Genomic DNA, 278474 nt, shown 5'->3' on the forward strand with positions numbered 1-278474 from the left:
TAGCTATAAATGAGGGGCTGGGATGCCGAGTCTGGTGCCCTCAAACATAGAGACTCCCAGCCAACTGGGAGAAAGGTGGTACCATGGAGAGAAACGTTGGGGGATGGAAAAGGATAGGCAATCAGTACCCAGACTCTCTTTAGGATAACTGATCACAATCACAATAGGCATTTCTAGGTCAACGACAACCCTCCGGGTCAAAATATCCAATCCTGATCTTATGCAAACTCTAGGCTGTATTTTATTTATTTTTTCCTAACAGCCAACTGGAACCACTTCTACATGGCAGGGAAGACTGAAATGAAGATAAGACCAAGCTGGCACCCTGCTGGGTGCTGGGCATGGAGGAGACCACACAAGCTCATCTGGCCAGCCCTCCCCACAAGAGGCCACCCGAGTTGCTTGTTCACTAGGGCCTCCAGTATTCTGATCACCCAAACTTGTTTCCGGGACCTCTGGGAAATCCCTGTTCCAGCCCTGCAGAGGTTTATAGGAAAGTCCCAGGACTCCTGTCTGCTTCCTCGCATTAATTTCAGGGCTAGGATTTTGTTTTCTAAAGGAATTCAACTATGGTGCCAACAAAAATCTATAGGAGTTGAGTAGCACTGTATTTAAATCACCTTTTTAAAAGGTTTACTTCTTTGTATTTTGAGACACAATAAAGTGCTATTAAGCCCAACCACTTCATCACTTTTATCAATGAAGCAGAAGACATACACAGGTTACACAGGTTTTAAGAGCTGTGTGATCTTTGAAAAATCTTTAGACTCTTTTGTACCTGGGTGCCTTCAGCTGCGAAAGGACAGTTGGAGGAGATGATTCCGTAGACCTCTCTCAGGTCTCTATGTCTCTTTCCAAATTCCAACAGGCATCCCATGATCGCTTTGGCTACCCAGGACCAAGGCTTCAGATTCACTTACTGCCTGCCAAGGGACAAAGGGCTGCGTGGTGGGGGTCACTGAGGAGACAGGAAGAGACGCAGGCACGCACACTCGCCAGGCAGTAGTGGAAGCACGCGCAGGGGGGTGGGGCGCGGGTCTGGCTGTGGACTGCTTAAGGAGACCCCACAAATTCCCGATGCTAAGTGGGCCTGAGAACGACCTGAAAGCCTCTTCCCAACTTAGGGCTGATGTTATTTCAAAGAAAAAAATACTAACTTCCAGATCGCTATAGCTCCAGTGTGGGCTAGTTCTGTAAAAGCTAATTCTACAAGCGCGCCAAGGGACTGCAGGTACTTGGGCTACACTTGAGGAAGTGTCCGGAGTTGGCGGAAACCGCCCATCCACTCCGGCTCCCAGAGGCGCTAGGTTGCAGCGGTTTAGCTGAGACACACACACAGAGGTGTGAGGCTTTCTAGAAAACGATGTGGCCGAGGCCTCAGGCTGGGTCTCGACGCGCGCCGACCGAGACTCGACCAGCTCTCCGGCCCCGGGCGGGAGGTTGGCGAGGCTAGCGTGGGGTCACGCGGGCTGGGTGTTCACTCGCCAGTCCCCAACTGCCGCAACCAAGAGAGCTCGGGGCCCCGACTCCAGGACGGCCAAGGTTGACTGTCCCTATAGTTTCCAAGTAGGAGGGTGGAGGGGTGAGTGCTGGCGCTGGGACGGAGCAAATCCCCCAGGAAAAGAAGAGGACAGAAGGAGGCGCAGCCGTCGGCACGAACCAGGCGCGCGCTGGCTCCCCCAGCCCGGTTCGGACGCAGCCCCTCGGCGCCCCTGACACACCCACTGCGCCCCGCCACCCGCGCCAGCCCGCCCGGCGGTCCTGAGGGGGCCCGAGAGGCTGGCAGCGGCCGGGCCGGGTCGTGACCCCGCGGGCTGGGCGCAGAGGGCGCGCGGCGCGGGCAGCTCGGCTCACCTGGCGGTCCGTGTCCCGGAGCGGCCGGTGGCCGCCTCGCCTCGCCCCCGCGTGGTTCCCGGCGCCGGGCAGCCCCGAGCGCGCCGCATGGACGGCCGCCGCCGCCGCCGTCCCACGCCCGTCCTGCACGGGCTCCCGCTGCGCCCGGGTTTCGCGTCGGGCTGCGCGGGCGGCCAGAGGCTCGGGCGCGCGCGGAGAACTCAGGCTCTGAGTTTGCGATCCCGAGAGCCGGGATCCGCGCTCCCTCAGTCCCTCCTCCCTCCCCCACTCTCGGCCTCCTGCTGTCATCTGGAGCCGCTCCTGACGCCCCCTGGCGGCCGCCTCGGGAAGCACCGGCCCCCAACCCACCCTCACTCACCAGAGGGGCCCCTTAACGAGGACGAACGCCACGGATCCCTGGGTGAAAGCGGACAGACATCATTCCGTAGAGGGGAGGACAGTCTAGACCGAGGAAAGGAGGGAGGAGGGTGGCGAGGTTGGAAGGAAGAGCGGTCCGGGCTGGCCAAGTAAGAGGAAAAAGGGGTGAGACCAGGAGGTAATTAAACTAGGGCCAGATGGTGGAAGGCCCTGAATTCCGCGCTAATCTTATCCTGAGGTTTGTGGGAGCCATTGAAGGACCGAGGCACAGGAGGGATGGGGGCATCCTTGCGTTTTGGGACAACCATTCTGGCTACAAGAGGATGAGGATGAGGCTGAAGCAGGGAGCCAGCAAGAAAATTTTTGCTGTAAACAAGAGCGGAGAAGAAGGCAGTGACTATAAGGGCGGCGACAGAAGAGCCCTCCTGTAAGGGGCGCACAGTCACACGCGCACACTCACACAAAAGATAATACTCACTGGGCTCCTTCTAAAGGCAAGGGACAAAGGACAAGAGCCCTCCACATTCTAACTAGGGTTAGACAGCATGGGGGAGAGAGAAAACTCGCTTCTGACAGCCAGAGGGATTCGGCATTTTTCTTGTCTTAGGGTAATACTGTATCCCCACACACAGGAAAAAAACCTGCTGCAAAACAGTAATAATAAAAATCAAACTTTGATCTGTATATCCAAGCCCTTCTTTTTACGAACTGGCAAATATCGTCCCAGGGAGGGCATGACCAAATTTACCCAGCTAGCTAATGGCCGGAAAATTACTAGAGCCCAGTTTCTTGGTTCCTAATGCAGTGCTACATTCTTTCAATTCAAATGGAGGCGTTTAAAGCTAGTGAGGTAGGAAATAGAATGACTGTGAGAAAATGTCCCTCCTCTCCCAGGAGGGGGTAAGGGTGACCTTAAATATTTGAAGAGGTTGTCCAGATACAGGTAGACTCCCTACATGAGTCAGCCTGTTTGATTATGACTGCCTCCAAAGCCTGCCTGCAGGAGTTGTTTTGAAAGTGCAGGTGCACGGGTGGAACAATGAAGGTGGCAGTAGAATGTAAGCTCCCTGCCCCAGAGCCAGGCCGATCCAGGGACGGGTGTGGTATGTGGGAGGAGAAAGGAGAGCAGCAGGGCAGAAACCTCCAAGGGAAAAAAAAATAACAAAAGAGAAAGTGACAACCCAAGAGATCAGGCCAAAGAAAATCACCAACTTTGAGTGCCGACTACTGGCCTGGAGCCTGGGCAGAGCCAGCTCTCCCTGATTCAAGCTAGTTCAAATAGGATGAAATAATTCCATACTCGCTCACACAGATTTTGATTGGTGGCACAGTGGGATGAAATGAATTCTGAGTGTCATGAGCCCCTTGGGTCCAGATTAAGTGGCTCTAACAGCTCTGACCAGTTTAAACCATTTAAAATGATAGAAAAATTATAAAACATTGGGATATACTTAATGTCCCAATGAACTGGACACTTCAAATGGTTAAAATTATGTAGTGTATATTTTACCACAATTTAAAAAAAAAAAAATAACTAATAAAACTTGTTCAAAATGGATTGATTTATTAATTTATTGAAGAGATATGTACAGAGTGCTGAGAAGGGCCTTGGAACTCAGAGGTAAATATAAAATGAAGAAAACATTCCAGTCCAAAAGACACTCAGAGTAAGGCGAGAAAGGTGCAGAATAGAAAATCATACTGGTAGGTGGTAGGTATAACTGGGGCATCTGCAGATCCCCAACTCATGAGAGGGGATCGGAAATCCTGGGATGTTCTGCCTGAGCTGAGCCTTAAAGGATGAGGGAAGTTCTTCAGGCAGGCCATGGTATGAGCAGGGCTTAGGAAGCAAGGATATGGAGTTTTTTAAAAACTAATTTTAGACACACAGACAAGTTGCAAAAATAGTACAAAGAATTCCCTTATATTCCCACCCTTCTTCCATTGATGTGAACATCTTACATAACCAGAGTGCAATTTTTATTGACCAAACTTAATCCAAGTGACCTAAGCTGGCTTTTCAGAACTGATTCTGATCCACTTCAAACTTGTTCAAATAGTTGTGACCACATTTTGCTTACATGTCACAGAGTGTTCTCTTTTTTAAAGTCAAGACTGTGAAATCTAGTCTCATTTTAAACAGAGATATTTACATTCTGTATAGACACAAGAGAATATTAATTATACAAAGTCAGCAAGTTTTAAATCTTTCAGTCCTGTTGCATTTCTACTTTAACCCAAGCGTATGGGTGTGCGTGCATCAGACTGGCAGAATTTGGTCCTCATGTATAAACAACTAACCCTCTCTAGCAGAGAGGACAAAGCAGAGTGGGTGCCTCAGATCCCAGTCACAGGCCACCCTGCGGTCGTCCAGCTCCCTGGCATGTCAGTGTCTTCTGTACACAACACCTTGGAGGGCAGTTTGTCAGTTACCCTCGTGCATATCTGCAGTGTTAAGGTGCTCACTACTCATAAAATAGCCCATACTGTTGTTGGAGACTTTCTGTTACAAAGCCCCCTCTAATTGTTAACTGAAAGCTTTTTCCTGTGACCACTGCCCATTGGCCCTAGAAGTGGCTCCTAAGCTGAGAAACAAAAATCATAACCCCTCTGTCAGCTCCACATATATAGGGCAGCCCTAGTTTCCACCTGCTGCCACATATAATTAGGAATAATTAGTGCCCCCTTCACTCCACTGTCCAGGTTGCTATGATAGACGACCTGGTCATCCTGCACAAGACTGCCACCACCCCACCTCACTAAGCCTGCCCCCTGCCAAGCACCACATGCCCAGCATCCCACCATTCCTCCTGGGGGTCCCCAGCCTGGAGCATAACATCAGCACTAGTGAGGACTTCCTAATGTTGGGGGACCGATGGCATACTGCTGAGAGCGGCTTCCTGGGATTTCAGAGCATATGGGACTGGAATGAGAGCCCAGTGTTGAACAGATTGCAGGAAGGCAGCTTGGGACAACCGGACCTTTTGGGGGGAACATATGAGTAACACAGCTTCTGCACTTCACTAATAAGTACTGACCAGGAATCCTTTTACCAGCAGAATATTTCTTGGGGCTAGAGTTCCAGAAGTTACGCTTTGAAAAAATACTGCTCTCTACTCTTGACAAACACTAATGTTTTCATCCTAATGGCATTCCTGGGGGTTGTGTCCCAGCAGGGAAGAAAACCCCTCCATTATCCCTTCTTTGTTAACATTTGGAGGTGGAAGGGAAGCAGACATGTAGTCCAACCCCTAATTTCAGGCTCCAGCAAGATACCGGGTACCCGGAATGATGCAAAATCGTTCTCTTCATTTTCTTGGTTGTGAACGTTTGTAGACTGCAAAGTCAAGGCAAGCTTGTGCCCAGTGAATAATAAGGAAATAAGGGAAGCGTGATTTAAACAAAACAAAATAAAACAAAACAGAACACCACGACACAACAGAGTCCCTCGCGAGCTGGTAAACATGTAGTTTTAAGCTGCTTCTGAGAACCTTTCGGTGAGTGTTAAGAAGCCTTCCCTCCCCTGCTTGCCTCCTTAACTTACTTCTTTCTCTTCCTCCTCCAGGGCATCTGGGGTATGGACCTAAAAACCGGGTTCCTCCCGAGGGCCTGCCTGGGGCTGGCCCCCACTTGGCCTGTAAGAGAATAGCTGTACCACAGGCTCAGAGGACAGCAGTAAAATGACTTCTCGATGGAATGTCGGTTTCCAATGAAGTGTCTTCAGGGAGTCTTCAGGCTACGCTCAGGTTATCTAATTCCCCTTACCTCTCGTACTTCACCCTCATTCCCTTTCTTGTCTCATGGCCAGAAAGAGGAGATAGGAAGCCTCAAGTTACCTGGTACAAGACAACTTTTGGAATCCCAAACATTCAGATTATTTCTCTTTTCCCTCTTTGCAAGCGGTAATACTCACAGCTAAGAGGCATCACCCAGGTTGAAGCCGCTTCTGTCCAGGAGCAGCAATGCGGAGCAAAGTAGAAGGCGGACATCACAGCCTCCGGACCCACAGGCTCCCTTTCTCATTCTGGCGATGATTAACTAGGCAAAGACAATGGAGAGCGATGGAAGAAGTCCGTTTGCTAGCGCCTGCTCCTCTCACACATGATTGGTCATTCTTTCATTCATCCATCCAACCTATACTTATTGAAGCTGACTATGAATGATCGAAGGGAGGATGAGAAACGTTAACCAAAGTCAAAAGGGGACAGGGTGGGAGAGATTGTTCTAGACAGAAGGAAGCACACTTGCAAAGGCCCCGAGGGAAGCATGATGCACCTGGGGAAAATAAAGAAGGGCTGTGTGGCCAGGGCTCAGGGAGAGAAAGGGAGGAAGTGGGGCAGGGGGATATGTTTGACTGCGTTGAGTCTTCCAGGAGGGGTTAACGAGCCTTTGACAACCACAAAGGCACAGGCATGTCCCATCAGAACAGACACAAGCCACAGGCTGGGGCAGGGTCCTGGGGCCCCCCTGCTGCCCTAGATGCTGGATTTCGGGAAGGTCCAGGGATCCCAGAGGGGAAGAAGTGTTGGGGGCAGCTCAAGTGTAGTGGCTATTACTCAACCAATCCCAAAACATATCATTTCATGATCGATAGGGAAAGCTGTCCTGCGCAAATCTGTTAAAGGTCAGTGATGTTTAGCATCATTTTCGTGAGCTGGGTTATTTTCAAATGAGCAAGAGGAAGCCTCTGAGGTGTTTTAAGCAGGGGCTGGCCTGACCAGATCTGTGTTTATCCAAAGGGAGAGGAAAAAAAAAAATCCTTTGGTTAATTAAAAAAAGAAAGAAAAAAAAAAGGTAATGTAAAAACATCATTTCACAATTCTTTTGTAATGCAAAAATAAATGCAAAACAAAACAAATCCATCACTCTAAAGGAATGCCCTGTGTTTGCCTTACCCTGCTTCCTGGGAGACTCTCCTGATAAGGTCTTGGCCTTCACTCATTGCCCATGCTGCCCTCGTGACCGGCACCACAAGTCTCCAAGACGGCCGCAGGGTTAGAGGTCTCAGCACAGAGAGCAGCGTCTCTGTTTGAGGCTAATCAGCTTACACGGTGCCTGAAATTGCTGTCACCTTAGCCTCACTGGCAATTTTCCCTCTTTTATCAAACTGGCTTTCTTGTTGAATGAATTGATTTTTATAAAGTCTCAGAGATACCACATATCCAATGAACACGGGCCAGATATGGTTTGTACATAATCCCAGGCACTACAGACCACAAAGTCAAACAGTCTCTAGGTTCATTGCTCTACTTTGCCAGTCATCTTTGTCTTGCCTCTATTGTCAATATATAGAGACCTACTGTGTGCCACTTGTGACATCTGGCCAGACTTTGCTGCCAAGATTTCTATGGGTCCTGCGTTCCTTTTCTTTTTCTTTCCTGTTTCCTGTTTCCTACTCTCTGCGTGATGGTGGCGTCTTCTTGTGAGAAGCACTTGAGCGTAGTAGAAGGCGGCAGGTATCCCCCAACCTCCACGCCAGCACCACTCACTGGCCATGTCGATATCAAAATCACCCACCTCAGAACTGCAGTCCCCTCATTTAGAAAATAGGAAGAACATATTTATACATGTTGGAAGAAAAGGGGCTCACACCAACTCCTGAAGCCCCTTCCAGCTGTCAGATCTATTATTCTCTCAGAAACTCTGCAACAGGGAAATCCTGTGGCTCATTTTGGATCCATCTGGGAAAAGATGACATACACAGAGAAGCATGTGACTTCTTTTGTAAAAATTTCAAGCTGCATTTGAAATGCCTTCTTTTAATCCTGCAATGTAGAGAATTACCACACAACTCTAGTGCCACATTATGGCTTCAAGAGAAAACTCCCCGCAGCCTGTGTCTTGAGGCTTTAAGACTCATTGACTTAGCTGCTGTGCTCATTTGTTTGGGAGGGATGAGAGAAGGCCTGCTGTGTGTGTGAGCCCTGGAGTGGCTCCGATGTTCCCCTTGAAGTAGCTGTCAGTCCAAAGGCTATAGGATCCATGTCCGTGGCAGCTTCTTCCTAAGGTCACCTTTCCCTATTTCAAATCATGGAGTTCTAGAGGCGGAAGAGGGCATTTCTTCTTACGCAGATAACGAGTGGCAAACATTCATACTATGAGTATGTGTGTGTTTGATTGAGAACAACCCCTGATAAGTGCTGGGCTGGTGCCCTTTCCATTACCGCATGGGGGCCAGGCCTTGAGCTATTTCAGGGAGCCGTCCTTCCCCTTGTAAGTTCACGCATGGAGACAACTGGGGTCTCATGCTGTCAGAAACAGCTCTCAAAGCCACTAAAAACATCTTGAGTTTCAGATCTCATACACATTAAAGCTGAGGACTTCGGGCCCTACTCAAAGCATATTTAATCTAATCAAGTGGTGTTTTTCCTTCTTTGGAGTTAAAACAAAAACACTGCTGGATCTCCCTCATGGGCTTGTTTGGAGGCTCGGCCCTGCAGTATGGACACAAATTTCTACTACTCTGCATGCCTTGCCTCTTTCTAGAACTCATCTATGGATCTCAAGTTTGTTCAGGAAGAGTCCGGAGGCGCGGGGAGCATTTCTTCTAAAGTGTTGGGAGGACTACTGCCTCCAGAGCCGGCAGCCTGAGCAGCGGGGTTGCTGCCTCACCTCTACTTCTCCAAGGGAAAGGACTGCACCTGCTCTTGTGCCCTTCAAAGAGCAAGCCGTGTGAAGGTGGAAGTCTTTAGACAAGGCAGAGCTACCCCTGCATCAGCTGGCATAATACATTTCAGGGCAGGTGTACCATGAGTATGAGAGTAGATGGAAGGCTGCAGAGTGGGGTGGTCTGAAGCTACGATTCAGAAAAACAGTAGCAGCTTGTTTTAATCTGCTTCTAGCCATGTGACCTTGAACATTGTCTTCACCTCTCTGAGCCTCAGTTTTCTCATCTGCAGAGTGAGACTAAACACTCACAGCTGACTTCTCTCAAGCGGGGAAATGTGTAGAGCGCGCTCTCATGCCCTCTACCTTCCCTCTTAGAATTCTGAGAGAAGGTGGGCTGTGTCCATGGTCAGCCCCTTCTGTCTGACTAGCTATATTGCTGTTTTTCCATTGTCACTGGAATATTCCAAGGATGAATGAAGGGTGTGGGATCGAGCAGAGAACAAACGTAAGCAAGAACAAGCATGTAGACTAATATACAAACTTCTGACCCAGTCCTACAAATGGAAAATACCACACAGAGGGAACGAATCCAAATCACCCTGACGTGCAATCAGATACTGGTGCAGGTGGACAAGAGCCCTGGTTGCTTTTTATTTTTTCTTCTCTTTTCAATTTCTTTCTTTTTCTCTTTCTTTCTTTTGTTCTTTTGTTTTTATCATTCTTTTATTCTTTTTCAAAAAAGAAAAATTAACTTTGTGAAATTGGGGGTCAAGCTTTTCATTTGTCAGCAACTGAAGTTCCCTTGAAGATAATAAGAAACACCTTCTATAAAATGACTTCCTGAAGAGGAGACATCTGAGCTAAACAAGTGTGCACCTGGGTCCTTGCTCTGCTCACTTACTAACGGTGTGACTTTGGAAAAGTGCCCTAATAGAGCCTGAGTTTTTCAACTCCAAAGAGAAGATAACAATTCTTGAGGGCACGGTTTGGGCAGTCATTACTATTTCCCCTTTAGGGGCAAGAGAAGATTTAACTTCACGGTCCCCTTGAAGTTAAATGTGGCCATGTGATTTTCTTTGGCCGATGGAATATGACTTCTCTTTTTAAAAATAGAAAGAAAGAGAGAAAGAAAAATAGAAGGACAGAAGGAAGGAAGGAAGGAAGGAAGGGAGGGAGGGAGGGAGGGAGGGAGGGAGGAAGGGAGGAAAGACAACAGATGCTTTAAGTCTCAGTTTACCAATCACATTTCCTTCCCACTGGTGCCATGATTGTAGAAGCTACAGTTAAGATGTTGCCTTGCTTAGTCTGGGTCTCAGAGGTCTCTGAGGAGCAGAGCACCCACCACTCCTGTTGGATGTGTAGCATCTTTTGCTGTGTTAAGCCACTGAGATTTGGGTTTGTTTATTCATGCGGAAAAACCTAGTATACCATGACTGAAACAGTGGTTGTTACAATAAAATATGATGGTATTTGTAGATACAAGTTGGCAGTGGCAATGTGCTCGAGAAGCCTTGTTATTTCACTATCCAGAGGTAATTGTATTGATTAGCCCAAGTTAAGGGGTAAATTCTGGGCACGGGTCAGGCAGGCCACAGAAAGCTGCAACTTAATCCAGACTACTTGTCTCCACCAGGGGGCAGAATCAGGAAAATCCTAAAAAATTTCCCCCAGTAGTTCTGCCTTGGTGACCAAAATATCCCGTCTACCTTTGAATAAGCTCCAGATAAAGGGTCAATCGATGTCCTAAAAGGGGAGATGCCTAGGGAGATTTCACAGGCTCTGGGGACTTGAGTGATGCTCAGGGATGAGCAGGCACAATAGTGGGAGGGGTCTCGAAGAGCAGCAATTTAGAATGAGGCCTGCATTGTGGTGGGGGGAGGGGGCATCCTTGGCAGTGGGAAGTTTAAGGTCACCTCGGTATGTGGTCCCTGTCTCTCCTTTCTTGCCTTAGTAGTTTTCTTCCTCACACCTTCCGTGATAACTTCTCAACTCCAGGCTTCCATTTCCTGGATATCCTAGCAGACTCTTCAAGTCAGTGTGTGACGGAGGGAACCATCACCTCCCACAACCAAAACTGCTGTCTCCTTATTCCAGGCTCCATATCTGGGTGAAGGGCAGCTGTCTTCCCAATCGCTTAGGCTTAAAATCTCAGAATTCTTATGGCCTCTTGGGACACTCTCTTTTCTTCCTGTTAATGTGAAAGGGGAGAATGTAAACAAGAAAAACAACTGAAAGTACTGTACAGGCCAGGTAAGGTGTGGTTCAGTCTTAATGTGAATTTGTTCCTTTGAGAATTTGTGTTTGGGAGGAATGTCTCTAATTGTAGATTCAGAAAATAGGACGTGGACTGCCTAATTTTTTCAGGCCATAATAAAGAGCTATTGCTGGTCAATGAAATTTTAAAATGTAACATATATATATATATACACACCATTTTCCACATAGCAAAAGACCAATGATTTAAATGAGATGCTGATTCCACAAAAGATGCAATAAGGAAGGACACACTAAATGCAACTATAAATCCTGGACAGAATGGAGGGAGTAGCTCTCTGAGGGCCCTGAAACATAAATTGTAGCAGGCAGATTGCTACAATCCTTTGACACCAGGATTCAAAGTTCCACTAAGTCAGCAGTGAGTTTGCCATTTTTTTCCTCTAGTGTTGCCCAGTCTGGACTCAAAGGCAGCCAGAAACTCAGAAGTGTGCCCCAGGGGCCGACAGAAATAGCTCCAAGAGAGTCCTCTGTTTCTGGTCCAAGAACTAAGAAAGGGGACTCCTAAGAGTCAGAGAGAAAGAGAGGGAAAATCCTCTGGTTTTTGTTTCTTTTTTTCCTTCTTTTCAGCCTCTCCCACAGGCAGCAGTGGTGGTGGGGATGGGAAAGGGGGTGGTGGCAGTGGTGATGGGCAGGCACCTAAAGCTCTGAGGGAGGAAGGAGAACCATTCTGTTTGACCAGAGGAGCAGTGACCAGAAGAAGGTGAGCAAGCCTCCATTCCTTTTTTTCCTCTCTCTGTCCCCCTGCCACTCGACTCCAGACACAATAACAGTCACAGGAAGTATGTGGCCGAGCTAGCAAACTATAGACCAAGCCTGCTGGCTAAAGGACTAGGAAGAAGGCTCCAAGGAGCCAAAAGGTGTGGGCAAGATCATGGAGAGTAGGGATATTAAGAAAGAAATCCATGAACTTAATGTATTAACTCCTGGGTTCACCTCCAAGCTGAACATGTATGGATCTGACTTTAAAAAGCATACCACAGGTTTAGAGAACTGAACTACAGGTTAGACCAAGATTCTGCCCCAAGACTGCCCACTGGGTGGCACACACACAGGACTGATGTGAATAATGCTGCACTTTGAAAACAGAACTAGTATTGGAATCATAGCCCACAGAGGCAGTTCCACAGAGGTTGGAACTTACAGCCAGGATATAACGTGGTTAATTGCCTGCTTCAAAAAAACAAGCAAACAAAAAAAACAATGTTTCTTTAAACCAGATTAAAACCAGACTCAGAGTCTCATAATATTTCAAAATATCAAGGATATAGGCCAAAATTTCTCAGCATATGAAGAATCATGAAAGTCTCAACTAACAAGGAAAGAGAAAATCAACAGATATTAACCCTGAAAAGACGCAGATGCTAGAATAATCAAAGATTTTTAAAGCAGTGATTGTAACTATGCTCAAAGAAGTAAGGGTAAGCACTCCTGAAACAAAAGAAAAACAGAAGGTCTCTCTCTGGAAAAAAAAGGAAGATATAAAAACAAATGAAATGGAAATTTTGGAACTGAAAAGTACAATAATTAAAGTATTGACTTGAGTACAGTAAGTCCCATACATACGAACCTTCAAGTTGCAAGCTTCCAAAGATACAAACGGGCATTCACATGTCCAGTCACGTAAGTTAGTTCATGTGTCTGGTGTACATTGTTACATGCGTGCATCCTCTACAAGTGGTTGTGCTTTTGTGTACTTTACTGTACGGTACTGTATAGAGTACAGCAGTACAGTATCTTTAGTTCAAGCCCAGGGTATCCAGAAGCAAGTGTAAACGCAGCGGTGATGTAGCTGGTACTGCTAAGAAGTGCCGAGAGATAACAACGGAAACGAAAGTGAAAATAATTGAGAGAGTGGAGCGAGGCAAAAAGATGGTAGACATCGCTTGTTCTTATAATATGAATTGTTCAACCATCGGCACGATTCTGAAGAACACGGACAAGGTCATGGAACATGTGAAGTCTGCTGTGTCAATGATGTCAACAATAATATCGAAGAAGCATGGAAAAGAGATGGAGGAGATGGAGAAACTTCTCAGTGTGTGGATGCAGAATCAGCATCAGCGTCGAGTCCCTCTCAGCTTAATGCCAATTCAAAAGAAAGCTAAAAGCCTTTATGAAGACTTGAAGAAACACAGTGAAGAATCAGAGGGCACATCTTTTAATGCCAGCCTTGGCTGGTTTCATCAGTTCAAGGCTAGAGCCAACAATCACAACGTAAAAGTAAGTGTCAAGGCAGTGAGTGTAGATACGGTAACTGCCCGGGAATTTCCTGAAACGCTTCGAGAAATTACTGATGAAGGCGAGTATTTACCTGAGCAGGTTTTTAATGTGGATCAGACAGGACTGCACTGGAAGAGGATGCCAGACCGAAGTTACATCAGTAAGGAGGAAAAGTTGATGCCAGGCTATAAAGCAGCAGAGGATAGGCTAACTCTGTTGTTTGGTGGCAATGCTTCCAGTGATATGAAGGTGAAGCCTCACTTAGTTTATCATTCAGAGAACCCAAGAGCCCTTAAAACCAGAGCCTAGGAGTACGGGGCCATCGCAACGGGTTAAAAGAAACCCTAAAAGTTAACCCTTACTCCTGGGAGACCCCGGTGGGGTACAAATGCTGGGTGAGCCCGGCACATCCTCAGTACATTCCCTAGGACAGAGACCCAGGCCTGGAGATAACGTGCTAGATGCGGCCTGCAGCATCACCATCTGGGAGAACGGGAGGGGAGAGAAGCCTTTAACAATCTGCCATTACCCCAAAGAGGCCTCACTTAGCCAGAAGATAATATGCTACCCTGGAATTGTGTGTTACAACACAAGGAAGGAGCCACATTTTCACAAAACGCGTGGGTTCATGTTTGTTTCATTAAAAAATTGGGCTGCACCAGAAAGACAATATCCAGCCTCATCCACCATGACACAGGCACCAGTCCACTCCACCAGGAAGCCTACACAACCCACTGAACCAACCTTAGCCATTGGGGGCAGACGCGAAAAACGATGGGAAGTACGAACCTGCAGGCTGCAAAAAAGAGACCCCAAACACAGTAAGTTAAGCAAAAGGAGAAGACAGAGAAACACACAGCAGATGAAGGAGCAAGGCAAAAACCCACCAGACCAAACAAATGAAGAGGAAATAGGCATTCTACCTGAAAAAGAATTCACAGTAATGATAGTAAAGATGATCCAAAATGTTGGAAACAGAATGGAGAAAATACAAAAAACGTTTAACAAGGACCTATAGAACTAAAGAGCAAACAGACAACGAAGAACAACACAAAAAAATGAAACTAAAAATTCTCTACAAGGAATCAGTAGCAGAATAACTGAAGCAGAAGATGGGAAAGTGACCTGGAAGATAAAATAGTGGAAATAACTACTGCAGAGCAGAATAAAGAAAAAAGAATGAAAAGAATTGAGGACAGTCTCAGGGACCACTGGGACAACATTAAACACACCAACATTCGAATTATAGGGCTCCCAGAAGAAGAAGAGAAAAAGAAAGGGACTAAGAAAATATTTGATGAGATTATAGTTGAAAACTTCCCTAATATGGGAAAGGAAATAGTCAATCAAGTCCAGGAAGCACAGAGAGTCCCATACAGGATAAATCCAAGGAGAAACACGTCAAGACACATATTAATCAAACTATCAAAAATTAAATACAAAGAAAAAAATATTAAAAGCAGCAAGGGAAAACAACAAATAACATACAAGGGAATCCCCATAAGGTTAACAGCTGATCTTTCAGCAGAAACTCTGCAAGCCAGAAGGGAGGCAGGACATATTTAGAGTGATGAAAGGGAAAAACCTACAACCAAGATTACTCTACCCAGCAAGGATCTCATTCAGATTTGACGGAGAAATTAAAAACTTTATAGATAAGCAAAAGCTAAGAGAATTCAGCACCACCAAACCAGCTCTACAACAAATGCTAAAGGAACTTCTCTAGGCAGGAAACACAAGGGAAGGAAAAGACCTACAAGAACAAACCCAAAACAATTAAGAAAATGGTAATAGGTACATACATATCGATAATTACCTTAAATGTAAATGGATTAAATGCTCCAACCAAAAGACATAGACTGGCTAAGTGGATACAAAAACAAGACCCGTATATATGCTGTATACAAGAGACCCACTTCAGACCTAGGGACACATACAGACTGAAAGTGAGGGGATGGAAAAGATATTCCATGCAAATGGAAACCAAAAGAAAGCTGGAGTAGCAATTCTCATATCAGACAAAATAGACTTTAAAATAGAGATTATTACAAGAGACAAAAAAGGACACTACATAATAATCAAGGGATCAATCCAAGAAGAAGATATAACAATTGTAAATATTTATGCACCCAGCATAGGAGCACCTCAATACATAAGGCAAATGCTAACAGCCATAAAAGGGGAAATCAACAGTAACACAATCATAGTAGGGGACTTTAACACCCCACTTTCACCAATGGACAGATCATCCAAAATGAAAATAAATAAGGAAACACAAGCTTTAAATGATACATTAAACAAGATGAACTTAATTGATATTTATGGGACATTCCATCCAAAAACAACAGAATACACTTTATTCTCTAGTGTTCATGGAACATTCTCCAGGATAGATCATATCTTGGGTCACAAGTCAAGCCTTGGGAAATTTAAGAAAATTGAAATCATATCAAGTACCTTTTCCAACCACAACACTATGAGAGTAGATATCAATTACAGGAAAAAATCTAAAACATACAAACACATGGAAGCTAAACAATACACTACTAAATAACCAAGAGATCACTGAAGAAATCAAAGAGGAAATCAAAAAATACCTAGAAACAAATGACAGTGAAAACATGATGGCCCAAAACCTATGGGATGCAGCAAAAGCAGTTCTAAGAGGGAAGTTTATAGCAATACAGTCCTACCTCAAGAAACCAGAAACATCTCAAAAAAACAACCTAACCTTACACCTAAAGCAATTAGAGAAAGAAGAACAAAAAAACCCCAAAGTTAGCAGAAGGAAAGAAATCATAAATATCAGATCAGAAATAAATGAAAAACAAATGAAGGAAACAATAGCAAAGATTAATAAAACTAAAAGGTGGTTCTTTAAGAAGATAAACAAAATTGATAAACCATTAGCCAGACTCATCAAGAAAAAAAGGGAGAAGACTCAAATCAATAGAATTAGAAATGAAAAAGCAGAAGTAACAACTGACACTGCAGAAATACAAAGGATCATGAGAGATTACTACAAGCAACTATATGCCAATAAATTGGACAGCCTGGAAGAAATGGACACATTCTTAGAAAAGCACATCCTTCTGAGACTGAACCAGGAAGAAATAGAAAATATAAACAGACCAATCACAAGCACTGAAATTGACACTGTGATTAAAAATCTTCCAACAAACAAAACCCCAGGACCAGATGGCTTCACAGGCGAATTCTATCAAACATTCAGAGAAGAGCTAACACCTATCCTTCTCAAACTCTTCCAAAATATAGCAGAGGGACGAACACTCCCAAACTCATTCCATGAGGCCACCATCACCCTGATACCAAAACCAGACAAAGATGTCAGAAAGAAAGAAAACTACAGGCCAATATCACTGATGAAAATAGATGCAAAAATCCTCAACAAAATACTAGCAAACAGAATCCAACAGCACATTAAAAGGATCAAACACCATGATCAAGTGGGGTTTATCCCAGAAAAGCAAGGATTCTTCAGTATACTCAAATTAATCAGTGTGATAAACCACATTAACAAACTGAAGGAGAAAAACCATATGATCATCTCAATAGATACAGAAAAAGCTTTTGACAAAATTCAACACCCATTTGTGATTTAAAAAAAAAAATCCCTCCAGAAAGTAGGTACAGAGGGAACTTACCTCAACATAATAAAGGCCATATATGACAAACCCACAGCCAACATCATTCTCAATGGTGAAAAACTGAAAGCATTTCCTCTAAGATCAGGAACAAGACAAGGTTGTCCACTCTCACTACTGTTATTCAACATACTTTTGGAAGTTTTAGCCACAGCAGTCAGAGAAGGAAAAGAAATAAAAGGAATCAAAATCAGAAAAGAAGTAAAGCTGTCACTGTTTGCAGGTGACATGATACTATACATAAAGAATCCTAAAGATGCTACCAGAAAACTATTAGAGCTAATCAAGGAATTTGATAAAGTAGCAGGATACAAAAGTAATGCACAAAAATCTCTTGCATTCCTAACACTAATGACGGAAAATCTGAAAGAGAAATTAAGGAAACACTCCTGTTTACCATTGCAACAAAAAGAATAAAATACCCAGGAATAAACCTACCTAAGGCAACAAAAGACCTGTATGCAGAAAACTGACAAAAGAAATTAAAGATGATATAAATAGATGGAGAGATTTACCATGTTCTTGGATTGGAAGGATCAACATTGTGAAAATGACTATACTACCCAAAGCAATCTACAGTTTCAATGCAATCAGTATCAAACTACCACTGGCATTTTTCACAGAACTAGAACAAGAAATTGCACAATTTGTATGGAAACACAAAAGACCCTGAATAGCCAAAGCAATCTTGAGAAAGAAAAATGGATCTGGAGAATCAAGCTCCCGGACTTCACACTCTACTACAAAGCTACAGTAATCAAGACAGTATGGTACTGGCACTAAAACAGAAATATAGATCAATGGAACAGGATAGAAAGCCCAGAGCTAAACCCACATACACATGGTCACCTTGTTTTTGATAAAGGAGGCAAGAATATACAATGGAGAAAAGACAGTCTCTTCAATAAGTGGTTCTGGGAAAACTGTACAGCTACATGTAAAAGAATGAAATTAGGACACTCCCTAACACCATACACAAAAATAAACTCAAAATGGATTAAAGACCTAAATCTAAGGCCAGACACTGTAAAACTCTTAGAGGATAACATAGAACACTCTATGACATAAATCACAGCAAGCTCCTTTTTGACCCAGCTCCTAGCGAAATGGAAATAAAAACAAAAATAAACAAATGGGACCTAATGAAACTTAAAAGCTTTTGCACAGCAAAGGAAACCATAAACAAGATGAAAAGACAACCCTCAGGATTGGAGAAAATATTTGCAAATGAAACAACTGACAAAGGATTAATCTCCAAAATTTACAACAGCTCAATATCAAAAAAAACAAACAAACAACCCAATCCAAAAACAGGCAGAAGACTTGAAACAGACATTTCTCCAAAGAAGATATACAGATTTCCAACAAACATATGAAAGGATGCTCAACATCACTAATCATTAGAGAAATGTAAATCAAAACTACAATGAAGTATCACCTCACACCGGTCAAAATGGCCATCATCAAAAAATCTACAAACCATAAATGCTGGAGAGGGTGTGGAGAAAAGGGAACCATCCTACACTGTTGGTGGGAATGTAAATTGATACCGCCACTATGGAGAACAGTATGGAGGTTCCTTTAAAAAAGTAGAAATAGAGCTACCATACGAGCCAGCAATCCCACTACTGGGCATATACCCTGAGAAAGCATGATTCAAAAAGAGTCATGTACCACAATGTTCATTGCAGCTCTATTTACAATAGCCAGGACATGGAAGCAACCTAAGTGTCATCAACAGATGAATGGATAAAGAAGATGTGGCACATATATACAGTGGAATATTATTCAGCCATAAAAAGAAACGAAATTGAGTTATTTGTAGTGAGGTGGATGGACCTAGAGTCTGTCATACAAAGTTAAGTAAGTCAGAAAGAGAAAAACAAATACCGTATGCTAACACATATATATGGAATCTAAAGGAAAAAAAAAAAGGTTCTGAAGAACCTAGGGGCAGGACAGAAATAAAGACGCAGACGTAGAGAATGGACTTGAGGTCACAGGGAGGGGGAAGTGTAAGCTGGGACGAAGTGAGAGAGTGGCATGGACATATATACACTACCAAATGTAAAATAGATAGCTAGTGGGAAGCAGCCACATAGCACAGGGAGATCAGCTCGGTGCTTTGCGACCACCTAGAGGGGTGGGATAGGGAGGGTGGGAGGGAGGGAGACACAAGAGGGAGGAGATATGGGGATATATGTATATGTATAGCTGAATCACTTTGTTATACAGCAGAAATGAACACACCATTGTAAAGCAATTATACTCCAATAAAGATGTTAACAAAGAAAAAACAAAACAAACAAATAAAAAAACAGAGCCAAGGGCTCTCTTCCTGTTGTGTGGAAGAGTAACCCCAAAGCTTGGGTTACACAGGCCATTTTCCAGGACTCGTTTGTCCACCACTTTATCCCTGAGGTAGAGAAATATTACTTGGAGAAAGATGTCCCATTCAACGTTCGTTTGCTCCTCAACAGTGCTCTGGGCCACACCCCATTCATGGATGACTTTCATCCCAACATCAAAGTAGTGCATCTGCCACAGAATACTACGTCGCTCAGCCAGCTTATGGACCACAGAGTTATAACGACTTTCAAGAAATATTATTTACGTTACACATTTCATCAGGCACTAAAGGCTAAAGATGAATCAGGAACAACCTTGCGACAATTTTGGAAGGACTATAACATCTACAAGACCATAAAAAATATTGACTTTGCTTGGCGTGACGTTACAGGCTTCACCCTCACTGTGCTTTGGAAGAACCTCTGCCCACAGTTTGTTCACGATTTTCATGGATTTGGGAAGGTGGATGAGGAGTCCAAAGAGGTCTTCAGTAACTTAGTGACCCTCAGCAAGAAGATACAGCTAGGTCTGCAAGTGGACGCTGTCACTGAACTCCTTGCTGTGCAACATGAGGAGCTTACTAATGAAGACCTGATGGAATTGGAGGCCCAGAGAAAGGCCGAAGAGAGCCAAGAGGAAGAAGAAGTAACTGAAGAACCGAAGAGATTCAGGACTCAGGAAATGAAAGGGGATTTTCTTTATTTGAGGAGGCACTGTTAGTTTTTGAGGCACAGGACCCGAACATAGAATGATACATGAAGGTTGCAATAGCCATTCAGAATGCAATCCAGTGCTACTGTGTCATTCATTGATGATGAGAAAAGAGCTACTACCCAGACATCACTGGGTCGTTTTTCCAAAAGGGTAGATAGAATTGAATCCAGCAAGGAACCAGAACCTGTGCCATCGACGTCAGGCGTGAGTGAAATTGCAGCTTGCCCTCTGTCTCCTATTGCTGATGATCCTTCAGCTCTGCCATCTCCCACCTCCTCTCCCCCCTCCAGTCAGTAACGCTTCTTGCCTGTTCACTCGATGCCAGCCCCTGTATGCCAGCTGTTGTGCTGTACTACTGTACTTTGCAAAGTACTGGACTGTAAGATTTAAAATGTTTTCTTTATTTATTTTTCTTTATTTATTTTTTTGCGGTACGCGGGCCTCTCACTGTTGTGGTCTCTCCCGTTGCGGAGCACAGGCTCCAGACGCGCAGGCTCAGCGGCCATGGCTCACGGGCCTAGCCTCTCCACGGCATGTGGGATCTTCCCGGACCGGGGCACGAACCCATGTTCCCTGCATCGGCAGGCGGACTCTCAACCACTGCACCACCAGGGAAGCCCTTTATGTATTATTTTTGTGAAAAGTATGTAAACCTATTACAGTACAGTACTGTATAGCCGATTTTGTTAGTTGGGTACCTAGGTTAAATTTGTTGGGCTTACGAACAAATTGGACTTACGAACGCGCCTCAGAGCATATGTAGAGGACTTACTGTACAAGGAAAACTACATTGCATAATGATAAAAGAGCCAATTCACAAAGAAGACAGAGCAATCCCAAATGCATATGTACCCACAACAGAATTTCAGAATACAAAAAACAAAAACTGATAGATCCAAATGGAGAAATGACAAATCCACAATTAGAGCTGAAGACCTCAAAACTCCTCTCTCTGTGATTGATAGTATAAGTAGAAAGAAAATCAGCAAAAACAGAAGAACTGAGCAATGCCATCAACCAATGGAATCTAATTGATATTTGTAGACCCCTCCACCCATTAGCAGAATACACATTCCTTTCAAGTACACATGGATCATTTGGGGGCTCCTTTGCACAAAACAACTCTTCCCCAAGGGAACAAATGGAGATGTGATGGATGGTGAGAGTATAGCAGTGGAGAGGCATTTCCTAACTTCACAATCTAGCCTCCCAGAGGACACTGTGGGACCATGGGCAGTGCAAACTTTGAAATGAAAAGGCAGTTCTCATTTTAATCCAATTGCAAGCAGCTTAAAGAATCGAGCACAAATTCATTGGCATAGAATTGTTGAAACAAGTTTGATCTGATCAGACCAGGGCTGCAGGTTTGTAGGTGTCTGGTTTTGAAACACAAAATCCAGTATTTACTTTCAGTCTCTGAAATACATTTTAAAAATGTTGTTCATACAAATTACCATTCCTCTTCAACTTTACTATTAATTGTATTATAACTTGTATTCTCATTCAATTTCTACACCTTTTTGTTCTCCTTCTGTACTAGTTTGCCATTTGGATAAATAAGTATGATTAGGTATCCGTTCAGGCTGCTTCTAGGTCACCAACATAGTTCTGAATTTACTCATTTTTGCACTGTCCATCAGTATCAAATTATGATTTAATCCGGAAATTATTTGAAAAAAATATGAAAAGGTTTTTATTAGAGAGCTATATTCAGATCATGGAAAGATGGTTCAACAGTTCATGAGTCAACATATTTTCCATAAAAGCAGCACCACCTTGGGACAGAGTCTCCACAGATCTGGAGAAATCATTTCTCTTTGAAAATGTCTGCTGTTGTAGGTCTAGCTCCTCATTAATTACTTTTGATGAAGCAATTCAAATCTGGGTAATGACCCCATGAAAAAAGACGTTCTCCCAAAAGACCAGTGAAAAGGTCAGAGCCTGGTCATGTAGTTCACTTCCACTGAGGGAAACTCTTCTCTAGATGACTGGGGAAATTTTTTTTTTTGCAGACAACCTGCCTCAACTTGATTAAAACTTGGGAAACTCAACAGTGTAAGAAATAATTTTAATGCTGAGAGAAATCTGCAGACAAATGGACATTACAGATTGCTGAATCGGTAAAGAGCTTGCTTTGGATTTTATATACCTCTTAATGATCTATGAAAGCAAAATGTACATTATAAGATATAATGTATAATGACATCTATAACCTATCCATCTCTTTTTTTCCCTCCATAAATAGTTAATAATATATTTTTTAAGCAATGGTGCCAGATCTGGTTTAAACTGGCTAAAGCTGGTTTTAATCAGCAAGGGCAATACTACTGAAATTAGAGCTGATTTGATCCAACTTGAGTCAAGCTACTTTGACAAATGTGATTTTATCTTTTAATTTTTATTGGAGTATAGTTGCTTTACAATGTTGTGTTAGTTTCTGCTGTACAGCAAAGTGAACCAGTTATACATATACATATATCCCCTCTTTTTTAGATTTCTTTCCAACAAATGTGACTTTAAACTGGTTTAATTTAGTTAGAATCTGTTTAATCTGCTAAAAATCATTTTTTATTTATTTTCTCCCTAATACGAAGCAGTGTCACCTGGCTGAATCCAGTTTCCTCCTTCTGAACCATTGTGACTCAATTCATGTTGGTCTGACCCAGTAAGGACAAGTCAGAACCAGGCTCATCTGGTCTCAATCATCATGAATTGCTCTGAATCTAATTTGTCCTAAGTTGGAATGTTTTATCCTGCTTGACCTGGCTTTATCCAATTTGAACCAGGAATGTTGGTTTTGACCTGGTTAGAACCAGTTAAAAACTGATTTTGACCAATTTGGAATCTGTTTGCTACTTTGGTTACTGCTGAGAACAAGTTGGTTTCTGTTAGAAATCTGACATTCAGAAATGGCTCAGCTAGTCAGAGCCTACTGTGAACCACACTTATTCAGATGAAGTCAGAACTCTTCAGTCTAATCTGAAACACTGAAAAAAAAAAAATGGGGATGAAAAAACCTATAGGTTAGGGATTAAAAGGGGTGGGGGAGAGAATGGAAGATACTGCATCTATACTCTAGATATAGGTTAAAATGGGAGACTCAGGGTCAACAGATGATTTTTTAAAATATGGATCGGGCTTCCCTGGTGGCGCAGTGGTTGAGAGTCCGCCTGCTGAAGCAGAGGACACGGGTTCGTGCCCCGGTCCGGGAAGATCCCACATGCCACAGAGCAGCTGGGCCCGTGAGCCATGGCCGCTGAGCCTGTGCTTGCAACGGGAGAGGCCACAACAGTGAGAGGCCCGTGTACTGCAAAAAAAAAAAAAAATATGGGTTAAGGTCCCAGAAGAGGTAGGAGGGCCTAGAATAAAGAGACTGGGTCAGAAACCAAGTAGGGACAAAGGTATGTTGCAATTAGATTGGAGAGAGACGGGAACTATATGGATGTGGTATCAGTTTTAATAGCATATGAAGACAATTTTAATTTTTATCACAGCACTGTGACTTTGGTTAAACGATTTATGTAGCTGATTATATTCTTTTGACAATTCTATCAATTTCCCAATAGCTACAGTTTTCCCCCTTGAGGCATCTGGCGAGCACACTCACATCTGTGTCCTATCCTCATCATACCACACTTGTCCCCAAGGAAGGATGTGAGGACGAGAGAAGGGCTAGAGGCCCCGAGGGAAGGCAAGTTGCCAGTGTTCACAATGGCCCCCTCAGGAGACCCTACTGAAAGGACTCATGTTCTGGACTTGTAGCAAATGATCACCTCTTCACCACTTCCTGCTGTCATGTAAGAAAGTGTCAGGGCTGCGGCAAAGGCAATCATCACCAGCCCTTCAGTAGAAGTGACCCTCGTGTTAGGGTGCATATGTCTTCACATGCTGAAGACAATTATGGTTTACATCTGAGTTCCCAATGTCATTATTAATAGTGGCTCCTAGCTCTCCCTAAGTTGTTCCAGTTTGGGCAACAAATTATATGATCAAGCTACCTGAGGCCCTATCTCCTCCTACCTACGACTCTCTACCCCTTTCTCTTTTCTCTTCTGCAGAGATTGCATCCATTCTCATAGCTTAAAATTCCCTCTCTCCAGAATTTTCATCTCCATCTTTTTTTCCCTGGGATTCAGTTTGTAACCTCCACTGGATATTAAAATAATAATCCACTCGGTGCTGGTAGAAATGACCCAGAACCGATAGGTGTTGTTTTGGCCTCATTCACCTCTGCCACCCAGAAACGTGTCACCTGAGTACTTATTGAGCCCAGTCCCCACACTAAAAATAAAGATGGGAAATATTTGTCGCCACGTTGGAAAATAAAAGGGTATTTGCACATGTTGCTAGGGTTCCTCTGGAAAACATCCATCCAAGAATCGTTCCAGAAATTCCACTTCAAGGTGTGTGTTTCTTTAAGGAAACATTGCGCTGCTGAGAAGGAACACCCTGCAAGGTGTCACTAGCTGTAGGCATTGCTACGGCAGATGGGCCTTATTGTGGAACAGCAAAGGAAGAGCCATGGGGGAAACACATGAGCGGGCAGGGCGCCCGCTCCACCTCTGAGGAAGCTGTAATCAGATAGCTGACACATTTCCAGAGTGTGCTCATTAAACACACCAACTTCTCAGGCTCCAGACCCACAGCAAAGACATGCTGGAAGGAGAGACGTGCTCCACGCCAGGATCAGGAACCAGCCCACATTTCGGCTTGAGCCCCGAGCTCCCACTCTAGGCTGATTTGCTCCAACCTAAGCCCTTGAGAGAATTGGGGTGCTTGCCTCCTTTGGGAGCCTGAGAAGAAGCTTGGAGTCAGGTCAGAGGTGGTGGTCAGCAGAGGCTGACACGCCAGCCTGGAAATGGGCAGCTTGTCCAGAGTCAAGTTTGGGCTGATTCAGAAACCTCGCCTGTGGAAAGAAGGGGATGAACTCCAGTGGGAATTTCTGAAACATGAGCTCATATCACCTAGGAGAAGGAAGTGCTTGAGGTACGTCTATTTTTCTTTTTTTTTTTTGACTATGAAATATGGGCCAAACTCCATTGACAAAATGGTTTAAGACCTTTTTTTGGAAAAATGAAAGTTAAAAGAGAAAAGAGAACTTGCATGGGTTGAACACCCACTGAGGGCTAGGCTCTCTGCTGGGTATGGTAGAGAGTGGAGTTTATTGGATCTTTACACAAACCTCCAAGGGGGAGCGGCAGCTGACCTGGAGTCTCTTTAGTCAGGTATTTAATTCACCTCTCTGAGCCTTGGTTTTCACACGTGTGGAATGGGCTGACACTCCCCAACAAGTGTGCACTGCGGGATGATTGAAAACATTAAATGAAATCATGGCAGAAGCTGTGAAATGTACAGCTCACTGAAATGTAATTTAACTTAAATTTGGAGGGAGGTGGGCTGACTCTTCCGCTGACTCCTGGATGTTGTTCTGCTCAAGAGTTTTAGGAGAGGTGGTCTGTCATGAGTCAGGTAGACACTGAGATGAGGATTCCAGCACTTATAACTTACTTGGGGGGGTGAGCTCAGGAAGCATGTGAGGGAGACAGGAGGTGAGACAGGGAAGAAGGGAAAGCTGATGAAGGGTGTGTTAATGAGTGTGTTACCACTGTGGGCAACTGGGGCTCAGTCCTGCTGGGGACCTTCTGGGAAACTGTGGAACATAATTCACCTGGCACGTCTGGCCTGTCCCCTACTGGTAACAAAGCACATTCCTGGGCTGGAAACTGTCCTTAGGCAGAGACCTGGGAAAACATTCCTTGTGAGGAACTGTCTACAGATGAACTCTAGGGCAGACCCAGGGGCTGTGGTTGGGGGACCTAGAGCATCTCCTAAAGAGAGTCCCACCCTCTCGTCCAGAGAAGGAGGAAGGGAGAGCAGCAGAAGTGAAGCTGGAGAATTAAGACAGCAAGAGAACACATGGAGTTTGCCCATGTCAAAGCCTAGATTCGAAAGATTGGAAACCTGGGCCTCCAGGAGTACAGTGCTTCTCTCTCATCCCACTTGTACTCCTCCCCTTCTCCACCCTCTACCCCACATTTGAAATATGAATCCATTTATAGGGGCAGGGCAGGAGAATTGGAGGCCGAGAGTCCTCACAACTCTTTCTTAAGCAATGATGGCTCTTTTCAGCCCCATTAGACAGTGGAAGGAGCACTCGATGGTGCCCACATGCAGAATTCTTAAGCAGGGGACCTTAAATTGATTTCATTGGGACTTTAACTGGTAGGGAAGCTGCTTTCCTTGGGGGCAGTATAATCTAGTGGTTAGGAGCGGGAGCTTTGGAGTGAGACCAGGCTGGGTTCAAGGTCCAGTTCCACCCCTTTGTAGTTGTGTAACCTTAGGCAAGTTTTCTTCATCATTTTACGCGGAAGTTTCCTCATCTGTAAAACTGGGTAAGATACCAGTAAAGTCTCAAAGGGTTGCTGTGAGAGTTAAATGAGTACGTAAAGCCCTTATCACAGTATCTGGTACATAGTAAATGCTCAATAAGTTCTAGCTATCATTATTTCTCACTCATTTAACAAACACTTCTTGAGCCTCTTCCATGTGTCAGGCCCTATTTCAGGTACTAGTGACCCACTGGTGAACAAGACAGACTCAATTCTCGCCATGACATTTAGAGGCAGACAATAAGCAAGTAAACAAATTAATAAACCTTATAATATCAGGCAATAAATAAGTGCTTGAGATGTACGTAATGTGAAGAAGTAAGAATGCAAAAGATCCTGGGCAGCATTCTAGGCAGCAGGTATAGGAAATATGAAAGCCATGAGGTGAGAATAGAGTTAGTGGGTTGAGAAAAAGCAAGAAGGTTGGTGTAGTGAGAACAGGAGGGCAAGAGGGAGAAGCGAGAGGGAGAGGCAGCCATGGTAAGGAATTGGGTTTCATTCTAAGTTTTGAGCAGGGGTTGACATGCTTTGATTTGCATTTTAAAAATATCCACTTGGGTGGCCATGAAGAGAAGAGACTGGGGGAGGGATGGCAAGAGAGGAAGCAGAGAGCTGAGTTATAAGGCTATTGGAGTGGCTCCAGAGAGTGATGGGCGTGGCTCAGACAGGTGACATCAGTAAGAGTGGTGAGAAGTGGTTGAATCCGGGATGTATTATGCAGATGGAACCAACCAAACTCACTGATGGTTTAGATGTGGAACGTAGGGTAAAGAGAAAACTCAATTACAACTCACAGGCTTGGAGCTTGAGCATCTAGGTAAACGGTGGTGCCCTTGACTGAGAGAGGGGCGAACTGGAAAAGACACAGGCATGAGGAGGGGTTCTGGTGGGAAATTCAGAGTTCTATTTTGGACATACAAACTATGAACTGTCCAGCAGGTGTCCAAGTGGGCATGGTAAGAAGGTATTTGGCTTAGGGGACAGGTCAGGGCTGGAAACATGTTTGGGGGTCATTAGAGTATGAACAGTATTTAAAATCACGAGACTGGGTAAGATCACCTAAAAGTGAGGGGAGATAGAGAACAAGTCTGATGACTGAGCGCAAGAACACCCCGACATTTAGAGGGGAGAAAGGGGAGGAGAAGCCAGTAAGGGGCATGGAAGAGTAATCAGTGTATAAGTAAGCCAGGAGAATGGGCTACCTCAAATTCAAGAAAAGAAAGGGTTTCCAGAAGAAGGAAGTGACCTCCTGCATTAAATGCTAATGAGAGGTCAACTGATATGAAGATAAGAGATGACCAGTGCATTTAGCAAGATGAGAGTTGCTAATGTGCAACTGGGGCTGGTTTTCACATTTTCTGTGAGAATTCTGGCTTCATTATTACCGTGGAAACTAGAGCCTGACTGAAATGGGTCAAAGAAAGAATAGGAAGAGGGGAAGTAGAGAAAGGAGCAACAGCTGTTTTGAGGAGTTTTCCTATAAAGAAAGCAAAATAAATAAAAAATAGATAAAGAACTGGAAGTCGAGAAGAGATTTATTTATTTTTTAATATCTTAAGGGACATTACAACATATTGATATGCCAATGGGATAAACCGCTAGAAATGGGAAAGTTAATGATACCAGAGAAAGATGCAAAGTCCTTGAAAGGAAAGAAGGGATAGGACCCAGTCAACAGGTGGTGGGTTGCCCAGAGGCAGAGGCAGAGGCAGAGGCGGAGACAGGTCATCCTTTGCAACAGGAAGAAATGCAGAGTATACAAATACAGCTACATGAAACATTTCTGTATGCTTAGGGAAATTGTTTTTTTTTCCTCTGGAAAGTTTCTGAGATTTCAACTTAAGCACCTATTCAGTGGGTCAGCTGGGGCTGGAGGTTTTGTGCTGCCTGCCAAGCAGTGATTTGGGGTTCAGAGGCAATCTCAAGAAAGCAAAACCAGGGGACCTGAGGTTACAGACCACATTCTTTTCCATTCTTGTAGGCCTTAATAAATGTTGGATTGGCTTGAGTTACGAGAAACTAAAATACACTTGTTGAAGACCTCCTTAAAAGATATTTACAGGGGCTTCCCTGGTGGCGTGGTGGTTGAGAGTCCGCCTGCTGATGCAGGGGACACGGGTTCGTGCCCTGGTCCGGGGGGGATCCCACATGCCACGGAGCGTCTGGGCCCATGAGCCATGGCCGCTGAGCCTGCACGTCTGGAGCCTGTGCTCCGCAACGGGAGAGGCCGTGGCAGTGAGAGGCCCGTGTACCGCAAAAAAAAAAAAAAAAAAAAAAAGATATTTACAGATGGTGCAGAAAGCCATTAATTCTGGGGAATGAATATAGCTCCCACAGTCTACCGAGCAAATCTGTCTGCAGATGGGAAACGTGTAAGGATAGAACCCTCCACCAATGTGGGCTGGGATTGTTCCATCGACTTGTCCTCTGCTCAATAATATGCCATCTTCTTAGTCCTACTTACTGATCTTACCATGTTAGATGGCAAGCTCCCTGAAGGAAGAGGTTGTGTCTTAGTCAGTACTCTATGGCTTCTCCCAACCACCCCAGGTGCACAGCCAGTGTGTGTCAGTGCAAATGATGGGGTCTCTTCTCACAGTCATTGGAGATGGGGAGCAGATCCTCTAGATATGAAAGGAGACCTTCACATCATGGTTCCTTAAAGGCTTCTGACCCCAAATACCTCAGATAAAGAGACTTTTGAAGTTAACAATGAGGAAAAGCTGCAAGATAGGAAAGTCGGGAGTTCTAATATACTCCTCCGATCATCTAGCACTTCCTGTAGTGGTAATAATGAGATTTTCCGATTTTCCTACTAAGCTTGTAACGTTGGAAGGATGGGGGGCACATTAGCCAAAAGTCTTACTCTCAGCCTATCCATCATGCAGAGGAGGAACACGGTGAGTGGTTTCTCTTTTTGGATCTGAAGCTACTTGTAAGAACCCACCTATAGCAACCCATGAAGGTCCATGCTGGGTCAACAATCATGAGTGGTCCCTCGATCCTATTCCACTGTTTAGTGGGGGTGATATGACTTCTATCAGCAAAAAGCTCTTAGGGCTTCCTGGCCCCTCATGCATGGACATCTCTCTTTCCTTCTCCTACCACTCCCTTGGGTCCTGCGGCCACCAAGACACTTCTGTTCCTTTATTCCCTTCACCTCCACACCCAGGAGCCCCACTTTTCTTTGGCCTTCTATGGGGCCTGTCAGACCCATGGACTATTTTCTTCCAAAGCAAATCAGGACTAGGAAATGTAGAAAACCAGCCCTTGGAGTCAAAAGTCTATAAGATAAACACATCTTCCAGACTTCTGAGAATGACCTCCTCTCAGTATGCCTCCTGTGTACTTCCCAAGGCCCCTTCTCATATCCTCACGGATGTAGGCTATGTCTGCAGAAGGGAATGACGCTGGAGAAATAGGCTCGTCCTGCCAGGAAAGCCTCCACCTATGAGTGGCTGTCTGGGAACCACAATGCAGTACATGGCAAGTTGCTTTCTAAGACCTTGAACAGCACATACAAGCTGAAAACTTGCTTTTCTCTGTGGGATGGTCCAGAAATGACAGCAGGCTTCTAAGCAATTCTTCATACAAGGTGGTAACTGCAGCTGGAGGAAGGAACCATGAGTGAGGAGTGCCCCCAAGCTTGGATGAGTTTGGTCTTTCAGAGCCAATCAACACATGGGGTTATGGACAGAAAAAGCCACCTTACAGAAGCTGAGGCCCACAGGCCAGTGCATGGCTCTGTGTTAATAAATTGATTGCATCAGCATATCTAAGGAAAAAGTGTGTGGAAACCAGGTAAAAGTAGGTCAGCTTGGAATCTAGAAAAACCTCAGTCAGAAAGACACACTTGGGACAAGCCTGTCTACGCCTTGCTGAAGGGGTCTGTCCTGAACTGGACCTGTAGGCCAGTGCATCATCGTCACTCCCCTGCTGTTTTAAGAGTTGAACTGCAAACACCCATGGAGTTCTGAGCAGCAATCACTGATAGATCCCAATACTCCTTCCTTGTCTCTGATCTGCCTCTGCTCCATGATAGGTAAGTAGAGACTGAGAATAGCATGCACATGGGGGTAGGGTCCTGGTACAGGGAAGCAATTACTCTGTGAGACAGGGAACGGGACAGGAACAGTAGGGGTCACCAAGAATAGGTCAACAGAATTATCCAGGCTGGAATCAACACCTTCCTTTGACCCTACCTAACTGAAGAATTTTTCAAATTCTTTAGTGCAGAGGATGCTGGTCGTTAATATTTTTTAACATCTTTATTGGAGTACAATTGCTTTCCAGTGTTGTGTTAGTTTCTGCTGTATAACAAAGTGACTCAGCTATATGTATACATATATCCCCATATCCCCTCCCTCTTGCGTATCCCTCCCACCCTCCCTGTCCCACCCCTCTAGGTGGTCACACAGCACCGAGCTGATCTCCCTGTGCTATGCGGCTGCTTGGTCATTAATTTTAGAGCTCAGCCCTATAGTAAGTATGGTTTAGTGTTGTGCGGGGGTCCCCAAGACCACCTCCAGGTTCAGTGATTTGCGAGGACGCACAGAAGTCAGCATATGGTCGCACCCATGGCTATGATTTATTATAGTGAAAGGATACAGAGCCAAGTCAGCAAAGGGAAAAGGCATATGAGAAGTCCAGAGGAAACCAGGTGCAAGCTTCCAAGAGTCCTCTCCCAGTGGAGTTGCATGGGACAAGCTTAATTCCTCCAGCAACAGGTTGTAATAACACATGTGAAGTGCTGTCTATCAGGGAAGCTCATTAGAAACTCAGCCTCCAAGGTTTTTTGGGAGCTGGTCATACAGACACCCTATTGTATCAACATTCCAGACTCCCAGAAGGAAGCCAGGTGTTCAGCATAAACCACATTATACAAACAGGACAGGCACAGTGAGCTACCCTTATCATTTAGGGTGAGTTTTTTATCAGTCTTGGGAACTGTTTACTGGCCAAGTTCCCACACATCAGCCAAGGGCCAACATGACAAGTGGGCCTTTCTAAGGACAACAGTCTCATGCTTGTGATGGTAACCCTTCTGCACAGGTGTATATAATTAAACTTATATTATCTATACTGTAACAACATAAAGTTCTTATTCAAAAGTATAGGTTCAAACACATCTTTTGCTGTCTTCTTAAAGTGCTAAGATAAAGCACTTCTCCAGATAATGCTGTGGATATAGTTTTCTACCAGGAGGACCCCATGTGCTGCTGCCATCGAGAATCTAGTGCCCCAAGTTGGCAACACAGAACCTAAGCTCTACCCCACACCCATTCCCGCCCTGGCCTTCTACCAGCACTGTGCACTGTGACCCCCTCCCGAATTGGACTTTAAAGCAGCCCACCTGACCTGGAACGCTAAATACTGTTCACAGAATATCCCTTTCTCATCCTTCTCTAAACCCAAACTGACCAGCATAGGGATCCCAAGTCCTGGTTCTGAGACCTGGAAGGGGCACAGCCCTCACCCTGAAGAACTGTTTCAGGGACTTTCCTGAAGCTCAGAGAGGAGCCGTTCCTTCTGAGCCACATAAAGCTCCCTTCACGTGGCTTCCTCCTTTCTCCATGTTTCAGTCTCTACCCCACCTCTTTCTACAGTTGGGACGTTATTTACTTATTTTCACTTTTCTGAAGCAAGCTGTTACTCTGGCTCAGGCTGGGTCACGGTGAAATTTTTTTTAGACAGTTTCTCAGATATATGAACTCAGCCACCCCGAAATCAACCTTGAATCTGTGCAATGGTAATGACTCAGTTGCTCTTAGACCCATGGAAATCCTAATCCCCAGCCCCATTTCACACAGTAATGACTTTTCCCAGTTTATTTTTCTTTTCTTTTTTCAAAGGACAGCGTTTAGGGAAGCAGTGAGGGGAGATTAACCCTCTTGAGTCTACCTAGCTCAATCAGTCCATTCATGGAAGCCAGATTTGGGTGCCTTTCCACATCCAAGAACATTAGCCTGGTAGGAATTCCCCTTCTGTTTTTTTTCTTCCTCCAAATTTAGAATCTGGGCTGTGTGTGGGGCTGGGGGTGTTTCAGGACAAATGACATCATTTAGACCCATAGAAACAGATGTTCAGACTTTCTGTGCTCCATGAACTCAGCTTCGTGCCATCTACTGGAATGGAAACTGGCCAGGCCATCCAGAGGGAGTATCTAAGATGAGTGGGTGGGATTGTACTGCTTTTCTTTCATTAAAACAGGAAGGGCCTGGGCTGGAATATGTTAGTGAGGACATCCAGAAATGGGCATGGAAAACAAGTGCTCAAACCCACGATAGGTAAAAACTCCAGTCCACTGGGCAGATTTGCAAGCAAGATGCTGAAATAATTTTTCCGTTCCACTTCCCTCCCTTCTCCCCCACCTTCAGAAAGGTACAGGGTATTTTTAGCAGGAAAAATAAATGCCTCATAAAAATACCATACAGGGGACAGGACACCCTCCCACCGGTTTCCAAGAGATCCCTGGAGTGACCATGAAACTAAACAGACTTCAAAGCCAGTATTGGGACTGCACTTGCTGGTCCCTCTGCCAGAAACGCTTTCCCCCAGATATTCTCATCATTCACCTTTCAATTTCTTCAGGTCTTAACTCACACGCTACTTTCTTGGTCACTCCTTCAACAAAATATAACCATCCTGACATTTCTGTGTTCCTTTCTTTCCTCTATTTCTCCCCTTAGTGCATGTCACCATTTACCCTACTCTAGTGTAAATGTATTTATCTTGTTTATCTGCCTCCCCACTAGAATCTAAGGTCCATAATAGCACAGATCTTTGTCTCTTTTTCTTTGCTTTTGCTGCTGCATCTCTAGTGAAATCTTTCATTGAATCGTTAGAATGAAGAATGATGAAACTGTGTGCTAAAAATCCACCATCTCTCCTGAGTTCCCTGCCGTATATGTGACACCACTACTTGTCACATCCTCCAGCTCATGGGAGGTCTCCTGAGATGCTCACACCTAACTAGACACTCAGTTGTGCTGCTTCTTCCCCCAACATGGATCTTACTTCTGCCAACTTAATTCAGTCTCTGCTTAAGTCAGAAAACCATGACAAACCTCTCAAAGTGGTGCAGGGCAAGTGGCTTTGACAAACTTCAGACCTCTGCTTCCTCATTTGTAAAGTGGGTGTAGTAACACCCCTTCCATTAGGTGGTTGTGGGGAGCTGAGGTAACCTGTCGATAGCATTTCTCCCGGTGCCTGATACAAAAGTTAACACTGCTTCCCTTCCCTACTGTGTGTGTGCCATTCTGAATGCCTCTGATGGCGGCCAGATTCTCCTGAGGGCCTCTCCCTTCAGTCCCTTCACCGAGCAATCATCTTGTCCACTACTGCACAATTTCTTCAGTTATCCTCCGGTTCAAAAATCCACATGTTCCTTCCGAAGAAGGAACCTTTCATTGAACCCAACCGCACAGAGTCAAATACAATCAAACCATATGAATTCACATGGCCAGCACAAACAAGGTGATTTCTTAGCAGGAGGGGCTCAGGAAACCCTCCAGTGAAGATGAGGACTCCAGCTTCCCACAAAGTGTGTGGTCAGTTAATCATCCGAGCTCTCTGAACCACTTGTAGACCTCCAAGCCCCATGTGCTCTTCCCTGTCTCGGAGCCAGCCTGCAAGCTACCCCTGAGCCTAGAATACACCTTCACCAATTCAGGACCCTTCAAATAACACCATGCCCTTTAGGACCCATAAGGTAGGCTCTCCTTTGAAAAGCTCGCTGAGCTCCCTCCCAAAGGTGGCTTAGCTGCCCCTCTCCTATGCCCCCACCACCTCATCTGCTCACCCCACCGTGGCATGGACCATGCTGAGTGGCATCTACCTCCTCAACCTGGGCTGTGAGCCCTGGTGGGCAGGGACAATGTCCTATCCCTCCACGTGAACTCAGACAATATTTGGCACATGGTAGGTGCTGAATAAATGCTTTTTGAATAAATGAGCAAGTGAGTAAGTGAAAGAATGTATAATTCAATAAGTGAATAAAGAAATGCAACACTCTAGTAAGTGGAGGTGTGTGATGGCATGAAGAGGCTGGAAAAACATGCCTCTTAGGAACAGACCCAAGATAGTACCCATCCCACAGCCTCCTCTCCCAAGTCATCCCTTCCCCCTGCACACACTTGTTCTCCCTGAGCTGCCTCACCCATCCCGGAGGCTTCCATTCCCATCTGGGTGTCATTGACTCCCGAAGCAATGGTCCCAAATTCTGTGCCAAACTTAAGACAAGCTTTTCTTGCCTAAGGATTTTCCATTTTAATTTTTGAAGACACTGCTTCCTCCATGAGAGATCTCCTGTATCTCTGCATTTGGAGAGTTTGCATTCTGGAAACAAGCAACTCTTTTCGTACAGGCCCGAACCTCCACTAACGGAAAGGCAAATCCTGCTACATCACATTCCAGAAGGATTTTAGCAGGTTTGCTGAAGCTAAAGGCATCCTCTATTCCCATGGAGATGTGGTATTTCACAGTGACAGAGGACAGAGAAGCAAAATTAAAGTTACTTGCCTTGAAATGTAGTAGAAAATGTAAAAACGCAAAGTCTAGATGTGTAGGGCAGGAGTGGGAACTTCTGGCCTCCAGCTCCTGGCTCAATTTTCTTCCAACCTTTGGCAAACACAACAAATCACGGTTACATTAATGAAGAACGATTCTTATCAGTCAGTAATCACCCAGTCTGGAAGTTATCCAGAGCCCATTGGAAGGCACTTGGGTGGTGATACATTTTACAAGCACGTTCTCATTGTTCTACTTCATTTCAGAATTCATTCTGGCTTCTTATCTTTCAAACCAAACCTCTTTTTCTCCAGAACCTGTGTTAACTTTTAAAGGGAGTCCTTTGCTTTCCACTCTTATTTTATATTGTTGACTGAAGCCTTAAAGTCACTAGATATAAGAGCTGGAAAGACCCTGAGAGATTATCTGGTCTACCCCGCTCGTTTTATGGGTGAGGAAACTGTCAGAGGTGACTTTAACTTTGAATTTTATGAGGCCTATTTGTGTTGACAATATGACTGATTGTTCTGCTTCTGAGACTGAAGATTTGCAAGGGGAAATATAAAAAAAAAGTCGGTGCTCTTCCTAATGGGAGGGAGCATGGAGTACCAGCTCTCACTGCTGTAATTTTCCTGTACCACACCCTCTGAGGATATAATACAAGATCTCTCTACCTGGTGTAACCCAACCACAGTTGGAAGGGTTGTAGGAAGCTGCTACTCTTCTGAGAGAGGAAAGTATTGAAAGGTAGGAAGTCACTCTCTGTCCCGAGGGTGATTCAGATTGACAGAAGGGACTGCAGACCTCTGAAGCAATAAGATGTCCAGTCAGCTGCACCCACTATTCCCAAAGGGGGTTTCTCTTAGGCATTCTGGCTGTTTGGACCTCTTTAAATGAATCTGCTCCGGTACACTATAGCTATTAAATCCCCCTCCCCATTGAGCAGGGAGGCCACAGAAGGTCCCCTGGCAGTGAGGCATGACTTGGTTTAGAAGCAGTATACATCACAGGCTGTGGCGTATGACACCAGAGAGCTGAAGCTTGGATTCATTCTGGAAAAGGCACAAGGTTCAGAGCTAGAAAAGCAAAAGCAAAATCTCTAAGCAGAGCCAATGAAAAAGATCAGGCATGGAGAACCGGTTTCCTGTCAACTCTGGCCGGTAGTGCCTGCCTGGAGTACTGTGTTGAGAAGGGCTGTGAGGCTGTGAGATAGTAGAAAGGAGCACTGTTATAGGTTAGTGATGCCTGCATTAGGCCCAGGATGAAGAAGAACAGCAAGCATTCTAGACCTTTTCTTTTTCTTTTTTGATTTAATTTTATATAAGAATTACATATATACAGTTTTAAAAGTCAAATAGTGCTTCCAAGGTTTATAATGTAAAACAGTAGTCCTTTTCCCACAGTCTTGCCAGCAGGCTCCCTCTCCTCATTGAAGAAACTATCTTTACAATAAACTTGGGTTAGAGGGGACTCTGGAAATATTAAAGTATGGAGATTATTATGAGAAAAATCATGGGTGATTTGAGAGTAAAAGCAAGAAGCTATTGGCCCTATTTAGAGTACATAGGAAATAAAATATAAGGCAGTAAGCTCCCTGACATAGGTCTTGGCAATGATTTTTTGAACCTGACACCAAATGCAGAAGAAACAAAAGCAAAAATAAACAAGTGGAGCTATATCGAACTAAAAGGCTTCTGTGCAGTAAAGGACAATGAGAAGACAATCTACTGAATGGGAGAAAATATTTGCAAATCATATACCTGATAAGAAGATAATATCCAAAATATATAAAGAACTCATACAACTCAGTAGTAAAAAAAATAAACAATCTGATTGAAAAATAGGTAAAAGACTTAAATAGATATTTTTCCAAAGAAGACATACAGATGGCCAATGGGTACATGAAACAATGCTCAATATCACTAATCAAAGGGAAATGCAAATCAAAACAATGAGATATCACTTCACACCTGTTAGAAGAGCTATTATAAAAAATAAGAAATAAGTAGTTGGTGAGGATGTGGAGAAAAGGGAACCCTTGTGCATTGTTGGTGGGGATATAAATTGGTGCAGTCATTATGGAAAACAGTATGGAGGTTCCTCAAAAAATTAAAAATAGAACTACCGTAAGATCCAGGAACTCCACTTTTCGGTATTTATCCAAAGAAAAGGAAAACCCTAACTTGAGAAGATATATGTACCCATGTGTTCATTGCAGCATTATTTACAATAGCCAAGAATGGAAACAACTTAAATGTCCATTGATGGATGAAGAGATAAACAAAATGATATAGATAAATAGATAGATAGATAGATAGAAAATGAAGTATTATTCAATCATAAAAAATTATGAAGTCTTGCCATTTGGGACAACATGGATGGACCCCAAAGGTATTATGCTAAGTGAAATAAGTCAGACAGAGAAAAACAAATACCATATGATCTCTCTTATATGTGAAATCTAAACAGAAACGAAAACAAAAACAAAAAACCAAGCTCACAGATATGCAGAACAGATTGGAGATTGTCAGAGGCGAGGGGTGAGGGTTAGGAGAAATAGGTAAAGAGGGCCAAAAGAAAAAAAAACAAATCAAAACAAACAAAAAATATCCTGCGAGGCTATATTTACGTTACATTCATGGAGAACTTATCCACATAGTCACTCAATAAATATTTAAAGAATGAATAAACACGATTTTAAAATTTCAACTTAATATTCTAAGAATAGAAACAAAGAGTTTTATAGAAAAAAAAGAAAAGAAAATATAAACTCACTTTTATCATCCAACAGGGGTGACAAAATGGTAGGGTGGGTTGAATGGTAAACAATATTCACCTGTGGTAGCAAAGCCCTAAACTGACCACTTAACCATCGTCAAGGGAATGGGGTGGGGTCAGTACCTCAGGGGTGGTGGGCATGTCAGTTCCCATTACTGGTAGAGAGTGGATTGGGTGAAGCACCTGGCCACCTAATACCCTAAGATCATAGGATGAAACCAGTAGTCTAAGATGGGGGTTAAAACTCTGATGGATCAGGCAGTAGTTGGGGGCCATCACACAGGCAGGTCTGGGAATTGTTGATCACTAGGCAAAGGGAAGGCCTCTCTGTCCACTCCCTGGAGCCAGCCCAGAGGCAAGAATGCTTTAGGAGCAATCTGGATGTCTGTATGGAGGGGTGACTCTCGTCACTGGCAAAGCTGTTACAGATCCTCTCTCCTGATGTTCTCCTGCCCTTGTGCGTGGGCCACAGGGGAGGCTGTGAATGATGGCACAAAGTACTTTTTCTGTATCTACTACTCAGATAATCATCTCATATTTCTCTTGTAGTCCTTAATATAGGGATTTGCATTGTTTAATTTTTCAAATGTTAAACCAACCCTACATTCCTGGAATGAAATCCTCTTGGTCATGATGTATTATTTTTTCATGTATCAGTGGATGTGATTTGCTAAAATATTGTTAAGAATTTTGGTATCTATGTTCCTGAGGGATTTGGGATTGTAATTTTCTTTCTTATAATGTCTGTTTGGTTTGGGGATCAGAGTAATGTTAACTTAAAGTCTGAGTTGGGAAGTGTTTTCAATTTTCTGGAAGAGTTTATTTAAAATTAGTTTTCTTTCTTAAATATTTGATAGAATTCACTAGTGACGTCATCTGAGTATGAAGTTTTTTTGGTGGGAAGGCTTTGAAGTAAAAATTCAGTTTCTTTAATGGATACAGGGCTATATGGGTTATCTATTTCTTCTTGAATAGGCTTTCATTGTCTGGGTCTTTCAAGGAATTGGTCCATTTCATTTAAGTTGCTGAATTTATGTCTGCAGAGTTGTTCATCATATTCCCTTTTATCCCTTAAATGTCTGTTGAAACTGTGATTACATCACTTCCTTCTCCTAGTGTCTTCTTTTTGTCTTAATCAATATGACTAGAGATTCATCAATTTTATTGACTTTTTTTTTTTTTGCGGTACGCGGGCCTCTCACTGTTGTGGCCTTTCCCGTTGCGGAGCACAGGCTCCGGACGCGCAGACTCAGCGGCCATGGCTCACGGGCCCAGCCGCTCCGCGGCATGTGGGATCTTCCCAGACCAGGGCACGAACCCACGTCCCCTGCATCGGCAGGCGGACTCTCAACCACTGCGCCACCAGGAAAGCCCAATTTTATTGACTTTTTTAAAAAACAAGTGTTACACTGGTTTTCTCTTTGAGCTTGAATTGCTCTATTTTTACTACTTTTTTAATGTGGAAACTCAGGTCATTAATTTGATACCTTTCCGACAAATTCTAAGCACTAATTTACTAGCATCCTACAATATTTGATATGCTGTGTTTCCATTTTCATTCAGTTCAAAATGCTTCCTGATTTCACTTTTGATGTCTTCTTTGATCCATGGGCTATTTAGAAGTATATTAGTTTCTAAATACTTGGAGGTTTTTCAGGTATTTTTCTCTTGTTTTCTAATTTAATTGCATTGTAGTCAGAGAACATATTTTGCATGAGTTGAATTGTTTTCAATTTATTGAGGTTTGTTTTACATCCCAGAATATTGTCTTAGTCAATATTCCCTGAGCACTTGAAAAGAATGTGTATTATGTAGCTGTTGGGTGGAGTGTTCTATAAATATGGTTTATCTTTATGGTTTGGTTTATGGTGTTATTCAAGTCTTCTATGTCCAAACAGATTTTCTACTTGTTCTATTAATTATTAAAAGAGGATGCTGAAATCTCTGATTGTAATCGTAAATTTGCCAATTTCTCCTTTCAAGTCTATTAGCTTTTTACTTGATATATCCTGATCCTCTGTTACTTGGTGCAAAAAACATTGTTATGTCCTTTGATGAAATGACCCTTTTATCATTACTAAATGATAATCTTCTTTATCCCTGCTATTTTCAATGACTTCTACTTTGTTTGATATTAGTATAGCCACTCCAGCTTTATTTTGATCAGGGTTACCTTGGTATTCTTTTCCATTCTTTTATTTTTAATCTATTGTGTCTTTATATTTAAAGTGGATTGCTTGTAGGCAGCATATAGTTAGGCGTTGTTTTTTTGTCCAATCTGACAATCTCTGCCTTTTAATTTGGTGCTTATACAATTTGTACTTTATGCAATAAGTCATATGCTTCTACCTCACTATTTGATTTCTATTTGTTCCATCTGTTATTTGGGAATTTTTTCCTATTTTATTGACTTCCTTTGGATTAACTGAATATTCTTATGAACCCATTTTCTTCTCCTTTGGGGACATTAGTTATAACTCTTTGTTTTGTATACAGTAGTTGTTTTAGCACGTATAGTAAACAGCTCTAATTATCACAATCTACTTTCAAATAGTAATATTCTGGTTACATATATGCACATAAATGTATAGATGTACATAAATGTATATAGATGTACATAAATGTATATAGAAGAGTTTCACTCTGTGTCTACACATCCTAGTATTAACCAAAGACTGAGCTGGTTTTCTGTAGTTCTCTCCTCTATGGAACTCTGCCTCCACAGCTTCTAGCTCCCTCAGACTCCCAGAACTCCAACCTCTGCTCCTCAACTCAGAGAGAACACTGTGCTCTGCTTGGGAATGCCCTACACACTCTGCTCTCCAGAATGTACCTCCAGGCAGAAAGCTACAGTGATGGTAGAACTCACCTCATTGGTTTCCCTTCTCTCTGGAATCACAGGCTTCATCTTCATATCATCCTATATCTTAAAGCAGTTACTCCACATATCCTGTCCAGTTTTTCTCATTGTTTAAGGCAAGAGGGTAAATCTGGTTCTGAGATATAGTTTTAATATTGTTGGATTAATTTAACGAATATTTATGGAGGATTTTTGCATGCATTTTCATAATTGAACATGACTGTATATCTACAGAGGGACATTTCACTTATAAATATAAATACATACATATGTGTATATAAATATATACATGTGTATGTGTGTGCGTGCATTTCTTATCCAGTTTTGTATTCAGTTATACTAGCCTTTTGGAAGTTTTTGCTCTTTCTCTATTTTCTTGACTAAAATTAGGGGGTGTTTCTCAATTTCTTTTTTTTTTATTAGTCTCCCCCTCTCCCTGAAGCCTCTTTAGATATGTTTTTTTTCTAAACCCCCACCTTGATATTTTAATACCATAGAAACACTGTATATCTGTTTATGTACCGTGACCCTTTGGAGGACCACAGTATTTTAATACCTAAGATTTTTCCCCTTCTCCCCAAACCAGTGGATTTTGATCCCTTTGAGAATACATGAAGTAGGGAATTACCTGCTCCTTACAAGTTTGTAAAGCTTTCATCTAAAAAACTTTCTGGGCTGCAGCCTTTTGGAAAAGGAAATCTTTGATTACCATTTTGCTTCTTTAATGCTTACTGGCCTGTTTGATATTTATATTTCTCCCTGGGCCAATTGGGAATTTAATTTTCATCTCAGAAATACAGAGTTGTTATTCAGGCAGGACACACCAGCCTGGCAACCAGGCAGAATGCTTTCTGATTGGCACGTGCCCATCCTGATTAGCCAGCACCAAGCTTTACTTGTTGCTGAGTTATTTAAATACTACCGTGTAGAGCAAAATCTATTTCATCTACAATTTCAAATATATTAGGCTATAGTTTTCACGATATTCTTTTATTATTTTTAAATGTCTTACGCATCTGCAGTTATTCCCTTTTTATCATTCTGCATTTTGCTTTATACAATCTTTTTCTTTCTTTCTTCCCAGAAGACCATCTTATCTTTTCAAAAAATTTAAATATCAGCTTTTAATTTTACTGATCTTCAGTATCATTTGTTGTTACTATTATTATATCTTGTATTATTATTGTTTTCTTATTCTTTACTTTGATTTCTGCCCTTAATATTTCTTCCTTTCTGATTTCTTTAGTTTTGCTCTAATTTCCATTTTTTTTTCTTCTTGAACTAAACAGCTCATTAGTTTTCAATCTTTCTTGATTCCTGATACAGTTATTTAAATTTATAAATTTCCCTCCAAATATTGCTTTAGCTATGTCCATAAATTTTGGCTTAAAATACTTTGTTTATTCTGTTTTCTATATTATATTCATGAATTCCTTTTTAATTTAAAGATTTTTTAGTTGTATGCAATTTCATTTCTAGACTTAAAGGATTTTAAAAAGTTATTATCAACAACTGTGAAGAATCTTGGATTTTACCTGCTTCTAAGGTACCAAGGTAGCCAGTCAGTTTCAAAAACAATGCCGGAAGACATGAGACTCCTGGATCAAAGACAAATGACTTCATTTTCTCATTGGTTCCCCTTGCCTCCTAAGTCCTACAAGAGTGATGCATATATGGGTCCAGGAGGATGCTGCACCTGTAGTAGGTTTCAGTCACAGTTGAAGGACCCTGAGATTAGGAAACTCCAATCTTTCACAAGGGGGTATAAGCCAACCTACCCAATCTTTGCCCCACAGGGAGACATTACCTTCGTTTTACTAGAGAGCAAACACACCTGCCCTCTGCCATGGAGGGAGATGCTATCTTTATTTTCCAAGGCTGTTTGCTACATAAACATCCTTGAAAAGGTAATCAAAAGCTGACAATGCCTCTGCTCAGAAGACATACAGAAACACAAGAGACCTATGGAGAATCATCTCCCAATAATTATTCTTTTGTAATTTATTTCTAACATAATTGCACTGTGGTCAGAGAATATAGTCTGTGTGGTATTGATCCTTGGGACTATTTGTGGAAGCCGGGGAAGTCTAGGAATGAGAGCATCACACATCACAGAACCTGCAGACCAACTCCATTCCCAGTTCCTTCACCAGGCATTGCCTCCATTCAGAGAATCTTCCTTAAATTCCTGGAAAAAAGGAGGTTATCTCCAAGAGGAGATAAACTTCTTAGGTTGCAATCCACTGTCTTTGAGGGTATGGAGAGGAAAGGAAGGAGGAAGCAAATGCCGTAGGGCAACTAGATGTTATACACGTGTTCTCACCGGATTCTCAACTTGGGAGGGTCTTGAAGCTACCCTGATATTCTCCCCATCTCCCCAACCCTTCCATCCCCTCCATATGCATAACCGGTCTGCTCTTGCTAATTTCCAGTCCATGGAAGCGATGGGGCCAGAAAAACATCCCGCCAAATCAACGTAGGGGATAAGTAAGAGCAAAATTCACCCGCCATAGCTACACCTACTGCTCCACTATGTCCCCATCCCAGACTGCCATGAGCTTCTACACCAACTCACAACTGTCTTTGGCCTCCTTGTGGCATTTTCAAAGTTTTGATGTTAGTTCCGCAGACTCTGCCTTCTCAACTCCTCTATTAATTCCTTAACTCTGGCTGCATATTAGCTGGAACTGAGGAGTATTTAAAAAACTCTAGTGCCCAGATTCTGCTTCTGAAGATTCTGATACAAATGGTCCAAGGAGGGCCCCTGATTGTCAATAGTTTTTAAAGCTTCCTGGGTAATTCTAATGTGCAAGAAAGGTTTCCAATTTCCTCTGGGATGATTTAGGGGAAGGGACCTCACAGCCCAGGTTTCTTAATTTTCCTGTCAGGAGCAAGAAACTTGTATTTTGTTTAATGTTCAAATTACTGAACTCATATACCTAATAAAAAATATTTTTAAAACAAAGTATCTTGAAATTTTAAACTGACTATAATTTGATTAATTCCTCCTATATCTTTTAAAATGCATTTGCAGATTTATTATGGCTGATTTTTTGAACACTTCAAATATATAAAACTTTCACAAATGCAGTGACTACAAAGCTTATTATTATACTTACACTTGAATGTATTCTAAAGCCTCAGAACAATGGACTTATTCATTTCTTTGATAATTTATGTGCTTGTTTTATACCTTCTGAGGGGATATTAGTATACTTATTTTAATATCTTCCTAGGGTTTTAGTAATATATTTTTATTCCTTCCCAGGGGTGGAGTAATATTACTAGACCCCAAAGAAAAAGTATACGTGCTCAGCCCAGCCAAGGCAGCAGAATCTGGATTACTGGCTGATCCATTTTTGGTCTGGGTACAGGACACATCATCAGGCTGCAATAACTTTTGGCCTTACTGCAACATGATTTTTAAGGTCACACCTTCACTTGGGTTTTATTTTTTTACAACCTGATGTCTTTCAGGAAATAACATACTTTTAAAGTCTCACTTTACCAGAGTTACAGAACCCAATATCCTATCAGTATGATATATTGACTTGGTCTGTTACCTTTTTAAAGAAATATGTATTCCTTATTGGTGTTTTATTAAAATGAGTAGGACCATTTAGTGGTTTCACTTCCTGTAAGATGAGGCATTGGGTCTGGGTTGTAGTTTCTTCCTCTTTGGGACATTTGACTAATTCATCTTTTTGGAAGACCCTGTTGACCCTTTCTTCTACTTGGTAATTTTGTGTGATCACTGATCCTGATTAAGTGTTGGACTTTCTTTCCATCTAAATTATATGTTAATCTCATACCAACAAAACCAGTCTGTCCTCCTCTTGATAGAGTTCCTGTTTTTTTCCTAGATTATTGGTTTGCTCATTTCCATAGCTTTTTTTTTCTCAGAAACAAATATGCACATATGTATTTATGCATTTCTATACAAAACAATAATTAATGAAATATCCATATATAAATAACAGCCGCTTGTTAAAATCCATTAACAAGAAGCAAATCCATAATTGGTTATCCATTTTTTGATTACAGCTATATTTTTGTACTCATTATTTTAACTTTTCTCTTTTGAGAAATATTATGAACCCATGGTCTTTCATGGACTCAACTTGCTCCAAGTCACCATAATAACAATAATATTTTGTGCTCAAATTGTTGCAGCTTGGTCAATGGGAACCCTTAAATTGGGTCCTTTGGCATTCTCATATTGACCCTAACATTTAAAAAAAAATCAGATTCTTGCTTTCTGGTGGCAACAGGATATTCCAGTCTCATTCTGATCGTTCTTTTCCCTTACCCAGCACAAAGAGCCATCTATTCTCTGGGCAGTCCTGTTTTATTTTTTTAATTGAAAAAAGTATTAGAATAGTGGGCATGGGAGGACACATATGAAAGATGGGCAAAAGTTTCAACACTGCTGTCGAGCCACTTGCACTGGAAAATGCGACTTTAAAAAATAAACTATGGTTTCCAGTGATTTTTCAAATATATATATATATATATATATATTTAACATCTTTATTGGAGTATAATTTCTCTACAATGGTGTGTCAGTTTCTGCTGTATAACAAATTGAATCAGCTATACATATACATACATCCCCACAGCTCCTCGCTCTTGCTAATGGTGTTATATTGATGTACCCTACTTTTCTTATAGTAATTGGTATCACCTGATACCAAGACTTTCTCCCCAGTAACAACAGTTCTATAAATATACATGCTCCTAACATGGTCTAAGCACTATCCCTGCTTTGAGGAATTCACAGTCTAGTAGGAGATAAGCTGGATGTAACATGTCTCTCTTCTTCTCGCCATAGGATCTTAGACATTGCTTGTCAGAATATCTCACTTCCCTTGGCACATAATACTCCTGAGAATAACTTGATGGAGACTGAGATCAACACAGAGATTTAAAAAATAGCCATAGAGGTCTTGGAAGGCTGAGATACACAGACAAGTGGCTGGAGATGCTCAGAAACAAAGAAACAAAAACAAAGACAGGAAGAGATGAATGGAATGAGAGGGAGGGAGATGTGTTTTTGTGATGAGAAGTGTGGGAAAGAGAGAGTACTGAGAGAATGGAGCAGGAAAGATAGCAAGAGGATTACAGCAATATTTGGGACAAAAAATAAAGGGAGAAAAATAAATGACAGATATAGAAAAAATGATTAATTTTGAGAGAAGATTTACAGCAAGATATGAGAAGCAGGGAGAGACATGAGGACAGTAAAGGAAAGAAAAATGGTCAGGATGAGAAAGAAAAGTAGAGAGAAGCTCACTCATACTATTTCTTTCCCAGACCATAAATACAAGCCACAGACTCACTGATGGAAAAAGCCAGCAGAATCTGAATGGTTTTAGCTGAACTCATATTAAGAAGTAAGCTCTATCGGGGGAGCTACATATTTCCATTCTCAGTTTTGCTTGGGCATTGGTCATTAGGCTACTTATTGTTTGCCTACAGCATCTTCATGTTCATCTTGTTGGCCATCTTAGGCTTTGTAAGCTCAGCTACTAGATTTAACTTCCCATAATTCATGAGTTGGAAGATCTCTGTGTTCTTACATTCAGTGCTGGGATTAGCTGAAAGTCAAAGGTCTCACTTGCCCCACGCATGGTTGATCAACCCTATTCTGTCACCATTTCCATCATTGTCAGCCGGCTATACCACAGTGCAGAAGCAAGAAGTGTTATTCTTACAAATACTTAAAGCCTTCAGTCTCTGCATCACAATCTCACAAAATGCTCCATCACTAGCCACTTGTCCCTTCCCATAGTCCAGTTTAATATTCTCTAGACCACGTGACCAGCACTTCACAGAAATTTGTTGGAAGAATGGCTACCCAGTTCTGCTATTCCAATGTCAGCCAGGGGAGAAAGGCAGAGACCTTAGACATTTGAAAATGCATCAAGTTAGCATTTTAAAAGCTGATGGCCAAAACTTTCCTTGGATTCTTCTCCTCATTCTCTTGTTGCAAACCCTTTCTTCTTGTTAATATGGGCTTATATCACCTGGGGTCTGGGGTCTGCCCAGGTTGACTTTCTCATGGTGGTGAGACTAAAGTGGACTCCTTTCCAGCCTGCAGGGATAGGCCAAGTGACTCATGGCTCCAACGTCAGCATCTACCAAGCACTGGTCCCAAAATTTGGTATGTATAAGAGTTATCTGGGAGCCTGTTAAAAAGGCAGGGATCCACTCGCAGGGATTTGGTCTGAGGAAAGGGGATGGGGGCAGGCATCTGAATTATAAGACCCCCTAATGTGATTCTGATGTGGGCCTCCCTATGCCATTTCTTGAGAAATATTGCCCAGAGTAATGACAGTAGGTCTTTGCTTACATTTTAGAAGGTGTCTTGCCAATCCTGAACCCAGTATGACCCTCTGCTTATGTCAGGCACAGGTATATCTAAGTCTTCAAATCTTCTTCCTGGACCATATATCCTACTGTTGCCATCTTCAACATAAGTTCACAGCCTGGATACACTGTTAAACTTGACTTGCAGAGTTGATGTAAACTAATTATGAGCATCACATCTTTTTTAGGATAGGCAGTCTACTCTTTTAGTGTACAGTATATTCCTATAAATCTGCTAGAAAATCAGAAGTTCAACAGAAGAATTTATATATTATGAGGGGCTTTCAGTCTCAGAGAGCTAAAAAAATGATAAAATTCATAGTAATATCCTACCTTTTAGATTCCATCTTTGATGATATTTCCAGCATCTTGTACATGTTCTTTCCATTTTGTTCTTTTCTTGTTCTTTATTGCACTTTCATCATTTTTAATCATTTCCGTCTTTGACTCTATCATAGTACCTGTGAGATTTTACTTCTTATCACTAGTATCAGAGTTACATATTTTTTCCTTTTTCCACTCGCTCTGCTGTGCACATGTAGTGATGTTTCTAAGACCGAACAATTGGTTGCCAGGCATGGCCACCATGAGGTGGCTTAGAACGTTCTTTGCCTGGCTTATAAAAATCTGAACTTTGTATCTGGAAGGTGCATAGAGGTGTCAGTGCAAAGGACTTAAAAATGCAGGATGTAAGGATATTAAAAGTCTGAAGCTGAGGGCTGTCTCAAAAATGAGAAACCAGTTTAAATGAAACTGGTTTGCTATACAAAGTGCAAGATAAAGCTTTATTACTCATCCATATATTTTGCTAAATATGTTGTATTACAGCAATGAAGACTTGAAGACAAGGACCTTACAGACTGGTGGAGGAGACAGACAGGTAAATTACAAGTAAACTCTATAAAAGAAATACAGGGTGCTGTGTGTACATTCATAGGGAGCCCTCTCACCAGAGGAGGCTGAGTATGGTTTAGCCAGTGAAGAAGGTAGAAAAAAATGTCACAAAATATCTAAGGCCTTAGAAACAAGAAACAGCATGGTATTGCGGCAAATTGTAGTTTTCAAAATGGATGTAACATTATTTCCCATTCCACAGGCTTCTCTTGACAATGTGACTTTGATGTTCCACCAGATTAGAGCTGGATCAATGTGATTTCTGATCTCAGAGTGATGCTATGCAACTTCTGAGGCTAAGTCATAAAAGATGATAGAGCTTGGGATGCTTTCTCTTGGAACCCAGCTGCCATGCTATGAGGAATCAGCTACTTGAAGAAGCCATGTGTGGGTGTTGTGGGTGACAGCCCCAGGGGAAGTCCCAGTCTAGCATCAATCACCAGACATATGGGTCAATAATCCTTCAGATTGTTCCAGATGCCAGCCTATGCCTCTTCCTTCCTGCGGTCCCAGACATCAGTCAGCAGAGAAAAAGTTCAGCAGTAGAGAGGGCTTCAAGCATAGTTCCAACAGGACTCTTCCAGTCCTCTTTAATTTATCAGCAATCTCTTTTGGGTGTGGGTGATTTCTTTTACGATATTAAAGAGCTGCAGGAGTTCCAGACTTCAGATTTGTATATCTTGTATTGAGAACAAGAGAGAGACAACTCTCTTATTCCCAACCATTCAAAGCATAAAGCAAAACAAAACAAAACAAAATTGTACTTCTCTCTGATTGGCCCTACTGAACCAATTACTGATGCTAGAGAAATTCCATATGTTGATTGGCTTAAATCTGATTCACTGCACAATGACTGTAGCAAGAGATAAGAGACTATGTTAACCAGCTTTTGTCAATCAAGGCTCAACCCTGGAGCAAGGAAGTGAAGTTAATCCCACCAACCAAAATTCTGCTGCACGGCTGGAGGGGGATATTTAAAAAACACATCTATATGTATATTTTTCAAATCACTTTCTCTAGACCATTGTTGGACCCCAGCAGTTTAAATGAGTGGGCTGCAGATAATCTGGTAGTTTCAGAGAGGTCAAAAATACTTTAAAAATTGTTTATCTATCTATCTATCTATATCTATATATATATTCCACAAATTTGGAACATAAAATTATTTTCACAGAAGTATAGACATATTCCTATATTTTTATTCTTAAAGATCATCCATCTTCCAAACAGTTGTCTTCTGCTGAAAATCAGTCAATAGAGTTCCTCTGGGCTAACGTAGCTTCCCACCATTCACACTGTACTGTCTACTTGACTATGAGTTTTATGAGACCACATCTATTATTGCTCACTTTTATATTCTGAGCTACAGCACAATGCCTGGCATGTACTCAATATACTCATAAGTACTCAAATAAATATTAGTTGAATGAATGTTTCCTTAATTTGCATATTTCTCATTTCTATTATAATGTATTTAGCCACAGTTCACAAAAAATGGTTTATTGGTCAAGAATAATGATGTACATATTAAATTAATGCAAATTATATAAATTTAAATAGTGAGCTGATTCCAGTGTAAATAAAAAATGAGAAAATGAATGTGCTGGGCATATGAAACTGTGTAAAATGATGATTTGACATGAACAGATGAAATATAAAAGTGTGAATATGAAGGACAAATGTACATTATTAAGTCTATATAAAATTTGGATTTTATTGAACTGGTGGCGCTTTTACCTCTAACTCTCAATTCATTGTTCATTATAAAACTATCATATATATATATGTTCTAGGGAAGTCATTCAAAAAATAGAAAGAGTGTATAACTTCTAAATCCATATAGAGAAAATTATGGTTAAAAAATACCCATCATTTAAGATCCAATAATACACAATAATTCAAAAGGAAGCAATTAAGGATGAAAAAACAGAATGAAATAAAACATGGAAGAGGTGGGATAAGTAAAAGCACAAATTGAGGTGGTTAATTTAAACCCAGTTAATTTTATATTACAGTAAATGCAAAGGAACTAAGTTCACATTTAAAAGGCTGGATTGTTAGACTGGATAAAAATATACATTATACGCTGTTTAAAAGAAACACACCTGGGCTTCCCTGGTGGCGCAGTGGTTGAGAGTCCACCTGCCGATGCAGGGGACACGGGTTCGTACCCTGGTCTGGGAAGATCCCACATGCCGTGGAGCAGCTGGGCCCGTGAGCCATGGCCGCTGAGCCTGCGCGTCCAGAGCCTGTGTTCCACAACGGGAGAGGCCACAACAGTGAGAGGCCCGCGTACTGCAAAAAATAAATAAATAAATAAATAAATAAAAGAAACATACCTAAAACATAAGGATATAGAAAGGTTGAAATTAAAGTATACAAAAATATCTCATTCAAATTGTAAAAAAAGAAAGCTGATGTAGCTATATTAACATTGAACAAAATAGACTTTAAGGCCAAAGAATTTCTAGAGATAAAAGAGCTATCTCATAATGTCAAAAACATCATCTCACTAGTAATATATGTAAGTTTTAAATTTTTATACACTTAATAACATGCCCTTAAATGCATAACGCAAAAAATAATAGAATACAAAGAGAAATGGATAAATCCAAAATCCTAGTCAGAGATTTTGAGTCTTTCAATAATCGATAGAGTAACCAGGAAAAAAAGATAAATGATTTGAACAACATACTTAAGAATTTTGACCTAAATTGATATACAGATGTTATAGTCACCTTTCAGAACTGAGATAGACTCCTCAATCAAACTTTGGTTCAGATGTTGATACTGGTGATACCACACACATATCAACAGGACATGAAAAGTTTTATTATTCAACTAATGGGCCAAATACTTGGAAATTGAACAACACAATTCTAAATAACCTCCAAGTCAAAGAATAAATCACAAGGAAATTTAGCATATATTTTAAAGGGTATAGCTCTTCTTCTGTTTTTTTCAGAAAACACAGTAGATGGGAACACTTTCCCACTAGTTTTATGAGGCCAACTTAACCTTGATACCAAAACCTAAAAAACACGCAACAGGAAAAATATTACAGACCAATACTCCTAATAAACATAGACACAGACACCTTTAAGCAAATTTTAGCAAATAAAATCTAGTAATATGTTAAAGGATATCATTATATTATCCTAGTAATAATGCAAAGCTCATTTAACCTTTGGGAATCAATCAGTGTAATCAATAACATTAACAGCATGAAGGAAAAGGGTCATATGATTATTTCAACAGATGTAGAAAAATATTTTACAAAAGTCAATATTCATTTATGATAAAAAACTTTCAGCAAACTAGGAATAAAAGGGAATTTCCCCTGTCTGACAAAGGCTATCTATGTAAACCTACAGCTAAACTTATAATAGTGAAATATCGAACTTTTACTGTAAGATTAAGAATAAAGCAATGATGACCACTCTTACCATTTCTTTTAGACATTGAGCTGGCAGTCCTAGCCTGTGCAATAAAGAAAGAAAAAGAAATAAAGGGTATAATAACTGGAAAGGAAGATGTAACATTGTATTTGAAGACAAAATGATTTTTGGAAAATCCTAAGAAATCCACAAAAGAATTTATCAAAATTAGGAGAGCATGGTTACAGGACACAAGGTCAATATAGCAGATTCTCATTATTTGCTGAAGTTTTATCCTATAAAGATGTTGTGAACACTGAATTAGCAAATACTAACATTTGCTCCTAGGAAAAATGCAAGGTTACGTTCTCATGAACCTGAGTACAACACTTTGGACAGTCAATCAATAGGAACCTTTTTTTTTAATGCGTGCTTTTGCTCAAAGACATCTTTTAAAATATATATTGTTGATTCAATAACATTGAACTCATGGCCAACAGCATTATAACTCATGCCTGAACAAAGCTTATCTACACATGTATTTTTCTTGTTAGGCACATCACAACCATCTTGTGCTTAGGAACACCAGAGAGCAGTTCAGCACTACCTTAGGGGACATTTTAAACAGCAACATCACCAACAGAAAAGATAAAAATGCAACAAATGTGACACTAAATATACCATGAAAAGGACACTTGTTTTCATTATGACAACTAAAACAAGAAGGCAGAACGTTGCCTTCTGACCTCAGCTGGGAGGTGTGTGTTGGTTGACTTAAATTTTTCATCACCCTGCTCATGTCTGTGAATGAACATGAAAGCACTGTGAGTATTGACTTTGGGGTTACAAATATCCTTTAGCAAATAGGTGAATTTGTAAATACAGAATCTACAAATAATGAGGATCAGCTATATATAAAAATAAATTGTATTACTATATACTAGCAAAAACAATTGGAAGTAAAACTTTAAAATACTTTAAAATATAAAAAAGTCATAAATAAATTTATTTCAGAATAAAATTTAAACTGAAACTTACAAAATTTTGCTGAAAAAAATGATCTAAATAAATGAGATATCTCATATCCATGCATTGGAAGATTCAATATATTAAGATATCTATCTTCCCCAATTCATCTATAGAGCCACTATAATCCCAATAAAAATACCCCAAATCTTTTTCTCTGTAGAAATTGGCAAGTTGATTTTAAAATTTATATGGAAATGCAAAGACCTAGACTAGCTAAAACAATTTTGTAAAATAAAAATAAAGTTGAAAGAACTACATTACATGATTTGAAGACTTACTACAGAGCTACAGTAATCATGACAGTACGGTATTCATGTAAAAATTTTTAAATGGAAAAGAACAGTAAGTCTAGAAAGAGACCCACACATATACAAGTCAATTGATTTTCCAATAAATTGCTAAGACAATTCAATGGGAGAAAGGAACTTTTCTGTACCAAGTTATACAGGAACAACTGGGTTTCCATATGGAAAAGAAAATGAAGTTTGACCCCTACTTCACAGTATTCACAAAAATTAATTCAAGGAGGATAATAGTACTGAATGTAGTAGTTAAAACTATAAAACCTCCAGAAGAAAACAGAGGAGAATATCTTTGCAAACCTTGGGCAGGCAAACCACTTTAGAGAGAAAATCAAAAAGCACTTGCCATAAAAGAAAAATCAGTGCATTGACTTTATCATAATTCAAAACAGAAGTATTTTACCTAGAACATATATAGAACCCATACAAATCAATAATAAAAAGACAATTCAAATTTTAAAAATGGGCAACAGACCTGAACATTTACTTCACAAAAGAAGAAATAAAAAATGACTAAAAAGCACATAAAAACATGATTAACACCATTAGAGGGGCTTCCCTGGTGGCGCAGTGGTTGAGAATCTGCCTGCCAATGCAGGGGACACAGGTTCGAGCCCTGGTCTGGGACGATCCCACATGCCGCGAAGCAACTAGGCCCGTGAGCCACAACTACTGAGCCTGTGCGTCTGGAGCTTGTGCTCCACAACAAGAGAGGCCGCGACAGTGAGAGGCCCGCGCACCGTGATGAAGAGTGGCTCCCGCTCGCCACAACTAGAGAAAGCCCACGCACAGAAACGAAGACCCAACACAGCCAAAAATAAATAAATAAAAATTTAAAAAACCAAACACATCATTAGACATCAGAGAAAATAAAATTAAAGCAACAATGAGATGGCTGAAAAAGCCACACTAGAATTGTTCAAAATAATAAAGGCTCACAACAACAAATGTTGGCAAATATGTGGGGCAGTTAGAACTCTCTATACATTGCTGGAGGGAGTGTAAAATTATACAAATACTTTGAAAACATGTATGGCAATTCCTTATAAAGTCCAACTTAAAACTATTCTTTGACCCAGTAGTTCCACTGAACAAAAGACTTGTACAAAATGTCTTTATTCATAATAGCCCCAAAGTTAGAAACAACCCAATAGAATGGATAAACAAATTGTGGTATCTTCACACTATGCAATAAAAAATTATCAATTTCTGATACATGAAACAATATGAGTGATTCTCAAAAACATATGTTGGGTAAAAGAAGCCTGACACAAGAGTACATACTGTATTGTTCCATTTACAGGAAGTTCTAGGAGAGACAAAATCAATCAATGGTGAACAAAATTAGAAAAATAGTTGCTCATAGGGGAGGGCAAGGATAGACTAGAAGAACTTTTCTCAAGTGATTGAAATGTTTTATATCTTAATTGGGATGTTGACGATATTTTCAAAATTAATTAGATTTTACACTTAAGTGCATTTCACTGTATATAAATTTCACCTTCAAAAAAAGGTCTTGCATGGAAGCAACCTAAGTGTCCATCGACAGATGAATGGACAAAGAAGATGTGGCACATATATACAATGGAATATTACTCAGCCATAAAAAGAAACGAAATTGAGTTATTTGTAGTGAGGTGGATGGACCTAGAATCTGTCATACAGAGTGAAGTAAGTCAGAAAGAGAAAAACAAATACCGTATGCTAACACATATATATAGAATCTAAAAAAAAAAAAAAGTGGTTCTGAAGAACCCAGGGGCAGGACAGGAATAAAGATGCAGATGTAGAGAATGGACTTGAGGACACGGGGAGGGGGAAGGGTAAGCTGGGACGAAGTGAGAGCGTGGCATGGACATATATACACTACCAAATGTAAAATAGATAGCTAGTGGGAAGCAGCCGCATAGCACAGGGAGATTAGCTCGGTGCTTTGTGACCACCTAGAGGGGTGGGATAGGGAGAACTGGAGGGAGACGCAAGAAGGAGGGGATATGGGGATATATATATCCGTACAGCTGATTCACTTTGTGATACAGCAGAAACTAACACACCATTGTAAAGCAATTATATTCCAATAAAGGTATTTTAAAAAAAAAAGGTCTTGAACAATCTCTTCTCGGCACAAAAGCCACCATCAAGTACACACACATACTTCACATTAACACATCAGATTGCAAAAATTAAAATCTAACTGTCGGGACTTCCCTGGTGGTCCAGTGGTTAAGACTTCACCGTCCAATGCAGGGGGTGCGGGTTCGATCCCTGATCGGGGAGCTAAAATTCTACATGCCTCGCAACCAAAAAAAAAAAGAAAAAAAAAAAACCCAAAACATAAAATAGAAGCAATACTGTAACAAATTCAATAAAGACTTTTAAAAAAAATCTAATTGTCATTGAGTATGTGAAACAACTGAACTGTATTCTCTGCTTGTGGGAGTGTAAACTGATAATGACTTCAGAAAGCAATTTGACAATATTTAATGCAGTTGAATGTGTGCATATGACCCAGAAACTCCACTGCCAATTGTGTACCCCCAAAACTCAAGACATGTGAGCACATATATTCAAAGCAGCATTGTGTGTAATAGTTATAAACCAGAAATCACTCAATGCCCCCCAACAAGAAAATGGATATATAAATCACGCATTGGTCATACAGCCAAATATCAAACAGCAGTAAAAAAGAAAGTAGAATTACTCCCATCAGTTACGTTTCTGGGTAGAGCTACTCAGAAACAGAATACTGAATGGAAAAAAAATATGCAAAAAATACATACTGCATGATACTATTTGTATAAAATATGAAAATATAAGTCAATTCAATGAACTCTCTATGCATGTATGCATAAATAGGAATCGTACGAAAACATGAATGAATGATAAGCATCAAATTCAGGATAGTGGTACCTCTAGGGAAAGAGGTACACAGAGGCTCCATTTCTACTTGTGATGTTTTATTTTTAAAATCTGAAGCAAATGTGGAAAAATATTAATATCTGTTATGCTTGGTGGTGGATACAGGGTACTTATTTGACATACTATTCTACCTGCATTTCTGCATGTTGATATATTTCAAGATAAACAAAGAGAAGAAAGAAGTCCACTCTCTGATAACTCAAGCTTAGAGAGACTGGTGTAAGGAATTAATAGTTTCATTGTCTCCTGAAGAGAAACTGTAAAGTATTTCATTGCCCAAAAATATAGGAGTAGTTTATTCTTTGGAGTTGGGGTATACTTTAGCTCATTTATTTATCCTTACCCTCTTTCCAGAAAGGATTTGAGGTAGCTTGTAACAAAAGATACATACAGTGAGCCAGGAAAACATAAACCTAAGTAGAAAATCAGGATCAAAGATAACAAATATTCCACCAATACTGATTAACCACAGTCACCGTGATCAAGTTTCAAACTTGGCTCTGAACTTCTTGGCAACAGTAACCATTCCATCTCCAGCTGACCCATAAAAGCAGGTTAGGAAAACTAACCTTTGTTCTTCAAGATTTAACTTAATACTCTCCTGAGCAGTATCTCTGTATTCTATTTTGCATTTTTGCCTTGCTAACTAGCCAGGTTCTTCTTTTCGCTTCTTTTCTCCTTCTCTCCTTTCCTTCCTCTTCCTTTCCTTTCCTTCCTTTCTTTTCATTCTTTCATTTATTTTACTCAGATGCCAGATGCTTAAGACTAACAATGGTTATGAATGCAGGTCCTACCTACTATCTACTGGCTGAAATACCCTTGGGTGAGGTTTTTAACCTCTCTGCCTCAGTTTTCTAATGTTCAAATAGGGGTAATAGCACATGTATATCACAGTGTGGGGAGATTAAATGAGACAATGCATGTAAAGACCTTAGAATAACGCAAGACGCCACCCAATAAATCTTAGTTGTTGTTATGATTATTATTAGTCAGTGGAGGAGAATATGAATCCACTGTGGTCCCTGCCCTCGTCAGGAGTAGATCAGGAGCAGGGTAAGGTTTCACTATCTCACGTGCCAGGCCTTTAGTGGAGTGAAGTTCTGGAAGTGGGGAGCTGATACCAGCACCATCCTCAGACAGTAGCACAGTTAGCTAGCCTCAGATCCAACAGCACACTTAGTAGCCATCCCCAGATGTAACAGCACATGTAACAACCTAACTGCTGAACCAGAACATGGGGGACAGTATCTCGCCAGATGGCACAGGCTGGACATTTCTGCTTTTGAGGCGATATTCTGTTTCTGCTCGAGATCCCTTTTGGAAAAAAGCAATCCTTCAGAACATACTAGCCTTGAGAGTCTCAGACTGTGGGCTGTGTATCTCGCCCCCCTTCCCAAAGATCCTGGAAAGTACCAAGTAGAGATGACAACTTGTTCCAGGGATCACCAGTAGCAACATAGGGCCCTCAGTTGATTCCAGCCACAGTAGACCCAGGTCCCCTTGTCCTTTCATCTGGGCGTAATTCTCACCCAGCAACTCCAGCAAGCATGGGTAGGGAGGAAGCTTAGCTGCTGGGGACAAGAATTATATGGGAGGACACAGCCAGTGGGAGTTTGGGACCAGGCAAAATAAGGATTCAAGTAGTAGAAATCAATCGGTATGAGGCAGTGGGGGTAGTCAAGAGGGGGCTCAGGTACAAAGGGATGAGAGACCAAGTGACTAAAGCTGGGGCATTAAGGAGGTTTGGTTTCAGGAACGAGAAGGCCAGAAGCAGGTGGTCTGGGCAGAGGCAGCAGTGCGCGTAGGCTTTCTGCCAAGTCAGCATGTGCTGACCTTCGGTTCCTTAAATACCCAGGAGGATTGCGGAGGGCCAAGAATTCATGTGAATGTGAGGGTCAAGTCTCTTTAGCATCAGGGGTGGGAGGGTTAGGGGAGGAGAGGCAGCATTCAGGAAGCTAGACAGGTCATTTCTGAAACAGCCAGGCATTCACCTGCCTGGCCTTGAGCGAGCAACCATTCCCCACATGCCTGAGGAGTCACATGTTCTTGCCTCTCCTATTTCCTAGAAGCCCACGAACAAGATATTCTTATTTCTCATCTCAACATCACCCTCAAGGTAGGTCTCATTTCTCTACCAAATAAGACAGAGACCCCAGGAGAGATCACCCTTTACCAGACAGATGAGAGATGGTCCGTAAGTTTCAATTTAGAGACAGAGGATTATCAGCAGACACTGAGTTCTTCCTGTCCTGGGGCACCAACTCTGTGGTTCAACCTGTTTCTAGAAGAAGAACAGCTTCTTTTACTGGGTGGTCACTTTGCTCCAGGCATTATGATAAATGCTTTAAATGCATTATCTCATTTGATCCTCAGAACAATCTTATGAGGTAGGTACTATTATGAGGAAATTGAGGTGCAGATGGGTCACTAAACTGGGAGCTGAAGTGCTGAGATGCAAACCCAGGACCGTGACACTTAAAAGGCTACGTTCTGAAACATCATGCTAACCTCCTAAACTTCAGCACTCCTTCTTGGGGGAGGGTGACCACGAGCTCTTAAGGATGTAGGCCTTTCTTAGAACTGCAAAGGCAGCTTACCTCACTTCCTTCCGAGCATTTCCGTACGACTTTGTTGTCCCGTAACTTCTGTTCTCATTTTCCCACATCCTGGTGGTCCTGTTGTGATAGAGTTGCCTGGTAAAATGTGAGAAAATTGGAGAATTCCTAGTTATTGGCCTGTAAGATTGTGTTTCTAAAGTTGTATCACTTCTGGCTATGGTAATGGGCTCCAAACACCCTCCTCACCAGCAGGACGTATGACAACACCCAGCTTACATCTTATTTACCTGTCTGACCTTCAACTGGAATTAGAAAAATTAGAAACTTTCACTCATAAATCCCTAATAATTTTGAGGTACAGGTATACATGCCTACCTAAAAAAAGAGCCTTAGAATAGCTAACAACAGAAAGAAACACGATTCAGAGAAGCAGACTTAATGATTAGTCACCACATTTTACATACACTCAGGATCTCCTAAGAAAAAGCATTTTCCTCCTGTTCCAGTTTTGACTCATTTTCATATCTTCTGCCTATAGTGGCCCCCCAGGACCCCCTTTGGTGCCCTGAGGATGCATCCTTAGAATAATGAGGCCTCTTCCTATATAAGTGAAGAGAAGGGCTCCCACTCAGCTAAAGAGAAACATATAATAAATATGACAATTCTGACCGGATTAAGGAGGCAAACACATTTTCTTTTAAACTAATTTATTAATAAGTTTATTCTTCACTCATAAAAAAGAACATTTTTTGGCTTTGAAATAATGACATAAAATAAAGAGGCAAGTAACTAAAAATTATCAGCTGAAAGTAGATAGAAGCAACTCATGCTGAAACATGAGCAAACACTACGTGCTTTGGGCTATAGCAGGGGCACCAGTTAAAAGCAAGAGCTGAAGATGCGGGGCCCATTCAAGGCCCAGGCTATCTCTAAAGACTGCTTAGTTCCCAAAGATTGCTTGGTCAACATACACAGGAAATGACTCCTCCCTTTCCCACTCTTTCCTTCTTTCCTTCCTAACCTTTAACAACAAGAACAGTAGGCAATAATGCTTTGACGCTAGTCTTTCTAGTTTGTAGGATAGCGTTGTTGTTGTTTTAACATGTTTAACCTGCATATTTTCAACCTTCAAAAACATAAAACTGCAAAAATCAACTGTAACTAAAAGCCATTTCTATTTTTGGTCAGTTATCTGCTGTAGGCAAAGCTTCATATAGGAATTTTTATTGCGGATCTCCATGACTGCGTCCCTAACAAGCTCAATGAACATCTGTGGCCAAAGCTTCTGCAAAGCCTCATTTTTCATGTTGATTTCTGTGGCTTCCTTCACAAGATCCTCGATATACATCTTGCAGAATTTCTTTTTTTCCTTTATTTCCTGTTTAAAAAAAGAACATTTTACAGTCAATCATAATTAATCCCAAAACCAAAGCAACAATTACCTGAACCAGAGAAACTTGAAATAATCTATTCTGACCCCCACCCCTCATAGCAGGAAGACTTTCCTAGACACTCTGGACACAGAGCTCTGCTTGAGTAAAGACAGCAACTGGGAGCTCACTTCTTTCCAGTCCACTCCCACCTCCGTGGGACAGCTCTGTTAAAAATGTATTTCTTGGCAGCTGTAGGAAGAAAACTTCCAGGTGAACTAATATGAAACCCATTTGCTAATTGTGGGGGGAAATAAAGCTTTTAAACTACAGTTAAGAAAAGTGTTTCTTTATTGGAATCACTGGATCATAACAACTATTTCTTCATCGATATACTTTCTCCTTTCTCAGTGAAAGTAGTTTACTTCGCACAAATTAACTGAATGCATAGATTCATGACTTCTAGTAGTAAATACATCAGGGCACTGAGGCTGACACTCTTAATTAGTATGAGGTCAGTTAATATCCATATACATATTTGAAATATCCATACTCTGAATTCACTCTGTATTTTAGGAAAGCATGTAGTGATGCATTACACTGACTCATGCGGCCAAGACCATTTGGACAAAGTTGGGAAAAGTGTACAAGGAGGAAGAGGACATATATACAAGCCTGGGACCCAGAACTTGGCCTTCAGAAGAGACAGTGTTCCCACTCAACTTCTGGGTCTGGCAGTCTGCAAATGAAAAACCTGGGTTCAAAACACAACAGAGGAGGTTTTGGGCCGGAGGCTACTGGGGCACTGGGCCTCGATATCATCCTAGAGGCTGAAACAAAGCCATTTTGATTAATGCAAAAATTCAACATTTATTTCGGCTGTTGATACTTTGAGTATCTAGGCATGATGATGGAAAGTGCCATAATATATATATGGAAAAAATCAATGGAATTGATCAGATAATCAGAATTATAGAAGAAGCAATTCACATAAATGGAGGAAGAAAGAAATAATAAATGTCAATGAGTCAATAGGTTCAACTGCTTGGAAAAGGATATACTGAAACCTCCAACTCAAATCAAAACACCAAAATAATTTTAAAATAGTTAAATTTAAAATATCAACAAATGTTGCCATTAAAATCACACTACAGAGATTTGTAATCACAAGGAAAATGCTTACATTATAATGTTAAGTGGAAAAAGAAAAGTACAAAATGAAATTTTGATAGAGGTTGGGTTACATAAGTGTATGTATTTGTCAAAACTTAGCGACTATACTCCTAAGATTTACATTTCACTGTATATAAATTTTACCTCAAAATAAGAAACTATATGAAATACTGAACTCTAATGACCTGCATGCTGAATTATTTAGGGAGAGGTGTGGTAATGTGTGCAATTACTTTAAAATAAATTTCAAAAATAAGGTGGATTGTTGATGGATAGAGGATGGGTAAATGCATAGATAAGTGACAAAGCAAGTACACTGTACAGTACAATACTAAGAGTAGAATTTAGGTTTGGGTATTGGGTGTTTACTGTAAAATTCTTTCAACTTTGTTGTATGTTTGAAATTTTCATTTAAAAGTTACAAAAATATATAGAAAATTAATAAAAAAATATACTGAAGTGTCATTAAGATTGTCTTTGGGTATTGAGACAATGAGTATTTTTTGCTCCTTTTTTCTATTTCTCTTCCTTTTCTAAATTTTTACAATTTATAAAACAACAAAATATGTTTTAGGTTCTTGATTAATTAATATAAATTAATGGTGAGTCCCAAGTGTCACTAACTTCCTCTAACAGAGGCATATTTTGGAAATCTTCCTATGACATATAAGATTTCTCTATGCAATCACTCACCATTCAGGGATCAACAATGGCCTACACATGTTAAAAGCTTAACTGAAAGAAATGAAACAGTAAATCAGTGCTGAATGAGATGTTTAGATGGCAAATACAATCATTGTTCAAAGAAGCGAGAGCCCTTTGTGCTGGGGTGGTCAAGAAGACTTCAGGAAACAGCATGATATACTGTGAAGGAAGCCAAGGTCAGGAATCAGAAGGTGTGAGTTCTAGAGGCAGTTCAGTCAGGATCTCACCATGTGAGCCTCAGTAGTTCACCTAAGTTTCCAGTTTTCCTTACCTGTCTAAGAACATGACTGGATTCTTTAAAGTCCCTTTCAGCTCTCCGTCCATCTTAAATCTTTTTTTTTTTTTTAAGATGTTGGGGGTAGGAGTTTATTTATTTATTTATTTTTGCTATGTTGGGTTTTCGTTTCTGTGTGAGGGCTTTCTATAGTTGTGGCAAGCAGGGGACACTCTTCATCGCAGTGCACAGGCCTCTCACTGTCGCGGCCTCTCTTGTTGTGGAGCACAGGCTCCAGACGTGCAGGCTCAGTAGTTGTGGCTCACGGGCCTAGTTGCTCCGTGGCATGTGGGATCCTCCCAGACCAGGGCTCGAACCCGTGTCCCCTGCATTAGCAGGCAGATTCTCAACCACTGCGCCACCAGGGAAGCAAGCCCCTTAAATCTTTTTTAGAATGAGTCAGGAGGTTGAATGACCAACTACCAAGCAACAGAATTATACATGTCATATGTATAATGAAAGGGTCTGCTTACCCTGATTTGTGAGAAAATTACTTCAAGTAATTCCTTTAACAACTCAGGATATACAGAGGAGAGAGAATGAGCACTTTGTGTTGCAGTGATTTAAATATTTTTTAAGAAGTGGTGAATGCTAGGTTGTGAGTCGAGAGAAGGTGATTAAGGGACATGGGCAAGGTCTTTCAGGCAATAAATAAGTGGTGGAATCATGGGCTCAAATCCAAGTCTCCTAATGGTGTAGTATTCTTTCTATAATGTTATGTGGCTTCAAGTTTTTTCCCTTTGATATTTCTCAAAACAGTAGTCAACGTTCGCTGTCTTTACTTCTTGATTGCTTACTTACTGCTCAAACCACTTTAATCAGGACTCTGCTTATATGACTCCACTGAAACTATCCCTGTTTTGACTAAAAATGACTTCTACTGCCAAATTTATCAAATTTTTCCCCTCTAGTTTGTGCCTTTGGGATTTTAGAAAATCATAGCCTACCCAATCAAGGTCATGGTTTCATCTGTTTTTTAAATGAGAACTTTAAAGGTTTGCTTTTCATGCTTGGGTTATTTGATATGGAGTTAATTTTTCTTGTGTGGTGTGAAGCAGGGGGTCTGTATTTATTTCTGATTTGATATTCCATTTCCTCAGTAGCATTTATTAGATAGTCTGTCTGTACTAGTCTGCAATACCTGCTCTCTGTAGAAAGTTTTCCTGTATACGTGGGATAGTTCTGGCTATTTTGTCCATGGGTCTATGTATCTATTCCTATACTGCCTTAATTACTACAGCTATCTATGCAATTTCTAATTATCCTATTTATTGAGTTGAAAAAATTAAGGACAGATGTTGAATTGCATGAAATGCCTTTTGAATATCTATAGAAATAATCACAAATTTTTACCTTAGATCTATTAATAATTTACTGATATCGAATATTTCTCACATTCCTAGACTAAACCATACTTGGCTGTAATGTTTCATTATTCATTTAATGTTCTGCTGTATTTTGCTTGATATAATTTTTTAAGGATTTTTGCATCATCAATATTTTTAGGTATTTGGTCTGGCTTTTCTTTTTTCTGTGCAGTCCTGGAAGGTTTGGATTCAATGTTACACTGTCTGACTTTAAAAAGTGAAAAAGTTTTCCTCTTTTTTAATACTCTTGAACAATTCAAGAATTATTGGAATTGTCTGTTCCTTAAAGAGTTGGTAGATTTCTCTATGAAACTGTTCTTGTTTTGCAAGCAGCTCCTTGATATTTTTCTAAATGTCCTTTATTGAAATCAGTATTAATTTTTGACTCCTAGAACTGACTGCTTTCAGGAAGACAAGGACTCATAATCCTGCCAGCTTGGCTTTCATTTTCCCTCTTCGCAACATCAGGAAGCTCCTATTTGCCAAGGGATTAAATTCAATCTCTTTCCCCTCTTACTACCTTCCCAGTCTCATCTTCTAACACCATCTACCTCAGTCTCTGTGCTTCAACAACAGTGAACTGCTTAAAGTTCCTGGCCCTCTCCTTATCTAATTTATGCTTCCATGTCTTTTATTCGTACTGTGCTATTTCCTAGAAATGCCCTTTTCCCTTTATCATATAGCTATATTTTATCCTTTAAGATTTCAGGAAGCTTCTTCTCTAGAAAGCCTCTCTTGATCAGGATAAGCTATCCCTCTTCTACTCTCTTGATGTAGTGATTTACATTTATCCCTGCACATGTCTATCACCCCCATTAGAATGTGAGATCCATGAGGATAAGCACAGTGACTTCTTACAGCCCAAGCATTATGTGCGATCGTTGCTCAACAAATGATTTTTGAATGAATGAAAGTATGACTATAGAGAGGACCTCAAGGAACTGACTTCAAGTATTTGAAGAGTTTTCATAAGAAAGACTTGTTCTCTTTTCTACGTAAGGCAATACTAGGATCACTAACTGAAAGTTATTAGGAGGCAGATTTCAGCTTAACATGGGTAAGAATTTCTTCACTGTTAGAGTTGTTCAGTGATATGCAGCTACCTCAGGAAGCAGCAACCTTTCTTCACCAGAAAAATTTAAAGCAGAATCTGAACATTTTTCAGGATGCTATAAAAATATTGTTGCACTGAGTTCTCAAGTATTTTTCAAGCTATAATCCTTAGAGCCCCACGGGTTCCAGAAAAGATGCTTCAGGACTGGGGGTGAAGTGAGGGAAAGGAAAAGAATAGAAGATTCAATCAAATAAAGCTCTGAACTCCATCTACAACAAGAACAGCTCTGCTGTTTTGCTTTCTTTTGCAATACTGAGTTTCCAGCTACAATATGGTTTGAATAAAGAATCTCACAGCTGTTATAAAACATTTGAAAAATGTTTGGCCATTTTGTGTATACGTATATATACCCACACCATATATATATACACACACACCACTTAGTCCCCTCAAAATCTCTTGTAGAATCTTAACTTTCTATTGTTATTTAGATGACTTGTTTCTTCAGCTTTCTCTGAGTTCCATCAAGGCAGGCACTGCATGGTTTTCTTCTGTGTAGTTCTGCAGTACCCTAACACAATATTCCCTCAGTAAACTTCTGAATACATAAAGGAATAAAGAACTGGTTCCAGCTTTTCTGTCTAAATAGCTACAGTGGAAACAGAATAGGTTAAAATGATGTGACTAAGAACACAGAAGGTAATGGTGTAGGACAATAAAAGAGTGAATTAAAACATCAAGGACCTAGGCAAAGAGAACAGAAATGGAGGTTCTGCTGTGTCTTCTGCCAGTCCAGCACAGGCTAGTTAAGTACTCAGAGCAAGCCTATATCACTTTTCTTAATTCAGAGAGATCTGGACCTACTTTGGTCTAGATTTTTGGTACCTACTTCTTTTGAACTTTTTTTTTTCTGCTTAAATATATTGAAACTATGGGTTCTACTTCTCCCTAATGTCTTGGTGCCTACTGTCCCCAGCCCTGTATATAAGGCTGGCTAACATTCCAGAACAAAAAAAGGTTATCCTAACTGATTAGGAGAGAAACGTACAAGTCTCAAGCCATTTGGGATTTATCCAGACAATAGGTTCCAAAGATAATGACAGTTTTACCTCTAGCTTTTCATTATAAAAGTCTCTTGTGGTATAATTTAGTGTAGCACGATTTGTGCTTTCTCCCACAAGTCTCTTGCTATCATTATTTTCTTCATTGACAATACCAGGTTTTTTCCCTTTCGTTTCTAGAAGATACCGGAATTGCTTCTTCCTGTAGAAAGACAGTAAAGAGATTTAGAGAGTTACTTATGTGATTTGTGAAAATATGTCCAGTTTTTGTTGACTTTAGAGGGTAGCATATGCTTTTTTGAATATCTGTTTTATGAGTTTGAGTTTTTTTAAGTCAGTTCACTACCCCAATCTCTCTACTAATTAAGCTATACAACTCAAATTCTTTTGTTTCACAACTACCAATCATCAACAAAAACATGTCTCAAGCATTTCTAAAGTGAAAAAACTCGAAAAAAAAAAAAAAACTTAAAGAATCACAGAGGACCAACCCTAATTACACATGTAGTAGACCAAACTGTCAAAGTCTTTATATCCCATAAAACATGTTAGTTACACATCTTATAAATCACACAAATAGTTCATAATTCTATTACACAGCTCAGTAGTATTGCCCATAGCTAGAAATGGAATGGAGGGACTCCCCTGGTGGCGCAGTGGTTAAGAATCCGCCTGCCAATGCAGGGGACATGGGTTCGATGTCTGGTCTGGGAAGATCCCATATGCTGCGGAGCAACAAAGCCCGTGCGCCATAACTACTGAGCCTGAGCTCTAGAGCCCGCGGGCCACAACTACTGAGCCTGTGCGCCACAACTACTGAAGCCCATGTGCCTAGAGCCCATGCTCCACAAAAAGAGAAGCCACCACAATGAGAAGCACACACACCGCAATGAAGAGTAGCCCCCGCTCACCACAACTAGAGAAAGCCCGTGTGCAGCAAAGAAGACCCAATGCAGCCAAAAATGAATAAATAAAATAAATAAATTTATATATATATAAAAGAAATGGACTGGAATACTGGTTTAAGTTTAGGTAAAATCAAAACACAAAAAACCCCAAAACCTCTAACTGTTATCATATCAGGGTAAGATCTTATTAGGAGGTAAATAATGAAACAGGAAGCTTCGTTTGATTATGAAGAACAGAAACAGTGCTCATAGCATCACTTGCAGACCCATAAGCCTAGAATTCCAGAGGACTGCAACTCATCCTTCATGAAGGTCACTTTCTGGTTTCTACCACTTAGCGTGTCTCTCAGGGAAGTGATATAAATACTTTACTATGAACTGTGAACTGAAGATTGGGAGCAGAAAAGGAATATATCTTTTTAAAATGTCTTCCTTTTCCCAATTTAAGAGTATAACACGACTGTTTTAGAAATTATAAGGGGTACGCATTTTGAAAAGTATAAAAAAATAGAGTAAAATCACCCATAAGTCTATAGCATATAAATCTATGTAAATCATTAACACTGTTCACATTAGACATATTTCTTTGCAGGCTCTTTCTATAAATTTTTGTAAAAAGTTAAGATCATAATTGTAAAGCAATTATACTCCAATAAAGATGTAAAAAAAAAAAGATCATACTAAACAACCAGTTTTGTATACTGTTTTTGCTTAATGGTATATAATAAGCATTTTCTGTGTTATTAAAATTAATATTTTAATGAATGAATAAAATTCAATTGTGATGCAGATCAATTTACATAATCAGTCCCTTTTACTGGATATTTCAGTAGCATAATTTTCTCACTCTTAAAAAGAAGAAGTAACATATAGGTATTTATCTGCATTTATTTTATTGATTTTTAATTACAAAAGCAATATACAAATTATCCATCACTTTTATTAGTCTTTTCAAATAATCAATTTTTCATTAATTAAGTTTTTAATGTCATTATTTCTTTTCTTTAACTTGCTTCAGGATTATTTTGCTATTGTTTTCCTAACTTCTTCAGGTAAATGTTTAGCTCATTCATTTTCAGTCTTTATTCTTTCCTAATGTACCCATTTCAGGGCTAAAATGTTTCCATTTAGCACCACGGTAACTTGATCTCACAAGTTTTGAAATGTGGTATTTTTTTATTACATTTCAGTTCAAGGTCGTTTCAAAATTACATTATAAAATTGTCTTTAACTTGTAGTTTATTTAGAAATGCATTAATTTCCAAATACATGGGGATTTCCTGGCTAACATTTGTAACTGAGTTAAAGTTTAATTGCATTTTGAATGGAGAGCATAGTCCATGTAAATCCTTTGGAATCTGTTGACATCTGCTTTCTGGATAGTATCTGATCAATTATTATAAATAGTCCATGTATGCTTGAAAAGAATTTGTGTTCTGCAGTTGTTTCAGGTAATGTTCTCTAAATGGCTAAGTCAAGTTTGTTAATCATGTTGTTCAAGTATTTTACATCCTTTTTCTATTAATTAATCAGGGGTATATTAAAACTTTCCACTGCAGCTGTGGGCTTGCAGTAATGTCAATTTTTGGTTTATAAGTTTTTAAGGCTAAGCTTATATAGGTTGCAGACAAAGTAAATTAGCAAATTGATATTTCTGGTGAACTGAACCTGTTATCACTTGAAATGATCCTCTTTATTTCTAGTATTGCTTTTACCCTTAGTTTATTTAGTCCTCAATGGCTACTTTGTTTTTATTTGGTTAGTATTGATGTTGTTTATCTTTTACCACTTTTTTACTTTCAAACTTTATGTAACCTTATGTTTCAGATGTGTCTCTTTTCAACAACATACAGTTGAACTTCCTTGTTTTTTAAATTGAGTCTGACAATCTTTGACTTTTAACCAGAACAATTAGTACATCTGCATTTTATCACTGAGGTAGATTTGGTCATAATTAATGGCTCCCTTGAATCCATGCCCTTTACAATATTATTTCACAGTTAGGTAAGTATACCTCCGAGCCTCTTAAATCTTGCTCTGTGACTGCAATGGAATGTGGGAAATCATGGTGTACCAGTTCTTAGCCTAGGCCTCAAGGGGCCTTGCATGTTTCTGTGCTCTCTTCAAACCCTGCCTTTGCTGTGAAAACAAGCCCAGGAAGATTTCTGGTATATGAAAGACCATGTGGAGCAGAAACAAGTTGTCCTCAGTAAGGTCTTTATAGACCAGCTTACAACTTCTCAGACCCCCCAAAAGTGAGAGAGCTTAGGGAAGATCTGCAGAGCTGCCTATCCAACCCTCAGGTGACTGCAGATGCATGAGGTCTGGAGCTGAGAGCAGAAGAAGCACCCAGTTGACCTATAGACTCAGTGGGAAAATGTTTCTTGTTTTTAAGCCACTGAGTCTTGGTACAAGTGTAATTGCTGATATACTAGTATTTAGGTTAAATCTAACATCTTATTTTCTTTCTATTTGACCAAATATTCTATGTTTCTTTTCCTTTTTTTCTTCTCCCCACTTCTCACCCCTGCCCTGACCTTACTAGTTTGGAAGCTATATACTCTTTTATTCTTTGGTTACCAAAGAAATTACAACATGCACTCTTAACTTACTAACATTTAAACTTAATTACTATATCTTCATCCTAGATAATACAAGGACCTAGAAAACTATAATTCCATCTACCCCTCCCAATATATATACTACTATTGTAGTGTATTTTAATTCTACATTTTTAAATCTCACAATACTATTACTGTTGCTTTATATAGTCAATGTTCATTTAGTTTTATCCCACAAATTTAATACTTTCCTTGCTCTTTAGCTCTTCCTGCACCTCAGAATTTCTATCTGGGATCAGCTTCTTTCTGCCTTAATTATAGGCTTTATCATTTACTGCAGGAATACTGATGGGAAATCTCTTAAGTTTTGTTTTTATTATTTTGTTTTAAAATGTCTTTATTTCACCTTCATTCATTGTTTTAAGGTTTTTATTTTAATTTATTTATTAAAAATTGGTTTTTTTTGGCTGTGTTGGGTCTTTGTTGCCATGCGTGGGCTTTCTCTACTTGCTGTGAGCAGGGGCTACTCTTCGTTGCAGTGCGCTTCTCTTGTTGCGGAGCACGGTCACTAGGAGGGCAGGCTTCAGTAGTTGTGACATGAGGGCTCGGTAGTTGTGGCTCGTGGGCTCTAGAGAGCAGACTCAGTAGTTGTGGCGCATGGGCTCAGTTGCTCCGTGGCACGTGGGATCTTCCCAGACCAGGGCTTGAACCCGTGTCTCTTGCATTGGCAGACGGATTCTTAACCACTGTGACACCAGGGGAGTCCCTTTCACCTTCATTCTTTTTTTCTTTTTTTTTTTTGCGGTACGCGGGCCTCTCACTGTTGTGGCCTCTCCCATTGCGGAGCACAGGCTCCGGACGCGCAGGCTCAACGGCCATGGCTCACGGGCCCAGCCGCTCCGCGGCATGTGGGATCTTCCCGGACCGGGGCACGAACCCGTGTCCTCTGCATCAGCAGGCAGACTCTCAACCACTGCGCCACCAGGGAAGCCCCACCTTCATTCTTAAAAGACTTTTTTGCCTGTATGGAATTCTAGCTTGGCAATTAATTTACTTCAGTATATTGAACACATTCATTACCCTGTCTTCTGGCTTCCACTGTTGCTGTTATGAAGTCAACTGTTGATGTGCACTCCTTTGACGATAACCTCTCTTTTCCTGGTTGTTGAAAAATTTTTACTTTATAGTCAGTGTTCTGTGATGTGACTAGGTGTAGATTTCTTTTAATTTAACAAATTTGGAATGGATGAGTTTATTTAATGTGTAGATTAGTGTATTTTATCAATTCTGAAAAAATTCTTTGCTGTTATCTCTATCCCATGCTCTCTATTGTGTCTTTTTGAAACTCCAAACATGTTAAATCTTCTAAGTCACTCCATCTTCAAATTTCTTAACCATTTTTCCATATTTCTTTTTTCTTTGTTCTGCATTTTGCAAAATCTTCTCTAGTTTATTTCCCAGTTTACTGATTCTCTTTTCAGGTGTGTCTAATTGGCTGTTAAACCTCTTAATTAAGCTTTAATAATTATGCTTATTATATTTTTCATTTATAGAAGTTCCTTTAGTTTCCCTTCAAATCTGATGGATCACTTTTTTTAAATTTCCTGTTTTCTCCAGATATTTTCAACCTTGTTTTTTATACCATGAAATATTGATATATTAGGCATAGTCATTTTATAATCTATAAGTGATAATGCCAAATCGAAAGTATTTGTGGGTCTGTTTCTGTGGTCTATTTTTTTCCTGCTAGTTCTTATACATGGTGCCTTATTTCCTTGTGTGCTTGGCTATTTAAAAAAAATTCTTTTCATTGTGTGTTGGTCATTGTCCTTAAAAATTATCCATGGGGATTATCTGAGATAGGATGAGAGTACCTTCCTCCAGACAGAAGGTGCATTTGTTTTTACCAGGTATCTAGAGATAGTAATGTTTAAATTTTGAAATCATTTTAAACTATGCATGTATTATAAACTCAGGCTGCAAATTTACCTGAAGATTGGCTTTGGTTATAATTTCTTAGAGACAACTCTGCTCCTTTTCTCCTCACACCAATGCAATCAGAACTGAACTAAGTGGGGAAGTAAGCACACAAGATACCCATTTTGTTGGTATAGTAGGGTAGCATGGCTCTGGAGCCAAGTTTTGGGGAGGGGAATGGGGAACTTCCTGATCCTCAAAGTAAAAAGTGGTATGATCCTGGAGGGCAAGGTCAGGACAAGCCTCCTGATCACCCAGCTCCCAGACTATAGCACAGGTAGCCGTTTCCTTGGTGGACTGGTTCTGTGGTATCATTCTGAGATCCTTTCCAGGCCCAGTCTAGAGACGGCTTCCCTATTCCTTCCCATGATTCTGTAGATAATTAATTTCTTATATATCAATTGTTTTCTCCTTACTCTAGCCAGAGTGAATTATCTATAACTGAATCATGACTAACACACCATCTTTGACTTTTCTCCTTCTATCTGTGCCACGTCCTGTCAGTCAGTGTTTTCTGTCAGGTACACGCCTTCGAAATACTTTTCAAATTATCCTCTTCTCCATTCTCACTGTCTTAGTTCAGACCCTTATAATCTCTCTCCTGGACTACAGACTAGCCTCTTGATTGGTCTCCATTCCTTCCATCTCTGTCCTCTTAAATGGCAGCCTTTCTAGAACACGAATCTAATCACAGATTGTTGTGCTTAATTAATTACAAAGCACAGTATTCAGTTTTGTTTTTCATGGATTTCTGGGCTCTTCAAAATCAGATCACAATCAGTCTTTCTACCTTCATCTCCTATCACAATTCGCAATCATCCTATGCTCCAATTATACTGAACTATTTACAATCCCTTGTGCCTTTGCAGATCTCTTTCCCTCATACCCTGTACCTGAAAAAACTCCTATGTATTCCTGAAGAACTAGAAAAACGTTACCTCCTTTGTGAAGCCTTCACCAACGTTTTTCCAAAATGTAGTGTCTCCTATGCTCCTACAGCCCTCTCTTATAGTATCTGAAATGTCTTTAACTTATTAGCTTATAAGCTAGTAAGTTAATTTATTAGCTTATAAGCCACACAAGAGCAAGAACTTTGTCTTATTCATCTTTATACCTCCAACACTTTGGAGAGGGCCAGACACAAAACAAATTTAGGATGTTTGTGGGATGAATAAATAGCACAATGAAGAGGTGTGTGGAATATATTTCTTTTTCTAGTGCAACAGTACTTCTATAAAAACTATAGAAATTAAAGGTTACCTGGCATCACCCAGAATTGAAATCAGATGGTACTGGGGTAATTCAGAAGATGCCACATGTGCTAGGATTCCAAAGAGCCTTTCAGCCATTATCATATCATTTTGTGTCACCTGAAGAGAAATGAAGGAGAAGGGTCAAAAATGACATTGCCTCTTAGCTTGATGTAACTAACATAATTCCATAGAAATTTCCAGATTAAATATTTTCTTTTAGTCCAGAAAAATACATTCTCCTGGGTTGTAAGAGGAAAGTGAGTTCTCATTGATATTTCTCTTTCTTCCTTGCACTTGATTAAAATGAAGATGTATTGACACAAATGTGGCCCATGGTGATGGATGATGGCTGGGAAGTGAGGAGTTAGCTCTGACTTAGAAGCCATGGTTCCTAAGGATAATACTTGAGACACCTTAAATTCTTAATGAATTTTTTTTAAAAATCCTATAACTTCTTTGAGTAGAATGATTTAGGGGGAAAAATCTCAAGTGTCAATGGAATAGATTGACTTTAATAATGTGTCAAAGGTAAGACAAGGTGTTGTTCATACCTTGTTCCTAAAAGGATAATTTTGTCCCTTTCTGAGGGAATGAACATTGGATTAGGAAAGGCACTCCTATTCGTTCTGAAATTTTGTCCGCCTTTCTCCCCACAAGGAATAATCTGTCACAGATATATTCCTCATGAGGGCTCATTCCTATGTTAACCAAGAAACTACTAAAAGCGGGACTTGTATTAATATCTGGGCATATTTTTTAATATAAAGTTAGGTTGCTTGCATTTTAAATACTATTAGATTGTCAATATAATGCAGTGGTTCCCAATCAGGGGCCATTTTGGCCCCTAGGGAACATTTGGCAATGTCTGGAGATGATTTTGGTTTATCGCACCTGGTGGAGGGGTGTTACTAGCATCTAGTGGGTGGAAGCCAGGGATGCCGCTAAATGTCCTACAATGCACAGGACAGTTCCCACTATAAAGAATTATCTGATCCAAAATCTCAACAGAGCATTTGAGGTTGAGAAACCCTGGTATAGTTAAATTTTGCATTTTTAAAAACTTTATTCTTTACACTAGCTATAATACACTACACAGGAATTTCTGGAAACTAAATCCATAATTCACAAGCATCTTATACACATGAATCAGTGCAGACTGACTCTTTCCCTTCCCTTCTCTAGACTTTCATAGTTAATGAGGCTGCTGCTCCCTGGAATCCGTCCTTCAGCAGACAATTAAGTTGTTTGGTCTAATATAGTCACCTAGTGGCCAGTGCCGGGCACTACTCCATCTTTCCCTCTTGATGCTCATAATTCAATTTAAGTCTCCTCAAGCAATATCATTCTCTCTTATACAAAGAGAAGTAGAAATATAGTATAACATTATTATATATTGTCAAGGATGAGATAAGCAGTTTTATTTTAGGTCTTTTATTAAAGGGTCAAATATCCCTGGCATTGACATTTTCGGAACTTTAAATCAGAATAAATTACATTGGTTCTTTCTCATTCTTCTCTACTTTATACAATTATATTATACTATTACTTCCTATCTCAAGGTTTTATAATAATTATTACATCTCCAGTAGTGATCCACATTTGGGTAAATACACTATTTAGGGTTAAATGAGATAATGATTTGGCCATTAATGAGGGAGAATTACTCACCCATAGCAAAAATAACTATTCTACTTCCAGTGTAGGCTAGCTTTGGAAACTTCTGGAATTAATTATTAGATCTGACCAGTGACTCACAGCCTCTCTGGGGAAGTACCAAGAGGGTACATAAAGCTGAAACAAATCTCTTGAGAACTAGCTGGAGAAATTAATAGTCATCTGAAGGTCCCAGGTTTGCCCTACATCTTCAACAGATGGCTGATATTGTGGTCATGGGTCTACCATGGTTGATGCAAATTTCACATGGCTTTTGTACAATGACCCAGAGACCTCCAGTCTCCTAATGGTATGCTGCAGTTTTGGAATTTTAGGCTAGAGTTACTTACAGTGTATCAGCTGCAGGGAAATACAGTTGCTATTACCACCATGCTAGCAAAGTTGATTATAGTTCATCTTACAAAAAGGAGGTCTGAATTTTAAGAGATAATCACAATAATACGAACAGCAGATTAGAGATTTTTTCCTTTAGAGGATTATTTAAATTCAGTTCTGGAATTCCACAGTAGAGGAAGAAGCATAGTTTCTCTCTTTTCTTCCAAAGTAATATTTAAAGAGAACATGATCTTTGGATAGCTGGGGGATTAACCCTGTGACAAGCTTAGCAGAATCAATCTGAAAAATAACTCTTTACTAATAATTTTCCAGTTATTCAGGCTCCAGGCACAATGCAGATATTCCAAAAGCGTCTGCTACAAACTATTAACAAAGCAGTCCAGACGTTTATGGCCTTATGGTCGTTTTACTTCCTTTTTCACTCATCTTTATCTTCTTTTATCTTTCCTCCTTATTTCTCCTTCTCATCTCTTCTTTTTAAAATCACTCTTCTTTCCCTATGTACATTCTTTTTTTCCATGTTATTCTTCCCTTCCCCTACCACAATCCTTATTAATTGACCTTTAGTATCACTTCCCCATACTATTCTGCATGTCAGACAGTCTGTAAAGCACTCTGAAAAATACAAAGATCACATTACTTACAGAAGTGGGTTTTTTTATTTTAAACTATTATCCTACCAACACTTTACTTCTCTGAATACTTACAAACTATCAAAAAAGTATTTACTATTCACCATGATCTGGTTACTATTTTATTTTCAAAATTGTCTAGTACCTTAGAAGTTTTTAGATAAATAGTTTTAGCTTTTCAACATTTTAAATGTCAAGTTTTTTTTTAGAAAAACATTATTTCTCAAAAGTTCTATCATGGTTTTATACATAAATTATTGGCCATTTTTATGACTACTTCCCCTAAAAAGGAATTTTTTTGTTGTTTTTTTTTTTTTGCAGTACGCGGGCCTCTCACTGTTGTGGCCTCTCCCGTTGCGGAGCACAGGCTCTGGACGCGCAGGCTCAGCGGCCATGGCTCACGGGCCCAGCCGCTCCGCGGCATGTGGGATCCTCCCGGACTCGGGCACGAACCCGTGTCCCCTGCATCGGCAGGCGGACTCTCAACCACTGTGCCACCAGGGAAGCCCCTAAAAATGAATATTTTAATTCTACAGTTGACTTCGTGTTTAGCTTACCTCTGTTCCATTTATTTTCTGCATATTAAAATGGCTCAGTCTAAACAGAACATAATATTTCCAGAGTGTAAAACTGACAACTGGATTTCCTTGAGGATCAACTGTCAGCTGGTCAACTCGACGGAGTTGTGCTAGTGCATTAAATTGCTGCAGCATTACAAGATTTGTTTCCTTGAATTTAAGGTGCTACAATAATAAAACAAAAAAAGAGGTGAATATTGAGTTTAACCATCTTAAAACATTAACATTAAAGCTTCACTGATCATTCCCCAAATAAATGTAAACTTTACGCTTAGCTAATATGTTTCCAATTACATTAAACCAACTGAATGTATTAAATTTACATAAACTTTAATCCACCTAATGCAAAATTATTGATGGAATATATTAATCCATCCAATATTGGATTCAAAGTGATTTCCTTTCTGCAAAGGATATCCCCCTATTTATTAACAACCTAAGAGTCTTAAAAATTATATAAATACACAATAATTCAGACTCTTCCAGGCATTACAATGATTTTATATGCTTTACACTGAGATGAAATCTACAAAGGAAAGATCAGAAGTAAAAATTTCAGAATTTTATAAATGCAGGGCTCACACAGCGTTTCTGAGAAGAACTAGTTAACCATTATTACTTTTATCTTGCTAATTACTATGTAGACTACTTAAACTGGCTACCAGAAAATAAAATCACTAAAACCGAAATGCTAATATAAGTGTTCTGTCTGTGAATTTGGATGATCTTTTCTAAACATACTATCTCCACTTCTATCTTCTTTAGGGAGGATGATATAACAAAAGAAAAAAAAAACACTTAATAAAGGGTAGGTGAGGGAAATCACTTGGCTGACAGAGAAAAACACAATGATAATAAAAATTCAGGAAAGAATTCATGGAAATCACAGTTTCTGCAAATTCACACTAATAAATAGTACAATAATACTATAATTGGAAAGGGCTAATTTCTCAAAGTAATTTTTTTTTTGTTGTTTGTTTTTGCAGTACGCGGGCCTCTCACCGCTGTGGCCTCTCCCGTTGCGGAGCACAGGCTCCGGACGCGCAGGCTCAGCGGCCATGGCTCACGGGCCCAGCCGCTCCTCGGCACATGGGATCCTCCTGGACCGGGGCGTGAACCCGTGTCCCCTGCATTGGCAGGCGGACTCTCAACCACTGCGCCACCAGGGAAGCCCCTCTCAAAGTAATTTTAATGAGCTATTAAAGTTATTTTAAGTGTTGTTAGGGGACTACTGTAAAAATTATACGTAAATATATATGTCCCATTAATACCAGGTACAATAAATGAATATATAATATACAGTTGGGTGAGGTCCTGTTGAAAGTTTTACAAAGTAGAAATATATAATTTGAATAAAATTACATTAGCCCGTTATACTCCATAAAGAAGCATTTTCTAGAGAGATAATTTCCAATATTTACAGAAGACTGCAAGGCCATTTATGAATACTAATTTAAATCCCAGATTCAGAAAAATCAACACAAGAATTTAGTCTCCCTGCCAGACAGAAACTGCAGAAATAAAAGGTAAAACAGGTCTTTGGCCTGAATATAAAAGTCATGACTGAGAAGAATTCAAACATACAACTAAAAGAAAATGTTTACCAAAGAATTAGGAAACTTAATCTTCAATTTGGGAAGCACTTGGACGATTTCATCAAATTCTATGAAAGTGAAGGACACTGTTGTCACCATTCCTGCTGTTTGCACACTCCAATTCCGATCCAGACATTCCAGCGCTCCTGAGCCATACAAGGAAAGCGTGTCTCCATCCACTTCGACAAGGTGTGTGTCTGTGACAGATAGACCTTGTAAAGCACTGGTGAGTCCTGAGTCCAGAGACCTGGAAAACCCAACATATAATTTTAAATGAAAGTTTTATCATGCAAAGTAAATAACAGATTATAAAGACCTGTTGGAAAGGTATCTGAAATTTTATATTCACTTTTTTTCATTTCAGTAATTAAACCCAGAGCACCAAAGATTAATTTTCAATAGAATATCCACAAGTTTTGTATTCTTCTAGTCATGTACTTTAATTCAAAAAGAGGCACATGTGAACAACAAAAATACCACTTTTAAACCCAAATTATTTATATCAATGAAAGATAATTGATATTCTATATAGTTTTAAAACAATCCATTTAATATATCATAGATATCTTTCCATGTGAAAACAAATAGGTTTTTTCCTAATCTATGAAGTATTCCACTGTCTGGCTGAAAAAAAACTGTATTTTACAAAATAATATTTCTATAGTAAGAACCATGTAATATAAAACTACGTTTATAAAACACTTGGGAATTTATATAATAACTGCTAAGAATAGCTTCTCTCTCAGAAGCTGGATTAAAGGGTAACTTTGACTTTCTATTTTTGAATATTTCAATGTTGTTTGAAATTTTGCAAGTGTATATATATTACAGTTATAAGCAGTAAAATCAATGAAGATTTCCTCCCCATTTTGAAATAAGAAATGATAAATCCACTATTGACTCTATGTGTGTGTGTGTGTATATATATATATATATATATATATACACACACACATACAGATACAAAATAACTTCACATATCTACTGAATATGATCATTGTTATTATTTTCAGTTAGAGCCACATGCTTTATAAAAGGTTTCCTAAATGATAGCTCTTTGAAGAAGAAAAGAAATAGCTTGATCCAATTCAAATTTTCTACTTTGTGAATAGAGACATAACTATTTGTTTTACCCAATCTCAAAACTCAATCGATGCTTGGTTTTTGTTCTATGGATTTTCGTTCTGGAATTCTGCTCTCAGACAGTATTTATTTGCCCTTACTAAATATATTAGTGCTTTGCTCTCCTTTGTGCTCCTATGGAATTTTGTACACTCTTCCAATACATCACTTCTCATACTCAAGCATAATTATGTGTTTACAATTTTGACTATATTTTTCCAGCTTTGGGGCTCTGGAATCTATGAGCTTTTCACAATGGGCCTTTCACAATGTAAATGACTGCATTATTAAAGATCTTCAACAAAAGTTTTATAATGCCGATGCTGGGAGTAAGACTGACACACCATCATCCTGTTGGTTTATCATGCTTTACTAGACTTACTGTACTTATTTCATAGGCACCAGTTAACACGTAACACATTTGTTGACACAATAAGAAGCTGGGTAATGACATCAGTCAACTCTAAGTGAATATGCAACTGAGAAAATATAAAAGGACTGATTTCTGCCAGACTAGTGCTCAAGACAATGATTATTATATGACAATAATCAAACATTCAATGAGCAGTGGTGTGTGAATAATCTTAGATGATAATCCTATAAATGTAATGGCTGATAATATAGAACAAAAATAAGATGAGAATTAAGAGTTCCTTAGATTGTGCTTTGTGTGATAACTTTGTGTTGAGCTATGTAAAGCATATAATCATTTCTAGAATAGGATAAAGGATAGGAGTTACATTTCAATGCCACTGAAATAAAGAGGGCTTAATGAAAAGAATATATACCACTATTACAGCACTTAACCACACTGCACTGCAATTACCTGTTTCCTTGTCTGTCTCTCTTACTAAACATTGTGATCCTTGAGGGTTCACACTTTGTCACATTCACTATAGTAGATCCAGCACCTAGCACAGTTCCCTAGCCCAGGTTGTGCTCAATAAATATTTCTTCAAAGAATTAATGAGACAATTATGAAGTTTCTTATGAGTACCTATTGACTCTTAAGAAGGGTGCTCCAATCATAAACTGTGGTTTGAGCAAAGGGACAAGTCAGTGACATAGTCACGGGCTAAGGGTTTAGTAAGAAGGTTTCTGCAGGTGAGGCAAAGACCAATAATGAAGAAGTAAAGTCAAGGCAAGAAAAAGGTTTGCTAGTTGATGTAGTGATGCCTGATGGTCATGACATGCAACAAAAGAAGTTGAATCACAGCTATGCGCCAAAAACATGAATAAATCCTTTGAGAAGTTGTGTTGTTTTATATCATCTATTTGGAAGTGTCTTGTTTACCTTTTTCCCATATGATTAAAGGTTTAAGAATATAAACTACAAAATGAAATGTCTATTATTAGAAAAGGATTATTTATTTTCTTTAAAGGTTTGTCAAGCAAACTGTTAGGAAAATAAGTGAAATAAACAAACCTAGCCTCAGCAAAACAGTTGTATAGTTATAAAACAAAGCAGAAGTAATTTCTAACTTTTATAGACCTCACATGGACATTCAGTAACAACAAATCGCAAGTTTGCTGGGCTGTAGATAGGAAACAAAGCACCTATTAAATAGGTCATACAAGACCAAACCCATTTCAGTTATTTTCTGAATGAGGCTTGAGGTTAGCCGCAAACTCTGGCCAATATGGAATAGAGGAATCTGTTCCTCAGGGAAGGTGTGCTCTGATTTCCATAAAAAATAACTTAGGAAGTTTGTTCCCCATGTTTATATGTTGGGGATTGTCTTTCCAGTTTTCCCTGTGTGCTTAATAGATATGTCCACATCTTTTTAGTCAAACATACATACATATTATTTCATTTGCTCCCTCATTCACTTATTCACCAAACATTTGCTAAAAGTCCACAGGGCACTGTCCTAAGAATTCTGTCACAGGCAACCAACTGATCTGAATTGATAAGAACAATCAGTACAGAAATCATGTGCAAGTTTTTAAATATATCAAAACTCTCTTCACTTTTACTGGGCTATGTTCCCAGAAATATAACTGCTCTGATCATACTCTGCAGTTAAATTAATAAACACATGGGTATAATTTCTAAACTTAAATGACCTCAACCTCATTAAACAAATAGGTTAATCTGGAGAGCCTATTATGTGTCAGATATTGTGGTAGGCTTTGGGGATATAAAGATAAATTAATACTTATTTGTCCTTAAAGAGCTCCCAATCTGGATGGAGGGTGGAAAGCAAGATAAATGTATACATTAATCCTAATATAATATTTATGTTTATTGTCATATAATGAATATTTAAGCAATATGCTATGGAAATGCAGAGGAAGAACAATTAATTCTTCTAGTGGGGAGAAGTTAGGTTTCAAAAGGAGGTAGTATTTGGGGCTTCCCTGGTGGCGCAGTGGTTGAGAATCTGCCTGCTAATGCAGGGGACACAGGTTCAAGCCCTGGTCTGGGAAGATCCCACATGCTGCAGAGCAACTAGGCCCGTGAGCCACAACTAGTGAGCCTGCGCGTCTGGAGCCTGTGCTCCGCAACAAGAGAGGCCGCGACAATGAGAGGCCCGCACACCGCGATGAAGAGTGGCCCCCGCTTGCCACAACTAGAGAAAGCCCTCCCACAGAAGTGAAGACCCAACACAGCCATAAATAAATAAATAAAGCCAAGCATTTGAAGCCCTCAAAAAAAAAAAAAAAAAGGAGGTAGTATTTGAACTGGTCCTTGAAAGATGAACAGTAGAATTTCATCAGAAGTAGAAGGAGGAAGCACACTTTAGGTAAGAAAAATAGAATAAATAAAGGCACAGAAGCCTAATTATATATAACATATTCAGTTAAGAACAATTTCAATATGTATGGAACACTGAAACATAGAAATTAAACACTTAAACATATGGGGGAGTAGAAGCTGAAAAGTCAGATTTTATCCCATAAGGTTGAGGAGCAGAAAAAGATTTTTAAATAAAAAAGTAACAGAACCATATTCAATGCAAGTTTTTAAGCATCTCCAATGTGCCATGCATGGAGCTAGGTTCTGGTGCTGGGGATAAAAAGATGAATAAGATATGTTCCCTGCCCTCAAGGACTTACTTGAGACAGATAATAAATTGGTGAACTTTGTGGAGGATGCAGCAGGGAGAGACTGAATGGAGAGAGATTAGTAGGAAGACCAGTGCAATAGTGTCAACTAGACCACATAAGGGCATAACAAAAAAGAGGGTATCATGCAGTAGAAAAGGCATTGGCAAGAAAATGAGATAGAGCTTAGTTCAAACCCCAGATCTGCCAGTGATAAACAGATGACTTTTGGAGCAAGTTATTTAATTTCTTTGCAGTTTCAGTTTCCTTGTATGTAAAATGCTGATCATAATACATATTTTTTCAGAGTTGTTATTAAGACTAGAAAATTCTAAACAATACTCCGTGTTTAGTTCAATACATTTTAGTGATAATTATTAATAAAAGAAGAAAACACAGATATACCAGATATTTAAGAGATCATAAAATAGGACTTAGTGATTGTCGAGAAGGAAGGTGAGGGAGGATTCAAGTGTTATTCAAATGTTTTAGACTAGGTGATGGAGTCACCTGGTCTAGGTTTTACCCCTGTCTAGTTTAAATTTATGCTCTAAGAAATGTGGTATTCCTCTATGGAGGATCTATGCTTTAAAATTTGTTTCTCCATGAAGCCCAATACATTTCCATGTATATTTCCCTACTCAAGTATTATTTATATAACAGTAGGCAGTTTGCCATCAAATAGGAATTCTCTTCAAGATCTTTACTGGTTAATTCCAAGTCCAAATGTTCATTTATCCAACTCAATCTTTATATAAGAATTAATCAGAAAACTGTTCCATGCCTTCTTGATTAGTAGAGGACACTAAGACAGGGTGATTAACTTAATGCAACACAGTCATGAGTCCCTGGAAGCCAGGCTAAATGGAGAATATACTCTTAAATGCCTATATGGATAAAAAAGACAATATTTCAGAGGACTACAGGTTTTTAAAAAAATCTTTATGCATTCTATAAGAGGCTAGAACAGAAAGACTTAAAATATTTCATAAGTTTCTTTTCCCAGTGAATAAGTGGTGCTGATTCCTATAATAACATATTTTATGAATTTCTATTACAACATTCATAGGTGTGGAAATTCATTTTATGCATTATATTTTATTATAGTAGTGTTGGCTAAAATACCACAGTGTTCATAGACAGGAAATGACCAAAAATAAACCAGCTTCACTGCATGCATCCAATGTAAGCAAAGAAAACATTACACCAAGTACTTTCCCATTTCTGGCAAGGGAAAGAAACCTGTAGTATGTCACTTTACTACAGATACGTCCCAAGTACAGGGAACAGTGAAATCATTAATGGGATATACCAAAGTTTTACAGAATTTCTTCTCTTTATGTGCCTGTAATCTTTTCATGGATACTTATTTCCAGGCGTTTAGTTACACACCCACAAGCCAAAGGTCACAGACATTGTAACACAAGAATTAGCCACTTTTTTGGCATTATGAAATACTAAAGACTATAAATGGGATTGTTGAAAATGGAAAATCTTATGAAGTATTAAAAAACGAATTGGAACCCTAAGGAAGAGACTTTGCGGCCCTCTGACTAGCTTTCTACCTTCAGAGAGAGCCAGGCTTATATCATTCCCAAGAGATGAAATTTAATTATATTTTTAAAGACTTACAGAGAATGTAGCTTCTAATATTTAAAATGTTTCACTTTGTGCTTTCAGATAAAAAAGTAGACAGAATGAGCACATGTGTTTGAAACCTCTCCCTCTAAGGCCCCATTAAAGTAATTGAAATGTTATACACACACAATAACAAGTAAAAAGGAAAGGGGGAGACAATCTTCAGCAAGAAGTTTCAACAAATTTCTGGAAGCTGGAAGGTGAAGAATTTTGAGTGAGGAAGAAGGACAAAGGAAGCCATAGCTTTGAATATGAACTGGAGACAAGAACAAAGATGGCAGCCAAGCTGCCCAGTAGAACTTCGGAAAGGAAAGAACAGAGATATGATGGAAGATGGGAATGAGAAGTGAGGGAGAGGCATTAATTGAAGATCTGCAAAAGTACCCTACTACCTACTCCTCCCACTGCCAATAAAACAGTCAGAGGGGCATTGCAGTTCAGTGGGAAAAGGAAAGAATACTCAATAAATAACACTGGGGCAACTGGTTATTCCTAAGGGGAAAAACAAATTTGACATCAGCCTCAAATTTAAAAATCAATTCCAAGTGTAATAAAGACTAAAATATGATAGGCAAAATTTTAAACCTTTAGGAAGACAAAATGGGAGAATATTTTTATAATCTCAATGTAGTAAAAGATTTTTTCCCTTAAACACAATCCAAATGGGTAAACCATAAAAAAAAGAGATAATACATATTGGTATCTTCAAAATATAAATGACATTTAAAGTCAAAGAAATATATGATATTGCTTAGGGGGGGAAGCAGAGAGTGAAAAGAGGGCCCAGGACCAAACTCAGAGGAATTCTACCATCTAGAGGTTGAGAGGATAGAAGTACTTGAGGATATGAAAAAGACGAATAATCCAAGTAAAAAGCAAAGGCTACTAGTAATATGATGTAAAATAATAAACTGTAAACAATGGTCCAAAAGGAAATAATGAGACTAAATTAGGTCAGGGACATAGAAAGCTTCAACAAGAGTGGATTCCATTCAAAAGACAAAAAAAGAAATTCAAAGAAATTGGAATGTGGTAAAGGCAGCACAAATTTCTTTGTTAAACAAACAAAAACAACACAACAAAACAGGCCATCAGAAACCCCAGATAAAAAGAAATTATGTAAGAAAGGCATGGCTCAAATACGAAGCAATCTGTCCCCTGCATTGGCAGGCGGATTCTTAAACACTGCACCACCAGGGAAGCCCTCAAAATTATTTAAAGGCAAAAACATATTTAGCTGCTGCCACATGGACAAACATAGACAGGCCAAAAAGACTGAGAAACAAAAGGCTGGGGAAGAAGATACTTAGGGAAAGAGGGACTTTGAGAAGCTCCTGTGTATTCCAGGGAATCTAGAGGGCAACACTTATGTCCACATTTACACTCAGAAAAGACCTGAGAGGACCCTAAACAATCACCTCAAACTGTGGAAAGACAAAGAGAGATTCCTGAAAGCAACAAGAGAGAAATGACTAGTCTTGTAAAAGGAATTCTCAATAACAGTAACAGCCAATTTCTAATCAAAAACCAAGCAAAGCAGAAGGCAGTGGGATGACATACCTAAAGTGTTGAAAGAAAAAAAAAAAACTGTTAACCAAGAATTCTATATCCAGCAAAACTGTACTTCAAAACTGAGGGAGAAATTAAGACATTTCTAGATAAACAAAAACTGTGAGAGTTCATTGCTAGTACACCTGCCCTTTAAGAAATGCTAAAAGTCCTTTAGATTGAAATGAAAGGACCCTAGACAATAACTCAAAGTCACATGAAGAAATGAAGAATACTGGAAAAGGTAATTACACAGATAAATATAGAAGCTGGTGTTACTGTATTTTTGGTTGGTAACTCCTCTTTTTTCCTGTAAGATTTAATAGACAAATGCATAAAATAATAACTATAAATCTATGTTAATGTCCATACAATGTATAAGGATGAAATTTGTGATAACAGCAACATAGAGGGGAGTGGAGCTATATAAGAGCAAAGTGTTTGTATATTATTGCAACTAAGTTGGTATTAATGCAAACTAAAATGTTATACATTAAGATGTTAATTGTAATCCTCAGGGTAACAACTAAAAAAAAAACTACAAAATACAAAGTAAAAGGAATGAGAAGGGAATTAAAATGTTACACTAAAAAATCAAACACAAAAGAAGAAAGTAATGGAGGAATTGATGAACAAAGAAGATATACAAGTAGAAAAAAATAGCAAAATGACTTTCTCATTAGGACCTGATAGATTAAATTCTCCAACTAAAAGACAGATATTAGCAGAACGGATTTTAAGAAAATGATTCAACTATATGCTTTCTACAAAATTAAAAGACACAAATAGATTGAAATTGAAAGGAAGGAAAAAGATATTCAAAGCACATGGTAACCAAAAGAGATGTTATATAACAAATTGTCACAGGAGACATGCAAGAGACATAGAAGGACATTTTATATTGATAAAAGGGTCAATTCATCAAGAACACATAAAAATTATAAACATATATGCACTTAACACCCAAAATATATGAAGGAAAAACTGACAGAACTGAAGGGAGAAACAGTTCTACAATAATAGTTGGAGACTTCAATACCCTACTTTCAATAATGGATGGAATATCTAGACAGATCAAAAAGAAATAGAGGACTTGAAGAAGACTATAAAACAACTAGATATAACAGATGTATATAGAAGATTCTACCCAACATTAGAATACACATTCTTCTTAAGTGCACATGGAACATTCTTCAGGACAGAAGCCACAAAATGAGTCTCAATAAATTTTGAAAGTTTGAACTCACACTGTGAAATGAAACTAGAAATCAATAAAAGAAGGAAATCTGGAAAATTCACAAGTATGTGGAAATTAAACAATACACTCAACCAATAGGTCAAGGAAGATATATAGCAAGGGAAATTAGAAAAGTATAGCTGATAGAAACTGTAATGTAAAAAGGTGGGAAGAAAGGTAAAAAGGATAGATTCATCTTGCCCACTGCAGATTTCAGAGCTACTATCTATAACAGAGGGAATAAGAAACAGAGGTTTCATTACACGCTACAAAAGTTATCAATAAAATAATTATAGATATATAGTGTTGGGGGGAGAGAGGTGAATGAGCTGAATCCTCACCTACTATAGCAAAAAGTATATCTAAATCTTATAAATCAAGAAATAGAATGATATACATTCAGAGATTTGATAGAAATGGAGTCAGCAAGATATACTTTAAAAAAAGAGTAGCCCAACCCTAAAAAACAATGAAATAATACCATTTGCAGCAACATGGATGGACCTAGAGATTATCATACTAAGTGAAGTCAGACAGAGAAGGACAAATATCATATGATATCGCTTATATGTGGAATCTAAAAAAATGGTACAAATGAACTTATTTGCAAAGCAGAAATACAGTCACAGTCAAAACAAACTTATCATTGCCAGGGCGGAAAGGGGAGGGAGGGATAAATTGGGAGATTGGGATTGACATATACACACTACTAAATATAAAATAGGTAACTGATAAGGACCTACTGTATAGCACTCAATACTCTGTAATGGCCTATATGGGAAAAGAATCTAAAAACGAGTGGATATATGTATACGTATAACTGATTTAATTTGCTGTACACCTGAAACTAACACAACATTGTAAATCAACTATACTCCAATAAAATTTTTTTAAATAAATAATTAAAAATAAAAAATTTTTAAAAAGAGTAGCCACATAGGTAAAAGGAAAATCAGGTGAATGTGCTATCAAGAAAGCCAATGCAAAGAGCCTATCAACAATGAGTATTAACTACGTCAACAAGTGTGGAGTGTTCAAGCAAAATAAGAACTTAAAGTTCAAAAAGTCAATCTGGATCCTCTGGTTAAGAGCCCCTCGTGTAGGCATATTCAAGGTACAATAAGCTCTTTTAGAAATATTTCTACCTTTCTGATATAACAGATTTTACAGGAATCAGATAACCACAAACTAAATTGGAAAAAAATTATCTACAACCACTAGAAGTTATAAGTAACTGATTTTGCATTATAGTCTCTACCAATAATTCATTGTCTATCTCTAAAGGTTTATTTATCTGACTTCATAGATAAATATCATCTGTGTCTCCTTGATTTAACAGTTTTTAGATCATCAAAAAGGGCCAGACCATGAAAACGTAACTGTGTCTCTATGGCACTCTGAACTTACATCAGTAGAAATTTTTTGCCAGAAACTGCGGACCTCTTTCCTAATGATTCATTACAGCTCTCCACATCCTCTGCATTGAACCCACACATCACTTTTCCCATCTCTTCCAAACTCTTCCTTGTGCTCTTGGCTTAAAAAGCCTCTTTGTGGAACTCCTAATAAAAATTCTGAAACTCTTGGCAGTAACTATAAGTCACAATAATTTTCACTAGCAGATACTTCTTCTCTCTCTTGGAAATAACTGTTTGTTTTCGGGACCATAAAAATGAACTCTAAAAGTTTAAATTATTTTAGAGGGCCACAAAATATTTGAACAGAAGTTGCTTAAAAAGTTTAGAGTGTCAAGAAAGTCACATTAATAGCCTAGAGTCCACCTATCAGTCCACCTAATAGTCAGAATCCAACTATCAGAAATAGTTTTGCCAGGTAAAAGAACAAATTAATAAACAAAGACACTCCTACAATCACTGTAGCTGCCAACACTAGTAAAACGTGAACAGTGAACATCTCTGTGACAAGGGCATAGGATGCATGGCTGAGATGGGGAGGAGATAAGGCTGGTCACTGTTGAATACTCTGGCCACTAGTTCCACACCTGTTCTATCATCTGTAACTTCAGTGTCTACAATAATAACTGCAGCTGATCTTCTCTCCTCTCCTCCTCTCATTGATTTCTACTCTTCTCCAACAACCCATTCTCACGGCCACAATGGATGCCAAATTACTCTTATGTCGTTATTACTTAGATATATTCCACCTCTACAATCTTCAACTTCAAAAACTTAATCTGACCATAAATTCCCACTATTCCAGCTGACTATTAATTCTCTTGCTTTATGTACTTATCTTTAATTTCATTTAGACTGCTAGTCACAGAAATACTAAATTTTCTCCCAATCTCTTGACAATGTTCTACTTTTTAATTCTTTAAAAATAGCCTAGAGGCTTCCCTGGTGGAGCAGTGGTTGAGAGTCTGCCTGCCGATGCAGGGGACAAGGGTTCGTGCCCCGGTGCGGGAAGATCGCACATGCCGCGGAGTGGCTGGGCCCGTGAGCCATGGCCGATAAGCCTGCGAGTCCAGAGCCTGTGCTCTGCAATGGAAGAGGCCACAACAGTGAGAGGCCTGCGTACCAAAAAAAAAAAAAAAAAAGTAGCCTAGACCCTCTTGGTGCTCCAGCCAGGCATCAGGGCTATGCCTCTGAGGTGGGAGAGGCAAGTTTAGAACACCAGTCCACAAGAGACCTCCCAGCTCCATGTAATGTCATACGGCGAAAATCTACCAGAGATCTCCATCTCAATGTCAAGACCCAGATCCACTCAACGACCAGCAAGCTACAGTGCTGGACACGCTATGCCAAACAACTAGCAAGACAGGAACACAACCCCATCCATCAGCAGAGAGACTGCCTAAAATCATAATAAGGCCACAGACACCCGAAAACACACGACAAGACGTGGACTGGCCCATCAGAAAGACAAGATCCCGCCTCATCCACCAGAACACAGGCACTAGTCCCCTCCACCAGGAAGCCTACACAACCAACTGAGCCAACCTTAGCCACTGGCGACAGACACCAAAAACAACGGGAACTATGAACCTGCAGCCTGAAAAAGGAGACCCCAAACACAGTAAGTTAAGCAAAATAAGAAGACAGAGAAAAACACAGCAGATGAAGGAGGAAGGCAAAAACCCACCAGACCAAACAAATGAAGAGGAAATAGGCAGTCTACCTGAAAAAGAATTCAGGAAAAACGATACTAAAGATGATCCAAAATCTTGGAAACAGAATGGAGAAAATACAAGAAACGTTTAACAAGGACCTATAAGAACTAAAGAGCAAACAAACAGTGATGAACAACACAATAAATGAAATTAAAAATTCTCTACAAGGGATCAATAGCAGAATAACTGAGGCAGAAGAACGGATAAGTGACCTGGAAGATAAAATAGTGGAAATAACTACTGCAGAGCAAAATAAAGAAAAAAGAATGAAAAGAACTGAGGACAGTCTCAGAGACCTCTGGGACAACATTAAACACACCAACATTTGAATTATAGGGGTCCCAGAAGAAGAAGAGAAAAAGAAAGGGACTGAGAATATATTTGAAGAGATTATAGTTGAAAACTTCCCTAATATGGGAAAAGAAATAGTTAATCAAGTCCAGGAAGCACAGAGAGTCCCATACAGGATAAATCCAAGGAGAAACACACCAAGATACATATTAATCAAACTATCAAAAAATAAATACAAAGGAAAAACATTAAAAGCAGCAAGGGAAAAACAACAAATAACACACAAGGGAATCCCAATAGGGTTAACAGCTGATCTTTCAGCAGAAACTCTGCAAGCCAGAAGGGAGTGGCAGGACATATTTAAAGTGATGAAGGAGAAAAACCTACAACCAAGATTACTCGACCCAGCAAGGATCTCATTCAGATTTGACAGAGAAATTAAAAAACCTTTACAGACAAGCAAAAGCTAAGAGAATTCAGCATCACCAAACCAGCTTTACAACAAGTGCTAAAGGAACTTCTCTAGGCAGGAAACACAAGAGAAGGGAAAGACCTACAATAACAAACCCAAAACAATTAAGAAAATGGTAATAGGTACATACATATCGATAATTACCTTAAATGTAAATGGATTAAATGCTCCAACCAAAAGACACAGATTGGCTGAATGTACACAAAAACAAGACCCATATATATGCTGTTTACAAGAGATGCACTTCAGACCTACGGACACATAGAGACTGAAACTGAGGGGATGGAAAAAGATATTCCATGCAAATGGAAATCAAAAGAAAGCCGGAGTAGCAATTCTCATATCAGACAAAATAGACTTTAAAATAAAGACTATTAGAAGAGACAAAGAAGGATACTACATAATGATCAAGGGATCAATCCAGAAGAAGCTATAACAATTGTAAATATTTATGTACCCAACATAGGAGCACCTCAATACATAAGACAAATACTAACAGCCATAAAAGGGGAAATCGACAGGAACACAATTATAGGAGGGGACTTTAACACCCCACTTTCACCAATGGACAGATCAACCAAAATGAAAATAAATAAGGAAACACAAGCTTTAAATGATACATTAAATAAGATGGACTTAATTGATATTTATAGGACACTCCATCCAAAAACAACAGAATACACATTCTTCTCAAGTGCTCATGGAACATTCTCCAGGATAGATCATATCTTGGGTCACAAATCAAGCCTCGGTAAATTTAAGAAAATTGAAATTGTATCAAGTACCTTTTCTGACCACAATGCTATGAGACTAAATATCAATTACAGGAAAAACGTGTAAAAAATACAAACACATGGAGGCTAAACAACACTACTTAATAACCAAGAGATCACTGAAGAAATCAAAGAGGAAATCAAAAAATACCTAGAAACAAATGACAATGAAAATATGACGACCCAAAACCGACGGGATGCAGCAAAAGCATTTCTAAGAGGGAAGGTTATAGCAATACAATCCTACCTTAAGAAACAGGAAACATCTCAAATAAACAACCTAATCTTACACCAAAAGCAATTAGAGAAAGAAGAACAGAAAATCCAAAAGTTAGCAGAAGGAAAGAAATCATAAAGATCAGATCAGAAATAAATGAAAAAGAAATGAAGCAAACGATAGCAAAGATCAATAAAACTAAAAGCTGGTTCTTTGAGAAGATAAACAAAATTGATAAACCATTAGCCAGACTCATCAAGAAAAAAAGGGAGAAGATTCAAATAAATAGAATTAGAAATGAAAAAGGAGAAGTAACAACAGACACTGCAGAAATACAAAGGATCATGAAAAATTATTACAAGCAACTATATGCCAATAAAATGGACAACCTGGAAGAAATGGACACATTCTTAGAAAAGCACAACTTTCTCAGACTGAACGAGGAATAAACACAAAATATGAACAGACCAATCACAAGCACTGAAATTGACACTATGATTAAAAATCTTCCAACAAATAAAAGCCCAGGACCGGATGGCTTAACAGGCGAATTCTATCAAACATTTAGAGAAGAACTAACACCTATGCTTCTCAAACTCTTCCAAAATATAGCAGAGGGACGAACACTCCCAAACTCATTCTACGAGGCCACCAGCACCTTGATACCAAAACCAGACAAAGACGTCACAAAGAAAGAAAACTACAGGCCAATATCACTGATGAACATAGATGCAAAAATCTAGCAAACAGAATCCAACAGCATCTTAAAAGGATCATACACCATGATCAAGTGGGGTTTATCCCAGGAATGCAAGGATTCTTCAATATACGCAAATCAATCAATGTGATACACCATATTAACAAATTGAAGGAGAAAAACCGTATGATCATCTCAATAGATGCAGAGAAAGCTTTCGACAAAATTCAACACCCATTTATGATAAAAACCCTCCAGAAAGTAGGCATAGAGAGAACTTTCCTCAACATAATAAAAGCCTTATAGGACAAACCCACAGCCAATATCATCCTCAATGGTGAAAAACTGAAACCATTTCCACTAAGATCAGGAACAAGACAAGGTTGCCCACTCTCACCAATATTATTCAACATAGTTTTGGAAGTTTTTGCCACAGCAATCAGAGAAGAAAAAAAATAAAAGGAATCCAAATTGGAAAAGAAGAAGTAAAGCTGTCACTGTTTGCAGATGACATGATACTATACATAGAGAATCCTAAAGATGCTACCAGAAAACTACTAGAGCTAATCAATGAATTTGGTAAAGTAGCAAGATACAAAATTAATGCACAGAAATCTCTGCCATTCTTATACACTAATGATGAAAAATCTGAAAATGAAATTAAGAAAATACTCCCATTTACCATTGCAAAAAGAAAAAAATACCTAGGAATAAACCTACCTAAGGAGACAAAAGACCTGTATGCAGAAAATTATAAGACACTGATGAAAGAAATTAAAGATGATACAAATAGATGGAGAGATATACCATGTTCTTGGATTGGAAGAATCAACATTGTGAAAATGACTCTACTGCCCAAAGCAATCTACAGACTCAATACAATCCCTATCAAACTACCACTGGCATTTTTCACAGAACTAGAACAAAAAATTTCACAATTTGTATGGAAATACAAAAGAGCCTGAATAGCCAAAGCAACCTTGAGAATGAAAAACGGAGCTGGAAGCATCAGGCTCCCTGACTTCAGACTATACTACAAAGCTACAGTAATCAAGACAGTATGGTACTGGCACAAAAACAGAAAGACAGATCAATGGAACAGGATAGAAAGCCCAGAGATAAACCCACACACATATGGTCATCTTATCTTTGATAAAGGATACAAGAATATATAGTGGAGAAAAGACAGCCTCTTCAATAAGTGGTGCTGGAAAAACTGGACAGCTACATGTAGAAAAATGAAATTAGAACACGCCCTAGCAGCATACACAAAAATAAAGTCAAAATGGATTAAAGACCTAAATGTAAGGCCAGACACTATCAAACTCTTAGAGGAAAACATAGGCAGAACACTGTATGACATAAATCACAGCAAGATCCTTTTTGACCCACCTTCTAGATAAATGGAAATAAAAACAAAAACAAACAAGTGGGAATTAATGAAACTTAAAGGCTTTTGCACAGCAAAGGAAACCATAAACAAGACGAAAAGAGAACCGTCAGAATGGGAGAAAATATTTGCAAATGAAGCAACTGACAAAGGATTAATCTCCAATATTTACAAGCAGCTCATGCAGCTCAATATCCAAAAAACAAATACGCCAATCCAAAAATGGGCAGAAGACCTATATACACACTTCTCCAAAGAAGATATACAGATTGCCAACAAACACAAGAAAGAATGCTCAACATCATTAATCATTAGAGAAACACAAATCAAATCTACAATGAGATATCAGCTCACACCAGTCAGAATGGCCATCATCAAAAAATCTAGAAACAATAAATGCTGGAGAGGGTGTGGAGAAAAAGGAACACTCTTGCACTGTTGGTGGGAATGTAAATTGATACAGCCACTACAGAGAACAGTATGGAGGTTTCTTAAAAAAACTACAAATAAAACTACCATACGACCCAGCAATCCCACTACTGGGCATATACCCTGAGAAAACCATAATTCAAAAAGAGTCATGTACCAAAATGTTCATTGCAGCTCTATTTACAATAGCCAGGACATGGAAGCAACCTAAGTGTCCATCAACAGATGAATGGATAAAGAAGATGTGGCACATATATACAATGGAATATTACTCAGCCATAAAAAGAAACGAAATTGAGTTATTTGTGGTGAGGTGGATGGACCTAGAGTCTGTCATACAGAGTGAAGTAAGTCAGAAAGAGAAAAAGAAATACCGTATGCTAACACATATATATGGAATGTAAGAAAAAAAAAAAGGTCATGAAGTACCTAGGGGTAAGACAGGAATAAAGACACAGACCTACTAGAGCATGGACTTGAGGATATGAGGAGGGGGAGGGGTAGGCTGTGACGAGGTGAGAGAGTTGCATGGACATATATACACTACCAAGCGTAAAGTGGATAGCTAGTGGGAAGCAGCCGCGTACCACAGGGAGATCAGCTAGGTGGTTTGTGACCGTTAGAGGGGTGGGATAGGGAGGGTGGAAGGGAGGGAGACGCAAGAGGGAAGAGATATGGGAACAGGTGTATATGTATAACTGATTCACTTTATTATAAGGCAGAAACTAACACACCATTGTAAAGCAATTATACTCCAATAAAGATGTTAAAAAAAAATCTACAAACAATAAATGCTGGAGAGGGTGTGGAGAAAAGGGAACCCTCTTGCTCTGTTGGTAGGAATGTAAATTGATGTAGCCACTGTGGAGAACAGTATGGAGGGTCCTTAAAAAACTAAAAATAAAACTACCATACGACCCAGCAATCCCACTACTGGGCATCTACCCTGAGAAAACCATAATTCAAAAAGAGTCATGTACCAAAATGTTCATTGCAGCTCTATTTACAATAGCCAGAACATGGAAGCAACCTAAGTGTCCATCAACAGACGAATGGATAAAGAAGATGTGGCACATATATATAATGGAATGTTAGCCATAAAAAGAAACAAAATTGAGTTATCTGTAGTGAGGTGGATGGACCTAGAGTCTGTCATACAGAGTGAAGTAAGTCAGAAAGAGAAAAACAAATACCATATGCTAACATATATATATATGGAATCTAAAAAAAAAAAATGGTCATGAAGAACCTAGGGGCAAGACAAGAATAAAGATGCAGACATACTAGAGAATGGACTTGAGGATACGGGGACGGGGAATGGTAAGCTGGGACAAAGTGAAAGAGTTGCATGTACATGTACACATGTACACTACCAAACGTAAAATAGCTAGTGGGAAGCAGCCACATAGCACAGGTAGATCAGCTCGATGCTTTGTGACCACCTAAGGGGTGGGATAGGGAGGGTGGGAGGGAGGGAGACACAAGAGGGAAGAGATATGGGGACATTTGTGTATGTATAACTGATTCACTTTGTTATAAAGCAGAAACTAACACACCATTGTAAAGTAATTATACTCTAATAAAGACGTTAAAAAAAAAAGAATACAGTGGTTGTTGTCAGGGGCTGGGGGAGGCACGGAGAAATGGGGAGTTGTTTTTAATAGGTATAAAGTTTCTGTTACACTTTAGAGATCTGCCATAAAATGTGGTGCCTATATTTATTAATACTACATAGTACACTTAAAAATGTGTTAAGAGGATAGATTTCATAATGTGTTCTTACCATAATAAAGAAGCAATTAATTAAAAAAAAAGTAACCTAACCATATGGTCATCATTTCTTTCATCATTATACTTGAATTTTTAAATTCTTTATTTTTTTTTTATTTTTTATTTTTTTTGAGGTACGCAGGCCTCCCACTGTCGTGGCCTCTCCCGTTGCGGAGCACAGGCTCCGGACGCGCAGGCTCAGCAGCCATGGCTCATGGGCCCAGCCGCTCCGCGGCATGTGGGATCTTCCCGGACCGGGGCACGAACCCATGTCCCCTGCATCGGCAGGCAGACTCTCAACCACTGTGCCACCAGGGAAGCCCCCCTTATCTTTGATCCTTCATCTCCTTATTCTTTATAAGACATTTAGCTTCTCTACTTATACACCTTGCTACTCTGTGCTCCTGGAATACTCACTCAACAATTCAGACTGTAGTTGCTACAGTTTCATGGTCTATAACCTCCTTTATTTCCTCAGGATTTTCCTTCAGTAACGCAACACTTCCCCAGTTAGCTCCCTAGTATACCTGAAAAGTATGGAGAGATATACCATGATTTTTAAAGTGCTGATTTATTATCTTAAGAATGTTAATCCTACTGAAATAAACAACTTAAATGCCATTTGAATAAGATTCTAACATTTCCATTTAGATTAAATGATTTTAAAGTTCATATGTAAGAACAAGTGTGTAAGAACTGAAACTTTGAAAAGAATAGTGAAAGCGTATTTCCCTTACTAGACATTAACACTTAGTATAAAATGACAATAATCAAAAGAGTCTGGTATTGGCATTAAGACATAAAAGTAGATTAGTGACATGGAATAGAGAGTCCAGAAGTATATCCAATATTTATGGGAACCTACTATAACATGAAAATGGCATTCTCATTAAAAAAGACAATAATTTAATTGAGGAATGCTATTAGAAAATTAACTAGTCAATTGAAATAAAATCAAGTTACACTCTTACCTAACACCATATATAAAAATAAATTTGACGTATTAAAGGAGTAATTTTAAAACCTTATTAAAATTTTAGAATAAAATTTATAACATCATTTGGATAAACTTGGTACTAGGAAACCTTCTTAAGGAAGATAAAAAACATATTTTTTAATAAAAGATAAATCAGAAATAGAACTGACTTATATAGTATTTCATAAATCTAAAGCCCAATGATATAAAGTTTTAATTTTATAAAGTATAGTTCTAGCCAAGTAAAATTACATTTTGACATTTAAAAAATATTAAATAAAGCTCCAGGGCAATATAAGTGATATACCTGTTATACAAATCATTACTTAATTAGAATTTTAATTCTTGTTTCCTTATTTTTCTAGCTAAAAGATCTGAGAAACTCTACCATGTGGATACCCAAGTGAGCTGAAGGAGGTACATTGATCAATATAAATTAATCTTATAACTAAAATTGTAAAAGTATATTTGTCGGGCTTCCCTGGTGGCGCAGTGGTTGAGAGTCCGCCTGCCGATGCAGGGGACACAGGTCCGTGCCCTGGTCCGGGAAGATCCCACATGCCGTGGAGCGGCTGGGCCCGTGAGCCATGGCCGCTGAGCCTGTGCATCCGGAGCCTGTGCTCCGCAACGGGAGAGGCCACGACAGTGAGAGGCCTGCGTACCACAAAAAAAAAAAAAAAAAAAAAAAGTATGTTTGTCTTTAAAATATATGTCAAACTCTTTAACTCCAGTAAACTTCCAAAATATTATTCTAATTCCTCTTAAATGACTTTATCGCATTCCTCATATATGGAAAGCTTAAAGAATACTGGCTGAAAACTTGAAATAAAAGCTATATTATATTTAGTTTGAAATGTGTTTCAGAATTTGGTTTGGTCATTAGATAACTGTGCATCAAGTGAAACAAAACTGCAGTGCATTCTATCTTTGATTTTTAGGTTTTAAATTATATATATATGTTTTTAAATTATAAATAAACTATGAAAATATATATGCTTTATATTCCTCTTATTTACTTGATTCTAGTATGCCTTCTTGAGAGGAAGAGAAGTATGTCAAGTCTAGAAAGCATCCTCAGATTTGCTCATAAATCAAGGGATATGTGTTATCTGACCAATGTGTCATAGAAGAAAGAGGCTGTGAGCCACTGGAATAGACAGATATTATAGAACAGAACTGGAGTAACTATTCAGATTTTATGCCGAATTGCTTAATACTACTAGTTAAGGAGTAAGGATTTGTGATAGCTACTGGGGAAACAACAGAGGTTAAGACAATCAGGGTTCTTTTCCTTGAGAAGCTTACATTCTATTGGGGAAGACAGTTATGAAACAACTAATTACCCACTATTTATTTAATTATGGTCATGATAAGTGCTAACAAGGGCAAGTGCAGAGTACTGGGAGAAAAAAAGGTTATCTGATCTAGCCTAGTCTCCGGGAAGTCGTTAGGGAAGGCTTTTCAGGGGAAGTGAGGTTTAAATTTAAGACCTCCAGGCTGAGTGGTAGTTAGCCAGGGTAGGGTGAGGGAAGTAGGGCAAGGGAGAATACAACTGTTTGTAAGAGAAGGGTTCTGAAGTAGGAAGTAACTGAACTGGAAATCACTGAGGCTGCAGCACAAGAATAAAGTGGCTGATGGTATGGGATAAAATAGGTGAGGTGGGTAGAGGGTCTCATAGGCTATATTAAGTAATCTAGATTTATTCCTATGAAAAATAAGAAACTACTGAAGGGTTTTTAAATTAGGGGTCAGCTTATATTTTCAATATTTCCATCTTAACTTTTAAAACCTACTGCTAATTTCAGTAGGTTTTCTTAAGAAAACTATCTTAAAATAATTATATGCCAAATGTTTTCCTGTTTCTGCTCCAAATTCAGTTCTCCAAAGATACTAGTATCTGGAAAGAATACCATTGCATACCCTGTTTCCTCTGGAAATGCAGAGATGGTGCTTCCATCGTTCTGACAGTGGTCCTGAGAGTCTGAATCTTTTCTATCTTGGTTTGTAGCAATATTGGTAATTCGATGTTGTTGCAAGTCCCACTTTCGAGCTACGTTGTTAATTGTTAACCTTTTCTTCTCCTATGAAAAAGTTCATTGGGACAAGAATTACATAATGCAATTTTTGTAGCACGAGAGTCCAAGGAGCATATTGTTTGTACTACTTATCACACCTTTAAAAGGAGTCTGTTACTTAAAAGTAGCTACCAAATATATATTCTAAAACACAGTATAAGTGGCCTTTATTTAACCTATGCAATCAACCATCTCAACGATGCTCTATCATCCTCAACAAATTACATACAAAACAAAAATTACTTCCATTGGAGATAAGAAAATTCACTATTTGAAAGTTTAATTTGACAGAAATTTATACATTCAAGCATTATGTGAAGTTTTAATTAGACAGAAAATTATGCCTTTGTGTTTAAACACAGCAAGAAAAAACTAATGATATTTTAATTTTCCTATTCAATAATTATGGCAAATATGGTGGAATACTTTCGGGGGGAAGGGAGGAAGGAGAGAGACTGATCAATGTTCCAAGCTTCACAGCATAAATTACAATGTCTGAAAATTAATAATCATACATAGACTACTAAATGAAATTATACTAGGTTGAAATATTTCTAGACAACTAATAGCATCCTAGATTATCCATTATCAAAAGTTAATTTTTAAATGGCATATTGATTAAATCAGAGTGCTGAAAATGGACACTTTCCCTTTTCTCTTTACTAAGAGAACAATCATCCAGTGAAAAATCATCTGTGTGATACTGATTCACCTGCTCTCTTTGGAGCCAGTGAAGGCTGTTAGGGAGATTCTTTGTCCATTCCCTCAGTGCATTCACACATGCAGAATACTTATGTTTAGTTCCACCTCTTTGCCTATCTAAAATTTTAGATGTAGAAATGGCATTGGATAGGAATGAAAAGTGGTGACAAAGCTTAATTAAAACTAAACATTTTAAAAGTTCTATTTCTGCATTTAAAAATGTTTCTAGCATGGGTTCTTTTTTCTATTGCTTGGAATTTCAAATTTGTTTATATAATTAAATGGGTTATACTTAATATGTATATACTTCTGAGCCTTTTTGACATTTTATGTTATGTCCTTCTTATCTAAAGCAAGTAGGAATCTGCCATTCTACTATAAATTTTCCCCCCAAATCTATGATAAAAAGGCACCTTACCTTAAAGAATTCTATTTCAGTTATTTGCAGATGACTGGGACAAACCAATTCTTAATCTAAGCAATACCACTATTTTTACTCAGTACCAAAGCTACTTTGAAAGAGGCAGGGGCAGCGAGTAAATGGAGGATGGCTATCATGCTGGCTCCATGCATTTGGTTTTCTGGCTGACTTGGAGTCGGCAAAAATAAATATTCTAAGTGAGGTAGATATAGCGATGCTTAGAAAAAGGGCACAAAAGTTTACACCACTGAGTATGCTAACAAATTTATAACAAGATATTCTGAAAACACAAACACTTTCCTATACCAATCCCAAAGTTAAGTTTTCTTTAATTGGGTTATTAAAATCAGATCAACACCAGGTTGACTAAGAAAATGGATATTTTCATTGAGGCCAAGAAAAGGGAAGACATTTTAAAACAAGAGTGCAGTCTGGGGTCAGGTGGGGATTGCTGGTTGGTCAGGGGGCCAAACAAGGGTTCTAGGTGTCTGTGGAGCAAAGAAAAGAGGAGCAAAAGAAAGCCTAGAGATTCTGTAAGGCAAAAGGGGGTACACCCCAAAAATTTCATGCTCAAAGATCATGGATGCATTTGGCATATATTAGTACAATCACGACTATAGCTAGACGGCAATTTGCCAAGTCTGTGTTAAAGTGACAATTATTTTAGAAGATGCTAACTTTCAGCTTCTGCCACTTGAGTCCATTCTTTATAGTCCAAGCAATACCACACCAGTATATCCCATAACTATCACTTCCATTCATTTACAAGTTTGAAAAGAAAATAGAAAGATAGAAAAGTGATAAGGCTGAAGATATAGGTCCATACACTCTTCCTGTCCCTCTATAATCACCCATCCCATTTTCTTAATGATCAATATGTGTTGTCACATGAAACAATCTCCAGTAAATGCTGAGGGTCTTTGATATCATGACCCTGAATCTGAGCTAGAGCTAGAATTCCTGATTTCCTATACTTTTCCTCTTACTAAAAATTTTTAAAATTAAATAACCCTCATAATTAAAGAGTCCTATTTAGCGACTTCAAGAGAAGCATTAGGTATTTTTTGAAGTTTTCATAAAAATTTTCCAAACATCTAAAAAACATGTTAGCTAAAAATTTAATGGCATATTTCCAAAAATACTGATGGTTACAAGCAGCTGAATTGGGTATATAATAAAAAATGTTCAGTTCAAAGACGGAGTCAAGTGCAATTTGTTGCCTATACTAGGTTCTACTTACACTGGAAGCCTTAGAGTTAAATCACCAATAACAGCAGGTGAGAAAATTTTAGCATACTGAGTAACAGTTCTAATTACTTTTGAAGTAGCAGCCTGGAGCTGAGAGGGCTTGGGACCAAGTTTGTTTTGTTTTGTTTGTTAATTTTGGAGTAGTTTTCATAGAGCAAAATACACACGTTCAAGTGTACTCTTTGATCAGTTTTGACAAATGTGTATATCTGCTAACTCATAACATTTCCATCACCCCAGTAAGTTCCCTAAGATACAACTTTGTATCCCTATTAGTCATTTTTTAAAATTCTGAATGCCATTTTAATTTTAAAAAGAAAAGCACCTACACAAGACAAGAATGAGTAATGGTAATCAGGGTGATATCCTTAGTTTCAGAACATAGTAGAATCATAATAAGAACTATAAACTTTAAGCTGTCTTTATTTATTATACTTTGTTATGTTAATATAAAATATTTTTAAAGAAAACATTTTAAGGAAATTAACATCTGATATGTTAAATAATAAAAAACCAGTTTAAAAAACCTTTAATTCCTATACTCCTCAAAACCTTTACCACCTCTATATCAGAGAAGCTAATGGAGAAATTTTTTTAATGCAAAAAGCCATCATTTAAAAAAAAAACATGTAGCAGAGCTCATTAAAATATATCATTAAAGATGATAGTCTACTACAGCGGTTTCCAAAATGAAATGCACATGCCTTGAGGATACACATGGTGATGTACTGGTGTGGAAAAAATTATAACTTCTGTTATATTTATTTTTAATCTCTTTTACAATTTCTATCTTTTGCATGTGTCTTATAATGTACATTATATTGTATTTCAGAGTTTATTTATAGGTAGTGACTTATAAAAGTTTTAAGGGTGTTTGTTTATTAACAACACTCTACTGATAGGAATGAAAACTTTACAGTTTGGAAACTACTTTTCTAGCTGATTAGCTAGCTAGCTTCACTGTGTGTGAGTGCATGTGCACATATATGAATGTAGACATCATAGAAAATACCTTAAGCAAAGATTGCTTATGACTTTCTCGCTTCTTCTCTTCCTCTTTTTTGGCTACGACAGATGCCATACGTCTTTCTTCTTCCTAAAAGAAAAATGTAAAAAAGTATTATTAAGTATCACCTTTTTTATGCTAAATATCTTCAGTTTTCCAAGTCTGATTTTCTTTGCGAGACGCATACTACTTGCTAATAGAAAATATGCCCTCAAAGAAAAAGTTAGTATGTTCCTCTTTATTTTCTTCTTCTGTCTTAATTCTAAAAGAAACCTGTACATTCTTAACTCTGCTCCACACTCTTGATGTGAGATAAACCTAACTAATACAAGAAAGAAAAGAGAATGAGAAGAGAAAAAAGAAAGGGGAAGCAGGCTTCTATAATTTTTCTTTGTACTGTAGTTCCACATGAAGAGGCTTAACAAACTTGCTATCATGAAGATAAAAAGGATAAAAATTATACTCTTAACAATCTTTATTTAATTTATGGTTGCAAATCAGAGGTTTTTCTTAATGACAAAACAGCTGTGAAAGCTTTTAAAAACTCTCCATTGATATTAATAAATTATTCTCCATTAATATCATTACTTTTACTTTGTTTTTAAGTTGATTTGGCCAGTCTAATTTCTTCCATTCTAAAAACTATGAAATAATATTACTGTAATAACATTATACAGTTTAGAAAAATTTTTTAAAATCAGTCATAATCCTAACACCCTAACTCAAATATTATCATTTCTGTATCACCTTACAATACTCAATATGAGCAAATTTTTAAATGTTGCAATCTGTATACACAATCTGGATCATGTTTTTTTCCCCCTGAATATTGGCAAATTTTAATAAAGTAAATTATAACCATGTAAGTTTTAATTATTACCAAAAGATTTGTAGGCATTCAAAATGATGTCACAATTTGAGAAAACAATTTCTTCATAAAAGACAAACTTGAAAATATCTTCAGTGATAGAAAATTTAAAAAGTAACTCAGTACATTTGAAGGAGAACTTTTTAAGAAGTAAAAAATTACAAAAACTGATATGAAAAATTTAATGGAGGTGGTTTGAAGAACAGATTTTACACAGCTGAAGAGAGAATCAGCCAACTGGAAAACAGGTCAGAAGAAATTTTCCTGTATGCTTTCATACTAGCCTATACTTGCCAATCATAGCACTTAACCTGTTTCATTTAAATTATTTCTGGTACTATCTCTCCCCTTTCCTGCAAATAGCTCCACGAAGGTATGGACCATGTCAGCTCCCCATTACATAGTAGATATTCAGTAAACATATATTCAAGGAATGAATTATTGAATGTACATCTCTATACATCTGGTTCAATAATTTCCTAAAACTGAAACTACTAAACCAAGTAGTAGACATATTTCTAGGCCTTTTGATATGTTTGCAAATTTCCCTCCATAAATGTAGTACTAATTGACACTTCTACCAGAAGTTAACATTTGATTTAAAATATAATGGATAGTCATAAGAGTTGTTCGCCAAATATTCCTGTGTCTCCCCACATCCTGGCCACATTGTGAGACAGCGCTTCATGCCCTTTTGAAGTTAGGTGAGGTCATGTGACTTGCTTTGGCCAATGTCATATGAACAAAAGTGACATGTGTTTACTTGGGTGGAACATTTCAGACAATGATGACATAGCTATTCTCTCTCTCACCTCTACTGTAGAATTTGCAAAGCTCCAGAGGTTGGGTACTTTGAAGGCCTTGGTCCTGGAATGAGGACAACACAGAGTAAAGTTCCCAGATCACATACTATGGGCAGACTGACAGTATGAGCATGAAATAAACTTTGTGGATTTAATCCACTGAGGTTAGAGAAGTTGTTACTGTAATATAATCTAGCCTATCCTGATCAGTATATACATTATATTAGAATTAAGGAAGGTCAAAGAGATCACAAATAGGTATTCTAGGGTGTGAGCCATTACAAATGCTTCTGAAAACAAAGAAAGGACCTAGACTAAAGAAGTAAATAAAAAATGCACAAAGAGAAACTATCATGGAGTTAAAAAGGAAAGTAGAATGTATCTCCTGTAAAACTCTAATTTTAGAAATGAGGAAATGAATACTCTGAGAAGTTTAGTAAATTATACAAGGTCACACAGCTAGTGACAAAGCCAGGATCAGGGCCAGAAATCATTTGTGAGAAATGCAGTTTGTATTTTTATAATAAGGATATATTTAAATGTGTCTTACTGATTTTAGAGAGATGAAAAAAGTGAGGTCAAAATTTAGAAGCAATCTGCCATATGATTTAGTTGTTTTAAAGGGAATGAAAATTTATGTGATTTTTGATGAATTTAAAGTATATTTTATGGACAGAGACCTTCAAGATGGTGGAGGAGTAAGACATGGAGATCACCTTCCTCCCCACAAATACATCAGAAATACAACTACATGTGGAACAACTCCTACAGAACAGCTAATGAATGCTGGCAGAAGACCTCAGACTTCCCAAAAGGCAAGAAACTCCCCAAGTACCTGGGTAGGGCAAAAGAAAAAAGAAAAAACAGAGACAAAAGAATAGGGACAGGACCTGCACCTCTGGGAGGTGGCTGTGAAGGAGGAAAAGTTTCCACACACTGGAAAGCCCCTTCACTGGTGGAGACCCGGGGTGGCCGGGGGGAAGTTTTGGAGCCATGGAGGAGAGCGCAGCAACAGGGGTACAGAGGGCAAAGCGGAGAGATTCCCGCACAGAGCATGGGGGCCGACCAGCACTCACCAGCCTCAGAGGCTTGTCCGCTCACCCGCAGGGGTGTGTGGGGGCTGGGAGCTGAGGCTACGGCTTCAGAGGTCAGATCCCAGGGAGAGGACGGGGTTGCCTGCGTGAACACAGCCTGAAGGGGGCTAGTGTGCCACAGCTAGCCGGGAGGGACTCCGGGAAAATGTCTGGAACTGCCCAAGAGTCAAGAGAGCATTGTTTCGGGGTGCGCTAGGAGAGGGGATTCAGAGCAGTGCCCAAACGAACTCCAGAGATGGGAGCAAGGCACGGCTATCAGCGCGGACACCAGAGACGGGCATGAAATGCTAAGGCTGCTGCTGCCTCCACCAAGAAGCCTGTGTGCAAGCACAGGTCACTATCCACACCTCCCCTCCCGGGAGCCGGTGCAGCCCACCAATGCCAGGGTCCTGTGATCCAGGGACAGCCTCCTCGGGAGAACACATGGCGTGCCTCAGGCTGTTGCAACATCACGCCAGCCTCCGCCACCACGGGCTCGCCCCACATTCCGTACCCCTCCCTCCCCCCGGCCTGCGTGAGCCAGAGCCCCTAATCAGCTGCTCCTTTAACCCCGTCCTGTCTGAGAGAAGAACAGATGCCCTCAGGCGACCTACACACAGAGGCGGGGTCAAAACCAAAGCTGAACCCCAGGAGCTGTGAGAACAAAGAAGAGAAAGGGAAATTTCTCCCAACAGCCTCAGGAGCAGCAGATTAAAGCTCCACAATCAACTTGATGTACCCTGAATCTGTGGAATACCTGAATAGACAACGAATCATCCTATAATTGAGGGGGTGGACGTTGGGAGCAACTGTAGACTTGGGATTTGCCTTCTGTATCTAATTTGCTTTTGGTTTTATGTTTTTCTTAGTTTAGTATATAGAGGTTATAATCATTGGTATATTTGTTTATTGATTTGGTTGCTCTCTTCCGCTTTTTTTAATATACATATACATATTTTTTTTTTTTTTGCTTTTTCTCTTTTTATGAGTGTGTATGTGTATGCTTCTTTGTGTGATTTTGTCTGTATAGCTCTCCTTTTACCATTTGTCCTAGGATTCTATCTGTCCGTTTTTTTTTTTCCTTCTTTTTTTATTAGTATACTTTTTAGTGCTTGTTATCACTGGTGGATTTGTTTTTTGGTTTGGTTGCTCTCTTCTTTCTTTCTTTCTTTTTTTTTGCTCTTTTGCATTACTTTTTAATTTATCTTTTATTTTTAATAATAATTTTTTATTTTAATAACTTTGTTATTTTTTCTTTCTTATTTTCTCCCTTCTTTTCTGAGCTGTGTGGCTGACAGGGTTTTGGTGCTCCTGCCGGGTGTCAGGCCTGTGCCTCTGAGGTGGGAGAGCTGAGTTCAGGTCATTGGTCCACCAGAGACCTCCTGACTCCACAAAATATCAAATGGAGAATGCTCTCCCAGAGATCTCCATCTCAATGCTAAGACCCAGCTCCACTCAACGACCAGCAAGTTACAGTGCTGGACACCCTGTGCCAAATAACTGGCAAGACAGGAACACAACCCCACCCATTAGCAGAGAGGCTGCCTAAAATCAAAATAAAGTCACAGACACCCCAAAACACAGCACCGGACGTGGTCCTGCTCACCAGAAAGACAAAATCCAGCCTCAACCACCAGAACACAGGCACTAGTCCCCTCCACCAGGAAGCCGACACAAACCACTGAACCAACCATAGCCACTGGGGGCAGACACCAAAAACAACGGGAACTATGAACATGCAGCCTGCAAAAAGGAGACCCCAAACACAGTAAGTTAAGCAAAATGAGAAGAGAAATACACACAGCAGATGAAGGAGCAAGGTAAAAACCCACCAGACCAAACAAATGAAGAGGAAATAGGCAGTCTACCTGAAAAAGAATTCAGAGTAATAATAGTAAAGATATCCAAAAATCTTGGAAATAGAATGGAGAAAATACAAGAAACGTGTAACAAGGACCTATAAGAACTAAAGAGCAAACAAACAATGATGAACAACACAATAAATGAAATTAAAAATTCTCTACAAGGAATCAATAGCAGAATAACTGAGGCAGAAGAACAGATAAGTGACCTGGATGATAAAATACTGGAAATAATTACCTCAGAGCAGAATAAAGAAAAAAGGATGAAAAGAATTGAGGAGAGTCTCAGAGACCTCTGGGACAACATTAAACACACCAACATATGAATTATAGAGGTCCCAGAAGAAGAGGAGAAAAAGAAAGGGACTGAGAAAATAATTGAAGAGATTAGAGTCGAAAACTTCCCTAATATGGGAAAGGAAATAGTCAATCAAGTCCAGGCAGTGCAGAGAGTCCCATACAGGATAAATCCAGGGAGAAACACGCCAAGACACATAATAATCAAACTATGAAAAATTAAATACAAAGAAAAAATATTAAAAGCAGAAAGGGAAAAATAACATACAAGGGAATCCCCATAAGGTTAACAGCTGATCTTTCAGTAGAAACTCTGCAAGCCAGAAGGGCGTGGCAGGACACAATTGATGAAAGGGAAAAACCTACAACCAAGAAGCCTCTACCCAGCAAGAATCTCATTTAGATTCGGCAGAAAATTAAAAGCTTTACAGACAAGCAAAGCTAAGAGAATTCAGCACCACTAAAGCAGCTTTACAACAAATGCTAAAGGAACTTCTCTAGGCAGGAAACACAAGAGAAGGAAAAGACCTGCAATAACAAACCCAAAACAATTAAGAAAATGGGAATGGGAACATACATATCGATAATTACCTTAAATGTAAATGGATTAAATGCTCCCACCAAGACATAGACTGGGTGAATGGATACAGAAACAAGACCTGTATACATGCTGTCTACAAGCGACCCACTTCAGACCTAGCGACACATACAGACTGAAAGTGAGGGGATGGAAAAAGATATTCCATGCAAATGGAAATCAAAAGATAGCTTTAGTAGCAAATCTCATATCAGACAAAATAGACTTTAAAATAAAGACTATTATAAGAGACTAAGAAGAACACTACATAATGATCAAGGGATCAATCCAAGAAGAAGATATAACAATTTTAAATGTTTATGCATTCAACACAGGAGCACCTCAATATGTAAGGCAAATGCTGACAGCCATAAAAGGGGAAGTCGACAGTAACACAATCATAGCAGGGGACTTTAACACTCCACTTTCACCAATGGACAGATCAACCAAAATGAAAATAAATAAGGAAACACATGCTTTAAATGACACATTAAACAAGATGTACTGAATCGATATTTATAGGACATTCCATCCAAAAACAACAGATTACACTTTCTTCTCAAGTGCTCATGGAACATTCTCCAGGATAGATCATATCTTGGGTCACAAATCAAGCCTCGGTAAATTTAAGAAAATTGAAATCGGATCAAGTATCTATTCTGACCACAACACGATGCAACTAGATATCAATTACAGGAAAAAATCTGTAAAAAGTACAAACACATGGTGGCTAAACAATATGCTACTAAATAACCAAGAGATCACTGAAGAAATCAAAGAGGAAATCAAAAAAAATCTGGAAACAAATGACAATGAAAACATGATGGCCCAAAACCTATGGGATGCAGCAAAAGCAGTTCTAAGAGGGAAGTTTATAGCAATACAATCCTACCTCAGGAAACAAGAAACATCTCAAATAAACAACCTAATCTTACACCTAAAGCAATTAGAGAAAGGAGAACGAAATAACCCCAAAGTTAGCAGAAGGAAGGAAATCATAAAGATCAGATCAGAAATAAATGAAAAAGAAATGAAGGAAACAATATTAAAGATCAATAAAACTAAAAGCTTGTTCTTTGAGAAGATAAACAAAATTGATAAAGCATTAGCCAGACTCAACAGGAAAAAAAGGAAGAAGACTCAAATCAATAGAATTAGAAATTAAAAAGAGAAGTAACAACAGACACTGCAGAAAAACAAAGGATCATGAGAGATTACTACAAGCAACTATATGCTAATAAAGTGGACAACCTGGAAGAAATGGACAAATTCTCAGAGAAGCACACCCTTCTGACACTGAACCAGGAAGAAAGAGAAAATATAAACCGACCAATCACAAGCACTGAAATTGAGACTGTGATTAGTAATCTTCCAACAAACAAAAGCCCAGGGCCAGATGGCTTCACAGGTGAATTCTATCAAACATTTAGAGAAGAGCTAACACCTGTGCTTCTCCAACTCTTCCAAATTATAGCAGAGGGAGAAACACTCCCAAATTCATTCTATGAGGCCACCATCGCCTTGATACCAAAACCAGATAAAGATGTCACAAAGAAAGAAAACTACAGGCCAATAAAACTGATGAACATAGATGCAAAATCCTCAACAAAATACTATCAAAGAGAATACAACAGCACATTAAAAGGATCATACACCATGATCAAGTGGGGTTTATCCCAGGAATGCAAGGATTCTTCAATATATGCATATCGATCAATGTGATACACCATATTAACAAATTGAAGGAGAAAAACTGTATGATGATCTCATTAGATGCAGAGAAAGCTTTCGACAAAATTCAACACCCATTTATGATAGAAACTCTGAAGAAAGTAGGCATAGAGGGAACTTACCTCAACATAATAAAGGCCACGTGGGACAAACCTACAGCCAACATCGTCCTCAATGGTGAAAAACTGAAACCATTTCCACTAAGATCAGGAACAAACAAGGCTGTCCAGTCTCAGCACTATTATTCAACACAGTTTTGGTAGTTTTAGCCACAGCAATCAGAGAAGAAAAATAAATAAAAGGAATCCAAATCGGAAAAGAAGAAGTAAAGTTGTCACTGTTAGCAGATGACATGACAGTATACATAGAGAATCCTAAAGATGCTACCAGAAAACTACTAGAGCTAATCAATGAATCTGGTAAAGTAGCAGGATACAAAATTAATGCACAGAAATCTGTGGCATTCCTATACACTAATGATGAAAAATCTGAAAGTGAAATCAAGAAAACACTCCCATTTACCACTGCAACAAAAAGAAAAAAATACCTAGGAATAAACCTCTACCTAGGGAGACAAGAGACCTATTATGCCGAAAACTATAAGACACTGATGAAAGAAATTAAAGATGATACAAATAGATGGAGAGATATACCATGTTCTTGGATTGGAAGAATCAACATTGTGAAAATGACTATACTACCCAAAGCAATCTACAGATTCAATGCCATCCCTATCAAACTACCAGTGGCATTTCTCACAGAACTAGAAGAACAAAGTGCACAATTTGTATGGAAACACAAAAGACCCAAATAGCCAAAGCATTCTTGAGAAAGAAAAACGGAGCTGAAGGAATCAGGCTCCCTGACTTCAGACTATACTACAAAGCTACAGTAATCAAGACAGTATGGTACTGGCACTAAAACAGAAATATAGATCAATGGAACAGGATAGAAAGCCCAGAGATAAACCCACGTACATATGGTCACCTTATCGTTGATAAAGGAGGCAAGAATATACAATGGAGAAAAGATAGCCTCTTCAATAAGTGGTGCTGGGAAAACTGGACAGCTACATGTAAAAGAATGAAATTAGAACACTCCCTAACACCATACACAAAAATAAACTCAAAATGGATTACAGACCGAAATCTAAGGCCAGACACTGTAAAACTCTTAGAGGAAAACATAGGCAGAACACTCTATGACATAAATCTCAGTAAGATCCTTTTTGACCCACCTCCTAGAGAAATGGAAATAAAAGCAAAAATAGACAAATGGGGCCTAATGAAAGTTAAAAGCTTTTGCACAGCAAAGGAAACCATAAGCAAGACGAAAAAACAACCCTCAGAATGGGAGAAAATATTTGCAAATGAAGCAACTGACAAAGGACTAATCTCCAAAATTTACAGGCAGCTCAATATCAAAAAGAACAAACAACCCAATCCAAAAATGGGCAGAAGACCTAAATAGACATTTCTCCAAAGAAGACATACAGATTTCCAACAAACATATGAAAGGGTGCTCAACATCACTAATCATTAGAGAAATACAAATCAAAACTACAATGAGGTATCACTTCACACCAGTCAGAATGGCCATCGTCAAAAAATCTACAAACAATAAATGCTGGAGAGGGTGCGAAGAAAAGGGAACCCTCTTGCACTCTTGGTGGGAATGTAAATTGATACCGCCACTATGGAGAACAGTACGGAGGTTCCTTAAAAAACTGAAAATAGAACTACCATACGACCCAGCAATCCCACTACTGGGCATATACCCTGAGAAAACCATAATTCAAAAAGAGTCATGTACTACAATGTTCATTGCAGCTCTAGTTACAACAGCCAGGATATGGAAGCAACCTAAGTGTCCTTCGACAGCTGAATGGATAAAGAAGATGTGGCACATATATACAAGAATATTACTCAGCCATAAAATGAAACGAAATTGAGTTATTTGTAGTTAGGTGGATGGACCTAGAGTCTGTCATACAGAGCGAAGTAAGTCAGAAAGAGAAAAACCAGTACTGTATGCTAACACATATATATGGAGTGCAAAAAAAAAAAAAAAAAAAAAAAGGTTCTAAAGAACCTAGGGGCAGGACAGGAATAAACATGCAGATGTAGAGAATGGACTTGAGGAAATGGGGAGGGGGAAGGGTACGCTGGGACAAAGTGAGAGAGTGGCATAGACTTATAAATACTACCAAATGTAAAACAGATAGCTAGTGGGAAGCAGCCACATAGCACAGGGAGATCAGCTAGGTGCTTTGTGACCACCTAGAGGGGTGGGATAGGGACGGTGGGAGGGAGATGCAAGAGGGAGGAGATATGGGGATATATGCATATGTATAGCTGATTCACTTTATTATAAAGCAGAAACTAACACACCATTGTAAAGTAATTATACTGCAATAAAGATTTTAAATAAATAAAATATATTTTACAATTTGGAAAAGTTATTAATATTTAAAGGCTGAATAGAGGTAATGAGGAAAAATAAACTAAAAATGAAATTCAGAACCTTGATTACTAGCTTTATAAAATAGCTGGATTAATAAGCATATTAAACTCTTTTGCTCAGTCAATGCTGATTTAGTACCTATTAAGTATAACCTGTTTCAGAAAAAAACTTTTTAAAAGAACAAAATATATTGATGTTCAATTGTTGACTCATGTATTGAATGTGAACTAGAAACAGATTGGTTACTCAAAGAGCAGTTTTAAACAGTACTAGAAACTGTATGGATCACGTACTACACATACTTAAGAGATGATTTCATCAGATTTTCAAAAAGAATTTGAGCTTCTATTAAAGGCAGTACGACTTTAAAAGGAAAGCTAAACCTAGGAAAACTGGATATATGCCAAATCAATTCAAATACTGAGTGCTTTTAAAAACTTATATATCTGATGACTATATTTCAGCCCAAATAATTATAGAGTAGCTAAACGTAGAAACAAAAATAAACCTCTAATTGTAAAGATAAGCTATAAATCTGTTGGTAAGAAGGAAAAAAACTGTAAAATTCTGGCATCTTCATGATAATAGTCCAACTTCTGGCACAAAAGCCATATCCTCTACGTAACAAAAGAAACGGATCTATCTGGGACTAAAAATATACATACACTTTTTCCCTTACTTCAGTTTGTTGTGGAGACCCAATATTGAAATGATTTCTAATTAATTAGGAAGTGCAGTGATTTAATAGTGTTTAATAACTTAGAATATATTGTTAGCAGCTTATTGAGGCTCAAAAACAATGCATATATTACATGAGAAGACATTTTGCTGCAAATAAATAATAGCAGTCCTAATATAGGCAGCAATTTATTATGTGGAATTTTAAAAACAATGGCAATGTGAGGTTTTAACCTCACATATACTTTAGAATAGTTATACAAAACATTGTTTTCCTTGACTACACTAAATATTAAAACAGATCTAAAATTACAGTTTTGTCTAGAAGAGAATGGCCCGTTTTTTCATTCAATCTTTTTTTTTTTTTTTACAGAGAAAACTGATTTCCCAGGGTCATTGTTAATGTCAGAATGAAGATTAGAAGCCATGTCCCCTGACTTCTACTGGCCCATGGATAATAGCTATATTATACTTTGGTGGGGAGGGGAGCCAGAACAGGCTAGGTTATACTGTCATAACAACTTTAAAACTCACACTAGCTTACAATGAGAAAATTTTATTTCTTGATCATGCAAAGAACACTGCAACTGTTCTCCATGTAGTGGCTAAGTATTCCTGGGTACTATGACCTGATGGCATGTTCGACTCAATGTATGATTCCACAATGACCACTGCATGGGAGAAAAGCATGGAAAATCTCACTTTAGCTTTTAAATGCTTCTGTCTGAAAATTATGTACATTACTTCTGCTCACATTTCATTGGCCAAAGCAAGCTGCATGACCACGTTTACTCCAAGGGAAAGGGAAATATCATCTTTCCATCTGTTAAAAAGAGGAGAACCAGAAGGCATAGGTGAGCCTTAGTAATGGCTACCACGACAGGAAACTCACCTCTATCTCAGATAGGCTACTGCATTTTTTGGAGGCAAATTGTAAACAAGTTCATATGAAGCCAACTAAATGTGAGTTTGAGGTGAAAACTTTAGACACTGTATCCATTTCAGAACTGTGAGAATAGCACCTGCATTCACAAAATACTGCCTTGGAAATAAAAAATTCTGGGAGGCGGAATTTTCTGTACAATGGTCCTTCTTCTAGCCCCTCCAAATGTGTCTATTCTCTCCTTTTCTGGACAGTTGTAAAAATGTTTGAAGGCTACTGTAATATCTTCTCCTTTGTCAACGAATTGTGCCAGGTTCTCTGGAAATACTTCCAGTTTGTGATCACCCTTCTAAAACTAACAGTTCAGGTGTAATTTGACCATTAAAGAAAAAAAGGGGACTACTGTCCATTTTTCTGAATCCTCTATTTCTATAAATGAATATTGTTTAAAACCATATTAACTTCTGACAATCATATTTCATAATTAACTCAATTTGAACCTATCAATTCCAATGCAAGTCTTTTTCAAATATGCTAAGCCTCATTTCCCCAAACCCTGCATTTGGCCAAGAATTGTTATGTTTGTTGTTGTGAAGTAAAGTCCAGAATTTTCTATTTCTCTATTTTTTATCTTGCTAAATTCTGCTTATATTTATAGACTAGAAGTTGCCAAACTTTTCCTGTAAAGGGCCAGATGGTAAATATTTTAAGCTTTGTGATCCATATAAAATCCCTACTGCATATTCTTTTTCTTTTTTCACAATCCTTCACAAATATAAAAACCATTCATAGCTTGAGAGCTGTAAAAAGAAAAAAACAGGCTGTGGGATGGATTTGGCCCACAGACCGTAGTTTGCCAAACCTTGTTTTAGATTATTGAGCTACTTTTGGATTCTGATTTGATCAACCAGTACATCAGGATCTCTAACTTTTCCAGTTTGTCATTTACATATTTTTATCAGAATAATATAAATGTTCTCAACTAGTCAACATTCAAAAATGTTGAAGAGAATAAGCTTGAGGAAAAAGCCTCATAGCACACCAGTACAGATTTCTCTGCAGGCTGGCGTTAATCCATTACTTTCTGTTCCGTAGGTATACCTGAATCACAAATCCACTTAACCATGTTGTCATACAACTTGCTCAACACGCTATCATAAAAGACTCTGTCCAATGTTTTGCTTAAATAACAAAACACTGTCTCTCTATAGCACTCTTCTGAGAGGGTCTGTTTATAATATCTAAAATAGTAACCTAATTTTGTAGGGCACAAATTGTTTTCCATGAACTAATGCTGCCTCCTGCTGATCAATTCCTCAAGTACTCACAACCCATCTTCTAATAATCCAATTTAGATTTCTTTCATAATCTACATTTAAGTTTACTGTCACAATATTTTTTCTTTCCATGATAAAAAGACAGATGAGTTCATCTTATCTTCCAGCTACTCTACTATCCTATACTGCTTCCCAGATATAACTTTCAAAGGCCCAGCAATTTATTCACTACACTTATCCATTGCTCTAGATCGAAGATTGACAAATTCTACCTCACAGGCCAAATCCAGTATGCCACCTTTTTTTTTGTAAATAAAGTTTTATTGGAACAGATCCATGCTCACTCATTTATGTATTGGCCATGCCTGCTTTCACATCACAATGAGAGAGTTGAATAGTTTTCAACAGAGACTCTATAGCCCCAAAACCCTAAAATATTTACTAACAGGCCCTTTACAGATAAAGTTTGCCAGCCCCTGATCTAAATGGGTCTGGACTCAAACTTTTTATTCACCTATCCTAGGCTTTACTTTCACTTTATTAATAGTTATTTCTTCTCTTTACTGACTAAAAGTCATTCTTCTTAACAGAGATAACAAAAGCTAAATAGGAATTGAGGCCAGGAAGTCACATTATCTTTTGATATCATATTATCTCTTGCCATTCCTCTGGATCAGACCCCCAGAAGCTCTTACCCTGACTAAACTTTTCAGATAAACTTTTCAATAGACTAATCCAATTTAAGTATCTTAAAACTCTTTAAGGGTTTCCTATGTTCAACACAAAAATCAAAACTCTTTCCTATGGCATAAAATGCCCTTCATGACCCAGCCCTTGCTGGTCATACATCCTTTTCCTCTTGCTCTTCTCCCCCACGTACACTCAGTGCTCAGCCATGTTGAACTGCTATCAGTTGCTGTATTCTCACACCCGTCTGCATTTTGCACACCTTCTCTCTCTCTGGAACACTTTCCACTGATACATCCTCCTTCTTCTTTGCCCCTCTTCAAGTCTCAAGTCAAGTATTTTCTCCTTTGGAACTTTTCCTGTTTCTCCAGTAGACATAGGTGGGCTTTGCTCTTTGATATCATCGTGCCGTGTGTGTGTGTGTGTGTGTGTGTGTGTGTGTGTGTGTGTGTGTGTATAAACACATACATATCTATTGATCGAGCTCATCTAACTAGCTTGTCATTCTGCATTATAATCTGGCTGCATGCCTGCCTCTGTACTTGACTGTAAGTAACTTGAGGGTCTGAATTATGATTCTGATCTTGTCACCTCTAGAGTCTAATACATACCCTAGTGCAGAAACTTCAGTTCAAGGTGCCTAAGAATGTGTCAGGAATTTTTTCATGGTGACTTTAGATCAAAAGAAATATGTTACAGCTCTGTTTACTAAGTAGTTAGTAAACAACTTAATAAGTATTCATGTTCTAGCAACTTAGTAGCCATTTGAAAAAATAATACTTTTAAATTAAAGAAAAAATACCATTCTTGAATAGCCACAATTACTTACTAATGAAATGTGTCTGTAAGGCATTACACAAGTTCTCAAACATCAGAATTAGATTGGACACTGTCACCTTCATTTCCTGCTCTATACTGATTTTGGCATGGTATTTGTTTTTATCACAACCACTGAAAGGTCAGCTTTGCCAGGATATAATGCCATAGAGAGAAATATACTGCGACCTAATGCTGAAATGGTAAACTACCTTAAGCTAGTAATTTTCTCAGTGTCTCACAGATATAAAATATCATTGTGCTTTGCTTGAAAATTATAAATATTCCACAGTGCCCCTCTGAGTTCACTGCAGTATCCTTGGCATGCTGTTTGGGGAACCACAGCCCCAGTGCATAGAAGTTCATTAAATATTTGTGTAATCCACCCCAGCTAGAAAGTCCATATGATAAATTACATAAAACTTAATCAAAAGATATCTTTAAAGAGAAAATAGTTATAGAACTGGTATCAGCAAAATTTGCCAGCCAGGTGGTAAATATTTTAGGATTGTAGGCCATATAGTTTCTTTAACAACTGTTCAATTCTGCCACTGTAGCATCAAAGCAGATATAAATAATATATAAATGTATGGATATGACTGTGTTCTAACACAACTTTATTTATAAAAACAGGTGGCCCGCTCATAGGCTAGTGTTTGTCAACACTAGCCCATGTTGGCAAATTAATAGAAAGTCTTTTAAAAGGTACATTCTTTCCAAACTAAAGTTACTAAAAAGGTATAAACAAAAGGTGAGACAGAACACCATGAGTCTATACCGATATGAATAAGTTAATAAATTGAAATTTTTATGCGGTATGGAATTACAAAGGTGTGATATTGTGATTTATTATAAGAAATATATATTTGGTCTTCATCCCAGTTTCTGGTTCACAGCTCCCAAAGCCCTAGGAATTTCCTAAGTGTGGAGAGTGATAAAGGTGTCTTTTGTTTTGTTAATGAGGTGACTTTGGACCCTATCTAAGGATGGAGGCTGGTTGCCAGGAGAACCAACCAGGCAATTAGAGGGTTGGAACTTTCCATCCCATTCCCAGGCCTCCAGGGAGAGAAGAGGAGCTGGAGGTTGAATCGACTGCCAATGGCTGGGTTTCCCTGGTGGCGCAGTGGTTAAGAATCCGCCTGCCAATGTAGAGGATACGGGTTCGAGCCCTGGTCTGGGAAGATCCCACATGCCACGGAGCAACTAAGCCCGTGTGCCACAACTACTGAGCCTGCGCTCTAGAGCCCGTGAGCCACAACTACTGAGCCCACGTGCCACAACTACTGAAGCCCGCGTGCCTAGAGCCCGTGCTCCACAACGAGAAGCTGCCGCAATGAGAAGCCCATGCACCGCAATGAAGAGTAGCCCCTGCTCGCCACAACTAGAGAAAGCCCGCGCACAGCAACAAAGACCCAACACAGCCAAAAATAAATAAATAAAATAAATAAATTTATAAAAAAAAAAAAAAGAAAATGCCGATGACCGATGATATAATCAATCATGACTATGTAATGAAGTCTCCATAAAAACTCCAAAGGGACAAGTTCAGAGAGCTTCGGGATTGGTGAAACCTAGAGATTTGGGGAGAGTGGTGTGCTTAGAAGCTCCATGTCCCTTCCCACATACCTTGCCCTCTTTTCCATCTGGCTGTTCCTGAGTTATATCCTTTTACAATAAACTGGTGACCTAGTAAGTAAAATGTTTCTCTGAGTTCTGTAAGCTGCTCTTGCAAATTAATCGAACCTGAGGCGGGGGGTTGTGGGAACCTCTGATTTATAGCCAGGGGGTTGGAAGTACAGTTAACAACCTGGACTTGTTACTGGCATCTGGTGGTGGGGGTGTGGTGGAGAAGGGTGTGTGTGTAGTCTTACAGGACTGAGTCCTCAACCTGTGGAATCTGGTGCTATCTCCCAGGTAGACAGTGTCAGAATTGAATTGAATTCTTAGACACTGAGATGGTGTTCTGACAATTTCTTGTTGGAGCTGTGGGGAACCCTGCCTCCACCCCATTGGGAATTGAGTCTCAGAACACCAAAAGAAAAGGGAACAAGAATAACTTAACGTGCAGAAGCCTGGCAGACAACATGTTAAAGTGAACAACATCAATAAAAAGATAAATATAAATTACGTATCACTTGATAGGATGCAGTGAGAGGAAGCAAAATCACTTGTGATATTTATGCCAGAAATCTATAACAAATAATTAACAGTCACGGGCTTCCCTGGTGGCGCAGTGGTTGAGAGTCCGCCTGCTGATGCAGGGGACACGGGTTCGTGCCCCGGTCCGGGAAGATCCCACATGCCGCGGAGCGGCTGGGCCCGTGAGCCATGGCCGCTGAGCCTGCACGTCCGGAGCCTGTGCTCCGCAACGGGAGAGGCCACAACAGTGAGAGGCCCGCGTACCGCAAAAAAAAAAAACCCGAATTAAGGGTCATTCTACAGAATAACTGACCTATAATCTTCATAAATGTCAAAGTCATGAAAGTCAAGGAAAGACTACGGAACTGTTCCTAAATGGTGAGAATAGAGACATGACAATAAAATGTACCTCTGTGCAACGTATAATTCCAAACTGGATCATTTTGCCCCACAGAACATTATTAATATAACTGGTAAAATTTGAATGTGGTGTGAGGATTAGCAATTATTCAATGTTTATTTCCTGATTTTGTTGGTTATATTGTGTTTACACGAGAGAATGTCTTTGCTCGCAAGAAATACATACTTAAGTGTTCAGGGTGGTTGGGGAATTGAGTCGGCAGCTTACTCTCAAATGGTTCTGGAACAAAAGTCCTTTGTCCTGTACTTATAACTTTTCTGTAACTTTGAGATTATTTCCATTAAAATTTTTTTTAATTTCTAAAATTAAACAGTGGAAGAGAAGATGTGCAAGGATTACTGCTCTGTATTAGCAGAAGAGCTGGCCCTGTTCCCATCCCATATGATTTTCCTCATTTCCTTACCAAGCAAACATATCCTAGGGAAGGTACAAGGACAGTAATTAGAGACAGTATTGTTCTCCTTTATTTAAGGCATGGAAGTAGGTAAACTTTACTCAACCAACAAGGCTTTACTGAACATTACTACATTCTCAGCATCGTGTGAGATAGAGAAGGAAAGGAAATAAACATGTATAGAACATCTGCATGTATCAGGCAAGGAAAACAAAGAATGGCTTCTGCTCTCAAGGACTATGTACATTAGTTGAGTACACAAGACTGGCATAAATTCACATGAGGAACATACTATATAATTACTAATTTACTTAATTGGTTAGCTTCTTTTCTCACCCTGTTCCTTGCAACCTCATCAGGAAGATCAATTAGAAGTACCAAAGATGCTTAATTAAGAAAGACCTAGAAACAAGGGTAAAAGTACAAGACAGAGTTGCCAGTATAGATCCAAACAAACTGAGAGGACAAAGAACCTTTCCTCTACGCTGGAACAGAGACAGGTAGAACCCCAGAAGACTGCTGGTATTTACAAACTCACCAACACTTTGTCTGTTAGCCACCTTAGATGTCCATAATATTGCTGAGGTAGAAATGTGAATGGCCCACAGTGTGAAACCAGTGCACAGGCAGTGAGTCAACTGGCAATTGAATAAACCTAGCTGATCACTCAGAATCCATATCAGAGAATTCCCTGGCAGTAGTTAGGACTCTGAGCTTTCACTGCCGAGGGTACAAGCTCAGTCCCTGGTCAGGGAGCTAAGATCCCACAAGCCGTGAGGTGTGGCAAAAAAAAAAAAAAGAATCCACATCAAAATTAGCAGAGTCTAGAAGTAAGGAAACAGTGGAGGTTTAGGATATTTTTCTAGGTCAGAGATTATCAAAATGAGATCATTAACAGATATTTTCTGAGATAATAAAATGTTCAAATAAATTTGGGATGCAATGAAACAAATTAAGGCAAGTTTCTTTATTACAGAACTTCTTGGAGCCTAAAGTATGCTCATGTGCATTGTACACCTAAAAGGAGGGGTATTATTACATGCGGCATTTCACTTAGATCAGGAGCCATATCGAAATTTCTAAGTGTAGAAAATGTCTACCATGGAGACAGAATGAATAAAAAAAGAGATAGCTACTTTGAGAGGTATATCATCAATAGTAACAGTAATAATAATAATAATAACAGCTCCATATTATGCTTCCTGGGAGCCTCACGCTGTTCTAAGGTTTAATGCTTCATTTTATCTTGACAACAACCCTATGACATAATATAATTATGATCCCCATTTTACCTTGAGGAAAATTAGATAGAAAGGTTAAGTAAATTGTCGAAGGTCATATGACCAGAAAATGGTCAAGCCAGGATGCAGACTCAAGCAGTCTAGCTCCAGCACCCATGTTCTTAACCATTACACTATATAACTTATCAATGAAATTCTTATTCATTTATTTCAAAGTAAATTATTAGCTGGATATGAAGCAAGAATGAAAAACAAGCATGATGACTAGTTTTAAAAGAAGGCTAGGAATTTAATTCAATGAAATTGGGAATACGGATAGGAGGTAAAGAACTTGTCATTATAATTATGAAGTATATAGTCATGATAATCCATAGTTCATTAAAAATAAGAAGCATTTCAAGCAAAGACTATGCACCCCAATGTTCTAACCCATGCTAACTAGAACAGTATGGTGAGCAGTTTAGAAGAATCCTCACTCACCGTGATTCTCTTCGTATCCAGCTGGCGCAGCTGCATCATATTCTGAAGGATAGTGTGCTTGTACCATGACTCTTGAGCTATTGGATTGCCATCAAAAGTGATGTCTGAGAGAGAAGTAGCATCAGCAAGGCAGCAAACACTCTCAAAACTGCAGGAAAGACAGAAACCACTGGATTACTGTGAGACCTTCAAATAGTACTTTGTTTGGTTCATACACATTATTTTTTAGAACAGTTTTAGATTTACAGTAAAATTGAGAAGATAGTACAGACTTCCCACATGCTCCACACCAAGTTTCCCCTATTATTAACATCTTGTATTAGTGTAGTACATTTTTTATAATTAATTAACTAATATTGATATATTCTTACTAACTCAAGTCAATATTTTATCCAGATTTCTTTAGTTTTTACACAATGTCCTTTTTCTGTTCCAAGATCCCATCCAGGATACCACATTACATTTAGCTGTGATGTCTCCTTAGGCTCCTCTTGGCTGTGACATTTTCTTAGACTTTCCTTATTTTTGATAATCTTGACAGTTTTGGGGAGTACTGATCAGTTATTCTGTAGGCTGCCCCTCTACTGAAATTTGTCTGATATTTTTTTCATGATAAGATTAGGGTTATGGTACATACTATTAACTAATATGACTTATCACTGTTGAAGTTGACCTTGATCACCTAACTGAAACAGTGTTTGGCAGGTTTCCAATGTAAAGTTACTCTTCCCTCCCCTTCTTTCCATACTGAATTCTTTGGAAGGTGGTCATTATGTGCAGCCCATACTTAAGGAGTGGAAGTTCAGTTTCCTCTCATTGAGGGCACAGTATCTACATAATTTATTTGGAATTCTTCTTCCCAGGGAGTTTGTCTTTTCCCTGTGTATTTATTTATATCAGTTTTGATTCATGGACATTTCATTTCATTCTTTGGGTTATAATCCAGTACTAGTTTACTTATTTTATTGTTCAAATTCTTCCAGCTTTGGCCATTGGACCTCTTTCAGTTGGCTCCTATGTCCATTTGACATACCCCTATTAACATGGATTTTTTGTTTCTGTAAGCACTTCCTTACTTTCTAGCATTATAAGATTCTCTAGACTCACATATTTCCTACCCCAGTCCTAGAATCAGCCATTTCTTCAAGAAGCCATGATTCCCTTTACTGGGGAATGGCATTAGAAACAAAGATCTAGTGGCTAGGTGTACTATTTACTACTAGGTGTCATTTCTTTTAGGCCCTCTGATGACAGAGCAAGGAAATATATGTGTGTATACCAACCTGTGCATATACGTATATCGATATTTCTCTATGAAACCATCTGTGTCTACATTAAGCTAACCATGAGTTCAAACTGATGTCTCCAACTCTAATCTATTACCAAAGGGATCATTCTAGCCTCTTTCCCTTACTTATCTGTAAATTCCTACTCCAACAAGGAGAAATCTGGCTCCCACCATCTCTCATCCATTTAGTTAATTATTAATTCCAGAATATATGTATAGTGGTATCAGAATTTTCAATTTGTACCCCCATGGGAAATAACTTTATTAACAAAAGCATAATGATAATGTGTAATTCCTTTTGCATCTAGTCTTACAGACTCATTTCCAAAGTTACTTACGTCAGCACCTTCCCCTCCCACTCTTCCCTGCTCATACCTTCAAGAAGGTTGTTCCATACAATTGAAATACAGTTACAGTCTCCTGTCACAGTCTATATGCATTTCTTCCTGGGATCCTCCAACCTACTAAATTATTTTTTTAATATGCATACATTAAAGTTCACTCTTTGTGCTGTAAAGTACTATGGGTTTTGACAAATGCATCATGTCATGTATCCACCAAGAAAGTATCATACAAAATAGTTCCATTGCCCTAAAAAATCCCCTATTTAACCATCCTCCTCTCTCCCTGAATCTCTGGCAGCCACTGATCTTTTCACTGTCTATATAGTTTTGTTTTTTCCAGAATTTCATATAGTTGGAATCATATATTATAATTTGTAGCCTTTTCAGATTGACTTCTTTCACTTAGCAGTATGCAATTAAGGTTCATCTGTATCTTTCCGTGGCTTCATAGCTTCTATTTTTTAAAAAATCACTGAGTAATAATATTCCATTGTCTATATGTACCACAGTTTGTTTGTCCATTCACCTATTGAAGACATCTTGGTTGCTTCTGGTTTTCAGTGATATGAATAAAGCGGCTTAAATATTCATATGCAGGTTTTTGTGTGAACATAAATTTTCATCTCAATTGGGTATTGAATTGCACTCGGTAGTACAATTGCTGGATTGTACAGTAAGACTATGTTTTAGCTTTCTAAGAAACCACCAAACTGTCTTCCAAAGTGGCTGTGCCATCTTGCATTCCTACTGGCTCTACATTCTTATCAGCATTTCATATTTGTCAGTTTTTTTTTATATTTTAGTCATTCCAATAGGTCTGTAGTGGTCTCATTGTTTTAATAGGCAACTCCCAAATGACAAAGATGTTGAGCATTTTTTCATATGCATATTTGCCACTGGTATATCTTCTCTGAATTTTCAGCTCTTGGGCCCTTTTTTTTTTTTTTTTTTTGCGGTACGCGGTCCTCTCACTGTTGTGGCCTCTCCCGTTGCGGAGCACAGGCTCCGGATGAGCAGGCTCAGCAGCCATGGCTCACGGGCCCGGCCACTCCGTGGCATGTGGGATCCTCCCGGACCGGGGCACAAACCCGTGTCCACTGCATCGGCAGGCGGACTCTCAGCCACTGGTGCCACCAGGGAAGCCCTCTTGGGCCCGTTTTAAATTGGATTCTTTGTTTCCTTATTGTTGAGTTTTAAGGGTTTTTTTGTCATATCACGAATATGTCTTTTATCAGATATATGTTTTGCAAATATTTCTCCCAGTCTGACTTGCCTTTTCATTTTCTTAATTGCGTCCTTCACAAGGCAGAAGTTTTTTATTTTAACTATGTCCAACTTATCAATTTTCTTTTTCGTGGATCATGCTTTTGGTGTTGTATCTAAAAACTTGCTAAACCCAACACTGCCTAGATTTTCTCTTAAGTTTTCTTCTAAAAGTTTCATAGTCTTGTGTCTTATATTTAGGTATGATCCACTTTGAGTTAATTTTGCAACAGGTATAAGGTCTATGCCTAGATTCAATTTTATATGAATATCCAATTGTTACAGTGCCATTTACTGAAAAGACTATTCTTTCTCTATTGAATTGCCTTTGCTCCTTTGTCAAAGATCGCTTGACTATATTTGTGTGGGTCTATTTTGGGACCCTCTATTCTTCTCCATTGATATATGTGTCCATTCTTTCACCAATACCATGCTGCCCTGATTATTGTACCTTTATAGTAAGTCTTGAAATAGGTTAGTGTCAGTCCTCCAACTTTGTTCTCCTTCAGTATCATGTTGCTATTCTAGGTCTTAGCTTTTCCATATAAACTTTAGAATCCATTTGTCAATATCTGCTTGCTGGGATTTTGATCAGGACTTTCATTTTCTTATTGAGGTACAGGTGACATACAACACTGTATTAATTTCAGGTATACACATGATTCAATATAGGTATATACTGCAAAATGTTCACCATGATTAAGTCAGTTAACATCCATTACCATACATAGTTACAGAATATATTTTTCTTGTGATGAGAACTTTTAAGATCTATTCTCTTAGCAATCTTCAAATATGAAATACAGTATTAACTATAGTTGACACGCTGTACATTACATCCTCATGACTTATTTATTCTATAAGTGGAAGTTTGTACTTTTGACACGCTTCACCCATTTAACCCACCCCTTACCTAATCTGTTTTATATATATATGAGCTTGGTATTTCATTTTATTTATTTATTTTAGATTTCACATATAAGTGAGATCATACGGTATTTGTCTTTCTCTGACTTATTTCACTTAGCATAATGCCCTCAAGGTCCATCCATGCAGTTGCAAATGGCAAGATCTCATTCTTTCTTATGGCTGAATAATACTCCATTGTGCGTGTGTGTGTGTGTGTGGGGGGGGGGGGGTGTGGGTGTATCACATTCTCTTTATCCATTTATCCATCAATGGACACTTAGGTTGTTTCCATATCTTGGCTACTATAAATAATGCTGCAATGAACATGGGGGTGCCTGTAACTTTTTTAGTTACTGTTTTCATTTTCTCCAGATAAATACCCAGAAGAAGAACTGCTGGATCACATGGTAGTTTTATTTTTAATTTTTGAGGACTTTCATTTTTTAAAGAAGGGAATAATCACTTTTCTAAATACTACCCCAGAGCAGACTGATAAAACTCATTTAAATTAGAATCACTCTCTTTAATGACTATTCAAATAACTAATGTAAACAGGCCCAAAAGTACTTTAGGACTACTTTATTTATATTTAGGAACTATACTAAATATCCTTCTGTGTTAAGAAAAACTAGAGGATATAGAATATTTATGGTATAGAAAATAACCTATATGCTTGACAATTAAGGTTGAGATGATATCTGTAGCAAAAATAAAGTTCATTATGTTTTTTTATTGTCATACTTAAGTATTTCTTCTATGTTTTCCTCCCATTCAAGGTAGAGATACTCTGCTATCAATTATTTTACCTCAGAGTTTATCTTTACCAATCTAAAAGGTAAATCTCATAATTCATAAACACATTATGGTTTTTGAGACGTGGTTGAGAATTAGGGAAGGCACTTTTTAAAAGGCTAGTATATGCAAATAAAATGAGTGTTCATGAATTTAGACTTAATAATCGCTTTGAGTATAAGTAAACGAGAACAAACATTGCAATTTTTCCTACCTAGCATTGATAAAATTCTTTTTTTCATCAATATAAAATATCTCAGAACAGTTTATGGTGTTTTAGATGAACGTTTGAAAGATGCTTTTCTCCTTCCCTCATAGTTTTTTATGTAAAGCTAGAATCAAATAAAATGCCTCTGATAACTTTAAAACTGAAACACAAGGCAAACTTTTACTCCTCCACATTGTTAAGTGAACTAACTCATCACCTTCCCTTCACAAATCTGCTTCTCCATGCATATTTCATAACTGATTAAGTCATCAAGGCAGTTGCCACTATGAGCCAATCTCTTACTTAGAAACTGATGACTGAGAATGGGAACTGTGAAGGGTCATCAAGGGATTTTAAGCAAGGTAGGGGGCTAATGTGATTAGAATAATCACAACTTAGTAACATTACGGAAGGTATAAAGGAAAAAAAAGAGTTAAAGAGTAAAAAACCAGTTATAAAGCAGATTGCAGTAAGTAATAGAGGTGAAAAAAGTAAGGGTCAAGCATATCTAAGGTAGTAGCTATGAGAGTAAAGACGAGGGAATAGATTCTACAGAAATTCAGAGTGTAGTATGAACAGAGATTAGTAATTATTTGGGTGTGAGGAAGAGAGGAATCTGGAAAAAACTTCAGGTTTCTCTCTCGGGTTAATGATTGAGGTGGTGATTACAAGGGTGTATAGTTTGTCAAGATTCACTGAGCTTTACACATAAAATGGGTGCATTTTATTACATGTAAATTATATCTCAATAAATTGATTTACAAAGAAACTTAAAGTATTAAAAACTACATGTTTGACAGATCACCTTTTCCTCTATCAGCTCTCCTTTACGAGGAACACTATGCTAACACTGGTGGCCAGTGGCTATTAGCACGTTTCCAAAAGGCTTTCATTACGTTTTCCTCCAACTACCACAGGATGGGATAACTTAATTTCAACATTAAGATATTAACTAATGTGAGAAGCAGAGGCAACATAGCTCTTCTATGTTGAAGACCATTTTTCTTCAATGGCCCAGCATATCTGAACAGAATTAAACTGTAAGCTATGCCCGGATAAGACCACTATGACCTGATATCTGTCACTAATTAGGTAGATGCACTGAAAAGTGGAAAAATATGTCCAGAAGCACAGAGAAGCTGGAAAACTTCATTCATTGTAGATATATTCTAATTTTATTGTTATTTATTATTTATTTACAAGCTGGACTGCAGAGAGTCTATGATTTATTTCTTATTGCAGGTATAATTTTAAACTGAAATGATTATAACTGTCCCCAGCTCTACCTCTCAAGTATTCCCCTGGAGAATGGAATTAGTCTAATAATTTCTAAATGGGTGCTGTTAAACACAAAACTAAACAGTATCTTCACTGAATTCAAATACTATAAAGCACATTAGTGAATACAGGAGAAAACATTGTGCCTACTGAATGTAGTCATCATGAAGCACTTCAGAGATCTAGAAGACCTGTTGATGCCCATCTGGTTTATGTCTGTAATTCAAGCACAACCAAAAAAAAAGGCCCCAGGAATGGGAAAATCATTTCAATCCTTAGCAGGTACTTTCCTGGCAACCCTTCCCAGATCAGCAGCTAGCATTTACACCCAGACTGAAGTCTTTATGCTTTGAATAGTTTTATTAAAGTAAAAATAGATTCGTATTTGATCCAGAAGATTCCTCACAAAATTCCATTTCCATCTGCAAGGCATTTGACCAGTAAACATGCCAGACATTCCTAGAAATGCACAAAGTGCATATGATATTAAAGACATTCTCTAATCAAATAAAACCAGACTCCTTAAGTACAAATACAGGCTAATGAAGGGTTATATCCTACCTAACCTAAGAAAGTCTAAATCAGATTGTTAAAAAACAAAAACACTTGTAAATACAACACTAAGTATAGTGGGGTGGTACTGGCTTTTAAGAACAGTCTCTCCTTTATTAAGAACACTCAGTTGCTTGTCTCTTCAAAGTACCGAGAATGGAAAAGTTTTGGTCCAAAGGCTGACATTTAACTCATAATTTGACTTTAATCGTTTTCCAGATTACTCATACATTTGTTCTTCCCCTAGCGGTCTCCTCCCAATGCCACATCTGCTTCCTATCTGCTAAAGAACCTATAGAGGAACAATCTGTCCCTACTGATCAAAACTTTCATCTCAAAAGGAAAATGAACTATTTCAGTCCATTTTATGCTTACTTAATAAAATACTGAGAAAATATAAAATTCCCATAGATGCATGTATACCACATAGATATTTAACTAAGAATTCCCAAATACCAGTCAAATTTCTCCAATTAGAAAGTTCTCCCCCAAAGTAAGATAGGTACGCTAGTAAAAGGGGTTTTACTCTTTCATACTAATGAAGTATCAAGTACTCTGGAATAATCTTAATGAAAAGCTCACTTATTTTATACTGATAAGTAAGAATTTTACTGAATAGTTACTATGTGTCTAGCAGGCTAAAATGAAATGGAACAGTAGAATAAATCAAGTGTGCCCACAAGGACTGAAATATACACAATTAATAAACATAAAATAACTAGAAAGATCAATAAGATAATATCTAAGTCTTAAAGAATGAAGCACAGTTAAAGAAAAGAGTGTTTGTATTTCTGATAAAATGAACTAAGTTTGTGGACTGAGGCTCTTGCTAAAAACAACTAAAAATGCATAAAATATATTTTAAAAATCTTCTCAAATGCATCCATAACCTGTTAAAAAAAAAAAGGGCTTCCCTGGTGGTGCAGTGGTTGGGAGTCCACCTGCCAATGCAGGGGGCACGGGTTCGTGCCCCGGTCTGGGAAGACCCCACATGCCGCAGAGTGGCTGGGCCCGTGAGCCATGGCCGCTGGGCCTGCGCATCCGGAGCCTGTGCCCCGCAACGGGAGAGGCCACAGCAGTGAGAGGCCCGTGTACCGGGAAAAAAAAAAAAAAAAAGAAGTACGCAAGCCAAAAAAAAAGTAAAGGTGGGAAGCCAGAGAGGTAAGCAGAATGTTGAAACTGACCTTTTTGTTGTGAGGGTACTTATTGAACCCAATGAACCTGAGCTCTGGTTTACATGATCTTCAAAGCTGGAGGACAGAAGACAAATCCCAGGGGCCATCCAAGTTGAAGAGTCTACTGGAGACCTGTCCATAACCCTGCGACCGCAAGGGCTAGGGTCTCAATACAGGGTGAGTTATAAACTTTTCTACCTACTACCCCAGGAATATTGCCTATCTCAAAACCTGGGGCTAAGAACTAGAGGAAAATTCTTCCCTGGTTACTTGTAACCACAAACCACAATTTGCAACCTGAATCCACACTAAATGCGTGGTCTAAAATGTTTCAAGAGGAGAATTGATATTTTGAAGAGGTCGAAGGCTTCTTATGTCCATAGGCATCTGACAGAAACAAATGAAACTCATCCATGGAGAAACCTACCTTTATACAAGACCCCAAGAATTCCCAAAGATGGGTACCAAGATAAATAAACGGTTCACAGTTCAAAAGGAAATAAAACACTCTAACTGCCAGCAGAAACAACAGGTGACACTGTCAAACTGGCTATGACTTCTTCATATAATGGGATCATCAAACAGAATATAAAAATTATAATATATTCCAAGAAATAAAAACAGGTTTAAAAATGTGAGTAAACTCCAAGAAGATGTGAAAAGGCACAGAACTTCTAGAGATCAAAAAAAATTTTTTAATTAAAGTAAAAAGGGAATCAAGCACATACCCTATTTTCCTTGCACAAACCAAAAAGCTAGTAAAAGTTTTCTTTATAGAAGGAACATAGCTTAAAAAATGAAGAATGATAGAATATCACCATTTGTAACCCCCAAAGAAGTAATGGATTCAGACAACAATCATCAGTAGCTACTAAAATACTTAGGTGAAAAGATGATGGGGAACTTTAGTAAAAATGGAATAGGCTAACAACCGTTGAACCCCATAATCAGTTTTAGCATTATAGTAAGCAAAACTAACATGCATTTTTTCATATATATATATATATATATATATATATGTATATGTATGTATGTATTGGGTTGGCCAAACGAACTTTTTGCCCAACCCGATATATATGTATAGATATATACATATATATATTTTTTCTCCATATACATTTTCTTTCACTTTCCTGTTTCTTTTGGTGCTCCATAACAAGTAACCATCCGTGTTTGATACATGTTAATTAATGTTAGTCACTAGAATTCTTTTTAGTACATGATGGTAGTAGGGGGTTCTTAGAAATGAATGGTCCTAAAGGATCTCAAGATACCTTCTAATAATAAGTCACTACGTTTTTGTCACAAAGCAAAAATATGCTGGAAAAAAATTTTCACACTGCATGAAAAAGAACTCCAAATTTCCCCTGGGGAAAGTATTAGTAGTTTAACCCATTCATCACAATATTTAAGAGATTTTAATATTTGAGAAGCTAAAGTGACAACAGAGAGAAATAAAGAGAAGACTGTGGATATAGATAGAATCAAAAAGAAAGTGAAAAGGAGAGCACAGAGACCTAAAGAGCTGAACAGAATAGAGAAAAATGTTAAACTGTCTCTTTACGTATCTTTTGTCACAACAATGCCATGACAACGATTCAATAAAAAGAATATCTATTATGTCTGTATGCATCTGGTTGACAGAAGACACCAGCACAGAGTTGAGTGTCTCAATTGCAGATGACAATTCTGTTAGCCATCTCCAGGCTACAATGATCATTTTCTAGCAGTAAGATGGAAAAAAAAACAACATAGCTTCAGTCTCAGGTGATTCACAATGACTCTGATTACTGAGGGTAGATTTCAGGACCTCATAATGTTCTTGTAATGCTAATTTGTGACACTGCAACCAAATTTAAAATGACAAAGGAAGTTCTTAATGACACATTTCCTCTTACTGGATTGATATGTGAATTACAGAAGGAAAAAAAGATTCTTTGCAGTCTCAAATATGATAATTCTAAAAGGCATGATCATTTTAGCCACTTTAGACCTTTATATTGTTTACTAATGCCATGAGCTATAAAGCAGGTTAAATAATATCCCCACGTACAACGAGATGTAAACTCAGTACTGAGTAGGTAAGCAGCTCTCTGAGAAAACAACAACCTGATGTAGCATTTGCCAATTCCATGGTGTAAATATTTCCAACATGGCCAGTTTTAAGCTATGAAGATGATGTTGCTGAGGTGAGGAGATGCACCTAAATTGGTCTAGTGAGCCAGTACAAGCTGGCCTCAGAACACCACTGCAGACCAAATTCCTCTTTTACAGTTAATGGAAGGACAGCTATTATTCTATCATGAAAAAATTTTGTTATTTGGAGGAACTTCCTCCTAATGATGGTTTTACAATATTTTTGAACTTTTTATCAACATGTAATACATAGAAAGACTACAAATCACAAGTACACAACTTGATGATTCTGCACAAACTGAACATACCCATGTAAGTTGTACCCAGATCAAAATATTACCCACACCCTGATGCCTCCCTTTGTGTACCCTTACAGTCATTACACCTCCCAAAGGTAACCACTCTGCCAATTCTAACACTATAGATACAGATTTGCCTGTTTTAGATAAAATTGTATATATGCATTTGTTTGAATCTGGCTTCTCTTGCTACATGTTTTGTTTTTTTGAGATTCATCCACATTGTATGTAGCTGTAGTTTGGTGATTTCACATCGCTGGGTAGTATTCCATTATATAAAAATAGCATTCAATTTACTTCCTCTATTCTACTATTAGTGGACACTTGTTTGCAGTCTGGTGTTATTATAAATAGTGAAACTAAGAATATTAGGCTTTTCTGTGGAGTATAAACCTAGGAGTAGAACTGCTGAGTATGAAGTATCCTATTAAGTTCAACTTAATAGATACTGCCAGAGTTTTACAAAATGATTTTACCTATTTACACTCCCACTAGCAGGTATGAGAGCTTCAGTAGCTCCACATCTTCGCCAATGCTTCTTATAATATGTTAGACATTGACAAATCGTACAATCGTGTCCTCTTTTAAAATATTAATTCTTCTATATTTCAGTAGCTGCTAATACTGGCTGGGCAACAGAATCATTTGTGGAGCAGCTTATTGAAAAATACAAATACTTAGAACCCATCCAGATCTAAATCAGAATCTCTAGGTCACAGATGAATAATTCCAAATAGCTCTATAGGTGATTCTGATGCAAAGTCAAGGTTTGAGGCCATTGAGGTAAACTTCAATATCCCCTTAAAACTACAGATTTCTAATGTGAACTTCACAATTCCTTGCTAATATTAAGAAAGGATTCATAATTCTAAGGAGAAAGATGACTTCTCCAAAGTCACACTGTGATATACTGGCCCATGTTCACAAATATAATATGTCAAAAAATGGCAAACTATCTAAATGACCATCAATAAGGGACTCATTAAATAAATTAAGATTAATCCATTCAATGAAATTAAATGTAGACATTAAAGAGATTGAGATGTACATGCAGGGCTGATATACACTTCGTATAATTAACTGCCTTAGTTAAAATTCTGAAATACTTCCATGCCAGGTGATAAAGACCACTACTCTCAAAATACCTAAATGCCCCTCCTCACTGCTCCACTCTCAGCCCTGAGGTGCCCTGTACTTCCTATTATTTTGGGAGCACAAAGATTAACCTTTGACATAGCAGGGGCCTCGAGAGAGATCCAGTTTAGCACCTATTCTGGCCGAACCAGTGTCCATGCATTAAAAAAAATTTGTTTTGAAAACCTCACCTCACTCCATAATTATGCAACAAAAAATCTTAAGTGTGGCCATGAGATGAAATCAGCATTCTTCTCCATATCTGTTCCTTTCTGCCTTCCTTTTTTTCTGCTTATAAAAGTAATACATAATAACTGATTCACTGTTATAAAGCAGAAACTAACACACCATTGTAAAGCAATTATACCCCAATAAAGATGTTTAAAAAAAAAAAAAAGTAATACATAATCTGTGAGGAAATTTGGAAAAGTATAAAAACAAAATTTGGAAAAAAACCAAAACCATGTAAAATCTTTCCTCCTAAAGATATATATAGATAGATAGATAGATAGATATACAAAATGCAGAGCATTTTATATGAAATAGCTTTGTATACTGCTTCCTTAATATTCTACTAACACTTTTGCATGTCATTATTTTAAAGTTATTATTTTAATGAATGCATAGTATTTCAATGTTTTTAGAATATCCTAATTTTTTTAACCTGCTGAATTCTAGTCATCTATGGAACAAATCTGCTATATTAAAATGGAGAGAAATTACAAGAAATAATATATATGAGAAATAAACCTTGAAAGATTTTTGTTTGTGGTAATGAATCTTGGGGACTATATTGTAAGGTTTAGTTGGCAAGAAACAGAAATATTTAATCAGATATAAGCAAATATATTTTGGTCTTGGCATAGCAATTTGAGATTAGGGATAACAAACAAGAATAAACTGAGCAGTTTAAATCTTAATTCAGTGGAGGTTCTGGAGGAAATTTGTATAGAAAACAAATAATGAAATCATTTTGGAAAAAAGTGATATACTGATCCTGTGTGCTTAGAATTTCCAGGCATAGTACCTGTCTTCTTTTTCTCTCTGGCATGTTCATGATCAGCATAAATAAAACTAATGTTTTAATCCATGGGGCCTTGCTACACCATCCACTGCATAGAGGAAACCATAGACTGAAAGATAGTGGTGCTCATTCTACTGGTAATTCTCATGAGTTGGCTCAGGTTACTTATGATGGTGGCAGCCTGCATCCTTGACTATTCTTACTGTCTTTTGCTGCCATCAAAGAGACTGCCAGAGGGGGTAGGATAGGTAAACTTGGATAAGAATAAATCTGTGCCTCCACTCTTGGATACCTATGTTGTTTCCATTTTGAACTGCTATTAAAAAATTCTGTAATGAGTATCCTTGTAGCACTAGTTTGGTAGGGTTATCAACAAAGTACCACAAACTGGGTAGCTTAAACAATAGAAATTCATTTTCTCATAGTTCTGGAGGATAGAAGTCCAAGATCAAGGTGTCAGCAGGGTTTATTTTTTCTGAGGCCTCTCTCTTTGGCTTGTAGATGGCCATATCTTATCCCCATCTTCACACACATGGGTTTTCTTCCGTGTGTGTGTGTGTGTGTGTGTGTGTGTGTGCAGAGGTGTCCTATTCTTATCAGAATTAGGACCCACCCATATGACCTCATTTTACCTTAATTACTTCTTTAAATGCCTTGTCTCCAAATAAGGTCATATTCTGAGGTACCAGGGATTAGGACTTCAACATATGCATGGGTGGGGGGGGGTGGGAAACACGCTTCAGCCCATAGCACTCATATATATAAGTCTTTATGCATATTCTTAGGTTTGATCCCTATATCCCTATCCATCACTTACTTCTCTTTCTGAATCATGAACTGCCAAAAGTATCTATCTCTCATTCAAATGGCAGTTACATTAAATTTCATTTGCTACATGATCCAGACAGAATGACTGTAAGGAAGAGTTCAGTGTGAAACTGGTATTGGTGAATACAGCATCATTTCCCTTAAGATTTCATCAGAACATTAAATATTCATTGTAGTACTTTTGACCTTCCCAACCAATTTAAACTACAGTAGCATAATGTAACACTGCTATTTATCTCTTCATTTGAACAAAAGATTCCTGAAATCTCTCATTTCATTTTATAGTCAAGTCACAAGAATAATAACAATAATGTATTCATTCAGGAACCATGGGGCTCTCCTCTAAACTGAATAGCATCATCTTATAGTACTATATAAATCATATTCCTTCACTCATGAGGAACACGGCAATTTCTATATATTCAGGTTCTCAAATAATAACTCCCAGGGCTGGTTATCTAGCCCACATGGGCATAGTTCCATAGTTAGACGAGTTTTCACTTCATATTACAAACCTTTAGCTATCTGCAGCCTTTGGGAAAGGGATAGATAATTTATTAACAGAGTAACTTGTACTACAATTTTGTTTTAATTGTTAATATGGAAAAGGAAGGTTTAAAGAGCATTGTGTATGATAGGCACTGGGATTATTGCTAAGGACAGAAGGATGAGTAAAACTGAATTTCTACTCTTAAGGAAATTACATTCTGATAGGAGAGATAAGTATATACATGCATACATGCATGTATACACATATATGTGAGGTAAATGCAGGGGCATAAACTGAATGTCCCAGTCCATCTTCCAAAAAACAATATAAGAACTACAAGAACAACAGACAAATCACATAAAACCAATGCCCATAACATAACAAAAAGAGAATGCCCAAGTATCAAATTACCTATAAGTAGGTAATACAGAAGGACACTTTGGAAAAAAACTCTGTCCAAGAGAGAAAAGGGGAACTAGTAGTGGGACTAAAACTAATTTACAATCACCACCAGAAAGAGAAAGTCCACACTAGGTGCAAAAATATTGGAGAGTGCCATTAGATCAGAGCATGTACTACATGGAATGGACTTTTAAGAGCACATGATTAGCTGTGGCAGTCTTCAAAAATTCATTGCTCTTGAGATGATAGAAAGGAAGGTAAAGGAGGTCTTTGGAAATTGGACGGTGAAGGTGAAAATGGGCAAAGGGGCAAAAGGGGAAAATGTAGAGGCTTGCAAGACAAAAGAGAACCCCAAAAATAAAGATTAGAAAGAAGATACACAACCCCTCCTCCCCAACACACACACACACACATACACACACACACGCACTGTACTTTTGCTACACTGACAGAAGATACCCTTGACCTAAGATTCTTGTAAATCACCCAAACTCACAAAATAAACTGGCAAAAACAGACTAAATCTATACCAAGTATTTTAACAATACAAAATCAAACCCACTTAAGCTGATGAAAATTCCCTCCCACCTCGAAAAGAAATATGAAGAACAAGAAAACTATAACATGATATTCCACACTGAATTAATTATCCTCAAATAAGCATTTGGGGGTATGAAAAACCACCTTGAATATAAAATTCAAAAATTAAAAGCAAAAATGGACAATAACAGGAAAAAATAAAAATAGAGTTGATTGAACTTAGGAAAGAAATGAAAGGAAAAGACAAAATCATTGCAGAATCAAAGATTAAATTACCAAGTCCCCAAGGGAGACTAGATCCAAATAAAATTTTACTAAGGGACATTGAAGAAAGCCAGAAAAAACAACCAAGAGAATGAAAACAAGGCAAAGAAATAAAATGGATCAGAAGTAAAGTGGTTGAAATAGAAGAAAACCAAAGAAGAAAACAAGTATGTGTAATAGGAGATCCTGAAGATAAAAACAAAACAACTGAACAGAACTAATACTTAAAAGTATAATCCAAGGAAACTTTCTGGAAATAAGAAAAGACCAAAATGTACATATTGAAAAGGACCAACAGGTACCTGGGAAAACTGAACCAGGATGATCAATTTGAAAACATATCCTAATAAAACTGTTAGACTTAAAAAAAATTTTTTTTTTAATCCTCAAGACCTCTAAGCATAAAGATGACAACTGAAATCAGACTGGCACCAGATGCTCTAAACACAACTTACAATGCAAAGTAACAAAAGCAATATATTTTTTTAAAAAACTCACGGAAAGAATGAATGAACCAAGAATTTTATATTTAGACAAACTGTCCTTCAAGTATCAAGGTACAGAAAAACTTAACATAAGCTAACATAAGCCCTGTGGAATTGAATTGTAATTGAAAGTTTCATTATTGAATTCATGAAGATGTCAGTATAAAGCCATAGTTTTAAATGTATACAGATAGACAAACAGATAAATGTATATAACTCACAGAAACACACACACACACACACACATACATTTCCTAATTCTATCCACTGAGGAGGCCTAGAAGCAATGATATCCCAGTAACCATGAACATACCTGGCACGCAAATCTTGATGTCTAAATACCGTTTTCCACTAAAAGGAATCAGAACCCCTGTAAAAGATGAGCCTGGAACATTTAGTTGTGCCAGAAAGTAAGAAAGTGCTCAAAGAAGGAGGACATATCAAAAGATAATAGGAGACAGCTTAACAAATCCAAGAAAATATGAACATCAAAATATAGTTGATCCTTGAACAATGTGAGTTTGAACTGTGCACTTATAAGCAGATATTTTTCAGTAGTAAATACTTCAGTACTACACAGTAGTACTGTGTAGTTCATTGAATCCGAGGATATAGAGGAACCTCAGATAAGGAGAGCTGACTATAAATTATCAGCGGATTAACCCCTGCGTTGTTCAAGGGTCAACTGTAAATAACAATAGTAAAGGATTATAACCTTCTCTTTCCCTGTTATAAAACTTTCTGTAAGTTAGTCACTAGGTGTTATAATTCCTGAGGGCTAAAAGTATGCCTCCCTCTAGTAAATAAAAATACATTTTAACAATTCATAGCTTGAAAAGGCATGACTCCAAGGATTAATTCCTCAGTGGCAAGAGGAAAGACAGTAAGTGAGGGATACATGCTTACCAAGACTACAAGGAAGTGAATTCAGACTTAGGCACAGGTCTGTGTGTGCTTATCCTAAAGTATTCATATGTATTTGATAAGTATGACGGTGAGAGGTTGATAGAAGAACCATGCTGTGGAAGAAGCAAGAATCTGTGATATCTAGGTCAGCCAGACAGATGGTACTGTGAGGTGAGGGAGATTGGGAGTAGCACGCGTGCCTGCGCATACACACACACACGCACGCACACACACACACTCACACAGAGGAAATGGGATGAAATGACCCAAAGTGAACAGGCTAGTAAACAGATGGCCCTAACATTAATGTAAGCTAAGATCTGAAAGAGGAAATAAGTTTGTTGGATATCTCTTATCTCCCTGCTTCCCCTGGTAACAGAACACTTCTTGGCTATAGCAAACCCAATCCACAAACTGATCCCACGCATACTGTGCTAGGGAATAGAGAACATATGTCCCAGCCTTGAGCATTTAGTATGTCCTATATGCCTGTGGCCACAGTGACTAGTTCCAACTGGGCACTTGACCTAAATAACAAACAAGCACAATCAGAAACCTCTGACAGTGCTTCCCAGACTATAATGCACATTTGAATTACCCAGGGGTCTTTTAAAAATGATGATGCTGATCTAGTAGGTCTAGGGTAGGGCTTGAGATTCTGGATTCCTCTTGAGCTCCCAGTGATGCTGAGACTACTGGTCCAGGACCACATTTTTGAACTTTAGGGCTCTTCAAAAACTTTTTGCCATGTATATGGAGAAAACTCTAATTCAAAAAGATACATGCACCCCAATGTTCATAGTAGCACTATTTACAATGTCCAAGACATGGAAGCAACATAAATGTCCACTGACGATGAATGAATAAAGAAGATGTGAGATATATATATATATATATATATACACATACATATATATGATGGAATATTACTCAGCCATAAAAAAGAATGAAATAATGCCATTTGCAGCAACATGGATGGACCCAGAGATCATCATACTAAGTGAAGTAAGTCAAACGGAGAAAGACAAATACCATATGATATCACTTATATGTGGAATCTAAAATATGATATAAATGAACTTATTTACAAAACAGAAACAGACTCACAGACATAGAAAACATACTTATGGTTACCAAAGGGGAAAGGGAGTGGGGGAGGGATAAAGTAGGAGTTTGGGGTTAGCAGATACAAATTACTGTATATAAAATAGATTAACAGCAGGGTCTTACTGTATGGCACAGGGAACTATATTCCATATCCTGTAATAAATCACAATGGAAAAGAATATGAAAAAGAATATATATATATATATATATAACTGAATCACTTTGCTGTACACCAGAAACTAACACAACATACTTCAATAACACTATATTTCAATAAAAAAACAACCCCCCAAAAAAACCCTTTTTGCCAGAGTTATCAGGGAAGAAGTGCTCTTTACGTCAGAGCTTCTAAGCTGATAGACTGTGATTCTGGGGCTGTTGGCTTTTCTACAGGCAGCAGTGGTGGTTTGTTTTACGTTTGTGTCTTTGTGTGTTCTCTGTCATTAGAATATACACTCATAGAAAAAAGAAGCCATATATTTACCCTCTGTCACTCCCCACAATGCCTTATTTGGTGTTTTATGTAGAGAAATGTATCAACAACGTTCTTCAGAAACCAACTGGGAAGAAATTTTAAATTCTTTAAATGAAAGAGATGAAGCCATTTTAATGAAATGGTAGAGGATGTGAAGGATGAGGAGTAATTATTAGCTACCATCCTCTGGATATCTCTAAGGTAGTCCTACATCCTAATCCCATGCAGCTATGAAAAACACTCTCATAATCCCTCAAGTGGGTTATTCTGGAGAATCACAAGCCAATACCCCAGAAGTGCAAAAAAGCAAACCCCAAAGACAAGATGAAAGGAACTAGCAGAAAAATATTATTAATTTGGCTTACATTATTCAGTGCTTCCCAGGAGATTCCTAAACTAAAAACTATGGTCTCTAACATGGGGTCAACAAATGACATTGTCAACTTCTTTTTAAACCATAAGAAGGATGTTTTGTCAAAAAACAATTCCCAGATGCTAGTCAACAGTTCTGAACTAACCATTAAGGTGCCTTGGAGTATATAATTAAGCCACTGTGATATCTTTTTAGGTGTCCAGGAAAAACAAGCCTAACTGACTCACCTCCCTTCAAGGCAAGAATCCAGAAATACCCTCCCTATTTATAGAGAGCCCCAACTCCCTTACTTGGATATAAGCAAGATTTTTTTTAAAGGGGAAAATGCCCTGGTCTTTAACCAAGGCCTGACTGGAAGTTCAGTGACTATCAAGATCAGGCAATAATTTTCCTTCCTGACCAAGCTAAGTTTCAGCCCTTCATAAAAGTCATCTTTAATACTAAAAACTAATATGGAGAAAGCAACTAATTTACCCCATCTGATAACCTATTCACAAACACACACACACACACACACACACAATTCCTAGGAGGTAAACTCTCAAAAGGAGAAGTGCATACATAATAGTACCAGAATACCATAATAGTATTCTCTTATTTTTCTTTCAGGCCACACAGTCTCCAGGATGGGAGTGTTCTCTTTGGCTCCACTCCTCCCAGAGAGGGAGATCTCAGTTTTCCAATTCCTCTGCCAGTGAGTTGAAAATCCAATCCAGGAGAGATATATATTAGGAAGCCTGATTGTAGGTGCATATCTAAGCTGCATTCTCCTATTTCATACTCCATTTGTCTGATTCCTGTATCTTTCAATTGATTCAAAACTTAGAGCAGAAGAGAAAGGGTATGATTATCAATCACCCTTCAAACATCAAAAGTCAGCAGGTTTTATAGAAACATACAATTCTTATAAATGTATTCCTAAATAATTTAATACAGATTTTAGATAACATGTATTTTTCTATCACAAATAGGAAAATATTTTTCTTTTGAGAATGACATGATCCTGTAATCTCAGACATGGACTCAGGAATGACTGTATGTAGACATATTTAATGTGTGGGCATAGGAAAAAGTATCCCAATAATTTAATCATACATTCATAGGGCTCCCTTTTCACTTTAACCCATAACAAAATCGGTGCTCCACTGTAGTATCTTTCACTAGCCAGAATTTTCTGGTTTAACTAGTTCTTTCCTCAATCTCTTTAAAAAATATTAGAATATGTTAAATTTTGAAGGAATTTCTATAGGGAGACAAAGTAATAAAGACAGAGCATGGAGATTTCTGGACAAATAACATGATATTGGAGTGGATTTTTACAATAGATTTTTAGCTCATTTCTTAATTGTTTAATTTAAATATCAGGGAGGCTTTTCACAGAAACTGCACATTTACCAATTCAGGATTAGATTAAGTCACTGGTTCTTAGATACAGGAATACAGTATTGTTAATTTAAAGGGAATTCATATCCTTTAAATACCAGACAGGTAGATGGCAAAGATGGTATACAACATGATAATTTGAAAATATAGTAGAAGGAACTTGCAGTTTTGGCTATGATGGTAATGGTATCAGACTCAATTTCCCAATGTAAACAACTATGAAACTGGACAAAATATTAGACGCAAGCGTTGAACAACAGACAGGATAGAGCTGATCACTGGAGAAGAGAAACACATGAAGGCCACTTTAGTCTTGCTTTCTGCCTGGAGGCACTTTCCAGATCACAGCACAGAGAAGGGGAGTCAAAAAGGAACAGAGGTCTCACTGGGTGGATGAAACAGAGGTCAGAGTTTGGGTCCGCTGGGGCTGCTGGGATTTGAGGTGGGGGGCAGTGGAGAATAAGGAGTTGTGTAGAGAAGAAACTCCAGAAATCTGCATAGAAGTCTTTCAAGTATTTGGCTGAATGTTAAGATGTACCAACACAGGGTGGCTCCGGGAAACCTACCAAAATACAACTATTAAGGGGCCATGAGATGAAAAGTGTACCTATAGGCCACACAGAGCTGGGAGACATTGGAGGTCCAACCAGACATAGTAAGAGACCACAGTGAAAACACAGTGAATACAGTTGAGGTCCCAGAAATGCTATGCCTTAGCTGTTGGGCTGCTCTATATTGGGCAATGTTAAGATGTTCATATTTCTGCATGGGCAGGGCTTTCTGAGCAAAGAGAATTGGCACCTGGGTTAAAAGTGATTGCATAGGTAGAGACCTCTGGAATGACATAGAACTTTATCTCCCAGAACTAAGCAGTTACATTCTAAAGGGTATTTGACCAAGAAGCCTTCCCCATCTCTCTCTCTGTGTGTCTCTGTCTCTCTCTCCTTCTCCAGAGGGGAGGAGGTGAAGCTGTGCAAGCATCTCCTATATAAGCTCCAAAACTAATAATTTTGGGTTCCTCTGATGTGCTACAAACTCCCCACCCTGGACATGTACGTGACATCTGCCCCATCACATAACCCTTTGAGGAAAAATGGAGCATGGGAAACCAGTGCAAAGATATTCTGCAGGTATTAATCAGTCTGCCTTTGATGTAGAAACCTTGTGTTTACTGTCAGGAAAAAATAAATATAGATAAAAAGCTTATTTCTCTACTTGTAGAATAAGATTACTTTAGACCTGCCCTAAAAAAGCCTGAAAATAAGCCTCAACAGCATCAACTTGATTCTCCAGTAGTTTAACTACCTTACAGAACAAAACTCAACAATCTTTAAATTAAGACAACAAAACACAGTCTCAACAACATAATATCCACAATGCCAAGAATGCAATAAAACATTGCCAGATACATGAGAAAGCAAGAAAACTTAATACATACATCAAAGAGGAAAAACAGGTCACTATAAAGGTCCCAGATATGACAGATGTTGGAATGTTGGAATTAGTAGACAAGGACTTTAAAAGGGCATATATTTATATTTATATATAAGAGGGCTATCTTATCTTTGCATCAGATAATTCAGAAGCTACCTGAAGCACAGTCTCAGTTCTTCTCCAAGAACAACGTTGAATCTACTCAAATATTCAAAAAGTAACCCAATGAAATCTTAAATCACTGAGGAAAGCTTTCAGTCTGGAAGATCTTGTGACAGTTGTTTCTAATAACCCAACTGTACCATAAAATAATTTTAATTTAGCTTCCTTGTTTTATGTACTTCTTAGCATTTTATATCCCAGGGGACAGCCATGCTGAATTAGCTGCAAACTGAATCCTCAGACAACTAAATAAGATAACATGCTGAAAAGGGCTATTAAAAATTATCTATAAATATTGAAAAACATCAGCTTTAAACTTTGGTCTTGTTTATTCATTAATTAAAAGAATAATAATTACATGCCTACTATGTGCCAAATATGACAGATACTATGATTAAGTTATAACTGGATATACATCAAAACAGATATTATATATAGTACTCTAAGAGGTATGGTAGAGATAATAGAAAAAGAAAATAATTCTCCTTGCTTAGTGTTTGAACTGATTTATAAAGGATGAACAAAAGTTCTTCCAGTAGATCAAATTTGAAAGTTTTGTGGTTAGCAGTACATACTTGGGGTTTTGGCGTGATTGATTTTAACCTTGTTTTTTTCCTGAAATTAACTAACCAGTTTATTCAGTCCTTTCAGTATCTGTTCACTTACCTTTGTTTTATTTTTTATTTTTATTTTTTTAAACAACAGAAATTTATTATCTCACAGTTCTAGAGGCTAGAAGTCTGAAATCAAGGTGTTGGCAGTGTTGCTTCTTTCTGAGGGCTGTGAGAGAAGGATCTGTTCTAGGCCTTTCTCTTTGACTTGTAAATAGCCATTTTTATGTTCACATGGCACTCTTCCTGTATACCTGTCTCCAAATTTCCCCTTTTTATAAGGATATCAGTCTTATTAGATTAGGGTCCACCCTAATGTCTTCCTATTAACTTGATTACCTCTGTAAAGACCATATCTTCAAATAAGGTCACATTCTGAGGTATTGGGGGTTAAGAGATCAACACAGGAATTTGTGTTGGGATGGGGGAGTTGGGAGGTGGAATGGACGTAAATTAACCCATAACAGATATGTAAACATTTTTTTTCAGAATTTCTATTTTCATGAGAACCGAATCACTTTGCCATATACCTGAAACTAACATTGTAAATCAACTATACTGCAATGAAAACAAAACATAACATAACAAGACAAAGACAAGAAGGGAATATTACAGTCACTTACCTTTGTTTTAAATGTTTATGTTCACTGTATTTGAGACTTTTATTGCAAAATACTTCAAACCCCTTTTGAAAGTATTTTCTACAAGTACAAGGAAGAGCACTAGTGGAAGTTACCTATATACGTTAAGTTTATTTCTAAATGCATTTTGGATTTAATCTACTTATACCTTGAATTTGTAGAACAAAACAAAAAGGAAATCATAAAACACACATTGGTCTCAATTTACCATAACTGTGTTTCTGAACACCTAGAAACAATCTCCCAATATAACATATAATCATATGTTATTACATATAACATATAATCATGAGTAATTTTAAGATTCAAAATTCCCCCTTAGGGCTTCCCTGGTGGCACAGTTGTTGAGAGTCCGCCTGCCGATGCAGGGGACACGGGTTCATGCCCCAGTCTGGGAAGATCCCACATGCCACGGAGCGGCTAGGCCCGTGAGCCATGGCCGCTGAACCTGTGCGTCCGGAGCCTGTGCTCCACAACGGGAAAGGCCACAACAGTGAGAGGCCCGCGTACCGCAAAAAAAAAAAAAAAAAAAAAATTCCCCCTTAGTAATATGTACCAAAAATGTCTGCAACTTCTAGAACCTTCACATTAGTAAAACCCAAAAGGGACTTTGACACATCAGTGCCTTAAAATGTTAATTTACTGCCGTGAATAGCTATCAGCCTCTCAACTATGTACGTGTGAACCCAGTAAGAGCCTATGTGTACAAACAGCCTGCTCACAGGGTCTTAATTTTAGTTCAAGAATCCTTCCTTTTAGAAAAACTCACACATACACACACAAATAAATTACCCTTACATAAATGAAAAGGAAACTTTATGATTATAATAAGAATATCCAGAAAACTTCCTGTGAAGTTCCTTCATAATGATATAAATAAAATCCATAACAGCACTTATATGAATTATTGTACCTACAGAATTAATGTTTTACATGACTACAGATACTGATAGAAAGAAAGATAATAAAATAGGCTTGTAATAACAATAAAAAGTAACTGCTACCCAATAGGTTTTTCCTGACTTTCTCTCCTTCAAAGATAACACAAAAGGAATAAAACAAATATGATAGAGGATCCCCAGTTTCCCCATAGCCTCGTACCTATTCCCCCCTTTCTTTCCATTTTATTATCTACCACCCATGCCCTATAACTCTGACTCTTCAATAAACCACAAGGCTTGCAAAAACAGTCCTCAAAAAATACTATTCTAATGATTATTGAGTCCTCAAGCAAGAGGCATGAAAACAAGGATAATCCACAACCTCTAATGGAGGTTAAAGCTGAAAATTGCTTCGTATGGTAAACCACAAGATTACGTACTCAACTTGCCAAATGTCCTATAAAAGCTCTGACCCTGCTGCAGTCAGTCACCTGGTTTTCAGGTGCTCCCTGACAACACCTCTGACTGAAGCCTTTAACCTTTTGTCTTGTCACTTCAGTAATTTTCTCTTGACAGTAAATTCTATATTCAACTGAGTAAACTAGAAGATATAAAGCAAATGTATTCTACACACTTTAAAATCCAGCTTAACGCAAAACACTTTTAGATTTTATAACTGTACAAAATACTATAAACATGTACAAGGCATAGAAAGTTGTTGATTTCTAATGCTCATTCATCTACAGAACTTAATAGGATAATCTTACAATTTCAAATCTTACAATTTTACTGTGTGAATAGCAGTAATGCTAGTTCCCTTAAATCAGAAAAAAACCTCCAATGTCTTCAATAATAAATACTGCCACTTGGCAAGAGTACACAGTATCACTGTGTTCATATTCCATCTGCACAGTTAGTAGTCTAACAGGAGATCAGCAAACACCTAAAACTCACAGAAATAAAAAGTAATTTTGATTACAAAAATAAAACAAGGACAGAGGAAATTAACTAATTAAATTAGTGTAGAAAAATTCAAAGCATTTGTATTAGAATGCAATGCATTACAGACTACACAGTCATCTAACAAACTGAATGTCCTAAAAACAATGAAGAAAATGAAGTTGGTCCATTTTAAACATTTTTATATTTTAGAATAATTTCTACTTTTGATCTCTAAAAGGAAAAGTTGCCTGTAATAACGTAATATTGGCATCAGGTATATAATAGAATTATATAAAAATTATTTTAGTAAAATTTCTATGTTTTAAATAAATTAAATTTAGATCAAATAATTACGTCAACTATGAGAATGATAAAACAAATTTATCGTACCTCAAAGTCTACTATTCTGAAGTAGTAGAAAAAAATCTGTCATTAGTTGTGGAGACATATCTTCTCACCTATTTTCCTTCTGAAAGAATTAAAAAGCTGCAGCTAGGCTTGACCGTCAGCCACTAAGGGACTATGCCTTAGCACAGTCTGGGGGTTTTGCTCATGGTAAAGGAGTAAAACAGCAATGGATTAAATAAAAACAACTATTTTTAGAATCTGCTCTTATAGGTTCTCTTTAGATGAAGGTCATCATATTTAGAAGAATGCAATTAAATGTTTGTCTGAAGGTGAATCACATGTCAGCCATTAGGCAAACACCTCAAGAGAAGTAGTTAAATGGATACTGATAACGAAATTTCCTCAGTAAGTATGTAATCATTTCTCAAATTTAAAGCTCTTAGTAGGCGGTCAGAAAAGATCTGTAAATAGGGGATTTCCTGTGTTTTATTCAGTTAGCAAGAAGATTCCTATACTGTTGGTTACCTGTTAATTTTGGTCACAAAGGGAAAAAAATGAAGGTATTCTAACAGTTTGCTGGATACTAGAACTAAGGAAAATTAATTTCCTTCAAGCCAAAATGACATAGCAACACTGTCCTACATCTCAACTATAGGACTACTTTACGTAACAACCTGAGTTCATAACAAATATCAATACATTCTGAAGGTCAGTGAAATAATTCACTCCTTAAAATATCAACTAGTACTAAAAGAGATAACTGCAAGGCAGTTAGACTTTCTCTGACTCGCCTAACATAGGTTCTTTTCTGAATATATAATTCATACAGAATGACTTACCAAGTTGAAGTACAGTTTGAGAAAAATGCAAAGAAAATGACTTCCTGATAAAGGTAAAACCATGAACCATTTTCAGTAAAATTTTGAAAACAGCCTGGAGAATAATCTTGCCCTGTAATAAAGGAAAAGTCACACCCCAAAGCTTGTAGTTCACTGACCTTTAGTTATACTATAATTACTAAAAGAGGTCATTAGACAATGTGTAAAAGCATTCCTTCCTCAAAAAAGAAAATGGAAACCTAGTTTAAAATTCTCCATGACATCATAAAGAGAAAGCAGAGTCCAAATACCATTGTCTTACTAGGGGAAGAAGGACATATGAGAGGTCTACACTGGCAGGAAGGAGTACTGTTTAAAATTTCCAGTGCATAGTGGTAAGAAGAAGCAATGATGTTTAGTGAACATCCATCATCTCATACTGATACAAAAATAGAGAAATAGAAATATATATACATTTTCCTTGTGATGAGAACCCTTAGGATTTACTCTCTTGACAACTTTCATATATAACATACAGCAGTGTTAGACTGTTGTACATTACATCCCTAGTACATATTTATCTCATAACTGGAAGTTTGTACCTTTGACTGCCTTCCTCCAATTCCTCCTCCTTCCACCCCCTGCCTCTGCTAAGCACCCATCTGGTCTCTCTTCCTATGGGTTTGTGTGTCTATTTGTCTCTGAAGTATAAATGACCATATAAATGCTCTGCTGCAGCAGACACTGCAGCTCCATATTGCCCGCACCCTGGGACAAACCATGTCAACGACCCTACCCTTAATACACCACTGTCTAACAGGAAGGCTTAGTTTCTACAGATTAGTCTCATATCTAGAAGTTCTTGGCAAGATCCTTACTGGCAAATCAGTATATTGACCTGGAAGCCAGAAACAACTACCAAAATAATTTTGACTGCTTAAGCCTTTAAACCTCACACGCCCAGACATTAAGCAGTCCAAAAGACTTAGTAATGATAAGAAAGAGGGGCCCTCCAAAACAAGACCACAAAGAAAAATCTTTATATTTGAGGGACTAAATTCCTGTTACAAATTTTCAACTAAGAGCACATACGTGGCTAGATGCTAGAGAGACTATAGTGAGCAAAGCAGACATTCCTCTGCCTTCAGTCAAGTTTACAATCTAGCAGGGAGAATAATTTAAAATGAAGGTACAATTAATTATGAACACTGCACTAGTAGTAGAAATATAGGAAGCTATGAAAGCATGTAGCAAGACCCCACAGTATTTTTTAAACTTTTTAAACCCAGTCTATAGTGAAAAATATATCTACAATGTAACCCAGTTCCCAAATATCTACAGTAAAATAATACACACACACACACACACACACACACACATGCATGGATACACCCACGTATATTAAAACTGTAACTTTTTCATGAGACAGTGTTCACCCTTACAATGCTTAACAAACTGATATTCTCTATTCTGTTTTTATTTTTCTGGTCTTGAACGAAAACTGACTAATCAACTTTAGGATCCTTGTATGGGTTCTGACTCAAAGTCTGAAAAACAGAGACCAACGGTATTTTTAAGTCAGCTGCACGACTTGCTAAAGATACAAATTCCTGAGCCCCATCTAAAACTACTGAATTAGAATCCATGGAAGATGGGTTCCCAAGCATGGCATTTTAGCAGGCTCTCCAGATGGTCCTTAGGCATATTAAAGTTTGAGAACCCTTGGTGTCATTTAACCTGAGATCTAAAGCATCCACAGGTGTTATTCAGACAGACAGAGGATAGAAAAAATGTTATTGTCAGAAGCCACAGTAGATGCAAAGATGAGTGGGCAAGGGGGAGCATGACGTTTAAGGAAGTTCGGTGGAACAGGGCAAGTTCATAGGGCACTATGGGAAGACAGTGAGGATGAAGAGGTAATCATGGTTCATTCTGCCAGCTCCCTCTTCTAGTTAGTTCCATGCCACCTCAAGGATCATACATGAGTATTCATCCTTAAAAAGGAAGGAAATTTTTACACATGCTATAACATGGATGAACTTTGAGGACATCGTGCTAAGTGGCATGAGCCAGTCACAAAAAGACAAATACTGCATGATTCCACTTATGTGAGGTACCTAGAGTAGTCAGATTCATAGAGACAGAAAGTAGAATGGTGGTTGCCAGGGGCTTGGGGAGGGAGGGATGGAGAATTATTGTTTAATGGGTATTACATTTCAGTTTTGCAAGATGAAAAGAGTTCTGCGCAACAGAAGATTGGCTGCACAACGATGTAAATGTATTTAACACCATTGCACTGTATACTTTAAAATGGTTAAGATGGTACTTTTATGAGTATTTTACCACAATTCAAAAAAAAGAATATATGAGACTAAGAGTCCTGATCTGATACTTGACCTTGGCTAGTATTTGACTCCTTTCCCAATGATACTAACATCCCCTCAGTTCTGGAAGCAATAGTAACCATTCCCTTTTAGGCAAGGAAAGCACTAGAATTATAAATGCATCTTCCTTTGTTTTTTTAAAAAAAAAGCTCATAAAAACTTTCTGCGTTGGAGAATGAAAGAAAAGAGAGACAGGAAAGAAGAATCAATTACAACTTAACCTAGTAATGAAGAGCAGAACTCTGCATTGCCTCTGTGGAAAAGAGATGAAACCCCCTGGGTTTTGGCTACAGATCATAAACTACCTCTGAGGGTAGTACATATTTACCCCTGAAAAATATTTTTGTCTAAAAGCTTTTCCTTGTGAAAGGAAATTTTACATAAAATAGTAATCTTTAAGTTAACAAATATTCTGATTTTGGGGTGCCATAACTCAGTGGTTCCCAAATCTAGCATCAAACTGCACATCAGAATCCTCTGAGAAGCCTTGAAAACATACAGCTCTCTGGCCCCACTCCAAATCTACTGGAGCAGGTTACCCAGCAGTGAACCAAGGACTATGTGTTTTTAAAGCCTCCAAGGATATTTTTATGTGTAGCCTATTTGGGGAAATCACCAAAGTAAGGACAGTTATGAGAATGGCTGCCTGAGCACATGCTCTTACCTTTCTCCACCCTCTCAAAATCTCTTTGAAATGACTGAACATAAAAGTATGAAAATATCCTTAGCAATACTAGAAAACCAGAAAGAGTTCCATCAGGAGACCAGAACACTAAGGAATTTCTGGAAGATATAAAGCAGATGGAATCAGTAAAACCTGAAATGAACAGGATCATTGTTAAGTAAATGTTGCCCACAGAACCTCAGAATATCCCCTAGGATCAGAGGCAGAAAACGTTGCCAGCAGATGTGGATTAGTTGTCCAGTAATTATCGGAGGGTTTGGTAACAATTTGCCAGCCTCTCACCCTCAAAGCAGCTGACTCCTGAATTGTCCCCAGGTTGAAAATGGTGAGGGAAGAAGGGCAGTGGTTTGGGTAAGTGCATCTGGGCCAAGACATAAAAGGAGCACCCATTCCCAGAAGGCAAGTTTCTTGTGGACATTATAAAGCAAAGTCCAACCGGGTGGAAATCCTTCCTCCTCCCTCCTATAACCTCTGCAGACAGAGACCTTATAACTTGCATTCACAGTGATATTTCTAACCTATGTTGAGGAAACAATTCATCCAGATTCTCATTTATAAATAAGAACTGCCATCCAAATAAGCATAGAACAAATGAACAAAAGAAAGACAGCATTTTTGTTTTGTTTAGTTTAAAGAACAAATACAGGTAACAGGAAAAAAATAAATTTTAGAAATTAAAAAAGAACTTTATCTCATTCATAAAACAAGAATAAGCCATTAGAGAAAAAAATGCAGACTACTTGGAAATTAAGATCATGAGAGCCAAGAAAAACAAAACAAATCAAGCAGACAACAGCACCTCAGAAGAGCTGAATAATGAAATGAACACATCTGAAGAATGAAGTAGATATAACCAATCCTCTTGATTAGCCACAGAATATTTCTCTCAGGGTAATTATTATAAAATGCACTTTGGCAGGTCCCTCCAGCATTCCATGAGCTGGAGGAAGACCTGAGGCTAGTATAGGGGTAGGGGAGCAGAAGGGCAAGCATCTCACTGCAGGTGCCCAGAGGCTGGACCTAGTGAGTCCACTCTGAGCCTTCTGCATCTACTTTGCCCAGGTTGTGCCCTTACCTGGAATGTCCAAGTACCCTTCACTTTACTAAAGGTAAAGTGAGCTTTAGAGCTCAGCCCAGGGACCATCTCCTTCTAGGAAGGCTTCCTTTACTTCCCTTCCCCACAGTGATTTACATTTTCTAGTATCTCTGCGTATTACCACAACTAAGTTTAACTCACTGTATTATAATTACCTATCCATGTCTCTGTCTTCCTCACGCTCTGAGGGATATTTTGACCAGAGGCACTGGTTCTATTCAGATACACAGACGTGGATATGTGTCATTCATTCTCTAAATATATCTTGCATGCCTACTAGCAGAACTAAATGCACTGTTCTAATATCTGCAGGAAAACATACAAAAATGGTTCTGTCCACCAAGGCCATGGTCAACCTACCATTAAATATAGGTACCTATTTATCCCAAGTTGAAGCTCTCTGAATGCAGTAGGGTGCCATCACATTTCGGAACTTTCTGAATTTCCACCAGGTAATAGTTTATGCAAATAGACCTCTAAGAATCCAACAACTTGGTCAAAACCAAAAGCCCTACTATGTAACAGTCAATACATTTTTGTCTCCGCAAAATGGATATACTGTTGGATATTTTCATTTGCTGGATGATATTTGAGAGTTATCCAGAGAAAGTCCTAAAAGGTACTTTTACCTTTATATACTGCTATTTCTACTCTTCTTGTATGTTATTCCTGGGTCACTGAACTGTAAAATTAGGCAACTGTATCAAGCCAGGACTATAGCAGGACACTCGGGACATGAGGATACCATAATTATCACTACAGATCTCTACTTTCCCAGCTACCTGAGATGTTTATGCCTTAAGTAAAGCTCATGGAAATGTTTTCAAGGCTTGCACTCTCCTCCCAGATCCAATATATTCTCTATACCATCTCCTGGGCCATAGGCATCAACAGGAACAGAGCAGAAAATGTACTTGACCTCAGAAGCAGATCACCTGGAAGCACTAGGGGAGGGTAGAAGGCTAAGCCTATGTAGAAACACAAAGAAAGCAATCAGTAAGAAAATGAAAGCCCTGGAACAGCCTTCAACCTAAACCGAAGAGAATATTAAAAGTTTTTCAGAAAACTTTAGAAGCGTAATAAGAGAATAATTATGGGTATTTCCTTTGAAACAACGCCTATATGCAAAATTCACCATCCAGACTTAATCTCTACCTTTCAGAGATATAGTACAGGGATGTGGGGTTAACATAGGAAACAGATGCAAACAGAAAATGTGCAAAAGCTCAACTGGTTTTTCATAATCAGAAACATAGACCTAGAGCTCAGGAAAAGATGTGCTCTCAACACTTTTATATTTAGTTCTGACCCTCCTATAAAAGTAGGTTCAGAGAACAGTCTTGAAGTGAAACTAAAGAACTGAGGGGCAAAGGGGAAGGAGGAGAAGGAGAGAATTAGGAAAGGGTAGCTACTCCTTCTGCATTGAAAAGTCTGACTGCCCGTCTCAGCTCCAGTTCTGAAATCTTCCATATTGACACTGAATGATGTGTCATCACAATAGAAAGGATGATATGCTTCAAATCTTTAGAAAACAAAACTTATACATTTATATATTCTAATATACAGTCTTCTAGCTGCATTAGTTCTCTAAGTAGGGATACCAAGTTAGAAGTTATGGCCTAATATGCAAGTGGCTTAGTGACAAACATACCCTGCTATGTCAAAATTGCTTAGTAGCTACACAGATTGTAGATGATAATTTATGAAAGAAATTCTAATGCAACTGACTAGTGCAGTTAAGCGTCAAACAAAGGACAGCAAAATATATGTTGAAATTTCCACGTACATGTTTTACAAAGGAACAACTCTAAAGTATAATTATAAAAAACACGTATTATACTAATTTCATCATTTTAGCATCAGAGTCACTAATATACACAAGAGCTTTGTTTTTCCACAAAGAACTTTGTCACAGACAGCCCTATCATTTTCCAACTTAAAATCTTACATGCCAATAAATTACTCCAAGGTATTTACAATCTTAATTTAAAGCACCAGAACCCACACAATCAAGTTATTAATAAATGACAAGTTGGGAGTTTCCACTTACGTAGATATATTGTTGAAGCTGAGAAACAGACGTTGGAGGCAGGGCAAATTATCCACATCTCTCTAGAAGGAAACAGAAAGTAAAAATTTACCAGCTGAAAGAAGAAAAATATTAAAAAATGTCTTCTTGCTCAGCTGTTGAAATATATAGTCATTTCTATTTACTGCAACCTTGCTAGACCACTGATTTCTACTGGAGATGGAGCTCCATTCTTCTACACTGCAGATTAAATGGGAGGGTTTCAGTATATCCGCAGAACAAGCTGCACCACTCACAAGGTAAAAAGCACTGAAGAGAACAGAGGGAGATGCTGCTGCTAGCCTCTTCAAGCATGCTTTTGGGAAAGGAGCCAAAATGCTACTTCAGCATTTCAACTGTAGCACAAATACAGTATGACCAAACATTTGTTAAACCTCACTTCTAAAAAGAAGCTACTCAAATGCTTTAAATTTTAAGTTTATGCAACCAGCTTTCCAAACAGTACTGAGAATTTCAAAGCTATTTACCTCTCTATTCTCAAACCCACAGAAATATACCACTCAGTTACAAATGAACCAGTACACTGACAATTCCCCTGTAACACTAAAAGTAGATCATAATAAGTGACAACGGAGGGCATCGTTAAGGACAAATTCCAATCTAAGCAAGAATCAGAGACTCTTACAATTGGAAATCTATGCTGTTCTGTTTAGGTGCAGCACCCCTGAGCAAAACACTGCTGTTTAAACATAGTTACCTTTAGCAAATATCGAAATATTGGGGCCCAAATGATTTTTTACTAATTTTAGTAAGCGAAAAGACACAAACCTTCTGAAAAGTATGACATATTCTGGAATACCAGAATCTTGAGAGGAAGCTTAGTAATTACCTATATTATTCCCATAAGAAAAAGTAAACAGTTGAGGTTGTCACAGGGGCAACGTGGGAGAGGGGTGGAAAGGTGACCCAAGACACATACTGTCATATATACAGAAGCCAAGAAAGGACAAGATTCCAGTCATCCTGACTTCCAATGCTCTGCTCTTTAAAATACTACACATAGTGCTACTTTCATATTAAATGTTTTTCATTTTTAAGGGCAATATTGTTTAAAATAATTCCTTGTTATATGAGATTGAATGATGCTAATAAAAGTATGTACATTTTAAATATTATTGTGACCAATATTTAAACCCAATCAAAACTTGTTTTACTGTTTGCATAAGTCATCATCTTTTTTCCTCCCTCCTTTTCTTCCTCCCTTTTAAAACTACCATTATTTCCAAGACCCAATAAAAATTCAGGCAATTCATTAAAATTACAGACAAGATCAGCTTTTCCAAAAACAGTTCATTTATTTATTTTTAAAAGCTTGTTATACCAAGAAAACATAAAAGTGATAGAATTGTGGCAGAGCCACGTCTCACTGATTTTTGAGAGGACGTAGGAGAAATGAATCTGGCTTAAGACATTCTCCCACATAGCTTCCCTTGTGTACAATTCTTCAACCTTCTCTCAACCCCTTAGACCCTAATCCATGTAAAAGGAATACAACTACCAGTGATCAAAACACTGGCTATGTATACCATTCACTTGGCATTACCATTCTCAGGCCCACCCCTGAAAAGCCTGTTCCACAGATGTGAGTTAGTGATTTTTAGAGTTTTTCAACCATGGTCAAAGAATAAGTCTTCAGAAAACAGTAAGACAATCAAATTTGCCTCACTGGGTGATAGGCTCTATATATTGGCAAACTTCTTGAATCATCTCCACCAGCTACCTCTCTCTGATATTCCCAGAGTAAGAGTAGAGTGGGCGGGGGGAGGAGAGCTGGGTTATCTCTTTTTGTTCCAGGGCCCTAATTTCCAAAGGAAAGGGTAGCTTGCTTCCTATCTGGTCTCTAGAAGTTTAGAGTCACAGCCAGATTGAAAGCCTTCTCTGTTTGAGGAATCCTTCTTCTCCTAAATTCTTCCTGGAACCTACGTGAGATATTTCTGGGCATAAACATTGTTTGCTGACATCTAACTGGTTGAAACTGAGAAGCAGTAGTCGGAATCTCCTTTGAATCAAGGCACCTTAAAAAAAAATACACTTGTCTCTTTGAGCCCCAGCCTACCACCTTCAAAGACTAGACACACAGATGCCTTTCAAGACATAATATTTTTGCTATTAAAATATAAACTCAAATTACATCAGGTATAAATTGTGAGAAAAGGGTTTTTAAGTTTATTTGATTATAGTGTTTTGTACTTATCTTCATTTAAGAAACAAAATTTTACCAGAAGTTTTTATCAAATTTTCAAAATTATTAACTCTCATTACCTGATACAGCTATAAAAAATATTCACAAGTTGAAAAACTAAAAATCAGAATTCAACTACACATACCCCAAAACCAGTTTAGTAAATAGCCTTTCCAGAACTTTAAAAAGCAAAATAATTACCCACAGTAATTTTTGTTGTTCCAAATTTCATTCCTATAAGAAAATTGTAACTGTAATTTTTCTAGCAATTCTAAGATATACTTTGTAAGGAATTTCTAGCATTACAATAGACAAAAAGAAAACATCCTATTTATCGTATCAATTATCTATGCATGAGTTATTTACAGAAAAAAAAAAAAGATTGCTGAAAGCTACTAGAAGATGGTTGCTCTAAAATGAGAGTAAACCAAAGATGTAGAAATATAAGATCCAGGAATCTGATTCACTATTGGAGGGAGGCAAGAGAAATCCAAGGATGTCATCTCCATAGAAGACCTAAGGGCAACCAGTCTACATTAGAGACAGAGGACAGAGGGCTCCAGAAGGGGTATCTTTGAAGAGAGAAAATGAAACATAGATTACTTGAGATCTTTGCCAATACAGAAAAGAATTTTAGAGTTATCTTGGGGAGTTTGGACATTAATTAATGGTACTTCAATAGAACCTTCAATTAATGGGAGAAGTGAGACAGTTATTAATGCCAGAGAAAACAAAAATTTAACAAATGGTCCAGTATTCACTTTGAAAAGCTCATCTTGCTGTGCCAGACAATCCAAATCTATCGTATCATAGATTCATCAATCTGAAGCCACTGCACTGAAAGACCCACCTTAAACCAGACCCCCAAGAAATCTCAAAAATGAATATCCTGCCTTAGCCCTTAAAAACATGACTAAGACTATGTCAGGGAAATGTGCTCTTCTTGCCAATAAGTAATAATCTCAGTTTTTCTTTATCAGCAGGTTATTCTGGTGCCACTTTGGGGAAGCCAGCACTCAACAATCTGCTTATCAAAAATATATATAATTATTTTGGAATAATGGGGAAAGGAGAAATAAGGGGTTAAAGATAATTTAAGAAAGCTAAATCCTCATAACTGAGAAAAAGTCAGCACACTTATTTCACTGTCAAGTGTCAAACACTACCAGAAATTCTTTTCTGGAGGTAACTATTTCACAGGCAGTGAAACTATTGCAAAGAGGCAATAACATACCTAAGATAAGAAAAAGAAGATGAAATAAAATATTTACATATAGGGGAATATTTATAGCTCCTCTGTTAACCTTCTCTTAGTGTCAAATTTCTTATATTTAACAAAACACGATTCCAGAATCACATTCAAAATATGTTTTAAAGTAAGACTCAAAACCATTTTATATATTTAAAAAATATAATCCTTTAAAAATACCTTAAAAATTACTTACTACAAGACTATGAGAGGATTATAATTCTTTATTTTTCAAAAGAATAATGACCTGCTGTTTTAGAAACATGCTTGTCCTACTCAACTCAGAGAGTTTTCCATATTCCTAAACTTCACAAAAGAACTAAATGATTCAGCAATCTGACTATGTGTAGAACATCTATTACTGGAGCTATTTTTAGAGCAGCCTCCTGCAGAGGAATAAGGAAGAAGAAGGGTGAAGAGATAGAGGTTTTGGCACGCATCAAGGAGCACAAAGATGACTATAATAAAATCACGGCTACTCTCATTTTGTTATCTATTCTGTTATACAAAAAAGTCAGAGTTAAAATATGTATGGGTAATTATTTTAATTTTGAGAAGTAAAAACAGATTTATTAACAAGGCACTGAATAAGTTTGAAAAAAACAAAGAAAAAAGTATTCTTTTCTATAAAAAGCTTTATAAAATTAATTCCAAAATTAACTACTTGCTATAGCCATCACTTTGTAACACAGACACATATTATATGAGGAATAATATGTGTAAACCGTCATATCAACAACTCATCATACTTTTATTTGCCATGAAAAAAGTCCGTTATCTGCCTCTGTTATCCAAAGGCATTAATATGTGTACCTACTTTTTATATTTATTTACTACTCATTACATGACAATAGATATCAGTCAATCTAGCTGCAAGCTACTCTTTCAGGCTGATTTTCTTCTATACACTGTTGTAATTCCCCCCAAATAAAAAGGAACTAAAAACCAGATTAATAAACATGCACTGATGCTCTGACTAAGAGATTTCCAGTCTTTATAATCTAAGAGAGCTAGATACAACAGCTATGAGGAAAAATAGAAAACGTCTCAATTTCACAATCATAGGCCTTTCCACATCTGAATTTGTAGTTCAAATTTACATCACATGCATGATCTAACAAGACTCCTCATAAAAAGGGTCCCCAGCATTCTTGCCCCCACCACTCCTGGCAAAACTCACTGGAAAGACACAAACTCAATTCAGATTTTACGGCATTTGGACGACCCCAAATGATCAAGTTATGGGAAAAAATTACTGTGAGCAAGAGTAAGCATAAATTTTAGGCAACAATGTAGAATTACCAAAAACTTAAGAAAATATAATAACTTGATAAAGACTATGGAATATCTATGTTTAAAATTATTAGAGAAATAAAATGAATCAAAACATGAGAAAAAAAGATGCTATAAATAAAGCTATCTGGGCGTTTTTTTTTTTTAATCCATGCAGAACTTCTAGAAACAAAAAATTATGGTCATTATTAAAAACTCATGGATGGACTGAAAATCAGATTAGACAAAACTGAGGAGAAAGTTAGTGAACTGAAAGATAGCATTAAAGAAGTAAAAATCATGCAGAAATGTAGCAGAGAAAAATAAGAATGATGGAAATTTTAAGAAACAAAACTAGAACAAGAAGGTCCATACCATGTCTAGCAGGTGTGTAAGAAGTAGAAAAAGAGAAAGTGGGAGAAGGCAATATTTGAAAATATAAAGGCTCAGAATGTTCCCATAATTAGTGAAAGAAATGAATCTGCAGATTCATAAAACACAAATATTAGGTATGCTAATAAAATTACCATATTTAATCAAATCTAAGATACCATCTCACAATTATTTTATGTAACACCTGGTGAAAATAAACTTATGATTAACCAATAATAAAATATCACTTTGAATTTTTATTTCATTATTACTGAAAGAGCTCTTTTAGATTGACTTAACCATACTTTTAACCAAATATCATTCTTATTCACACATAAAATCTAAGCAAATTAAATTCATTAAATTAATGATCTCCCCAAATATCTCCATGTATTATAAAGCTAGAGTTATTAGACAGTATAGTCTTGGCATAATGGTAGACAAATAGATGTAACAGAATAGAAGGTTCAGAAAAAGACTCATTTGCTTATAACTCAATTTTGAAAAAGAAACCAATTTAATTCAAGGGGGAAAGCAAGGTCTTTTGAATAAAAGGCAATGGAGCAAATAGACATCCCTATTTGGGAAAAATGAATCATGACCTCTACATCTCACACCATACACAAAATTTAATTAAAGGTGGATGACAGACATAAAATGAAGGTAAAACTATAAGCCTTCTGGAAAAAAACAGAGGAGAACATATTTATGATATTGGGATAAGCAAAGACTTCCTAGACAAGACAAAAAAGGCACTAATGATAAAAGAAAGCAAATTGATAAATTGTATGTCACTAAAATTTAAAGCTTTTACATATCAAAAACATTGTTAAGAAAGCAAAAAAGAAGCCATGCAGAAAATACATTCAATACATATATGAAACAAAGGACTGAATCTAGAATAAAGATCCACCACACTCAAGGATAAAAAGATAACCCATTTTTTTTAAATGGGCAAAAGACTTGAACTGATACTTCACAAAGGGATATGCCAGGATGGCCAATAAGTAATTGGAGAGATGCTCAATATCATTAGTCACTAAGTAACTGCAAATTAAAACTACAATGAAAATCATAGTATCACTAAACTTATAAAGACTGTCAATGTCAAATGTTGGCAAGGATGTGGAGCAATTAGAATTCTCACTTATTGCTGGTGGGAGTGTAAAATGGTATAATCACTTTATAAAGCTGTTTAGCAGTTTCTAATAAATTTAGACACCCAGCTACCTCATGGCTCAGTAATGATACACCTACATATTTATGTAAGAGAAATAAGAGTATATGTCCACCAAAGTAAATATATAAATAAAAGACCACAAGAATATTCATAGCCGCTTTACTTGTTAGAGCCAAAAATTGGAAATACCGGGGCTTCCCTGGTGGCGCAGTGGTTGAGAGTCCGCCTGCCGATGCAGGGGACAAGGGTTTGTGCCCCGGTCCGGGAAGATCCCACATGCCGCGGAGCGGCTGGGCCCGTGAGCCATGGCCACTGGGCCTGCGCGTCAGGAGCCTGTGCTCCGCAACGGGAGAGGCCACAACAGTGAGGCCCGCGTACTGCAAAAAAAAAAGGAGTGTGCATTCTTTATAAGAAAAAGGCTGAAAGTTAAAGAACACTTAATATGATTCACTGAGAAGAACTCAACAACACCACTGTTAATATTCCTGCCAAAAGTACATAACATGAATCTAATCATTAGGAAACAATTAGACAAGTCCAAACTGAGTAACATTCTACAAAATAATAAACTGATATTCTTCAAAAATGTCAATGTCAGGAAATACAAAGAAAGACTCAGGTACCATCTCAGATTAAAGACGACTAGGGAGGGCTTCCCTGGTGGCGCAGTGGTTGAGAGTCTGCCTGCCGATGCAGAGGACACGGCTTCGTGCCCCGGTCCGGGAAGATCCCACATGCCGCGGAGCGGCTGGGCCCGTGAGCCATGGCCGCTGAGCCTGCACGTCCGGAGCCTGTGCTCCGCAACGGGAGAGGCCACAACAGTGAGAGGCCCGCGTACCCCAAAAAAAAAACAAAAACAACCCAAAATGCTAGAATGACTTATCATTACAAAAATCTTGCAATATAATTTTCAAAATTAAGATTAAAGAAGAATCCATATGATCAGTCTAAGGATTGTAGAAAAATTATTGAATAAAATCCAACAACCATTCATAATATAAACTCTAAGCAAACTAAAAATAGAGGATAATTTCTTCAGACTGATAAATGGCATTTAGCAAACATAGACAATGATGCATTTCCTTTAAAATCAGGAATAAGGCAAGGATGACCACCTTTGTTTCTTTATTCAACTTTGTACTAGAGGTTAAATCAAACTTCAGTCTAGCTCAGTCAAATAAGTAGAAACAAAATATATAATGATTAAAGAAAAACTATCATTGTTCGAAAAAAATTATAATTGTCTAACCAGAAAATCTAAGGTAATCTACAGACACATTATTAGAATTGTTAAGTGTCTGAGCAAGGTTTCTGGATTTAAGGTCAATGAACCAAAATCAACTGTGGTTCCATATACTAATAACAGTAAAAAATCTATTTCTGACCAAAAAATTTACAATGACAACAAAAAAGTACAAGATATATGGAAGATATCTAACAAAAAACAAGTGATCTATGGAGAAAAGCATAAAAATCATCAAATGAGACATATGAATCGAGAAATGTGCTCTAGTCATACATACTATGCCATTCATATTAATATACCATGTTCACATTATGATATTGAGCCTGCAATGTCATAAAAATGTCAGCTGTCTTCAATTTAAAAGATAGTCCAATCAAACAGACCAGTAGGGTTATTCGTGAAACTTAACATGCTATTTTTAGAGTGTATACAGAAAAAGAAAAGACCAAGATAATTTTTTTTAAAAGGAAGGAAGGCTGGGAAAGGAAGGAAAGGGAAAGGAAGATTGGGGACCTCATTCTACTAGCTCTTAGAACATAATAGAAAGGTATAGTTATCACGACAGTGTTATATTGGAACATGGATAGAGACCAAATAAACAGACCAGAGAGGCCAGGCACAGACCCATGCATGTGTGGATATTTAATTTGCTAAATTAAGATACTGCCAAGGTGAGCGGGAAGAACAAAAGGAATTCACTTTTCAATAAAACGTGCTGGGACAATTGGTAATCCATGAGAAAAAAAGAAAAAGAAATTGGATTTCAACTGCACATCACAAGCAAAAGTCAATTCCAGATAGATGAAACACCTCTATGTGAAGAATAACTTTAAAACTCTTGTTAGACAACACAGAAAAATACCTTTATGTCCTCAGCCCATAAGAAAGGATTTTTCAAACAAAAAGAAGAAACAATAAAGGAAACTATTGATGATTTTTATTTCTGTTTCTCAAAAGACAGCAGAAACAAAAGAAATACTACAGATCAATATGAAAAAGAAAAAAAATGTTATTACAGTGGGCAAAGGATAAGGCTATTTGCAGAAGAGGCAATCTCAATATCAAAAATGAAAAAAAAATGAAAGGCATTCAATCTCACTGGAAATTAAAATTAAAATCTCAATATAATATATACAATTTTATAGTTACAAGACTGGCAGAAATGAAAAGGTCTGACAACATCAAATGTCACTAAGGTTGTGAGGTTAAAGGAACCCTCGGGTAATGCTGATGGGAATGTAATTTGGTACAACCACTTTGAGAAAAACGTGGTGCTAGCTGATAAAATGAAATGATGTGCATAATCCTGGCACCTAGCAATGCTTCTCCCAAGTATCCACCACTGAGCATTATTTTTCAAATGCAGGTTGCAACCAATTTTTCATTCGTCAAGAAATCAATTCAGTAGATTGAGACTAACTTTTTTTGAGACCAACATTTTTTAATGAGATAGAATAGACTAGGATATACCAGAATGGATTGCAGTAAGGGTAGGTATAGTCATGAAATGCTTGTTTCCATTATTTATAATGTATTCATATAAATATGTATTTAATTACTGGGTTTCAATGTACATTTTATTTATTACTATAGATTATGGCTAAAAAAAGTCTGAAAGCCACTGTCCTGGAGAAATTGTTATAATTATGCACAAAAAGACATGTACAAAAATGTTATTTCTTCTTAACGACAAAAAATTAGAAATAATATTAATGTCCATAAAGAGAAGAATAAATATTTAGTTACAATCACACAGTGGGATACTATATAACAATGGAAATTAGTGAACTGGAGCTACAGGTATCAACATAGATAAATCTCAAAGCATAATAAAAACAACTTACAGAAGATATGTACAGTTTGATGATATCATTTACAGAACACTTAAAAGCATGCAAAATAATTACTTCTTTGTTTAGGGGTATATATATGGGATTGTTTAGGGATATATACAGGAAAAGGAAAAAGACATGCATAGGAATAAACACCAAATTCATAACTGTGGTTACCTCTGCAAAGGAGGGAGGGAATGTGTTGGAGAAGGGTTACATAGTAGGCCTCAACTATATTTAAAAGGATTTTATTTATTAAGTTCATTGGTGGACATACAAATGTTTGTAATATTATTTCCTATTCTTTGGGAATGTCTGAAATGTTTCATAGTTTTTTAAAAGGGAAAGATACCATATAAACTTAAAAGACATTTGGTTAGAAATTTATAAAGTTTCCAAGAAAAAGATCAGTGAATTTAATACAATAAACAATGACTTTTCTATATCGAAAATACCAGTGAAGAAGGTTTCTGATAAGATGGTAAAGTAGGTAATGCCTTTGTTTCATCTCCTTCCCAAGATTCAATGGGTGAAACAAACGTAAAATACACAAAATGAGTGAAAGCATGGAAATGATATAAATAAGAGAGCTATTAATAGATCAACATTTTTGATGAATTTCAGGAAGGTGGAAAGCAGATAGGATCTTATTGGAGATAACTCTGAACAGAGAAAACTGCGGCTCAGAACTGGCAGGAGAGATGCTGCACTGCAAATGCAGCGATTCCTTCCAAAAGAATGCCATCTTCCACGCTCAGAGTCAGTACATACAAAAAACAGGCATGGACTATGGGTAACTGTAGCTAATCAAGTAGATGTGTTATTAAAGATCTGTCTACTCAACAGCCATTCCTGGAACACCAGCAAACCCACCCCACCCCCAGCCCACTCCCACCCCTGCCATGCACACACGCATTGGGTAAAGAGCAGCTGGCTGAAGAAAACCTCAGCTAAAGCCTCAGGGTCTGTTCTCTAACAAACAGTATCAAGGAAGGATGGACAGCATGGGTATTTTATCTATGGAGATGGTTAATAACTGCTACAGTAGAACCAGAGGGGGAAAAGGAATGGCAATTTCAGCTGGCACAAAAGTTACTGAAGTCCTTCTTACCCACACCCACACACATACACAAAGTAGTTTTTCTTATTTTGGCATTACACAGTGAGGCTGCCTATTCCCTTCCACTCACGCTAAAGGGAGGTCTGCCAATGTGTGGGATTCAACAGCTTACACAAATCTAGTGATCATTCTAGGGAGAGATTTTATGGTTAAAAAGACCTGTTCAGCTGCACAGGAGAGCCAGCCACTCCTTAACATAGTCCTTCATTTAAGGATTACCAGCTATTGAGAAAAATCAAAACCATAAGAGAAAAAAAAGCAAAAAGAATTAGTATAATAACTGACCCTGGAAAAAAGAAGAGACAGTTAAAAAAAAAAAAAAGAATCCTCAGATTTAAAAGTCTCTTGGCTCTTTTAGGAAAAGGATGCTTCAAAAAAGAAATAGAGGGCTTCCCTAGAGGTGCAGTGGTTGAGAGTCCGCCTGCCGATGCAGGAGACATGGGTTCGTGCCCCAGTCCAGGAGGATCCCACATGCCGCAGAGCGGCTGGGCCCGTGAGCCATGGCTGCTGAGCCTGCGCATCCGGAACCTGTGCTCCGCAACGGGAGAGACCACAACAGTGAGACGCCCGCGTACCACACAAAAAAAAAAGAAATAGAGCTGGAAAAGTTTCTGATCTTTTCTTACACATATATTAACAATATCCAATCAATTAATATGCATGATACTTATTATCATGATAATTATACCATATGTATAATACTTAATAAATCTTTTTCACTTTTAGAAATTAAGACAATTTCCTTTTCCATAAGATGTTTACTGCTGCCTAATCTATGAACAGTAATGATCAGACATAATACTCAATAGAAAATTCAGTAAGCAAATTCCTGGATGTGTATTATACATTTTCCAAATGAAAGACAAAACATAGACAGGAATATGCTAAGGCCAATAGATTTCTGTACTCCACTCTACCAAAGCTTTTTGGATTCTTACCATACCCAATGTCCCTAGGACAGATTAAGTCCAGTCTGAACAGTTCTAGAGACAGCAATGTAACGGATTAATATGGGTGTCTTTTAAAATAAACAAGCCATTTCCAATATTTAAATCCAATCTGGGGAAAGAGCTGGCAGAATTTAGAGGTTCTGGGATAAATCCATGTCTTAGAGAAGGTTCTGAAATTATCCCAACCTCCTAGAAGATATGAGCATTACTTGGCTCAGACTTTCTGGGAGAATTTCAAAATGAAACCAATCTGTAAAATGAGGCCTAGAGATAAGGCATCATCTGTCTCCCAGCTTTTTCCAGTGTACCACTTACAGTACATTTAACTATTTACTAAGGAACTCAATGTCTTGAAAAAGTTAAGAATCAGATTTTACCTTTAAAAGTGCTTAAATGATACCCAAAGAAAACGTAATGTAGTTTTTCTATTGCATGTAAACAAAGAAAACTTGTTAAAAGAACAAATGTTTTTATAAATCCTCAGATGTCTTCTTGGCCTGTATCATGTCATACAGCTGAAAGTCGTATTTCTAGAGCTCTTCATATATGCACAAGTTCAAAATACCTGAGCATCAAGCTGTTATTTAGTTGCTAAACTTGAATAAAACTATAAATCTAATGAAGTTCATCCTCAGAGTTCCAGAGTAGCCTTTCTATAGTTTTGTCCCCACAATGCCAACTCTTCCTCCTGCTCACATGCCAGCTTTCCACCATATTTATATCCTTCTTCAGAGCCAGCAAGCCAAAAAGGACTCTAGAGATGATCTAGCCCTATGTCCTCATTTTAAAGTAATCTGAGGCTTACAGAGTTAAAGTGATTTACCTAATGTCACACAGATAATGAGAGCTGAAGCAGACCTGCACTTACCCTGTCATATCCTATGTAACAATGCTCTTTCCACCATACCAAGCTGCCTTTGAAAAACTGCAAAGAATATGATATTTATGCATGTCTTCAAAGCCCTCAACCACTCCTCTCTGTGCCTTTTCCCTCTCAGTGCAACAAGTTATCAACTTTCAGTCAACAATAACCTTCTTTCGTATTAATTCTATTCCTATAACAACACAGGAAAGGATTCAGTATTCATTTACCACTAGTTGATTCATTTACTGATAACATCTGTGCTCCTGATTTTACATTTATCTTTTAGAATGGAAAACACCACAACACTTCCCAAATCAAAATATTATAAAGCTTAACAATTATATCTGCAATTTAAATTCAGAAAAAAACTAAATTACTTTAGATTCTTACTTTGCAGAAAGCAATGCTATAACATTTATTTCATTCCCTTAAAAGAAAAGCCAGAAATCACATATTGATTCCATTTTAATACTCACCACAAAAGTGATTTGATTGTGTCGCAGGTTAAGCTCAGTTAGTGAATCCAGCCCATTAAGATTATCAACATGACTTAAAAGGTTCCTGGCAAGATTTAAAACTCTCAAATCACACAAATGATTGACATTTTCAATTTTGGTAATCTGTTAAAAAATGAGGAAGGGATGATTAGCAGGCATAAATCTCAGGTGTGCATGTTATAAAAATAAAAGACATAGTCATTGAATTCAGTGACAAGTTTATATGAAGACATTTCAAAATCTATTTCCCGTTTCCTCTGTTGTAGATATTATGAAGTTACTTAACTTGTGAAGATTAACTAACAGAACATATTTTATAATTTGACCATGGTAAGTATATTTTATCAAATAATCAGTAAGTCCATTGTTTGGGCATCTCTAAGTGCCCAACACTGTGTCAGGTCCCATGAAGGTGAAGAGAAATACACGTACTAGCTGTGAAATAGAAACTGTGAGCCCAAGGCATAAGCTCACAATGTTTTGATCAAACAAGACTACCTTTTGAGAGAAAAGGCAAGGAACAGGAATGATACCAAGTTCCCCTTGTTAATTCTCCATTTATACTGCAGGATCCTGAGAGCAATCAAGAGTCTGAATGGAAAAGATTCAAGGAACTACGATCCCCAGTAGAGGGTGAGGGTGGATATTCCTTATTAGTGAAACTGCTTAAGAGAGGAGACAGATAATGTTTAGGCAGGGTACAATATGGTGGACTTGAATTATGGAATATACACATGCACATAAGCACTGAACTGCAGCAGAGGAATTTGAGCTGCACAAGTAAGGATAAGTTAAAGGGTATAGCCCATGAAATGATGAGAGCTCAACATGATTTTCAGCCCCACTACTGTAATACAACAAGCGTAGCACAACGGGATGAGTTTCTACATGACCCAGAAATAGGGCTTCTTGCAGAGGGCTTCAACCTTTTAATGTAATGTACTTAAGCAACAATGAGTTATATACAACACTTTTCTTCTGAACATTAAAACAAATTTCACAATCACTGAAGATTAATTTTCTCATCTGTGTTGCCATCACAATATTATTTGAAATTTTCTATTTAACACTTCAAAGCAGATATTGGCTAAAATAGCCTTTTTTTAAGATTTATAATCCAGTTTTCTATGATATTGTTTGGACTTTCTCTTATATTCGAGAAATACCGTCTAGATTCCACCTACATTCAAGAGGAGAAACCTAAGTATATTTATCGCAAATTCAATAATATATAAAGATAATATATGATCATGCTTTAAAATTTGTCCTGAGATTTTTGGTGTAACTAATGTAAAATGAAAATAAAATCTGTAAAAGAAGAAACAAGGTTATCAGTATTTGCAGATTACAGAACTGTACAGTAAGACACAGACAAAAACATTTCAAAACTAAATAGGTGACAGAATTTAAAATGTATAGAATCAGCAAAAAGTAACACAGACACTGTAGAAAATCAATAATAACAGCATAAGCTTGAGAAATTCTACTAAAATACTAAAAAAATAGAGATAGGTATATGGAAAAGCAATATGTAAATATATACATAAAGCTTTTCTGAACTCAAGAAAGATAAATATACAGAATGAAGGGGTACATAACCTGTATATGGTGTATTCTCCCTTCTGCTAATAATCCTGGGACATTTCTTTTAGAAAACTACCTTTCTCCAATTCTATTTGCTCCTGGTGGGACATATAATTAGAATGCCTACATTTTAGTTTGGTCACTCTGAAAAGAAACGTTGTTAACTCTTATATATAGGTATCAATCTGTAATTTTAAAAAAGTCACTGGGGATATTGTTCAGCTTCTTGGTTTGCAATCAGACAGGTCAGAATTGTGTGCAGCATCTCTGATGGAACCGTCTGTTACTTGTTGCAGCCAGGGACAAAGTCACAGGCATAGAGCAAATGACAGAAATTTCAGAAAAAAGGTGGTGTAGGGTGAGAGCAGCGTTCTTGATCAGTTAATAAATTTCACAGCCAGAAGAAGAGATGATAGGAATGTTCAAAAGCCTAATCTTGGGTCACACTGATAAGAGAGAGTCTCAAAGTAGACAGCAGAGCTTCTTAGTATGTCTAGGAAAGCTGGATACTCCAGTCTTATGTATGTGTATACTAGTAACCCAGACTGCTCTATCTGGATAAAGACAACCTTCCTACTCAGCAATAGGAAAGACATCTGCTTCCAGGCAAGCAACCACAGAAAGAGTCAGCTCTCCCTGAAGGAAAAGATGTCACTGAAAGAAAAGGTTCTTTTTGAAGCACATTTGTGTCCATGTTAAAGCAAGCGTTTACCAAGAGAACATTTTCTGGTAGACAAAAAAAAATCTAGGTCATAAACTGAGAGTCAACCTCTCATATTCCTCTGTATTCTTTACTACTCACATACAATCAATTGCTAAATCTTAATGTTTTTAATTTTTAAATATTTATCCAATCTGCCCCCTTGTTATATCCCTATCGCTACAACTTTAAGTTGCCATCACTTCTTACCAAGATTATTGAATTAGTCTCTCAGCTGTTCTCTGTCTCCAGTTTCACCTCCCCTCAACTCTTTACATTCTCCAAACTGTTTCTTGAACACTATCACTATTCCTATCAATGTTTTCACATCCATAAACCAATTATATTTCATTTCACAATGTACATCACGTATCATTATTTCCAATGGAAGTAAATTCAAAACACAAAAAATAGTCACTTAATTTTCTTTTAGTTTTTTAACTACCTGATGCCATTTTTTTAGAGTTGCATGTTGTTTCAACTTGAATAGTGTATCTCCTGACTTTTTAGTCACCAAGACTGTCTTTGCTTTGAAATACTCCAAATTTTTGTTTATTGGATTTAAATATTTGAAACAAGACTCAGATTTTCATTTAACACATAACACATAACACAGGTCAGCTAACAAGGTAACAAGGTGACTTGGTCTAATATTTAGACCAAGTGATACATTATCCATTTACCAGTTGCTCTTATAGATCTTGGGTAATGCCCAGGAATTCTTAAAGGTATATAATAATATAAAAATGACATAAATCTTATTTCTCATATATACATTTTAAAATAAACTTAAGAAAAATATTGCTACCATAAAATGTTTCACTTATACTGATGAATGGCATTTAAAATAGTGGGTTACAGAAAGATAAAATAGCAATTCCTTACTGTGGCATATAAAGCCTTCCACAGTCTGGCCTTAAACCTACCTCTCTTGCCTCATCTCTCACCATCCCTCAACATGTGCTAAATTCTCCAGCAGTAAAACATACTTATCATGTTGTTTTTAGTCTCAGTGCCTTTATATATGATGCTCTCTTACTGACAAGACTCTAATTCTTCTTCCTTTTCCACCACCATCTAACTAACTGGGTAACTTTCCCTCTACTACAGTGATACTAACCAGCCTGCAGAGCTGGACAATTCCCAGACATCAACACTCCTCCCTCTGAGTGCACACACAGGCAGACATATAGATGGGGCTGGGATGAGATTAGAACCCAGCAGATGTGGCCTATCTAATACATCTATCAAGGTTTTATTAATTATATTAGCTTTTCAACAAAACAAGTAGGACTAACAGCTATTAGAAGGCCTAAAGAGATCACACTGAGGTTTACACCTGACCAACTGCAAGTGGGAGATTTGTTCTCAACAGGCAGGGACTCCCAGATCACCCCAACATGTACACTTACCACCTCAGGAGAGATTTTACCTGCTGCATGAGTATGTAGCTCATGTAGCTATTTATAAATAAGTACTTATATTGCAAAGACTAAAATTTAAATGTAAGAGCAAAGGGTTAAAAAACAGCCAAGATGCTCTGCAAGAGAAGAATAAGGAGAGGGAACATAACAAACCAGACAGAGAAATTAAGACAGACAAATACATGGGTAGACAAACTAATCAAAATGGAATAATGATCCCAGGTTATATAGTAATCACGGAATTAGAAATCAAAACCATAAGGGGACACCACTTTATATCAATTCAACTGGCAAAAATTAAGAAGTCTGAAAATTCCAAATGTTGAAAAGGATGTGAAGCAACAGGATCTATTATGTGTTACTGGTGGGAGTATAAACTGGTACAATCACTTTGGAAGACAATTTGGCATTAACTTTTAAAGTTACACATTTAAATAACCGGTGACCCATCAGTTTCACTCCTAGATATATACCCTAGAGTACATATGATGTATGGAAGAAACATGTACAAGAATGTTCTTAGAAGTACTATCCTAACAGGAAACAAAACCCAACCAAACAAAAAGGAATCGACCCAAATGTCTATCAATAATAAAACAGAGAAAAAGGTTTCTGTGTAATCAAACCATGGAACATAATAAAGATAAACTACAGCTATGTAGTCAAAATAGATGAAACTCAGTAACATAATGTTGTATCCAAAAAGCAAACACTGATGACAATATATAGTTTGACACCTTTTTTTTAATTAAAAGACAATACTACTAAACAATATATTATTTAGACACTTATATATGTGATCAAACCAACTAAAAACACCAATAAAAGAATGATAAATGTGAAATCCAGAATAGTGTTGTCTTGGAATAAAGAAGGAACACTTAAGTAGAAGAAAATCATTAGTAATATTCTAGTTCTTGGGTTGGGGTCGGTTATAAGTTAATAAAAGACTAAATAAGAATCAAAATTGTCATAACTATAAGAATTCTAAATGTTTTATAAGTTTTATCTGTCGCTTACCATTGAGGAATTACCAAACCTTACATAAATGAGCTTAATACCTTAATACCAAAGCTAATTTCGCTGAATCAGTAAAGTAACTTTGGAAAAATTCAACACAAGTATAATTCTTAAAACTTTCATATGAAATTTCCTAGAGCTTTTTCAAATAAGAAAGAAATGAAAGGGCTTTAACAATACCTGATTTCCATGAAGGTCCAAGACATCTAAGCTTTTTAGATTCTCCAGATTTGAGATTTTCTTGATTCTGAAAATCAGAGTAAGCAGAGTAGAAATACAGATGTACCACATCTATTGTAAATCAAAAACTCTAAGGCATAACTCATTTTCATTTATTCTTTCTAGACAGATAGGCAGGCAGATAGACAGACATAGAAATATATAGAGAAAGAAATTATATAAAATTATATATTAAAACCTTTTTTTCATTGATTTAATTATAATGTTAAAGATGCAGTCCCATTGGGGAAATGTCCCAAAGTCAGCTTGAAAGTCCTATCTTTAGGAAAGAACAATTCTACTTCTAGGAACTTTAGCACAAGGCACTTATTCAAGGCAATTCCTTTCACCTTAGAATACAGCCTAAATTCCTTACCTCAGTCCTCAAGGCCCTAAACTCTCTGACTACTGACTCTTCCTCCAGCTTATCTCCTACCAAGACTCCAGCGCACCCAGTCACTCTGCCCCAGCCACAGGAGCTTTCTTGCCATCTCTAACTTGACAAATTCATTTCTGCCTGGGGTGTTTACCCTTGCTGTTCCTTCTTCCTTAATGTTCTTCCCCCAGAACTTCACATGGTCGGTTCACTGCTTCACGTTATTCAAGTCTTGGCTCAAATATCTTCTCGAAGCAGCCTTTCCAGATGGCCCTATCAAAAAGAGCTCTTGAGGAGACCTTCAAGATGGCGGAGGAGTAAGACGCAGAGATCACCTTCCTCCCCACAGATACACCAGAAATACATCTACACGTGGAACAACTCCTACAGAACACCTAATGAATGCTGGCAGAAGACCTCAGACCTACCAAAAGGCAAGAAACTCCCCACGTACCTGGGTAGGGCAAAAGAAAAAAGAATAAACAGAGACAAAAGAATAGGGTCGGGACCTGCACCAGTGGGAAGGGAGCTATGAAGGAGGAAAGGATTCCACACACTAGAAGCCCCTTCGCGGGCGGAGACTGCGCGTGGCGGAGGGGGGAGCTTCGGAGCCGCAGAGGAGAGCACAGCAACAGGGGTGCGGAGGGCAAAGCGGAGAGATTCCCGCACAGAGGATCAGGGCCGACCAGCACTCACCAGCCGGAGAGTCTTGTCTGCTCACCCGCCGGGGCGGGGTTAGTGCGCCACGGTTAGCCGGGAGGGAGTCCAGGGAAAAGTCTGGACCTGCCAAAGAGGCAAGAGACTTTTTCTTCCCTCTTTGTTTTCTGGTGCGCGAGGAGAGGGGATTAAGAGCGCTCCTTAAAGGAGCTCCAGAGACGGTCGCGAGCCGCAGCTAAAAGCGCGGACCCCAGAGACAGGCATGAGACGCTAAGGCTGCTGCTGCCACCTCCACCAAGAAGCCTGTGTGCGAGCAAAGGTCACTATCCACATCCTCCTTCCGGGGAACCTGTGCAGCCCGCCACTGCCAGGGTCCCGGGATCCAGGGACAACTCCCCCGGGAGAACGCACGGCGCGCCTCAGGCTGGTGCAACGTCACGCCAGCCTCTGCCGCCGCAGGCCCGCCCCGCACTCCGTGCCCCTCCCTCCCCCTGGCCTGAGTGAGCCAGAGTCCCCGAATCAGCGGCTCCTTTAACCCCGTCCTGTCTGACCGGAGAACAGACGCCCTCTGGCGACCTACACGCAGAGGCGGGGCCAAATCCAAACCTGAGCCCCTGGGAGCTGTGAAAACAAAGAAGAGAAAAAGAAATGTCTCTCAGCAGCTTCAGAAGCAGAGGATTAAAGCTCCATACAACTTCATGTACCCTGCATCTGTGGAATACATGAATAGACAACCAATCATCCCAAATTAAGGAGGTGAACTTCGCAAGCAAGATTTATGATTTCTTTCCCCTTTTCCTCTTTTTGTGAGTGTGTATGCTTCTGTGTGAGATTATGTCTGTATAGCTTTGCTTCCACCATTTGTCCTAGGGTTCCATCTGTTTTTTTTTTTTATTTTTTTCTTCTTTTTTTTCTTAATAATTACTTTTTTATTTTAACAACTTTATTTTATTTTATTTTATCTTCTTTCTTTCTTTTTTTCCTTCCTTCCCTCCTTCCTCCCTCCCTCCCTCCCTTCCTCCTTTCTTTCTTTCTTTCTTTCTTTCTACTTCTACTAATTCTTTCTTTCTACTTTTTCTCCCTTTTATTCTGAGCCGTGTGGATGAAAGGCTCTTAGTGCTGCAGCCAGGAGTCAGTGCTTTGCCTCTGAGGTGGGAGAGCCAACTTCAGGACACTGGTCCACAAGAGACCTCCCAGCTCCACATAATATCAAATGGCGAAAATCTCCCAGAGATCTCCATCTCAACACCAGCACCCAGCTTCACTCAAGGACCAGCAAGCTACAGTGCTGGACATCCTATGCCAAACAACTAGCAAGACAGGAACACAACCCCACCCATTAGCAGAGAGGCTGCCTAAAATCATAATAAGTCCACAGACACCCCAAAACACACCACCAGATGTGGCCTGCCCACCAGAAAGACAAGATCCAGCCTCATCCACCAGAACACAGGCACTAGTCCCCTCCACCAGGAAGCCTACACAGCCCACTGAACCAACCTTAGCCACTGGGGACAGACACCAAAAACAACGGGAACTACGAACCTGCAGCCTGCAAAAAGGAGACCCCAAACACAGTAAGATAAGCAAAATGAGAAGACAGAAAAACACACAGCAGATGAAGGAGCAAGATAAAAACCCACCAGACCTAACAAATGAAGAGGAAATAGGCAGTCTACCTGAAAAAGAATTCAGAATAATGATAGTAAAGTTGATCCAAAATCTTGGAAATAGAATAGAGAAAATGCAAGAAACATTTAACAAGGACCTAGAAGAACTAAAGATGAAACAAACAACAATGAACAACACAATAAATGAAAGTAAAAATACTCTAGATGGGATCAATAGCAGAATAACTGAGGCAGAAGAACGGATAAGTGACCTGGAAGATAAAATAGTGGAAATAACTACTGCAGAGCAGAATAAAGAAAAAACAATGAAAAGAACTGAGGACAGTCTCAGAGACCTCTGGGACAACATTAAACGCACCAACATATGAATTATAGGGGTTCCAGAAGAAGAAGAGAAAAAGAAAGGGACTGAGAAAATATTTGATGAGATTATAGTTGAAAACGTCCCTAATATGGGAAAGGAAATAGTTAATCAAGTCCAGGAAGCACAGAGAGTCCCATACAGGATAAATCCAAGGAGAAATACACCAAGACACATATTAATCAACCTGTCACAAATTAAATACAAAGAAAACATATTAAAAGCAGCAAGGGAAAAACAACAAATAACACACAAGGGAATCCCCATAAGGTTAACAGCTGATTTTCAGCAGAAACTCTGCAAGCCAGAAGGGACTGGCAGGACATATTTTAAGTGATGAAGGAGAAAAACCTGCAACCAAGATTACTCTACCCAGCAAGGATCTCATTCAGATTTGATGGAGAAAGTAAAACCTTTACAGACAAGCAAAAGCTGAGAGAGTTCATCACCACCAAACCAGCTTTACAACAACTGCTAAAGGAACTTCTCTAGGCAACAAACACAAGAGAAGGAAAAGGCCTACAATAATGAACCCAAAACATTAAGAAAATGGGAATAGGAACACACATATTGATAATTATCTTAAACGTAAATGGACTAAATGCTCCCACCAAAAGACACAGATTGGCTGAATGGATACAAAAACAAGACCCATATATTTGCTGTCTACAAGAGACCCACTTCAGACCTAGAGACACATACAGACTGAAAGTAAGGGGATGGAAAAAGATATTTCATGCAAATGGAAACCAAAAGAAAGCTGGAGTAGCAATTCTCAAATCAGACAAAATAGACTTTAAAATAAAGACTATTAGAAGAGACAAAGAAGGACACTACATAATGATCAAGGGATCGATCCAAGAAGAAGATATAACAATTGTAAATATTTATGCACCCAACATAGGAGCACCTCAATACATAAGGCAAATACTAACAGCCATAAATGGGGAACTCGACAGGAACACATTCATAGTAGGGGACTTTAACACCCCACTTTCACCAATGGACAGATCAACCAAAATGAAAATAAATAAGGAAACACAAGCTTTAAATGATACATTAAACAAGATGGACTTAATTGATATTTATAGGACATTCCATCCAAAAACAACAGAACACACATTCTTCTCAAGTGCTCATGGAACATTCTCCAGGATAGATCATATCTTGGGTCACAAGTCAAGCCTTGGTAAATTTAAGAAAATTGAAATTGTATCAAGTATCTTTTCTGACCACAGTGCTATGAAACTAGATATCAATTACAGGAAAAGATCTGTAAAAAATACAAACACATGGAGGCTAAACAATACACTACTTAATAACAAAGTGATCACTGAAGAAATCAAAGGGGAAATCAAAAAATACGTAGAAACAAATGACAATGGAGACACGACCACCCAAAATCTGTGTGATGCAGCAAAAGCAGTTCTAAGAGGGAAGTTTATAGCAATACAATCCTACCTTAAGAAACAGGAAACATCTCGAATAAACAACCTAACCTTGAACCTAAAGCAATTAGAGAAAGAAGAACAAAAAAACCCTAAGGTTAGAAGAAGGAAAAAAATCATAAAGATCAGATCAGAAATAAATGAAAAAGAAATGAAGGAAACGATAGCAAAGATCAATAAAACAAAAAGCTGGTTCTTTGATAAGATAAACAAAATTGATAAACCATTAGCCAGACTCATCAAGAAAAAAAGGGAGAAGACTCAAATCAATAGAATTAGAAATGAAAAAGGAGAAGTAACAACTGACACTGCAGAAATACAAAAGATCATGAGAGATTACTACAAGCAACTCTATGCCAATAAAATGGACAACCTAGAAAAAATGGACAAATTCTTAGAAATGCACAAGCTGCCAAGACTGAATCAGGAAGAAATAGAAAATATGAACAGACCAATCACAAGCACTGAAATTGAAACTGTGATTAAAAATCTACCAACAAACAAAAGCCCAGGCCCAGATAGCTTCACAGGTGAATTCTATCAAACATGTAGAGAAGAGCTAACACCTATCCTTCTCAAACTCTTCCAACATACAGCAGTGGGAGGAACACTCCCAAACTCATTCTACGAGGCCACCATCACCCTGATACCAAAACCAGACAAGGATGTCACAAAGAAAGAAAACTACAGTCCAATATCACTGATGAACATAGATGCAAAAATCCTCAACAAAATGCTAGCAAACAGAATCCAAGAGCACATTAAATGGATTATACACCATGATCAAGTGGGGTTTATCCCAGGAATGCAAGGCTTCTTCAATATACGCAAATCAATCAACGTGATACACCATATTAACAAATTGAAGGAGAAAAAACATATGGTCATCTCAATAGATGCAGAGAAAGCTTTCGACAAAATTCAACACCCATTTATGATAAAAACCCTCCAGAAAGTAGGCATAGAGGGAACTTTCCTCAACATAATAAAGGCCATATATGACAAACCCACAGCCAACATCGTCATCAATGGTGAAAAACTGAAAGCATTTCCTCTAAAATCAGGAACAAGACAAGGTTGCCCACTCTCACCACTGTTATTCAACATAGTTTTGGAAGTTTTAGCCACAGCAATCAGAGAAGAAAAGGAAATAAAAGGAATCCAAATCGGAAAAGAAGAAGTAAAGCTGTCACTGTTTGCAGATGACATGATACTATACATAGAGAATCCTAAAGATGCTACCAGAAAACTACTAGAGCTAATCAATGAATTTGGTAAAGTAGCAGGATACAAAATTAATGCACAGAAATCTGTGGCATTCCTATACACTAATGATGAAAAATCTGAAAGTGAAATCAAGAAAACACTCCCATTTACCACTGCAACAAAAAGAATAAAATATCTAGGAATAAACCTACCTAAGGAGACAAAAGACCTGTATGCAGAAAACTATAAGACACTGATGAAAGAAATTAAAGATGATACAAATAGATGGAGAGATATACCATGTTCTTGGATTGGAAGAATCAACAGTGTGAAAATGACTCTACTACCCAAAGCAGTCTACCAATTCAATGCAATCCCTATCAAACTACCACTGGCATTTTTCACAGAACTAGAACAAAAAATTTCAGAATTTGTATGGAAACACAAAAGACCCCGAATAGCCAAAGCAATCTTGAGAACGAAAAACGGAGCTGGAGGAATCAGGCTCCCTGACTTCAGACTATACTACAAAGCTGCAGTAATCAAGACACTATGGTACTGGCACAAAAACAGAAATATAGATCAATGGAACAGGATAGACAGCCCAGAGATAAACCCACGGACATATGGTCATCTTATCTTTGATAAAGGAAGCAGGAATGTACAGTGGAGAAAAGACAGCCTCTTCAATAAGTGGTGCTGGGAAAACTGGACAGGTACATGTAAAAGTATGAGATTAGATCACTCCCTAACACCATACACAAATATAAGCTCAAAATGGATTAAAGACCTAAAGGTAAGGCCAGAAACTATAAAACTCTTAGAGGAAAACATAGGCAGAACACTCTATGACATCAATCACAGCAAGATCCTTTTTGACCCACCTCCTAGAGAAATGGAAATAAAAACAAAAGTAAACAAATGGAACCTAATGAAACTTCAAAGCTTTTGCACAGCAAAGGAAAGCATAAACAAGACCAAAGACAACCCTCAGAATGGGAGAAACTATTTGCAAATGAAGCAACTGACAAAGGACTAATCTCCAAAATCTATAAGCAGCTCATGCAGCTCAATAACAAAAAAACAAACAACCCAATCCAAAAATGGGCAGAAGACCTAAATAGACATTTCTCCAAAGAAGATATACAGACTGCCAACAAACACATGAAAGAATGCTCAACATCATTAATCATTAGAGAAATGCAAATCAAAACTACAGTGAGATATCATCTCACACCAGTCAGAATGGCCATCATCAAAAAATCTAGAAACAATAAATGCTGGAGAGGGTGTGGAGAAAAGGGAACCCTCTTGCACTGTTGGTGGGAATGTAAATTGATATAGCCACTCTGGAGAACAGTATGGAGGTTCCTTAAAAAACTACAAATAGAACTACCATATGACCGAGCAATCCCACTACTGGGCATATACCCTGAGAAAACCATAATTCAAAAAGAGTCATGTACCAAAATGTTCATTGCAGCTCTATTTACAATAGCCAGGACATGGAAAGAACCTAAGTGTCCATCATTGGATGAATGGATAAAGAAGATGTGGCACATATATACAATGGAATATTACTCAGCCATAAAAAGAAATGAAATTGAGCTATTTGTAATGAGGTGGATAGACCTAGAGTCTGTCATACAGAGTAAAGTAAGTCAGAAAGAGAAAGACAAATACCGTATGCTAACACATATATATAGAATTTAAGAAAAAAAAAGTGTCATGAAGAACCTAGGGGTAAGACAGGAATAGAGACACAGACCTACTAGAGAATGGACTTGAGGATATGGGGAGGGGGAAGGGTAAGCTGTGACAAAGCAAGAGAGAGGCATGGTTAGATAGCTAGTGGGAAGCAGCCGCACAGCACAGGGAGATCAGCTCGGTGCTTTGTGACCGCCTGGAGGGGTGGGATAGGGAGGGTGGGATGAAGGGAGATGCAAGAGGGAAGAGATATGGGAACATATGTATATGCATAACTGATTCACTTTGTTATAAAGCAGAAACTAACACACCATTGTAAAGCAATTATACTCCAATAAAAAAAATTTAAAAAAAAACAAACATAAAGGCCAAAGTCTGCTATTTACTTCCACGTAAGTTATGGCACTGGAAAGCAATAGAAATAATAAAATATACACTTAATAAATGTTACTTGGTTTGAATAATTATCAGACTGAATCTCATAAAACAAATTATGACTGAGTCTAAATCCATTTAAGTAATCTTTCAAAAATTTTAGTCTATTAGTTTCTTAAGTATTATTCAATTTTGAGTTGCCATCTAAACACCATAGGATTCAACGTTCGTCCTAAGTATAACAAACAAAAACTGATCTGCAATGATTACCTGTTTTTCCCCAACAGAAGGACACGGAGGGATCTCAAAGTAGAAAGCCCACTAATTTCTTCAATCTGGTTATCATATAAATCCAAGAATATTAGCCTCTGCAGATTAGAAATATTTTGGATCCGAGTTATAAAATTGTGTTGAAAGTTCAACAGACGAAGGTGTTCTTCCCCATCGATGATAGGACATACAGTCAGCTTTTGCCTAGAAAACATTTTTTAAAGTTAATACAGTTCTGATTTAGCAGTCTGCCTCCTCTTACAAATATTAATAGTAGTATCTTCATGCTCCCATGTTGTGAGGAGAAAAAGATAAATAGAACCACTTCTTGCCTCCATGAACTAAGCATTGTAGATCTAAGTGTAATTCACTCATATAAAAGCCAGTATACTTTGGCCAGGGTAATTATTAAAAGTAAGTCTCGTTCTAATTGCATTTAAAAAACTCCAACATTAATTATTTCACATAAAATTAACTTAACATCATCAAATACTCAATGTAATTGCCTTCTGCAGTAGAGGTTGAGATGATTCAAAGAACCATGTCACATAACCAGAGAAGTGCATTTGCCATCAATCCACTGCTCAGGCATTGCTAAGCTAGGAAGTTTGGTTAACCATTTGCTATCAGATATGCACTGCTAAGCTAAAGGTATGCACAGCAGAGATAGTTTCCCTGCTGGTTATAGTGCTAAGGTAAGGTTGAAATCCTTCATCCACCATTCTACTGCTGATACTTTCCTAGATTTAAAGATGGGGATCAAGTCCTAAACATACTTATGCATTCAGAATTTTTTGAGAGTTTATTTTGTCCCAGGTTCTGTTCTGGGTGCTGGAAATACAGAACTAAACAAAACTCCCAGTGTCTGTGGAGCTTATATTCTAGTGGGAGGAGACAAACAATAAACTTAATAAGTTAAATATTTAATATGTTAGAGGGTGATAAGTGCTAAGAAGGAAAATAAAGCAGAGAAAGGGGCTGGGGACAGTCAGGGTTGAAGGAGTTACAGCTTTGGCGAGAGTGGCCAGGGAAGGCTCTCCCTAGGTGATGACACTTGAGTAAAGATCTGAAGGAGGTAAAGACAGTGAGTCTACAGATATGTGGTGGAACAGCATTCCAGGCAGAGAGAACAGCAAATGCAAAAGGCCTGAGGTTTAAGCATGCTTGGTGTATTCAAGGAGCAACAAGGAGGCAGGTATGGCTGTAGCAGGGTGAGTGAAGGAGACATTAGGAGGCTGTGAGCAAATGAGGTAAAAGGGAACTCAACTGGATAGGGCAGAGAAGCCCATGTGAGAACTATATTTTGAAGTTTTATCTATAGTACTGTTTTAGAGTATAGTCAAGCTCTTTTACATTATATAGATATAAAATTTCTCCACATACCCTTGGAAGGATAAATTTAAAAACTGGTAACAGTGATTATACCTAGGTAGGAGAACTAAATAGCAGGAAAATAAGAGGAGGGAGAGAGACTTTTGTACCTCTCAAATCTTGTACCATGTCTATAAATTATCTAGTCAAAAAAGTAAGTTGTCCTCACCTTTCTAGGGTCAACCTGTCTGAGTAAAGAATTTTCTCTTCAGAAGAACGTTGGAGAATGGGAAATGATGGCATTGATGAGCTCACCAAATTAATATGATCACCTATTGAAAATGATATACAAATTACTTGATTAAGAAAAACTTTTAAAATCTTGAAACTAAAGTCACCTTATATTTGGAGAACTCTGGCACCTACAAATATCCTTTCTAGAAAATACAGCTTCCATAGCTCTCCATATTTGAAATTAGTTACTAAACGTGAGCTAGTTTCTTTCCTCCTCAAACGAAAACTATGTGTTCTGTGTATACCAAATAATTTTTCCCTTGCCTTATAGATTGGTTGAAAGTATAGAACTACGCTAGTGCTATCTTTATCCCTTTATAACCTGACTCCTAATACTAAATTTTAACTCTCTTATAATTGAGATGATAGTCCCTCATTACCAGATACATTTGGGCCAGCACTATGACAGCCCGGCCGGATTCTGGACTTTGAAGGTGTCTGAATGGAAGAATCTCCAAATGCTGATAAGGAGCTCATGGTAGTTTTCATTTTCAGCCCACATAATTCTGTCACATTTGTTGTGGATGAGATGTAGGATGATTTATCACGAGGTGAAGGGCTTATTACTCTTCCATCTCATTCAAAATATCAAAAACTTTATCACAAAGCTACACAATACATGACTTTGCTACAGGAAATACAGAGAAAGTAGTTTTGGATAACAAATGTAAACCTTACATCATCCATTTTTCTTTGTATGTTCAACTACTATTGGTAGAGAATATTGCAGAGACCACAGTGGATGTCAATAAATCTTGTACCTTTGTAGTTAGGCTTGTACTTAGGGTCCACAAGGTATGTGACACCCCTATGAGGTTTATAGGTTGTTGGTTAGATATTGCCCCTGCCATTAGGTAGCTTTCAATCTAGTGGACAAACACATATGAAATTAATAAACTGTACAGAAAAACATACACAAAATGCAGAATAAAAAAACAATATCTATTTATAATTTCACACATAAATGTGTCTGGTTATTTTTTACTTAAAGAAGATGGTCACAGATGAGTTTTGAGGGAGGTGGATATTAAGATACATTCTAAAGACCTAGAAGAATGTAGAATAGTTAATAAAAGATGCTGGGAAGTTCCAGAAATGAAGTAAGACTTGAGCAATGGGTCAAAGGTACCAGTTTGAACACCAGAAGAAATCAACTCTATTTCCTTCTACAAAGAGAACATTTCCTAAAAGCAGCAATCGATGCTGATGGGAGTGATAAGCAGTAAAATAGAACTTAAGGTACCACAGAATTCTACTGCTTAAACTGACCAATAAAGCAAAAAGATGAACCCAAATATAGGAAGCTAACATATTCTTTGGGAAGTCATCTTAAAATCGAGTTCCATATATATCATGCTAAAGAAATGTAAAGCAGTGGTATTTGCTAACTTCTCCTATAAACCAAAGTATCACATACCTCACTTCTTGAACAAAATAATCAGTGCTCACATCCCACTTTTCTGAATATCATGAAATATCAGATAACTAATAATGATGTTCTAGAGTACAAGCATTCAGAATTGAGATCATGTTCATAAATGAACTGGTCTTGTGACATGACCAGTTGCTAACAAGGTACCCAAGCAACCACGAGTCAGTAAACTGATTTGGAAATCAAAAATTGGATGGTTAAAAGAACAAAAACCAGTGTAAGGATTAACTGATTAAGGATTATCTGGTCAGCTAAATACGATAAAGGAAAAACTTCAAACAATAGACAACCTTGATTTCCCTTGTTAGCATCAGAATTAGGTTTTTAAAATTATTTTGTTAAGGCTTCAAGCCATTCCTCAATTTAGAAGGCAGATTTAAATTTAATAAGACTTGGGATATAGAGACAATAATCAAGGAGTAAATTTCACTTACTTCAGTGAATAAAGGAATTTCATCCTCACACTTTTCAGCTCTTATCATACATAGAAGTCAAAATCACCATCTGCATGATGAGCTTACTATCACGATCAGTATGACACACATCATACAATAAATAGCAGGATATGAGAATGCTTAGATAGAAAGGCCTTAAAATCCACAAACAAGATACTCTAAATCAGGGGTCCCCAACCCTCAATTGTTAGGAACTGGGCCCCACAGCAGGAGGTGAGCAGTGGGCAAGAGAGCAAAGCTTGCATTACCATGTGAACCACTGCTTCCGTTACCACCTGAATCATGCCCCCACCCCCGACCCCGGCCGTGGAAAAACTGTCTTCCACAAAACTGGTCCCTGGTGCCAAAAAGGTTGGGAAGCGCTGCTCTAAATGACTGGGAACCAGAATGACCTGCAATTGAAACATTCACATATTTATGTGGATATATAAACACCCACATATATATACAAATATGTGTGTATCAAACACCCACATTATATGTGGAATGTTTCATCCTGCATATAAACTGCACTACTATGTGGCAAAATTTTAATTGAAGCATTTCCTGTTATTGGTGATTTCATATATCACTATTTAATTCACCAGATATGTAGCTTTTGCCTTCCCAATTAAATTTATAAGCTCCTTGAGAAACGGAGTTCATTTTACATTCTTTATATTCTTTGTAGAATCTAAATTCACTAGGCAATCAGTAAATTAACTAACTGATTTTCCATTATTAAGAGTAAATCAGAAATCCATTTTACATATATTATTTCTGTTAAAAAAGAAAATCATATATTCTTGCATTTTAGTATAAAAATGCTGAATGAATTCTTTCATAATTAGGATCTCAAAGTGTTTAGAGGCATAATGGTCTATGTTTGGCAAGAGTCTTCACTGCACGGCACCCTAGATACATGGATGGATGGATGGGTGAGTGGATGGACGGAAAGATGGATGGAGAGATGGGCAGTGGGATGGACAGATGGCTGGCTGGCTGGATGGATAATACAGTACACGGTCATATATGTGTCCACTCAGCCTTACCTTTGAGATTGTTTTAGTAACCAAAATCCTGTTTCTATATTTTTCACGATTTATCATGACCTTAAGAGTCAAGCACTGCCTCTTCCTCTCTATAGACATATTTTAGAATTCTTAATTAAGGGATTTAATCAATTAAGGTCTGGTTAACTGAGATTTTACTGTATAGCAGTCCCTGGCTCTTACAAAATCTCAAGGATACAGGGGTTAACACTTAACATTAATATAAAAAGCCTAAAAAAATCACATACCAAGTTTTAGACTAAGTAGCCTAACTAAAACATAGAGTTTCTTTACTTTGGACTGAGAGTACCACTGGTTAATTTATGGTGACAGGCAATTATATACGTCCAATTAATTTTGAAAAATAGAAAAAATAAGGATGAGGTAAAATTAATTATAATAATTGGGTATCAGAATGCAGTCTATTAGATAGAGATTCCTCAACTTTTCCTGATAAACTGCTACGTATAATTTTTCCAAAGTTTTGTGCCTTTGGAAGAAGAACAGTGAGTACAAAAGTCAAGAAAACAGCTACACACTGTGTGGCCTTCCTTGCATGAAACTGACTGGAACTATGAAGGAGGCACATTTGGAAATCAGGTACAAATGTCACAGAGAATGAGTTTGAATAAAATCTTTTAATGTAAAAAATGTAATGTAAAAAATAGGTTTATTTCTCCCTAAAGAATTAATCTGTATTTTATGGGTCATTATTTATGTACAAGAGTTTATTTATCTTTCAGGTTCACAAAATTCAGTGCCACCATACTATTTCCTCATTAGCAAATATCTAGCAATACTTTAACACTTAAATAAACTTACCTAGCCAGACATACACAAATCTGTCTACCAACTTCCTCCTCTAACTCAAGAATACCTTGGAAAAGTATTTAAGTTTTAGAAAACAAATTCAAGATTTATTATCAAAAATGTGAAGGAAATTCACAATACAAACATAAAAAAAATTCCTACTTGAGAATTTTCAGGTTCAAATCTATAGCTCTGTGCCTAATACAGTGTCTGGCACACAGTACACACTCAGTAGATGCATACTGAATCGAACCAAAAAAGGCAAGACACATGCTTCTTACACTGTGGAACAGCAGTTAGGTTGATGTCATGTCCAGCAATTGACCAAGACAAGAGTGTAGGATATAGGAAAAAGAAAAGTCATGTCAGATTAGATGGGCCCAAGAGGAAAGTCCAGAAGTTACAAAAAAAAAAAAAAAAAACTAATAAAATATTCAAAATCGCCACATGTTCATGCAGTAGTGAGATAAACAATCTAGAGAGGCCTATACTGATCAGCCCTCTCATATAAACTCCTAGGAGATGGGGACAGTACTGTATGTAAGGATTCTGCAGTGCTTAACACTAGCACATTACAGATAGCTAACAGTCGTTGGCAACCAAGTAACAACTCAAATCTTCCGAAGAAAATTTCTCCTTGAATTGAAAAATACATTTCAGAAATATAACCAGATCATATGAGGCTGTGTTTCAAAAGGTGGTCCACAAACCACATCCATCAGAATCACTTGAGGCATTACTAAAACGCACATTTCCAAATCCCACCCAAGGCCTGCAAAATCAGAATGGGGACGGGCACAAGGGAAGGGAAGCACTAAGAATCTGCATTTCTAACAAGATCTTGGGGGATGCACACAAAAGTTTAAGGCCTTTGATATATCTATAATTATATGCGCTAGTAAGGGAAAGAGATAGCTTCTTTTCTACTCCTGACTTTCCATTCTTTCCACTGTTTCCTTATTCCCTAAAGATCTGTGTTCCCATACTCTTACCCTCACTAATTAGCTATTTTCCTAGTTCTAAGACATTATTTGGAAGATTCCTTCCCATTCTCTTGTGCAGAACCCACCCCAAACTAAAACACAACAGCTTTTCCTGTATTAGAAATAATCTACTATGCTGTGTATATAAAATCAATTCTGATTTAAACAAATTCCCAATCAATTTGGTAACCAATGAATGATGTCATTTTTAATTCAAGTCTCTTTGGATCTAGAAATTCAACATTATTAAACAATATTACTTAAAGAAGATAAACCATATCTAATCTCTGCTCTCTGACAATACCTTGCCTACTTGAGTAGTTTCTTTCAAGATCATGTTGTAAGAGTCGACCAGGGAATGACGGCGTTTCTTTATTTAGCTTGAATTCAACCTAAAAAACATTATTTAAGAAAAAAAATTTTTTGGAGAAAGTAATGAATATAATTATAAAATAACATAAAATAACCAATATATGTTACAACATAGATGAACCTTGAAAACATCATGCTAAGCGAAGAAAGCCAGGCACAAAATGTTACATATTATATGATTCCATTTATGAAATACTGAGAATAGAAAAATCTATAGAGACAGAAGGCAGATTTGTGGCTTCCAAGAGGGTTGGGAAGGCGGAATGGGGAGAGACTGCTTAATGGTATAGGGACTCCCTTTTGGGTGATAAAAACTGAAACTAGAGAGTGGTGATGGTTGTACAACATTGTGAATGTATTTAATACCACTGATTTGTACAAGTTAAAATGGTTAAAGTGGCAAATTTTATGTGATGTGTATTTTACCACACACACACACACACACACACACACACACACACACACAAATCAGAGTCAGTCTCATGAGGTCAGATGAAACCAGGCTCCAGTCTGAGCTACTTGCAATTCCTCCATACTCTCACCACAATTCAGTGATTACAAGAATCATTTTCTCAAAAGGAAAAGCAAAAAACATACAATAGAAACTAAATTCTGTTAAAAAATATCACAATGTTCTTATCATTAGAACTCCTTTAACAGTCCAATTATAACATAATAAAATTATATATCTAAACCTTCTAAGAAGGGTTTTCTCTAAATTTATTTTAAATTATTTGATAGGAGGACTGAGAAAAACAAAACCAAAAGAACCTCTCATGATTAGCTACCAAAACCCCTAAATACATATCATAAAAGAATTATGATGTTTCTCATGCTACTATAAAAATTATAATAGCATTTACATTATATCCTTATGCATTATATGAGCGAAGGTATACATGTCCACACAAGAGAAAATGAATGGTTTGGAAAGAATCTGGATGAGGCACATAGTTCCTAGAAACATACTATGTATAATAGTGGAATAGGATTTGTCCAATGAAATCAATCAGCAAAGCTTTGGAAGGAATCCATTAGGTCCAATTACAATAAAGAATATTTTCAATTAATCTAGCTAACTACTATTTATTCAAGATAATCAAATGGCCTATTTTCCAAGTGTTTATTTCCAGATACATAATGTAATCCACAGCTGCCTCCTTGACCAATGGCGTCCTTCCATCCACCTTCCTCACGCCCCTCCTTAGCCTTCTCAGGTTTTTATCTGTAAATTCCGCCCTTCACTTCAGAGTTCCTTCAGTGACACCTATTTAACAACTTTTTAGGAAAAACCTGAGTTGTGCCAGTTGGAGGTGTCCAAATTGGTCAAAGAAGGAAAATTTGTGTTGTGTCTTGAAACACAGTTGTGTGGGAGGTGGGTGAGTTTATCTGAGAGCTGAGGTTGGGGCTGGGGGGGAGAACACGAGTATCTCAGAGATCAAATCAAAAGCCAGAAGTTATGGAAATGCCAGGGAGAATATGGGCAAACTGGGAAAAAGAACCTCATGTTCAAATCTTAACTTCTAAATAGCATTTGGCCTAATATATTTCCACTGCTAATCAGTTTTTTCCTGGGATGTGAGATATGTGCCCCCAAATTATCACATTTTATCTATTATAAGATTCCATCAGTAGTAAGACATGCCATCATTTTACCCACTACTAAGAAGCAAAAACTTTCCCAATTAAACAATGATGTGCCAACAGTTTTAAGAAGGGTCCTGATTTAAGAAATGTTTAGATGTCAAAAAAAACCCACCTTACCTCTTGTAATGGATGAAATAAGATTCAGTTTTTAAAAGAGGTAGGTTTTTATTTTTGGCTTTGTTTTGTTTGATTTTTTTAATTGATGTATAGTTGATTTACAATATTATATTAGTTTCAAGTGTACGACATTGAGATTCAGTGCTTTTACAGATTATACTCCATTAAAAGTTATAACAAAACAGTGGTTATAGTTCCCTGAGGTATACAATATATCCTTCTTGCTTATCTATTTTATACATAGTAGTTTGTATCTCTTAATCCTATACCCCTAATTTGCCCCTCCCCCTTCCATCTCTTCTTTGGTAACCACTAGTTGGCTTTGTGTAGGCAGAAAATAAAAATTACCTTTAGATTAGTGACCAAAGTAAATATAATTAAATTTTCCAATTTAGACTCTGCTCTTTAAATCATGCTATTTTGCAGAATATAAAACAATTTATATTCAATTTTAATACAAATCTGCTTAAATCTTACTTTGTTTTTTTCAGGAAGCGATGATGTTTGAATTACCAGATGAAGCCCACAGTTCACCTACAATGTAAAAATTAAACCATAAAATATGCTCTTAACTTATACACACACACACCTCCCCAAAATAGTACACCAAGATATAACAAAAAATTAGAATAAAACAGAATGCTCGCTTTTTGCTTGTTTCTGGTAAATTATCATGTTCTGGGGACCTGCTGAAAACAATAAAATCACAACTAAGAATTAAAAGGTTTCACTGTGATTTATCTTCCAAAATGTCTGCAGCAATTTAACCCTCTACTTAGCACCTAAAGCTTTTGACACTTGCTATTTCAGGTCTAAGTAAATAGCTCAGTGAGACAGGTGAAGGAGGTGGCGGTGCCAGTTAATATTTTCTTAATTAAAAAAAAAAGAAAAGGAATTGACCGGTTAAAGGAATTTAAATGAAGCTTAGCCTTTCACAGCAGACCAGCTCCACCTTCTGGGAAGCCCAGATCCTGGACAAGACTTTGAATACCCATCACACAATATTAAATACCCTCCAAGTGCCTTGGTCCAGTCCAGGAATCTCAAGCCTCGGTCAAACAATAGCTTGCGTAGATTCAGAGGTGCTGGTCCCAATAATACAGCCCATCACCTAGGACAAAGACTCCAGTCAGAAAGGACGCTACTAATGGGAAGAAATAGTAGGAGACCCAACCTACGTTGCTCGCAGCCCGGCCAGAAACAGAGCGGTATTTCCCGGGAATCATGGCAGGAGACAGTCCAAGAAGATCAGTTAGATCTGCCTTAGAAGTGACGCTACAGCACAGATTCAGACAGCGAAAGGGGTCATCTCCCAGGCAACCCGCTCAGGAGTTACCATGGAAACTACCATTTCCGGTCTGGTCCTCCACCAAAGCACTGGCCGATGCCCTCGTTAGAGCCTCTGGTTATTTTTGGGGGGCCCAAAACGTCAGCACTTCCTAGTTCTATTTTCCTGGCCTCATAAAAACAGAGCGGGAGTGTGGAGAGGAGGATAAGACGGGGAAGAGGCCGGCCACCTCGGTAGCTATGACAACCACCGCTTCCGGTCCGTCCCTCTTTACGGCTCACCTCAGCTGGGCCCGCGCGAAATTTGTATCCCTCTGCCTGTGGCCACCTGCTCTTAGGGGAAGCTGCAGGGAGGAGGAGGATCTCCGAGAGCCCGGTACTTTCCCAGGTGGGGCCGCAGTTCGGCACTTCCGCCGGCCGGAGGTGGGGGAAGGAGACAAGGCGTACGCTGAATCCGGCAGGTGAGTGCTCAGGGAGTGCGCGGCCGTGTGGAGGGCCCTCATCTCCCAACCCGGAGTCAGCTGCCGTGCCTGCCAGCTGCGTGGCCGCGCACTGCGGCAACACCACCACGTCCGGGAAGTCGCTGTTCCGCTTCCCCAAGGACCGGGCTGTGCGGCTGCTGTGGGACCGCTTCGTGCGGGGCCGCCGCGCCGACTGGTACGAGGGCAACGACAGGTCGGTCATCTGCTCCGACCACTTTGCTCCCGCCTGTTTTGACGTCTCCTCGGTTATCCAGAAGAACCTGCGCTTCTCCCAGCGCCTGAGGCTTGTGGCGGGCGCCGTGCCCACCTTGCACCGGGTGTCCTCCCCGGCATCTAAGGGGCAAGAAGAGGGAGACGGAACGGGCGGCCCCGAGAAGGGAGGAGAGCCCCAGGCCGTCAGGCAGCCCGAGGCTGCCCCGGGGCCAGCCTGCTGTACACTCCTCCGGGCCAGGTAGAGGGCTGCGGCTTCACAGGTAAAGGGCCACCCAGGAGTCCCCCGAGGGTCGTTGGAGGACCCTGGGTCTGTGGCTAGGCTCCTCCACTTAGTGTCGTCTTGGGAAAGTCACCTCACCTCGAAGGTTTCTGTTTACTCAGTGATCTCCAAGAGCCTGTTTAGCATTAACACTCTGGAATTATAGTTTCTTCTACCTCCTCTTCCCCAAAACACACTCATTCTCTCTCTGTCTCTGTCTCTCTCTCTCGTTCTTCAGATTATAGTCGCCGTCACTCTCCGCTCCTGAGTTTTTAAATAGAAAGTGTTTAATTTGAGAAAATCTCAAGGAATGGGGTGCTTGAAACTTTCTGCATACCGTATTACATAAGCTTGAGGAATTATCAATTATACTATCAAAATGGCGGGGGAAGGGGGATACGAGATGCTGATGAAGATGGGGCTTGCTGATAAACGATCCCTTCCCACTTCTAAACTACCTCTTGACTGACTGCCTTTAAATTAAATCGTTCCAATGAGCTGAATTTTCCTATCTTGCTCTCTTCTGCGTACTTCCTCGATACTCATAAGCATTGATTACACTTATTTTGCATCTGGTCACTACTGCCTTCTTGCCCACTTCCCATCTTAAAGAAGACTTCCCAGTCTTCTTTGAGTTAGTCAAACTTCAGCCGTATCACCATAACATAGATTAAATTATGACTCTTAATTGGATCTAAAATGTGTTCAGTTTTAGAGATAGGAATAATTCACCAAGAAGCCAGGTGACTTGTAACTGACATTTTGGCTTTGAATATATAGAGGTATTCGTTGAATTTTAGAGCTGAAGGAAACCTAAGTTCTCATCTAGTTCAGACTCAATATTTATGCACAAGAAAGCCAGTCCAGGAGGTGAATTTCCTCAAGAGCCTTTTCTCTAGGTCTAATTGCCAGACAGAAACTCTTCTGCCACACCAACCTGCTTCCTACATTGGGGTGGATGCTTAAGACCCTTTAATGACACCCTGCAATTGTTAGGGTGAAGAATAATATTATTAACACAACCTACAAGTCTCTGCATGCTATTTACCCCTGCCTGCCACACCAGTCCTATCCCAGTCCACCGTCCTTGTTGCTCACTGTGTACCAGTCATGCTGATCTTTTCAATTTTTGAACATACTATATTCTTTCCTACCAATAAGCCTTTTCTCCATTATTTCATGTACTGCCCTGGAATTATGCCCCTGCCATTTCCCATCATCATCAATTGAGTCCTTTTACTTTAAAAATATGCTCAAACATCCTTCCCTTTTGCTTCCCTAATTATATATTCTCATTCTTCATACACTTCATTAGCACATATACTTCAGTTGCACTCATCACAGTTGTCATGAAATAATTGTATAATTTCCTTAATGTTTGTCCTCACATTAGAATGTAAGCTTTGTGAGAGTAGGGATCTTATCTGATTTGTTCACTATTGTATTGCCAGCAACTAGAACAATATTTTGCAAATTTAAGGAATTCAATAAATATTTGTGGAATGATTATGTGACTATGAGAGCAGTTTTTTTTAGTACAATAGAATTTTAGTTCTCTGCCAGTTTCCCTTCTCACCAAGCTGTATACCAGTCAAGACATCTGCCTCTTCCTTGAACCATCTATCCACCATCATTGCCTAGCCAACCTTTACCCAAGCCCATATATGTACATCTCTATATAGATATATATAAATATGTAGTAAAAGAGGTAAATATTAAACATGTGCCACACACACCCTTACACCATTTTTCTTACTCATAATTTTATCATCTAATCAAAAATTGCAAGAAAAGCCAGGCTAATAAAACAACCAAAGATCTTATAATACAACAAAGGCTAACTATTGAGAAATTTAGAATAGATACCAACTCTGTTTTCCAATTAGTAAATATATCCAGCCAACACTTCTGACAATCCATATTACGTTAATATACATGCTGAGTTATTAGGAAACTATGTGTAGGTTTTAATAATAGTACTTTATGTAAAGTTTAAAAAGTTTATTTAGACTTGAGAGCAATAAATTTTTAGCCGGTCTGGATTGAGAACCCCAATAGCATCTCTAAGAAAGTTTACTTGTGCCACCTTTCACTCCTTCCCCCACTCACTGTTTTTCTTTCCAAGACCAACTGACTAAACAGCAAATTTCCAGTCGCTCTACAATATTTATTGAGGAGCTATTGTAAACACTGTTTTGGGTGTTTTGTGCTATAGGTAGAGAAATAGTATGAATGTAGCCTATCTTTAGGGAGCTTGAGGAAAGATTAGGGGCCACCTCCAAGGAAAAAAGGGGGTTCTGATGAGCACCATACACTGATATTTTGCTTCATATAGCTAGAATTATTGTCTCTCCGTAACTGTTAATTTTGCATCCTTGTTTTTCTAACCCAACTGTATTTTTTAAACTTTAATTCAAATATAGCAAAATACAGGAAAGTGCTTGAATCATTAAATTATCAGAAACTGAACATGTGTAACTACTGTAGGTCAAAGAATTAGAACATTACTAGCAACTCAAGAGCCCAAGCCTAGCTCCTCCATCCTCAAGGCAACCAAGTTTACTTTCTTTTGAATTTGATGTAAGTAGAATTGTACTGTAGGCATTTCTTGCATCTGGCCTTTTTGTTCAACATTATATTTGTAAGATTCATCCATATTGTTGCATATAGCAGTAATATGTTTGCATTACTATATAGCAGTTTATTGTACAAATATACCAAACAATTTTTTTATCTCTTCTGTTGTTGGACATTTGGGTTGTTATCATTTTGGGGCTATTAGAAGTAATCCTGCTGTAAACATCCTTCTACATGTCTTTTTCATATGTGCACACGTTTCTGATGATATATACCTAGAATTTCTGGGACATGGTATTATATTAAACTTCAGTAAATAATACCAGATAATCTTCTAAAATAGTTGTACTAATTTACACTACTAGAAGCATAATCAGAGTTTACGTTGTTTCACATTCTTGCCTACACTTGGATTGTCGGTCTTTTACATTGAGTTTTTTGAAGGGTGTGTAATGGTGGTTTACTTTGCTTTCTCATTTCATAAATGACATTAGTAAGGGAACAACTTTTCAAATGTTAATTGAACATTTGGATAGCCTCTTTGGCGATATTCCGATTTTTCTGTTGGATTGTCTTTTTCTTGTTGATATAGAGTTCTTAATCAATTCTGTCTTCAAGTCCTTTGTCAGTTAAATATGCTTTAACTACCTTCTCCTCTTCACTCTTAATAGTGTCTTTTGATGTACTGAGCTTGAGCTTTTTTTTTTTTTTTTTTTTCCTGTGTCCTTAGTTCTTAATTTCAATGTAGGCCAACCTAACCATCTTTTTCTGTATACTTAATGCTTAAAGCATGCTGCTTTGCTGTTTTCCATAAACTTACTGTTTTTAGTCTTTACATTCATATCTACAACCTATTCAGAATTGATTTTTGTGTATGAAGTGGAGTTTGTTTCATTTTTTCCTCATATAGATACCCAATTGACTCAGCATCTTTTATTGAAAAGGCTAGCATTTCCTCATTGTCCTGCAGTGTCAACTTTGTCATAAATCAAGTTTTCATATACACATTAGTCTGTTTCGACATTTTAAAATTCTGTTCCATTTATGTTTGCCTATCTTTACACCATTATCACAGTACTTTACTATAGCTTATGTTAAGAATTAATATCCAGTTGGCATATTTTTCTGACAAATGCTTATTTTCAATAATGATTGTGTTTTATGGTATTAGTTTAAATGTACTTGCTAAAATTCTTTATGAGACCTTAATCTGAACCAAAGTTGAGGTAATCAAGTAGTTTTACTTTATATGGAAGTTACTATTGAAATAAAAAATCACAGAGCAGAAGAAATAAAGCACATGGTCATTGTACAGCCCCCCCCCCAAAAAATTAATATCCAGTTGATTAATTCCTCTTACCTTGTTCATCTTCATGGATGTCTTGGTTATTTTGGGCTCTTTAAATTTCCATATATATTTTAGGATTGGTTCATCAATTTCCACAAATTATCTGTTGGGATTTTGACTGAGAGTGCATTGAATTTTTAAATGAATGTAGGGAGAAAGAGCATATTGACAATACTGATTCTTCCAATCCATGAACATAATGTATCCCTCTATTTATTTGGGTTTTTACATTTCTCTTAAAAACATTATGGCATTCTATGTAGAGGCCTTGTACATATTTCATTAGATTTGTTCCTATTTGATTTTGCTATTATAAATAGTATTATCTAAAATTTTATTTTCTATAAATGTATGTGGATAAATTGATTTTTGTTGACCTTGTAACCAGAAACCTTGTTAAACTCATTTATTAATTCTGGTAATTTGCAGATACTTTTGGACTTTCTACATGTATAAAAAATATATGCATATAGTTTTTGATGTTTATGCTTTTGTTTCTTATTCTTCCTATTGCACTAGCTAGAACCTCCAGTACAGCAGGGGAAATAGAAGAAGTGATGGGGAATCCTTTTCTCATTCCTATTTTCAAAGGAAAAGTCATTAATATTTCACCATTTGATATGATTTTTGCTATAGTTCTTTTGGTAGCTGCTCTTACCATAAAAAGAAATGTTCCCCTCTCTTCCAAGTTTTGGCTACAGATTTAAATCATAAATGATGTTGAATTTTTTCAAATGCTTTTTCTGAACCTATTAATGATCACATATTTTGCTTATTATTCTGTTAATGTCATGAACTTTATTGCCTGTTTTTGACATATAGAGTCAAACTTGCATAGCTGAAGCAAACCCAATTTGCCCAAGGTGTATTATTCCTTTAGGTATTGTTTAATTTGATTTGTTAACATTCTATTTACAATTTTTGCATATGTGTTCATAGGCAAAATTGGTCTATACCTGTTCTTTCTTGAAATGCCTTTTTCATGTTTTGGTTTCAAGATTATGCTGACCAATTTGGAGTTGTCCCCTCTTTCATCATTCTCTGGAAAAGTTTATATAAATTGGCATTATATATCCACTAATAAATTTGATATTAATATTCTGTGGAATTCACTGGAAAAGACACCTAGTCCTGGAGTTTTCCTTATGAGAAGATTTTTTAATGATGGATTCAATTTCTTTAATAGTTATGGGGTTATTCAGAGTTTTTCTGTTTCTATATCCATTTTGATAAATTGTATTTTTCGAAAAATTTGTCAGTTCAATCTAAGTTTTTAAACATATTGACACAAAAGTGTTCATGATACTCTGTCTTTTAAAATTCTTTATGATCTGTTAGTAATTTTTGCTTTTTCATTCTTTTTATCGATTTTTATTAGTCTTTTCAAAGAGTGAACTCTGCCTTTTGATCTTCTCTCTGATATTTTCTTTTTATTTCTATTATTATTTCTTCCCCTCAAATTATTTTGTTCAGCTTTGATTTTTAATTGATACACTAGATTTATACATTACTGAGCTAAAATGATTAACATAGACCTTTTCCTATATGTTTTCACATTAAATAAACTTGTTAAAATGTGAAAACTTCACTTAAACACTAGGATATCTTTACATATTCAGATGTATTTCAAACAAAGGAGACCTTAAGGATAACTAACTTGCTTATGTGAAGACAAAATATTGGATTACCAAATATTTCAAATTTTGCCCAACTGCTTACATTTTTTAACAGACTTCTAGTATCCTTTTTTTTTTTTTTTTTTTTGTGTGTGTGTTACGCGGGCCTTTCACTGTTGTGGCCTCTCCCGTTGTGGAGCACAGGCTCCAGACGCGCAGGCTCAGCGGCCATGGCTCACGGGCCCAGCCGTTCCGCGGCATGTGGGATCTTCCCGGACCAGGGCACGAACCCGTGTCCCCTGCATCGGCAGGCGGACTCTCAACCACTGCGCCACCAGGGAAGCCCCTAGTATACTTTTTAATTGAAGTATAATTGACTTACAATATTATATTAGTTTTAGGTGTAGAACATAGTCGATATTTTTATAGATTAGACTCCATACAAAGTTATTATGAAGTATTGGCTGTATTGCCTGTGCTGTATATTACATCCTTGTATCTTATTTATTTATTTATTTTTGAATTTTTGAATTTTATTTTATTTGTTTTTTTTACAGCAGGTTCTTATTAGTCATCCATTTTATACACATCAGTGTATACATGTCAATCCCAATCTCCCAATTCATCACACCACCACCACCACCACCCACGGCTTTCCCCCCTTGGTGTCCATACGTTTGTTCTCTACATCTGTGTCTCTATTTCTGCCCTGCCAACTGGTTTATCTGTTCCACATATATGCATATATATCCACATATATTTGTTTTTCTCTTTCTGACTTACTTCACTCTGTATGACAGTCTCTAGATCCATCCACGTCTCTACAAATGACCCAATTTCGTTCCTTTTTATGGCTGACTAATATTCCATTGTATGTATGTACCACATCTTCTTTATCCATTTGATGGGCATTTAGGTTGTTTCCGTGACCTGGCTATTGTAAATAGTGCTGCAGTGAACCCTGGCATGCATATATCTTTTTGAATTATAGTTTTCTCTGGGTTTATGCCCAGTAGTGGGATTGCTGGGTCATATGTTAATTCTATTTTTAGTTTTTTAAGGAACCTCCATACTGTTCTCCATAGTGGCTGTATCAATTTACATTCCCACCAACAGCACAAGAGGGTTCCATTTTCCCCACACCCTCTCCATCATTTATTGTTTGTAGATTTTCTGATGATGCCCATTCTAACTGGTGTGAGGTGATACCTCATTGCAGTTTTGATTTGCATTTCTCTAATAATTAGTGACATTGAGCAGCTTTTCGTGTGCCTCTTGGCCATCTGTAGGTCTTCTTTGGAGAAATGTCTATTTAGGTCTTCTGCCCATTTTTTGATTGGATTGTTTGTTTTTTTAATATTGAGCTGCATGAGCTGTTTATATATTTTTGAGATGAATTCTTTATCCGTGATTCGTTTGCAAATATTTTCTCCCATTCTGAGGGTTGTCTTTTCGTCTTGTTTATAGTTTGCTTTGCTGTGCAGAAGCAAAAGTTTTATTAGGTCCCATTTGTTTATTTTTGTTTTTATTTCTATTACTCTAGGAGGTGGATCAAAAAAGATCTTGCTGTGATTTATGTCAAAGAGTGTTCATCCCATGTTTTCCTCTAAGAGTTTTATAGTGTCCAGTCTTACATTTAGGTCTTTAATCCATTTGGAGTTTATTTTTGTATATGGTGTTAGGGAGTGTTCTAATTTCATTCTTTTACATGTACCTGTCCAGTTTTCCCAGCACCACTTACTGAAGAGAATGTCTTTTCTCCATTGTATATCCTTGCCTCCTCTGTCTTAGATTAGCTGACCATAGGTGCATGGGTTTATCTCTGGGCTGTCTATCCTGTTCCACTCATCTATATTTCTGTTTTTGTGCCAGTACCATATTGTCTTCATTACTGTAGCTTTGTAGAATAGTCTGAAGTCAGGGAGTCTGATTCCTCCAGCTCAGTTTCTTTCCCTCAAGACTGCTTTGCCTATTTGGGGTCTTTTGTGTCTCCATACAAATTTTAAGATTTTTCGTTCTAGTTCTGTAAAAAATGCCATTGGTAATTTGATAGGGGTTGCATTGAATCTGTAGATTGCTTTGGGTAGTATAGTCATTTTCACAATATTGATTCTTCCAATCCAAGAACATGGTATATCTCTCCATCTGTTGGTATCATCTTTAATTTCTTTCATCAGGGTCTATAGTTTTCTGCATACAGGTCTTTTGTCTCCCTGGGTAGGTTTATTCCTAGGTATTTTATTCTTTTTGTTGCAATGGTAAATGGGAGTGTTTCCTTCATTTCTCTTTCAGATTTTTCATCATTAGTGTATAGGAATGTAAGAGATTTCTGTGCATTAATTCTGTATCCTGCAACTTTACCAAATTCATTGATTAGCTCTAGTAGTTTTCTGGTGGCATCTTTAGGATTCTCTATGTATAGTGTCATGTCATCTGCAAACAGTGACAGTTTTACTTCTTCTTTTCCAATTCGTATTCCTTTTATTTCTTTCTCTTCTCTGATTGCCGTGGCTAGAACTTCCAAAACTATGTTGAATAATAGTGGTGAAAATGGACATCCTTGTCTTGTTCCTGAGTTTAGAGAAAATGCTTTCAGGTTTTCACCATTGAGAATGATGTTTGCTGTGGGTTTGTCGTATATGGCCTTTATTACGTTGAGGTAGGTTTCCTCTATGCCCACTTTCTGGAGAGTTTTTATCATAAATGAGTGTTGAATTTTGTCAAAAGCTTTTTCTGCTTCTATTGAGATGATCATATGGTTTTTCTTCTTCAATTTGTTAATATAGTATATCACATTGATTGAATTGCGTATATTGAAGAATCCTTGCATCCCTGGGATAAATCCCACTTGATCATGGTGTATGATCCTTTTAATGTGTTGTTGGATTCTGTTTGCTAGTATTTTGTTGAGGATTTTTGCATCTATCTTCATCAGTGATATTGGTCTGTAATTTTCTTTTTTTGTAGTATCTTTGTCTGGTTTTGGTATCAGGGTGATGGTGGCCTCATAGAATGAGTTTTGGAGTGTTCCTTCCTCTGCAATTTTTTGGAAGCGTTTGAGAAGGATGGGTGTTAACTCTCCTCTAAGGGTTTGGTAGAATTCACCTTTGAAGCCATCTGGTCCTGGACTTTGTTTTTTTTTAAAAATAAATTTATTTATTTATTTATTTTGGCTGTGTTGGGTCTTCATTGCTGCACGCGGGCTTTCTCTAGTTGCGGCGAGCGGGGGCTACTATTCGTTGCTGTGTGCAGGCTTCTTATTGTGGTGGCTTCTCTTGTTGAGGAGCACAGACTCTAGGCACGCGGGCTTCAGTAGTTGTGGCACGTGGGCTCAGTAGTTGTGGTTCACGGGCTCTAGAGCACAGGCTCAGTAGTTGTGGCGCATGGGCTTAGTTGCTCTGCAGCATGTGGGATCTTCCTGGACCAGGGATTGAACCCATGTTCCCAGCATTGGCAGGTGGATTCTTAACCACTGCACCACCAGGGAAGCCCAATGTTGCTAATTTATTGATATGGTTATGTTTACGAAAAAAATTAAAAGCAGTTGAACTTTTAAAACTGATTGTCATGTGTAATCCTCTGGGTTGTTCTTTCAGAGTTATTTTCATATTGGCCCCTTGCTCTTTATTTCATTGTCCTCCTCATAAGTCTTCATGATCTCAGCCTCTGTAGTCCAGCAGCATAGCCTCAGTGTCTCTGTTCCCATTCTAGTTCATCCTGACTGGACTTTGTTTGTTGCAAGATTTTTAATCACAGTTTCAATTTCACTACTTGTGATTCGTCTGTTCATATTTTCTATTTCTTCCCGGTTCAGTCTTGGAAGCTTATAGCTTTCTAAGAATTTGTCCATTTCTTCCAGGTTGTCCATTTTATTGGCATAGAGTTACTTGTAGTAGTCTCTTAGGATGCTTTGTATTTCTGCAGTGTCTGTTGTAACTTCTCCTTTTTCATTTCTAATTTTATTGATTTGAGTCCTCTCCCTCTTTTTCTTGATGAATCTGGCTAATGGTTTATCAATTTTGTTTTTCTTCTCAAAGAACCAGCTTGTAGTTTTATTGATCTTTGCTATTGTTTTCTTTGTTTCTATTTCATTTATTTCTTCTCTGATCTTTATGATTTCTTTCCTTCTGCTAACTTTGGGTTTTGTTTGTTCTTCTTTCTCTAGTTGCTTCAGGTGTAAGGTTAGATTATTTATTTGAGATTTTTCTTATTTCTTGAGGTAGGCTCATATAGCTATGAACTTGCCTCTTCGAACTGCTTTTGCCACATCCCATAGGTTTTGGAACATCGTGTTTTCATTGTCATTTGTCTCTAGGTATTTTTTGATTTCTTCAGTGATCTCTTGTTTATTTAGTAACGTATTGTTTAGCCTCCATGTGTTTGTGTTTTTTACGTTTTTTTCCCCTGTAATTGATTTCTAATCCCATAGCGTTGTGGTCAGAAAAGATGCTTGATATGATTTTAATTTTCTTAAATTTACTGAGGCTTGATTTGTGACCCAAGTTGTGATCTGTCCTGGAGAATCTTCCATGCGCACTTGAGACGAAAGTGTAATCTGCTGTTTTTGGATGGAATGTCCTATAAATATCAATTAAATCTATCTGGTCTATTGTGTCATTTAACGCTTGTTTTTCCTTATTAATTTTCTGTTTGGATGATCTGTCCATTGGTGTAAGTGAGGTGTTAAAGTCCCCCACTATTATTGTGTTGCTGTCGATTTCCTCTTTTATAGCTGTTAGCAGTTGCCTTATGTATTGAGGTGCTCCTGTGTTGGGTGCATATATATTTATAATTGTTATATCTTTTCTTGGATTGATCCCTTGATCATTATGTAGGGTCCTTCCTTGTCTCTTGTAACACTTTTTATTTTAAAGTCTATTTTATCTGATATGAGTATTGCTACTCCAGCTTTCTTTTGATTTCCATTTGCTTGGAATATCTTTTTCCATCCCCTCACTTTCAGTCTGTATGTGTCCCTAGGTCTGAAGTGGGTCTCTTGTAGATAGCATATATATGGGTCTTGTTTTTGTATCCATTCAGTGAGCCTGTATCTTTTGGTTGGAGCATTTAATCCATTCACGTTTAAGGTAGTTATCAATATGTATGTTCTTATTAACATTTTCTTAATTGTTTTGGGTTTTTTTTTTGCGGTATGCAAGCCTCTCACTGCTGTGGCCTCTCCCATTGCGGAGCACAGGCTCCGGACGTGCAGGCCCAGCGGCCATGGCTCACGGGCCCAGCCGCTCCGCAGCGTGTGAGATCTTCCCGGAACAGGGCACAAACCTGCGTCCCCTACATCGGCAGGCGGACTCTCAACCACTGCACCACCAGGGAAGCCCTTGGGTTTGTTTTTGTAGGTCCTTTTCTTCTCTTGTGTTTCCCACTTAGAGAAGTTCCTTTAGCATTTGTTGTAGAGCTGGTTTGGTGGTGCTGAAATCTCTTAGCTTTTGCTTGTCTGTAAAGCTTTTGATTTCTCCATCGAATCTGACTGAGATCCTTGCCAGGTAGAGTAATCTTGGTTGTAAGTTCTTCCCTTTCATCACTTTAGTCATGCCACTCCCTTCTGGCTTGTAGAGTTTCTGCTGAGAAATCAGCTGTTCACCTTATGGGAGTTCCCTTGTATGTTATTTGTCATTTTTCCCTTTCTGTTTTCAATAACTTCTTTGTCTTTAATTTTTGCCAATTTGATTACTATGTGTCTCAGCGTGTTTCTCCTTGGGTTTATCCTGCCTGGGACTCTCTGCGCTTCCTGGACTTGGGTGGCTATTTCCTTTCCCAGGTTAGGGAAGTTTTCGACTATAACCTCTTCAAATATTTTTTCGGGTCTTTTTTCTCTCTCTTCTCATTCTGGTACCCCTATAATGTGAATATTGTTGCATTTAATGTTGTCCTAGAGGTCTCTTAGGCTGTCTTCTCTTCTTTTCATTCTTTTTTCTTTATTCTGTTCCACAGCAGTGAATTCCACCATTCTGTCTTCCAGGTTGCTTATCCATTCTTCTTCCTCAGTTATTCTGCTATTGATTCCTTCTAGTGTATTTTTCATTTCAGTTATTGTGTTGTTCATCTCTGTTTGTTCTTTAATTCTTCCAGATCTTTGTTAAACATTTCTTGCACCTTCTCAATCTTTGCCTCCATTCTTTTTCTAAGGTCCTGGATCATCTTTACTATCATTATTCTGAATTCTTTTTCTGGAAGGTTGCCTATCTCCACTTCATTTAGTTGTTTTTCTGGGGTTTTATCTTGTTCTTTCATCTGGTACATAGCCCTCTGCCTTTTCATCTTGTCTATCTTTCTGTGAATGTGATTTTTGTTCCACAGGCTGCAGGATTGTAGTTCTTCTTGCTTCTGCTGTCTGCCCTCTTTATCTTATTTATGTTATTCCCAATAGTTTGTACCTCTTAATCCCCTTTCCCTATTTTGCCCCTCCCTCCACCTCTCTCCCCACTGGTAACTGCTAGTCTGCTCTCTGTATCTGTGAGTCTGTTTCAGTTTTGTTATATTCCTTCATTTGTTTTATTTTTAGGCTCCACATATAAATGAAAATATACAGTATTTGTCTTTCTCTGTCTGACTTATTTCCCTAAGAATAATACCCTCAGGGTCATTCATGTTGTTTCAAATGGCAAGATTTTATTCTTTTTTATGGCTGAGTAATGTTATATATTTATATGCCACATCTTCCTTATCCGTTCTTCTGTTGATGGACCCTTAGGTTGCTTCCATGTCTTAGCTATTTTAAATAATGCTGCTATGAACATTGAGCTGCATATTAAAAGATTTCCAGTATTTTTCTTTAATTTTTTAAGGTTTTATTTTTTTAGAAAAGTTTTAGGTTCACAGCAAAATTGAGGGGAAGATGGATTACCCAATTACCCCCTGCGCCCACACATGCATAGCCTTCTCCATTATCAACATCCCCCACCAGAGTGGTACATTTGTTACAACTGATGAGCCTACACTGACACATCGTTATAACTCAAAGTCCATCATCGTTTACATTACAGTTCACTCTCTCATCTCTCTACTTTTTCAATTTTTATTTACCATTCTTTCTTTAACTTCTTGAGTATTAAATTGTATCATTGATTTCCAGAATTTTCATAGTGAATGGCAGATGGGACAGCTAAGTTTGACATACTTATTTCCCAAATGTAGAATTCAGTAGAGTTTATTATTTGAGGAAACACTCCTGAAATGAAGATACGTTAGAAATATCTTGTGAAATAATTTTTTGAATGGTGTTAAAATTGCAGTGTAAATTAAGACTAATTAATTTTTTCTATACTATTATGTACATTTAAGACTATAAATGCCCTTCTAAGTGTGACATTAACTGAATCCCACAAGTTTTAGATTTTGAATATTTTTATTATTATTTAGTGTAAAATATCTTGTAATTTCCACTGTAATTTTATCATGGGTTACTTAGAAGTGTATTTAAAAATTTCCAACGATGCAGGTATTTTGTAGTTATATTTTTGTTATAGACTTCTAGGTCAGTTACACTGTGGCCAGAGAATATACAGCATATGGATTTTTTTTTTTTTTTTTGGCGGAACGCGGGCCTCTCACTGTTGTGGCCTCTCCCATTGCGGAGCACAGGCTCCGGACACGCAGGCTCAGCGGCCATGGCTCACGGGTCCAGCCGCTCCGCGGCATGTGGGATCCTCCTGGACCAGGTCACAAACCTGTGTCCCCTGCATCGGCAGGCAGACTCTCAACCACTGCACCACCAGGGAAGCCCCAGCATATGGATTTATTTTGAAATTTATTGAAACTGTATTAGGCCTAATGTAGGTTAGTTTTTATAAATGTTCCATGTGTACTTGAGGTGAATGTATGTTCTGCAGTTGGATACAATTCTCCATATATGTCTATTAATCATGTTGTTTAAATTTCTTATATCCCTATGGAATCTTTGCCTGCCTATTAGTTACTGAGAGAGGTGTGTTAAAAATCTTCCACCTTGGTTTTTTACATATTTAGTCTTCTAACAATTTTTGTGTTGTATATTTTGAAGCTGTGTTATTATATAGCACCAATATAGCAGCACCAGTTTTCTGTAGGTTAGTGTTAGCATATTAGATCTTTTTTACACCCTTTTATTTCAATCTTTGTGTTTCCTTAAAAGTTTAAGCCTTACTGTGTCTTATGGTTGCCCCTTTGAAGACAATGTATCTTTTTTTCCTCTGGCTCCTAAGTTTTTCTCATTGTTTTCCAGTTTTACTGTAATATGCAAAGATATGGTTTCCTTTGTTTTTATTTTAGTGAATACATTTAGTACTTTTGTAAAACCATGTCTTAATGCCTTGTATTCATTTTGGTAAATTCTCAGATGTTATTTGTTCAAATACTGTTTCTGTCCCATTTTCTTTCTTTTCCTTTGGGACTACAACTGATATTATATATTATGCTTTTTAATCTTTTCTGCTATACCTCTTATGACCTTTTCTATAGCCTTCATCCTTTGGTCTTTCTCTGCCTCATTCTAAAAATTTTCTTTTGCTTCATGTTCTAGTTGATTAATACATATCTGGGAATTCTGTTTCTTAAATTTTTAATATAAAGAAGTAATCGTGTATGTACACAAAAATTTTTGTTCAAAGATTTCTAATATTATGGATTGTTTTAATAAATTACAGTATATCTGTACAATAGGTTGTATGCAGCCATAAAAATTATATGTAGAATATTTAATAACATAGAAACATGATGTATTAAAGAGGAAAACAAGATTATAAAACATATGTTCCCAATTTTAAAAAATACATAGAAAAAGACAAAATTGATACCAAAATATGAAGTTGTTAGCTATGAATGATGGGATTACGGCTAATTTTTTTTTCTTTTTGCTTCTCTGTATGGTGCAAATTTTCCTCAGTGATCCAATGTATTACTGTTATAAAAGGAACAAAAGTTATTTTTTAAAGCCTGAATAAATTCCTAAAACTCCATTTTATCAGGAGCACATCTGTTTTGTAAAGAAATATATACTTATTCTAGACCTTTATAATGCTTGGCTTAAAAGTAGAAGTAGATTAGCTGTCAAAATTAATCATAACTATAAACACAAAGATAAAGACTTCAATTTTTATTTAAATCCTCAAAAATATTAGGTGTAATTCTTCATGTTACAAAGGGACTCTTCACAAAAGTTTCTTCATAAAGTTTCTTTAACTTGGGCATTCATAGCCTGTGTTACAGCAACCAAGGATGCTTGCTAAAATTTTTTTTCAGTGGTCTAGGTAAAATTACGAAGTACTTTTTTTCATTTCTCTATCACTTATTTTTTCTTCCCACACACCCTCTTACATTTTCCGGATATCTTTTCTTAGCCTCTTCCACATAATTTCCAGGTACTCAGTCTTACATTACCTTCTGAATATCCAAATTCCCCTCCTTTCTACCTCTTACTTCTCCCATAAATCAAAATTTCCATTTCACGTTGTAACTTCTCTCAGGAAAGCATAAAAACATTAAAGCGTATTATCTTACGTTATTTCTCTGTCGTGGATAAAGGGCTGATGATTAGGTCTTCTAGAACGATGCTACTGCTTTGCTATGATATACTTAATACGATTACAATCATTTAATACTAGTAGTAGTATCTCTTCCAGCTGTTGATTTAGGGAAAATTCAATGGGTTGTCGGCAAATAGCTTAATAGCATATAGATTTCTGCTTGACCACAATGCTTAGAAATAGGCTTAGAAATAGTAAAGGGCAGTATGGCAGACTTCTTAACTACTTGGACTATGGAGCCAGCTTGCCTGGGTTCAAATTCCAGCCTTCCTAATATGTGACCTTGAAAAGTATTATCTATACTCTTTCACTGTTTATAACTTTTAGGAGATAAAACCATATAAAGAAGGCCTTACCTTCAGTATAATTCTCCTCTGATTTATGTTTTTAGATTGCACATGAAAATCAAGTTATACAAACACAAGTCCATGCTGATAATCTATCTAATGATGTCACTTCAGTACCTACTCACTGTGAGGAAGGCCCAGTGCACAAAAGTACATAAATATCTCTGAAGAGACCCCCTCACTACAGTGTGGGTAAGTTTTGACTTTTCAGTTGATTGATCAATTGAATTGGACTTTTGTGTATGAAAAGCAAATTCTAACTCATAGGTAATTGTGTTTATTCTCCTTCAGGTATTCAGGCCAAAGTGAAAGTGTTTGGAACACGACTATGTAATGCAACTACTCAGACTGATGAATTGTGGTCTAGAACGTCCTCTCTCTTTGACACTTACTCCAGTGACTCAGAAACAGATGAGGACTGGAATATCAAGAGTGAACAGAGTGATTTGTCTTACATAGCTGTACAGGTAAAAGAAGAGACCTGTTAGCGCAACATCAAATGATTTGATGTGCTCTAGGTTTTCAAATCTTTGCTCACATAATTATCTCTTTGCTCTTGTAAATCTTTCACCTCAAGATAACTTGACAGTTGAGTATGCAGAATTTGTTTAGCTCTAAGGGAAAAATTTGCCTGTCTGTCAAGATAATAAAGGTAGTCCTGCCCACACCTCCCCACCCCCCACTTTCACCTTTTTTTCTTTTTTCTTTTTATACTTTTGGTGCAAATCAAGTCATAAAACAAAACCACAGTAGCAGCATTGCCAGATCAAGATTAAGCATTGACTATTTAAGCTTAGTTCAGAAGCAACGCTCATATGGGACTTACTTGACACGAGTTAGAATGTCACTGTTCTAAATAACTTGAAGGTGAAGAGCATAACTGAGCACAGCTAGGTCTGATACGACTAAATGATTTGAGGGTAGAGCCAGGACATTTATCCTTGATTATTATTTTCTATTATTTCTATTATTTTTTAGTCTGTCCAGTTGTAATACTATTACATCTATGAATCAGTCCCTGTGAGCATTTCTGGTGAAGCTATGTCATTTACAGAAAAATTTCAAAGGGAATCAATTTAAATAGAGATAGAATTTCATATCCTTAGATTACCTTTATAATGAAATCTGTTTGCATCAGTTCCTATTACATCAAATTAATTAGTTTGATTAATTTAGATAGAAGTTATTAACATCATGCAAAAAGAAGTATTACATTTCTAACATATCCCCATTTTAGAAATTAGGTTTTCCGCTACCAGTACCACTTTGGGAAATAAACATGTGAAACTTAGCTGCCCCATCTGCCATTCACCAGGAAAATTTCTATGGCAGTTTTGTACCATGAAGTAATTTATTACAATAGTTTCTGAGAAACTTATTATAACTCTGATCTTGTATTGAAAATAATAAAAATAAATGTCCATTTTACATCTCACATGTCCTGTTAGTTCTGCATGATTGGAAGAACTTACATGGATTTTATCCTCAAAGGTTTAAATAATACACCAAAGTGATTTTCTTCCAAGCTAATTTCATGTCTGACTTAATTTGAACAGTATAATTTTAATTAAAAAAACAATAAAATAAAGTATTAATCGAAGTTGTAAGCCTGAACAATGATTACGTAAACACATAGCATTATTATTATTATTGCTGGTTTGGCTTGAATTTAAGATAAATATTTGATGTTTTAAGAGAATGTTGTGTTTTAAAATTAAGCATATAAATCTTCTGGAACTAAATGTTATCGGGGGGGGGCGTGGGGGGTAACTGTTTTCCCTTGAGCTCTGAAACAGTGTATCTCCTTAATCCAAATCATAATGAATGTTATATGCCCATTCATCCCCAAATTTCACTGCCATGGGTTTACTTCATTTCTATATGTTAAACAACTTTGACAGCCATAACAGCACTTTGTGTTCCTTTTTTACTAATAAGTTAATTTTATTTTTCCTATCAATTGAAAATTTAGATTTGGTTGGTTGATTCAGATGATTTTATAATGAATTGTGTAATGTTTCACTGCCCTAAAGTAAAATGAAATACTGGCTTTATTTTATTTTTTTTTTTTTTAACATGTCAATGCTTTTTTTCCAGTTTTATTGAGATATAATTGGCATATAGCACTGTATAAGTTTAAGGTGTAAAGCATAATGTTTGACATATATATATCATGAAATGTTTACCACAGTAAGTTTAGTGACTATCCATCAGCTCATATAGATATAAAATTAAAGAAATAGAAAAAAATTTTTTCCTTGTGATGAGAACTCTTAGGATTTACTCTCTTAACAACTTTCATGTATAACATACAGCAGTGCTAATTATATTTATCATGTTGTACACTGTATCCCTAGTACTTATTTATCTGGTAAGTGAAAGTTTGTACCTTTTGACCACCTGCATCCAATTCCCCCTCCCCTAGCCAGGCTCCTCCAATAACCACAAATCTGGTCTCTTCTTCTGTGTTTTTTGTTTGTTTTTGAAGTATAATTGACCTCCAACATTATGTTAGTTCCTGTTACTCAACATAGTGATTCCATACTTCGCTATATTTCAAAATGATCACCAGGATACGTCTAGTTACCATCTGTCACCAAACAAAGATATTACGTAATTATTGACTGTATTCCCCACACCATACATTTCATACCCTTGACTTATTTTGCAACTGGGAGTTTGTTCCTCTTAATCTCCCTCACCCAGTTCTCTCCTTCCCCCGCCACATTCTCCCCTCCGGCAACCACCTGTTTGTTCTCTGTATCTATAATTCTGTTTCTGTTTTGTTATGTTTGTTCATTTGTTTTATCTTTAGATTCCACATATAAGTGAAGTCATACAGTATTTGTCTTTCTCTATTTAGTTTATTGCACTTAGCATAGTACCCCCTAGGTCTATCCATGTTGCTGAAAATGGCAAGATTTCATTCTTTTTTATGGCCAAGCATATCCATTGTGTGTGTGTGTGTGTGTGTGTGTGTGTGTGTGTACCACATTTTCTTCATTCACCTATTAATGGATAATGCTGCAATGAATATAGGCATGCATATATCTTTTTTAATTAGTGTTTTTGTTTTCTTCAGATAAATAGCCAAGAGTAGAATTGCTGGATCATATGGTAGTTCTATTTTTAATTTTTTGAGGAATCTCCATATTGTTCTCCACAGTGGCTGCACCAATTTACATTCCCATCAACAGTGCATGAAGGTTCCCTTTTCTCCACATCCTCACCAATATTTGTTATTTGTTGTCTTTTTGGTAATAGCCATGATGACAGGTGTGAGGTGATATCTCATTGTAGTTTTGATTTGCATTTCCCTGTTGATTAGTGATGTTGAGCATCTTTTCATGTGCCTATTGGCCATCTGTATGTCTTTGGGAAAATGTTCAGATCCTTGGCCCATTTTTCAATCAGGTTGTTTGTTTTTTGATGTTGCTGAGTTATATGAGTTATTTTTATATTTTAGATATTAACCCCATATTAGATATATCATTTGCCAATCTCTTCTCCCATTAAGTAGGCAGCTTTTTAGTTTTGTTGATAGTTTCCTTTGCTGTGCCAAAGCTGTGGCTTTATTTTAAATTGAATATAGGGAACTTATAGTTTATACATTACTGTTTACTTTTTGCATACATATTTTTGTTTTTCTGAATTTCTTTTGTTACCAGATGAGTTTAGTGGTGGGGGGGTCTCCCATGTTATTCTTCATTTATTTATTTAATAGATACTTATTAAACATACTCTGTGCGAGACAACTGTCCTAGGCACTAAGGATACATTGGTGAACAAGACAGACAAAGATTCTGCCCTCTTGGTGCTTACCTTTTAGTGGGGAGCCAGACAAAAAATAAGGAAATGAATGAATAATCTCAGATAGTGATTAGTCCTTTGAACAAAATAAGCAGAGTAAGACGTTAGAGCATAATTGGAGTGGGGGGAGAGCGTGTGCTCTTTTAGGGAGGGTAATCAGAAAAGGCCTCTCTGGGGCTTCCCTGGTGGCACAGTGGTTGGGAGTCCACCTGCCAATGCAGGGGACGTGGGTTCGTGCCCCGATCCGGGAAGATCCCACATGTCGCGGAGCGGCTGGGCCCGTGAGCCATGGCCGCTGAGCCTGCGTGTCCGGAGCCTGTGCTCCGCAACGGGAGAGGCCACGACAGTGAGAGGCCCGCGTACCGCAAAATAAATAAATAAATAAAAAGGCCTCTCTGAATATGTGATATGTGATCAGAGACCTGAATGATCAGAAAGAGCAACCATGTAATGATCTCAGGGAAGAGCGTTCCAGATGATAGGGACAGCATGTGCTCCGGTATTTGAGGAACAGCAAGAAGGCTAGGTGTAGCTGGAGATAATGAACTAGGCAGAGAATGATAAGAGATGAGATTGGAGTGATGTGTAGGACCATACCATGTAAGACAGTTGAGGTCACAGTCAAACATTTTTTATCTTATTCTGGTCTTAAATTCCTTTTTAAATGTATTACTTGGCTGGCTAATCTGCCAGTATTTATTTCTTATTCTTAAAAAGCTTAATTGGATACACACATAAAACCATTAGACTTAACGTGAGAGAAGAGAGATATGTCAAGAGCGTGTGAATATAAAGTTTGGTCAGTCAAAAGTATTCCTCTATGGGAATTCTGGAAAGATGATAGTGGTGAATGGTGTCGTTTTTTTTTTTAATCTCCCCAAATTTCTTCATGAAAACAAGTAGAGCAGTTCCTACTCTGTTAGTAGCAAAGAAGCTTGTCTCAGATTAATCCTCCCATGGATTACACGTATACATTCTGGGGAAAAATATACCAGACAACTTTGGAGAGACTGGGGAGCATCAAAAGAAGGTAGGACCATGAAGTCAACCTTGAAAGAGTTGAACTGCAGTAGGTGAGATGTCCTCTATGCGCCTTTCCACCTGAGTACACTCCCCATTCCGTGCTGTGACGGGCAGTAGAACTCAAGCAGAAAGCTGCAGTCTTACTAGCTCGAGGAGTCAAAGGTGAAAATTAAGGGCTATCAGAATGAAAAGTGATGGGGCAAGTGATGGAAAAGGAGAAACCACCGGGGAGGGGGATCAAAATCTGCTTCAAACTCCACCCAAATCCTTGACTAATCACTGAAACACACATATGTTTTGTGGAGAGGCCTCAAGGGGCCCAGCAGAAAGCAGCAGTTGGAAGCCTTAGCTTAGCTGCTATCCATCACAGTGGCAACAGGAGTTTGGGTCCAGCCAAGTTAACTGGCCATTAAAACAAAATCCATCATGCTTTGGAAGAAGATAACAATTTATCGTCCAAAATATCCAGTGCAAAATTAAAAATTAGTTGTCATGTGGAGAAACTGGAAAGTGTGACTCATAATAAAGACAAAAAGGAATCAAAAGAAACCAACCCCATGATAACCAGAAGTTGTGATTACCAGGCAAAAACTTTAAAGGAGCTATTATAAATATGTTCAAGGAGGAAAATATAGCAGTACTGAATGAAGAGTTGGGGAATCTCAGCAGGGAAAAAGAAGCTATAAAAAAAGAATCAGATGGAAGTTCTAGAACTGAAAAGAGACAAGCTATCAAAACGGACACAAGAAGAAACAGAAAATCTGAATAGCTCTATAGCTATTAAAGAAATTGAATTATAATTCTTTCGCAAAGAAAATTATAGGCCCAGATGACTTCACTTAGAAATTCTATCAAACACAAGAAAATATGCCAATGTTACACAGCTCTCTCAAGATGAATGGACTAGGGAACACTTTTCATTTCATGTTATGAATTCAGGATCACTCTATTACCAAAACTGGCCAAAAACATTATAAGAAAAGAAATTACAAACCAACATCCCTTGTTGAACATAGATGCAAACATCTTTAACAAACTTTTAGCAAACCTATTCTGCAATATATTACAAGAATAATACATCACGTCCAAGTATAGTTTAGCTCAACAATGCAAGGTTAGCTTTACCTTAAAAAAATCAATCAGTGTAATTCACCACATTAAGAGAGAATAAAGGGTACAAATCATATGATCATCTCATTAGATTTAGAAAGAACATTTGACAAAAATCAATATCCGTTCATGTTAAAAAAAAAACTCTTAGTAAACTAAGAATAGGAGAGAATTTATTTTCTCAATCTGATGAATGGCAGCCGTGAAGTATATACCTATAACATCATAGGTAATGTTCAAGGGCTGAAAGCTTTATCCATAAAATCAGGAAAAGGGCAAGGGTATCCATTCTTCAGTATTCCTATTCAACATTGTGCTAAAGATCCTAATTAGTGCGATAAAGGCAAAAAGAAAAAGAAAACGCACAGTTTAAAAGGAAGATACAAATCTTTTTTTTCTACAGATAACATGATCATATACATAGAAATGCCTGTGGGATCTACAGGAAAGCTACTAGAACCAATAACTGAGTTAATAAAGTCGAAGTACAAAAATCAACTGTATTTCTATATACTGGTAGTAAATAATTGGAAAGTGAAGTTTTAAAAATCCATACTACTTACATGGGACTTCCCTGGCAGTCCAGTGGTTAGGACTACGTTTCCACTGCAGGGGGCCCGGGTTCAATTCCTGGTCAGGAACTAAGATCCTTCAAGCCATGCGGTGCAGAAAAAAAAAAAAAAAAAAAAAAAAAATCCATACCACTTGCGATAGGGAAGTGCAAAGGATTTAGAATAATAACCAAGTGTTGGAGAGAGAAAGAGCAACTGGAACTCTCATGCATGGCTGATGGGAACATAAAATGTCACAACCACCTTGGAAAACAGTTTGGCCAACTTTCATAGAGGTGACACCCAAATCATTCAACCACGCAATTCCATTCCTAGGTATATATCCAAGAGAAATTAAAATATATGCATACCCAAAGACTTTTACACAAATGTTCTTAAGAGTCAAAGCCTGAAAACAACCCAAATGTTCACCAACAAATAAATGGATAAACAAATTGTAGTATATCCAAACAATGAAATTCTCTCAGCAGTAAAAGAGAACAAACATATATGTAACACCATGGATGAATTTTGAAAACATTCTGAGAGAAAAAAACCCAGACGCAAAAAAAGAGTACATACTCAGTGTTTCCATTTGTGTGAAATTCTGGAAGAGAGAAAAAACTAGAAAGAAAAGAAAATCAGTCGTTGCTCCCTGTTTACCGCTCTCCCCCCTCCACTAGACTCTATAAAACTTGAAAGTGAGGATTGTCTTTCGTTAGTATTCCCATGTGCCAAGCACTGTTCTAAAGGTCTAAGGGGTTTGCATAGGTGTTTGGTATGCTCGTATTTGCTAAATGAATACTGAATGTTGAGTTTGAGAGGATAATGGAACGGGAAAGCAGATGCGTTTCTTAGGCAATTAGAGTGGTCAGGCAGGGAGATGTAACCTGGGGAGGCATTTACATAAAAGTGATAGTTGAAGCCATGATGTAGAATCCCTCAAGGAGAACTTGTAACCCTCTTGTGGCACAATGTCTTCTTTACTTACCTGGCAGTATTGCTCCAAAATAAGAAGCAGGAGAGACCAAGAAAATTTTACAAGCCTGCATTATCTATTAATCGAATTAACAACTTCTGAGTATTCAGGAATTAGCTCTTCAGATAATTGGCAAAACAAAAACAAACAAACAAAAAACCCAACTCTGGCGTTTGACGCTTGCCTCTTCCCTTTCTATGCCAAGAATAATGAAGCAGTGACATTGAGAAAGTAGGATAAAAAATTCTAGGGAGATGGCAGCAGCCTGGATGCAAAAAATATAGCATATCTATATCCTATTTCTCCTCAAGGGCTGTTCCTATTGTGCCTATTCTGGGAAGCCTACCTTAAAAAACTTCAGAATTTATTGCTTGTGTTAGTCATTTGGTAATTAGCCATATTGCCTTTTTCTTTCGTCAACTTTACAAAGGTATGATTTACACAACTACAGCTGTGTGTACCAATGTAACTTTCATCACATCAGGATATATAATGCTTGCATAGCCCACAAACACTTCCTTCTGCCCCTTTGCGGGTAGTGTCCTCCCTGCCCCAGTCATAGGCAATGACTTGTAATCACCATCAATCCTTTACTCTTACATCTTGATTCTCAAGCCCATCTTCAGTTATGTCCAGTCTCTTTAGTGGCCTCTCATCAGTCAATAGGGCTATTGGAGTTTTCTACTAACTCCACACAGTGACACTAGGTGGGGTTGCTGAGCTAAAGCACCTAAGAATGGCTGGGCAGCCAAATCAGAATTTTGGAGCTGAATGAGACCTTAGGGATGATCCAGTCTGCCCTTTCTATTTTGCAGATGAAGAAATTAAAGATCAGAGTAGTTATCTGATGTAATCCCTGCCTGCAATTCCCTCAGCAATCCAGTCTCCCCATTTTCTGGCAAACCCCATCCCATTCTTCATCAGAAATGATTGAATAATGAAGCTGGATGTGTTTACAAATCCTACTTTTTCTCTTAAATAATTTGATCAAGCCCAAGTGATTCTGTAAGCTCCACAGGGGTGCTTACTGTCATTCACTGACTGCTCTGTCTGGCATATAGTAGATCCTCAGTTAATATTTGTTGAATGAATGATAGGGATCTATCCTGTTTTTAAAACTCTAGAGGTCTCAGATCTTCCTCAATACCTGTTCCAATGCTCTCTGAAGCGGATTGCCCCGACACAGCCTCATTCCCTTGACATATATGTCAATCCTTCTTTGTCTAGCTTCCATGAAGATGTTAGAGCTGGAAAGAACTTTGGAAAAATTATCCAGCCAAAATTGCTCATTTTGTCAATGAGAAAACCAAATAAGGTGATTTGTCCACGGTCATATAACTAACTAGTTAGTGGTAGAGCCGAGATTAGAATCTTACCTAACTCATCATCTTAAAAAAAATTCAGCTGCTTCAAGAGACTATCAGATTTCTTGCACCTGTCCTTTAAATGTTCCCTCACCTTTCCTCTAGGTCATAGACTCCAACTTATTATTAATTTTGAAAAAAAAATTTTTGATTGCTTCCCTCTGGGAGCAGGCTTGCCATTCATATCCTTTCTTTTCCTGATTCCATTCAAACGACTAACCTACCCTATCACTACTACTCACCCATCTACCCTTTGCACCTCCTAGATCTTAATCCCTGCCCTTGAAAAGAAATAGTAGGTCCTCTTTCGCACCTGTATGAGTAGGGATGGGTCTTCAGATATTCCAAGGAGGTTGTCCCTGCCTCGTTAGTTTCAGAACAGATCACAGACATCTAGGACACCTCCAGGACTGTTCTAAGATGGTGTTTTGTAGTTCTTTTCAGAGCCGCAAAAGTTATGTTGGGCTCTGTGATGACATAACCCAGGGTAATCCCTAAACAGAGTGTTCCCTAGCTGGACTAAATGACATTCAGGTACTGTTTTGCTAACACCACCCAGGAAATGGAAAATTTTCTATACCCAATAACTCTTTCCTTGATATCCCAACACTTTCTCTGTAAGTTCTAAGGGCTGATTGGTTTATTTCTTTACCAACCCAACTCTCTAGTTGTAGATTTTTTAAGTGACCATAAAGTCTTCTACTCTCATCAAGAGGTAAAATGTATTTGTCCACTCCTTGAATCTGGCTTGACGGTATGCCTCACTTTCACCAGTGGGACATTAGCAAAAGTGTTGCAAGCTGAGGCTTTGAAAGCCCTTGAGTATTGGGCGTGTCCTCTTGCTGTGCTTGGAACCTTAACATTACTGTGTGAATGAGCCCAGGCTAGCCTGCTAAAGGGTGAGAGGCCATGTGCGATAGAAACCAGACCCTTACCAAGAGCCTTGTAAATGCCAAACACCTGAGTGAGGCCACCCTAGATCATTCAGCCACTGCCAACATGCCAGCTGACTGGAGAAGCTTGAGTAAGTCCAGTAGAATCAGTCAAGACTGTCCAAACAGAAGAACTTCCCAGCCAACCCATGGAATTGTGAGCTAAATTATCAGTTGTGTTTTTAAGTCATTACATTGTGGGGTAGCATGTTAGACAACAAATACCACCTGATGTATATATCCTGGTAAATGTTCCCTAAGGAAAAGGCTATCAGTATTTTCTTCTTCCTCCTCATCTTAACCCTCATCCTTCTATTCTTCTATCATCATAGGTTTAGTTAGCTTTTTTGACTGTACGTGATGTTTAACCTCAGTGAGGGAATAGCGAAGTACAATTGGTATTAAAATTGGGTCAACTGCAGGTTTAGACTTAGGTTACCTCTGCTTGGCAATCCATCGTTAAGAGTTGTTTCTCTCGCAGGCCTTGGAATCTCTTGGGAAATAAGGTCCCCTTTCTCTCTAGGCATAGATCCATTCCATGGTTTCAGATCAGAATTACTCTCCTCATGGACACAACATCTTTCTTGGATTCTGCTTATGGAACTCCTCTTGTCTAAATTTCCTCTTTTATTAAAGTGGCAATAATTTTCTCCTTCTTGAAAATTTTCTCATCCTTGTAGAATACACACACTTTGGGAAACCCTAAATTGTATCACAACTTGATCCCCAGCATCTTCCCAGGCTTCTAAATCACATTTCTAGATCCCCAAACCGGACCACTCAGGGAGTTACTTCTGAGTACTCATCCCCTAGGTTCATCTCCTAGCACTATATGAATGTTTTTTCACTCATTACAACAAACTGAAGATAAAATCAAACATGACAGAAGTAGTCCTCCCCTTAAAGACTTTATGGCATATCTAAAAATTCTTAAAACCAATTCCAATCATGTTTTAGTTAGAATTTGATTTCCAGTGGGGAAGAGGATATGATGACCTTGAGAGGGATAAGAATTACCTAATAGGCTTATTCCAAATAGTTCTGTCCTGAACTGTTTTACCCTTTGGGGTTGATGCAACTTCACATGAATCTGATGTGTCATGAAAAAGCGGTAACTAACTATATGGCATTCACTCATATTTCTAAAAATGAAAAACCACAGTGGAGCTAGGGTAATATTGAAGCAGGATTTTTATGACAAAGTGGGGGCTGCTCTGCAACAATGCCTCCCAATTCAATTTGCTGATGACTCACCCCTTCCATTCTTTGAGTCTATAAATCAATGGGAGAAACCATGCTCTGCATCTTTGATTCAGCGTCACTCTTTGCTGTTGGAATCCTGGGGGAAATGACAGGGCTTCGCTCTGCATAGGACAAGAATTTTGCATGGACACATTCCAAACTTCAACTGTCCCCTGGATTTTGAACCAAAGTGAAAGAAACCAAAGAAAACCTCTCAGTTTCTGAAGCTCAGCATGTCAAAAATAGGAAGGTTTGGGGGTGAGGGCGAGTACTAAACTAGGAAACATTCCAGTAAATAATTTTTTTCCAGCTGCAGCTCAGTGTTTTACTTTTAATATTAGTTTCCTGTTAATAAAAGCAACAATACATTGAGTGTGGGAGATTAAGAAAAACAAATACGCAAGAATAAACAAAAGTCATCCGTTAATTTAAGACCCTGTCTGATTAGCTCAAGGCAAAAAAGGGAGATTGTTGGAAATGTAACAGGGACGAAAGTGTTACAGTTTAATATTTACAACTTTTCCCCACCCATGCTTTTTAAAGAGGATTTGTGTGTGCGTGCATGTGCTGCTTAGCTTCCGAACTTGTAGATGGTAATAACCAATAGAGCTACAGATCTGCACCAGCCTCTTCTACCTGCACACAACCTGAGATGGTCACCAGTCCTAAGTTAACATAGATATATATCCCTCAGCTACCTAACCACAGTTTCTGGGTTTGGTAGTCCAGTTTTGTGTTGGAGCCTCTGATAGGTTCACCTTGGGTCAAGTGTCTATTCAGGTCCAGTCACCTTATTACACTGTTATAGTTTACAGTCCAAGATGAACATTTTTCCATATCATTTAGCCCAAACATGACCCTGGAGGGAAGTTTTTAGCTAAGTTACCCCCGATGTTTCATGGTTACGCAAGAGTGCAAAACAAAACATGTTTTCCCCACTGAATGAAAACACAATATAAGTTTTCTTTAGCAGCTGTGGCTGGAGATTGCAAAATGGAATAATCTGGCCACCCTCCAGGCTATTAGCACCCTTCCCCCTCCCCCAAGGGCGAAGGACAATCACACCAAAGAGAAGAGAGAACACAGTGCTCTCAAGTTCACAGCTAATACTGAGAAATGGAGCTGCTGGAGCATCTGGAACATATCAGAATAGAGGTGACAGAGAGGAGGAATACAGAGCACCTTGCACTATGACCTATGGATCAGACTAGTTCATTTAGAATGTCTTTGAGCACCATGACTCCAGTATTCATCTCAAAACAATGCATGCCAGGGGCTTCCCTGGTGGCGCAGGCGTTGAGAGTCCGGCTGCCGATGCAGGGTACACGGGTTCGTGCCCCGGTCCGGGAGGATCCCACATGCCGCGGAGCAGCTGGGCCCGTGGGCCATGGCCGCTGGGCCTGCGTGTCCGGAGCCTGTGCTCCGCAACGGGAGAGGCCACAGCAGTGAGAGGCCCGGTACCGCAGGAAAAAAAAAACAAAAAAAAACAAAAAAACAATGCATGCCAAGATTTCAGGCAGTGTGGTAAGAGTGGTAGAGAAAGTTGGGGGGTAAAAAAGTCTTTCCAGTGCCCTTCAAATAGAATATGGCATCTGGGGTAAGTTAGCTTAAAACTTCCCTCCAGTGTCACATTTGGGCTAAACGATATAGAAAAATGTTCACCTTGAAATGTAAGCTATAGCAGTGTAATAACTCATTATTACACGTGTTTGGATGCATACCCAGTAGGGAGTGTTCTTCACCCAGATTTAATAATTCCCCCATTTCTAAGACTGTTTAGGCCTTAGTCCCATTGCATCTCCAGGAGAACGCAGGGTAGTACAGTGGGGAAGGTGTAGATTTGAAGTCAGGCAGTACAGGTATAACTCTTTACATCTGCCACATCGCAGCCATGTAACCTTTAGAAAGTCAATGTTGCTAAACCTGTTTCCCTGAGAAGCACCTCCTTGGGATTGCTACCAGGAGTAAGCGAGGTCATGTGCACAGGACACAGTATTTGCTCCTTAAATGGCCATTCTCTTTATCTCCTTCACTGTACTTTGGTGTCTTCTCAGTACTTCTGTCCCCCACTTTAGTGTGAGGGACACATGAAAAGTACTCTGCTGGTGCTTAAAAATACAAATCTCATCACGCACTTCAAAATTCCTTCACGGTTAGGAAGCTCTTTTCTAAGTACTCTTGTCTATCAGTCTTTAGTTGATACTTCATAGCATCCCTCACACCTCTTTCTCTGGTGAGCATCTAAACTAAGGATTCTTGCCACTAAGTCATCCCTTTATGAGTTAGCCTGGGTCCCAACCAGACCTTCCTCTGGAGAGGGAGAAAGGAGTGAGAGAGCATGCATTGAGCTGTGGTGTCTTCCATTTGGACTTGCCAGTCCAAGGGCGTTGGGCCTTCAAGATTCTACTTCAGATCAGCCTCCAACTGATCCACTGCTACTTCAAGTCTGTCACCAAATCTCCAGGCCAGAAGACTCCCAAAGGCCAGACGTGACCTTAAGTCCACCAGAAGTTCAGGTCCAGAATTATACCATATTTCAACTGCCCTCCCAACCCTAACCCCTCCTTCTTGGTCTCTCAGAGACCAATCATTTAATGGTCCTGAGCGGTTCAACTCTGGAGAAAGGGACACAGACTGAGTAGAACTATTATTTTAATTTCTACTTGATTTAACCTAACTGCCTTGCAGTGTAATTGATTTTTCCTTAGGACCCTAGTACTTGGGCCAGTGCTGCTTATCATTGGGTTAAGTATCTCCAGATTCCCAGATACCCCCTACTTTTATCTGTACCCTCACTGCATGAAGCCTCTGAGGACTTAGAAGCTAAGGTCTGAATCTGATGTTGAAGATTATGTAAACTTGCAGAGTCTTACCCGGAATTGCACAGGATGCTCGTTAAGATCTCCACCAGGCAACATAACCTGACACTATTAGGTGATTAGGGGTACGGAGATTACCAACCAGGGCTGCAGTCTTACTGTTTCAAGTTGTCTTCGCTGGGCATTCATAAAATATATGCTAAATTCTACTTTATATATTCAATTGCGAAGTACCTTGACATTAAATTATTTCTTCATTCAACAAATAGTTAATAAACACTTGTTATGTATCAGGACTATGGGGATACAATGAGATTAGAGTAATGAGAAAGACATACATGTCCCTGCCTTCATGGAGTTTACTATCTACTGAAAAATTAGACATGACACAGAGTCAAAAAATGATGAGTGTTGTAAAAGTATAACCATAGGGTGCTGATGAAACCCTTTATCAATCAAGTGTGGCTGCATAACATTGGGTTATTATTATTTTTAGGGTTTTATCCTGCACCTTGCAACCATTAAAACATATATGCAATTCTGTGCCTCCTTGCCTCTAGGGTGATCAGCTCATCCTGGTTGGTCCAGGACTTTCTTCGTTTGGCACAAGATTCCATGGTCAGAGAAAACCCTCAATCCTGAGCAAACCAGGACGGTTGGTTTCACTTCTTGCCTTAGGGAAAGTTTGGAGCGGAGTTCTTTGACTTTTGTTTACAAAAGCCTTAGTCTTTCGGGTTAACTGACGTGAATCCTTCAAAAAAGTCAACTTCACTTCATGAAGCAACAACAGCAACAACATAGAAAGGCAGAGAAAGTATTCTAGATTAAAACTATATTCTAGAAGGGTATAAAGAGAAAATGCAATGTGTGACTCAATTGGATGCTGGTTTTTGGGTTTTTTTGTGTGTGTGTGTGTGTTTTTTTTTTTGCAGTATGAGGGCCTCTCACTGTTGTGGCCTCTCCCGTTACGGAGCACAGGCTCCGGACGCACAGGCTCAGCGGCCGTGGCTCACGGGCCTAGCCGCTCTGCGGCATGTGGGATCTTCCCGGACCGGGGCACAAACCCGTGTCCCCTGCATCGGCAGGCGGACTCTCAACCACTGCACCACCAGGGAAGCCCTGGTTTTTGTTTTTAAGCATAAAAAATTATTGGAATGGAACATTTGGGGGGAATTGAATATGAACTAGATTTTAGATGACTTTTGTGGAAATACTGATAATTTTGTTAGGTGTGACCATGGTGTTGTGGTTATGTAGGCGTATGCCTTTATTTTTAGAAGACACAGCCTGGAGTACTTATAGATGAGGAAGCAATGATGGCAAAATATTAACAATCTTTTAATCCAGTAGAATTTATAAGGATGATCATTTAATTATTCTTTCAACCTTTCTGTATCTATGAAAATAATAAAAAGTTTTGGGAAAGAATTTAGCAACCATTGAGCAGAATAAGGTTTGAGATGGGAGTAACCTCTCCGGGAACCAGAAAATGATTCCTCTAGAATGGAAGCAAGAGGAAAATGGTTGTGTGTCAGTGGTGTTGATTCTAGGCCCACAGTATCATGGCAAACCCAGCAAAGTTCCCCATGTTCCAGTCTTGGCCTTGAAGCAGCAAGCTTGGCATTGAGGCAGCCAAGAGAGCCCCTGACTGATGATATAGACATTTTGGTAGATAGATTCCTGGGAAAACAGATGACTGGTGACCAGATGACAGTGTGGAATTTTAATCAAAAAGTCTTCTATGGGAAGAGTGCAAACTAAAACTGAGATTCAATTTCCATCACCGCAAAGAGCTACATTTTCTCCACATCTGAGTCTATGGGCTGCATTGAATGCCCTAGACACTAAACTGGTGACTCCAGAAAGGTCCACCTGAGTGAGTGACATTTTGGCTGACAGATTAGTAGGAGTTGGCCTGTAAAAGGGGGGAGAATTAGTACTTCAAGCACCAGAAGCTAAAGAGTGTGTTGGTGCCTTGGAATCAACTGAGAGAAGTTCCACATGGTTGGAGCAGAGACCTAGGGCCAGGGTGACATGAGATAAGGGTGGGAAAGTGGGCAGGGGCCAGGATGTGCTAGACCTTCCAAACTGGGCAAAGGAAATGACACGCACCTTCCCCACCTCCAGAACCCCAGGGTCCTTCCTTCTCTCTCAACACCCCTGCCCCATGCCAGTGCCCATGCCTCAGGGCTCCTTGGAGTGAGTGCTTGGTTTGGGCTACAGATTAGAAGTCACTCTGACTGGGCACTAAGTTCCTTCTGCAAAGGGGATGATGATGAAGGAAAGGCCAGTCTTCTGAACCTCCTGCCACCTGTCCCTTCTTGCCCACTAATGCCATTAATACATGATCCTCACACCCACCCCCCCAAAGACTCCCCAAGTATCTGTGGGAACTCTCTAGGGGGAGAGGTCTCACATGTGTTCACAGACAAGTCTAGCTAGTCATCACCTGGTGTCTGTAGGTCATCCCTTCTCTGCTGCCCCAGCACTTCTCAGCTAGACAGTGCCCTCTCCCCTGGGCCCAGCTGTGTACACCAGGCACCACAGTCTCCGTCCTGCAGCTGAGGATGGGCACAGGAGGTGCCAAAGCTGTGAGATGTTGTTCTGCGCAGTGGCAAAGAACGCCTCCCCCTTTATGCATATGTTCAGTCAGTAGGGTCCCAAAGTCATTTTCCTTCTGCCCAAATGGTTTATATTGGTTATAGAAAAACAGCTCTTTCAGTTTTAATGCACAGGTTCCCAGCTTTCCATGGAACTCAGATATATAAACACAGGGCGGAAACAGGGTAACAGGGCCTTGGACCATGAGCAAACATACATCAGACACTAAGCGGTCCTCCAAATCACTCCTTTTGGACAGTGGAGGCTTTGTTAGTGGGTCAGGCTTGTGGTGCCTGGCTCCTATGTCCCTGGGATGACTCTTCTCCTGGGAGGAGCTTCCTCTCATAGAGATTTCTGGGTCTGCTCACTGGTTCTCTGAATGTGCCAGACCTATCTGAACCCCAGCAGAGCTCATAGCTTGGGCTCCTCCCGGGACCCACACTTTGTGTCTCCCACTGGATCAGGATGCTTGAGGAGGGGACAGGATCTTATTTGCACTTGTATCCTTGGCATGTAGGAGGTGCTCAATTTATTTTTATTGAAAGACCATCCCATACACTAGGCCAGTGGTCACCAACTTCAGCTTGATGGAGACCACTTGGAATATTGTTAAAACACAGATTTCTAAGCCCCTTCCCAGAGATCTAATTCATTAGATCTGGAATGAGGGTCCAGGAACCTGTGTTTTAGTAAGATCCCAGGTAATTCCAATGCAGATGGTTCTTAAATCTCCCTTCGTCTCTACCTCAAGCAGGCCTGAAACAGAGACACTATTAGCCCTTTAGCTCCTTCGTGAGAATTAGAAATAGGCACCTCTTCTCCTTCAGGTTGCATCAAGTTCAAGGCCAGGGTGACAGCTGGGTGAGCAGAGTTTAGGCTGTTGTTTCAGTCCCTTCCTCCCTTTTACCAAGCATCCTTGTACTATGTACAACCTGCACAACCGTTTGCAGCAACCTGGTTAGAAGTCTGCTTTTGCGGAGAAATCACTGGAGAAATTCGCCTTCGTGTCGCCTAGTCTTTCAGTAAACTCTAGGAAACTTCTGGGATTGAATTGGGCTCTTTACCTGCACCTGGAGATCAGGCAGGCCAGTAGCCAGTCTCCAGAGGGGGTCTGGGGAACATGAACCTGAAAGATCTAACGCAGAGGTTCTTATCCTTTGCCACATATCGGAATCACTGGGAGCTTTGGAAGATTTTGATGCCTGGGTCTCACCCCCAGAACTTAATTGAGGGGGGTGCAGCCTGGACATCAGACTTTTTAAGAGCTCCCTAGGTGAGACTAGTGTACAGAATCTCAGACCTAATAGAACTCCCACCCCAACCAGGTTGAAGCTTTGGCTGCTGTATGTCTTCCTAAGAATTGGAGGACCAGGGGTGCTCTCACCTCTCTGACCAGAGACTGCAACTGGCTCTCTTGCTCTGTGTGATCCAGCTTTGTGCAAGTTCTTCAGGCTTTCCCTCAATGAGTGCCTCTACTTATGCTTCTTGGCACTTCTGCCAATCACCTTTACCCCTGAAATTTCTGAACACTCTCCTAGAACTAGCCCTCCTCTCACTTCCCTCCCCCCAAGTAAAATCCATCTATTTTTAATGTGTTGCACTCCCCATCAGTTTGATAAACTAGTCTTCTACAAGGCATAAATGGCAGGCAAAGCTTAAACACTGTCTTTCTGAAATATGTGCCAAAACAATTTGATAATATGCCACAAAGAAATTAATGTTAGAACAGCAAGGTGTTATTTTTAAATGGTGGGACCCAAACTTGGGATGTTGCTTTTTTGGAGAGAGGGAACCTCATACTTAAGGGAGTAGGAGACAGTAGCTGAGAGCCTTCTGGAAGCCCCCACTGTCTTTGCCACTTGCAAAAACGGCTGGACTTCCACTAGTAATGCTGGTGGTGCTATTCTTGCAAAGGGCTTAGGAGAAGGAATAAAGGATTCAAGTCCCCCATTAGAAGGTGAGCTCCTAGAAAGAGAGACCTATATTCTATCCCTTTTTGAATTCTGCTTCATTCTTACCACATAATTTGTATACTTTTGTCATGCAATAAATGTTATTGAGTTGCCAGATTTTCTTTTAACATCTTTATTGGAGTATAATTGCTTTACAATGGTGTGTTTGTTTCTGCTTTATAACAAAGTGAATCAGCTACACATATACATTTATCCCCATATCTCTTCCCTCTTGCGTCTCCCTCCCACCCTCCCTATCCCACCCCTCTAGGTGGTCACAAATCACCGAGCTGATCTCCCTGTGCTGTGTGGCTGCTTCCCACTAGCTATCTATTTTACATTTAGGGTAAGCTGGGACAAAGTGAGAAGGTGGCATGGACTTATATATACTACCAAATTTTTTAAATTAAAACTTAGCACCAATTTATTTAGTGGCTACTATGTCCTGAGCCCTGAGCTAGTTGCTTCCATACATTATTTCATCCAATATTAGTAAATCCTCACGTATTGGTTAGGATACAAGCTAAACTGCTGTAACAAAGATATCTCAAAACAGAGGGTTAAGCAAGGTGTGAGTTTCTTTTTTTCTCAAATGATGATCCAGATTATGGTTCACTAAATAAGTCCAGGGTTTCTCTCTGCCATCTTTAACATGTGGCTTCCATCCTTGGGGCCAACATGGTTGCTCCTGCCAATGGGCAAAGGAAAAAGTCCAGGGAAACACATCTGCATTTCTAGAAGCACAACCCAGAAGTGGGAGAAAACATTTTGCTCCCGTCTTATTGGCCAGAATGTAGTCACATGATTAGAACAATATGCAAAGCATTCTGGGAAATGTGTTTCTGGTTAGGTGGCTATTGGGAATTGATATTATTCAACAAGGGAGAATGTATATTAATGGACAAGTCTCATAAAACACCTCATATCTGTGGATGGATATCTTGATTCTTATTGAAGCTAAAAATGAACTGTAGAAAGATGCTGATTTCCTACCCAGAGAGGTTCTGTTTTGTCAGTGTATGCAGAATTAAGTTGGCCCTGAAAGGCTACCTCAATTTATAAAGTTTTTTGCATTTACACAAAAAAATAACCAATTTCTTGATTTACAATGGAGGAAGATACATATGCAGCAGCTAGAGTGTTTGTGTTCCCCACACAGGCTAAGCCTTTCCTGGTATGAAAGTACGTAGAAGTCCACATCACAGTGTATACCAGCATACACCAAGCATCTAATCTGGGCCAAGTGCTGTACTAGACATTTTCCACAAACTCTAATTTGATCCACGTCTCCAGCTTGATGAGGTAAGGATCATTCAGACCATTTTACAGGTAAGAAAACAACAGCAGGAGGTTATGGAGCTAAGATGTGGCAACGCTGGTGTCTGACTCCAGGTCTATCTGATACCAGAGCAGGTGCTTTTTCTACTATACTCTGCTACTTAGGTGGAAGCTATTCTAACAAGTGTCAAGACATCCTTGGTGATGTTTTTACAGGCTGTGCCTCTTTGTTTAGATTTCTGCTACAACATTTATTGCAGTGGACACATTCTTTTTATTGAAGCCTCTCTTTTCCAGGCTCCCTCCATCTCCTGGTATTCATGGATCATGTCTTAGTCACTTTACAAAATTGAGGCCAGCTTTACAAAATTGAGGCCAGCACAGTTATGTACTTAAACAAACGAGTAAATAAAATGCCTCCTTCACCTACAGTTATTGGAGCGGTCTCCACTTAACCGTAGGCCATCCTGATGCCTTGTCAATGTTTTTCCTTTTGTTTTATACTCAGAAACTATGGAAAAAAGCCATGTCCCAGTTTGAGTTTACTATAAAAATGAGCTCTCAAGATTCCAGGGAAAGCGAACCAGGCCAACCGTGGGCTGAGGTCATGACTTTGTTGAAGGAGGCTTTGCTAATCATCTCCATACTGATGCAGACTCCCTGCAGTGATGCCAAACACAGGCCTGAGTGGAAGCGGCCTCATTCCCTGGCCACAGCGCAGTGTGGGAAGGAGCTGGAAACCAGAAGGGGCCCTTTAAAAGGCCTGGTTCCTTCATCAGTGACACAAATGATGAGGTGTGTGGGTAGAACTAATCAAATCAAATGTGAAGTTGCCTTAAAAATTTCATGAAAATTTTGCATTTGATTCTCTCACTGGGGCCCTGGCAGAAAGGTTTGTACTCTTGAGGGTACCTAATCCAGAACAGGAGGAGCTCAGGGCTGGATGGTGTATAACATCCCTTCTAGATCCAAAATTCCTTTATACGGAGTCAGAAATAAATAATACCAAAATCAGCATAGGTAGAAATATTTGGATCTAAGGGCATATAAATTCAATTTATTTTTTCAAAACTCCAACCAAATAAAACACCTCCGCACATCAGATTCACCCACCAACTTGCCTGTTTTCAAACTATAGGGGACTAGGAGTCTATATTTTCAGAACAGTCCCCGGGGGACTCTTATGGTCAGGCAATTGGAAACCCTGATATAAGGTATGCATGAATTCTACGTAAATTAAAACCTGGTACCAATAGAACCATTATCCTGGGTAGGGATAATAATCCCTGGAGTTTTTGCCACACAACTGTTTAAATGACATGATGCATATTGTTTTGTGAATTTAGGGACTAAAGTTATCAGATCAAGAGGTGTGAAGGGGCTTACAAATCTCTTTCCTCTTGCTCTTCATTGCAGTGGTGGACCAGGTGTGTAGAGGTCCTATAATCACTGTAGCCCTGGAGGGAGGTACAGATCCTCTTGACTTCTTGCCTCTTCCTCCTAGTAGCTCAGACTCCAGGCTGTGAGCTGTTCTAGGGCAGAACACCAAGGGTGTACCTCTTCCTTCACTTACTCATTCTAGGACCTCTTCTTTCAAAAGAGAGATCTGAAAAAGAAAGGGATACAGATTCCAGTCAAACCTTAAAAAGGTTTGACTTACTGCCCCCTTGGGTCTCTCCTGGCCCAGCTCAGGTGCCCAGAGCCCTGTGCATGGTGTTCTTTTACAAGGATGCTGATTTCCAAGACCCCATTTCTTGAGCCAAAAGGTGTTGGTCCAGGTTTCCATTCTTTTGAAGCCCTACTGTGGCAAATTAACACAACAGATTACGCATAAGGCGCTAAATCAAGAGCTTCATGAAAGCAGATGGAAGTTTTATTCATTTCTATGCCCCTGTCCCTAGTTTCTGGGTCACATTTGAAGGGCTGAGATGGAACTCAATATAAAGCTAAATGTGAAAAGGTGGCAGGGTTTCAAACATACTGGCATTTCAGTAGCTCCCTTTATTCATTCAACAAATATTTGGATGCTTACTATGTGCAGGGCATATTCTAAGAGGCATAGAGAGCAGTGGATTTCAAACTTTAGTGAACTTCAGCATCGCTTGGAGGGCTTGGTAAAGCACAAAGTTCTGAACCATAGCTTCTTAATCAGGAGGTCTGGGTGGGCCCTGAGAATGTGCAATTCTAACAAGTTTGCAGGTAAAGCTGGTGCTGTTGGTCTGGGGACCACACTCTGGGAACCACTAGAATGAGGCACGGCAAGAGCCAAGTCCCTGACGTCACAAGACGCACAGTGTAGAGGGTGCTTATAACATACAGACCTACGGTGGAGGTTTCGGTCGTCTGTGCAAGTCAGAAGGGGAGACGCGCAGGGGGCACAGAAGCCCCTTAAGCTGCTGTCTGGGCCTGCCACCCCCAGAGTCATCCACAAACTGTGAAGTCAGATGTGCCGCGCCCCTCCCCTCCTCGGGGCCGCCTGGAAAGGAGCGGGCGGGAGGAGGGAGCCCTGGCACATCACTCGGGCTTGGGCCGTGTGAGCATCAGGCGCGCACTGTTAGGACCGGGGGGTCGGGGAATCAGTCCCGGACAGGCCTCTGCGAGAGGAGAGCAGAGGAAGACACCTTCCCCCTACGCGACCCACTCTGCGCTGGCGCTCGGTAGGCCGTCGGGGTGGTGGCAACGGCGGCGCGGGGCGGGGCGCCGCGACCCCCGTCCTTCCGGGGCAGAGCCGCTCGCGTCGCCTCCGCCCCCTCGTCGCAGTAGTCCTCGCCCGGCTGGCTCGGCCTCGCGGCGCGGGGACCTGGCGGCGCCGCAGACCCGGCCGGCCCGCGAGCCATGGCCCAGCCCGGCGAGGAGGCGCTGTCCGGGCCCGAGACTGCGGTGCAGATCCGCGTCGCCATCCAGGAGGCCGAGGACGTAGAGGAGCTGGAGGACGAGGAGGAGGAGGGGGCGGAGGCGCGGGGCTCGGGGGACCCCTCTCGGTACCTCAGCCCAGGCTGGGGCAGCGCCAGCGAGGAGGAGCCGAGCCGCGGGCACAGGTAAGCGCGGCGGCAGGGCCCTGGCCCAGGTGGGAGTCGCCGACCCCGAGTCCCGGCCGAACCCCAGTTGGGGGAGCACAACTCCGCGGGCATAGCGGGTCGTCACCCCCCCCCCACTCCCCCCCTGCCCCGGGACGCTGCGCTGGGCCGTCCCACGGAGTCAGAACTGGCTTTTGGCGGTTGCTGGTGACCGGGTCCGCAGCCTTTAACCCCACCAAGGCTCTCGGAACTGGCGGCGGGGATCTGAGGGGCCTGGACGTGGGCATGCTCTGGGACCCAGGGGGAAGTCCTTCCTGGACCATCCTCGCCATCTCTTCCCCAGAGGGAGATTCTCCTTCCCTGAGCTCACCCAAAGACCCTCCAAAAAGCCTAGCCCAACCCAGTCTCCACTTCCGAAGCAGGCCCACCTCCCCATGAGAGTGGTCCCACCTAGCCTTCACTGCCATCATTTCCCTGTCTGCTTATCAGTCCAAGTGGGGTTGGGGGGCCGGCCAGGCACAGCTGACATTTGCTGCTGGGGGATCCAAGGAGTGAGTTCACCGTGTAGAGAGTTCATTTGCCCCATTTGGAATCAGTTCAGGGCTTGCTGCTTCATCCTCCCCTGCTGGGGGATTCCCATTTTCATGCCCCTTCTCCATCTGACTTCTAAGCTTGCATCATCATCTTGCTGCCTTGGCGTTGGGTTCCTGGGTAATGGGTAGTCTAGCACAAGAAACCACCTGTCTAAGCTCACCTCTGGGCCCTGAGCTTTATTTTCAGCCAGAGAGAGACCTTACTCTTGTGTCCACTAACACCCAGGCCTTTCAGGACTGTGATTTTTTTTCCTGCTGTTGAAAGGAGCTGCAATATGGAGCATCCCTAGCAATAAGAGTAGGGCAGTGACAGAACTTGCAAATAATGGGAGATCCCAAGAGGCATCTATTAAGAGTCCTCTTTGCACATGCTTTGAGCTACCAGAGCTCTGCAGGATTATTCCCTGGCAGGCATATATTTACTTCATCGGGAGAACACTCAACCCAAGGGCATGAGGATCCTGGGGCTAGAGCCATTCCCCTTCACTGCCTGACCCTTCCCTCGTGGAAGAGGTCTAGATTTAAGGACCCAGAATTTCAGGGCATTCAGATAGAGGTATTCGAGCAGGAAAGTCCAGCCCAGTGGTTTAGTGCAGCAAAGCTGGGCCACAGCAGGTGACATGAGAGATTAGTACATAATATCAGCACTTTACTGTAAAGTCTGATTCGTTCATTCACTTACCTGTGTGCTGAGTATTGAAAGTATAAAAATAACGAGTCACTGACATCTCACAACCTTGAGAAGGTGGCTGCTTAGTCAAATCATTTCAGAGGTCATGTAACTGTGGCAAAGAGCTGTCCCCTACCCCGGGTACTACATTTTGAGACTGTACCATTAGCAGGGATTAAAGCCCTACTTATTTCTTGGGAACCCCTATGGAGATCTAGAAGAACACAATCCTTTCTTCGGGCATGGGGTGGTTCTTACCCCAGAGCCACCCTTCTCACCCAGCTCCAGGGGCTGGAGTCTCATGGAGCATTCAGTCTGAAGCCTTTCCTGCTGCCCACTGGCATAGAGTTGACTCCAGAAAAACCCCTGGGGCTCTTCAGAGTGGTGGAGCTGACAGAGCCCAGCGGGCAAACATCCAGAGCACAAGGAGAGTGCAGCCAAGAACAGACACCACGCTGTCCCCTGCTTGAGCCAGCCTGGCACAGCAGTGGCCACCACCCTGTGTGGACACTTCTGGGCTCCCAGAGCCTGCAGGAGAAAGCCCAGGTTCCCAAATTCTCTGGTTGAGATGGGTATCCACCCGCATCGTCCCTCAGCCATTGCTTCCTTCCCTGCCCGTTTTAACAATCCGTGCTCCCCCGGTGCTGACCCCCACTAGGTCCCTGAACACAGGTTGCTGTTTTGTGTCCACATGTCTTTGTGCTCCCACCTCAGATCCCTCTGATTAATTTCTAGTAGCCTTAAAACTTCGCTGCCTCTTCCCCACCATCCTCAGTCCCTACCCCAAAGCCAAGTTTGTTTTCTCTTCTTCGTGTTGCTGTAGTACTCTGTACACACCACAATTGTAGTTCTATAGTTTTGTCTCCCTCATAAGAATATGAGCTCCATGATTTTAGGGACCGTGCTTACCTGGTTTTCATTGCACCCTCAGTGCCTGGCACAGCACCTGCCACGTAGTGGGTGTTCTATAAATATTTGTTGAATGAATGTGTGTCTCTATCATAGCACTCACTCCATCAAGTTGGAAATATTTGTGTGTTTCTCCTCTTCTAGACAGTGAGATCTTTGAAGGCAGAGACGTTGTCTTAATCTTCTCCATATCTCCAATACCTAGCACCATCTCTCTAGTCTTACCCCCATCTTGCCCACTAAAAAGATGTCTTTTCTTTTTTTCTCACCTTTTTAACATAAAAAATTTCAGACATAAAATGTGAAAGAGTTAGTAACCTGAGCATTTGTATACCTGCCATCTAGACTAAACAGTTGTTAATATTTTGCCATATTTGTTTGATGGATGTATGTGTGTGGTTTCCCCTGAACTATTTGAAAGTATGTTGTACACAAGACTTATACCCTAAGTACTTCATTTTGTAGCTCTTAATAATGACATTCTCCTATAAAATCATAATACTACTACTGCAACTAAGAAAATTAACAATAATTCCCTAACATAATCCCTAAAATAATCTCATAGTCAAGTTCCACATTCATGTTTCCCCCAATTGTCCCACATTGTATTTTACAGCTGTTTCTTTTTCACCTCAAACCAGAACCCCAGATCGAGACAGTTGTCTATTATATCTCTTTAGAATCTTTTAATCTAGAGCATCCCCACTTTTTTTTTTAATGCTTTCCTATTTTAGATAAGAGCCCAGATGTCTTGTTGAATGTTTCACAGTTTGAACTGGTCTGGTTATGTTCTCATCGTCTAGCTTAACTTGCTCCTTTGTACCATGTGTTTCCCATAAGCTCAGCTTAGCGCAGAAGGCTTGATTAGATTCAGTGAAACATGTTGGCAAGAAGACTCTTTGGGCACTACCATAAACTTATTGTATCACCTAGGCAGCATACATCATTAGTGATGCTAAATTTGACTTCTTGGTTAAGGTGATCCCTCCATTGTGATTAACAAGTAACATCTGGTCTTCTCGTGAATATTCTTTCACCAGCGACATTTCACCTAATGGTGTTAGCATCCACTGATGATCTTTGCTTGAGTCAGTTCATCGGGGATTACATATTGGTGATTTTCTCATTCTTTGTACATTTATTAGCTGACATTCGTATGTAAAATAGAGCTTTCCCTGATCATCTGGGATTGAACAAGAGTCCCTCGTAAAGAGGCAAACAGAAATGAGCACTTCCTTGCCTTTTCCCCCTCAGTTTATTTTTTTCCCCTCAGTTTATTTTTATTTTTATTTTCTTCCAGTTTTATTGAAATATAATTGACTACAGCGCTATATAAGTGTAAGTTGTACAAAATAATGATTTGACTTACATGCATCATGAAATGATTATCGCAATATGTTTAGTGAACATCCATCATCTCATATAGACACAAAATTAAAGAAATAGAAAATAAATTTTTTTCCTTGTGATGAGAACTCTAAGGCTTTACTCTCTTAACATCTTTCATATAACATACAGCAGTATTAATTATATTTGTCATGTTGCACATTATTTCCCTAGTACTTATTTATCTTATAACTGGAAGTTTGTACCTTTTGACCACCTTCATCCAATTCCTCCTCCTCTCCCCCATCCTCTGCCTCTGGTAACCACAAATCTGATTTCTTTTTCTGACTTTGTTTGTTTTTGAAGTATAATTAACCTCCAACACTATGTTAGTTCCTGTTACACAACATGGTGATTCGATACTTCTGTACACTTCAAAATGATCGCCACGATAAGTCCAGTTACCATCTCTCACCATACAAAGATATTACGTAATTTTTGACTCTATTCCCCACACTGGACATTTCATACCCATGACTCATTTACTTTGCAGCTGGAAGTTTGTGCCTCTTAATCTCCCTCACCCATTTGTCTCCTCCCTCTACTTCCCTGCAACCACCAGTTTGTTCTCTGTTTCTGTTTTCTTATGTTTGTTCATTTGTTTTTTAGATTCCACATATAAGTGAAATCATACAGTATATGTCATTCTCTGTCTGACTTATTTCATTTAGCATAATACCCTCTAGGCCCATTCATGTTGTCGCAGATGAGAAGATTTCATTCTTTTTTTTTATGGCTGAGTAATATTCCAATGTGTGTATATGTGTGTGTGTGCATGTATATATATATATATATATATATATATATATATATATATACACGCACCTAACCACAGCTTCTTTATCCATTCATCCATCTGTTTATGGATACTTAGGTTTCTTCCATATCTTGGCTGTTGTAAATTATGCTGTGGTGAACATAGGGGTGGATATATCTTTTCTAATTAATATTTTCATTTTCTTCGAATAAATACCCAGGATAGAATTTCTAGATCATATGGTAGTTCTATTTTTAATTTTTAAGGAATCTCCATACTGTTTTCCATAGTGGCTGCACCAACTTACATTCCCATCAGTGGTGCATGAGGGTTCCCTTTACTCCACATCTTTGCCAACACTTGTTATGTAGTTGTTCCCGTGATACCTTTTCCAGAGTTGGTACATACCTATATATGTTTTCGACCTGTCCTCCTGAACCTTTATTTTTTGAATCTTCCCTCAAGTTTTTATATTGCATTATCAATTTGGTTGCCTTTTTGAACCTTTTCAGATTCATTATCTTTTTCTAGAGACGAGTCAAAAGAAACTTCACACAATGGTACTGGACCCTGGTGTTTTTCATAAATGTTATTTTCTCCTTTGTGTTCACTATCCTCCATGTTGCTGTCCATCATTTTCCTGGTCTTGGTGACCCAACCAACATATATTAGACCATTGGCAGGGATGGATGATGAGTCCAAAAATTTTTCTGTACTGAAAGTCTTAGTGAGGAGCTCATTACTCCACCATTTTAGTTTGGGTATTTTCCTTCGTAAGATATCATCTGATTAACCACTCAATTAACAGCCAAAGTAGCTTGAAATTTTATGAGAAAAGCAGCCTTGGAGATCTTATCCTGCCCTTATTTCTCCAAATCATTTACAAATATAATAGATATTTCAACACTGGTCTGTGGAGCCCAATTAGCTGTTTCGAAATGTACCCCTTATTTCTATGCTTTGTTTCCATTTCTAGCAAGTTTACAGTCATAACAAAAGAACTCATCATCACTCCCAATTTATAATACTTTATTTAAAGCAAAACAGTAACGCAAACGTAAAACTTTTTCACAGTCCTCTTGAAAGGCCACTAGCAACATATTCACCAGGAACCATACTTTCTCCCTAAAAGAATTCTGATAGGTGTGATTTGCCCATACAGAAACAATTCACTTTACCTTGGTGATGCTTTTTAAATTCCTACTACGTGCAAGGCTCTGGGTAGAATGAAAGAAACCAATATGAATCCTACCCTCCCAGAACTTAGAGTTCAGGGCACTAATAAGATATGCACACAAGTAGCTCTGATATAAATAGAGGCAAGTATTAGGAGAAGCTGAAATGATTTCCTTCCTGGGAGAGTTATGTTTGAGATGGGCCTTGATGTGTGACCAGGATTCGGACCTGAGAGAGAGGGGCAAGGCATTCAAGGAGGTGGGAACAGCATGCACAAAGGCATAGAGTCCAGAAACCTTGTGATATGGGGAACTATATGTCTTTTATTTGCTTGGAGCAAAGGATCTGCAAGGAAATAGAAATGCATTTGGAAGCTGGTTACAGCCAGATTCTAAGTGAATCTGAATAAAGAGCTAAGGATTTTGGATTTTATTTAATAGGAAATAGGAAACATTATTAGTATCAAGACAGAGCAGTGGCATTTTATAGCTGTTCTTGAAAACGTGTAATAAGGCACAGAACGGAAGAGACTGTAGCCCAAAATACAACAGGAAGTGACAGGAGGTGGGAAGAAAGAACCCTAGAAAGGCTGTGGTTGGGAAATACGCAAAGGAGGCAAGAGTGAAAAGGGATGCTAATATCTGAGAGGTAATTTAAATTCTTCCTTTAGAACAATTGTCCAGCCTCTGTACCTGCCAATGAAAGGTAGTAGACAATATACCCTTTACTTCCCAGGGGAAAAAAGAAACAAGATTATTTCCTAAAGGAATTGAGTGAACTAAGTGGTGATCTAGGGCTGCTAAGGTAGAGCTGGTACCTGATATAGGGCTCCTACTTAATTGTTCCCTTCCAGTTCACTCTGAAGTGAAGCCTGCCAATTGGCATGCCCCACCCATGTATATAGAGCCACCTAAGGAAGAAAAACAATAGGAGTGTACATATTCCTAGGGAGCCCTCACAAACCACCAAGAAAAAGCAACCCAGACTTCATTCTTCAGAATGAATAACTGTGGAGCCATAGTTCCCTACTCCTTATGTGTGGGCTTCCTTCCAAGGTGTACCGTATGGAAAGGGGGAAAAGGAGTCACTTTACAGTGGAGTCGTATGACAAACACTACCTCAGTCAGGTGATCAGGGTCAACATCCACAATTATCAGTCATTGGATAGTATGGGCCCTTTATATGATGTGATGAGAATGGAAATTTACATCAGTGGTCCTCTTCCCAAAAACTCATATCCCCAGTCTAATCATGAAAAAAATATAAGACAAATCCTAATTGAAGGACATTCTACAATATACCTGACCAGTACTCCTCAACATTGTCAAGGTCATCGAAAACAAGGAAAGTCTGAGAAAGTGTCATAGCCAAGAGAAAAGAGGAGCCTAAAGAGACACAATGAATAAATGTAACGTGGGATGGGATCCTGAAACAGAAAAAGGCTATCAGGTAAAAACTAAGGAAATCTGAATAAAGTATGGACTTTAGCTAATAATAATGTATTAATACTAGTTCATTAAGTGTCCCATACTAATGCAAACTATTAATAATAGAAGAATTCTGGTGTGGGATATATGGGAACTCTATGCTATTTTCACAATTTTTCTATAAATCTAAAACTGTTATAAGTGTATTTTTAAAAAGAAAAAGACGGCTGTTTACCAGCCACGTGAAGAAAATCAGTGACATGAAAATTAAATGGAAAAACTGACCCCAGAGGATACAGAGGCAACACTGTTGGAAACAGAAGAGACTGTTAAAAATTATATATACTCCAGTTAGTACCCTGAGAGAATTTAAGATAGTGTATCCACAAAATAAGAACAGGATGCTCTTAAAAAGGAACGATCTGAAGACATAAAAGAATTTTTAAAGACTAAATAATTACTGAACTTTTAAAAATTCACTGGAAAAGGTTGGAAGATAATGTCAAGGAAATCTCTTCACATATAAATCAAAGACAAAGGCACAGACAGACAATGTGATAGAATAATAGGCATAGAGGATCAGTCCAAGTGGTCAGCCAACTGACAGTATTTTAAGAAGAGAACTGTAACCTTAGCAAATGCCTTCTCCCTGCAGTGACCAATGTTTATATAGTAATAATAATGACCTACAACTGATTGACTTTCAGAGTTTAGTATCTATCTATAGACAAAGCATGAAATAGTAGTTCCAGAATAGACTGTAAATATTATGAACCATGAGAAAATGAAATAAAGGCACATCTGATAAAATTTGGGAAGTTGGAAATGTAAGGAGAGATGAAGGAAAAGGAGGGGTAATAATATGCACATCATATGTTGTGAGGAATTGGGAAATATTTGTTAATGTTGGTGGAATAAGAAAGAGAATTTTAAGTATATTATTTAAAACACATAGAGAAGGCTAATAGGAAAACCAAAAATAATATAAAAATTTAAAAGTTGAAAGAAGAGGCTTTTCAGTGACCCCAAATCCTTCTTTTGTATAATAGGACATCAACAAAGAATTTCAGAAATTGGCAAGTGATACATAGAGCTATGAACTTATTTTATAGACCTATACAGCAAGTCTCATAGGAATTAAATGGTTGAATAGAGGTTGCATCTAGGAAAGAGGAGTGGAGAGGGGGACTGTTGCTCTCTTTATAAGTTTTCTACTATTTTATTTCAGTTGGTTCTATGTATATGTATTACTTTAATTTTTAAGAATTATTTTTTGATGAGCTATTAATAGGGTCCAAGGGAGAAGTAATGAGAACAATTGGAATGGAAAAGAGAGAACAGATGGGAGACACTGCAGAGTAAAATCAGCACTTGATAACTGACTCAGTGTGGGGGCAAAGAGAAGGCTGAAAAATGCATCTTAGGTTTTGAGTCTAAGCACATAGAAGAGAGTGTAGGGAAAGTCATTTGTGGGACAGTATGGGAGGGAAGATAATGTGGTTATTTTAGGAAAGTTGTAATTGACAAAAAGTTGTCGATGTTCATATATAAAGAATACAAACTTCTTTAATGTTTGTGAAGGATACATGGTCTTTTGGGTTCAAAGGCTGTTACAAGAACCAGGAAACAGTGCCGCAGGCTCCTCTATATAAAACAGGCTTTCCTGATCTTCCAAGATTCCCCTTGGGAGATGTACAGTTGCTGCTGACAGCACCCATGCAGAGGGAGGGGTCCTCTGGGTGCAAGAAGCTCACCTCTGCACTCACACAGAGGCTTTCTGTCACCTCCCAGTACTACCCACCTGTTCTGGAATTTCTGGTTACTTGCTCACCAGGTGCAAATACTGACACAGAGTCACCTCCCAACACATTATGGATTATTTACTGAGCAATTGTGTGAAAAGAAGATGAGGTTCCCAGGTAGAATGTCTCTTGGTAAATAGGCCCAGGCTTTGGTCCTACCTGAGGCTGAGTTCTGCAGAAGGTGACAGCTTGATTCTGGACATATTGATATTGAAGCAGTATCAGGCTATCCACGTGGAAACGTCCAGCAGGCAGTTAGGAATTGAGGACTGGACTCAGGAGTGAGAGCAGGATGGAGGGGTAGGAGGAGAGGCAGACTTGAATCAGATGAGCCAACCAGTGGCTGAAGTGTAGAGGTTGCCAGGGGATAAAGAACCAAGGAAAGATCCTTGGCAAATACCTACATTTCAAAATGGGAGGAGGAAGAAGATCCTGAAAGGGCAGTCAGATGGGAAGAAAACGCAGAAAAGAACAACTCATGTAAGCCCAGGGGGCGAATATCAAGAAGAAGGTGATCAACTGTGTCCCATCCTGCAACCAGAGGCAAGAGACCAAGATGGAGAAAAGGCGCCCAGATATAGCAAATGAATTCTTTGGTGGATGTCCAGACACACAGAACAAGTCTGAGGAAGGTCTGGGCGAGTCTGATTGGATGAACTTGATTTTCTTAATCAAGTCTGAGGTAGAATCATCGGCAGGGAGTAAAGTCTTCCCGTGGCTGACCTTGGGGAGAATGGGAGGGTCTAGAATAGGCACTGCAGAAAGTGCATCATCTTCCTTCCATTGTGTTTTATTTGTGTGTAAGTTTACTTTTAGTGATGGCATCAACTGCTCTGGTTAGGAAATAGGACTTATTGGTCTGTGGGTCCCTTTAATGGTCTGGTCACCTGTGATACACTAGCCATTTGTAGTAAGTTGGGCCATTTTGCTTATGCCTCTGAGTCCACCCAAAACTCTTCGCTGGTCGTTATCACACACCTCACCCCATCCCCTGCTATTCATTGTCATCCTTGTCAGCTGGGCCCAGAATTTCCTATGCATTCTTAGTTATTTCATCTGGTATATTCAACCTATCCATTTTAACTTCTATCTAGGGCGTACACTTTCTGTAATAAAGGGAAAATTTGTACTTTCCATCTGGCATTTTTTTCACTTCATTGATTTTTCCACTGACACTTTTCCTTTGGCGTGTTTTGAGCACCTCTTTTCTCAGTGTAGTGTTACTGTCCTAGTATTCGGCTGTAAGTAGTAGAAAACCCAACTAACAGTGAATTAAACAAATAGGATTTTATCTTTCTCATGTAATAATCATAATTAGGCAAGTATGTAGTTATAGTAGTTGGTTCAGCAACTCAGTAATATCAGAACCAATAATGTCAATAAATTAGGCCAAGCTGATTCTCCTGACCTTTTCCTTATGGTAGTAAAAGAGCTGCTACAGCTCCAACCATTACATCCACACTCAAAACAGATAAAAGGGGAAGGGCCAAGGCCAAGGCCAAGAGATTTTCACTTGTATTATTGGCCATAACATGACAAATGGCTACCACCTGTAAGAGAGACTGGGAAAGTGAGCGTTTAGTTTTTATAACCTCCATAGTAAAGGAGGGCAAGTGAGAAAGAGTTTGCTCTTAGATGTTGGGTGAGTCAGACTGATGTCTGCCGCAGCTACCTTTTAGGGACTTCTAAAATATTCAACTTATCTACTGTTTAAATTGCACTTGACCTGTTATATCTAATGGGCTGCCTTAACGTATTCCCTTAGTTTATCATCCCATTTTTAAAAAGCCTTTTGAAGAAACATACTTTTAAAGTTAGTCTCTCAGACTGTTTTTTTTTCCTTTAGTACCTACACATTTGTCTTGTGACATCAGTAAGGTATTTTAAAAACCATTTCCAGACTCTCTACAGGCAAATAACTAAAACTCTTCATTTTTAAGATCTACAAGTGCCTGTATTTTATGCTAAATGTAATTTCTGAAATTGAAAAATTGTGAGATAGATTTAGTGTTTTTTTTCTCCTGCCAGAATATTCGATTTTTTTTCTCATTTGGACTCTTATACAATTGCTTTTTTTTTTAAGGTTGTGAGCCAGTGAAAATTTTGCTGGAGTTGAAGAACGTGGGGAGTCAAGAACGATTTGTGGGGAGGGGAGAATAGGAGTATGTGTGAAAAGCATCTTGGCAATGGCAGAGCAACATAAATGTTAATAGAGGGTGTTGTTTTTCTTTTTTAATGATCTTCTGTTCTTGTTAAAAATGAAAGCTTGACCCATTGACAGATAAATGGATAAAGAAGATGTGGTGCATATATACAATGGAATATTACTCAGCCTTTTCCGGCTTTAAACTGTCACATTTGTAGGTTCTTTTACTTTATGAACCTTTTTTTAAAAATTGGTTATTTATATGAACTCTCTGAGCCCTTTTGGGAGCCTGGCAAGTTCTCCCAACACAGTGGAAGTACCTTGGATGCTTTAGGAGGACAAGGATGCTTTAGGGGGATTAGGTTTGTGCATCTGTCCCAAGAGATGCTCTTTCTGCTTGGAACATGTTGATGGAGGCTCTGGGTCTGACAGTCAATGTTATTAGACATCAAATTGCCACAAAGGAAAGTAGTTCTTTTTCTTTTCTCTGGAAGTAATTTTTAACCAATACTTTTTATTGAATAATAAATATAGTATTTATATAATACATAATTTGGTAATTAAATATACAAAAGGGAACTCACCTTTGATAACTTCTAATGTGGTCAACTATGATGTAGATAATCACAAATTCCTTAAATATTTATGGTTTTGAAGATTTTATAATCTCTTCATGAAAGATTGGCCTTCCTAAAGAAGCTTTGCCCAGGATTTCTTTGCCTTGTTCTCATGTCCTAATATTCTCAGAGAGAGGGAGAGGAAGTATGTCCAGGTGGAGCTGCTGGGGGGCAGGCGGGTTCATTTAGAAAGGCCCCAGTGAATGAGGTTGTTTCCAGATTTCCGGCAGTGTCCCAACAAAATGTGGAAGGTATCATGTGTGCTGACTTTGGAGACAGAAAATTTGAGTTTGAAACCTATATCTGCCCCTTATGACTGAATAAATGAGTGTGTCTGTCACTTAGTGAGCCCTGAGGGTATGTCAGGTACTCTTCTAGATATTTCCATGAATTAATTAATCTTCACACAAGTCTATCAAGAAAGTAACTATCATGAATCCCAATTGATAGCTAATGGTACTGAAGTATGGCAGTGAAGTTCCTTGCCTAAGTTGACTCAGCTAACAAATGCTGGTGTCAGGATTCAAACCCAGGCAGCCTAACTCTAGAACCAGGACTCTTAGTTACTCTGCTAAACTATCTTCTAGAAACCGGGATTTGTGGGGAGGGGAGAATAGGAGTATGTGTGAAAAGCATCTTGGCAATGGCAGAGCAACATAAATGTTAATAGAGGGTGTTGTTTTTCTTTTTTAATGATCTTCTGTTCTTGTTAAAAATGAAAGCTTGACCCATTGACAGATGAATGGATAAAGAAGAAGTGGTGCATATATACAATGGAATATTACTCAGCCATAAAAAGGAATGAAATTGGGTCATTTGTAGAGACGCGGATAGATCTAGAGACTGTCATACAGAGTGAAGTAAGTCAGAAAGAGAAAAACAAATATCGTATATTAACGCATATATGTGGAGCCTAGAAAAATGGTACAGATGAACCGGTTTGCAGGGCAGAAATAGAGACACAGATGAAGAGGAGAACAAACGTATGGACACCAAGAGGGGAAAGCAGCGGGGGGTGGGGTGGGGGGTGATGAATTGGGAGATTGGGATTCACATGTATACACTGACGTGTATAAAATGGATGACTAATAAGAACCTACTGTATAAAAAAAATAAAATTAAATTAAAAAAAAATGAAAGCTTGATTTCTTCGCTAGTTGGGGGCAAAAATCTCTCCCCTTGTGGCCATGTGATTCTCACTTCTGAGGAGCCCAGTTCACATGTGGCCCATTACAGTTTCCTAGGGCTGCTGTAACAAAGGGCCACACACTGGGTGGCTTAGAACAACAGAAATTTATTGCTTCATGGTTCTGGAGGCTGGAAGTCTCCTCTCCGAGGAGACTGTCTCTCTGAGAAGATCAGGATGTCAGCAGGGGCTTGCCCCCTCTTGAGGCGCTAGGGAAGGGTCTGTTCCAGGCCTGTTCCCTAACTTCTGATGGTTTGCCGGCTGGCAATCTTAGACATTCCTTGACCTCTGCCGCACCACCCCAACCTCTGCCTTCATCTTCACGCGGTGTTCTCCCTGTGTGCGCGTGGATTAGAGCCCACCCTACTCTGGGGTGACTTCATCTCTAATGACATCTGCAAGACCTTTTCTCCAAATACCATCACACTCTGACATACGGGGGGGGGGGTGGGACTTCAACACATGAAACTTGGGGGCTACGGTTCAACCCCTAACACCTCGTGTCCCCTTCTGGTCTCAGTGGCGCCACGACAAGTGGGGGTGAGAACGAGCGTGAAGACCTGGAGCAGGAGTGGCAGCCCCCAGACGAGGAGTTAATCAAGAAACTGGTGGATCAGATCGAATTCTACTTTTCTGATGAAAACCTGGAGAAGGACGCCTTCCTGCTAAAGCACGTGAGGAGGAACAAGCTGGGGTATGTGAGTGTCAAGCTACTCACATCCTTCAAAAAGGTGAGGCTTCGTTCTCAGAAGCCGCTTTGAGGATTTCAGAGGTGCTTTGCGTTGTGGTTCTCAATATTTTTTACCCCCTTGAAACCTGATGACTAACAACTTTTTATTTCCTCCAAGCCCTGAAAAAGGGGAAAATGATCAAGAGAAGGGATTTAGGATCATTATTAAGAATACCCTCCCACTCTATTAAAAGGGTCCTGGGTGTTGGGACAAGTCTCAGCTGGTGGCAGTTATGAAATGACATTACTTGTTCTTAGCAAAGTTCAGGCACTCTTGCCGGACAAGTGGGTGGCCAGGAGGATGCTGTGCCAGGACAGGGGGCTCAGTGACCTTGAGAGACACCTACCCAGCCTAGAATTATCTGAAATCAAAGCTCTTCATTTGCCAAGTTGAATAAATAAGAGGAGGAAGGAGCTCTGGGAGATGAGCCTCCTCCAAAACACCAGCCTCCTTTGCTGTGTAATGCCAACATCCTCATCTATAGGATGGAGATGTAGGCTATCTACCGCATGTCTCTGCTGTATAGATCCAGCAACTGGGTTGTGAATTCCCTGCTTCTTGAAGAGTTAACAGGCCGGTTGGAGTAAGAACTCTGTGTCTCCCTTGGGGAAAGTGTATTTACTAGAATGGAACAGCCCACGTGGCCTGTTGCATAACAGGATGTGTAATGAGTGGGTCCCAGCCAAGTTGCCTGTGTTCTTTGTCAGAGAACACTGGAGGAGAGCTTTCCTCCCGGAGCTCTTCTCTGCCTCGCCTGCTGGAAGACTCTGCCCTCTTCTCTTGATTTCTTTCCTTTATTCGTTCATCAAACATATTTGCTCTGTATGCTGAGTGCTGTGTTAGGCACAGGGTATACAAAATGAACATGTCATTCCCCCGTGCCCTGGCAAAGTCCAATAAGGGACACAGACCAGTGAAGGATCACAATATGACCATCAACAGTACTGCAATAGAAAGAACAAAGTACTGTTTGGAGCTAATTGATCAGAGCAGCTAACCCTGCCTGGAGAATTGAGAAGTCTTCCCAGAAGCAGTGACATTGAAATAGGATCTTGAAGGATGAGTAGGAGTTTTCAAGGTACAGGAGAAGGGAAAGGGCATTTCATGTTGTAGAGGAAAAACCTACTCTTCTTCCTCACAATACTTCTGCCACCAGATGTGGGGGAGGTTTTTGCCCATACCAAGCAATTCTGTGACACCCAGCTGGATGTCCTACAGTTTAACCCAATTCTGACACTGTCTCCCTGGGGATAGCATCAGATCCCTACAGGTTAAGGGTTCTGCACCACACTTTAGATGCCAGTCACAAGTAGTACGTCCCCAGGGATCCACAACTTCTGTCTGACTTGACTACAAATCCGAGGTTCCCATGACCTCCGCCCTCTTGGATTAGATTATTTGCTACAGCTGTTCACAGAACTCAGGAAAAGACTTAATTAGATTTACCAGTTTATTAAAGGATATGATAAAGGATACAGAGGAACCACCAGACGCAGAGAAGCACAGGGCAAGGTCTGGGAGGGTCCCAAGTGTGGGAGCTTCTGTCCCCATGAAGTTGGGGTGTGACACCTTCCTTAGGATATGTTCACCAACCTAGAAGCTCTTCGAACCCTGAACTTTTGGGATTTTTATGGAGTCTTTGTCATGTAGAATGATCAATTATTATTATAATAATTATCTTATTATATAATAATAATAATATGGATATTATTACATCCATTTCCTGCCCCTCTCCCCTTTCTGGAGAATGTCAGGGCTAAAAGTTCCAAGCTTCAAATCATGGCTGGTCCCATCCAGGAGCCCACCCAGAGTCGCCTCATTAGAGCGGAAGATGCTCCTTGTGCTCTATCGCTCAGGAACTTACAAACGTTTTAGGAACTCAGTGCCAGTAACAGGGATGAAGACCAAATACGTATATTTCTTAGTATAAGTCACAGTATCACACATGTCCAGAGAACAGTGAGCAAGTCCTCACATGAAAGTGCTGGTGGGGGAAACCCAAAATGGAGCAGCCAGTGGGATCATCCTGTACATTCCTTTACTCCTCCCCAGGGACCCTAAAAGTGAGCCTAATTTTCTTTCCTTTTTAAGTTGCCACTTACTGGATCTTTCAACAGAGAGTTCTCTGTTGAAAACTGGCTGCAGAGTAGACACAGACTCCCCAACACCTCCAAAATGACAGCAAAGACCCTTCTCATTCTAAAGCGTTTCCTGCTAATCATAATAGGAAACATATATGACCAGGGCCATCACAGAGTTTTGGAAAATCTTACCAAGTTCTAGTAATTGCACAAAGATGGCAGCTCTCTGGTTCCTCTTCCTAGGTGGTGCCTGGACACTCCTTCCCCAAGCTCACAGATGCAGGCCTGGGATGCTCAGACCTAAGAGAGATTCCCAGTGGCCCTGACTCCTGGCTCTGGGCGGTGGGTACTGGGTCCTGCTTCTCTCTGGATTGGCCATGGCCTTCCAGCAGCTTCTCCGACCCTCTGAGTAAGGCCGCCCTGGCCTTCCCCCAGGCACTCCTTGCCCAGTCTTCCCCTGCTCTCCTGAGTGCTCCCTCCATGACTGGCAATGGAGAAGGCCCCCCCATGTTTCACCCCCACAGAGCCATTGTCCTGTGGTCATCTTCTTCACCCTTTCTAGATCCCTCACTGACCCTGTCCACCTGCAGTCCAACTCTCCAAGCCTGGACCTGCTTCTCTCTGCCCTTGGCTCCTGCCACGGTAATCAGCCCATTGATTCTGTGTGTAGGTGACTTGTGATTCCCATACCCTAAGCCCCAGTCTGGGCTGTTTCACCCAGAGGCCACAGGCTAGAGTGGAGAGTGCCCTCTCTCCAGGAGCCTGCCGGTACTACTCAGAGCTCTGCCAGGGCTCCCCCCACCCCGCCCTGTTTGGGAGCCCTCCCTTCTGAGTTCCGGCAAGTTCCTGTTTGGGTCAGGGTGCCTCTGCAGAGCAGCTGCACTGGCTCCGGGTGATCTCGCCATTCCTGGCTCAGGTTACCCACCCACCCACTCACGTCCACCATTTCTTCGGGATGACTCATTCTCCATGGCATTCCCTTCACCAGAAGTGGGCCTCTCGAAAATTGCTGTTTTAGAGTATAAATATGGCTTCCATGCGCTGCAACATTGATACGCACAATTTCCACTAAAGGAGGAGGAGTGAGGGACCGTTTCATCATTCTCCTTGACACCCAAGTTGCATTTAATTCCAAGTTGAAACAGCCCACATCATCTTCAGGAGATACTGAAAGATCTTTTGGCACCTTCTGTGTCTTGAATGCAGAAATGTGGAGGCACCACTTCAGAGAAGGATTTGAATGTTAAAATCTCCAGATCCTGTCAAAATGGTAGCCTGTAATATTTGAAATAATGATAGCACATAGTATTTGTTGAGTACTCACTGTGAGCTGGACACTGTCCTAAGTTTTATGTATGTAAAATGTGTGTCTGGGGGTAGATCTGTATATCTTTCTTTATTCATTTAGTCCTCATGATAGTTCTATGAGGTAGACACTATTAATGTCTTCATTTTACAGATGAGGAAGTTGAGGTACTGAGGGACTGCATAACTCTTCAGGTCTTACTGTCAGTTAGAGGTGGCCTCTGGATTTGTGTTTTCAACAGCCTTGTTCCAGAACCTGCAGGTTTAACCTTTAAACTTGCACAGAATAGAATATTTCCATACCTCGGAAAGATCTGTCGGACAGCACTGTTCTAAACCATGCTGCCTTGTTTGTAACTGTAGAAAGTGTATTCGTTCACTCACTAGGTTTCTGAGTGCCTGCACACACCGGGTATAATTCTAGTTACTGATGTTCCAGGGGTAAGGAAAGGAGGGAGGGAGATTATAGAGGACACCAGGAGGACAAGGACAATAGGTATCATCTCTGATTTGCTCTGTGTTCTTCAGGTGAAACACCTTACACGGGACTGGAGAACCACAGCACATGCCTTGAAGTACTCAGTGACCCTCGAGTTGAATGAGGACCACCGGAAGGTGAGGAGGACCACCCCTGTCCCACTCTTCCCCAGCGAGAACCTCCCCAGCAAGATGCTCCTGGTCTATGACCTCTACCTGTCCCCTAAGCTCTGGGCCCTGGCCACCCCCCAGAAGAATGGAAGGGTGCAGGAGAAGGTGATGGAACACCTGCTCAAGCTCTTCGGGACCTTTGGAGTCATCTCGTCGGTGCGAATCCTCAAACCCGGGAGAGAGCTGCCTCCTGATATCCGGAGGATCAGCGGCCGGTACAGCCAGGTGGGGACCCAAGAGTGCGCCATTGTGGAGTTCGAGGAGGTGGAAGCGGCCATCAAAGCCCATGAGTTCATGATCACAGAATCTCAGGGCCGGGAGAGCATGAAAGCTGTCCTGATTGGTATGAAGCCACCCAAAAAGAAACCATCCAAAGAGAAGAACCAGGATGAAGAACCCACTTCGAGCATCCACCTGAACAAGTCCCTAAACAGGAGAGTTGAGGAGCTTCAGTACGTGGGGGATGAGTCTTCCGCCAACAGCTCCTCCGACCCCGAGAGCAATCCCACGTCCCCTATGGCTGGCCGGCGCCATGCAGTCACCAACAAGCTCAGCCCTTCTGGCCACCAGAATCTCTTTCTGAGCCCGAATGCCTCCCCGTGCTCAAGTCCTTGGAGCAGCCCCTTGGCTCAACGAAAAGGCGTTTCCAGAAAATCCCCACTGGCCGAAGAAGGTAGGCCGAACTCCAGTGCCAGTCCTGAGATCTTTCGCAAGTGCATGGATTATTCCTCGGACAGCAGCGTCACTCCCTCTGGCAGCCCCTGGGTTCGGAGGCGCCGCCAGGCTGAGATGGGGACACAGGAGAAGAGCCCCAGAGCGAGTCCCCTGCTCTCTCGGAAGATGCAGACTGCAGATAGGCTACCTGTGGGGGTGCTGAGGTTGCCCAGAGGCCCTGACAACACCAGAGGATTCCACAGTGGACACGAGAGGAGCAGGGCCTGTGTATAAATACCTTCTATTTTTATTACCAGCTCCATTGAAAACCTCCTCTGTTTTCAAGGTTCTGACAAATACCTGGCATGAGATAGAGTGACATTAAGTCCCATTGAAAGGTTTTGTATACGTGTAGACCTCTTAATTTATATGTTTGTAATATATATGAATTGCCTGGTATGCTCTGGTTTTAAGACCCTCTTCTAGTTCAGAGCACCCATTCCTCCCAGCATGACCATTATTTTGATGATGCCCAACGTGTGTGAATGGCTCTGGAGGGCTGTGGGACAGAGGCTGCCCAGAGAGGGCCTGGCAGTGGGTCTCTTCTTCGTGGCAGGGTTCTTCTCTCCAGTGACTGAGCCATCCTCAGTTGGCCATGCAAAGGCTTCTTGAAAGCCCAGAGGAGTTCTGTTGTACGAAGGCAACTAGTTAAGCCAGGAGCATGGTGTTTTATACGACCAAATGTATGTTTCCTGTCAAGTGAATAAATAATAAAACACCTAACTGGGAGTGCTGGCTCTGAACCCATAGACTGTGCCTGACAAAATCTGTGTGCCTCTGATAAGGCTGTGGGTGGTGTCATGAGGCTCTGAGGAGCTTAACAGGGACACATTTCTTGAGTGTGCCCCAGGGCTCTCCTTGGGGCTTCCAGCAGCCTGAGAGGTCAGCAGAGCTTGTGCAGATGTTAGAGCACCACAGTCTTTCATTACAAGGAATCGTACCAAACAAAGGCAGCTTAGTATAGACCAAGTTCTCTAGATGTGGTCCCCGGACCAGCAGCATAGACACCATCTGGGAACTTGTTAGGAATGCAAATTCTCAGGCCCTACATCAGCAGACTGAGTGAAAAACTCTGAGAGAAGGGCCTGGAATCTGGATTTTAGCAAGCCCTCCAGGTGATTCTGATGCACTCTAGAATCTGAGAGCCACTGGTATGGACAATGGTTGTGGGACTTGAGGTCAGACAGTTTGACTCCCATATCCCCAGCTTACTAGTTCTGTGACCTGAAGAGAGTTACCCGCCCCCCTCGGCCTCGTCGTATCCCTGTGAAGTGCTTTGCCTTGATGTCAGTTTCTGAGATGCAGCTGGCCCTCCATCAGTGTTAGCTCCATTTCAGTGGAAGCTGCCTGGGTGGAGCAGAAACGGTACTGGCCTAGATTCCAGGGTTCGCTTATCCACTTGAACCTTGGGGGATTTTAGGCAAGTCACGTTTAATGGGATTCGTTAATAACTATTGAACAGTGATTGGATGCCAGGGACTATGCTAAGAGTTTTCCATGCATTATCTCATTTAATCCTCCCAACCACCACACAAGAAGGTTCACATGTTATTTCTGTTTCACACTGGAAGAAACAGAAGCTTTGTGTGGGTAGCTAAGTTGTCCGAGGTTTACGAGCTAGATGATTGGTGGAGCTTGAACCTAGCAGTCTGGCTCTGGATCCCACACTCTGAACACCAGATGGGTCTCAGAATGCGGAACCTCACCATCCACATTCCAAAAAGAAGAAACCCCAAATGGCACTAATATTTATTCAGCACCTTCTATGTGCTAGGCATTTGGCTAGACACATTCTTTCATTTATCCTCTTAGTGTCCCTGTGAGGTATTATTGTACCAGTTTTACTCATGAAGCTGCTGAGGTAGGATAATACCTCAGGCCATTGTGAAAACGGGAAAAGAGAGTGTATTTTTAATTATACAGCTCTGTACAAATTAGCAGGTGATTGTTATCTGGTTAGTAAGATAGTGTGCCCCTAAAGTCCCAGAAGAATTCCTATAAACTGGTAAAAGCCTTCAGGAATTACTCAGATTTGTAGGTGGCCCAAAGGCTTATATCTGGAGCCCAGGCCTTCTGACCCTGGGCAGTGCCACTCCAGGTCCTGCCCTGGGCCTCCCTCTCTTACCCTCAGTCCCACTCACCCCCTGCCTGGTCCCTCCCACAGCCACTTGCCAATGGGACACCTGGGCTTCACCAGCTCTTACTGGCCTGGCTACATTCCAGGTGTTCCACCCCTTTACACCCTGGCACACAGCTGCAGCTCTATTTTAAGATCCTCTCCTGTGGGTCATAATTACTTTAAAAAGTACCTACACTCTCACCTTTCTGTGTGAATACAGATGAGCTTGGACTTCTGTCCGTGGCACTGCCCCATGTGACCTTACGAAAGAACCCTGAACTTGAGGTCAGCAGATCTGGATTCTAGTCGTGGCTTTTCTGGTAAGTAACTGTTTGGCCTTGAGCAAGTCATTTCTCTTTGTGAGTCATGGTTTCCCCTTCCAACCAGTGAATAATGGTAAGATGCTCCTTAAATAAGGCCATAAGGCCATGTATGTGAAAGTGCCTTATGAAAAGTACTTTATAGATGTTAGTCATTACCCTGCTCTCTGATCATCTCCAAAGACAAATCCTCCTTCTGTGCTCTGGTGCTTAACTAGGGCCTCACATGGGAGTCACCTAGAGAGCTTTTCAAAACTGCCTATGCTCACCCTGACATAGTCTGATTTAATTGGTTCTGGGGTGTGGCCTGGGCATTGGTTTTTAAAGCTCCTTGGGTGATTCTGATGAGCGAGCAGTGTTGAGAAGCACTGATTCCTTGGAATGAGGAGGGTACTTGGGATAAATTGAGGGAGTCTCAGAGACACCGATCCCTCCTCCTTGTTCCAGGCTGGGGCGTGGTCTCCTTTGTAGACCTCGGTGCAGCCCAGGGACCCTGAGCACCTTGCTGATGAACCTGATCTCCCCCTAAATCTCTGGCCAAACCTTTAGCTGGGGCATGGGATTCCTGTTTGTGAGCATAGCAGGACTTTCTGGAATAGTTTGACTGGGAAAGTTAGCCAACAGCCTTTTTACAGATGTTTCATTATTTTTAATGAAAACCAGCTCCCTCTCCATGTGGGGACCGGAAGCCTGCTGTACATCTCCACTTGTGGTGCTGGTAGAACATCCACATTCCACACACACCCAAAACACCACCTTGTCTGCCCTCCCCCACCCCCACTGACCCACCCAAACACACACCTGCTGCTCCTGACTTCCTATCTCAGCCAGTGACGTCACTGTCCTCCGCGTCCCCCAGACTGGAGAAGAGACCTTGTAGCGTATGTGACGAATGGAGGTTCTGGACTTTGACCCTCTGGGTTCAAATCCTAGGGACCTCTGACAAGTGACTTAGCCTCTCTGTGCCTCAGTTTCCTGTCCCAGGAAAGGTGGATGATGATAATTCCTCATTTAATTTGTCAGAATCAAATGAGTTAATTTTTGTAAATTGCTTGCTAACCTGCACATAGTAAAAGCTCAAAGAATGTGAGGTTGTCATATTTATACCTTCTTCCTTTTTTCCCACATTCAATCAACAACTCAGAGCAGTTAGTTCCAGCCCTGAAATGTTCCTTACATGTTCTTTTCCTCCCCACGTGCTTACTTACGTCCATACACCCTCCTCCCTGTCTTCAATCCTAATCTTTAATCTATCCCCCGTCATGCCACCAAACCCATCTTACTAAAGCAGAGTTCTGTTTGCATAACTTCCCTAACTTTAAAAAAAAAATTGCTGGCTGCCCCTTTCCTAAACACAGAATAAGGGCCAAGCTGTCTCAAATTCCTGCCATGCAGTGCGTCTTGGAGGGAAGTCTCTCTGAACATTAGCTCGTTGATCCACAGTCTGTTGGACCGTAGGGTGACCTGGGCTTCAGGCCAGCTTCATGTCCAGAAGCATGTCCATGCCTGTATCTTGTTTACTATTGCATCACCCCAGGGTGTGGCCGGGTTGAAAAGGCTCTGTTTGGTTTTAACCAAACATGGTTAGTCTCATGTGGGAGTGAACCACATGAGAAAGTACTTTTTGAAGACACATAGGTCAGTGATTATTTTTAGATACTTTCCCTAAAATGTGAATTCGTTTTTTCCAGTAGTTTTCAGCTACGTATTCTATTCCCTATGAGTTGTAAAACATGCTGGAAAAGCTACCTAGAAACTAATGGCAAAACTCTAAGGAGGAAAGGATTGAAACAGCAGGGAGTGTTGACTTGTTTCCAAAGCCGTCTGATGCTGCTTAGTGAAGAGGTAATCCTGTAAGTGACAGCCTGAGAACTTCCTCCTCATGAAGCATCTTTCAGGATGATGGTCATGCGGATGGATCAGTCCTTTGCGTTGCTGCCAATGGAGCCAGTGGAGCGGGGGCCATACCAGCCACTCACTGCTCTGGGAGCTGGAATAAACGGGGTCGTGGGGGGCGTGTCAGGAGGGTGTATGCAGCCCACCGGTGAACTGGGCTACTTTCACTTGGACCAGTTTCTAGTTGAGCAGCTGTTTGCACAGCAGCCCTGGTTTGGAATCAGCTATAGGATGAGCAGAAGCAAGTGAGTTATGTGTTGTGACTGTACACAGACATCAATATATTCCACAAATATTCCCCAATATGGCTAAAAGAAGCAGCGGGCTGAAGGGCTTCGGATGAAAGATGACTCCTAAGTGATCCTTGCCCTTTTCTGTAACTGGAATGTGCAGTAGGTTCAGATCTGCCTTCTCACCATTGCAATTATAGTTAATCCACCTTCAAAGATGAATTTGGGTAGGTCAATTTGTTGTGGCTGTTCGGAGAGGTCGCCCAGAGGCAAATTCTTCTCATTACTTTACTCTCTTAGTGCCCTCTAGTGTCCGAATTGGGACACAGCCCTGTCTAAAGGGAACATAACCTGGTACCTGCAGAGTCCAGCTTATGTTCCCATGGCTGGGAAACAAGAACGACCCTAAGTACCAGACTTGCCACTTGTCAGACTGTAAGGCCTGTCTCATCTCTCTAAGCTTCAGTTTCCTCACCTGTAAAATGAAAATAATACCTACAACATCAGTGTTCTTGTGAGGATTAAAGGGGATACTGTAATACGTGGAAGGTACTCCAGCATAAGGAAATAGCTCCCCAAAATACATCGCCATTGTAACTCCCGGCCATAAACTCATTCAAAGAAGGATGGGAAAGGCTTATTTATAGTACTAATCAGTTTGCATTATAGCGATTGTTTGTGCACCATTTCTTTGCTGGATTATGAACCAGGAGGTAAGAGCCACTACCTCAACACTTCTTATAGCATCTGCCCGTGGCTGGAACTCAGGAAATAATTGTTGAATGGATACTGAATAAAAACTTATTTTCCTCAGTCTTAAAAATATTGTACATTGTAATATAAATTTAGTGTTTCCAAACATCCAAGTAGGCCATATAGATTCTAAGGGCTCTATAATTCAGCACTGTTTGACAACTTCACCTTGTCCTGAAATTCTCTGGCCCTGGAATCCACCTTGGAGTGTCCATACGTCCCATCATAAAGTATGGAAAAGCATATTTTGCAAGGTTAAGTCTAGAATGCGGACTGCTGAGCTCTGAACCACCGAGGAATCTGAAAAAGAGCATGAGTGCCTAGGACCAATGTGGAAGAATTTAGGAATGATGGAGTAGAGATTTTTGGAAGTCAGGACCAAGAGACTACCCAAGCTGCCTCTCTTGAACGTAAAATGAGGGTGATGGTCCTACCCTGAAGCACCTGGAGTACACTCTGAAGGGCCAACCCAATGAACAAGCACCCAGATGAATTCAATTATACAAATGTACTTGCGTCTTTAAATGTCATCTTGGGCAGACTTCAGAGAGAACAGACAGTAACTGTTAAGAACATGCATATTTTCTTTATCCAAAAGTGATTCTTCTAATACCACAAGTCCACAAACACACAACCCAGAAGAGAAAACAAATGAGACCAACAAATAGATTAGTTTTAAGCACAAAAAGTATGAGAGAAACGTCAACTGTGTTTTCACTTTTAAGGACCTAAATTTTGGAAGAGAAACATACTTCTTCTGAGTTGCATAGCCCCTTCACAAGATGGGGAAGCTGACTTTGACCTTGAGAACTGATTAGAAGCTGGTAATTGCAAGATTTATAGAGTGTACCATCTGTTCTTCGTTTATAGCCTTAAAATAATGTAAGGAAGATGGAGCCTATAAAACCCCAACATTTTTGATCTTAACAACTTCACAAGGGAATGTAACAGTAGGTGAAATTAGAGTGCTGGGGTTTGTAGCCTTTACATATTGGCAAATAACCAGATTTGGGGGCCATGAAATGATTGTGAAGAACTCCTGGAGGGGATGTAGTCTCTGCATCATCAAAATCTTGCCCTCCATCCAAGGAGAAAAGAGCTGGGACATGTATGTGAAGAGCTGGGATCCCTTTGAGACAAAAAGTGAGGCTATCCTGAGCTCTTATTCTTTAAATAATGTCAAAAATAAAATACCCGTCAACTACAATGCATCACCTGTTTGAGAAATGATATTAGAAGTAAGATGCTGGTAAAGTTCATTGTTTTTAACTGTTTTAATTGCTGGGAGTAAAGGAGTGAACATGGCTCAGGTACATCCTGTTTTCATGGTGCTTGTATTCTTCTCGGAAGAGGGAGACAATACACCAATAAACAAGATACTTTCAGATAATAGTTTAGAAAAAATAAAACAATGTAATGGAGTAGAAAATGACAACAGCTAAGGGTGAAAGGCAAGGTTATTTTTTTTTGTTTTTATAATGAAAACATTTCAAGCAAATACAAAAGTAGAGTGTAATGATTCTAATGCATTCCCCAGATTCAACAGTTATCAATTTTTCCCACATTTATTTCATTTGGCCCTTTTCCTTTCTTCTCTTTTTTTTCTGAAATATTTTAAAACAAATTCCAGATTTCATTCACTTCACCCCTACATACTTCAGTATGCATCTCTAGTAATTCAGAGCTGGGTAAGGTTGTTTTTAAACTTTTGTTGAAATAAAGTTATAATTCATAAAAATTGTGTAAATTATAAAATTATAAATATATGAGAATACAACATAACCTGACATTTTAATAGTAATTATAGTTATATAAATTATATAACATACTATTATAAAATTATAAAACAATTACTAAACATTATGAAACAACATTAAAAATAAAATTATATGGATAACTAATAAGGGCCTACTGTATAGCACAGGGAACTCTGCTCAATACTCTGTAATAAGCTATATGGGAAAAGAATCTAAAAAAGAGTAGATTGTATAACTGATTCACTTTGCTGTACACCTGAAACTAACACAACATTGTAAATTAACCATACTTGAATAAAAATTAAATATATATATGTATATATATATATATATATAGCCATAATCTAATCACCCAAACTTAGTAACTGTTTGAATTTAGGTGCTTTCTCTTCCATCTTTTTTTTTTTTTTTTTTTTGCGGTACGCGGGCCTCTCACTGTTGCAGCCTCTCCCGTTTCGGAGCACAGGCTCCGGACACGCAGGCTCAGCGGCCATGGCTCACAGGCCCAGCTGCTCCACGGTATGTGGGATCTTCCCGGACCGGGACATGAACCCGTGTCCCCTGCATCGGCAGGCAGACTCTCAACCACTGCGCCACCAGGGAAGCCCTTTCTTCCATCTTTTAAAAAAGATTTTTACTGTAATATAGCAGACTGTTGAAAAGTACACATATAAGTTTATAGTTTGCTGAAGTGTCGTCAAGTGAACACATCTGTGTAACTACCACTCTGGCACTCCAGGGGTTTTGTTTGTTTGTTTTGCAGTTTATTTATTGAATAAACTTATCATCATCCTATTGTTTCCCACATACCAGATTCATTCAACCTTTCTTCTATTCCCATGTTTTCTGTAAGACGGTCATTAGATGCAGACTCTAGACCAGGGTCAAGATCAGTAATACAGCTGAGCCGTAATGGAACCTGGGGCAAAGGGAAAACCAGTAATTCTGATTCTGTCTTTATGTAAATTTTTGGTATTTTGTTCATAAATGTTTTGCATTAATTTCTATTTTTAAAAACATTGCATTAAAATGTTGTTTATCTTGATCTTTGACTTTTTTGGCATCCCCTAGTATCAGCTCTGGCTAGAGGCTTGGTCAGTCTCAGGTTCAATTTTTTGTCAAGAATACTTCATAGCCGATTGTTCATCCCTTGTGCAGCACATTAAGAGGGACTGGTATCCAGAGTATACAAAGAACTCTCAAAACTCAACAGTCAGAAAGCAAAGAACCCAATTTTTTAAAACAGACAAAAGGATGAACATGTACCTCACCAAAGAAGATATACAGATGGCAAATAAATATATGAACAGCTATTCACATCAGTCATCAGGGAAATGTAAATTAAAAACCACAGTGAAATACCATTACATACCTATTAGAATGGCTAATATAAAAATTCTGATAATACAAAATGCTGACAAGGATATGGAGCAAATGGGACTCTCATACATGGCTGATGAGAATGCAATATGATACAGGACGGACACTCTAGATGGCAGTTTGATATGTTCTTACAAAGTTAAAAATAACTTAAAAAATTAAACATATATTTACCTTTTGACTGAGCAATCTTCTCTGTAGGTATTTATTTTTTATAGAGAAGGGGAAACTTACATGCACACAAAAACCTGTACATTAATTTTTAATAGCCGCATTAATAGCAACATTATTCATAATTGCCCCAAACTGGAAACTATTCAGATATTCTCCAATGGATTAAAAAAAAAAATGTGATACATCCATGAATGGAATGCTACTCATGAAAAAAAAAAAAAAGGAATGGGCTATTGCTACAACACAACGTGCATGACTCTCAGATGCATCATGCTAGGTGAAAGAGGCCAGCTTCAAAGGATAATATACTGCGTGATGCGCTTCACATCACAGTCTGGAAAAGGCAAAAGTATAAGAACAGATGAGTGGTTGCCATGGGGTGGGGACAGAAACTGACTACAAGGGGGCAGCATGAGGGAATTCTTTTGGGTGTAGGCATTGTTTGGTATCCTGTTTGTAGTGGTGATTACAAAAATCTATGTATGTGGAAAACCTCATAGGACTGAACAATGGCAAAAATGGAGTTTACTGTATGTAAACTTTAAAAAAATAATAAAAATTATTGATGCGTGGTTTCAAGTGTATATGCCAACTAGTCCATCCTTATCAGTCCCGAAAACCTGAAGTGCTTAGTAAATAAACAAAGGCCAGTGTGGCTGGAGCTAAGGGCTGGGAGGAGACACAGTGAAGTCAGAGAGAAGGGCAGGGCCAGCCCATGTAGAGCCATAGAAAGACTTGGAAAGGAATCTGTTCTGGCTGCTAGGTGGAAAATGGATCTGTAACAGTGAATAATGGAAAAAGGGATTTTTCATTTCAAAAAAAAGAAGATTAATTAAAGAGGAAAGTAATCATTCTTTGAGAAGAGAGCTCCAAATGATTGGAACATTGAGACTGAAGACTGGGTGGGACAAGAAAGCAGTTTGCATTTGAAAATGTGGTTTTTTCTTGTGGTTACAGAGAATTTCCATGTCTGGCTAACTCTGATGACGAAGGGTCAGGGCTCCTTCCAATGTGTTTTCTTGGCTTTCTGCCGCAGAATAAACAAACGTGGTGTCTCCAAGCTTTCTTGAGGGTCCCAGGTACAGGGTGACCCAATCCAAACCACAGAAGCTTTATGGCCAGCTTACCGCTTGGGTCCTGTTGCTGTAAACACACCACTCGGGGCAAGTTTGAACACATCCTGAAACTCGTTTTTATGCCATCTCGACTCTTCATGGACAAGTGAGGCTCAACCATGGAGCACAGTGCATCACAGGAAGGGCTAGCACCTCTGGCCTCAGAAGACACTGGAAAATGAGGCTACTGAGAGGCCCATGAGTCACTACGTGAAATGCCTTCTCTTTTAATGCAGAAAAGAGATGATACTTGAGCACCAGCAGAGGTGTCTATTTGCTGGACTCTGACTGGCAGCAGAAATGCCAACCCAAATGCCAACAAAATGGCTATACAGACATTAATCCTGTGTGTGAGAGAGAGAGAGGTTCAAGCCTGAGCTCTGAGAATCACTGACTCCCTTTCTGCCAGCCCAAGGTAGCCAATTCCCATTCAAAGGAAGCATTTCATCTGGTTCCTGGGTTGTTTGTGCACCTCTTTCCTGATTCATTCTCCTCTTCAAAGCCCTGATCACCTTGGTCACGGGCGAATGTCTCCTCTTGAAATCACTTAGCGTGAGGACCACAGCCAAGCTCTGTGGCTCAATTTCAAATTCCCTTTTAAATGTGACCATTGGATACACTTTGCCCACGCAATCCTAGTCTTTGTGTACGCTGAAAACAAAGAGGAAACTCTGACTAAGGGATTTAATTCTCTGCCTACACAAACATTGGTAATTACTAAAAACAAAACAAGGCAAAATAGACTTTAAAAAAACTGAAAATAAAAATTTCCTTTAATTAACACCAGAAAACCCAATGAAGGAGAATTGGTCAGTGAGTTCCCCAGAACATCCAACGCATTGCCTTTCATGTGTTCATCAGCGTCGATGTTAAAATGACCAGGACCAAGATGACACCTGGGAAAATAACAAACAAAAACAAGATGCGAACGGGGAGTCAGGAGAGGTGGGTCCGTGGCATGGATCTCAGGTCAAATAACTGTAGCTTTGGAGATGTCAGTGAGCCTTGCCCCTCCTGGGGTCTCAGTTTCCTCGGGTGGAAAATAAAGGGCTACGACTTGATCTATATCTCCAAAACCTCTTATACCTGGAACATTTCCATACTGCTTAAACTGTCCAATTTTTATTTTTGGTCTTAAATTTTTCACCTTCTATTTACCATATATGTCCTCATGTCTGTGGGAAGTCTCTACTTGAATGTCCTGCTATTACCCCAGACCAATTAAGTTAAAATCACATCTCTGGATCAGCCCTCTCAGTCAACCATCCTTCTCTCCCCCTTTATCTCAGTGATGACGGAATTTATGGTACAACCTAAATGATAGTTTTCCTTCTTAAACGTCCCCTTCCTCCCTCTATATTTGGGAGAGAAGTAAGGGTTGTCTCCCTTCTCCCACATCTGAGTTTCCCTGGCCTCTGTCCCTCTGAGTCCGGCTCTCTTCCTGGTGACTCTGAGTTCTGTGTGGGTCACAACTCAGGTCAACACTGGGCAGGCGCCCCCAGCATCCTGCTGCTTCCTGAATAATGGCCTACGTGCAGGGGAAGGCAGATGAATGCGTCTCTTTTCTCTTCACAATGTTATGACACAAACAGGAATAAATAAGTGTTTCAGGCTTTCCTAAAGGTTAGAAATACTAAAGTTACAACAAATAAGAGAGACAATTTTAAGCAGCCATCAATACCACTTTTCTTGGAAAAGAATCCAAGAAATTAAATGTCTCATAGGAGGAAACTCTTTCTGTGCGGGCTCTCCAGAACCCAAGTTTGCTCCCTTGATCTTATATCTGCTTTCCTTTCGAAGAGACAGCCTCCCTCTGCAAACCTCCCCACGCTGGGGTGTGCATCCCTTCCCATGTTTAAGAAATACCACCTCCCACCTATAGGGACAGGTCTGTCACATAAGGATCTCCAAACCAACCCAACTCCCCAGGTGTTCGTTTAAACCAAGGCTTAGTTATTCCATCCAGAATGGCTCAGCCAAATCGTGCAAGCTGTACGTGGGCTCTGCAAGTCCTCCAGAGCCAGGTAAGCTGTGGGGTATGTGGGAACCCCATACCTGGTCCTATTTAAGGTCTTCCACCAAAACGTGGCCTGAAAATGGACCTCCGTACCCTCCATCAGTGAACGACAGCAGTACGTTAAATCTCCTATTATGAAAGTGAATTTGTCTATTTTTTCCTTGTAGCTCTGTTGCTCTATGTAAGTTGAAGTTAAGTGCATACAAATTTAAAACTTCCTGGTAAATTGGACTTGTTGATATGAAGTGCCCTTGTTTATTTCTAGAAACGCTTTTGCTTTCAAGTCTATTGTATCTGTTATTATATAATTTCCTTTGGGTTTATATTTGCACAGTATATCTTTTCAAATTCTTTTACTTTCAACCTTTTTGTACCATTACGTTTTATTTTTTTAATAAATTTTTAAAAATTAAGAAGAAAAGATGGGGCTTCCCTGGTGGCGCAGTGGTTGAGAGTCCGCCTGCCAATGCGGGGGACACGGGTTCGTGCCCCGGTCCGGGAAGATCCCACATGCCACGGAGCGGCTGGGCCCGTGAGCCATGGCCGCTAAGCCTGCGTGTCCGGAGCCTGTGCTCCGCAACGGGAGAGGCCACAGCAGTGAGAGGCCCGCGTACCGCAAAAAAAAAGAAAAGAAAAAAGAAAATGGACCTCTTTATTTTTCAAATACCTGTGGACTAAGAGTTGGTGCACACACACACCCCTCCCAATGACAAACATTAATTCACAGGATAGCATAGAGTAACTTTAGACCCATAAGGAGAAAAGAAAAACTTGTTTTCCCCTAACTTCCTGTACTTTGCAAGGCTGCCCCCTTGAAATTTTACTTTACATTCTTTTGGGGACCGGAATATGCTTCTATGCTCAACTCTTCCCCCACCCATTCTTCTTTCAAACTGTACTCCCTTAGTCTGGCCCAGAATAAGGAAAGGGGCCTATTGGTCATATACCTTTTAATAGTAGCTTGTGGAGCTTCTCAAAGATCCCCCCTAGAAACTTGGGAAATATTCCTTGTAATATGAGAGACAGATGAAACTCTTAGATGATGGGGCCCTGCTGCTCCCAATTCCTCTCTGAGTTGGGGGCAAGTGAGGAAGGCATGTGTATGTAAGGGAGAAATTCTCCCAGTTATAATAGCAATAAAAAGGGTGAGGCCTGACCTGTGCTTACCAATTTTTATAGCATCTCTCAATCCTGACTGCACATTAGAATCACCTGGAGAGCTTTAAAAATACCAATGCCTCACCCCTGAACTATTAAATCAGAATCTCTGGGAATGAGGTCTGGGCATCACTGTTTGTCAAAGCCTGTAGGTGATTCTGATGTGCAGCAGGGCTGAGAACCACTGATGTGTAGGGATGGGAAATTATCACAGCTGGAAAAGGTCACGTTTTGTTGTGCCTGAAATGAATTCTGCAGCCCCAGGCAGCCTTGTTCCATCAGGCTCCTTTCGGCATCCAAGATTCTCGGTGCAATTTCAAATAGAGTGGAGAGTGAGGTATCGGGTTCCTACGATGCAGCTGTTACGGAGGGTCTGGAATGACTGTTATCATCCACCCCAGTGGAAGTTTCCCACCACATACGCAGACTCTTATTTTTAATGTAAAGAGATGACTGCAGTTACCATACAGCGCCTCATAGAGAGTGGACTCTCAACAAATACAGTACTTGTTGTAATAACTCGTTATTTCAACAGAGCATAAATGGGCAGTTACCCTCTTCCACCACGAGATGGCGACCTACGAAAGATCACTGTAGAACAATGTTTCAACTCTGCCAAAACAGAAAGGGATGAATAGCAGAACCTAGAGATAAAAAACGGAGCATAGGTGTGGGCATATGGGTGTGGGGGGGGGGGTGGGGGGGCGGTGGTTTTTGTTTTTGGTTCTTTATCCTTTTAGATAAGCAGATCAACAAAATTCAAGGTGGTTTAAAAAAAGTGAGAACGCAGTGGATTCACAGGACTCATCTCCTAAGAGGCTGAGCTCCTTGGTTGACATCTATGTGCTTCGTGGCATCTCGGGAAGGTAGGCCAGGGCTGAGCACTAAGCTACTTTACGTATAAGGTCAGTAAGTGGCCCCAGTTTGGTTGCTCTGCCAATACATCCTCTTCCAGGAAACATGTTTCCAAGTCACCCTGGTCCCTAGATCTCCTCACCCACCCACCTGGGGAGTTTCAGGGAAACAACTAATCTGCGGAAACAGATACAATCAGTCATACATCAATTAATACAACCTCTGGACAAGCGCCTTTTAATCAAGCTGGCCTTGGCACCAGGGAAGGTTGGTGGGATTTCTTGTCTACATGCTGGTCCTCGGAGAGGCAGTGGAGTGGCATCTCATGAGCAGTGTTTGATTGATAGGCTGAGATCTAGGTCCTAGTGTCTAAAGAGCATGTATACTCCAGGCGATGGGAGGCTCCACCCTGCCTTGGCTGCGTGCTGCCTCCTGGGACACTGGGCTCCAGGCGATCAATCACTGCTAGAGAGGTAGGGCTCCCTACCTGGCCATCTGCTCCGGCAGTACCCACGCTGTCCATAAAGCCAGTCACTTGACCCTGGAGGGGAGAGGAGGCAGACAGCACACGGGGATGGCCTGCTGGCGACTAAAATCTTTGTACTGCTGGATACTGCTGAAGAGGAAATCGTAAATTCACAGTCTTCAGGGCATCGGGGCCATCCTTTGACATGTCTCTAGAAAGTATCCTGTCCCTTCCCTGCGATGGCTATTCCAGATCTTCACCACTACTCTCTAATTCCACCCTTACTTCAACTCCCCTGTCAGTAGATGGCTTTGCCTCCTGGTTCCCAGAGAAAATTGAGGTCGTGCAACATGAAATTCCTCAACTTCCAGCTTCCCTCCTACGGATGTGTTTATGTCTGCACCCCTACATCCCCCCACCGACGTCGGAGAGCAGAGGTGTCTGGCTCGTATGGAGACCAGAAGCTCTTCACCTGTGTTCTGATTCCAGAGCCTTCGACCCCTCCCAGTGTTCTCTGGGTCTTTGCTCCACCAACTTTCACGTCTCTCTGTCTTTCTGGCTCTTTCCATGTGCAAGCTCCCCCATCATCAAAAAATGAAACAGAACAAAACAAAACCTGTAGTAGCCCATCCTCCAGCCTGTCTCCGCTCCCTCATACCTAAGTGTTCAGCTTCAGACGGGGGGCAGGTGTAGAGACACAGCGGGGTGAGGGAGGAGGGGAAGCCCCTTCCCCTCTTCTCCCCACCCTACCAGTGGTCTGTTACCACTCAGCAGTGGAGCAGTGAAAGTAGACGCAGGACCCCAGCAGCAGCACTGCTGTATAAAGTGACAGTGACCTTGAGGTTGAGCTGCTGACATCCGAGCTGGCATCAGAGGCTTCTGCAGGCTGCCGAGACTGTGCGCAGTGAGCCCCCGTCCTAGGTTGCCCTGGGCCTCACCTCCCGCCCAATCGTGCCTTCTGTCTCCAAGACCAAGGCCAGAGTGGACACAGGCCAGGCGAGAAGCCTGTCCTGTCTGAGGATCAAATGGAGGCAGGAGCGGCAGCAGAAATAGCACTGAGGGGTGGACATGCTCCGGGCCGAGGTCAGAGTGGGCAGCCAATGGGCACGTGCAGCCTGTGGAGGAAACATTGCGAGGGGGGACTTGGACTAATGTTCATGTCACCCTCCATGTTCAAAGAGCAGAGAACCGCCATGCTCAGAGTCCAGTCTGGGAAGTCTTCCAGACGGGCCTCGGTGTCACGGTCCCGCCTCTCCCTCGGGCTGAGTACGTTCCTCTCTTGCAGATGTTGTTGCTGAGCACTGACTCAAAGGCCTCCTGGATGCCGACTCTTCAATCGTCCCAATCATTACAGCAAAAACAGCGTTGTCTGAGCTCATCCTATGTGCCCAGCAATATGCTAAATATCCTGCATACCTTATCTCAGTTCATTTAATCATCCCCAACTCCATGAAGTTTTATTATCTGCATCTCACACAAGAGGAAACTAAGACTCAAAGACGTCATCACCCAAGTTTATGTACGGAACTAGTGAGCGCTGAAGCCAGAATTTGAGCCCCAGTCTGTTTGACTCCATGCCCTCTTGATTCTACGGCCCAAATGGCTGTAACAAGTATGAGTTTGTTCCAACAACTCAGGGGCAAGAAGAGTCGTATGCTAATTGGCAAGGTCTCATTGGCCAGGGTCAGCAAGAGGGCCGATACCAGCCCTGGTCTTAGCCCATTTTCTCTAAAAAACAAGAGGCAAAGCTAATATTGTAAAGCTTTATGGGGAGGGGAGTTAATCCCACAGCTGAGACTGAGAGAAGGAGGAAGTGGGGCAGACGAAGAGCAGAATAAATGCAAAGTGGTCCATTATTGAGCTGGCTGTGGCACCACAGGAATTAAAAGGATGGTTCAGCCATGCTGGATGTTTCCAGGAGACCACATGAAACCACGGCACTGTGGAACGGTCTGTTGGGGAGAAGAGTTAGGAATCTCTCGGTTGCTTCCTCCCTGTTGTGGGTCTCTCTCTGGTCAAAATTCACCCTGTGGGGCATTAACTCTCTTGTACTTACGGGTTGTGTAGCTGGGCCCTCTGGGCAGCTATGGGGCCAAATTCAATGGGTCCAGGTCAGGGTGGACATGGGTCCGGGGGCTGTTTCAGCTCCTCCCATCACAGGGGACATAATAAAGGTCATGCCCAAACCCAGGGCTCACTCCGCGGTGGCTAAGGCAGCCTGCTCTGTTAGGAGGTGGGTGACAGCCTCAGTAGAGCCTCTCCACTGAGCAGGGCCAGGAAAAGAGCTTGGTGGGAGGCCAGTGGGCTTGAGCACATTTGCTTTCCATTTCCTTTAATACTAAGTCCAGGTTCCTTAGCATGGCATCCAAGACCCTCCACGGGGAGGCCTTAGCTGATTTTTCCAAGCTAGCCCACTGCACCTCCATTCACACCCCCGTTCAGGGCCACCATCAGCCCATGAATCACCCACATATGAATGAGAAAAAGGTACCTCTCTGGGTGGTCACAGCCCTATGGCTCTGGCTTTGGCTGGCAGAACGACGTTTGAGTGTAAATTAGAAAAGTAAAACACTCTTTTCCTGGTCACAGCTCACCCCAAAGTGTACAGCTGGATTTTAATGTGCCCTTTAGCCACCATGCATGGAGGCTTGGCCAATCACATTAAATCCCAGATGAGGAAACAGACCTACAGAGGCAGAGACCCTCGCCCAGAGTCACAGAGACCCAGACACAGGGCTCAGTTTCCGACCCGAATTCAGCTGCTGCCTCCTACTTCACCCCAAGGCCCAGTGGGCAGCTTTGAGATTACTCCTCCCCCAGCCCACTTAGAAATAATTCTTTTGTGGAATTTCCCAGGGGTGTCTGGCATTGATCCCATGTCTGGCCTGTTCTAGTGCCCACAGCTATGAGAAAAGGGCTGTACCCCAGCTTTCTCTCTCCCCACCCCACCCCATGACCTCCAGAGAATCAGCCCCTGGGGCCTGTGCTAATGACCTCATGGAGGACTTCCTGTTTTTATATTCTTTCCTCCTCTGCTTGTTTTTTCTACTTTGTTGTTCTTTGATCATTTTTAGTTCTCCTCCCCTAGCCCATCCTGCAAAAATGAAACTTTATTTTCTGTGATTATTTTAAATCCATGTTTAACCAAGGAGATGTTATACTTCTCTTTTTTTCCATTTGGGGAATTGGAGTCGAGGGTACTTTCTCCCCACTCTGTTTCTCCCTCCTCATTCCCCATGGTTTATTTCCCAAATGATAGTCTGCAGGTTCCACAGCTCAGGAGAAGCAAATTCAAAAGCTCTGTCTGCAAGTACTATGTGAATTCAGGATTCTGTCTCTAATAGAGATCTCCCCTCTATTGGACGCTATAGTAGGCAGAAGGGACGAGATCTGCCAGCTTCCCCACTGTGATATTCGCAGCTCCAGGAAACAAAAGACAGAGCCCCTGCTTCAAAACCACATGGACTCTCCATTTCTTCCAAGATCAAGTACAAATTCCTTAGCATGCATCAGAGAGCCTCCAAAGGGTGGGTGGCCCAGGGAAGCTTTCCACCCTAGTTCACTGTTTCTCCATCTGCTTTTCCCTCCCTCCACCCTATTTCTTCTATTCCAGCCACGCTAATCTTCTTATCTTTCCTGGAAACACTGTGCTCCTTCCTACCTCCCTACTTTCACACTTGCTGCTCCTCTGCCTGGAATTCTGTTCCCTTTCTTCCTTGGGAACTCTTATTCACCCTTCAAAGCCTAATTCAAATGTCATTTTCTCAAGGCTGCCTTAACCAAGTCCTCCAAGCTGAATTTGTTACCCCTTCCTCTGTGTTCCTTTGGCTCTTTTTTCCTAAGAGTAAATATAAATGTATTATAAGAGTAAATATAAATTTCCATAACTTCATTTATATGCTCTCTTTGGTGGTATTTGATTCATTTGAGCATTGCCTTTTTTTATTGTTCTAGTTTCCTCCTCTCCTTCATTGAATTAGTCCTGTGTATTTATTTGCTTATAAGTCTCTGAGATAAACGTTTCTCTTTCTCCTATTCTGTGTGTGCACATGAATGTGTGTGTGTGTGTCTGTAGTATGTATGAACGTTTTGCTAATTATAGTGTTGAAATATGATTTATGCCAAAGGGCCTGTGGGGCAAGACCCCTGTGGGAAGGTGTGAACTGCAAAGGTTGGTCACTCACAACGTTGATCTCTCACAGGAGGTTGTGGCCCATTTAATGGGAAGCCAGAACCTGGGGCAGGTGGGAAAAGAAATGCTTGTGTCTTCAGGGCAGTGCTTATCAAGATAGAGCTTGTGAATCAACCATATCAGAATCACCTGGGAACAGAGGTCGGGAGATGGGACTTGTTAAATATTCGGACTCTGGGGCCCAACTTCAAGCTTTTTGAATCCAACTCTCTGGGGGTAGTTCCCAGGAATCTGCATTTTAATAAACTACCGGGAGGTTTTTTTGCACCAGCGTTTGAGAACCACTGACCCGGGTGCTTTGGGAGCTGGGGTTCATGCCACTGAAACTGTGCTTGTCAAGGTCGCTAGTTGTCACACCTCCTGAATGTCCGATCTACTGGCTGCTTTCAGGCCTCTTCATATGCTCCCTGCTGGCTTGGGACTCGGGAGCATTGCCTCCTTTTTGAAACTCTTCACTCCCTCACGCTCTGTGATGCCCCCCGTTCCCGGTTCATATCCTAACTCCTTAATCATTTTTTCCCATACTCCCCACCAGGCTCCTCTTTCTCCAAATGCCCCCTCACTCTTGGGGCCTCTCCCAGGTCCTGACCTCAGCCCTGTCCTTGACATTCCACACCACACCTATGGCTTCCACCACTGCTTGTGGACGCTGATGGTGTCTAAGTTCATGTTTCCAGCACAGATGCTCTCCTTGGCCTCTGTCCTGTACACACACCTCCCTACGGGAGCTTCCACTGGGATGGTCCCAGGCCTCCTAAATTGTGCATTTCTAAAACTTTTCTGTGTATATTCCTCCTATATTTCCTATCTTTGTGGACACTGGTCACCTGAGGGTCATCCTACCCTTGACACTTACTAGCTGTGTCACCTTGGACAAGTTACTTATTTTTCTGTGCCTCCTCACCTGAAATATGGACATCATGACAGATCCTGTCTTTCTGGATTGTGAGTATTAAGTGAATTCGTGCATAGAAAGGGCTTAGAATAGTACCTGGCATGGTTCATGTGCTCAATAAACACCGGCTATTAATAATAATAATGATGACACTAATAATGCTTAATAGTTAACCATCGTTTTTATTACCCTGGTCTCCCCACTACCTGCCCACTAGGCAGTCACCTGCCATTTTCTCTCTTTAACACTCTCTTCCTCTGATATCTGCCCCATCTTCCCTATCACCTCCGCTCAGTCTTGGTCAGAGTATCTTCATGTCTTCCCTGGACTTGTCTAAGACTGGTCTCCCACCTGGATTCCTGTCTCCTTTCTCATCTTTGTGACTCCTTGAAGGGCCCATGCCTTGTTCCTCTTTGTGTCTCCCAGCACCTGAGTGTATATTAAGTATTTACAGAATTAATCGGTGAAACGATGGATGGATGGATGGATGGATGGTTGGATGGACAGACAAAATCAATGCATTACATAGAAATCTTTGAAGGGGCAAGATGCCTTATAAATCAAGGTGGTGATGGATAGTCAGGAACTTGGGAAAACAAGCTCTAATTAAGGTTGAATTCCCAGAAGGTGCTTCTGAATAGAAAAGGAGCGATGGCTTAGTCAATTATATTAACTTGTCTAGGGAAGCATGTCTCTCAGAAGGAATGGGATCTGCAGAGATGTTGCAAGAGGAATCAATGTCTACAAGCGGCCAGTGTGCCTCCAGTTATTCTCAAGGGAGACAGGCACTGGACCTGAGGGTCTGAGGTTGTCCTACTGCTGGGGAGAGGGCACTGTTGTCAGACAGAGATATTTTATCCGCCTTTCCTGACTCATGTGAAATATTCGCTCTGAACCTTCCCACTTCCTTTCCTCTCATTCCATCCTCTTCGTGGGACTGAGTCTTTTTTACCTTTTTTTTTTTTTTTTTTTTTTGCGGTACACAGGCCTCTCACTGTTGTGGCCTCTCCCGTTGCGGAGCACAGGCTCCGGACGCACAGGCTCAGCGGCCATGGCTCGTGGGCCCAGTCGCTCCGTGGCATGTGGGATCTTCCCGGACTGGGGCACGAACCCGTGTCCCCTGCATCGGCAGGCGGACTCTCAACCACTGCGCCACCAGGGAAGCCCGGACTGAGCCTTTTTGATGACTAATTTAGTCTGGGGAGCAGATAAGCTTTGTTGAACCCTTGGAATGTCCTCACATTTTATTTTGCTGTCAGTATCCCATGAATGTGGTTCTTGTAGATCTCTTCCCAAGAGCACAGTCAGCTCCAGATGCACTAGCAGGACTGTGTTTCTGGGCCTATGAAGCTGATGAAGAGATCTGTGGCCATAATAAAGCCACTTGTGACTGCCCCCGGGAAACCTGGGTCACCAGCTGGAGTCCCACGTTGTGGCTTTCCTTAGTCACAGAACTGTGTTCGCTGGTGATGTCAATAATATCTGGTTGAGTTCATCACTGTTCCAGGGAGATGTTACCTAATTCACTGGAAAATCCCCTTTCCAATTATCCCACTTAACATTTAACTTTGGTTATTCTGCTTTCGTTATTCATTGATCTCTGATTGATAATATGGAACAAGGATGGCAAATCTAACCAGACGTATTGCCACTATTCCCGCCCATGTTCTCTGCACACATTACTGGAATCTTGGCTTTCTTTTCCGTTAAGTTGTCCTCAAATTCTTCTCAACACAGCCTTCCAGGAAAACACTACGAATCAATAAAGTTAATAGATGAAATGTAACCTATTTATCATTCCTAATCTAAAGGTGTCTATATATATTTTTTACTTTTCAACAGATTATCAACAGATAATTATCAACAGATAATTTTCAATTATCTGTTACTGTATAACATGCCAACACTAAAATTCAGTGGCTTAAAACTACAGTTATATTTTCTTATGATTCTATGGGTCAGCAACTGGGGCTGAGTTCACCTGGGCAAGCATTCTGCTGACTTTGGCTGCAGACATCTGGTGGCTTGATAGGGAATGGAGGGCCTAAAACGGCCTTGCTCACATGAATGGCAGTTGGAGCTGGCTGATGACTGGCCATGCGTCTCCAGCAGCCTGACACAGGCTACTTCATATGGTGTGCACGTTCTGATGTGTTTTTCAAGCCCCTGTTTGTATCACATTTGCTAAGGTCCTGTTGGTGCCAAAGCAAATCATGTGGCCAAGCCTAGAGTCAATGTAGAAGAACCTGCACAAGGACATGGATTCAGAGAGGCATGATTCATTGGGGGCCATTTCTGTAACCATATACGCCAGACTGGTTGGTACTTCATTGATCAGAAACTTACTGAGTGCCAGATACTGTGCTTGGCACAGAGTATAAAATGACAAAGAAATTGGGAAGCACTTTGAAGACTGGAAAGACTCTGAGCAGGTGCAAAGAGGGAAGAGTTCAAACTGCTATTTGAATCATGGTGGATGAAATCATCTCTGCACCTGCGTGCGTGTACATGTCAGAAGGATGAGGAGTGTTGAATTGTTTAGATACTTTCTTCTATTCCCCATTTCGTGTGGTTTTGTGCAGACTTGGTTCAATGAGTAACTTTATTGTTGTCCATTATGATATGTCCCTTAAAGATTTTCTTCAGACTCTAAAACATTCAAAACAATCACATAAGTGTGTTCTTCATGACCACAAAGAGCTACTTGAGACTTTTTTTTCCCCCTAGAAACCTGGCCAAGTCCTAGACTGAAGCCCATGCTTGCTAACTCTGATATTTCCTCCCTCCCCACATTCCTGCCACCCACAGCTGCTCCGGTCCAGAGGGAAAGTTCAGAGGCCAAATACTTATGGTCCAAACAGCTCTCCAGCAGTGATGGCAAAGAGACAACTCCACTTACGAAAACAAACAATCATTCCCTCCTTTTATATAGCTCTTGAGCCTTCTTTCCGATGCATGTTCACATCCTTTCTCTCATTAGATCATCCCCAAGACCCTTTGAGGTGGGCAGGGCAGATAACAGATGGGGAAACTGAGGCCCAGAGAGGGGAAGTGACTTTCTCAGTGAGTGACAAGGCTGAAAGTATAGCTCCAGCTTCCCAATTCTAGATCTTGGCGTGTCCAGTACTCACACAGCCACGAACTGAGCTGCATGCTTCTTCCAGGTCTCGGAAGTCTGCTTTCAAACCCTGCTGGGGTTTTCTGCTCCACATCTTACAGTTCCACTAATAGCCATTTTAAACTTGCTTTACTTTGTATTCCCATGGAAAGAATGAGGGGAAATATCAAACATTTCCCTGTGTGCCAGCTTCTAAATCTTTTGTTGCCAGAAGATAGTGGATTCTCTTTGAAGTTCCAATTTCCGGGCCATAAATGATCCAGCCAGCATCCTCCTGATGGATAAACAGAGGCCTGGAGCCAATCGCTCTGTGAGTACCCACCCTACCTCCTCAAAGCAAAATGTGATACAGGAGAAAATTTTAAATGAACATCAAGAGAAGGCTTGGAGAGGATAAGCCACCACCTAAGAGGAGAAAATTTGAGGAAGTCAAGTGTACAGGTGATAGGAGACAACTTGCCTCCAAGCTGTGAGCAGGCTTCGGGTGCCATGCAGCCCTGCTTTTACAACCCCTCCTTCCCCCTCAGCTCATCTTCCTTGAGACAGCTGGTTTTCTGTATCTCCATCGTGGAGCACAGGAACCCTTTGGAAAGCTGGAACCGGAACAAACATGCTGGTTTTCATAGAGAAGGTCGGGGAGGGTGAGAAATGGTGATGCCACTGCTTCCCACATTCCTTCCTCATGGCAGACATGGTGATCTTTCTGGTTGAGAATGGGAGGGGCTTAGAGCCCTTTTCAGTATAACCCTTGATTAGGCTGCCATGCTGGATGAAATCTCCCTGCCAACTCTGTAGTCCCCGGTGACCCAAAGGCATTGCAGAAAGGAGGAAGAAGTGGGGAAGTATCCAAGTATGTGTGAGGCGGACATTCCTCGCTCCTAGGGGCCCCCATGTACTAGGTTTTAAATACAGGGGGCGTGGTCAACTAGAAACGAGAGCTTGTTGCTATAGGAGAGGTGACTGAAGGACTTCGACACCGGCATCAGAACATCAAAGTTTGCCTTGGAGTCTTTCCATGGCATTAGTGCAGGATCAATACTCATCTATAAGATTCAGAAAACACAAAAGATTGTCAGAAGTCACAAAAGGAATGCTCTAAACCATGTTACTAAACACATTTTATCAAATGAGGGAGGAAAACAGCAGAGCAGCTAAAGCAGAAAGGGACACTAGAACTCATCTGGTCTGGTGCCCCTGTTAATTGATGAAGAAACAGGACCAGAGTAGGAAAGCAACTTCTTCAAAGCCACACAGCACTGGCAGAGCTGGAGCCCAGTCTGCTCACTCCCAGGCTAACCCTCTGTCGACTCACTGCATGCCCTCTCCTTTCTTCTACACCACCCCCGCCCCGCCCCTGTATTCCTCTATTGCCTGACCCAGCACCCCTTCCCTACCCAGCCACCTCCCTCCTCAGTGGGGAAGGTCATTGGTTTACAGATTTAGTCACTAGGTGGCTCAGTTTAAATTGTACTAGGAGGGTGGGGTGGGGGGTAGTGGATGGGAGGAATCTTACCCTGCTTTCTAACAAATATGAAAATTTGTTTTTCTGTTCTGAAGCCTTTGAATTGTCCTCCAAATACCTTCAGGGCAGATATGTTAAGTGAGAAGTATCCACTGTGTAATAGGCAAGGAAATTCCTATAAAACTTCAAAAAACATTTATATCCCAATTCATCCTGCCGGTGGCCAGCAGGAGAGAAAGAAGGTATGGAGATGCAACATCCAAGGAGGTAAATACTGACAGGTCTGATACATGTATTACACATCCCAAGAGCACCCCAGACCTGGGTCTCTAGGAGATGAGTAACTCCCATAGATGACTCTGAATTCAGAGCCTTTGCTTTTTACAAGAAGTTGTACTACATTTGTATCCCCCATTTACACAGCTGGCCCCCATCCTCTGACACGAACTGTCAGAGGAATCTGGCGAGTCCCTTCCTCGTCTCGCACAGTGCAAACAGCCGGTAGTCCTGGGCTCTGGTCCTGGGTTGTCTGTTCTGCCACCCCACCACCTTTTATTCTTTCTGTAGTACTTTTGGCCAGTCTCTGGGTTTCATTTTCCTAACATATGGAAATCAAGAAGCTGCAAGCAATTTGACTTCTGGGAATGGATTACAAAAAAGCATTAAGAATTTATGCAAATATTTAGCTGCATGAATGTTCTTTACAACACTGTTATTAATAGAGAAAAAGTTGGAATAACCTAAGTGTTTAGCAACGGGGGACTGGTTAAATAAACTTAGTACTTCAGGTAATAGAAATGTATGCAGGCATTAAAATGATGTTGAGAAATGTATCTACAACCACAGAAAATGTTAGGTAAAAGACGGGGGAAAAAAATCACAAAAACAGTATAGACAGGATGAACCCATTTTTGCTTTAAAAAGATACATTTGTGTGTGTGTATATAATTATATTATACATAATACATATAGTACCTTATATATTATATATAGTACAATATATATTTCTTATATATAATAACATATATACAGATATATATTTCCTGAGGAGGGTATTCTAATTATCAAACATGGTGTTCATGGTGTAAAATGCTATACAAATTGTAAAAAGAAATCTTTATTTATCTAGAGGGATACTTTACTTATCTAACATGGTGTTATTGGTGATCGTTCAAAGTAGGTGAGATTATGGGTATTTTACCATTTCTTCTTTTCACTTGTCTCTATTTTCTAACTTTTCTCTAATGAGCAGTGGTGCTTTTGAAAAAGAAAGCAATAAAAAAATTGTATTTTGACAAACAAGGGGGCTTGACTATGATGACTGAAGTTCAGTCATGCTCAAGAATTCTGTAAAGAAGACCCACTCCCTATAGAACAGTGGTGGGATGGGGAGAGGGCAGGATGCCACACCCTGGCTCAGGGCTGAGGAATCCACCGCCTCCTTGACTCTGGCCTGTGTGCCCCACATAGATATCCTCTCCGCCCAGCTCATGCTTCATCCTGGAGTTACTCATCCCTAGTTTTACGGCCTTATTTTTTTATTTTTTTGGTGGGGGGGGGCGGTACACGGGCCTCTCACTGTTGCGGCCTCTCCCGTTGCAGAGCACAGGCTCCGGACGCGCAGGCTCAGCGGCCATGGCTCACGGGCCCAGCCGCTTCGCGGCATGTGGGACCTTCCCATACCGGGGCACGAACCCGTGTCCCCTGCATCGGCAGGCGGACTCTCTTCCCACCAGGGAAGCCCCAGCGGGCTTATTTTGACTTACTCTTCAGATTTCATTTAAAAGGAATCTCTGTTTAACCACAGCAGCCACAGGAAGAATCCTACTAAACCTTCATTGTAACTAAGTTCCAGCAGACGGATGACTTAAATAAGCTACACTGGGCTCAGAGGAAGCCCCCAAATCCCCAACTGCTGGAGCACTTGTTACGGGTGGGCCTGATCAGCAGGTGGGCAAACTCCATTTTAAACACACACACACACACACACACTCGCCCACTACATCCACAAAACCCAGGCATCAGTTGACGACATGCGCCCTCCTCTGCTTGAATTCCCAGGGTGGACTGGTCACCAGGGCTGGCTCCTGACATGCCCCTGTCTCTACTCCAGTGGTTGAAAGGAAGCCCCTGTGGTACCAGGGACCCTTGTAGCCTTGGATCCAAAGTGACAGAGAGCTGTGGGTACACTGTTCCATCTCACAGGGCGCTCTGACATTTTCCCTGCATTCGTCTCGCCTGAATGCTGACTTTCCTTTCTGTTTATCTTTTCCCTCAGGCCCACCCATGGGGAGCTCTCCTATCCCTCTTCGCGTGCTTTGAGAAATGTACATGGGTTCAACATTCACTTGGCTGGCCCCTTGGGAATGCCTTGATGTGCTGTCGTTTTTCTTTTATGTTTAAGGTCCCCTGGGGTCCTCTTGGCTGTTGTGGGCTGGTTACACTTGGCTCAAGCCTGGACTCCACTGTGTGTGACCAGAGGCAGTGTAGCAGGGTAGGGCTGGTGGGAAATGGGGGTGGGGGCCTTTCCAGATCTTTAAGATAACGTAATAACATCACGCTTACGAAGAGGACAGAAATATGTTAGAGGAAGCAAGATTGTGAGCCAGATGGATAAAAGCAGCTCCCGCTACCCTGCCCACCAGTGGTGGAAGCTCTGCTGTCCCCAACCCTGCCATTAAGCGGGCTCCTGTCAGCTTAGCTCTTGACCAGCCCCCCAGCCCCCGGCCTGTGACAACAAAGCTCTCCCTGGGATTTCTTAAGAGTCCTGGGGCTTATTTCCCAGGATTCCTCTGCTCCCTGCACCTTTCTTGCAGTGTGTCTCTGTTTAACCCCATAACAACTCAGAGGCTCACCTCAGCCTCCGCTGGTTTCCTAACAGCATCTCTGCACCATCTTCCATGCCTGACCCCCCGGACAGGTGCTCCAGCCCCTCTCCCCGACAGCACACACTCTCTTGCTGACATTTAGGGTCTCCACTCCCTGCTCCCGGCTTTCTTCACTCTATCCCTGGAACAGGCAAAATTTCCCTTTCTCGGCACCAGGTCCTCTTCCTTTAGTTCTCATTCAACTGTGAACCATTTGTCAGGCAGATTGCTCCTCCTCCAGCATCCGTTCAAAGGTGAAGATTTGGGGCTTCCCTGGTGGCGCAGTGGTTGAGAGTCCGCCTGCCGATGCAGGGGACGCGGGTTCGTGCCCCGGTACGGGAAGATCCCACATGCCGCGGAGCGGCTGGGCCCGCGAGCCAAGGCTGCTGAGCTTGCGCGTCCGGAGCCTGTGCTCCGCAACGGGAGAGGCCACAACAGTGAGAGGCCCGCGTACCGCAAAAAAAAAGAGGGTGAAGATTTGTCTCACCCTTCCCATCCCCCTCTCCCATCCCCTCAATCCGAGGCCCCCAGGGAGCACTTGGTACAGGCTTCTGCTTTATACGTAGCACTTTCAATCATAACTAGTTCTCTCTCCTCTGGCTGAGCAGTGAGCTTGGTAAGGGCAAGTACTGGGTCTTTCACATACGTTTCCAGCCCTGCTTATTACCTATTTCTTTAACATGTGTTTGAACAGGTATTGAATGAAGTTGGGCTGGTGACACTGGAGACAAGACTGAGTAATGCCTAATTGTAGGCTGGGTTGTCCATTTTGTGCCTGCCTACCAAGAGGAAAGCCAGAAAAGTGCCTCCTCGGACAGAAGAGAACTGGTCTGAGGTAAGCGGGGTATGGGTGTGGTAGGGCAAGGAAATGCCGTACCATGTCTCTTCTCAAGGAGGAGAAGCCGACGTGAGCCTTCCCCAGGGGCCTGCTTGATGAGACCCACCCTATCTTACCCTTTATCATCATTTATCAAGCATCAGCTATGTGCCAGGTCCCATCTCGAGCATAAATGGGGAAACTGAGGCACAAATCATGCCACTTGTCCAAGGTCCCCCAGCTAGTTAGTGGAAGAGCTGGAAGACAAATGTGACTCCCACTGCAGAGCCAGATGTTTGTGATGAAGGGCAGAACTCCTGTTTCCTGGGTTTTGTCCAGCCTGGAATCTGCTGGGAATCTGACCTCCCAGCAGCTGGAGTCTGCCTGTCTTTAGAGCAGCAGAGGGAAGGGGCAGAGCACACCCCTACATCTCTAATGGAGTCACCTGTCCAGCTGGCAACTGGCCTCGGCTGACTCTTGCTGGTGGTCCATGGGCTGGGCATTCATGTGGACTGGTGAATCCACCTCCAGTTCTCAGGATAAACAAGCGGCACTGGTTGGCCAAGAAGTTTGGAAGTGCCGTTTCCATTCAACAGCACAACCCAGATTTAAGTTTCTGAGACTGGCTAAGCAGCCACCCCCTTGGATTTTTCTACTTCCTCCTGTGTCCTTCCTGCCACCTGTAGTCTAAATTTAGAGACAAGTACAGTAGAGCACCTTCTGGCCTGGGTCACTTTGGCAGGCCATTGAGCTGCTGTTGAGCTGTACTCCACCATTTCATCAGGGCCACCGTGGAGGTGGGGAATTGGTGTGGGAGCCCCATGAGAATCATCCTGGGAGGGTCTCCTGCACCATGTGCTGTCTTAAATTATTTTTCTTTGATTATATAAATAATATATAACTTGGAAAATGCAGAAAAATATTAAGAAGAAAATAAATAACAATCGTATTCCCTTCATTAGGAGATTTCATTGTTAATATTTTGTCATTTTGTTTCTTTATATTTGAATCATATTTTTATTCTGATAATAGTAAAAGCTTATTGATAAAAAAATAGATGAATATGAGCCAGAAAGAATCCCAGCCTCCAGAAATACCACTGCTAACATTTTGACTTTTTTTTTGGATATTTTTAATTCATTTTTTTGGTTTACAGAGTTAAAATCATAGCATACAATCAATTTTGCCTCCCACTCTCTCCACTTATCACTTTGGAAAATAAGCAGTCTCCAAGTTTTTATTTCAAACTCTTTAAGACCATTTGTCAACACAATATTTCATTGCTTCAGTAATCTACGACTTAACCATCCCCCTCTTCTGAGGTTGCTTCTAATATTTTACAATTATAAATTATACAACTTGGTGATGAACATCTTTATGCCTGAATGTTTAATGACATTTATTATAGAATTACTTCCTTAAGATTGCTATCTTAGGATTATAAGATAAAGGGCTATGAATATTTTCAAGCCTGTGATCCTTCATGCAGAAAAGTTTTCCGAAAGACCTAGGTCAATTTATGTGATCTCCCCCCAGAGTGCAGGGGAGTGAACAAGCAGCATTCTGATGTGAGTGAAACCAAGTTCAAAGAAAGAAAGAAAGAAAGCGGGCTCCCTGGCAAATTTTAACCTGAAGGAAAAAGTCAGAAAGGGAGAGTGTGAAGTGTTACCTCTTGCAAAGAGAACAACTTTCACAAAAGGGTTACTGTAGGAATGAGAGCCTCTCGGGACTTTTTGCAGATGCGTTGGGAAAGTCTCCTGCTCTTCCTCTGCTCACCATTTTGGGTAACTCCCTTGTCCACTTCTCCTAGGACAGAGGCCTGAGCAGTGGGACCAGCCAGCTCCCCTGTGGACAGACGGCTCTTCCTACCACAGTCATCGTCCAAAAGGCAGAAACGTGCCAAAAGGAAGAGACCTGAAAGATTCTTTGGTCCAACCCCTCATTATGTCAGATCAAAGCCTAGAAAAATGATGTGACTTGTGCCCAAGAAGTGATTCACAGCTAATTTGTTGGAAAATCTTGGACTAATACCCATTTCTCCATCCACTTTTGATGACAAATAAAAGCCATTGTACTTCAGTACAATCCTGTATACATAATTCCTTGTACACGTTTCCCTCATTAACTTTTGAGGGTGTGTACAGTTGTCTACGGTGCTTAGAAGGTGCACTTAAAAAATAATCGGAAACAAGTAAGTTTTAAAGTCTGATTGATTGGTGAATGGTTTCTCGTGTCTTTGCTAATTTTCTGGATGTTCTTTAAGTTAAGTAACGTGAGGTCTACATCCACCTATGCTCCAATTCATCTCTGTACTTTCTGCTCTTGAAGTATCATGACCTGTCATGGAGAGAACTGTAGCATGTAGGTATGAGTCTTGTGGCCTTTCTTCTTTTATATACATTGGGACATGTGAAATGTGTTGAACCTCAGATATGCCCTTGCTGTTAAAAACTTAATCATTATTCAAGGATCAATTCAAATCCCATCTCTTTCAGGAAAAAAACAAACAAACATCCTTTGACCCACCTAGGCTAATATGTTCATTTTCTTTTCTAAATTTTGGCTGTCTATGCTAGTGGTTTGAACAACCCTATTTGGGTATGATAATTTCTCTTTTTTAACTTCAACAAAATGTTCTCATAACCCACATGACAATAATTGTTCTTTTAGAACCTATTATAAAAATTCATGATGACTAAAGGATAGCATAGAATCCCAGGCTTTTAAGTAGCTATATATTTCGCCAATCATAACATATATTTGAACAGCAAATATATATGCACCTTCTGAGATGTGTCTGAGTCATCTTATATGGATTTTTTTTTTTTTTTTTTGCAGTACGCGGGCCTCTCACTGTTGTGGCCTCTGCCGTTGCAGAGCACAGGCTCCGGACGCGCAGGCTCAGTGTCCATGGCTCACAGGCCTAGCCGCTCTGCGGCATGTGGAATCTTTCCAGACCGGGGCACGAACCCATGTCCCCTACATCAGCAGGTGGACTCTCAACCACTGCGCCACCAGGGAAGCCCATCTTATATGGATTTTTGATGCTCAATTCAACCCATAAATTACAAGGGATTCAAGGTACAAAGTTTGGGAATCACTGGCCTACTGCATTTATTTACAATGAATCACAGGCCAAGGGATATTGCTTGCATTGTCATGTAACTCTTCAGGTTGGACTGTATCCTTCATTTAGACTGAATCCTTCTTGAGGACAAGAGCTTCCTCTTTCATGCCTTTGTACATCCACAGTGCTAATGAACCAATCAGTTAAGGATCATTAATTGAGCACTAACGGTGAACAGGACACTGAACTTGACTCTGTGGGAGATACAAAGCATAAGATCCAGTTCCTACCCTTGAGCTCTCACAGTCTAGTTATAGAGACATGACAAATGTCTCTATAAATGGATTAATGAATTAATGAAATAAGGCTGTGAGAGCAAGGCTTGAGATACATAAAGTAACAATTTAACTGGTAAATTCTATGGGTTATAGGATGAATTATGAAATGAGTTGAACAGATGCTAAATGCTATGACTACAGAAAAGAAGGAAAGTGTGCCAGTGAGCAGGAAAGCATTGTAGAGGAGAGCTTTGAGTGTGAACCTGAAAGATGATTTAGACTTGCCGGCTTTCCTCAGCCCTGGAAGGTGCTCAGAGAATAATTTAATGAATGAATGGGCACAAAAAGCATTTTGGGCCATTTGTTCCTAGATAGATACAAGTGAAACCCTCATTCTTTTAAAGAATAACATTCACTCTGCAACACACAGTAGTCAACTTCTTGAAGGGAGCAGTGGATGAAGAGGAGGGGGGCTTTCCTGTTTCCTTCCAGGAGCCTCTGAATCCCATAGTCTCATAGAATGTTGTTGCTGGGGTCCAGAAATCATTTTGTTCAACCTTTCATGGTGGAGAGTATTGAGGCTCCCATGGTGAAGTGACTTGCCCAGGATCATACAACCAGTCAGTAGCGGAGCCGGGACTTGGCATGTGGGAGCTGGACTTCAAGGCTAGTGTACTTTCCACTCTGTCCTGTTACCCCTGGAATTCCCTCCCTTTTACTGAACTTGCCAAAACAACTTGTATAAAATAAGTTTCCCTGAGGCTAACCCTTCCTACCACCTTCTTATTCTAATCACAATGCTAGACAGGCCTTCCTTTTCTTGCTATCCAAACATGCCCTACTTAAAAACTAGAAGCAACTCCTGGACCCCCGCCAATGCTTCAAAGAGACTGTGTATTGGCACCCCCTATGCCAAAACCATCTTATAAAAGACAAACTATTAATTACAAAATCCAAACCATTGCTTTGTGGATTGTGGGGATCTCATGAGTGTCAGTGGGAGATGGGGCTGGTTCTGGAGGGCCCCTCTCCAGTGCCATTAGGTTTCACCCACAATAGAGAGCTGCCTTCCCTAGGATACCACAAACCAATTAGGTTGGGACCCTTCCAGGAAGCTGTCACCATCGGGTGAATATTCAGACAGTCTGGGTGATCTGAAAAGACAGTGGGTGGGCACTGGGATACACAGACATGACTTTTGGCCAAGGATGCCCCAGGTTCAGGAACCTGGAAGGCAAATGTCCTTAAGAAATTACCTCCAGGGGCAAAGTCAAGATGGCAGACTAGGTGGACACGAAATTCGCGTCTCCGCACAACTAGGGCACCTACCATGCACTGCTGGGGGACCATGGACACCTAAGGGGACGGGAGGAACCCCCAGCAATCGGGTAGGACATAGGGCATGGGGGAAAGTGAAGGGGGAGGAGAAGTGGAGGCGGAACAGGACTGGCGCCCCTGAGGGGAGGCTGAGGGAGGGGAAGGGATGCCACGCCCACAGGGGGAAGGGGGGGACCATTGGGAGGGCAGAGGATCAAAAGGGAGCATGGCCACCATTTCCCCTGCCCACCTGGGCCCCCGGGGAGCCTGCTGAGATCCCGGGCCTGATCCTCTGCCCACTGAGGCCCCCCTCCAGCCGCTTGGATCCTGAGGGAGTGAGAGGGAGGGAAGGGGGAGCAAAAGTAAATGCCAGACCTACAGGACCGGCACTCCTAAGGGGCAGCTGGGGGAGGGGAGGAATTCCTACATCCAGCAGGACACACTCACGGATAGGGGTCCAGTGGCTTCGTGGGAGACCCTGGGGGAGGTGGGCAGAGGAACGGAAGGGAACGCAGCCAGCGCTTTCCCTGTCCACTTAGGTCCCAACAGGCTCCCGGACCTAATCCTCTGCCCTCAGAGCCTCCCTCCTGCCATGCAGACCCCCAAGCCCAGCCCCTACACCCCCACCCAGGGCCCCACCTCTACACTCGGAAACCCCCTCCCTCCAACTGCGCTGGCCTGAACCCCACCCACACACCCTCACCCGGAGCCCTACCGCCAAACTCCGGAACTCCACACTCTGGAAGTCCCCCTTTGGATGCGCTGCCTCTCCCCTTCGGTGCAGGTCCTAAGCAGAGGCCCCGCCCCACACTTAAACATCACCCCACCACACCCCTCCACTCCACCCCTGCCTAAGTTCCACCCCCACCCCCCCACCCCCGCCTAAACTCCGCCCACCGTAGCCCCAGCACTTCGTGTTTTTTTTTCTTTTAGGTTGGGGTTCTGTTTTACCTTGTTGTTGATACATTTATATTTTTATTTTTTCTAATAAATCTTTTATTTTTCTAATTTTATTTTATTCTTTACAGTTTGTTCTTGTTCTGCTCCTTTTGGCTTGCTCTCCCTCCTTTATTTTTCTCTTTATTCTGTTGTGGTTTTGTTTTACCTTGATGCAGTTGTTTCAGTTATATTTTTATTTTTCCTAATATATTTTTTATCTTTCTAATTTTAATTTAATTTTATTTTGTATTCTATGTTATTGAACTGCTCCTTTGTTTCTTTTCTTTTCTTTTTGCCACACCACATGGCTTCTGGGATCTTGGTTCCTAGGCCAGAGGTTGGGCCCAAGCTCCTGTGGTGGGAGCCCCGAGTCCAAACTGCTGGACTAACAGAGAACCTCAAACCCCAGGGAATATTAATCTGTGTGAGGCCTCCTGGAGGTCCTCATCTCAGTACCAAGACCTGGCTCCACCCAAATGTCAGTAAACTCCAGTGCTGGATGCCTCAGGCCAAGCAACCAGTAAGACAGGAATACAGCCCCACCCATCAAAAAAAAAAATTGAAACAACAAAAAATGTGTTACAGATGAAGGAGCAAGACCAAATAAATGAAGATGAAATAGGCAACCTACCTGAAAAAGAATTCAGAGTAATGATGGTAAAAATGATCCAAAATCTCAGCAACAGAGTGAAGAAAATACAAGAAACTTTTAACAAGGATCTCAAAGAACTAAAGAGCAAACAAACAGTGATGAACAACACAATAATGAAATTAAAAATACTCTAGAAGGAATCAATAGCAGAATAACTGATAATAACAGAATAACAGATAAGTGAACTGGAAGATAAAATGGTGGAAATAACTGCTGGGGAGCAGAATTAAGAAAAAACACTGAAAAGAATTGAGGACAGTCTCAGAGACTTCTGGGACAAAGTTAAATGCACCAACATTCGAATTATAGCAATCTCAGAAGAAGAAGAGAAAAAGAAAGGATCTGAGAAAATATTTGAAGAGATTATAGTCGAAAACTTCCCTAACATGGGAAAGGAAATAATCAAGTCCAGGAAGCTCAGAGAGTGCCATATAGGGTAAACCCAAAGAGAAACATGTCGAGACACATATTAAACAAACTATCAAAGATTAAATACAAAGAAAAATATTAAAAGCAGCAAGGGAAAAGCAACAAATAACATACAAGGGAATCCCCATAAGGTTAACAGCTGATCTTTCAGCAGAAACTCTGCAAACCAGAAGGGAGTGGCAGGACATATTTAAAGTGAAGAAAGGGAAAAACATACAACCAAGATTACTCTACCCAGGAAGGATCTCATTCAGATTCAACGGAGAAATCAAAAGCTTTACAGACAAGCAAAAGCTACAAGAACTCACACCACCAAACCAACTTTACAACAAATGCTAAAGGAGCTTCTCTAAGTGGG

At 39.6% G+C, this 278474-nt stretch overlaps 3 protein-coding genes and 1 long non-coding RNA gene across 6 annotated transcripts; 3 read left to right on the forward strand and 1 right to left on the reverse strand.

Moving 5' to 3' along the window:
- Nucleotides 1–57372: 57372 nt before the first annotated feature.
- Nucleotides 57373–192614, reverse strand: LRRC49 (leucine rich repeat containing 49). 3 transcript variants are annotated; one of them, XM_089907040.1, is made up of 18 exons: nt 186546–186683; nt 185845–185901; nt 183536–183623; nt 180680–180682; nt 178901–179095; nt 178456–178558; nt 176916–177119; nt 168846–168912; nt 163917–164060; nt 151134–151195; nt 119427–119574; nt 100743–100826; nt 97205–97365; nt 76556–76793; nt 74931–75116; nt 71739–71848; nt 65081–65234; nt 57373–59406 (listed from the first exon to the last, which is right to left on the reverse strand). In XM_089907040.1, exons 1-18 carry the CDS (start codon nt 186591–186593, stop codon nt 59203–59205), a joined length of 2256 nt encoding a protein of 751 aa, XP_089763166.1. In that variant the 5' UTR covers nt 186594–186683; the 3' UTR covers nt 57373–59202. The 3 variants fall into 3 exon arrangements, with proteins under 3 accessions (XP_089763166.1, XP_022435629.2, XP_089763167.1); XM_022579921.3 differs by lacking the exons at nt 178901–179095; nt 180680–180682 and having other exon boundaries at nt 186546–192614; XM_089907041.1 differs by lacking the exons at nt 178901–179095; nt 180680–180682; nt 183536–183623; nt 185845–185901; nt 186546–186683 and adding an exon at nt 180992–183520.
- On the forward strand, nt 186899–221519 carry THAP10 (THAP domain containing 10; the record flags this gene model as incomplete). The annotated part of the gene is made up of 3 exons (XM_022580188.3): nt 186899–187609; nt 203062–203209; nt 203309–221519. A coding segment is annotated over one exon (693 nt), but the record flags the coding sequence as incomplete, so codon positions are not given.
- Nucleotides 221520–225460: 3941 nt separating this feature from the next.
- Nucleotides 225461–251200, forward strand: LARP6 (La ribonucleoprotein 6, translational regulator). The gene is made up of 3 exons (XM_022579920.3): nt 225461–225716; nt 238885–239095; nt 243010–251200. Exons 1-3 carry the CDS (start codon nt 225514–225516, stop codon nt 244075–244077), a joined length of 1482 nt encoding a protein of 493 aa, XP_022435628.1. The 5' UTR covers nt 225461–225513; the 3' UTR covers nt 244078–251200.
- Nucleotides 251201–271294: 20094 nt separating this feature from the next.
- On the forward strand, nt 271295–275914 carry LOC149750167 (uncharacterized). Its single transcript, XR_016392055.1, has 3 exons — nt 271295–271452; nt 273245–273625; nt 274273–275914. It is a non-coding gene; the product is annotated as an uncharacterized LOC149750167 (long non-coding RNA).
- The last annotated feature ends 2560 nt before the right edge of the window (nt 275915–278474 follow it).

This window comes from Delphinapterus leucas, chromosome 2, assembly GCF_059928025.1.
Source record: "Delphinapterus leucas isolate spDelLeu-1000000601 "Yukka" chromosome 2, BTC_Dleu_Yukka2, whole genome shotgun sequence".
Lineage (NCBI taxonomy): Eukaryota > Metazoa > Chordata > Mammalia > Artiodactyla > Monodontidae > Delphinapterus > Delphinapterus leucas.

What these genes read in the sequence shown, in the direction of transcription:
- LRRC49 (XM_089907040.1), bottom strand. Translation starts at nt 186,593, where the DNA reads ATGATTCCCGGGAAATACCGCTCTGTTTCTGGCCGGGCTGCGAGCAAC. An exon ending in CGCTTCCTGAAAAAAACAAA is followed by an intron (nt 183,624 to 185,844) that starts GTAAGATTTAAG and finishes AATGTTTTTTAG; the next exon opens with GTTGAATTCAAGCTAAATAA. An exon ending in TGGATACGAAGAGAATCACG is followed by an intron (nt 100,827 to 119,426) that starts GTGAGTGAGGAT and finishes TTTTTCTTTTAG; the next exon opens with GAAGAAGAAAGACGTATGGC.
- LARP6 (XM_022579920.3), top strand. Translation starts at nt 225,514, where the DNA reads ATGGCCCAGCCCGGCGAGGAGGCGCTGTCCGGGCCCGAGACTGCGGTG. An exon ending in GAGCCGAGCCGCGGGCACAG is followed by an intron (nt 225,717 to 238,884) that starts GTAAGCGCGGCG and finishes TTCTGGTCTCAG; the next exon opens with TGGCGCCACGACAAGTGGGG. An exon ending in TACTCACATCCTTCAAAAAG is followed by an intron (nt 239,096 to 243,009) that starts GTGAGGCTTCGT and finishes TGTGTTCTTCAG; the next exon opens with GTGAAACACCTTACACGGGA.